We start from the raw sequence: 288,358 nt of genomic DNA on the forward strand, positions 1-288,358 counted from the left end.
AATGAACGCCATACTAATTTCCAAATTGTACACAAGAAACTAAAATTAAAATAATACAAGACTAACTAGCATGCAGCGACACATGTCCAGACCTGGTATTGGTCTTGTCATTTGTTACAAAGCAGACTGGTTGTGAATGGTTTCACACTAGTAACCTTTGGTAAGAAATTAAATCTCCATTAGTTCCACTGCATGCTAAATGAGGTATATTTAAAACACGGCATTTCAAGAAAGATAAAATTAATCATAGTACATGATAGAAGGTACAAACAACTGAAAAAGAATATTAAGCAAAGTAGATTATAGCAAGCCTATCTATGTATCAAACTGAAAGACATACGCTTTATGTGAATGTATTGCACCAGTGTGAGAGAAAATAGGGAGAAAGATACCAGAGAGACAGTTAAAACTCTTAGATCGAAAATAAGCTGACAACGCCATGGCTAAAAAAGAAAATACAAACAGACAAACAGACAAAATACAGACACAACATAGAAAACTAAAGACTAAGCAACATGAACCCCACCAAAAACTGGGGATGATCTCCTGAACTCCGGAAGATTAAGCAGGTCGTGCTCCACGAGTGGCACCCATCGTATTGCTCATGTTATTAAAAATCCGGTAATTCGTGAACAGGGAAGGGGAGTGTAGTAACGACACAAGGACCATGTCTGATATCATCTGAAACGGTTATTCCATTTAGGTCAACCAACTCATGATGGCGTCCGAAAAAATTACGAAATGAGGATTTCAACTTCACCATTTGGAACTCTTCGTTTAATAGCTTCCAAAGCTTGTGAGCAGCAACCCTCTATCAAGGAAATTATGATAGGATTGTTGCTCCATAGAAATAGAAAGTTCACAATTGGAAGCTGAAATCATCTCTTTCGTCGTAAAGTTTTGTTTTCAACCGATCCTCATTGTCGGACAAATATGGTGTCAATCAAGAAATCAAGCATCTTGATAATGTCAGTTTCAGAGATTTTTTTTGTTTGAATCAGAGTGATTTTTTACAAAGTAGGATTTATCCTTCCCTAAGACAAGATACTTGTATCTAGGTTGACCTTTTTTTTTATAAAACAAAGCAATATCAACTCTTTCAATTTGTCTTTTAGATTGGAATGTGGATAACTTGTGTAAAGTGTAGAAAGTCGAATTTTCTTATACTATTGCAAGATGGAAGATTGTATTTATCTTTGGACTTTTTAGTATCCACATCTGATTCACGCAACCTCTAGAATTGCCATAAAAGCGGGATGTTTGGCTAGCCACAAAACCAGGTTCAACACACCATATTTTTTTTTTAAATGTCCTGTACCAAGTCAGGAAAATGGCCATTTTCATATTATAGTTTTCATCTCTGTGTGTTACATATTAATGTTGTGTTTATAGTTTTCATCTGTGTGTGTTACATATTAAAGTTGTGTTTTTGTTGTGTCGTAGTTCTCTTATATTTGATGTGTTTCTCTCAGTTTTAGTTTATAACCCACATTTGTTTTGTTTTTTTTATGCTGATAAAATAGATGTTTTTAATTTAGAAAAAGGTTTCGTGGAGCACTTTGAAAACCCAACAATATACCGTTGTTTGTAGTTTATGTATACTATACAGGGATGGAAGATCCAGTGCTTCATCTTTGGTTGAAATTCCACATGAACATAGCACAGACCTATGATTATCCAGGATTTCCTCTTTGGTAAGTGTCGTGAGGGTATGTGTTGAGTTTCCACGTGAATTACCAATACCTGATTCATTTATCAAGCCGTTCATGCAATGAGATTTACACCCAAAAAAAACGATGTTGTTTGGGGCTTTATATGCGTTGACAACAACATATTTGTAATGGAGGTAGGTAAGTGTTTTGCAACATTAGGGTCTTTAAAAATTGACGTAGCATGATCTAGCATAGGTATTGACAGACCCATTCAGTTTCTTAAATCTGATTTGCATCAACGATCTCACAGCCTTAATTCATTCGGAAAGAGTATCTACCTCTTCTTTCTCACGTTAAGTCCATTGCCTGGCATAATCCTCGACTGAATTCATCAGTATTTTGAAGTTGTATTTCCAATTGATAGATTAAGGCTCACGATATTTCGGACCGTTGGATAACACATTTCGCAGGGAAGTGTTATTGACAATGTTGAGGTTACCGGTAATAACATGGCCAGCTGTATTATATGTGGATTAGGAATTAGCACAGGTGCAATCAGTTTCGTCCGAATGTGATAAATACCCAACAGCTTTTGTATAAATGGCAGCAATAGTTATCAAAGGTACCAGGCCGACCGTGTAAGAGCTGTATAGCCAGTCAATGTCGTTAAAAACTTCCATTTGTGAAAGGTACCAGACTTATAATTTTATTCATTATATGCGCGTTTTGTGTACATAAGACTCATCAGTAATGCATAATTTTGCAAACAGTAAATTTTATATGCCAGACGTGCGTTTCGTCTACATAAGACTCATCACTGACACTCAGAAAAAAGTTAGAAAGCCGAAACAAGTCCAAAGTTGAAGAGCAAGTTGTGCCAAATACAACTTAATTAAGTAATCTATGCCTGGGGAAGGAAAATCCTTAGTATTTCGAATAATTCGCACTTTTGCAAACTGTAAATTTATAAAAATGAACATATCATTGATATTAGTTGAATTAGTTATCAAAGGTACCAGGCGTATAATATAATACTCCAGATGCGCGCGTTTCGTCTACATAAGACTCATCAGTGACGCTCAGATCAAAATAATTAGAATGCCTAAACAAATACAAAGTTGAAGAGCATTGAGGACCCAAAATTCCAAAAGGTTTAGCAAAATACAGCTTATGCCTGGGATAAGAAAATCCTTAGTATTTCGATAATTTTCAGAGGTACCAGGCTTATAATTAAAAAGCAAAAGTTGTGACATATAGTATATGGCTAAGGTAATCTATATTATATCAAAAAACTAAAAATTGAAAGATAGATAATCATATGAATTTCAAAGAAATTAAAAGTTGTTTTGGTTATCTATTTGCACAGATGAATCATGAAGTTCTTTCTCATATAAGAGACAAATTCATATGACAATTGTATGTCTTTTAATTATGTACACATATACAATGTAAAAAATCTGGTCATTCACTGAAAAGTATGGCAAAAGCATTTCAACTCTAGTCAAAAATAAATACTATTTTATTTTTAACAGCAGTTAATTTTTCAGTGCTGTATAAAAATTTTATTTTACTTTGCAATGTAAACGCTTTCTTAGAATATTTCTAGTTGAAAATTAATTTTTTTATTTGCAAATAAATAAAGATTTCAGCATTCCCCTTAAATGATAAAGTTGCAATATCCCCAAAAAGAAAATGTTTTATGGTAAATGGAACCCTTATACCATTAGACAAAAACCATGAGTCAATTTCATCAATGAATGTTTGAACAATTTCACAATTCCAAAATAAATGTACAATAGCTTCTACTTCTTCTTGGCAAAAAGTACAATTTGGATGGTCAGTGACATTTATTTTATTCAAAAATGTATTTGTACCTAGTGCTAATAATAGAACTGTGCTAATGCTAATTTTTAGCTCACCTGGCCCGAAGGGCCAAGTGAGCTTTTCCCATCACTTTGCGTCCGTCGTCCGTCGTCGTCGTCCGTCGTCCGTCGTCGTTAACTTTTACAAAAATCTTCTCCTCTGAAACTACTGGGCCAAATTAAACAAAACTTGGCCACAATCATCATTGGGGTATCTAGTTTAAAAATGTGTGGCGTGACCCGGCCAACCAACCAAGATGGCCGCCATGGCTAAAAATAGAACATAGGGGTAAAATGCAGTTTTTGGCTTATAACTCAAAAACCAAAGCATTTAGAGCAAATCTGACATGGGGTAAAATTGTTTATCAGGTCAAGATCTATCTGCCCTCAAATTTTCAGATGAATCCGACAACCCGTTATTGGGTTGTTGCCCCTGAACTGGTAATTTTAGGGAATTTTTGCTGTTTTTGGCTATTATCTTGAATATTATTATAGATATAGATAAACTGTAAACAGCAATAATGTTCAGCAAAGTAAGATTTACAAATAAGTCAACATGACCAAAATGGTCAGTTGACCCCTTTAGGAGTTATTGACCTTTATAGTCAATTTTTAACCATTTTTCGTAAATCTTAGTAATCTTTTAGAAAAATCTTCTCCTCTGAAACTACTGGGCAAAATTAATCCAAACTTGGCCACAATCATCTTTGGGATATCTAGTTTAAAAAATATGTGGCGTGACCCGGCCAACCAACCAAGATGGCCGCCATGGCTAAAAATAGAACATAGGGGTAAAATGCAGTTTTTGGCTTATAACTCAAAAACCAAAGCATTAAGAGCAAGTCTGACGTGTGGTAAAAGTGTTTATCAGGTCAAGATCTATCTGCCCTGATGTTTTCACATGGATCGGACAACCCGTTGTTAGGTTACTGTCCTGAATTGGTAATTTTAAGGAAATTTTGCCGTTTTTTGTTATTATCTTGAATATTATTATAGATAGAGATAAACTGTATACAGCAATAACGTTCAGCAAAATAAGATCTTCAAATAAGTTTACATGACCAAAATGGTCAATTGACCCCTTAAGGAGTTATTGCCCTTTATAGTTAATTTTTAACATTTTTCATAAATTTTTGTAAATTTTTAGAAAATATTTTCCACTGTAATTACTGGGCCAAGTTCATTATAGATAGAGATAATTGTAGTAACAAGAATGTTCAGTAAAGTAAGATCTACAAACACATCACTATCACCAAAACACAATTATGTCATGAATTTATCCGTGCCCATTGTTTAATATGCACAAGACCAAGGTGAGCGACACAGGCTCTTTAGAGCCTCTAGTTTTCTATATTGTAACCACTGCAATTAGGTATTTATTGTGACTCCAAAAGGTAATTTGAAATCAATCTTCATTCATTTTCATCTACATTTAAAATTGACAGAAGCGTTACGAAATAAAACAGCATAATTTATGCTTTAAAGAATGAAAGAAAGGGCTATACTTTTGATAATTATAAACTAGTCACTCCATTTATTCCTTCATTTGCCAAAATATTTTTTTAAAGCTGAAGGGGAACTTTTTTAAGACACGTTTTCACTATTAATTCACGGTGGGTATGGTTGTCCTGCGAGAGAACGTTCTGTGCTGGTGATTTGGTCCTGTCAGGTGCTGGTGGGTCCTGATTCTGTGCTGGTGGGTTTGTTTACATTGCATCAGAACGGCAATAAAACGACTGTTTTGTTGCTTAATTTTTCTCTGATTTCTCTGAAAAAAAGTTATTAGCATTTTTCATTTGGTCCTGTCATTCGGTCCAGTCATTAGTTTACCTGTTTACCTGTACTGCAACTCCCTCCTATGTCAGGAGAACCACCAATCCTAGAATCGGTGTAATATCACTCGCGGTTAAAATCCTCAAGATTATGTTTAAAAGATATATAAAACCTTTAAAACTATAAAAGAGATATTAATTATCTCCTCTGGGGGATGTGACCCTATCACCAATATTTACACTATTCTGGTATGCATAAAAAGTCCTCCATCATTCAAATATAAAAGTTGCTTCTTTCATATTAAAAACGGTAAAATTCAATACACTATATACAACAAAATGTTCTATCTTTTGGTATGACCCTTCTTTTCAGCTCGGTATTACACGCTTTTACTCACTGTTCAATTAATATTGCCCGTTGCTGGAATAATTTATGACACAGTCCTCTCGATAATGTTTCTATTCTATTCTGTGCATTCTCATTTAAAAATCTAAATTTTGAGCAGTCAATAACTAGCTGACACAAATGTTCGTCATTGGTTATTAATTCTTGGATAAGATCCTGATCCTCTAGGTTTTCTGTCAATACCTCGCCTATCATATGTAGAAAATCATCTCTTATATATTGTAGCTTAGAGCACTTTAATATGAAGTGAAGTATATCTTCTTCTTCCTCTGCACATAACTGGCAAATAGGCGACACATGTCCATTGCTAAATTTAGCTCGATGATATTGCAGGTATATTGTCCCTGTTGCTAACTTTGCCTTTAAGGAGGCAGATGTGATGGCATATGGATTTGTGCCACAGCTTTTCCATATGTTATGTATTTTCCCTTCTTTGACATTTTCATAATTTAGGCGAGACAAAGTAGATTTCGATTTTGCTTCACTTATCATTTGTTTTATACAGTGATCACCGACGGTTTTATTTACCAGGTTTTTCCAAAGTTGTTTCCCGGGTGGGTTATCTATAATATCATATGGCGACGGTAGGTCATATATATTGGCAATTTCAACAGTTTTTGTAAACCAGCTACCAGATTGTAGAGATTTTGTTGCTAGCTGTCTGATATCTAATTTTCTTTCAATTGAGTTTTCATTTCTTATGATATTTCCAAAAGTTTTCAGTATTCGTTTATGTATTTCTGATTCAATGGTAATCCGTCCAAGAAGAAGATGTGAAGCTACGTTTGCAGTTCTGTCTGGCAAGTGTTGAATTTGTCGCAAGAGTTTCCGAAAATAAGTGGAGAGGTTTTTCATGTCTTCAGTAGTAAGTGTGATGACATCGAGACCATATAACAATCGAGGTAGAACGTATGTTTGAATCAGATGAATTGCAGCTTTTGGGTTTACTCCGTTAAGTCCGTGAAGACCTGCACCCATCAGTGCATATACTGTTCTCCTTGCTGTAATGATCCGTTTTTTTACGACTAGTTTTGTGCCTGTATTTGAGGTATTGTCCCTCTCAATTCCTAGATGTGTTGATGACGTTGGGGTAGCCATAAGTTTGCCATTTAAATGCCAATTACATTCTGAAGAATCGTTGAAGGTAAGTACCACAGACTTTTGTTCACTTATTTCGTATCTGTTCTTGTTTGCAAAACTCGATTGGATATCCAGCATGGTCTGAAGTTCATATGGGTCGGTTGTAATTAATGTGACATCATCAGCAACAGTTGGAATACCACAGTATATTGAGCCAATGGTGGCTCCGATTTGGTTTTCTTCAAATGTTGTTAGTAGGGAGTTGACGAATATTTTATATGCTGACGGGGACCATATTCCTCCTTGTCGTACTCCTTGTTGTTCTATGATTTGAAGGGAGAGTTCTCCTTTCCATTTTACTTTTGATGTCAATTCTGTATACCAATTTTCAAAAAATAGCCAGTTGTTTCCCTCAAGTCCTGTTTTGTGCATTTCTCTTAGGAGTCCTAAATGCCATAGTATATCGAAGGCTTTTCTGGCATCCATCAGAGCAATGTAAAGGCTTGATTTCCTTTTCTTTGCCTCCATTATTAGTTCCGTAATGATAAGTGCCGCAATACATGGACTTTCACCCTTTGTGAATCCTTTTTGGAGACTACTTTGTCTTTCTAATATTTTATTTTCATTTCTAGATAAGTGTATCTTCTCCACAACTTTGCCCACTGAACTTGTAATTGTTATTTTTCTATATGAGTTTGGGTCATCCTTTGGCTTTCCACCACTCTTAAAAACCGGGCACACTATTCCACTTTTGATAAGTGCTGGTATATGTACATGTTTAAACAAGAAGTTTATAATAAAACCTAAAATAGATATTAATGAAGATCCACCATATTTAAGATGTTCAGCGGATATATTTAGTTCATCTGGTGATTTCCCATTTTTAAAAGATAAAATTGTTTTTTCCACAACGTCAGTTGATACATGTTCTATATTGTGTTGATTTTCTTCTAAAAAATATTTATGTAGGTTTTGTACATCTTGTTCTACATGGTTTTTAAAGATTGGGTCAAAGTTTGGATTTTCAGATGGTGTAGCTAGATCGTAAAAGTAGTCCGCCCAGGCTTCTCTTATTTCAGGGTCTGTGTTGATTACTTCTTCCTTAAAGATGAATGCTGATGCACAGGAATTCCCAGGGTCTCTTTGTTTACGAATAAGCTGATAAAAACCTTCACTATCATTTTCGTTTAGTTCCATAATTCGTTCGTATTTTTCATTTCGCTTTTGTGCAGCCGATTTACGCTGTGTACTTCTGAGTACCTTCTTACTAATTTTTAGTTCAATATATGCACTCTGAGTAGGATCTTTTTGCTTTCCTAATGACTTCCATTTTCCATAGCACTCTTTGCTTGTTTTTGCTGCTGCGGCTATGTCCGGGCTCCAACATATTTTTCTCTTTTTACGCTTTTTGACGGGTTGTTTAAATTGCTTTTCTGCGTTTTTATTTAGTATGGTACAGAGTTGTTGTATTTTTTCTCTGCAGCATTTTCACAGGTGATATCTGAGCTAAATAATTTTAAGTCATCTTCTACGTCCTTTGCATATTTTTGTTTATCTATTTTCTTCCAGATGATTCGTTTAGTCTGTTTTCTTATATTTTGAGTATCCTGTATTGGTATTGCACCCTGGAGTAACACCAGTACTGGGTCATGAGTTGAGGTGTTTTCTGGTTCTCTCATAAATGTTGTGTACATAGAGATAATTTCTTTACTCTGTATGATATAATCTATTTGAGATTCATCCCTCCCATTATAATGATAAAATGTATTTTGCCTACGACATTGATTTGGAATGAATAGTTTTTGCTCCTCTAGAAAATTTTTGAATGTTTTATCTCTGGAAATCCCATCCTTTCTGTGAAGTGAAGCATTCATATCTCCACCCAGAATAATGTCAGCGGTAGCACTATATTTTTCCATAATTTCTGCTATTTCATCCAGTATGGCTTGATAGTCATCCTGTGTATTGCTGCCTCTTGTTGGCATGTAAGCGCAGATAAGTATTAATGGCTTTTCGTACTTTAATTTTATAGCGATAATTCTGTTTCCACCATCTGGGAGTAATTCAGAGAACTGGTCAAATTTCTTGCGCACGCATATAGCCACCCCCCCCCCCCCCCCCCCCCATGTCCTCTTGTCCGTTCCCTTGGTTCAATCATCTTATCCTCGTCAAAAGACTTAACATGACATTGAAAGTCCGAAAATTCTGTGCCAATTATATGTTTTTCATGCTTATAAAGCCAATGTTCTTGCACAAAGATTATATCTGCTCTATTGCTTATTTTTTCAAGATATAGTTTGTTGGATCTATATCCTTCTACGTTAAAAGTTAGAAGTGATATGGTGCATTTTTTGGATTGACGTACGGATTTTGCAGTTGGAATTGATGTTGCATCTGGTGATGAGGATGTGACTGGATTGCTGTTGGATGATGTATCCAGTGTTGTGGTATTGGTTGGGCATGCGGGTGGGGCTGGATCTGATGCTGTGGTATTATTTGCTGATATCTGTTCGGTTGCTGACTGCACGTTTGTTTGTTGGATGATGTTGTTTCCTTTGCTGGTTTTCTGTGATTCTGATATCTCTGCTTGTTTGATCTCTTCCAATTGCAAGTCTGTGATCGAATGTGTTTGTTTTTGAAGTTTCTGAGTTGGGGTTGAATTTGTTCTGCTTCCTTTAGCCGTACCTTCCTTGGAATGGGAGTTTCTAAAAAATGGTCCTGATTTATTTCATTTTCATTGAAGGTATTGGCCCCATCATCATTACTAAAGTCAGTTTCGTCACCTCGCATGTTGACTATCAGGTCGTCCAGTCTGGTATATAGATCTGTTGCACTGTGTTACTATTTTAAAAAGTCAATATTACTTTGTTAAAATACTCCAATGAATATATACACAGGTGAGGATAGATTAAAACAATGTTAATACAATGTTAGTATAACCCGGATCGTGTTCCTTCTCTGTTACCTAGATTTATAAGTTTTGAACTTTTATCTTGTACGTTGTGGGACATGAATTTTTAATATATATTTCGGTCTTCGTGTAAATTGGGCTCACGCGGAAAGCTGATTGATCAAAATAAGGATTAGACCGACAAAATAATAACTGTTTCTGTCCAATATGAGCTGATAACTGATGTTACACGCTATCGATTTTTAAAACGACACAAATTTCAATTTTTGACAATGGCTGATGATCTTAGAACCAGGTATTGCATTAATAACCAGCGTTTTATATGTATAAATCATGTTTGTGTTTAAAATATAGTATTTAGGGTAAAAATTGATGTCCCAGAAATCCGGATTTTCATAAATGCTTTCGACTATATATATACGATGGTCATTTGTTGCCAAAATTTTAATATGACGTGAAACCTTGTAACCCCATAAGACTGGGACCAAATGAATGAACCCCAATCTTAGACTTGATCCTGATCCTTTTTATTGTTGAGACGTGGATTATTTATGTTTGCTTTACACTTGTCATGTGACTCTGGTCACTCTGACTGTGTCTGGGTTCTCACTTTTGGAACTAACCCTGGGGACTAGGGAATAGAAATATGGTCTCTTAGGTCTTCCTATAACTGGCATCCTTTTGGTTAGTCTAAATAATAATTAGTCAGATAATTTGACAGTCGGTTGATCTGACAGTCTGATGGTCCTACACAAAGCTGTGCTGCTGATATCTTCATATAAGCTTACTCATGCCAAAACATGAGCATTTTTTTTTCAATTTTAAAAGTGGAATGCGTAGTAATGCCTAATGGGATAAAAATTAAATCCTTGAACAATTAATCTAAGATTCCATTCCTTTTCTTCATGTTGATGATGATAACGAGAATGTCTGTTTATGGATGAATGTGATGTACAAATGTATGTCAAATGTATGCTTCTCTTATCTAAGGCAGAGGCCCATTTTAATAGAGGGGGGCCAATGGAACCCGTCCCTCCCCCTTTTGGTGGGCAAATTGGTTGATAATATACATGATATCAGGTATCACTCTAAGCATGACCTCAGTGGGACTCCTCTAAGGCAGTCAGTGGATCGAGGTGGTAATGAGATGGGCATTTGCCCCAAAGATATGAACGACTACATCACATTGAATTTCATAGACATGATAGAAGTAATAGATATTTTTTTATCTTTTCTAAAATTGTTAGCAATTTGTTTTGAAAAATAGGAATAGTCTCATCATCTAAAATTTTTAATTTACTGTAACACTTTCAGGAGATGTTTCATAGCTAATGTTTGGAATGAAATCTTCTTAATAATAAATTGCATCTATTTTTCTGTTATCAAAATATCACTGTTCTTGTATGGCAATATAAATCTAGTCTTTTTCTGGTTAGATTACCATAGCTATAAATGATAACACTTCTATGTAAATAATAAAATGGACCTTAGAATTCATAGTCCAAGGACAAGATACTAATTACCGGTATGTGAAAAGGATCGGAACAAAGACTGGCGATGACAGTACTTGTTCATACACATCAGACACAACAGATAGTTACGGTGGTTAAGACTGATGGCTATAGTGCTGAAGGTCCCAAGTCTGATTCTGTGTCTGGGTACCAGATATTTGATTCCTCAGAAGGGTTAATTTCACCCTTCCTCTCACATCTCTGGTACAAAAACTAAAGTTTAAACTTTTGGGGCCACGGTGTTCAAAGTTGATCACAATTTGATCGGGAAATCAATCTGCTGATAACTCTTTGGTCTGTCTGTTGATGCAGAACAACCCCCTGGTTGTCTATGAATACTTCGGCTTCTTCCACCATAAAAACAGACTTCCTGGTGTCCTAGCACTTCCTTTCTGTTGGGGTGGGGATTGATTGTCCTTGTAAATATTGTTGTGAATATACTTTAGTGACACATCTCCATTAATCCCAATAGCCTGAATAGGGAGTGTACATAAAAGTAATATTTGCCACTGGACTTTTGAAATTGAGACAACATTTTTAATATAAGTGAGAAACTTATCCATACATTAAATTATATTAATGAACAATGGACTCTTAATGTGAAGGACAAACAAATGTGTTGTAACATTAGAAATGTACAGGAAAATGCAGGAATGTGAAAATCATCTTCATGTATGTAACTAAACATTCTCACAAAAATTAAATTTTGTAAACAGATTTAATATTTAATTAAAGCTTCCTTTGAGATATTACAGACAATGTATTGTGTCATTTGGAACAACTTTTCAAATAAAGCAGGACCACTTTAAAACTGATTAATAAAAATCATGTTATGGAAAGGATTTAGTATAAGCTTTATTTTCAGTGTTACTATGTGGGTATTGTTATTTATCATTTTAAAAGACAAAAGTGTGCCACAAAATTAGGAAAAATATTTTACTAGTCTGATTGTATTGAACCAGTTTTGCTGATACTCTAACGATCTGTATACATTGTATAAGTAATTGTACAAGATTTTATATTTATGAACATGATGAAAAAGAAGGAATAGTTTTAATTTTGTTTTGTTTTTTACAGAATGGAAGATAAAGAAAAAACGGACACTGTTATGAGGACTATGGTTGTTTTTAGTCTTGCTATGATTACTTTGCCAATATTTCTCTATTTTGTCAGCAAAAGTTTTTTCTTTGAAGGTAAGTTATTACTGGCATGGTCCTGTTTAGTATGATGCTTTGATTGAAGAATTTAGTTATACCCCCCGGGGGGCTTAAAAAATGTGGGGGTATACTGTTTTACCTCTGTCTGTCCATCTGTCAGTCCATCCATCAGTCAATCGATTCATCCATCAGTCCGTCAGAATATTTTTTGTCTTATCTTTCTCAGGAACTGCATCAAAAGGATTTCTAAAATTTGGTTTCAGGGTTTATATAAGTCAGCTATAAAGTGTATTAGGTTTTCAGATTCATCACTAAACAACTTCCTGTTTACCAATTGCTTGTGTCATCAGCAGACTAGCACTTGTTCACCAGATGAGAAATACAGGTACACTACAGAGGTAGCACTTGTGTTAGTCCACTCTATACACTAATCGATATTAAAATGGGGAGAGATTAAGATCTTAAAAATCTAATTAAAACTTGTTTCCTTTTCATGTGCCTGTCCTAAGTGAGGGATCTATTAAAACTTATTTACTTTTGTGTGCCAGTGTCCTTAGTGAGGAACCTAGTCAAAACTTGTTTCCTTCGTACATTAGATGTAAAGGAGTTTGAGAGCAGTCCATTATGACACATGATAATTAGTTATGTAGTTCATAGTTGTATCATTTATAGAAGTTGGAGAGAAGTCTGTTATGACACATGATAGCTGCAAGATGTATTTGTATCATTTATAGGAGTTGGAGAGAAGTCTGTTATGACACATGATAGCTGCGAGATGTAGTAGTATCATTTATAGGAGTTGGAGAGAAGTCTGTTATGACACATGATAGCTGCAAGATGTATTTGTATCATTTATAGGAGTTGGAGAGAAGTCTGTTATGACACATGATAGCTGTGAGATGTATTTGTATCATTTATAGGAGTTGGAGAGAAGTCTGTTATGACACATGATAGCTGCAAGATGTATTTGTATCATTTATAGGAGTTGGAGAGAAGTCTGTTATGACACATGATAGCTGCGAGATGTATTTGTATGATTTATAGGAGTTGGAGAGAAGTCTGTTATGACACATGATAGCTGCAAGATGTATTTGTATCAGTTATAGGAGTTGGAGAGAAGTCTGTTATGACACATGATAGCTGCGAGATGTAGTTGTATCATTTATAGGAGTTGGAGAGAAGTCTGTTATGACACATGATAGCTGCGAGACGTAGTTGTATCATTTATAGGAGTTGGAGAGAAGTCTGTTATGACACATGATAGCTGCAAGATATAGTTGTATCATTTATAGGAGTTGGCGAGAAGTCTGTTATGACTGTGATAGCTGCGAGATAAAGTTGTATCATTTAAAGGAGTTGGGGAGAAGTCTGTTATGACACATGATAGCTGCGAGATGTAGTTGTATCATTTATAGGAGTTGGAGAGAAGTCTGTTATGACACATGATAGCTGCAAGATGTATTTGTATCATTTATAGGAGTTGGAGAGAAGTCTGTTATGACACATGATAGCTGTGAGATGTATTTGTACCATTTTTAGGAGTTGGAGAGAAGTCTGTTATGACACATGATAGCTTCGAGATGTAGTTGTATCATTTATAGGAGTTGGAGAGAAGTCTGTTATGACACATAATAGCTTCGAGATGTAGTTGTATCATTTATAGGAGTTGGAGAGAAGTCTGTTAAGACACATGATAGCTGCGAAATGTAGTTGTATCATTTATAGGAGTTGGAGAGAAGTCTGTTTTGACACATGCAGAGGCGGTTTAAAGGGGGGGGGGCCTTTTTGGGAAAAAAATTTGTTGCTTATATAGGAAATCACTGAAGCGTGACTGGAGCGGGCCCCCCTTAGGTCAGTCAGTGGGCCCCTTCTAATGAAAAAATCTGGATCAGCCACTGACATGATTGCTTCGAGATGTAGTTGTATCATTTATAGGAGTTGGAGAGCAGTCCTTTATGACACATGATACCTTTAATATGTAGTTGTAATGTTTATAGGGGTTGTAGATTTGTCCTTTATGACACATGATAGCCCTAGGTACCAGTCTTGTATTACAACTCCAGTTTCCAGTGCATGTCAAAACATGGAGGGAAATAAAATAGTTTATTTTTTTCTGATTTTTTTTCTGGACAACTTTTTCTGTTTGATTAAAAGTTTATGCTAAATTGAAACATATATATATAAGAACATCAGTTGTTCGACCTGTAAGTCAAATGCGTTTTGTTTTAATATACTTTTTCACTTTTTTGGTCTTTTGGAAAATGTTGTTTGTGCAGTATTTAGACCCTTCTACAACGAAATTTGTTTTACATGCACACGTATAAAAATTGTGGTTTTTATCCAACGCAATCATAGGTTTGAACGTAGTTTTCAATTTAGACTTGTTTATATATATATACAACTCGTCTTAACATCAACCCAACAATGTTAGATCTGTAAATTGTGTGTTTGGTTCTTCCCTATATATATAGATTTTAAAAAAAATTGCATCTTTTTGGTAATATCACTCGAGGAAAGTGGAAGGATATCATGTTTATTGGAAGTGGTGCAACCTAGTAAAAACAGCAAACAGAAAGTAAAAAAATATAACCCCAACTTTTTGCATGACCCATTTTTTTCTCGATTAAATCACAATTTCATATTAGTACATACATGATATGGACATGATTTTTTTTTCTATGTAGCATTGTTTATTCTTATATTTTCAAAGATCAGCTGTTTTACATGTAAGCCTATGGAACAGTCAATTACAGGACTGCAACTGCATTTAATATGTAGTGGTAATGTTTATAGGGGTTGTAGAATAGTCCTTTATAACACATGATATATAATATGTTATAGCTTCGATATGTTGTAGCAATATATATATATGGAATACTATACTGTAAAAGTTTTGTAATGTAAAAACAGAAATGCTTCAATAAAACTATTTCTCTCTTTACAGCATTTCTTGGAATGAGTTCAGAAAACAGTTACTTTTATGCAGCATTTGTCGCCATAGGAACAGTACATCTTATTCTAGGACTGTTTGTTTACAGAGCATTCACAGAGGATTCTGAAGCCAGACGGACTCCTTTTAAAGAAGACTAGTTCTTTTATACAAATAATATTTTTAAGGAAAAGGTCATTAAAAAAATCCTAGATTCTTTTCCCTTATTTTTTCTAAAAAGTGTTGCAGAGAGATTAAGGAACATTCTTATGCCATATTTATTTATAGCAATTAAATTTCATATTTATCTTTAGCTATTAAAATTCCTACAAAACTAAAAGAAACTACCATGATAAAAACATTCTGCTTTGAAATAATCAGGGCAGAGGATAGTCTAGGAATTATTTTATTGCCTGAATGACTTTTTCAGTGGTATTAAGATCCTTGTAAATATTTTGTTGAAGGATAGATGTATAATATTACCAGGTGGATATCAAGTTGTATTATGCAAACATTTTGGTTTTGTTTAGGAAAAAATCTGTTTATTGTTACTAAAACAAAAAGAAAAAACAGTATATGCAATACAAATTCTAAATAATACAATGTACTTTTTCTAACAATTTAGTACAAATATTGACTATTCAATGAATTAGCTATATATCATAACTTTTTTAAAGTTCACTATTTTTATATTTATTTGTTTAAAGCTTTGCATTGGTTGGTTTAAAAACTGAAAGTATCATAATGTAAATATGTGTACAATGTGATTCATTTGGTGTAAATTATCATGTCAAACTATCATATATGTCATTTTATTAAATTGAATAAAATGTTAATTGAATTTGTTACTTTAATTGATTTTTATAGTATATAAATAATGAATTTGGATAAGACTTTCTCCATAGCAATGACATACTAGTTTTATGAAAATATAATTATTTAAGTCATTCATTCATTCATTTTTTTAATCATTTTAAATATATATATATATATTTATATGTTTGTGCTGTATTTAGACCCTTCTACAACGAAATTTGTTTTACATGCACACGTATAAAAATTGCGGTTTTTATTCAACGCAAATCATAGATTTGAAAGTAGTTTTCAATTTAGACTCGTTTATATATATATTACAATGTATATATATATGCAGCTTTTTGCTGATATAGATATAACAATTGAATGTGGATAAAATACTGTAAATTCAGGAAGTACATATATAGCTGTATGTAGATTTTCCTGAAATTAATATAATTTATCTAATTTTTTTCCTTTCTTCCAAAATTGCTATAGTAAATGCATCACAATAATTTCTGAATTTACAGTATATGGTTTGAGTTATATAATAAAATTTTGTGGTGAAAACATACTTGAAATGTACCTGTAAGGCTTTCAATTTGTATAGTAAGAAATATCTGATCACATTATTAACCTAGAACTTCCTCCATAAATGTGCAATATGCATCAGTGCCAGAATTTTACTTGTTTTAGACAATTTGAGACAGTGATTTGAGTGAATGGTCAATATTTTTTTTATGCATCAGTTTAGAAACAAACTTACTAGGATGACATCAACAAGGTTTCTTTGAAATATTTATCATAATAAGTACATGTAAAAAAATTAGATATAGAGGGGTTCAAAATTTATTATGATTAAAAGAGAGAAATAAACAACACTCAGGACAGACTAGGAAAATAGTTTATTATTTAATATAATAATTGTTTTAACGATTTAAAGGATTTTGTCTTTTTTGTAAGATATTGTTTGTAGTATGAGAGAGTTGAAATATTGTGTAGATTCTATTAGTATGCTAGTTGAAATGTATAGGAGATACAATAATCAAGAATGTCTCGAAAGGGTTATGTATTTGTGTATGTATCAACCGTTTTTATAAATACATATATGTCAATGAAAGATAAAAAAAAGTATTCATCTCATTAGAATATAGTTTTCTTGCATCTGCTGCCATTAAAAGAAATTCACTTTCTATTTTCTGTTTAACTGAAGACTTAGATATTGTGGAGGATTTTTATGCAAAAACATACACTTTTAATTAAAAAAAACACAAAAAACATGTATCTTATTTGAGACAATACTGCATGAATATTTTCATTTTTCATCTACAACTATTTTCTATATTTTTAGATTGCTGGTATAATCACTGTTTTAAGCTGCCTATAGAAAGATTATCTTTGTATGCCAGTGGCATAAAAACTAAACTGACAACACCATGGTTAAAAAATAAAAAGACAAACAGACAAACCACAATACACTAAACCATAGCATAGAATAAAAATAATACTGAGGAACAGGAACTCCACCAAAAACTGGGGGGGGGGGGGATCTCAAATGCTTAAGAAATGGTTAGAATAAACAATCCTATTCCACAAGTAGCAGTGTCACCTGTTGTGTTGCTCATATTAGTGCAAATCCAGTGATAAGTCTTATTTAGTACGTTTTGGGAAAAGTGGACAGGATTATTGTACGACAATTGGAACATATCTGTTGTCATCTAAGAGACTGATATTCCACTACAGTCAACGAATTTGTGATGTCTTTAAAATTTATGAAGGGACCATTTCAACTTCACTACTTGGAACTCTTGGTTAACTAGCTTCCTTATGAGCAGCAACCCTTTATCAAGGAATTACAAGCCATAAGTGGTTGCTTTGACATACAATGATTGTCATTAGATTTGAACTTGAGTCAAACAGCTATGTCTGTTTGAAATTGATTAATTTAACATAAAAAGCAGTGGGGCCATGAATAAGTGGTGGTCTTCCTGAAAGCAGTGGGGCCATGAAATAGTGGTGGTCTTCCTGAAAGCAGTGGGGCTATGAATAAGTGGTGGTCTTCCTGAAAGCATTGTAAACGTTTGGCTTATTGTGTGTCTGTGGAATACAGCACTGTGAACTAGTGCATCAAACCGATAATCAAATGTGTCAGTCGAGAAAAAATCACAGGTTTGTAAATTATCTTGTCGTTATAATGCATGTAATATGTGCGACTGGATGTACAACCTTCCATTAAAATGCAAGGGAAAAAAGGTTCACAAATAAAAACAGAAGTGTGATATGAATATATGTGATTTTTTTTTCACATTTTCAATTTTTGTAGACTTTAACAGCCCCCCCTTTTTATATGACCGCAAAAATTGAAAATTTTTTGGTCATATATTGGTATCACGTTGGCTTCGTCGTCGTCGTCCAAATACTTTTGGTTTTCGCACTATAACTTTAGTTTAAGTAAATAAAAATCTATGAAATTTTGACACAAGGTTTATGACCACAAAAGGAAGGTTGGGATTGATTTTGGAAGTTTTGGTCCCAACAGTTTAGGAATTAGGGGCAAAAAAGGGCCCAAATAAGCATTTTCTTGGTTTTCGCACTATAACTTTAGTTTAAGTAAATAGAAATCTATGAAATTTTGACACAAGGTTTATGACCACAAAAGGAAGGTTGGGATTGATTTTGGGAGTTTTGGTCCCAACAGTTTAGGAATAAGGGGCCCAAAGGGTCCAAAATTAAACTTTGTTTGATTTCATCAAAAATTGAATAATTGGGGTTCTTTGATATGCCAAATCTAACTGTGTATGTAGATTCTTAATTTTTGGTCCCGTTTTCAAATTGGTCTACATTAAAGTCCAAAGGGTCCAAAATTAAACTAAGTTTGATTTTAACAAAAATTGAATTCTTGGGCTTCTTTGATCTGCTGAATCTAAACATGTACTTAGAATTTTGATTATGGGCCCAGTTTTCAAGTTGGTCCAAATCAGGATCCAAAATTATTATATTAAGTATTGTGCAATAGCAAGAAATTTTCAATTGCACAGTATTCAGCAATAGCAAGAAGTCTTCAATTGCCCAGTATTGTGCAATAGCAAGAAATCTTCAATTGCACAGTATTGTGCAATAACAAGTATTTTCAATTGCACAGTATTGTGCAATAGCAAGAAATATCTAATTGCACAATATTGTGCAATAGCAAAACATTTTTTTCAATTGGAGTTATCTTTCTTTGTCCAGAATAGTAGTTGAATCAACATAAACAATATACAATGTATATTCACTTTTACTACCAACTGATAAATTAAAACAATCTTTACCATTCAGCGATAACAAACACTTTTTTTTATTTTAGTATTTTATGTTGTATTTAAATGAGTAGTTATTGTTGCAAACTCCATTAGTAATTTGAATTGAGATCAGTTTTTGAATAAGGGAAAGGGGATGTGAAAAAAAAATTGGGGGAGGGGGGGTTCAATTTTTCTCATTTCAGATTTCATAAATAAAAAGAAACTTTCATCAAACATTTTTTTGAGAGGATTAATATTTAACAGCATAGTGAATTGCTCAAATGCAAAAAAACAAATTTTAAGTTTATTAGACCACATTCATTCTGTGTCAGAAACCTATGCTGTGTCAACTATTTAATCGTGACAATCCAAATTTAAAGCTGTTGGTTTTGGACTAGACAATGACGAGGACCACATATTCATTTCAGTACAATCCCAAAGAATATCAATTATATTCGTTCAGTCAAACGTTTTATATGTTTTCAATCTAATTAAAAACCGATCTCTCATCGCTCCTGTTTCTGATATGTCGCGTGGGAGATCTAACGAAACCCGCTTTGAGGTCACATGTGAGTGACCTCGTAGGTGTGTCTTTTTCGACCAATGAAATTGAGTCTTCCACGATCTTGGAAGTTTAACGTAAGGCAAAGGGATGTAACTCATTTTATTTACGACGAAATCGTCAGTCATAATAATTCATAAACTTTTTTGATTGGCTTATTAATAGGTCGTCAACTCATTTGCATATCTTTATAAATTCACGACTTTCAGTTCACTCACATGTGACCTCAAAGCCGGGTTCGTTAGATCTCCCACGCGACATATCAGAAACAGGAGCGATGAGAGATCGGTTTTTAATTAGATAGATATGTTTTAGGTATTTCATTGCAAAACGTGTTTGTATATTTTAATTTCTAAAGAATGACTTGACAGTAAAATTGGAATCAGTGCACAGACGAACAGGAAATAAACTATTGCTGGCCCGTTGCTTTATTACAAATTTATTTAAACGGAAACATGGTGAATTACAACCTTCAAGCATAAAAACATGCCAACCTGTTGCAAAAAAAGGTTACCACCTGAATGAGAGGAGTTACAGTTCAATTGATAGAACTTCAGCATACTAGTAATAGACGAACAAATTTACAGAACCTGTATTAAGACCTTCAAAGACATCTTTCCAAATTACATTTACAAATGAATTAAAAACAATAATATTATGAACCAGTGCCCTCTCAAATGGCGTTTTAATCAACCAGAATCTCTAGTTATATTCACTTTCGCAACACCATTTCTGACTGAATTTCCCCCTTTTCATATAAACTGCCTAGATACATGTAGTCTCGTGTTGGTGTGCTTGTCTTGATGTATCGAATATGTGGGTTCCTCCAATCGCCGGTTCAAACCAAAGGAGGGGAGGATGAAATTTGAAAAAAGTCAGGACAGGAGTTTTGAGTTTAAAAAAGCAGGATGAGCAACATTGACAAATAAAAGGAAGAATGACAACACCTTCTGCTGTCACATAGTCTGTATCTATGTATGTATTATATGTATTATTGATGTTGATATAGTTGTATACCTATAGTTTATATATACGTAAGTTATAAAGATATATATATATATATTAATTCATTTTAAAATTAAAAACCCCAGCTCATAACTTTCATTATAGCTCCCTTAAAATCAAATTGTAGCTCCCTAAGTCAGCAACCATTTGATTTTCTGGGGGGGGGGGGCTGTTTTTTTTTTGGGAAAAAAAGTTTGTTTCCAGTTTTTGGAGAAAAAAATAATTTGTTTTTGATTCTGAGAAAAAAAAATTGTTTCACCCTCAGCTGCCACTATATGTAATGCTAAAATTGAAAGAAAAAAAATGATTTCGACTTGTCGCGAAAAAAGTTGTCCAGAAAAAAAAAACCATAGCCCCCCCCCCCCCCCGAAAATCAAATGGTTGCTGCCTAATGAGTCCTGTGATGTTGATATGTCTTCCTGTAAGCTGTTACATTGTGGACAAGTAGGTCATAATATTGTTGAAAAAACGGCATTATTAATTCTATATGACTGCCAGGACCAGCATCAATGACACAAACTGCAAAATTGTAAAGGTACAATTTTGAGTTAAAAGTATTAAAATCCCAAGAAGGTAAAGTAAACAGAAAATACGCGTTATGACTCCTCACAAGCTTGTTTATAAACTTAGTTTTAGGAGAACAATTTGCAAACTTAGAATAAAAGGGTCCATGAAGTTGCATGAGCACTTTTTTGTGGTTTATCCTGATTTTTTTTTTGTCTGTCCTGATCGAGCTATTTTGACTTCACTGTTTCAGAGATACAACTTTCAAATTAAAAAAAGAATAAAAATCCATACTTTAATCATAACTCAAAACTTTTATATGACTATTATGATATTCATATTATTATAACGTAACACTTTTTTTTACACTGAAAGTTTTATTCGATAAGGCTCAGCCAGAAAATCAAATGGTTGCTGCCTAATGATTCCTGTGATGTTGATATGTCTTCCTGTAAGCTGTTACATTGTAATCAAGTAGGTCATAATATTGTTGAAAAAACGGCATTATTAATTCTATATGACTGCCAGGACCAGCATCAATGACACAAACTGCAAAATTGTAAAGGTACAATTTTGAGTTAAAAGTATTAAAATCCCAAGAAGGTAAAGTAAACAGAAAATACGCGTTATGACTCCTCACAAGCTTGTTTATAAACTTAGTTTTAGGAGAACAATTTGCAAACTTAGAATAAAAGGGTCCATGAAGTTGCATGAGCACTTTTTTGTGGTTTATCCTGATTTTTTTTTGTCTGTCCTGATCGAGCTATTTTGACTTCACTGTTTCAGAGATACAACTTTCAAATTAAAAAAAGAATAAAAATCCATACTTTAATCATAACTCAAAACTTTAATATGACTATTATGATATTCATATTATTATAACGTAACACTTTTTTTTACACTGAAAGTTTTATTCGATAAGGCTCAGCCAGAAAATCAAATGGTTGCTGCCTAATGAGTCCTGTGATGTTGATATGTCTTCCTGTAAGCTGTTACATTGTGGACAAGTAGGTCATAATATTGTTGAAAAAACGGCATTATTAATTCTATATGACTGCCAGGACCAGCATCAATGACACAAACTGCAAAATTGTAAAGGTACAATTTTGAGTTAAAAGTATTAAAATCCCAAGAAGGTAAAGTAAACAGAAAATACGCGTTATGACTCCTCACAAGCTTGTTTATAAACTTAGTTTTAGGAGAACAATTTGCAAACTTAGAATAAAAGGGTCCATGAAGTTGCATGAGCACTTTTTTGTGGTTTATCCTGATTTTTTTTTGTCTGTCCTGATCGAGCTATTTTGACTTCACTGTTTCAGAGATACAACTTTCAAATTAAAAAAAGAATAAAAATCCATACTTTAATCATAACTCAAAACTTTTATATGACTATTATGATATTCATATTATTATAACGTAACACTTTTTTTTACACTGAAAGTTTTATTCGATAAGGCTCAGCCAGAAAATCAAATGGTTGCTGCCTAATGATTCCTGTGATGTTGATATGTCTTCCTGTAAGCTGTTACATTGTAATCAAGTAGGTCATAATATTGTTGAAAAAACGGCATTATTAATTCTATATGACTGCCAAGACCAGCATCAATGACACAAACTGCAAAATTGTAAAGGTACAATTTTGAGTTAAAAGTATTAAAATCCCAAGAAGGTAAAGTAAACAGAAAATACGCGTTATGACTCCTCACAAGCTTGTTTATAAACTTAGTTTTAGGAGAACAATTTGCAAACTTAGAATAAAAGGGTCCATGAAGTTGCATGAGCACTTTTTTGTGGTTTATCCTGATTTTTTTTTTGTCTGTCCTGATCGAGCTATTTTGACTTCACTGTTTCAGAGATACAACTTTCAAATTAAAAAAAGAATAAAAATCCATACTTTAATCATAACTCAAAACTTTTATATGACTATTATGATATTCATATTATTATAACGTAACACTTTTTTTTACACTGAAAGTTTTATTCGATTAGGCTCAGGCGAGTTTTCTGTGCCTGAACGAATCCCATTTCTTTAGCATAATCCATTTCTATATAAAAAAAAGAAGATGTGGTATGATTGCCAATGAAACAACTGTCCACACGAGACCAAAAATGATACAGAAATTTACAACTATAGGTCACCGTACTGCCCTCAACGATGACCATGCAAAGCCCATACCGCATAGTCAGCTATAAAAGGCCCCGATAAGATAATGTAAAACAATTAATCTAACGAGAAAAATAACGGCCCTTATTTATATAAAAAAAATGAACGAAAATCAAATATGTAACACATAAACAAACGACAACCACTGAATTACAGGCTCCTGACTTCGGACAGGCACATACTTAAATAATATGGCGGGGTTAAACATGTTAGCGGGATCCCAACCCTCCCCTAACCTGGGACAGTGGTATAACAGTACAACATAACAACGAACTATAAAAATCAGTTGAAAAAGACTTAACTCATCAGATGGACAAAAATACAAGTGAACATGGCTGGGTACTTGTACATCCCGACAAAAAAGACACTAGGAACAGATTTGAGAGTACTCGCAGTTATCTGACTGCTAGTTCAAAGCCACTAACAACTAATGAAACAAATCATGCACTAAACTATCAATCCGTACACATCCAACATCCAATAGATTTAGTGTAAAGACGTCATAAACTGCCAGAGAAAAACATGACCTTGTGCAAAGCCAAGTTATAGGTATCGACATATTGTAGATCCATGAATGTGTATATGTATATAACATACTAGTAATATTTATAGTTTGCTTTTAATTTACTGATAACAAAATAAATATTTATACCAATAAAACAATATTCAATGATCTTCTTGTTACATTGTTGAATTGTCAAACTTTTATAATAAGTTTATTTAAAGGAGCGATAAGTTTAGATGGATCATTTCGAAATTTCCGGGCACGGTTGACAACATTTCCGTAAAAATGAGGATGTGCTATCCCGTTTGAAATAAGTTTTCTACAAGTACAACCAAACTTCAAAACCAAATCGTTATATCTATGGAAAACTTTAATGACCTGATAACAGTACCGTAACTATATCCCTTCTTCCTTCTAGAAAGTGTGATAGCGATCATTTGTGTAAATTATGCATCTTCATGTGGAAATGTTTTAAAATTTGCGCGCAAATGTAATGGAAATGCGCGCAAACGTAATGCACCGTTTTTGAGAAGTGTATAATTCTTGATAAATCTGATACTTTTGAACTTTTACTGACAAACTGTTCAGTCATAAATTGTCATTATATTGTTAAACTATTCATTATTTTACAAAATCATTTTATTTACAATATTTGTACGTTAGAGTAATTGCATATGATGTAACTATTTTTTTTTTGTAGAGCTTTTGGTGTGATAAATAACATGTCAGTATATTTTCTCAAAGTCGGAAATTTGTTTCAAGATAATTCTTTGCTTTTATACATGTAGTTCTTAATAAGTTTTCTTACGTAAAAAATAATTTTAAATACTTCAGTCATTTCAATTATGGCGCTATTTAGCCTCAAGCTCAAACGGCAGATTTTTGTTATATTCTTTTGTTATATCCTTTAATATCGTATTATTTCACTAAACACATAATGCCAATTTCATGCGTATATGTTTAATTCCAGGTGTAAAACTCAGAAATTTGTTAAAAAATAACTTACAGAGTCCAAATTATAATATTAAAAAATAAATTGGCTGTACTTCTTTATTTAGTCTAATTGTTGAAGATTGAAAAATGCGCTCTAGATGTCGTTTCACTTTGGGTTTCCTTGTCCTTAGGTTACTTTCTCCTTGACACACACTTACATGCATGGCATTTATTAACATGAATAGGAATGACACACTTATATGTAGATTTATTCGATAAACTTTTTATCAAATTGAAAATAAACTTTGAAACAGACTAATATGCATAATACCTATTTCGGGTTGAAAAAATCTATATGGAAAGTATGTATTAATACCTTACAAAACATGTACATGTATAAGTGTAAACAATTAATTTAAAAAAAGAAGATGTGGTATGAGAGCCTATGAGACAACTCTTCACAAGAGATCAAAATGACAAATTTAACAACTATATATATTTATATATATGTCACCGTTACGGCGTACGACCTTCATCAATGAACAAAGGCTTAGCCCAGACTGCATAGTCGATCAGCTATCAAATTCCCCGAAATGACAATGTAAAACAATTCAAACGACAAAAAAAGGCCTTAAATCTATGTCTATTAATTTATTATTTATTGATACCTAGTGGACATCGATTAACGACAACTACAATCAATCGGGCGTAGTTTTGGCCATACATGATCTTGACTGTCACATTGGACGTAGATTACTCGGAGTATCAAAATATTGGACGTCGATTTGAGAATCAGTGTGACGTCAAATATTTGGACGTCGATTTGAGAAACGGACCTCAATTTGAGTCGGAACGGACGTCGATCTGAGTCTAATAACATTAACGGTACCAATTTTCCTGCACCAGATGAGCATTTCGACAATATATATGTCTCTTCAGTGATGCTCGTGGCCAAAATATTTATTCCTTAATTTATAATAATTTCTAACATTTTGTAGCAACAAATTTTAATAACACAAAAAATCCGAATTTTCATTCCAGTACCGAAGTACTAAAATATTATATAACGGTTAACATGACTTTTTTTGTGACAAATATAATATGATCAAATATCAGTGGACAAACTCAGTATAATTATGACCTTTTTCACAAAGCTTAAGGATTTAATCCACCAGATAAAATCCAAGTTAAATTATTTTATATTTTGTTTATCATAACAGAGACATAAAATACATATAGTATAATATTATTTCCTAATCAATCCGACTATAAATCAAGTTTTATTTGTGTGTAGTTTTATCTTATGTTACTTAATAAATGGTTATTAGATAGACCCGAACCGGAAGTATAGGTTGTTGCCAAGAAACTTATGCAGCCGACAAGCACCTGCTTTGAATTTTATCTTAATTTACAGCAAGCAATGCCAAACATTGACATAGTTTACGCAAGGCACACATTGATTCTCGGTTAAAAGAAAGTTGACAGTCCTTTGATTTTACGCAACAACCGTACAAGCACTTCAATGTGTATCATTGTCTGATAGTGATAATACAAAAGTGCATGCACATAATTTCTGAAGGTAGTTTTCTTCTACTATTGATAGATAGATAGATAATTTATAAATCTTAAATAAGTCTTTACTAGAGGCAGATATTATTCTCCATATAATTTTATCAGTGGATTTAAAAAAGAAACTTTTATGAAGGACAAATTGACAAATAGTAACACTGAAATTGATGAATTTTGAACTCTTACATTTCCTATCACTTAAGTCATCAAATATATTGATATATGTTTTTACCTCACAGTAAAAGTCATTCGTTGAATGAGGTATTTCATGCCAATTAACATCAGGTTAATCAGTGTTTCTCAATCATTAAAAAAACCTGAAGATAAGGTGTGAACAACAGGGTAAAAAGGATTAGCATTTCGTTTAGCCAGTATCTACCTGAGGCTCAATATGCTTATTTAGTTTAGTGGATTTAAAATAAAAAAAAATAAAAATTCTAAAATTTAATCTTTGTATGATTTCTTAATGCAAGATTCCACTTGAGAAGTCTAAAATGATTAAACATGGTTATTATTTGTGATATGATGTCTAGCTGTATAGTTGTGGAGACAAGGCCTAAATTAAAATATTGTTTGTTTGCCATTCTCCTACCCAGAATTTTTTTTTGTGGGTTGGTAGGTTGGTAAATTTTTTTTTTTTTTTCTGGAAAAAGATGTTGGATGTTTATATAATAGTATTAATGTACTAGTAGGGAGCCTCGTACATCTTTTATCTCTGCATATGCATGCATTTATGTGTCACTTGCTACATGTATAACCTTCACCTCTTATATATTCTTTTATGTGTGTATATCTGCTCTTTTTTTCTCTTTATTATGTTCTGCTAGATATATTCACTGCTATTATATATGCACCTTTTAATCCTTAATCACCCTCTTTAGTGTACTTTCTGGCTTAGTAATACAACTGCATGGTGAGTGCTTGGTGTATTGAATGCATATGGATCATTAACCAGTCACTCTTAGCACCAGAGAAACTGGGGGTTCCCAGTTAGTTTTATTGCACATTAAATATTGAATAACTTTATATGAACATTGTAGAAAAACATGAACACACACGTCTTCTTTTACTAGACTTGCTATTGAATGGACTGATAGAATACATACGTGTATTCAAAAATATAAGGTGTCAGACAATTATTTTTTGCAATCTTCACGAGAACTAGTATTTGTTTATAGCCAAAAATTGCTTTCTTGCCAACATACTATGGGAAGGGAAATGTGAATTAAGCGACTAGATGCACAGGGCCTGGTATTAACATACAACGTTTTCTTGGACCGATCCCTAAGTATGTATCTTTTTAAAAATATACATCAGTGTTCCAGCTAGGCCGTTTTCAGAGGGCGCGGCGCCGCCCTTTCCCGAGTGCCGCCCTTTCCCGAGTGCCGCCCTGTGCCCTTTTTACAGTTTCAGGGGCGCCCTGCCTTTTTTGAAGATCCATTGTATATTATTTTGTTCGTATTGATATTGTTGTGAATTAGTTTTAGTTTCAGTTTAGCACTTTATCACTTTTATTTGTTTAACGTTTTACCGCCATTTACGTAACAATAGGCCCGCAACGTCGTCACTTGCCAACGTCTCTCTTGTATATTATAGACTCTAGTAAAGCATACGAAACATTGAAGACGCTTTTGTGTTTACTCGCCTTTATTATCGATACGTCCAAAACATTGGTGCCGTGGCCTTGAAAGTATTGGTGCCGTGACAAAAACAGAAGAATACGAATTTAAAAGATGAGTACCGCGAAGATGAAGACCAGACGAGCTGGACATCGGGGAGTTCTTACAAAGTTACTGAAGAAAGTGGAACCGAGTTCCGAGGAACTTTTGCAGGAATTTGACGTTAGTGAACTTTCAACCATTCGAGGACTTATTGTGAAGAAGCAGGAAACGATCGATCAACTGAACGAGAAGATTGTGGAGGAACTATCGGAAGAGGAAGTGAGCGAAGAAATAGAGGAAGCCGACAGATACACATATGACATAGAAATGAGTGTAACTAAACTTTCAAAAATCATTAAGGAATCAGAAATCACAGTCAAACAGTCAAGTAAGTCATTGCTAAACCCAAATGCACACGAGTTTATTAATTACACAAATCATCAAGAAAGTCAGCCACAACCCAGTTTCATGCACGCAAATACATCAGCGTCCGTTTTTTCAAACTCCAGCATGTACCACAAACTTCCCAAATTAAATTTACCAACGTTCGGTGGGAATATGTTAGAATGGCAACCCTTTTGGGATTCGTTTAGTGCTGCCGTACACGATAACCTGTCTTTAAACGATGTGCAGAAATTTAATTACTTGAAATCTCAACTGTTCGGAGAAGCCACCCAATGCATAGCAGGTCTACAAATAACTAACACAAATTACGGACAAGCATTACATGTACTGAAACAAAGATTCGGTCAACCACATAAGATAGTACAAACATACATGCAGAGTTTAATCAGCCTTCCTAGTCCAACGTCAAATATTACACATTTGAAAAAATTCTACGACAGTATGGAAAACTACATCCGTGGCCTTGAAAGTATAGGGGAGTCTCACGAGTCGTTCGGAAGCCTTTTAGTGCCCATAATATTAAATAAACTACCTGGGAATATACGAGAAAACATGGTACGTGCCCACGGAGGCGACCACTGGAAATTGCCGTCGTTACGGCAAGCTATTCAACATGAGATAACGATTAAGGAAGCGGGTCAGTCGGTAAACGGTGATGATATAGAACCAAATTACACACCCACATCAGCATTCTTTACGGGTACAAATCGCAACTTCGTAAATCAGAAAGGGAAAAGAGACATAACCAAGAAGCCGTGCATCTTTTGTCAAGGAGTTCACGCCCCATTAGCTTGTAAAACTGTTACGGAAATTGAAGCTCGAAAACGCATTGTCAAGGTGAAACAGGCATGTTTTAATTGCTTAGGAAATCACAGAGTTGCCGATTGCAAATCCGATAAAACGTGTAAAAACTGTAATAAACGACACCATACTAGCATTTGTTCAAAGAACGGAACACACTTGTATACCAAGTCTAAAGATAGCATTACATCAAAACCAGATACCGATGCCGAAGTCGCAAGCATGCATTCATCAACATCATCAGTTAGATCGCAGGTATTGTTGAAAACCGCGATAGCGCCTATCACGTATGACAAGACACATTTTAACACCGCCAATATACTATTCGACGAAGGAGCCCAGCGAAGCTTTATCACTCAAGAGATGGCCGATTTATTGAACCTGAGACCACATAGGAAAGAAGCGATAACGATATCCGGTTTCGGTGAATCCAACAAGAAGGTTAGAAATTTACAAGTTGCTTCTATTTATATAAAAGGTCTAACGAATACGCTTATCCCTATTGAAGTTCTTATAGTACCACAGATTGCTTATCCAATACATACTTACGCAAGGAACCAGTCGAGCTTTCAGCATTTAAATGGATTGAAGTTAGCCCACCCAGCTTTACAGGACGAGGATTTTGAGATATCAGTCTTAGTTGGCGCCGATTATTATTGGGATATAGTTGGAGACAGAGTAATTAGAGGTTCCGGACCAACCGCTGTACAGTCCAAAGTTGGATACTTGCTATCAGGACCTATACAATTGAACACTAACAGTAATAATCAATCAACGTCATCGATTATGAACATTTTGATCCCACACAGACTAGAAGAATGTGAAATACATAAATTTTGGGAAATCGAATCCATAGGAACAGAAACAGACAGCGAAGTGAAAGCGAAAACGGACTTACAAGAAATGACCACTTACCAAGAGAATAACATTCATTTGAAAGACAATAGGTACATCGCCAAGTTTCCATGGAAACCAGAACATCCAGAGTTGCCTAGCAACGAGATGATCGCCAGAAAGAGAGCATACAACGTGATAAACCGACTTGCTAAAGAACCAGAGATGCTTAAGATATACGGTAACATTATCAACGACCAAGAAAATCGAGGTTTTATAGAGAAGGTTGAGACCCCGGATGAGACTACTAATCGAGTACACTATATTCCGCACCACCCAGTGAAAAAAGATTCATCGACTACACCGATACGTATAGTATATGATTGCAGTTGTCGTCAAGATTCAGAATCACCCAGTTTAAATGATTGCCTTTCTTCTACACCGCCGCAGCTTAATAAGCTAACAGATATACTTACAAGATTCCGCTACGGGAAATACGCCTTAACAACTGATATTGAGAAAGCATTCCTCCAGATTGGACTAGACGAAGAAGACCGCGATTCCACCCGATTTTTCTGGCTTAGAGACCCAAGCAACCCCAAGAGTGAACTTGAGACTTACAGATTCAAGGTAATTTTATTCGGAGCGACATGTTCGCCATTTATTCTTAACGCTACATTATTGAAACATTTGTCAACGGTTACAAGTGCTACAGCTGAGATACTCAAGCGAGATTTGTATGTAGACAACGTACTTACAAGTGTTAATACGGAAGAAGCCGCCTTAAATTTCTTTGAAGAATCTAGAGAACTCATGACAAATGCAGGATTTAATTTGAGAACATGGAAGTCAAATAGCAAGCAACTTAGCAACGAAGCTACAAAGGCAAACGTACTTGATACGGATAGCGAGACGAAAATTCTTGGGATGCGTTGGGATGCGAAGTCAGACATATTGACATTTGCGAAATTAAATGAAGATCGTATAGATATTGATAATTCACAAGCGACAAAGAGAGAAATATTGAGTAAATCATCGTCAATTTACGACCCACTCGGAATTCTTGGACCAGTGACCGTAAGAGCTAAGCTACTGGTACAAACATTATGGAAAGAAGGATACGATTGGGACCAGGTGTTGCCTAGCAACATAGTTAAATCATGGTATGAAATTTTAGATGACATCCGAGATGTAACAGTTAATACGAAAATCGCACGACATTATTTCAACGATCAAAATGAGAACGAAAGTAACGAGAAAATCACATTACATGTCTTTGTTGATGCCAGCCAACGCGCTTATGGAGCCAGTGCCTACTTGTGTAAAGGAAACACTTCTTCTCTCGTAATTGCAAAAAACCGGATCGCTCCGCTCGCCAAAATGACATTACCAAAGCTAGAATTGATGGCTGCAGTAATAGGAGCTCGAATGGCTAAAAACCTCACGAAAACCCTAAAACCACAACGCACAGTACTATGGAGTGACAGTCAGATCGTTCTGCACTGGATTTCGTCTTTAAAATCATTTGGAAGATTTGTTCAGAATCGTGTGATAGAAATTAAAGAAACGACACAAAACTACGACTGGAAATACGTACCAACAGACTCAAATCCAGCCGACCTTCAAACTAGAGGAATATCATCAACGCAATTCAAAGAATCGACTTTGTGGATGCAAGGACCGTCATGGATATCAGATGAGAACAGTTGGCCTACATGGACCCCACAAATTAAACAAGAGACTCTTTTGTTAACGACAACAGATGACAGCGAAAAGACAAAACCGTGTGCTTTAAATGGAATTTCGAAAATAATCGATCTATCAAGATTCTCGTTATTGAAGAAGTTACTACGAGTTACATGCTACGTGTTTAAATTCGTTAATATATGTAAAAGTAAGCGACCGTATAACTTGAGGAAATATGCTAGACACGGAAAAGATATTACGAAAGATGAAATTGACCGCGCAACTCGTACATGGATTACAGATATTCAAAATGAAAAATTCAGTAATGAAAAGCAGCAACTCGCAAACCCGTCACATGACAAGAATCTACCGTTAGTAAGACAACTGCGCTTGTTCATAGATACAGAAGGTGTCATTCGATGCGCCGGGCGCATACACAATTCACAGTTAGACGACTCCGCGAAGTTCCCAGTGTTACTACCGAAGAAAAATCAATTTACGGACTTAGTTATATTGAACGCGCACCTGCAGATGTTACATTCTGGTGCTGGACAGACAATTACGCAAATCCGCCAATCATATTGGATACCTTCCATTAGACAATGCGTTAACCACATCGTACAGAAATGTGTGAAGTGCCGAAAAGTGACCGGAAAAGCATTTCCACAGCAAATTTCGCCTCCGCTACCAAAGGATAGAGTCACCGATATGATTCCGTTTACGACAACTGGTGTTGATTTCGCTGGACCACTATTCGTTAAAGATAATGGACTTGTTGCAAAATCGTATATTTGCCTATTCACATGTGATTGTATTCGTGCCGTACACCTAGAACTAGTTACTGATATGACAATCGAATCATTCAAATTAGCGTTTAGACGATTCGTTAGTAGGAGAGGAATTCCGAGTACTGTGTATTCCGATAATGCACCAACCTTTGTTTCCGCCTCACATGACATTCCGAAAGAAATGAACATTCAAATTAATTGGAAATTTATCCCGAAAGCAGCACCGTGGTACGGTGGATGGTGGGAGAGACTAGTTGGAATTACGAAAACAACATTGAAAAAAGTGCTCGGAAAATCACAAGTAAATTCTGACGTATTACGAACAACTTTGATAGAAATTGAACGTGTAATCAACGATCGTCCGATTACATATGTGTCGTCCGACATCCGAGATCCAGAGCCGCTAACGCCGTCACATCTACTGCAGGGAAGAATATTATCGCAAGACAACAATTCTGATTCAGAGGACAATAATTTTAATTTAGATTTCACAGAGGCTAACAAACGTTTTAATCATAAAGTAACTTTAATTGAACACTTTGCAAAACGATGGAGAATGGAATACCTCACCGGATTAAGAGAATTTCATCGCGTCGCCGGAGACCAAAGCGCACATGTGAAAATCGGTTCCGTCGTACAAATCATGGACAATTCACCGAGAATGATGTGGAAACTAGCTGTTATAGAAGATTTGATCACCGGGAAGGATGGAGTCGTAAGAGCAGTCAAACTACGTACACCAAATGGACTGATTACCACGAGACCAATTGTGAAACTGGTGCCACTGGAAATATGAACTTTAATTGTTAAAAGTGTTTTTTCAATACCCTTTTTATGACCAATACATGAACAGTAATTGCATTTTGCGGCCCCCAGAATGTTGTGAATTAGTTTTAATTGTTAAAAGTGTTTTTTCAATTCCCTTTTTATGACCAATACATGAACAGTAATTGCATTTTGCGGCCCCCAGAATGTTGTGAATTAGTTTTAGTTTCAGTTTAGCACTTTATCACTTTTATTTGTTTAACGTTTTACCGCCATTTACGTAACAATAGGCCCGCAACGTCGTCACTTGCCAACGTCTCTCTTGTATATTATAGACTCTAGTAAAGCATACGAAACATTGAAGACGCTTTTGTGTTTACTCGCCTTTATTATCGATACGTCCAAAACAGATATGATCCGCTAATTACTAAATTTTACCTGGCAAAAAGTTTATGACTTTGTTTACAACCCCAAGCTTATCAACGGTTACAACTGGTGTCATAGTCTGTTGTTATAGGTGATCCGTTTATCGGATGGGTCATTAATGATCATCAACATTAATTCATTCAAATAGAATCAGTCTTTGAAGAAATGTGCATACGACAACTGAGCACAATTTGCAATGTTTACCGTAGTTTCATGGAGAAAACGTAATGCCAGAAAGTTGAAAACCACAAACTCATGGAAGACATTGTTTTACTTGTTCTCCGTGAAATAAATTGCAAATTCAGACGTATTTGTCATTAACTGCCCTCATTTTTTATACGAAAATAACAAAATCGGCCGCCATGTTGTTGATCATATTTACATATCTTCTACGTACTGCTTATAATCCTCCAAAGAAGGAGTACACCTGAATAAAGAAAGATAACTCAATCTGATTTTTTCCTAGCATTGAGTAACCAACTTAACATATTCTAAAATATGTGTACATACTTCTTAGGTATTTTGAGTTATGGGAAAAGTTAAAGAGGGTCTTAGTAGCAGTGTTGGTAGGGTCCTGGGTGCCTTGGTCATCTTTTTCTGTTTTCTTTATTTTTAATACAAATTTTCACTGTTGCTATATATCCTAACATTGTGCATTTACTTAGCACAGCTGTTTTGTGCTGTATTGCCATTAAGCACATGTACAGCAGAGGTAGAAAGGTGAAACTGGTAAAGTGTATCAGACCATAGAAACAGAATGAAGCAGGACACCTTTCAAACATGCTGCATATAAAGCTTAACTGTGCCAAGCAATGATTTAAAAACTTGTGTGACAAGCTGCTTGACAATTTACAGCCTAAAAAGTAGAATAGATAGAGTTCTATATGGGCTAATGATGTAGTTCTTGTATAACCAGTGATTTCAACGAATAAACACAATGTTTGATTAATATCTTTATTAAAACATGCCCTTCTCATAATATCATATCACACGTTAAATGCCCTTTTTCAGGTTTGGCACCCTGCCCTTTTGAAATCCTAGCTGGAACACTGTACATACTTGGGCCTCGGCCAAACAATACATTGTATGTTACTGGCCCCTGTGTCACTATTATAAAATGCAATAGAAAGTGGAAGCCTTGGCATATAAAGTGACTCAACTTAGGGAGACTGCAGTCTGGTTTATAGAAACAATGAAGCTGGACAGTTCCCCTTATCCTAAAGGAACATACTCCATTGTGAAAAAATATATTAAATTTTAATACTTGTAAATCTCAAACACTCTGGATTTTTTTTCTGTGGCTGCTTGGTGCTTCTATTCATCAACCTGTCAATGCACTAGGGCCTGCAATTGAAGAACGATCTGACTCTTGGACACAAGATGGAGATGTACTAGATTCAGTTACATCAACAATAAATTTAACATATTTTAAGTTTTTGTCAAATTCCTAGGCAGTCCCTACAAAATCGTCAGGGTTGGCTTCAAATGTTACTGTTCTTGTATTTGAATGAAGTTTGAGCATCAAATGTCCCGTTTCTATGGCGGTATCAACTTCTTCACTAATTTATGTGGTTCCTATCACTTAGTCAATGACGTCCTCCCATGTCTGTTCTACTAATGATTTGATTATTTTGTTTTTTATAATTGTTTTTGTGTAAATGCCATTTCTTTCATCTCCACACTCGTCACTGGCACATAATGCAATTTCCATGCCTCAACCTCCGTGTCGTGTTGTTCTATTTGTAAATTAATATTAAACTTGTATACCTTCGAAACATTTCAATGTACTATTGGAAATCAAAACCGCATGTAACCCCATTCGTCTCAACTCGGCCGATTCCGTACCCTCATCTAATAGATAGAAGGAGAGTAGCGGATTCTACCGAGGATTGCCGAATGATGTAACCCGGAAATCAGCACTCAATTCTAAACCGCAACCAGCAAAGTTACGGAATAAAAGAAAAAGTTTTCAAAAACGGCAATAAAATTATTTGGGTCGCAGCTATGTTTTTGGGTCGGTCGGCTGACAGCAAACAAACAATATTTTAATTTAGGCCCAATGTTGTCAATTAATGTTATTTCCTTTAGAACAAAGTTTCTTTTAATTAATACAATAGTTAAGCTTTCTTGTTATGCAATGCATAGACCTAATCTTTGCATATATTCTTTCTATAGCAGATAGATAGATATATAGATAGTTTATTAATGTCTCACCATCTAAATGAGATATAGGTATGCAGGAATTGGTGCTGCAGTTGATTAGTAATTTGTACAGGTCTGTTTTTGATTTAATGACATGATTATAACTTATCTGGTAGAAAAGGAATTGGTGATCTTCCTTGTATTTTTTTCTTAAAGTTCTTTCTTTTCTACTTTCATTTGTTTTTCTCCCCTCCAAATATAGTCCTCAGAAAGATCTGGATTCTTAAACTCCTTAAGCTTAAAAGTATGCTTGAAGAACATAAAATTTATATAGTATTTGGTATTACAAGGATAAATTTTTACTTCATTAGTTTCCCATAATGATTTTTTTATAAGTCTTTTGTTTTTGTTTTTTTGCAGAAAGCTTTTTTTGCAGAGGATGAAGTGGTACCAAGTTTGATTGGTAATAAAGTTAAAATGGAAGAAACTTTATCATATGACCAAGAAGATGCTCTAGTTAGAGGACAGATTCCTTTATATGAGTTTAAAGTAGGCATTTTAATCATTGATTTTGTAATCAGAATTCACATGTCAGTTAATTTATACATGTAAAAAGAACCATTTTTTGTTGTTGCAGTCAATCTTTAGGTAGTTACACCCTTTAAAATTCTATACCCTTGATACCTTTAATGTTTAAATAGAACTTTCCTTAATTGATTATGACAATGTTAGCATTTAAAAGATTTTTATACATGTTTAAAAAATGGTTACCCAACAATTTTGCTCTCTTTCCTATACAGTTTAGAGGAATTAGTACAATTTCACAAACTTGTTTTGCAGACAGCTATGTTTCTTCATACATTTATTGTGGAAATAATGAATATTAAGGACATTTTATACATGATAAGTTATATTTTGATATTTTTGACAGGAAGTGTTAAAGGCTCAAGATGAAAGTAAAATAACGACTATAGACTTCTCAAGGAATGGCTATTGCAATGATGCTATACTCAAACTCATTGCAACAGAAAAAAAGGTAAAATAACAACTATAGACTTCTCAAGGAATGGTTATTGTAATGATGCTGTACTCAAACTCATTGCAACAGAAAAAAAGGTAAAATAACGACTATAGACTTCTCAAGGCTTGGTTATTGTAATAATGCTGTACTCAAACTCATTGCAGCAGAAAATAAGGTAAAATAACGACTTAAGACTTCTCAAGGAATGGTTATTGTAATGATGGTGTACTCAAACTCATTGCAACAAAAAAAAAAGGTAAAATAACGACTATAGACTTCTCAAGGAATGGTTATTGTAATGATGCTGTACTCAAACTCATTGCAACAGAAAAAAAAGTCAAAATAACAACTATAGACTTCTCAAGGAATAGTTATTGTAATGATGCTGTACTCAAACTCATTGCAACAGAAAAAAAAAGGTAAAATAACAACTATAGACTTCTCAAGGAATGGTTATTGTAATGATGCTGTACTCAAACTCATTGCAACAGAGAAAAAAGGTAAAATAACAACTATAGACTTCTCAAGGAATGGTTATTGTAATGATGCTGTACTCAAACTCATTGCAGCAGAAAAAAAGGTAAAATAACGACTATAGACTTCTCAAGGATTGGTTATTGTAATGATGCTGTACTCAAACTCATTGCAACAGAGAAAAAAGGTAAAATAACAACTATAGACTTCTCAAGGAATGGTTATTGTAATGATGCTGTACTCAAACTCATTGCAACAGAAAAAAAGGTAAAATAACGACTTAAGACTTCTCAAGGAATGGTTATTGTAATGATGCTGTACTCAAACTCATTGCAACAGAAAAAAAGGTAAAATAACAACTATAGACTTCTCAAGGAATGGTTATTGTAATGATGCTGTACTCAAACTCATTGCAACAGAGAAAAAAGGTAAAATAGCAACTATAGACTTCTCAAGGAATGGTTATTGTAATGATGCTGTACTCAAACTCATTGCAACAGAAAAAAAGGTAAAATAACGACTATAGACTTCTCAAGGAATGGTTATTGTAATGATACTATACTCAAACTCATTGCAACAGAAAAAAAGGTAAAATAACGACTATAGACTTCTCAAGGAATGGTTATTGTAATGATACTATACTCAAACTCATTGCAACAGAAAAAAAGGTAAAATAACAACTATAGACTTCTCAAGGAATGGTTATTGTAATGATGCTGTACTCAAACTCATTGCAACAGAAAAAAAGGTAAAATAACGACTTAAGACTTCTCAAGGAATGGTTATTGTAATGATGCTGTACTCAAACTCATTGCAACAGAAAAAAAGGTAAAATAACAACTATAGACTTCTCAAGGAATGGTTATTGTAATGATGCTGTACTCAAACTCATTGCAACAGAAAAAAGGTAAAATAACGACTATAGACTTCTCAAGGAATGGTTATTGTAATGATACTATACTCAAACTCATTGCAACAGAAAAAAAGGTAAAATAACAACTATAGACTTCTCAAGGAATGGTTATTGTAATGATGCTGTACTCAAACTCATTGCAACAGAAAAAAAGGTAAAATAACAACTTAAGACTTCTCAAGGAATGGTTATTGTAATGATGCTGTACTCAAACTCATTGCAACAGAAAAAAAGGTAAAATAACAACTATAGACTTCTCAAGGAATGGTTATTGTAATGATGCTGTACTCAAACTCATTGCAACAGAGAAAAAAGGTAAAATAACAACTATAGACTTCTCAAGGAATGGTTATTGTAATGATGCTGTACTCAAACTCATTGCAACAGAAAAAAAGGTAAAATAACGACTATAGACTTCTCAAGGAATGGTTATTGTAATGATACTATACTCAAACTCATTGCAGCAGAAAAAAAGGTAAAATAACGACTTAAGACTTCTCAAGGAATGGTTATTGTAATGATGCTGTACTCAAACTCATTGCAACAGAAAAAAAGGTAAAATAACAACTATAGACTCTCAAGGAATGGTTATTGTAATGATGCTGTACTCAAACTCATTGCAACAGAAAAAAAGATAAAATAACGACTTAAGACTTCTCAAGGAATGGTTATTGTAATGATGCTTTACTCAAACTCATTGCAACAGAAAAAAAGGTAAAATAACAACTATAGACTTCTCAAGGAATGGTTATTGTAATGATGCTGTACTCAAACTCATTGCAACAGAAAAAAAGGTAAAATAACAACTATAGACTTCTCAAGGAATGGTTATTGTAATGATGCTGTACTCAAACTCATTGCAACAGAGAAAAAAGGTAAAATAACAACTATAGACTTCTCAAGGAATGGTTATTGTAATGATGCTGTACTCAAACTCATTGCAACAGAAAAAAAGGTAAAATAACGACTATAGACTTCTCAAGGAATGGTTATTGTAATGATGCTATACTCAAACTCATTGCAGCAGAAAAAAAGGTAAAATAACGACTTAAGACTTCTCAAGGAATGGTTATTGTAATGATGCTGTACTCAAACTCATTGCAACAGAAAAAAAGGTAAAATAACGACTATAGACTTCTCAAGGAATGGTTATTGTAATGATGCTGTACTCAAACTCATTGCAACAGAAAAAAAAGGCAAAATAACAACTATAGACTTCTCAAGGAATGGTTATTGTAATGATGCTGTACTCAAACTCATTGGAACAGAGAAAAAAAAGGTAAAATAACAACTATAGACTTCTCAAGGAATGGTTATTGTAATGATGCTATACTCAAACTCATTGCAGCAGAAAAAAAGGTAAAATAACGACTATAGACTTCTCAAGGAATGGTTATTGTAATGATGCTGTACTCAAACTCATTGCAACAGAAAAAAAGGTAAAATAACAACTATAGACTTCTCAAGGAATGGTTATTGTAATGATGCTGTACTCAAACTCATTGCAACAGAAAAAAAGGTAAAATAACAACTATAGACTTCTCAAGGAATGGTTATTGTAATGATGCTGTACTCAAACTCATTGCAACAGAAAAAAAGGTAAAATAGCAACTATAGACTTCTCAAGGAATGGTTATTGTAATGATGCTGTACTCAAACTCATTGCAACAGAAAAAAAGGTAAAATAGCAACTATAGACTTCTCAGGGAATGGTTATTGTAATGATACTGTACTCAAACTCATTGCAACAGAAAAAAAGGTAAAATAACAACTATAGACTTCTCAAGGAATGGTTATTGTAATGATGCTATACTCAAACTCATTGCAACAGAGAAAAAAGGTAAAATAACGACTATAGACTTCTCAAGGAATGGTTATTGTAATGATGCTGTACTCAAACTCGTTGCAGCAGAAAAAAAGGTAAAATAATGACTATAGACTTCTCAAGAAATGGCTATTGTAATGATGCTGTACTCAAACTCATTGCAAGAGAAAAAAAAGGTAAAATAACGACTATAGACTTCTCAAGGAATGGTTATTGTAATGATGCTGTACTCAAACTCATTGCAACAGAAAAAAAGGTAAAATAACAACTATAGACTTCTCAAGGAATGGTTATTGTAATGATGCTGTACTCAAACTCATTGCAACAGAAAAAAAAGGTAAAATAACAACTATAGACTTCTCAAGGAATGGTTATTGTAATGATGCTGTACTCAAACTCATTGCAACAGAAAAAAAGGTAAAATAACGACTATAGACTTCTCAAGGAATGGTTATTGTAATGATGCTGTACTCAAACTCATTGCAACAGAAAAAAAGGTAAAATAACGACTATAGACTTCTCAAGGAATGGTTATTGTAATGATACTATACTCAAACTCATTGCAACAGAAAAAAAGGTAAAATAACAACTATAGACTTCTCAAGGAATGGTTATTGTAATGATACTGTACTCAAACTCATTGCAACAGAAAAAAAGGTAAAATAACGACTATAGACTTCTCAAGGAATGGTTATTGTAATGATGCTGTACTCAAACTCATCGCAACAGAAAAAAAGGTAAAATAACAACTATAGACTTCTCAAGGAATGGTTATTGTAATGATGCTGTACTCAAACTCATTGCAACAGAAAAAAAGGTAAAATAACGACTATAGACTTCTCAAGGAATGGTTATTGTAATGATGCTGTACTCAAACTCATTGCAGCAGAGAAAAAAGGTAAAATAACAACTACAGACTTCTCAAGGAATGGTTATTGTAATGATGCTGTACTCAAACTCATTGCAACAGAAAAAAAAGGTAAAATAACAACTATAGACTTCTCAAGGAATGGTTATTGTAATGATGCTGTACTCAAACTCATTGCAGCAGAAAAAAAGGTAAAATTTAAAACCAATTGTTCAGAGAACAATTGAAGGTCTTTCCACCAGTTAATATCTATTTTGATATTAAAATATTAAAAATCAGTCTAGAATGTCAGTTCATTTGGCTTTATGATGTATAGATATGAATTTAAAACAAAGGTCAAAATCTAGAAGTCAAATTAACCTATGACCTTGACCTCAATTTCAAGGTAACAAACTGAGGATCTCAAATCAAAAGACCCTAGGTCTCTAATATGTATGGTTAATAAGTTATATCACTTTACACATAATTTTAGATATGATAGGGGAAAAAACTCCCATTCATTGTCTACGCACGCTTTCAAGTAAAATTATTAAGTTACGACATGTCGCAACTTACAATTTAGTCAAAATAATTTGTCGATATCTTATACGGTTTCTGGAAATGAGCGGAAATAAGCCTAATTCAAGGTTTCTGGAAATGAGCGGAAATAAGCCTAATTCAAGGTTTCTGGAAATGAGCGGAAATAAGCCTAATTCAAAAATTAGAATATGACCTTGACCTTTGACCTTGACCTAATTTTCAATTTTTTGGACCAAGGACCTCAAATCAAAAGATCCTATGTCTCTATCACTTATGGTGTTCCAGTTTGAAATACATCTCAAAATTTCAAATACAAAAGGGGAAAAAACTCTCATATGGAGTGTTCATATTGCTTTGGTCGAAATTGGACAAATCATGCGAAGGATATAACGAGCAATTTTATAAAATAAATTTATCATAATCGTTTATGGTTGCGAAGGAGTCGTGGACACAAGGAAAACAGTGTTTGGGGAGATAACTCCTACAAAGAAAAGTATTTGGTTACGCAGGGTAAATTTCAAAAGCGCATAAACTGTTCGATATCATATACCAAATATCTAAGTAACATATTGCGAAACAAATATTTATCGCAAGAACAAAATTAGACGGAAGAAAAAAAAAATAATCAGAAGAAAAACAATAGGTCTTTCCACAGAAAAGTGGAAAGACCTAATAACGACTAATAGACTTCTATTTGCTCTCATGCTAAACTTTTGTGTAACTTAAAATATCACTTTGCATCTGTGGGGGCATCAATTATGTCTCCCAGATACACACAAATCTCAAATAAAGTACTACATTGACTTTGTTATACTATAGTCACTTCAGAGTGGAGTGAAGGGGCATCACTTTGTATAGTTTTTTTTTATTTACAAGATGTCTGCAGATATTTTCTTGGTGTTTCTGTGTGAAAAATCTGGTAAGTTTCTATGGCCTTTATTATTAATCTAAAATTAAAATTAAAAGTAATTTTATTTGTTTCGAGTTGATAGAACATTATAACCTATGAAGTACCACTTTTTGTTTTGTAGCAACCATATGTGAACTTGAAGACTGTGAATTTAGTGGGTTGTATCCTTGTGACAAATGCTGGTATCAAATGGCTAACGGATATAGTTGCTGGAATAAAAACTTTGACAGAGGTAAGCTATCAGCAGTGCAAGGGTCTAGAAACGGTCATATTTGCCAGTCTTGTCTTAAACTGAAAGTATTTTGTCCTAAACGTGTAATTGGGATTTAGGTCAAATTTTTTTTTTCAACAAAAATAATTTCGGTCATTTCGATGAGATCGAGTTTCAAAATTGCCATTTTGATTTGTTTTGTTATCAATTTCCTGTAATTAGACTGCCACTCCAGTATAGTGTTATAATCCTGAGGGCTCTCCTAATAACTATATTAATGCCTCGGGGAGCTATTGGCTAATGATCGCTTATCTTTTTACCTGTGTTTTTAATTCACACCTGGCTATTAATCACAAACTCCGAACTAATATTTTAAAGAAATTCAAATTCCATACCAACTGTCTTCAATATTTGAATACTTTTCAGCTAAGACAATTGTCAATTATGATTTAAAATGATTTTGTAACTAACACGCATGCTTTGTTAACTATGTAATACGCATGCTTGAAATTCTCTTTTGCAGATTAGACACTAAATCGTAAATTTAAAATGATTTGATGCTAAATAAAGCAAGTGCAACTATTTTCATTAATATTCTTACACTATTAAAGGTAAAATATTAAAAAGCTGATGATTTCCTGTGAATTTGATAAACAAAACTAATTCGGGGAAATGAATCCGCAATTGTTCGTTTTAGTATTGTCGCATTACATCCGGTTTGAATTTTGACTTCAGAATCGAAAGAAACGTAAGCGATGACTGAGAAAACTATCATTTTGAGTCATTAAAATCATTTTATGTTTATAACCTTAATTGCTCTTGATTGATTTACGGAAAGTGGTAGGATAAATCATGAAGTAAATGCGATGCAACAGTGTAACAAGTTCGTTGAAGCTACGAGTAAGAGCATACTCATGCAGTAATGAGATTTTGACAATCTTTTTTTGAAAAGGGGCACCAACTTTTAAGTTATATGAAGATGACCGACATTATGTGAAAAAAATTTGTGGATCCTTGATCAGCACCATAACTAACATTTATCGTATGATACAGTTATTTTAAAGTTCTGTTTGTTGTGTAATTTATAAATATTCTATAAATAAATTTGTTTTCCTTGACCAGTATGTAAAATGAAACATCCTAACGCTTTGATTGTTCATCAATACTACAGAGTTAATTGTCTGTTTGAAAATAACAGAGTAACTTCTATGCCTTCAATATGCATCATTTGCCTGTTGCAGTGTTGTAAAACTGTTTTATTGACCTGGATAGTTTCCATTGAGTTAAGTAGTAAAAGGCCCTTTCTGACTTATTTTGTTTGACCTATGCTGAGGTTGTGCAGAGTTCTCGCTTAGGATTTTTGAAGGCAAGTCCAGGGACTCATCATTTTTAGCCATGATGAGTCCAAAGTTCAGCAAGAAGAAAATATTTTATTGCAATATAATGTAATATTTTAGTCTCCATTTCCTAACAAAGCAATGAAATGAGATTACATTCAGATAACTTTTAAATTTTTGCTATAAAATGAGGATATTTGTGTTTAACTGTCTTCAGTTTGTACAAAATATTTCAATTAAATGCATCTGTGGACTCATTAGTTTTGAAAATGGTGAGCCAAGACAGATTTTGATGAGTCAAGGACTCGCCTTAGTGAGAACTCTGGTAGTGTGTGAAAAAATATAACAATTTGAACTTAATATGGCTTTTTTTTCATGAATAACTAATATCAAATGTTTAATTTACTAAAATCTCCAACCATATATTATTGCCCAGTCATATTTCACTTGTTATTTCTATGCACTGAACAAAAAGACAACATGGCAGGCTATGCAAATAAAAATACCATATGACAGGCTATGTAAGTAAAAAAGACCACATAGCATGCTATGAAAATAATAAGACCTCATGACAGGATATGCAAATAAAAAGACCACATGATAGGCTATACAAATAAAAGACCATATGATAGGCTATGCAAATAAAAAGACCATGTGATAGGCAATGCAAATAAAAAGACCAGATGACAGGATATGCAAATAAAAAGACCACATAACAGGCTATGCAAATAAAAGACCATGTGATAGGCTATGCAAATAAAAGGACCATGTGACAGGCTATGCAAATAAAAAGACCATGTGATAGGCAATGCAAATAAAAAGACCAGATGACAGGATATGCAAATAAAAGACCACATGACAGGCTATGCAAATAAAAAAAACCACAAGATAGGCTATGCAAATAAAAAGACCATGGGATAGGCTATGCAAATAAAAGGACCATGTGACAGGCTATGCAAATAAAAAGAATAACTTGACAGGCTATTCAAATCGGGTGTAGTTGAATATAACATTAGAAAATAGATAATAGTTTTGTGTAATGCTGTCTTGATTGAGCTATAGGAGTTTGTTATTTGCTGTAAAATTCTTGAAATATATTTTGTCTAAGTGCAGTTTAAATGAAGACTTTGTCATTCACATGTCTGTTTGATTTAAATAATTTAGGGTTGTCTGTGCACACTTACTGAAGAACAAAAACGGAAACTATTTCAATTTTTAGTCTTTAAGTTTATAAATTGTGTTACAGATAAGATTGGACGGATGTACCAACTTGTCCGATGATGAACTATCATTGCTGTTGAAGAACATAGGAGCCCAATGTGAAGTTTATATGAGGGGAACTTCTGTCACTTATATGGCTTCACCAGAGGGCAGGAGAGTTACTGTTACAGGCTGTCCTATAATCAGTGCAGTAAAAAAAACAGGTATAAAAACAAAAACAAAATAAATAATTTAAACATTTTAAAATGTCCATGGGGGTTTTATGTACAAGATGACTCGTAGTCCTACAAAACCTTTAAATGGGCCTTCAAATTTATGTAAATATTTTTTGTTTGCATCTTCATTCTTTTAAAACTTATAGCCATGGTAAAATTGATTGTTTTGTTTTAAATTGTAGACAAAATTTCTCTTTCAAAATTTCTATTGGGGAAATCCCCCACAAATAGTGACAGTTGAAAGGTATGAAGAAATTGTGTTCTAAATTAATAGGTTTTCAAAATCTATTTTATCAGAAGATGCATTGACTTTGAATATTAACTACATTCATTTTAACTTAAAGGATTCTCGCTAAAATTTAAGTAAAAACTGATGACAAATTAATTCTGTTTAAAACCTTTGTAAACTATCCTGACTGGTTACAATGGACTGATCTATGAACCCATGCTTGTGAGTAACTATCCCGACTGGTTACAATGGACTGATCTATGAACCCATGCTTGTGAGTAACTATCCCGACTGGTTACAATGGACTGATCTATGAACCCATGCTTGTGAGTAACTATCCCGACTGGTTACAATGGACTGATCTATGAACCCATGCTTGTGAGTAACTATCCCGACTGGTTACAATGGACTGATCTATGAACCCATGCTTGTGAGTAACTATCCCGACTGGTTACAATGGACTGATCTATGAACCCATGCTTGTGAGTAACTATCCCGACTGGTTACAATGGACTGATCTATGAACCCATGCTTGTGAGTAACTATCCCGACTGGTTACAATGGACTGATCTATGAACCCATGCTTGTGAGTAACTATCCCGACTGGTTACAATGGACTGATCTATGAACCCATGCTTGTGAGTAACTATCCCGACTGGTTACAATGGACTGATCTATGAACCCATGCTTGTGAGTAACTATCCCGACTGGTTACAATGGACTGATCTATGAACCCATGCTTGTAAGTATATCATCAGCAATATTGAAACTTTTAAAACCTATTGATTCATTTTGTAATATGCTTGTTTATGACTAAGATAATTGAAAATTTCAGATAAAAAGTTAATGAAAGTTAAAAGATATGGTAGGTCATTGTGTTATAGTGTTTGTGTTTGAATTCTGGTTCTTAAAATTTGGTTTTATGTAAAACCATTAGTGTTCAGAATGTTATAACATTTAACAAGAGTTAAACTGAGATTTTTTTTTTAACCAAGAAGACAGACATGGATTGATTTTTAGCTAACTTTTCTAAATCTTGGCTATCGTTTTCCTCTGTTGTTATCGTTTGTATGGTGTAAACTATTCCAAACATCTGAAACTACTGACCCAATTCCAACTAAAATTAAGATGAATCATCTCTAGGGTATCTATGACCAAAATTGTAAATTGACCACTTGAACATGTTGAGAAAATATTGTCATTTAATGACAATTTTCCCAAATTGTTTATCATGTTTCTGAGCTTTAAAAAAATTTCTCTTCTGAAACTTAATATGATAGTTGATTGACATATATGTTAAGTGAATCAATATGTTTTACCTGTATCTAGAAACGTTTTAATTCTACATTTCAGAGGAGTTAAAAGTTGGACATGCTATTGTCATACCTCATGAAAGTGTGGAACACAGTTTTGTTGAGTTTGTCAAGACAAAGAAACCTGTTAAACGACTCCCATTCCACCATGAAACAGACGTAGAGGTCAACGATTGGTTGATGTCATTTACAGAAATGTCACTTGAACATGTAAGTAGATTAACAATCAGAGAATGTCATTTGAACATGTAAGTAGGTTAACAATCAGAGAATGTCATTTGAACATGTAAGTAGGTTAACAATCAGAGAATGTCATTTGAACTTGTAATTAGGTTAACAATCAAAGAATGTCATATGAACATGTAAGTAGGTTAACAATCAGAGAATGTCATTTGAACATGTAAGTAGGTTAATGATCAGAGAATGTCATTTGAACATGTAAGTAGGTTAACGATCAGAGAATGTCATTTGCACATGTAAGTAGGTTAATGATCAGAGAATGTTATTTGAACATGTAAGTAGGTTAACGATCAGAGAATGTCATTTGAAGGTAACAACTGAATGATGTCATTAGCAGGAATGTCACTTGAACATGCAGTGGTTTGTTAGCCCAAAATAGAAGGGCGCTGCACCCTGGGTGCCCTCAGTCATGTTCTACTGCCCTGACGCCCTTTTGAAAAAAAACTTGTGTCGTTTTGGTAATGTTTGTAAAATTGCCTTTTGTATAATCCAATTCTAATCAGAAAGTTAAAATACATTTATGACACCTGCTGATTGCCCCGAGGTTAATCATGTCAGTATAATCAATTACAGTGTATTAATCTTCAAAGGTGTTAATAACTAGATAATTAAGACAAAGTACTTTGTTGTCGCAAGGATTTGTATAGTAACAAGCAGACAGTTGTTAATTAATGTCTATTTTTGCTCATATTGAAATAATTTGCGTATTTTAAACGTGTTGGAAATTAATTTTGGGAGTTACTTCACCTGTTTTAGCTTATTACAAAAAGGTGCTTCGAAAATATCTTCTATCATTTTAAAAAGTAATGAAGTACAAATTGAATACAGACCTATATAAGAGTGATATCTTAAGTATCAAAATTTTCTTTTTACATACAGATAAAAATAGATACACACAGAAACGTAGACAATTTTTTTTTTGAACAGTACCTTTCCTATCCGAAAAAAAGTGCCCTGCCCTTCACTGGCACCCTAACCCTTTCAATTTCTAGCTGGAGCACTGAACATGTAAGTAGGTTAACAATCAGAGAATGTCATTTGAACTTGTAATTAGGTTAATGATCGGATGATGTCATTGACAGAAATGGTGATATTGGTACCCTTTGAAGAATCGGTCTGCTTTAAATATCTTGAGTACTGCTTGGAATTCAGTGCCAATACTATATACAGTTGTTATGTCATGTCTAGAAGGTATGGCTATAACATATTTACTTGAGAAAATTGGGTATATTTTGTAGACCCTAAGTTCATGTTCACAAATCTTTATAGAAATCATTAAGATATCCAACATAGTGACATTAGCACCTTTTGTTAAGATATCCAACATAGTGACATTAGCACCTTTTGTTAAGATATCCAACATAGTGACATTAGAACCTTTTGTTAAGATATCCAACATAGTGACATTAGCACCCTTTGTTAAGATATCCAACATAGTGACATTAGCACCTTTTGTTAAGATATCCAACATAGTGACATTAGCACCTTTTGTTAAGATATCCAACATAGTGACATTAGCACCTTTTGTTAAGATATCCAACATAGTGACATTAGCACCTTTTGTTAAGGTATCCAACATAGTGACATAACATAGTGACATTAGCACCTTTTGTTAAGGTATCCAACATAGTGACATTAGCACCTTTTGTTAAGGTGTCCAACATAGTGACATTAGCACCTTTTGTTAAGATGTCCAACATAGTGACATTAGCACCTTTTGTTAAGATGTCCAACATAGTGACATTAGCACCTTTTGTTAAGATATCCAACATAGTGACATTAGCACCTTTTGTTAAGATATCCAACATAGTGACATTAGCACCTTTTGTTAAAGAGAAACTTCGCAAAAAAATCAAAAATTGATATTATGTTTATTCTGTATAAAAATGCTCAAATTCATAGATATTAAAGTTTTATTCTGCTATATAAGAGATCACCATCGATTTTAAATTTAGAGTATCAATTCTCTGCGGTCAGCCATTTTGTCACCTTCTCCGATTTGCAGTCACGATATGTCTAAGGACCAAAACTACAGTAACCCGATGTAGTCGTAATTGCGTGTCGATATCTCGTCAATCGTACGGTTGTTTTATCCGACTAGTTTACTAGTTAACTAACTTGATACGGAAAATGTTCTTCTTTTTTTTTTAAATAACCATGATCTGTTATTTTTAGACTGATAATATAGGAATTTAATAGTGAAAAAGTCAAAATTTCAAATCATAAATAAGTCTTCCGTGAAACTTGAATTGTTTTCGGAAATCTAATTAGTTCATAATTCTTTTATGTAATTAACTTTATTCAAATAAATTAGGATCTTCTCTCCACTGATCACCCGCATGGCTAAAGGTATTACTCCCAAAGATATTGTAGGGGGTGTGAGGTGACACGTCCAGGTATTCAAGCGATTTCCTGTCGAGTTTGCAAATTCATGCATCGTTTCACTTCTTAGTGTATTGATAAGTGTACACGGCCGATAACTTATAACTTTCCATTTTGAACTATTAGGTGTATAATATACATCTCTATGTTACGTGTCCGAAAGTGATATTACTAAACTCATACGCTTGTTTATGAATAACATTTCTGATGAAAAGAAAATTATTTATAAAAATATAAATAATACCCCAAAAAAAACAAACAGATTTGATGAAATAAAAATCTATATACGAATTTTTCCAAGGGTAAATTTGGTAAAATGTAATAGATACTCGTTGTCAATGGTGAAGGCCAGAAATATTGATTTAAAAAAATGTACGCACTTGTCGACCATTCGTATATACGCCTGGATTATAAGTTACGGACCTGTAGCGCAAATTAAAACATATACATGTATACATAGAACATAAGAAAGAAACATACATTTTGCGTAAATTGGGGTAAAAGTTTTGTAAAATGACAAGTCCACGTATGCCAACAGTATGTAATCATCAAATGACGATAGACTGTAGTATACCAAAAGAAGAAGAAGAAGAGATTTAAATACAGGTCGATATATAACTTTATTTGGCTCATCGAAGTTATGGACATTTATATATCAATTAGATTGTTCTCGAAAAAAGGAAGAAATTCGCCATCATCACAATTGTTCCGACATGCATGTAATATATACGCAACTGGAAGTACACTAATACCGAGGGATGTGAATATTTTCCAGGAAAACTATAGAGTATCAAAGTTTCAAATCAATTTCGGGATTTATTTTCTCTCTTGATATTCAATGACAGCAATTTAAAGAATAAACTGCTTGTCCGTTTTAGTGGTATTCTTGCCAGTTGAAACAGACTTATAATTACATTAAAAAATAGGGAAAGATGACATTTAATTCGTTCATTTTTTTAATACATCGTTGGTCAAATAGCTAAAGTATTATATATAGTTACGGTGTGAGACAAAGAGTATTTTAAGAAGGACATTCCCGATTATGTATAAATTTTGTTGATGTTTTTCACTCTTGAAAAGCATATCTGTTCGTAATTTGTTGATTTCATTCCAATTAGATCCTTTAATTTCCTGTCAATTTTTTAAAACATCTGTTTTCAAATATATAAAGTATTCATGTGTTGTGAGATTTAAAATATTTTGATGAGCAGTTTAATTCCTCAATAGGTAATTAAAGATAACTTTGGATGGACTAAATTATATAATTGCAATTGTTAATGATCTGTTTGAAATATTTAAGGCTGCCGTTCCTAATTTGAAATAGTACAATTTTTAGTTCATAAACTCGTGTTTAGAAGGCTATTTTTATTTATAAATTCTTCAATTAAAATAATTCAGTATTTTATCGTTACTAAAGTAATCAAAAGTCATAATTCATTAAAAGTGATCTTATGCAAAATATAAAAATATACAACAGCTATCCAGTTATTGTGCGATCTTATTATTCCCGTTAATTAATTTTAATTATTTTTTTTTACATTCATGTGTCTGAAACTTTGTCTGACTCCCGTTTACAATTGATACGAAATGTTGTTCACACCTGAAATGCCAGTGAACCGTGACGCCTAGATTTCACTGAATGAGGATCAAAAGATTAGAATTACATAATGCTAATCTTTTAATTACCTTGAGTTAAACTACGCATTCCACATTCTTTAGGTGTCACAGAACAATACACATTTTATTGTTTCCACCGTACAAGCAAGTGAAAATGATTGCTGGAATGAAGCAAAAAGGTCAGAATACAAACATGTATTTTTAATACACTATCGATCATGTCAGTTTCGTATGTTTGTTTAAAGTATTTTTAGAAAAAAAATCATAAAAATGTTCTATTGTATGATTTACTTTGATTATTAAAATTCGTTTTAAAAAATCCACACGATCTTATTTTAAAAGTTGCATGGCTATCACTTATTTTTCGTTGGTTAATAGCTATATCAAAAGTCGTCGATGCGCTTTAAATCGCGTTATTAGATGGTTAACGAACAAGACTTAAATGAGATATTTTCACTCCCGGCATGCATCAAAGACTTAAACTACGTCACATAAGTCAGGAAGTTTAAAAAAATAAAATTAATAATTCCCAATTTTCTTCTTTATTAGATTTCATATCAAAATAAAACTTGGTGAATATGTTTTTTATGGTATTATGAACATAATAAGATGAAAAGTGAAAAATCGTGAATTATCCCTTTAAGATATCCAACATAGTGACATTAGCACCTTTTGTTAAGGTATCCAACATAGTGACATTAGCACCTTTTGTTAAGATATCCAACATAGTGACATTAGCACCTTTTGTTAAGATATCCAACATAGTGACATTAGCACCTTTTGAAGTATCAGTTGTTATTCAGTATATATTTTGTTTTCTATTTTTAGCCTTTATTAGATTGCATGATTAATAACCACCAAACCCAGATATTGATACCATTTGGAGAATCAGCTGTTATCAAAGAAATCAAGAAACATGTAACAGACACTATTGCAAGAACTTTAACCAAGGTATATACATTATAAGCATGTGGTAGATGCCGAAATCTGAATCAGTGAAAACACTTTGGACTTATTTTAACCAAACATTAATTTTTAGAGTGACCTAATGTTAATTATTTCCAATTGACAACCAATCAAAATAGAAAATTTTATAAAAATAAATGAAAATTTCTATAATGTGCATTTAATGGCTTCAAATATTTGGCAAAGAAATTAATATTAATTTAGGAAATATCCTGTTATGGGCAGTGATTTTGGACCCTATAGAACTTGGGAGTGGTTGTTTGATATCAATTTAAAAGGCACTTTATTAGACTTAACAAAACTTTAAGACAGCCATACACCTTATCGCTATTTGTCTGCCATTACTAGATATCACACGGGTTCCCGTAAAAATTTGATGTCATAACACAAAATATCTGACGCCACAATGGGAAAGTGATTGTTGTATGCGTCAAAAGTTCAAGTGGCCGGGTCAGCCTGGATTAGCGATAAGGTGTAAAAACTTGAAGACAGCCATTCACATCACCTCTACATGTTGGTTGGATAATTCAGTTCAATTATTTCTTTTACTCCAAGCCTCAAAGTTAATCACAGAAAATTCAAGCTTATCCAAAATGAAATCCAAATTACACAAAAATATGACTCAATCTGAAACATATATTTTTTTTCCATTTTATTTTCAGACTGCCTTTACAACGGATTATATGAAGAATTCAGGTGAAGTAGAGAAAACTAATCCAGTGATAGACATTGAAGTTGAAGATTTTCTGACAATACAAAATATTTGTAAACAACACTACACTGATGAGGGAGTATTAGGGTAAATTTATTATCTTATATATATTTCTACTGAAATTGTGCTATTTGTGCAGTCCAGTTCCATTGACCCTATATCCCTACAATCTATATATATAAGCAATAAAAAATACAGGTTACACGTATTTTTACATCATTTACTTCAAATTCAAAATTTTGCATTATATTTCATTTGGAGCAGCTGTAAGAGTTGCAGTATTAGGTGAACAATCATAAATTTTCTAGAAATATGAATATTCTACCTAAAAATAAATTTCTTATTCAAGATAATGTAAGAGTTTTTGTCTTGCCTACAATGAAAGTGACATAGGGATTACTATCAGGCTGGCAGTGGTGTAAATCATTTATATAAAGCTGTATATTTCAGAGTGTTAAACAACTGGATGCTTCATTCCTAGTATAAAGATGCCTTAAGTTTCGGTCTGTTCATTGGCTATGTCCTCATTTTCAGTGTTCACTGCTTAAAAAGTTTTTTTAATGTGTGAATTCTTCACTTACCGGTTATTATGAGTAAGACTAAAAGTATATTTGGTATATTGGTTTAATTCAAAGTTTAACAATTTCATTTTTACTCAGGAGGTAGGGTCCTTGATAGATTAGAAAAAAGGTATAGATTGTGGTAGATAAAAAAAACCTGAATGCTCCTTACAAAATGAAGAAAACCCAGGTTGATGTCAATTTGACAGTTTGATTGCTTGTTCTTTATATTTTAACACTGCAATGATTTAGACATCTTAGAGTAATTTCTTATATTTATGTTAATATATTGATTTTGACTTATTTACCATGTTATGACAATAGGTATGTACAGGTTATCATACTGTTTCAACAGTAGGCAAATAACAACATGTGAAGTAATAATTGGACCATATCGAGCACTAGACTGGAAGAAGAAAAGTTTTGTTAAATTATATATCCTAATTCAAAGTAAAATAAACTAATTAGTGGAAATCTTTATATATTTGGCAGGAACTATTGTTATAAGGATGAATTACTTGGCTGTTTTGTCTCTAGAACAACTTTAACAAGGTCAAATTATTACTTTGAATGTGAATTGGTTAATGTGAAGGTTATCAGCCCAGACGGAACAACAGTAAAAGTTGAGGATTCAGAAGATGATGATGATAGCGAGAATGAGAGTGAATCCAAATCAGGCATTCTTATTGGCTGTCTGTTTAACCAGTTATTTAGCAGTATTAATCCGCTAGATGTTGATGTTGACAAAGGTGGTGAAGTTTCAACGTAAGTTTGTTGACCTACTTATATGTTTTTCATAACTCCACTAATTAGTCTTTTTACATGTTCCATATGTACGAGGAAAACAGATATCAGAATGAGAGTTTTACAAAAATACAGAAACTTAGGTGAATTTTCTGTTGGTTTATTCTGACTTTAATATAATGGTTGTACAAGAACAAACTGAACAATAGACTTGTTCATTATTACCAAGTTTTGACTACAGAGTTTGGCAAAGTGTATTATCTGGACTCCAAGATTTGACTTGATAAAGCTGTAGCCTTTTTGTCGAAGATTTAGCAAAAATGAGATCCTAGACCATTATAGAAAGTATCTAATTCCACCATACTTAATGTCATTTCTTTTGCTTACACAACTTTGTAACTGTCTGTGTTTTATTTGTGTTTTAAATAAATTTTTCAGATTTGATTTTACTAAATGTAAGAAGTTTGGATTTGGTATCAAAGGTGAATGGCTATCAGAGTACATACCAAGTAAAACTTCAAAATTCTTTGCTACTTGTGATGGAATAGAGGTATGGTTAAACAGGAAATAGTTTCCAATTACTTTTACTCATAGATCTTTTAACACAGTGAACTGATGTAACATTAATCTTGCATCATGGTTATTTAATTCTCTGGAAAATTTGCAATTGTCTCTTTACATCATTGCATTGGTTGAATTACTATTGTTTAGAACATTTTAAACCAATTACAACCTTTTGGTGTACGCTTTCAAAAATATTTCCAAAAACGCATTAGATTCTGAAAGGAAGAACTGTACACAATGTAGTATACAAAGTTTGAAATTATCTTTCTAAATTGGTTTAAAAGGCGATATTGGGATTTAAGACCAAACAAAATTATTGATTTATTTGCATTTCAGATGTCAAAAATACACAAAGGTATCATTAAATCATCATGACTGTCAAAAATACACAAAGGTATCATTTAATCATCATGACTGTCAAAAATACACAAAGGTAGTATTAAATCATCATGACTGTCAAAAATACACAAAGGCAGCATTAAATCATCATGACTGTCAAAAATACACAAAGGTAGCATTAAATCATCATGACTGTCAAAAATACACAAAGGTAGCATTAAATCATCATGGCTGTCAAAAATACACAAAGGTAGCATTAAATCATGATGGCTGTCAAAAATACACAAAGGTAGCATTAAATCATGATAGCTGTCAAAAATACACAAAGGTAGCATGAAATCATCATGACTGTCAAAAATACACAAAGGTAGCATGAAATCATCATGGCTGTCAAAAATACAACACAAAGGTAGCATTAAATCATCATGACTGTCAAAAGTACACAAAGGCAGCATTAAATCATCATGACTGTCAAAAATACACAAAGGCAGCATTAAATCATCATGACTGTCAAAAATACACAAAGGCAGCATTAAATCATCATGACTGTCAAAAATACACAAAGGCAGCATTAAATCATCATGGCTGTCAAAAATACACAAAGGTAGCATTAAATCATCATGGCTGTCAAAAATACACAAAGGTAGCATTAAATCATCATGACTGTCAAAAATACACAAAGGTAGCATTAAATCATCTTGGCTGTCAAAAATACACAAAGGTAGCATTAAATCATCATGGCTGTATATATATCTTTATTCTCATCACCAAATACATAGGTACAGAGAAGACATGCATGTATAATACAATATATTAACTACATAAACATAAATATACAATATATACAACAACTACAACAAAGACAAAAAGAACTTATTCAGGAGGACACACTCGCTTGTTTATAATTCGTATAAACTTACATAAATTAATGAGATCTGTCCTATTTGTAGACAACAAAATTTCAGTAAATACTATAATATTTGGCCTTATACTAAAATTTCGATTTATGAATTTATTTCTCTCTTCTGTAAAATGTGAACAATTAAAAATGTAATGAAATTCATCTCCAATATCTAGCTTACATAAATTACACTTTCTTTTTTCCCTTTCTATATTGTACCATCTTCCAAGTTCGACTGGAAGTTTATGGTTACATATTCTAAATTTACATAATGTCAAAAAATCTTTTTCGTCTAAAATATTAAAATATTCTTCAAAACACAATAAATTCTTAAAAATACGATAATTCAAGGCTTTGGAACAGTTTTGAATAGTCTCGTTCCATGTTTGTTTGAATTGATTACACAATCTTACTTTGATATTATATTTCAACCATACATCATTTAAAAAGAGCTGTCAAAAAAAAACACAAAAGTAGCATTAAATCATCATGGCTGTCAAAAATACACAAAGGTAGCATTAAATCATCATGACTGTCAGAAATACACAAAGGTAGCATTAAATCATCATGACTGTCAAAAATACACAAAGGTAGCATTAAATCATCATGACTGTCAAAAATACACAAAGGTAGCATTAAATCATCATGACTGTCAAAAATACACAAAGGTAGCATTAAATCATCATGACTGTCAAAAATACAGAAAGAAAGCATTAAATCATCATGACTGTCAAAAGTACACAAAGGAAGCATTAAATCATCATGACTGTCAAAAATACAAGAAGGTAGCATTAAATCATCATGACTGTCAAAAATACACAAAGTCAGTATTAAATCATCATGACTATCAAAAATACACAAAGTAAGCATTAAATCATCATGACTGTCAAAAGTACACAAAGGAAGCATTAAATCATCATGACTGTCAAAAGTACACAAAGGAAGCATTAAATCATCATGACTGTCAAAAATACAAGAAGGTAGCATTAAATCATCATGACTGTCAAAAATACACAAAGTCAGTATTAAATCATCATGACTATCAAAAATACACAAAGTAAGCATTAAATCATCATGACTGTCAAAAGTACACAAAGGAAGCATTAAATCATCATGACTGTCAAAAGTACACAAAGGAAGCATTAAATCATCATGACTATCAAAAATACACAAAGTAAGCATTAAATCATCATGACTATCAAAAATACACAAAGTAAGCATTAAATCATCATAACTGTCAAAAATACACAAAGGTAGCATTAAATCATCATGGCTGTCAAAAATACACAAAGGTAGCATTAAATCATCATGACTGTCAAAAATACACAAAGGTAGCATTAAATCATTGTTTGTTTTTTCTACATTGTCTAGAGATATAGAGGGAGGGTTGAGATCTAAAAAAACTTGAATAACCCTATCGTATTTCGCACCTGTCCCAAGTCAGGAGCCTCTGGCCTTTGTTAGTCTTGTATTATTTTTAATTTTAGTTTCTTGTGTAAAATTCAGAGTTTAGAATGATGTTCATTATCATTGAACTAGTAAACATATTTGTTAAGGGGCCAGCTGAAGGACATCACCGGTTGCAGGAGTTTCTCGCTGCATTGAAGATCCATTGATGGCCTTCTGCTGTTGTCTGGTCTATGGTCTGGTTGTTAATATTTGACACATTCCCCATTTCCATTCTCAATTTTATTAATCAATATGTTATATGTTAGATTATACAGACCTCGTACTTCATCCTGTGTCAATATATATGAACAGATCAATATAACATATTGAATTTGTCAATAGTCTTTAATTGATAAATATAGACTCTTGTTGCTTCGGCTTGATGAATATTGTTGTTTTTTCCAGAACAATAAAGACCTAACAGGGACATCAGTACCAGAAGAAATGTTATACCCATTAATAGCAGTAATTGGAGAGAAAAACAATTCAGGAAATGTTAAGATCTCTAACTTGGCCAAACCACCAGAGGTGTGTTAGATGTATATTAATTATCAGTTACTACCACCAAGTAAACAAGATTGATTATGTTTGTAAATATTGTGTTTGATGTGATCATATTAAGGAGGTTAGATCACCATTCTTAGTTTTCTTACATCTGCCTTTTTATACATATTTCCAGTTAAGGTGGTACCTAACACTACAGGGAGATAACTCTGTAAAATCAGCTGAACGTTTTAAGTGTTTGTCAAATTGCTATATATCCAGTGTATTTTTTCTGATAAAATGGTTGGTTCAAATCATTTGAAAGGAGTAGGTCCGGTAAGGACCGATTTTGGCCTCAAATTTCAGGTTCATCTGACGAAAGATTTTGATTACTTTTTAAACACTTAAGTGTCTATTTCATTTGAATCAATTAGTTTATGTGAAAGATTTTAACTGATTTAGTCATTAAAAACGATCCGATTCAAGCTCAAATATGAAAAATCTACCAAATATGCCGAAAAATGTCCCTTTTCAGATGGTTTTTGTCAAAAACGAAAGTGGCCGCATCCGTGTTCATCCTCAACCTTTATAAATATTATGTATTATCATAAAATACAACTTACATTTCAATATTAAGGATGAACACGAATGCGGCCACTTTCGTTTTACCTGAAAACTGTCTAAAATTTAACTAAAATGCTAGAATTGTGAAGATTTCAGTAAATTAGCATGCCTTTTTGGTGCTAGTACCCGATATATGTGCATTGTTATGTCAAAAACAGCCCATATTTATGTACCAGAAGCATTCTACTGTCCAATAAATGACTAAAAGTTTACATTTTAACAACTTTGTAAAACTGCTATATTTTGGGGCCAAAAAGGGGTCTTACTGAACCTACTCCTTTTTATAATTTTGTCAAAGAGTTAAAGTAAATACTTAGTCCAAATTTTATGAAAATTAAATGAGGCAAACTAATTTTAGTAAAGGTGTTGGGTACCACCTTAAAGTCATAAAAAACGAGTGACTGGTGAAAAATAATGTTCTTCCAATTCTTGAACCAATGCATAAAAACATCATAAACTTAGTCTTCAGTGCACAAATTTATCATTTTTTTCGTGTAAATTTCGTATAATCGTAATTTTTTTTTCAATCGGTCAGTGTTGTTGTGAAAATATGGCAGGTAATTAAAGTTCGTGTTTTGAAGCCGAAGTTTAACGATTGTCACCTGTTTGTCAACAATCGACAAAAAATCAACAAAAAAGCACGGAAATTGAGCACGTGTTTAACATGTAAATTCAGATAATAGTTTATTTTAAGGACATCCATGCGTATTGTGATCACCAGATTTGTACGAGATGGGTCACACTGAGGTCACTTTGCACACGGAAATATGTCAGGGGAATTGCTTCCTCGAAGGAAGCAATTAAAATAAAGTAAACTTCTTATAAATATGAATAAATTAAAGAATTTTCTTCAGAAAAAAGTATATGTACATAAGTTTCATAATGAAAACTATCCATTGAGTTATAAAAAAACATATGCATTATTTTTTTGATTTGAGGTTTCTTATGACTTTAAGTTTAATTTTAATCTGTTTCTTGGTATAAAAGCAATATTTTGAGTTTTTATTGTGGAGCAAACTTGTTACAATGTCATGATATACATGTATTGCTAGAATTATTTAGCTGCAAGCAATTTTAATATGAAAAACAACAACAGTATGCCATCCAGTTCAGGTTGTTACCAATTGATTTTAATTTAGTTAGGAAAAACTTATAGATAATTTTTTTCTTGTGGATGTCGCCACAAAGATTGTTAAATGAAATTATATTGTAAAGACGTATTCATGTCATTTTTCTTTTGTAGAACTTGACTAGAAAATATGCCAAAGAGAACCGCTGGATCAGTACAGGGTACTCTGAAAACATACTCATTGACAATTATGGGGTTATGTGGTGAGTATTAAAGAGAAGCGCTGGATCACTACAGGGTACTCTGAAAACATACTCATTGATAATTATGGGGTTATGTGGTGAGTATTAAAGAGAATCGCTGAATCAGTACAGGGTACTCTGAAAACATACTCATTGATAATTATTGGGTTATGTGGTGAGTATTAAAGAGAAGCGCTGGATCAGTACAGGGTACTCTGAAAACATACTCATTGATAATTACGGGGTTATGTGGTGAGTATTAAAGAGTATCGGGGGATCAGTACAGGGTACTCTGAAAACATACTCATTGATAATTATGGAGTTATGTGGTGAGTATTAAAGAGAATTGCTAGCTGATAACAGGGTACTCTGAAACTCAAATAGTTCAAATAGTTTGGGGTGGGCTGTGTCAAAATTGCTGCAAGTTTTGTTTAATTGACATCTATTTTATATCTCCGTATTGGTCAATCAATTTTTCACAAATTAAGTTAAGAGGGAGGAAAGGGGTTTGGGGTTGTTTTGGTTTTTTTTGGGGGGGGGGGGGGGGGGTAAGGGCTAAGTGAAAAAACTATATGAATTAAGTTTTTTATCCTACATTGAACTTTTTATGTCGTCCCTAATTATTTCTACACATACATGTATTTCTGATGCTAATTTTGTAAATTTATAATATATTGTAGCAATAGCTCACCCAATGAAGATGAAGGAATGTTTATATCTATGGAGGCTATTACTCAAGAATTTAGTATTAAAGTAGTGGACAAAGGGAACTTTGGGAAAATAAAAATTGCTTTGTCTAAGGAAAAAGAAAAAGATAAAGAGATGCAGAAAAGTGAGAGCTGGATATACCAGGGAGTAACAGGAGAGTGAGTATTGATTATTTATAAGTACAATCAGAAAATAGACTTTTTACAGTTAGGAGAATTTGATTTAATAGTAGATGTTTGATAGTTTTTATAGGCCCGTTTACGAGATATATTATGGTATACCGTTGTCCCGTCCATTTGTCTGTCCGTCTGTCGTCAACATGTGGGACATTAACTCAAAAACGTATTAACTAATTTGCATCATACTGTAGTGAATTGTTTATATAGGTGAGCTCCCTTTTAACTAAGTGTTACCCTTCAGCATAGGTCGTCCTGTCTTTCTGTCCCTCTCATATTTGTTTCAAATCATGAGCAGAGGCATTCTGGTTCTCAGACACATTCTTCTTGTATTCTTAAATTTATTTGGTATAAAAAAGATGTAGTATATAAAAAAGATGTAGTATGATTGCCAATGAGACAAATCTTCACTAAAGACCAAATAACACAGAAATTAACAACTATAGGTCACTGTATGGTCTTCAACAATGAGCAAAGCCCAAACCACATAGTCAGCTATAAACATGATAAAAGGCCTAAAAAATGACAAATGTAAAACAATTCAAACAAAAACACTAACGGCTTAATGTACAAAATAATGAACGAAAAACAAATAGAGTGGGGCGCACATATTCGCCGGGGACACATTTTCACCGTTTTATGATTTTGAGGTGTAAAAACTTCAAAGGATAGATTAAATGGAAGAAATATGCCGGTAAATTAGATTTTCATAACAAATATGATTATTTTTTAAACTACGACAAAATTGCGGCACTTACCGCAAAGGACAGAAAACGGACAACGATTTGCGGCCAATTTCCTGAATGAAAAACACGATTTCAAAGAAGTATTTCTTGGTAATTCTTTGACTGATTGCCCTAAATTTCAATTCTGTACACCTTTGAAAAATGTCTGCTATTCATCTATTATGAAATTGATTTGAAAAATATTGTTTAAAGCTGCAGTTTTTTTGGGTTTAGATAGATGTATAAAAACGGCGAATATGTGTCCCCCATTGACAAAACATCAGGCAATTTCAAACACTCTTTAATCAAACTTTTCAGATGATTATTTTCAAACAAACACGTTTTCAAGCTTAAGAATATTTTGCATTTGAAGTTATCTTCATATAGAATTATCAGTATACTTCAAAAACAGATAGACCTGAACATAAACTGTAGAAAACATAGAAAGATGTGGCGAAAATGAGCACCCCACTCTATGTAACACAGCATCTGAGAGTTCTCACAGTTACTAACAGCTAGTTCAAAGCCAATAACAACTAATAAAAAAAAAGTCATTTTGACTGAAGTAATATTAATTTTGTTTTGCTATGGGAATTTTTTGCTGATTGTTTTCTTTTTATTGTACTTGCTGTTAAAGACAAACATAACAAAATTAAGATTTATGTGAAACAGCTCATCAATTTTAGATGTGATTGTTTAATTTGTTTATTTCATCTGAATTTTTCAGAGTTATTTCTGAGAAGAAACCAAAGTACCTAGAAGATCCCAGTCGTGTAGAAACTGGAGATATTCTAACAGTCAAGTTTGATAATAAAGATGGAGAAAAGCTTGTTTTGTATAAAAACGGAAAAGAAGTAAGTAATGTTACGTTTTTTCCGGTCATTTTGGCTTCCTCACCCAATAAAAACTCGGGGCATATGAAAAGAAATAGAAATACTTTTCTCTAATTCTATGGAAAAATATCCCTTTCCGAACCCATTGTATAAAAAAATTTAATCAACGTGAGGTTGCCGGTGATCTCAGAAGATGATTGGCTGAGTCAAAAGGTCATAACCTTTTCAGCTCCCTGATTCTAACAGGTGTTAATGAAATTGACAACTTCATGGAAAGTGGAAGGACTCGAAGGGGGTTTTTGGTTTAGAAAAAAAGGAAAATTTATCTTTTAATCATTAGAGAAACAGATTATTACATAGTAATGCCTGGATTATCAGATTTATCCAATTTCGATAGTTAAATTATAAATTTTTTAATCCTCGACGAGGCTCAGACTTTAAAAATTGATAATTTAACTATCTCGATGGATAAATCCGATAATCCACTTGTATCAATGTAATAATTAAGAAATAATTCATGGAAGCCATAGATTTGTTGGAAATTTACACATGGCCTGGGCCGTGATATTCGAATTTTATCCTGAGCGTTAGCAAGGGATAAAATTAACAAATATCACGGCCCAGGCCATGTGTAAATTTCCAACAAATCTATGGCTTCCATGAATTATTTTGAATCTAATAGGACAAATACGATCATTAAAAAACTGAAGCGATGATGGGTATACCGTGTGTGTGGCTGTTCTATTTTACCCACTGTTTGATAAATGTAAAACAAATCTAATAAACCTGCATGAATGATTTCTTAACTAACCGCTAGAAAAAAAAATGTGATTACTTTTTTTACTTCTCAGTAAACCCAACATTTGCAATTTTAGATTTACATTTTTTTATCTTAAGCTACCGTTAAATTCACTGTTGACATGTTGTAACCAAGGAGCCGCCATGTTGACTTGCTGAAATTATTAAATGTGCGAATAATGCAATAGAACAGAAAACAAGCAACACCTACCTCAATACTTTATTTTAATGCAATTGTATCCGAGTTTAGAAGGTAAACGCAATAGAAAAACCTTCAGCTTTGACGTTTTCATTCGTATGACGTCATGTTTTGAAATGACGTTGATGTACCAAAATCATTACTGGAATTTCGCGGAATTTTAATTTATTTTGTTTTTGTCCATTTTTCCGTTTTCTAAATGGGTAAATTCTATTTGTTATGCGTCAGAATCAGAATAAATGTTCTGTAGGGTTTTTATTCAATTGTAATTGTTGACACAGCGAAATCCACAATCGGTTACACATAGGTTACGATACATGTGGATTTACGTGGGAGGCATATTTAAACAGCCATTTATGTACATCTTGGAGTCTGCGCTAAGTATAGATATATTGAGAATTTTATCACGGTGTTGTTTACAAAGCAAAAGAAGCACGTCATATTAGAATCTATATTTATCCTGCAATCAGCCTTGTATTGTACAAATAACAGGTACACAAATAAATTTATGCTTTATTTGTACTTGTATGAATAAAGTCTCCTGTTATCACACTTCCATGTTGAGCTAGCGGTAATGTGGATATTTCTTTTTCCTTACCAGTTCATTTTTGGGCCCTCTGCAGTACAGCTTTACACTATGTCGATTTCTTTGAAAAATTAGTGACCATGATTTAGATTTTAAAATAACTAAAGCTTCAATTGTTGGGAGTTAATTTCAGGATAAAAACTATATATGTACATTGTCTGGAAATATGAAAATTTTTGTATGAGCTTTAGAACAGTGACAAAAAGCTAGGCAGCAAGTACAAATAAATTTTACAATGTATATATATTGTATATGGATCTGTTCTTCCATCTGTCCATCTAGCAATAAAACACTCTCACATGTTCAATTTGCACCAGATTTTTATGAAATTCAAAACTAAGGTTTATATTGGCAATGAATTTGTCAAGATTGAAAATCAGTGCTTTCAAGAGATTTATGTCCATTGGAAGTATAAACTAAATGGAAAATTCATTGTAAGTGCTCTCTCACTTATACAATTATTGCCAGTTTTTTTTAATAGTTTTTATCAAAGGTATATATTAACAATGTCTGGTACAAGTTTTAAAATCATGCCTATTTACTATTTTTAAAAGAGTTATGCCCCTTAGATATATTGATTATAAGGAAAATTGCATTGATATGGCTTTCCCTTGTTTAATTAAGTCTCCCAAACAAAGTTTGGAGACTTATTGTTTTTGGTCAGTTCTTATTAGGTCTTTCCACTTTTCTGTGGAAAGACCTATTGTTTTTCTTCTGATTATTTTTTTTTTCTTCCGCCTTATTTTGTTCTTGCGATAAATATTTGTTTCGCAATATGTCGCTTAGATATTTGGTATATAATATCAAACAGTTTATGCGCTTTTAAAATTTACCCTGCGTAACCGAATACTTTTCTTTGTAGGAGTTATCTCCCCAAACACTGTTTTCCGTGTGATCACGACTTCTTCGCAACCGTAAGAGATTACGACAAATTTATTTTATAAAATTGCTCGTTATATCCTTTGCATGATTTGTCCAATTTCGACCAAAGCAATATGAACGCTCCATATGAGAGTTATTTCCCCTTTTGTATTTGAAATTTTGAAATCTATACTATTAAACGAGAAGACCTCATTTTGGGTGTCGCTTCTCTTCTTTCCACAATAAATTAATCAACACGCCTCTGTTTCCTATAGGTACAGTGCGTAGTCGCATTTGTCATCCATTTATATGATTATTCAGATTGAGTTATTTTGGGAGAAAAACGAGAAAAAAGGCATCCGGATATTGTCCCGTCATTGGACGAAATTTTAAGTCAGATTAAACTTCCGGTTTGCGTTTTTCTGTATACTTTGAACATACATTTACTACGAATAAAGTGTATTTTAATTCTATCTGCTATCATTTTCAAGTTTACTATCCACGGCGGCAACAGAGTTTATTAAATGGAGAGGGTCTGTATACTACATGTATATCAATTGACCACCATGGATCGATTAGTAAACTTGGAATTGAAAGTAAATACCGAGACTTTATTTATATAGCAATGAATGTTCATAATATACAGATAAGTGCTAAAATTATTCATGTGAACTTTGATACCTTTTCTGAAATTCTCCAGTCATTAAATCTTTTACAAAATTCATTTATTACAACAACAAAAAAAGATGTGGTATGATTGCCATGTTGAGACAACTCTCCACAAGAGACCAAAATGACACAGAAATTAATAACTATAGGTCACCAAACGGCCTTCAACAACGAGCAAAGCCCATACCGAATACTCATGTTTATGTACAAAAAATGAACGAAAAACAAATATGTAACACATAAACAGAGACATATAATACTTTTATATGTCTCTGACATAAACAAACGACAACCACTGAATTACAGGTTCCTTACTTAAATGTTCATAACATACTAAATGTATGTTCATATTGAAATTGATAGAAAACCAAAAATTGGGAATTTTGGAAATGAAGAAGGAGGGATAAAAAAAAACCATTTTTCTGTCCCCAATAACCTATGACTTATGATACATTTGCTGAAATTCTCCAGTCATTCAATATTTTACAAAATTCTTCCAACAACACTTTACATACTTTAAACTACGGTCTGAATGCCCGCGATTTCGCGGGTGTGTTCTAGTGTATTTTAAACTGGAACACCATAAGTGATAGAGACCTAGGATCTTTTGATTTGAGGTCCTTGGTCCAAAAAAATGAAAATCAGGTCAAGGTCAAAGGTCAAGGTCATATTCTAATTTTTGAATTAGGCTTATTTCCACTCATTTCCAGAAACCATATAAGATATCGACAAATTATTTTGACTAAATTGTTAGTTGCGACATGTCGCAACTTAATGATTTTAGTTTAAAGGGTGCGTAGACAATGAATGGGAGTTTTTCCCCCTATCATATCTAAAATTATGTGTAAAGTGATAAACTTATTAACCATACGTATTAGAGACCTAGGGTCTTTTGATTTGATATCCTCAGTTTGTGACCTTCAAATTGAGGTCAAGGTCATAGGTTAATTTGACGTTCTAGATTTTGACCTTTGCTTTAAATTCATATCTAGACATCATAAAGCCATATGAACTGACATTTTAGACTGATTTTAATATTTTAATATCAAAATAGATATTAACTGGTGGAAAGACCTTCAATTGTTCTCTGAACAATTGGTTTTTAATTATGTCACCCGATCGACAATGTCGGGTGACATATTGCTTTTCCTCTGTTTCTTTGTTATGTCACCCGATCGACAATGTCGGGTGACATATTGCTTTTCTTATGTTTCTTTGTTATTATGTCACCCGATCGACAATGTCGGGTGACATATTGCTTTTCCTCTGTTTCTTTTTCTGTATTATTATTATTATACTTCCACCTAATTTTGTCCGCCCCCTTTCTCAGAGCCAAAAGTACCAATCCGAATGATGGTGCACTATAACAAGGAAACCTGACTCCCCAGAGTCTGTGCAACTTTGGAACTAAAAAATGGCTGCCATCACCATGGAAACAGAAAAATAGTGAAAAAATATAATTTTGGAGTTCCTTGAATTATTTGAGAATGCTTAAGCTTAAAATTTTTAGATTTTAATACAATGTAGGTGCCCACTATATACTGGTTTTGGATGATTTTGGCACATTTTGGAACTGCTATGTTGCCATGGAAACTACACCAAAAATTTCAAAAATATGGAAATGCTCCAATTTTTTTGAAACTTTAGCATAACGATGAGCAACTTTGGTAGATGTGGAATTTGGCGTTGGAATTTCCAAAATGTCTGCCGTTTCCATGGAAACAATGCAAAAAGGTCAAAATGCTCCAAAAACTTCCGGGTTTGGTGAATAACTTTGGTTTGCTTGAACTTAAAATCATCAAATTTTTATGCAATATAGTTGTCCACTATATACAGGTTTCGAATGATTTTGATAATCATTGGAACTACTATGTTACCATGGATACAGGAGCAAAAATTTCAGAATGCTTCAAAATTGATGAAACTTGATATGATTGTTAACTGTCAAGTCTAGATATGACTTTTGAAGTTGGAATTTCCAAAATGGCCACGGTTGCCATGGAAACTGCAAAAATGTCAAAAATTCTCAAAATGGTTTTAACTTAATGAAATTTGATATTATTGGTAACTGACAAGTTAAGATGAGACTTTTGACTTTGAAATTTTCAAAATGGCTGCCGTTGCCATGGAAACGGAATAAATGTGAAATACTTTAAAATGCTCTGAATATACTGAAAATTTACAAAAAGATGAATAGCCATGCATATTTGTGCATTTACTGTTAAACAAGTTTGAAATGGCTGCCGCTTAGTGGCAATAGGGGGAAGGGTGACATCCGCTATTGCTTGCAATGGCAATTCTAGTTATTATTATTCTTCCACCTTTTTTTGTCCGTCAGCTTTTTTGGAGTAAAATGGAACCAATGTTGGTGGAACTCTACTATAATGAGGACCCCCATCTGAAGTTGTGCACCTTGCTTTGGAATGGTTAAAAATGGCCACCGTTTCCATGGAAACGGAACAAATGTGAAAAATTCCACTTTTTGGTTTTGGTGAATTATTTGGAGATGCTTTAACTTAGAATCATTATATTTTGGTACAATGTAGGTGCCCACTATATACTGGTTTTGGATGATTTTTGGCATTCATTGGAACTACTATGTTGCCATGGATACCACACCAAAAATTTCAAAATTATCAAAATGCTCCAAATTCAATGAAACTTCACAGTAACGATGAGCAACATTGGAAGATGTGCAATTTGGTGTTGGAATTTCCAAAATGTCTTGTGTTACCATGGAAACAAGGCAAAAATGGTCAAAACGCTTAAAAAACCTTAAAAAGTGGCAGTTACTTCCTTAAAATGGTAGGTCAAATCCATTGAAACTCTGATGGTATGTTCCCTTCCATGTACCAATGTGGTATCTGCCATTAGAAATTTGGAATGGTCTGTGTTACCATAGAAACCAGCCAAAATGTCAAAAATTTCAAAAATTTCAAAATGCTCAAAAAGTAATGAAACTTAATAAGATTGCTGACTGTCAAGTCTGCATGAGATTTTTGAAGTTGGAATTTCCAAAATGGCCACGGTTGCCATGGAAACTGCAAAAATGTCAAAAATTCTCAAAATGGTTTTAACTTAATGAAATTTGATATTATTGGTAACTGACAAGTTAAGATGAGACTTTTGACTTTGAAATTTTCAAAATGGCTGCCGTTGCCATGGAAACGGAATAAATGTGAAATACTTTAAAATGCTCTGAATATACTGAAAATTTACAAAAAGATGAATAGCCATGCATATTTGTGCATTTACTGTTAAACAAGTTTGAAATGGCTGCCGCTTAGTGGCAATAGGGGGAAGGGTGACATCCGCTATTGCTTGCAATGGCAATTCTAGTTATTATTATTCTTCCACCTTTTTTTGTCCGTCAGCTTTTTTGGAGTAAAATGGAACCAATGTTGGTGGAACTCTACTATAATGAGGACCCCCATCTGAAGTTGTGCACCTTGCTTTGGAATGGTTAAAAATGGCCACCGTTTCCATGGAAACGGAACAAATGTGAAAAATTCCACTTTTTGGTTTTGGTGAATTATTTGGAGATGCTTTAACTTAGAATCATTATATTTTGGTACAATGTAGGTGCCCACTATATACTGGTTTTGGATGATTTTTGGCATTCATTGGAACTACTATGTTGCCATGGATACCACACCAAAAATTTCAAAATTATCAAAATGCTCCAAATTCAATGAAACTTCACAGTAACGATGAGCAACATTGGAAGATGTGCAATTTGGTGTTGGAATTTCCAAAATGTCTTGTGTTACCATGGAAACAAGGCAAAAATGGTCAAAACGCTTAAAAAACCTTAAAAAGTGGCAGTTACTTCCTTAAAATGGTAGGTCAAATCCATTGAAACTCTGATGGTATGTTCCCTTCCATGTACCAATGTGGTATCTGCCATTAGAAATTTGGAATGGTCTGTGTTACCATAGAAACCAGCCAAAATGTCAAAAATTTCAAAAATTTCAAAATGCTCAAAAAGTAATGAAACTTAATAAGATTGCTGACTGTCAAGTCTGCATGAGATTTTTGAAGTTGGAATTTCAAAAATGGCCACCGTTGCCATGGAAACTGCAAAAATGTCAAAAATTTTCAAAATGCTCCAAACTTAATTAAAATTAATATTATTGTCAGCTGGTATGTATAGATGAGACTTTTGACTTTGGAATTTTCAAAATGGCTGCCGTTGCCATGGAAACAGCAGAAATGTGAAACTTTTCACGATGCACTTATTTTAATGAAAATTTACAAAAAGATATATCGCAATTCATAGATCTGCATTCACTGTTTACTTGTTTTGAAATGGCTGCCGCTTAGTGGCAATGGGGGAAGGGTGACATCCGCTATTGCTTGCAATGGCAATTCTAGTTATTATGTCACCCGATCGACAATGTCGGGTGACATATTGCTTTTCCTCTGTTTCTTTACTATTATTATTATTATTCTTCCAATGATTTTGTCCGGCAGTTTTCTTGGAGACAATGGAACCAATGTTAATGATAGTTGACTATAATGAGGAACAAAAAATTCCGGGTTGCAGTAGGTCATAAGACCATTAAAAATGGCTGCCGTTACCATGGAAACGGAACAAATGTGAAAAATTCAATTTTTGGGTATTGGTGAATAATTTGGAGATGCTTAAACTCAGAATCATTATATTTTGATACAATGTAGGTGCCCACTATATACTTCTTTTGGATGATTTTTGGCATTCATTGGAACTACTATGTTGCCATGGATACTACACCAAAAATTTCAAAAATATCAAAATGCTTCAAATGTTTTGAAACTTTAGCATAACGATGAGCAACTTTAGTAGATGTGGAATTTGGCGTTGGAATTTCGAAAATGTCTTGTGTTACCATGGAAACAAGGCAAAAATGGTCAAAACGCTTTAAAAACCTTCAAAAGGGGCATTTACTTCCTTAAAATGGTAGGTCAAATCCATTGAAACTCTTATGGTATGTTCCCTCCCATGTACCAATGTGGAATCTGCCATTAGAAATTTGGAATGGTCTGTGTTACCATAGAAACCAGCCAAAATGTCAAAAATTTCAAAAATTTCAAAATGCTCAAAAAATATTGAAACTTAGTATGATTGTTGACTGTCAAGTCTGCATGAGACTTTTGGAGTTGGAATTTCCAAAATGGCGGCGGTTGCCATGGAAACTGCAGAAATGTTAAATATTTTCAAAATGCTCCAAACTTAATCAAACTTAATATTATTGTCAACTGGCATGTATGGATGAGACTTTTGACTTTGGAATTTTCAAAATGGCTGCCGTTGCCATGGAAACAGCAGAAATGTGAAACTTTTGGCAAATGCTGTTATTGTATTGAAAATTTACAGAAAGATATATCGCAATTCATAGATCTGCATTCACTGTTAAGTTGTTTTGAAATGGCTGCCGCTTAGTGGCAATGAGGGGAAGGGTGACATCCGCTATTGCTTGCAATGGCAATTCTAGTTATTATTATTCTTCCAACTATTTTGTCCGCCACTTTTCTCGGAGCCAATAGAACCAATCTTAATGATAGTAAAGTATAATAGGGAACACAAAATTGCGGGTTGCAGTAGGGTCTAAGACCATAAAAAATGGCTGCCGTTTCCATGGAAACTGAACAATTGTGAAAAATTCCACTTTTTGTTTTTTTGGAATAATTTGCAGATGCTTAAACTCAGAATCATCATATTTTAATACAATGAAGGTGCCACCCATATACTGGTTTTGGATGATTTTGGCAATCATTGGAACTACTATGTTGCCATGGAAACTACACCAAAAATTTCAAAAATATGAAAATGCTCCAAATTTTTTGAAACTTTACCATAACGATGAGCAACTTTGGTAGATGTGGAATTTGGCGTTGGAATTTCCAAAATGTCTGCCGTTTCCATGGAAACAATGCAAAAAGGTCAAAATGCTCCAAAAACTTCTGGGTTTGGTCAATAACTTTGGTATGCTTGAACTTAAAATCCTCAAATTTTTACACAATATAGTTATCCACTATATACAGGTTTTGATTGATTTTGACAATCATTGGAACTACTCTGTTACCATGGATACAGGATCAAATATCTCAAAAATTTCAAAATGCTCCAAAATTGATGAAACTTAATATGATAGTTGAATGGCAAGTCTGGATGAGACTTTTGACTTTGGAATTTCCAAAATGGCCACCGTTGCCATGGAAACTGCAAAAAAGTCAAAATTTCTCAAAATGCTTTGAACTTTATGAAACTTGATATTATTGTTAACTGCAAAGTACAGATGAGACTTTTGACTTTGAAATTTTCAAAATGGCTGCCGTTGCCATGGAAACAGCAGAAATGTGAATTTTTTTAAAATGCTCTGAATGTACTGAAAATTTACAGAAAGATGTTTTGCCATAAATATATGTGCATTCACTGTTAAACAATTTTGAAATGGCTGCCGGTTAGTGGCAATAGGGGAAGGGTGACATCCGCTATTGCTTGCAATGGCAATTCTAGTTATGTCACCCGATCGACAATGTCGGGTGACATATTGCTTTTCCTCTGTTTCTTTACTATTATTATTATTATTCTTCCAATGATTTTGTCCGGCAGTTTTCTTGGAGACAATGGAACCAATGTTAATGATAGTTGACTATAATGAGGAACAAAAAATTCCGGGTTGCAGTAGGTCATAAGACCATTAAAAATGGCTGCCGTTACCATGGAAACGGAACAAATGTGAAAAATTCAATTTTTGGGTATTGGTGAATAATTTGGAGATGCTTAAACTCAGAATCATTATATTTTGATACAATGTAGGTGCCCACTATATACTTCTTTTGGATGATTTTTGGCATTCATTGGAACTACTATGTTGCCATGGATACTACACCAAAAATTTCAAAAATATCAAAATGCTTCAAATGTTTTGAAACTTTAGCATAACGATGAGCAACTTTAGTAGATGTGGAATTTGGCGTTGGAATTTCGAAAATGTCTTGTGTTACCATGGAAACAAGGCAAAAATGGTCAAAACGCTTTAAAAACCTTCAAAAGGGGCATTTACTTCCTTAAAATGGTAGGTCAAATCCATTGAAACTCTTATGGTATGTTCCCTCCCATGTACCAATGTGGAATCTGCCATTAGAAATTTGGAATGGTCTGTGTTACCATAGAAACCAGCCAAAATGTCAAAAATTTCAAAAATTTCAAAATGCTCAAAAAATATTGAAACTTAGTATGATTGTTGACTGTCAAGTCTGCATGAGACTTTTGGAGTTGGAATTTCCAAAATGGCGGCGGTTGCCATGGAAACTGCAGAAATGTTAAATATTTTCAAAATGCTCCAAACTTAATCAAACTTAATATTATTGTCAACTGGCATGTATGGATGAGACTTTTGACTTTGGAATTTTCAAAATGGCTGCCGTTGCCATGGAAACAGCAGAAATGTGAAACTTTTGGCAAATGCTGTTATTGTATTGAAAATTTACAGAAAGATATATCGCAATTCATAGATCTGCATTCACTGTTAAGTTGTTTTGAAATGGCTGCCGCTTAGTGGCAATGAGGGGAAGGGTGACATCCGCTATTGCTTGCAATGGCAATTCTAGTTATTTTTATTATTCTTCCTTTGCTTCCTCTTCTTCCTCTTCTTCATCCGCCACTTTAAAAATGAACTTGTCCGCAGTGGTTCTCCTAAACGGCTTGTCAGATTTACTTAGGATTTTACAATATGTTAGACTAACATGTCTAGGTGAGCCATCAATGTTTCGTTTGTGCATTGGGGTCTATTAAGGGGTATTTTGGGTGGTAGAAAGGAGGGAGGGGTTTACTATAGAACCCACGGGATTTTATTTTCTAAAATTTTCAAATGAATATAACTTGAAAACTGTAAGTGATAGATACATTCAGTCTTCAGAAATGATTATAGGACAATAAAACAAATCACATGAAATATAGGGGGAGTCCCTGGGGGTCATCCCCACCCCGTTCAATTTGAGAATGTGCTATTATCTTGTAAACAGTCCAGATCCCCACCCCTAAACCATATATATTCTTGTAGGGGACAATAAAACAAATGAAATGAAATAAAAGTGATGTCCCTATGGGCTCACCCCATCCCCTCTTGTTTGAAAACTTGTAAACGGTCAACATCCCCACCCCTAAACCATATCTATTCTTGTATGGGACAATAAAACTAATCAAATGAAGTTAAATGGAAGTTCCTGGAGGTCACCCTCACCCCGTTCAATTTGAGAATGTACTATTATCTTGTAAACGGTCCAGATCCCCACCCCTAAACCATATATATTCTTGTAGGGGACAATAAAACAAATGAAATGAAATAAAAGGGAAGTCCTGAGGGAGTCACCCCACCCCCACTTGTTTGAAAACTTGTAAACGGTCAACATCCCCACCCCTAAACCATATATATACTTGTATGGGACCATAAAGCTAATCAAATGAAATTAAAGGGAAGTTCCTGGGGGTTGCCCCCACCCTGTTCAATTTGAGAATGTGCTATTATCTTGTAAATGGTCCAGATCCCCACCTCTAAACCATATTTATTCTTGTAGGGGACAATAAAACAAATGAAATGAAATAAAAGGGAAGTTCCAAGGGGGTCACCCCACCCCCTCTTGTTTGAAAACTTGTAAACAGTCAACATCCCCACCCCTTAACCACATATATTCTTGTATGGGACAATAAATAAATCAAATGAAATGTAGGAAAAGTCTCTGGGGGTTACCACCACCCCCTCCTGTTTGAATACTTGTAAATGGTGGAGATCCCCACCCGTAAGCCATATATATTCTTGTATTGGACAAAAAATCAATTCAAATGAACATGGGACCATATAAATGGTGAGTTATGGGAGCTTTGTTTGGGAGACTTCGTAACAGCATCCTGTTACAATTACTTCTTGTTCTTGATAATTTTTTATGTAATTTATCATGTTTATATGAGCAATGTCTCAGACAAACTATTATCAGTGTTGATCAACTATTACTTTTAAAGTTATGCCCCTTTGAAATATTATTTATATATGGAAAATTGCGTTGTAAGCACTTTCAAGACTTGATATTTTTAAATTTTAAATAAACAAAAAGAACTTCTTATCCTTGTATGAGCCTTTATCTAAAATTATCTTACATTAAGTTTAAAAGTTTATGTGTTACTACTTCTTATTGCATAGAGACACCTTTTAAAATACCATATAACATGTTTTGTTTCAGATTGTAGAAACAGCTTTCACACCAGATAAAGATGACAACAGGAGTATTGTCAAGTTATACATATTTCTGTCAGAAGTCAAGGGTAAAGTTCAATTGCTGAACTACAGGCCAAAGTACAGGGGACCCGTAAGTTGATTTTCTACCATACCTCTAAAACTTTAGGTGAGGTCAACTGGAGTATAAGAACATATAGTTCCTTGTGGACTATTTTAATTTATTTGGAGATATCAGTATTATGGTTAATATTAAACCTAAGATCTGCAATTTAACAAAAAAATTGTTACCCTACATAGATTCTATTTTTAAAGTTTGACAGGATTACATGGTGATATTTTAAAATATTGTCTACCTACAAAGGTTGACAGGTTGAAAAGTTGACATCATAAAACAATGTCTGCTTACAAAGGTCAACAGGTGGACAAGTTGACATCATAAAATATTGTCTACCTACAAAGTTCGACAGGTTGATAAGTTGATATTGTAAAATATGGTTTACCTACAAAGGTCGACAAGTTGATATTGCAAAATATTGTTTACCTACAAAGGTCGACAAGTTGATATTGCAAAATATTGTTTACCTACAAAGGTCGACAGGTTGACAGCTGATATTGTAAAACATTGTCTGCCTACAAAGGCCAACAGTCTGACAAGCTGATACTGCAAAACATTGTCTGCCTACAAATTTTAAGGTCTATGAGATCATAAGTTGACAATAAGAAATATTTAATATTTCATCTCACAGGATTATGTTTTATTGTTCTATTTTTTTGTCAACTTGTCAACCGTATTGGTACATTTATACCTCAGCTCAAATGGAGTGGGCATAAAATTTTACCTCAATACATCAGTCTGTTTGTCCTTCTGTACATATGTCAATTGTCAAAATTAGTGTCTGATTTTTTCACTTAAGTGTGCCTCAACCAATGATAATGAAACTAACACACAGTGATTATTATCATTTAGCACAGAACAAATTCAAATATGTGTGGCATCATTTTCACAGTTCTCTTTTAAATGGACAAATTGGCAAATTTAATTGTTCAGCAATCTATATTTTAAAAATTTGCCTCTACCAAAAATTAGTATATTTATATACAATACTTATTACCACACTGATCAAACTTAAATGTGGGGGTTGTCATTTTCTGTTCATGAGTTATGCCCCTTTATAAATAGAAAATTTCAGAATTTGTCATTTATTTACAAGCAGGTTCATCTGTTCACCATGGACACATTTTTCTTTTATTAACGTACTTGTTTATTGAATTGTCAACTTGTCAACATGGTAACTGGTATTTTCCATTTTATGAAACTGTCATCCTTTCAACCTTTTGACCTGTCATGGAAAAAAATCATAAGAAGATGATAAAAAATTGTTACCATACATATTTTTTTTGACAGGTGCTTTTTCCAGAATCATTAACAGTAGGAAGATTACACAACATGATAGTATTTGATGATGGGAAGATTGTTACTCCAATACCGTAAGTCATGTTATCTTATAATGGTTATATATGTATGGGAAGCTTGTTACTTCAATACTGTAAGTCATGTTATGTCATAGTGGTAATATATGTATGGGAAGCTTGTTACTCCAATACCGTAAGTCATTACACTCGCCTATAAGTCATGTTATGTCATAGTGGTTATAAATGTATGGGAAGCTTGTTACTTCAATACCGTAAGTTATGTGATGTCATAGTGGTTATAAATGTATGGGAAGCTTGTTACTTCAATACCGTAAGTCATGTGATGTCATAGTGGTTATAAATGTATGGGAAGCTTGTTACTTCAATACCGTAAGTCATGTGATGTCATAGTGGTTATAAATGTATGGGAAGCTTGTTACTTCAATACCGTAAGTCATGTGATGTCATAGTGGTTATAAATGTATGGGAAGCTTGTTACTTCAATACCGTAAGTCATGTGATGTCATAGTGGTTATAAATGTATGGGAAGCTTGTTACTCCAATACTGTCAGTCATGTTATGTCATAGTGGTTATAAATGTATGGGAAGCTTGTTACTCCAATACTGTCAGTCATGTTATGTCATAGTGGTTATAAATGTATGGGAAGCTTGTTACTTCAATACTGTAAGTCATGTGATGTCATAGTAGTTATAAATGTATGGGAAGCTTGTTACTTCAATACTGTAAGTCATGTTATGTCATAGTGGTTATAAATGTATGGGAAGCTTGTTACTTCAATACTGTAAGTCATGTTATGTTATATCTGTTATAAATGTATGGGAAGCTTGTTACTTCAATACCGTAAGTCATGTGATGTCATAGTGGTTATAAATGTATGGGAAGCTTGTTACTTCAATACCGTAAGTCATGTGATGTCATAGTGGTTATAAATGTATGGGAAGCTTGTTACTTCAATACCGTAAGTCATGTGATGTCATAGTGGTTATAAATGTATGGGAAGCTTGTTACTCCAATACTGTCAGTCATGTTATGTCATAGTGGTTATAAATGTATGGGAAGCTTGTTACTCCAATACTGTAAGTCATGTTATGTCATATTGGTTATAAATGTATGGGAAGCTTGTTACTTCAATACTGTAAGTCATGTGATGTCATAGTAGTTATAAATGTATGGGAAGCTTGTTACTTCAATACTGTAAGTCATGTTATGTCATAGTGGTTATAAATGTATGGGAAGCTTGTTACTTCAATACTGTAAGTCATGTTATGTCATAGTGGTTATTAATGTATGGGAATCTTGTTATTCCAATACCGTAAGTGCTGTTATGTTATATCTGTTATAAATGTATGGGAAGCTTGTTACTCCAATACTGTAAGTCATGTTATGTCATAGTGGTTATTAATGTATGGGATTCTTGTTATTCCAATACCGTAAGTGCTGTTATGTTATATCTGTTATAAATGTATGGGAAGCTTGTTACTCCAATACTGTAAGTCATGTGATGTCATAGTGGTTATTAATGTATGGGAATCTTGTTATTCCAATACCGTAAGTGCTGTTATGTTATATCTGTTATAAATGTATGAGAAGCTTGTTACTCCAATACTGTAAGTCATGTTATGTCATAGTGGTTATTAATGTATGGGAATCTTGTTATTCCAATACCGTAAGTGCTGTTATGTTATATCTGTTATAAATGTATGAGAAGCTTGTTACTCCAATACTGTAAGTCATGTTATGTCATAGTGGTTATTAATGTATGGGAATCTTGTTATTCCAATACCGTAAGTGCTGTTATGTTATATCTGTTATAAATGTATGGGAAGCATGTTATTCCAATACTGTAAGATGTGCCTTGTTGCAGGAGTTATAAATTTATGGGAAGCTTGTTCTTTCAATACAGTAAGTTCTGCTATGTTATAGTGGTTATAAATTGTGCAGCTGCACCTAAAATGCATGTACAGATGGTAGTCTTGCAATGTGGACAGTTCTTATTTATAATTTCTCCTTTTTTTCAGAAAAAAGAAGAAAGATATATTTTATGGATGTTATATGGGTAAATTTCCAATGAATTCACAGAGATTGTCCTTTGAAGTGGAAATTACAGAAGAACTCAATGATGAGTTAGATGCAGTTGCTGTGGGATTTTGTCATTCAGAAATTCCCCAGAAAATAGGGAGTGCTAAACAATACAAAGATCCTGCTACACATTTCGAAGTTTCAGGTGGTTGTGTTATGTTCTCGTCTGGTGGGAAGTAAGTAATGGGTTGTCCTCTGGTGGGAAGTAAGTAATGGGTTGTCCTCTGGTGGGAAGTAAGTAATGGGTTGTTGGAACTTATGCTGTAAGGGCTATTCCATTAAAATGTATGTGGGAGAGCAAGAAGGGATTTTTAAAATATCCCTACAACCAAGAACCATGTTTTAGATAATTTTACATTATGGTAATAGACGAATACTGAAAAATTACCCCATAACCTACATTTAATAATCAAACTGCCCTTACTACCCCTCCCTCATACGTTTTAAGGGAATAGCCCTAAGTAAATTTGGAAAAATAATGTGATAAGAATATATAAAAACTACATAACAGTGAAAAACAAAAACATATTGCTTCAAATTTATGTAAAAAACATTGTGAAAATTTTGTTTATATAATATAAAACGAATGCTATTATTATATATTAAAAAAATTTTGAAAGGTATTTAATATTTCAGTTATGCTTTTAAATGTGTTCTTATGAGATTCTTCCAAAACTCACAGGGTTTGCAGCTGACAACTTTTTATTTAGTTAGATGCAATAGCTAAATAATCTAGTTTTAATGGAGTCAAGTTCCAGTATTATTATACATAGCTCTCAGTGGACCTTATTCCAGTATTGAAATGAGATAACATAATTTAATAACATTCTATGATATCTCCACTGACAAACTGAATTGTTTTACTTTTGACTGTAATATGTAGGGAGTTTAGTAGCTCAATTGATTGAAATGTTATTTTATACAGCATATTGAATTGTTGTAGTGTGTTTGCTGAATCAGTGGTACAAAGTAGTTTCCGTGAGGAAGGGAAGTATAAAAAAGGAGACAAGATCAAATGTGAAGTGGAAAAAGTCTCATCAGCTGAGAAACTTTTGTTTGAAGAAGATGGCCCAATATCACCACAACAAGATGTCAATATTAAGTTCTTTGTAAATGATAAACTGGTAGGTTTAGGTTAGGTTAGACAAGGAATAACACATATTGATAGGTACAGACACATCAGTATGCCATGACAATTATAAAACATATTTCACACTTACAGACACATCTGTACACTATGAAAATTAAATAAAACATACATTTTATAATTACAGACACATCAGTACACCATGACAATGAATAAAACATATTTTATAATTACAGACACACCACTTCATCATGACAATTAATAAAACATGAATTTTATAATTACAGACACATCAGTGCACCATGACAATGAATAAAACATGTATTTTATAATTACAGACACATCAGTGCACCATGACAATGAATAAAACATGTATTTTATAATTACAGACACATCAGTATACCATGACAATGAGTATCTATTATTTTATAATTACAGACACATCAGTTCACCATGACAATGAATAAAAATGAATTTTATAATTACAGACACATCAGTACATCATGACAATGTATACCACTTATTTTATAATTACAGACATATCAGTACACCATGACAATGAATAAAACGTATTTTATAATAACAGACACATCAGTATACCATGACAATGAGTATCGATTATTTTATAATTACAGACACATCAGTATACCATGACAATGAGATCAGATGGACTGTTTCCTACAGTATTTACAAATGGTAACATATCAAAAGAGGTAACACTCAGAGTTCTGAATTTTTACGCAGAAACAGAGGAAAACAGAAAAAAAGCCAATTTAGAGGTATCAAACTACATATAAAATGTGTTCTTTTTTTTTTCAGACAAATAAGAGTTATGGATAAAGGATCTAAAAACTGTTACGTTTATTCTCTTGAACTGCAGAAATTTCCTTTGGCTGAAATGTTTAAAATTAATTTCTATGCAATTTAAAAAGAAAAATTTGGTATTCATAGTTTTGATATTATAAAACTAACTTATCCATTTACAATGATGTATTTCCATTTTTTCATAATAATTTGTTGGCAGATATTATTAATATAAGGGTGGAAATCTCCATTGTACTCAATAAGGTTAATGTTATGGGCGGCAAGGCAAGGAAAATTGATACCTACTTCCCACAGTTTGGAATTCAGATCTCTGAAGCTTTACATAATGATCCAAATAATATTGAAGTTGTGCACCTGCTATTATGGTATTTTTTGAGGAATTGTTCCTCCTATTTCTAGACTAGATAACATCCACGCCATCTGGTGGATACTGTAAATTTAGAAATTAATGCGAGGTTTTTATTAATGCAAATAATTAGACTATGTGAAACTTGCATTCTGATGTCTAATACATTTATCTATATGCAGATTTTTCTGACATTGCAATATCAAATGCTCTCAAATTTTGTAATTTATAGTAGTTATTTTCTATTGTGATTTAAACTGCATCTCCTAACTTTCAAATTGGGGACTTAGTTATTTTTCAGTAGATTTCACAAAATACAGTACCTATTTGAATCTTTAGTCAACTTTTAAGCATATTCTTTATCAGAGTTGAACTTTATCTTATTTTTAGACTTTGTATAAGGGAAGTTATATAAATAGTTTGTGGGAAACAGTATGTATGTGCTTTTTAGTTAATTTAGCTTTCATTGTATATAGTTTGACAATTTTTATCAATTTAGCAAAATGACAAGAAAAAGAAGAAGAAGTCTGAGAAGGAAGAAGGTCAGAAGAACGAGAAAGTTCCATGTCCTAATTTTAAAGATTGTGAATTTATTGTTGTGGAAGTGGGAAAGACAGAGGGGAAATTACAACTTATTGAGGAACAGCTAAAAGGCGATAAGTTCCAAAGTACATTAGAAACGATGGCCACATCTATTGAATATTATGAAAAGTAGGTATTATTGACTGCAATAAAATTCTACTGTTCACTTAAAAGTTATATGTTCTTTTTAAGTTTGCATGTTATTTATAGCTAAAGTAGGAAGTAAATCTAAAGGCCACACCAGCTCTTGGCACAAATGATTCTGTTTGTTAATGTTTTGGACTTCATTTGTTGACGTCTAGTCTATGTGTTAGTTTAGTTATTATATTCTTAACTCAAAATTGATCTTTATTTCAAAGTCCTAATTTATTAGATAAAACAGAAAATCAGTGTAACATATCTAATAATTATGATTAGTTGTTAAACCTCTCATTTTCCTGTAACCCAAAGGGTTGATTGGGTATAGAAGTAAAACCCTCACCAGGTTGGCAGGATGAAAAAATAAACAGCCACATATGGTCAGAATTGGACTTATATGATGCCTCATATATAGATATCTTTCTTAGGGGTCAGTAGGGTGGCCTGTTGCAATAGAAATTTTCTGCCCTAGCCAACATAATATCCTCATTTCCAGGGGCAGTCCAAATTCCCGTTTTCACCTTGGTTTAAAAATTGGCAGAACCTAACTAAACATTATTGTATTAATTGTAAACTTGATCTTGTTTTGAACATGCATGATGAAGTAATTGCCACTGGATGTTAACCAAGCAACAATCAATCAATTTTTTTTTGTTTTGACAGTCTTGAAATTAATTTATGAGTGCATTTTGAGTGTATGTATTCAGAAAGATCCTTTAAAATGTGATTGCTTTTTTTTTTATTTGAAAAGGAGTTTCAAAGATTTGGATCTACTTGACCAGAACAAATATGCTTCACTGTGCCAGGCAAAAGAGAAAATTGAAGGCTTGGTAAACAATTTCAGTAGGATTCAGTATATGTCCTTAGATCTTACAACGGGAAAGGTAAGACCACCCATAAAACAGCGTACCAAATTTACAGGTACAAACAAACTAGATGCTCCTTATATAGGAGTTACTACTCATTATTTCAGAGCTATTTAAAATAACATATAGAAGTAACAGTTTTGACATTATTTTTATGGTAACAAGAAGTCTGCATTTTCCTCTCATATATTCTAATAATTTTATGGGATAAAGTAATGTATTAATTAATAAAAACTTCATTAAGCCAGTTTTTCTATTGAAATTTAAAATTATTTTATTGCGTAATTTAAAAATTAAGATAACCTATGTTTGTAATTAAGAATAATAACTTGTTTATATCATGACCCTGACTGATGATTGTATTTGTTTGCAGGGAATGGATAAAGTACTGGAAAGAGTAACTGATACTATGGACTGTCGCAAACTACACCAAGAAGTAAAATATAACATCCCAAAGAAATGTCAAGGTCATATACAAACAATCATGAAGGAATTGAAAAAAGAAAAAGTGATAGAATTTGGTACAGGACTCACAATGTATGAAGAAAAAACATTGAAAATGGAAGGACATGAATTCTTACAGATTGCTAGGTTACTACATGAACAGGTAAACAAAGAAGTGTATGATCAGTTGAATCCTTTTTGTGCAACAAAATCTATTTAATTTTAATCAAATATATGTAAAAATGAAATGTCCTTTTTCGACAAAAAATATCTTCTATGAAATTAAATGTATCCACAATAAATAAATATGACTAAAATCAGATGACAGTAAGACAGCAAACCAACAGTATTGTCATCTGTACTGATCAGAATCTGTTATATTTACCTAGCTAACATGTTGTGTTTCTATATAGGGAAAACTAGCATTGCTCCAGCTTGGTTCAAGGACAATAGTGGCTGACATTGAATACCTGCAGTCTATGTTAGATAAGTTAGAAAGGATGTCTGACATGGTGAAATGTGGTAACCTGTCTACAGCAATCAGTGAGGCATCACATGTCTGGACAAGTGAAACCGTCATGTCTCATTTCACAGCCGAAGCAGGAAAGGTATAATAAATTGTTTATATTTAAAAACTTCAGAAATAGTAGCAGAAAACATACATACATGTTTTCTAAGAGGCTAAACAATTTTGCCTTTTTATGATTTGACATTATTTACGTCTTCAAAACAGTAATATATCAACAGTTGAGTCGTGTCAATGATCACTGGAAATATTTAAATCTATGGAAACATCACCATGTTCATAAAAAGTCAACAAGTTGGTCGACCTATATATAAGGATACGCTTAAAAAATAAATAAAGAATGGAAACTTTTGCCTGGATAAAAAAAAAATATGTCAAAATAGGTGCAATTTGCAATTGGGTACCCTCACATTATATGTTTTTTTTAGTAAATTTTAGAATTTTAATTGAAATATTTGACACCATAAAATAATTGAAATATTTATTGAAAAAATTTTAGAATTGAAAAAAAATGGATGCTCTTTCTGTTTTACAGATTTCTGTTTTGATGGAGATTTTACAAGACTACTTTGGTTTGGTTGAGGTGCCTGTGTGGAGACATGTTCCAGAGGATACACAGTTCTTGTATACAACACTAGATAACCTATCTACAGCACCTATACCTCTGGTAAGATTTCATTGGGAAATGATACAGAAAAAAACATTAAACACAATATTGTTAAAAAATGATACTCATATCAGAATGTGTTCTCATAGATTCATATGCAAGATTAATTTAGTTATATTTCCAGGGAAATATGAAAAAAAGCAATATAGGATAGTTAAAAAAAATAATTATCAATTGTGTCTTGTTTTAAACAGTTATTAATTAAGTTTTGAGATTAAATGATAGAAAACAATTTACTAGATGGTGAATTACAAAAAGTGATTGCTTCTTACATAACAAGAAATCAATTATGGTATATACAATATAAAACCTTATTTAAATAGAGAATAATACATGGCAAAATCCGTATCATATGTCGTATCATCCCGAGACATCAATATCAGCCCAAGGGCCTTTAGGCCCGAGGGATGATATTGGTCGAGGGTGATACGGCATGTGATACGGATTTTGCCATGTATTATACGCTTTATCATATATTTCAACAGAAGAGTATTATATTATATGAACTGTTTTCTGATCCCGATAGATTAGCACTGGGTTACCTTCAGTTCTGCTTTTGTCTTGGTTCAAAGCCTTAAAATAACTGCTTATACAAAGCACCTGGGTTACCTTACCATTTGCCTGCTGCTGTTTTAAAAATATTTTGTTTATTATTGTATTTATTTGAGTGTTTTGTATTTTTTATAGTTGCATTTAGTGTGCCAAAAAATATGCAAACTTGATGTTCGTGACGTCACATAAAATATGAAAACTTGACGTTCGGGACGTCACATACCAAACAATGATGTCATTCAAAAAATTTACCTATTTTGCGGAAATTTTTTCTTAAGCAAAAAAAAAAAAAACAAAAAACTTGTGTAGAAAAATAAAAAAAAAAAAAAAGGTATGCGATACGGGTTTTACCATGCGATACGGGGTATGCGATACGGGTTTAGCTATGCGATACGGGGTATGCGATACAGGGTAGGTGATACAGACTGGAAAAACAACCTTTATTAGATATACAAAATAGCTGTATTTTGTACTAAATATATGATAAATGTAAGTACAATTTTTTGGAAATTATAGGCGGGCAGCTATCTGGTTCTGTCAACCAGTATCTTAGAAAGATGCATATATATGGTACATAATATTTTACTACCATCAGAAAGTGTGGACGGAAAAAGGGTGCTTTAAGTATATGTAGTTTGATTGTGCAATTTAAATCGTTATATTTATATTTTAGCATACCAACTAGTATTCTACCATAATATTGTATCTGTAATCTGAATTTTTTTATTTTACATGAAGATGTTTATTGGTAAGAAGATATTTTCCTTGAAAGCTAGATCAAAGCATGACTTAATTGCTATCAATGTAAACTGCTTGAGCCTAGGTGTCTACTAACAAAATATTATGGAAAGCCTACTTGTATTTGTTCAGTAGTTGGAAATTTAGGTGAAAATGACAATATTTTCTTCTTCGTCACTATATTTGAAGACTTAACTCCAATATATTACAAATTGTTGACAAAAATATTATTCTCTCCCTTGCATAGTAAAGGGGACATTGTGTTCTCCATTGTGTGCTTCTGTCTATTTGTTGTTTTGTAAGTAATTTATTTTATCTCTATTATTAGATTGGAGTGTACATTTAATGTAGTTTACGAACATGATCTAATGATGTCATTATGGCATGAACCTGCATAAACATAAGTCAGATAAGGGTTTTGACCTATATTTCTGGGTTTAACGAACATGATAGAACTGCAAAATCAAAATAATGTAAAATTTCTACTGTGTCAATTCTACCTCTATAAAATGTTCCTTTTTTGTTAATGAAAGGTAGACATCTATGTAAGCTAATACATATAAAGATTGCTAGTAAGTACTGCAGTAAAAGCATGGTCTTCAGTTTGCATATAAAGAGCTTTAATATATACTGGTTATAGATATCATAAATGTCTGGTAAATTGTTAGTAAGGCAGTAAAAGCATGGTCTACAGCAGGCATGTAAAGAGCTTTGATATATTCTGGTTATAGATATCATAAATGTGTGGTAAATTGTTAGTAAGGCAGTAAAAGCATGGTCTACAGCAGGCATGTAAAGAGCTTTAATATATACTGGTTATAGATATCATGAATGTCTGGTAAATTGTTAGTAAGGCAGTAAAAGCATGGTCTACAGCAGGCATGTAAAGAGCTTTGATATATTCTGGTTATATATATTATAACTGTGTGGTAAATGTATTAAAATGATACAGCAACTTCTCAACTGTTTTTATACGCCCGTCGTCTTTTAGACGGGACGTATTATGGTATACCGTTGTCCATCCGTCCGTCCATCCGTCCGTCCGTCTGTCCGTCCGTCCGTCCGTCGTCCACACTTCGGACAATAACTCAAAAACACTTTCACCAATTTCCATGAAACTTAAGTGAATTGTTTATATCTATTGACGTAAGCTCCCTTTAGTTTTTTTTTAATTTCAGATTTTAAGTTTTGGATTTATGGGGCTTTATTCATAAAAAAGGGGGGATTTTCAACACTTCGGACAATAACTCAAAAAGGCTTTCACCAATGTCCATGAAACTTTGGTGAATTGTTTATATCTATTGATGTAAGCTCCCTTTCAATTTTTATAAATTTCAGATTTTAAGTTTTGGATTTATGGGGCTTTATTTATAAAAAAAAGGGGGATTTTTAACACTTTGGACAATAACTCAAAAAGGCTTTCACCAATGTCCATGAAACTTTGGTGAATTGTTTATATCTATTGATGTAAGCTCCCTTTCAATTTTTATAAATTTCAGATTTAACATTTCAGTGTTATGAATTTTTATGCTTAAAAAAGGGAGGATTTTCCAATTTTGGGACAATAACTAACACTTTCACAAAATTTTATGCAACTTTGATAAATTGTTTATATCTATTGACATAAGCTCCCTTTCCATTTTTATAAATTTTAGATTTTAAGTTTTCTTAAGTAATGAATTTTTATACTTAAAAAAAGGGGGATTTTATGAAACTTTGGTGAATATATTAATGTAACATTCCTTTTGATTTGTATATATATTTCTAGTTAATCATATAAATTCATTTAAAGCATAAAAGACAAGTTAAAAGAGCAACGGGCGTATCATGCGCTAAAGCGCAGCCCTTTATTGTATATAAGGTCAAAACTGCATGTGAAATAGAACGGTCTTAGTAACTTAGAATTTAACATTGGCAATTTATCAACATCTGTATAATTTCCAAGAGAATCAACACCTGGGTATTTAAAAGAAAAACAACACTGGGATATTTCTAAAGAAAACAATATCTGAATGTTTTTAGACAGAAGAACACATGGATATTTTTAGAGAGAACAACACATGGATATTTCTAGAGAGAAGAACACATGAACATTTCTAGAGAGAAAAACACATAGATATTTTTAAAGAGAACAACACATAGATTTTTTAAAAGATAACAACACATAGATATTTCTATAGAGAACAACACCTGGATATTTCTAGAGAGAACAACATCTGGATATTTCTAGAGAGAACAACACCTGGATATTTCTAGAGAGAACAACATCTGGATATTTTTAAAGAGAACAAAACCTGGACATTTCTATAGAGAACAACACCTGGATATTTCTAGAGAGAACAACATCTGGATATTTCTATAGAGAACAACACCTGGATATTTCTAGAGAGAACAACACCTGGACATTTCTAGAGAGAACAACACCTGGATATTCCTAGAGAGAACACCATCTAGATATTTCAAGGGAGAAGAACACATGAATAATTCTAGAGAGAACAACACCTGGATATTTCTAGAGAGAACACCATCTAGATATTTCAAGGGAGAAGAACACATGAATAATTCTAGAGAGAACAACACCTGGATATTTCTAGAGCTGAATATTTCTATAGAGAAGAACACATTGATATTTCTAGAGGGAATCAACAGCTTGATATTTCTGGAGAAAAATAACACATGGATATTTCTAGGAAGAACAACACATGGATATTTTTTAAGGGAGAACACACTAAAGATATCTTTTTAGAGAGAACAACACAGGGATATTTCAAAAGAGAACAACACCTGGATATTTCTATAGAGAACAACACAGTGATATTTCTAGAGAGGAACAACACAGTGATATTTCTAGACAGAACAACACAGTGATATTTCTAGAGAGGAACAACATCTGGATAATTTGAGAGAGAACACATGGATATTTTTTTAGAGAGAACAAATCATTGATATTTTTAGAGAGAACAACACTTGGATATATTTTCGAGAAAAGAACACCTGACTAATTTTTTTAGAAACACCATCTGGATATTTCTAGGGAGAAGAACACATGGATATTTTTTTTTAGAGAGAACAGCACCTAGATATTTCTAGAAAGAACAACACATGGATATTTCAGGAGAGAACAACACCTGGATATTTCTATAGAGAACAACACCTGGATATTTCTAGAGAGAACAACACCTGGACATTTCTAGAGAGAACAACACCTGGATATTCCTAGAGAGAACACCATCTAGATATTTCAAGGGAGAAGAACACATGAATAATTCTAGAGAGAACAACACCTGGATATTTCTAGAGCTGAATATTTCTATAGAGAAGAACACATTGATATTTCTAGAGGGAATCAACAGCTTGATATTTCTGGAGAAAAATAACACATGGATATTTCTAGGAAGAACAACACATGGATATTTTTTAAGGGAGAACACACTAAAGATATCTTTTTAGAGAGAACAACACAGGGATATTTCAAAAGAGAACAACACCTGGATATTTCTATAGAGAACAACACAGTGATATTTCTAGAGAGGAACAACACAGTGATATTTCTAGACAGAACAACACAGTGATATTTCTAGAGAGGAACAACACAGTGATATTTCTAGACAGAACAACACAGTGATATTTCTAGAGAGGAACAACATCTGGATAATTTGAGAGAGAACACATGGATATTTTTTTAGAGAGAACAAATCATTGATATTTTTAGAGAGAACAACACTTGGATATATTTTAGAGAAAAGAACACCTGACTAATTTTTTTAGAAACACCATCTGGATATTTCTAGGGAGAAGAACACATGGATATTTTTTTTTAGAGAGAACAGCACCTAGATATTTCTAGAAAGAACAACACATGGATATTTCAGGAGAGAACAACACCTGGATATTTCTAGAGAGAACATCACCTGGATATTTCTAGAGAGAACAACAGTTGGATATTCCTAGAGAGAACAACAGTTGGATATTCCTAGAGAAAACACCATCTAGATATTTCAAGGGAGAAGAACACATGAATAATTCTAGAGAGAACAACACCTGGATATTTCTAGAGAGAACAACACATGTATATATATATATATATATATATATTTTTTTTTAGCGAGAACAACACAAGGATATTTCACTGCAATGTAAACACTGTTTGTAGAGAGTTCCAGGGTGAAATATAAGTTACAAAAAATTTCATTTCTTAAAAATGTATTCTAATTTCAGAGAGAGTTTAAAGGTGATAAAGAAATAACCAAGGATTTCAAAGCTATGAAAATGTTTTTTAATTGCAGAGAGAATTCTGGGGTGAAGGAGAAAGAACAAAGAATTTCATTGCTATGCAGAAAACATTTAGCTTCATCCACTCAATATCTGATCATACATTAGCTGCAGTCCTGTCGTCTGCTACCAAATATGGTCGTACATTACTGATAACACCAGAAGGTGCTGTTTTCCAGATAGGATGTGTACAGACTGTTATTGCTAGCCATAAAGGGCTGTTGGGTAGGTTTTATGCTTTCACTTAAAAGATTTGCTCTGTTTGTTGGAATGCTGATATTTTCCAGATTATTGCACAATTTTAGATTTTTGAATTATTTTTAGCTTGAGTTCACTTGCCATTCTTTATCTTGATTCATTGTTAAGCGTTCAGAGATTGGTCTCATGAATCTAAATATTTGAAAGCCCTCAATACTCTTGAATTTAGCTAACATTAATAAGAGGTTACTGATAAGGTTTAAGTTTTGAAGTAATAGGCAATATTATTGGTCAATAACTTACATGATATAGCTGTTGTAACTTAAATTAAAAGTCAATCTATGAAAATCTGATAAAGAACCAGTAGATTGTACATTTAAGATCCCTTGTCAAGAGTATGGTTCAATTGTTAAAAAAAATAATAATGGTCAACTAAGATTTCAATGCAAGAAATTAAAAAAACCAAACTTTTAAGGACCAATTAAAATCCAGCAGATAGCAATGTTACGGCTAGTAAATTATAGTTGATTACCCAAACAGCACCTCTCCATATATTCTGGTAACCCAAATGTCATGTTTTTATTGAGTCCAATTAGTTATGAGTAGAAGCAGTATGAGTACATGTATCATGCTTAACATGTCCAGAGTAAAGTTGAAAGTATACCTGCATGTTTAATAATATTTTTTTTAACATGTTTTATATCCTGTTAATGTATATGAATGTATGTATATAATACTGATTTCAGACCTGATTTATCATGAATTACAACCTTCATTTGGTAAGATAAAACCTTTTCAAAGTTGAAATTATACGATATGTATTTTTGCTTCAGTTATAGAAAAAACTTGAAGACTTATTACTGTTACACTAATAAAATTTGTCTTTTTTAGACCTGCTTGTCACAGGCACTTGTCTTTGATAAAGACTTACCTATTTACATTGATATAGCGCAAGGCACCTAACTCAAATCATTGAGAAATAACACTTGGTTGTAAAATTTTGTTACATTTTGATTCTGTGTTGTCTATCCAACTGAAAATTGGAATGTCATAAGTCGCTATACAAAATTATCTACAATATGACAATTTCACTTTGACAAAGCAAATAGTTTACAGATCACCCCCTTTTAAAGACTAATTGCTACCAATGATTCCTGCAACAGAAATAAGCATGTCATACATCATCTTGTTGATAATTTAATGCAGATTTATGACATGACAAGTTTTAGTTGTATAGACAACCATGGAATAGAAATATATCAAAAGTTCATGATTTAATGTCAAGTTTTCAAAAACATGAGTTGGATTTTGGTACCTTGTGTTACATTGAGGTTTACAGGCTTAAAAAAAGCCAACAGAGACAATGGCCTGTGCTGCTATGCTTGTGGCTATTTAAACTGCTTTTCTATGAAATTATTTAAGTTACAAAAACTGAAAAGGATGATGTAGATATATGCTCCTGACATATTTTATAAGGTATTCAAGGGTTACAATTTATGCCTTCCTTTGCCCTTAATGTTTTATTAATATCACATATTTTTCAGGACCCAACTGTTTAAACACCACAACTTGCGAGTTGTACAAAACTTGAAAATGATTTATCAATTTGTTGTACAATTATGGTTAAATATTCATACCAATTACAGTGAGTTGACTGTTAGTGTTGCTCTCCACCAATTGCAATTCATTCAAAATTTTGACCCAATTGCAATTTGTTTTATAAAATCAAATTGTTCAACTGGTCAGAACTTTGAACCAACTGCTATCGAAAACCACAGACAAGTCATGAAAGTGCAAGGTGATAAAATAAAACATACTTACAATCCTATAAGACTTTTACTCCACTGTAATTATGTTGTGACAAAATTAGTTTATCAGTTTGTATAGTTATATTATATTCATTTCCATGCTGATCAGTTTGTATAGTTTATTATATTCATTTCCATGCTGAAGGGGAACTGTTTATTTTGAATTGCTATTAAATTGTCCAAACTAAGCTTTCATATAGTTTATCTTTCTAAAAGTATTCTATATTTATAAGAATCAGATATCATTTTAAATAAAACATCATATATTCAGTAAAATATGTGTGAAATAACAATATGCTATTGATAAGTTTTCAGGGGAGATAACCTAAAATAGGCAAGGATTGTGCCTGATATTCATATGATGAAATCATAATCTTTCAATCAGTTTAATTGAAGTCTGGAGCTGGCATGTCAGTTAACTGCTAGTAGTCTGTTGTTATTTATGTATTATTGTCATTTTGTTTATTTTCTTTGGTTACATCTTCTGACATCAGACTCGGACTTCTCTTGAATTGAATTTTAAATGTGTGTATTGTTATGCATTTACTTTTCTACATTGGCTAGAGGTATAGGGGGAGGGTTGAGATCTCATAAACATGTTTAACCCACTGCATTTTTGCGCCTGTCCCAAGTCAGGAGCCTCTGGCCTTTGTTAGTCTTGTATTTTTTTAATTTTAGTTTCTTGTGTACAATTTGGAAATTAGTATGGCGTTCATTATCACTGAACTAGTATATATTTGTTTAGGGGCCAGCTGAAGGACGCCTCCGGGTGCGGGAATGTCTCCCTACATTGAAGACCTGTTAGTGACCTTCTGCTGTTGTTTTTTCTATGGTCGGGTTGTTGTCTCTTTGACACATTCCCCATTTCCATTCTCAATTTTATATTTATAAGAATCAGACATTATGTGAATTAAAACATTTCATATTCAGTAAAATATGTGTAAAATTGCAATATATGTTTGTAGGAAGTTTCCATGGGGGAGATAATAACTTTTCTTTCAAAAAGTCTTTATTCAAAAGAATAATATTTTAGGTTATCTCCCCTGAAAACTTATCAATAGCATATTGTTATTTCACACATATTTTACTGAATATATGATGTTTTATTTAAAATGATATCTGATTCTTATAAATATAGAATACTTTTAGAAAGAAAAACTATATGAAAGCTTAGTTTGGACAATTTTATAGCAATTCAAAATAAACAGTTCCTCTTCAGCATGGAAATGACTATAATATATCTATACAAACTGATAAACTAATTTTGTCACAACATCATTAAAGTGGAGTTAAAGTCTTATAGGATTGTAAGTATGTTTTATTTTATCACCTTGCACTTTCACATTTTGACTGAACAATTTGTTCAATATTCTGACCAGTTGAACAATTTGGTGTAATAAAACAAATTGCAATTGGGTCAAAATTTTGAATGAGTATTATAAGATAAACATGTGTATAAAAAAACAGCTTCTTTTAGAATGACAATCTAGCAATACGAAAATTATAACTAACTTATTTTATGTGTGATTTCCTTCTTGATTACTTATGGTTCATAAGAAATTTCAGATTTGATAATGCATGTATTTTTCAATTTCCTACAGTATGGTGCAGGAAATTTCATATACAATGTACTAACTATAAAATTAAATATTTAATGGTTGTTATTTTTTTATGGAAAGGAAGAAAATGACATTTATTTTTTCTAACCTGGCATATAATTCTTTTTCTGAGTTTTTTGTTAATTGTTTGAATTAATTGTCTCATTTTGACAAAGTCGCCAAAGTTTGACTTTTGCATGCTTTTCTCTGTCAAATGAAAAACCTGATAAACCATCAAACATAATTTCTACAGTTCCGATATTGTTTAAAGTCAGTTTCAGGGAAACCCTATTGAAACATCAACAATATTTCATATGCAGTTGTAAATATCATAGTCATTTATTTTGAAACTTTTGTGATGTGACATGTTGAGTTTCTGTAAATTCAGAAATTATTGTGAGGTTTTTATTATTGCGAAAAATGTGACAGAGTTGTAAACGCAATAATTTAAACTCTCATTTTGAAATATTTTATATGAATTAAAAAGGGTTTTTCTCAAAATCGTAAAAATTGAAATCGCATTAAAGTCTAAAATGACAAAATCGCAATAATAAATGCACGAAATAATTTCTGAATTTACTACAGTAGGTTAGTTAAAAGTAAACCCCTTATAATAAGTCAATGGTATTTTGGTAGGCAGTTGTTTACTCACTGGTATTTCTGACTTCAACAAAGATGATTTGGTTCTTAGTGGCACCTTTAGGTTCATTAACTTTGAATGTACTGCATAGTTTTATTGAATCTGTTAAAGTATTGACATTTAAATTTCAACATTTGCATAATAATATCAAAATTACATGAAGGCAAGACATATTTCTGTGTCAACAGTTTATTTTAATTTGTTTTTGCAATGGCTGCACATAATTTAATTATTGTTATGATAATCATTGTTTTAATTTGACATTTACATTGTTTTATTGTATAAACTTTTTGTTTGACATGATGCTCTCCATTGAAATACTCAGCATTGGAAGTTTGTGTTATCAAATCAATTAAACACAGCTGCAATGATGAAGAACAGCATCAAGTTTGGCTGTAGAATATCAACATTTACATACAAGAACAATATCTTGAGCCATAAGGAGTATCTTTATCAAACTCAGTATGATGATGCCCTATTGTATGAGAAAGACATAGTTTGATTTACTTGATAATGACCCACATGTACTTGATAATGACCCACATGTACTTGACAATGACCCACATGTACTTGATAATGACCCACATGTAGGTTTCTGAATGTTATCTTTTTAAAACATATTTTAAACTTTCACCATATTTAATTTGAAAAATTCCCAAAGATTGCGGAAGGACCTATGAATTATTGTAGGCACTAGGTCAGAAAGTTTAAGCCAAAAATGAGGTTTTTTTGTATCTTTATAGAATAATGCACATTTCTGTGAAAAAAGACCACAGTTGATTTTGATGTTAGTAAGGCCTATCCTCAAATTACATCAATGGTTGATAGACTGAATGAAATATTTCATTATTTGACATAATTTAAAAACAGGCTTCACAGTCTGCATCATACTAGGCAGACTTGCTTATGCAATCATGGTGCTTTTATCATGTTAACATATGTCTGCAGGGGGGATATAGCATGTCTTGTAACTGATCTGTTGGCCAATCTATCTCTCTCAAATACTAACAGAGTATCCTGTAGATTGTTTTCTTGTTTGCCATGGCAAGACCTTTACCTGGTGTTGGAACTCAGGAAGGGTCATCAGTTCCCATTCCACTAGTAGCACCTGTCATATTACTCTGATGAAAATACATTGATGAGTCATATATTCAGTTTATTTCAGTATGACTTAACTACACCTTACATTCAACCACCTTATCTTAGTTTTAAACTTTATACAATTCCCCCAAATAAGAAAACTTGATATAGTTGCTATGCCAATAAAGTTCACGATTTTATATTGATCATTTTAAGATATGTAGTATATTTGTCAGTGAAGCCATTTTGTTTTTCCAGAAAATAGTGTGATAACAATAGAATCCAAGTGTTACTTACCAGACATGAAGGTTGGACCAGTGGATGAGCTTACAGAGACATATGTCAGGGAATATACTTGGAACATCTTTTGTTTGTATACAGACTTGTTGGAAAAAGTTCTGAAACAAAAAAATATAATATACCTTCAAACTGGAGAGGCACCTACAGATCTAGGTTAGAAATTATTCATTTTACTATTCACCACAGTTGAATATTAATATGTTAATATATATTATCCTGATCACACATTTTTGGGGGTTGTGCCTTCATTTTAAATCAGTATAGATATAAGGAGATGTGTTAGGATTGCCAATAAGCGTCCAACTACAAGAAACAGTAGGGCTTGGATGTTTAGTGTTTGATACTCTTCAAATGTGGATGAAAATTTCCATTAATTAAAACCACAGATAAGTTAAGTAAATCTAAAAAATCTAACATGGAAACTATTTTTGGGGAGGTGGACTTGTAAAAATATTCCATATTAATTCTTATGACATGAATATCTTCTTCATTTCTTATTACATTGTCTTTAAATTTGTTTGATAGTTTGCACACAGTAAAAACTTGAACTTAATGATACATAAAATCTGGAATAAGGATAAATTTTAATATTCTTAATTAATCATTAGGGACTAGAGTAGTTTTGACTGCTCACTAAAAATCTTTAGTTATACTACCCAAAATCAATCTTATGGATTGAAAACAACAGTTTTTAATGGTGCTACAGTAGTAATGAAGTATGAACAAACAAAATTTACGGGCTTGTTTTAGTTTCAAGAGATGTACTGTGCCATACTTCCTTTTTATAAATTTGTAAAAGTATGAGAAATGTATTTCTCTGATTGCAATTATAGAACACAAATAATGTTGATTTCTTGTTTTGTAGCGAACTTATCAGTGGGATGTAAACACACCTGGAAGCACATTCCTGGCAAGGCTAACCAATCTATCTGTACCATGTGTAACAAATGTTGTGACCAGGGCAGGAAGTGTAAATACAACAGAATTATGGGAAATAATCTAAGAGAATGTCTGTGTAAGACTTCATCTCCAGGATGTGTAGATTGTGGAATATGTATTGATTGTGCTGCTGATTTATGGGTAAATAATTCAAATATATATTTTAAAAAAAAATAAGTCAGTTCTTCAAATACCCTTTTGACAGTCATTCAATATATTTTTCTAAGAGAAAGAGTATTCCAATATTTGATTTTGAGTAACACACAAAGTGGTAATTTCCCATACCAGGTGTGAGGGCTTTAAATTGAAGTCAGATAAAATTCCAATGTCGTCAATGAACTGTCATTGCAGAAACATGTTATGAATGAACTGTAAAAAAAATCCCTTGTTGTGAATAAATTAGAATAAGATTAAATTGAGAATGGAAATGGGGAATGTGCCAAAGAGACAACAACCCGAACATAGAGAAAAACAACAGAAGAAGGTCACCAACAGGTCTTCAATGTAGAAATTCCCGCAGGCAGAAGGCGTCCTTCAGCTGGCCCCTAAACAAATATATACTAGTTCAGTGATAATAAACGCCTTACTAATTTCCAAATTGTACACAAGAAACTAAAATTAAAATAATACAAGACTAACAAAGGCCAGAGGCTCCTGACTTGGGACAGGTGCAAAAATGCGGCGGGGTTAAACATGTTTGTGAGATCTCAACCCTCCCCCTATACCTCTAGCCAATGTAGAAAAGTAAACACATAACAATACGCACATTAAAATTCAGTCCAAGAGAAGTCCAAGTCTGATGTCAGAAGATGTAACCAAAGAAAATAAACAAAATGACAATAATACATAAATAACAACAGACTACTAGCAGTTAACTGACATGCCAGCTCCAGACTTCAATTAAATTGACTGAAAGATTATGATTTCATCATATGAACATCGGGCACAATCCTTCCCGCTAGGGGTTTAGTATCATACCATCATAACATATATGAGAATCTAACTGTCAAGGTAAATAGTTATCAAAGGTACCAGGATTATAATTTAGTACGCCAGACGCGCGTTTCGTCTACATAAGACTCATCAGTGACGCTCATATCAAAATATTTATAAAGCCAAACAAGTACAAAGTTGAAGAGCATTGAGGATCCAAAATTCCAAAAAGTTGTGCCAAATACGGCTAAGGTTATCTATGCCTGGGATAAGAAAATCCTTAGTTTTTCGAAAAATTCAAAGTTTTGTAACAGGAAATTTATTAAAATGACCACATTATTGATATTCATGTCAACACCAAAGTGTTGACTACTGGGCTGGTGATACCCTCGGGGACGAAACGTCCACCAGCAGTGGCATCAACCCAGTGGTGTAAATAGTTATCAAAGGTACCAGGATTATAATATTAGTACGCCAGACGCGCGTATCATCTACATAAGACTCACTCAGTGACGCTCATATCAAAATATTTATAAAGCCAAACAAGTACAAAGTTGAAGACACCTGTTCTGAATTTACTGTCAAAGGTAAACAACTGTTGCAAATGAACTGCCAAAGGTAGATAACTGTTGTGAAAGAACTGTTAATTATAAGCCAATGTTGTGAATGAACTGCCAAAGGTAGATAACTGTTGTGAATGAACTGCCAAAGGTAGATAACTGTTGTGAATTAACTGTTAATTGTAAACAAATGTTGTGAATGAACTGCCAAAGGTACACACCTGTTTTGAAAAGGTTGCTGATGAAAACAAATGTTCTGAATGAACTGCCAACTTAAATATCTGTTGCAAATTTGTGTATTATTTGATTTGATATAAGTTTTTTGGTGCATGATACTGAAATGTTTGTTTTGTTCTAATATACCTAACAACATTTTTGTATTTGATACTTGTAATAAAAATTCTAATTGTTTGACATTTTGTTTACTATTGTAGAGTATTAGAAGTTATTTGAGACCTATGCCTATAACAGAAAAGAATTCCAAAGTAGTGAAAATAGAAAAAGTTGAAGTGAAACCATCAGATACAACAGAGGATAAAAATGTTCAGAAGAAAGTTACACCAGAAGAAACAAACAATGTCTTCTTACAGATCCCTCTAGATCCTGTCACTTTTAATGAGCTTGAATACCAGCACATCTCTGGTGGCAGCCTTGGAGTTGTTCTGAAAGAGTAGGTTGTCTGTAAAAGATTAAAACTCTGTAATACACAATCATATGATACAGAGTTTTAGAGCTTACAAAACTAATATATCTGGTATAGCTCAATACATCTTGATTAGTTTTTGCTGTGTTACACAAATATGATATAGATTATAATACTCACAAAACTTTTATCTTGCAGAACTTTATTAGTGTAAAAGCAATTTACCGTTAAACAATAGTTGCTTAACAATAGTTGCATGGTTGCAAAGATATCATTGGATACTTTCCTCTGATTTTAGTTTTGCTTTTTTATGCCCTCAATGTAGCGGAGGGGGCATTACGTTTTAACCTTGAACGTCTGTTTGTACATCCATCTGTCCGTACATCCCAAAATTGATTTCCTTTCTCTAAATTTTGTGTGCCTCAACCAAATGATATGTAACTTATACACAATGCTAATTACAACAAAACACTGATCAAGTTTGAATTTGTATCACCATTCTTCTTTTTGAAATACCTTAATGGATTTCTTATTTAGGATAGATGATGGTTCTTGTGTCAGCATTTTTCCAGGGAAAGCTACAACTTTATCGACTGATACAGATGAGCAAAAGATATCAGATAGAATTAAAGTTCTAATGAAACAAGCAACAGATAGCAAGTACAAAAGTACAGTGGGAGAAAGTCTGAAGCTGCGTATCACTGATCCCTTTGTAAGTATAATCAATGTTATTTAGATCAATTTGGAACAAACATTCAAATATCAAATTCAATACCTCATTGTTGAAGGTTATACATTGACATAAAGTTGTGAATGTCTATGTCATAAAGTCTTTTTTGGTGAGTTGCCTCATTGGCAATCATACCACATCGTCTTAATTTTTAAATATGAATTTTATAACATTTCAATTTCCAGTTAAAAAGCATTAAAGTGCTTGTGATAAACCTAAATTATTCCTAAGTTTTCATTTGAACCGATCTTAACGGATCTCCATGTTAGACATAATGGATGAATTTGTTTGGTCTTTAATAATTATTGCCACATTCGATGAGAGAGGAATTATAAGTACCTGAGCTCATCAAGTTTTGTTCTGTCATTCATGTTATGTACTCCATCATTCCACTGAGTTCAGTGCATGATTTATTATTCCCCACACTACAAAGAAGAATGAAGGAGAGGATATTGTTTTTTATACATCTATTGGTCAGTCCAGTCATTTTGGTTGTCTGATGTTAAAACAAATACTTTATATGGATAGCAACCTTTCTTAGATATATGTTCACTACCTGTAAGGTCAAGGTCAAGATCACATTTTTATGATGTTATATTTTTATGCCCCACCTACCATAGTTTTCAGGTCTATAAGTCTGTTTATCAATTTGTCTGTCCATTAGTTCGTTCATTCAATTGTTCATTTGTCCATCTGTCCCCCCTCAGGTTAGAGTTTTTGGTCAAGGTAGTTACTGATGAAGTTGATGTTCTATCTTATGAATTTAATGCTGAAACACAGTCCACTGAACATAGAAAACGATAATGGTAGTGGGGCATCCATATACTATTCTTGTTTGTTATGCCCCACCTATGATAGTAGAGGGGCATTATGTTTTCTGGTCTGTGCATCCGTTGTCTGTCCTTCCGTTAGTCCGTCTGTTTGTTCATTTGTTAATCTGTCCCGCTTCAGGTTAAAGTTTTTGGTCCAGGTTTTGATGAAGTTGAAGTTCAATCAACTTGAAACTTAGTACACATGTTCCCTATAATATGATGTTTCTAATTTTAGTGCCGAATTAAGAGATTTTACCCCAATTTCACTGAACATAGAAAATGATAGTATTTGTGGGGCATCTGTGTACTGGGGACACATTCTTGTTATGAATTTTGTATTTGCTAAACAGTGGTCTAACATTTACAATCAACACTACAATTTTACACTGTTACACTAATAGCATCTGTTGCAGGGAAGACAATGGTCTCAGTGGAAATACTTTATAAATTTTTGAACCTTGAAATTTTATTTTTTTCTCTCTGAAAATTTGTTGTTTATTTTCTTTGAAGGTATAAACACTTTGTTCAATTTATTTTGTAGAAATTGATTACGACAGGAGAAGACAAACTGGAAATTTCTGGGATTCAAGAGTCCAGAGTTGTCTACCATGCCAGTATTTGTAGGGAGATGAGTGTTAGTCATGAGTCAGGATTACTTTGGTAAGGTCACAGTAAATGACTTTAATGCTTCTGGCCCAAAACATTATATTTACTATACTCTAGACAATGATAGAAGAGACAAGATTCCAATTTATTTTCCTATTTGTCTCACGAAAGTAGTGGGGGATTAGTTTTGATGTATATGTCTGTCCATTCAAAACTCTGTATCTGGTTTAAGTTTTTACTTTATCACTGCCAGTCCTGTAGCAGGTTAAGTTTGGGCTTTTGTTGGGTTTAATGTTTCCTTCCTCTTCCATTCCTGTATCAGGTTTAAGTTTGGGCTTATGATTGGTTTAAGTTTGGACTTTATCCTCTGCCATTCCTGTATCAGGTTTAAGTTTGGGCTTACAGTTGGTTTAAGTTTGGACTTTATCCTCTGTGATTCCTGTATCAGGTTTAAGTTTGGGCTTACAGTTGGTTTAAGTTTGGACTTTATCCTCTGCCATTCCTGTATCAAGTTTAAGTTTTGGGATTTATCCTCTGCCATTCCTGTATCAGGTTTAAGTTTGGACTTTATCCTCTGCCATTCCTGTATCAGGTTTAAGTTTGGGCTTACTATTGGTTTAAGTTTGGACTTTATCCTCTGCCATTCCTGTATCAGGTTTAAGTTTGGACTTTATCCTCTGCCATTCCTGTATCAGGTTTAAGTTTGGGCTTACAGTTGGTTTAAGTTTGGGCTTTATCCTCTGTGATTCCTGTATCAGGTTTAAGTTTGGGCTTACAGTTGGTTTAAGTTTGGACTTTATCCTCTGCCATTCCTGTATCAAGTTTAAGTTTTGGGATTTATCCTCTGCCATTCCTGTATCAGGTTTAAGTTTGGACTTTATCCTCTGCCATTCCTGTATCAAGTTTAAGTTTTGGGATTTATCCTCTGCCATTCCTGTATCAGGTTTAAGTTTGGACTTTATCCTCTGTGATTCCTGTATCAGGTTTAAGTTTGGGCTTACGGTTGGTTTAAGTTTGGACTTTATCCTCTGCCATTCCTGTATCAGGTTTAAGTTTGGGCTTTATCCTCTGCCATTCCTGTATCAGGTTTAAGTTTGGGCTTTATCCTCTGCCATTCCTGTATCAGGTTTAAGTTTGGGCTTTGTCCTCTGCCATTCCTGTATCAGGTTTAAGTTTGGGCTTTATCCTCTGCCATTCCTGTATCAGGTTTAAGTTTGGGCTTTGTCCTCTGCCATTCCTGTATCAGGTTTAAGTTTGGGCTTTATCCTCTGCCATTCCTGTATCAGGTTTAAGTTTGGACTTTGTCCTCTGCCATTCCGGTATCAGGTTTAAGTTTGGATTTTATCCTCTGCCATTCCTGTATCAGGTTTAAGTTTGGACTTTATCCTCTGTCATTCCTGTATCAGGTTTAAGGTTGGGGTATATCCTCTGTCATTCCTGTATCAGGTTTAAGTTTGGACTTTATCCTCTGCCATTCCTGTATCAGGTTTATGTTGGGACTTTATCCTCTGCCATTCCTGTATCAGGTTTAAGTTTGGGCTTTATCCTCTGCCATTCCTGTATCAGGTTTAAGTTTGGGCTTTATCCTATGCCATTCCTGTATCAGGTTTAAGTTTGGACTTTGTCCTCTGCCATTCCGGTATCAGGTTTAAGTTTGGATTTTATCCTCTGCCATTCCTGTATCAGGTTTAAGTTTGGACTTTATCCTCTGCCATTCCTGTATCAGGTTTAAGGTTGGGGTATATCCTCTGTCATTCCTGTATCAGGTTTAAGTTTGGACTTTATCCTCTGCCATTCCTGTATCAGGTTTATGTTGGGACTTTATCCTCTGCCATTCCTGTATCAGGTTTAAGTTTGGACTTTATCCTCTGCCATTCCTGTATCAGGTTTAAGTTTGGACTTTATCCTCTGCCATTCCTGTATCAGGTTTAAGTTTGGACTTTATCCTCTGCCATTCCTGTATCAGGTTTAAGTTGGGACTTTATCCTCTGCCAATCCTGTATCAGGTTTATGTTGGGACTTTATCCTCTGCCATTCCTGTATCAGGTTTAAGTTTGGACTTTATCCTCTGCCATTCCTGTATCAGGTTTAAGTTTGAACTTTATCCTCTGCCATTCCTGTATCAAGTTTAAGTTGGGACTTTGTCCTCTGCCATTCCTGTATCAGGTTTAAGTTTGGATTTTATCCTCTGCCATTCCTGTATCAGATTTAAGGTTGGGGTATATCCTCTGTCATTCCTGTATCAGGTTTGAGTTTGGACTTTATCCTCTGCCATTCCTGTATCAGGTTTATGTTGGGACTTTATCCTCTGCCATTCCTGTATCAGGTTTAAGTTTGGACTTTATCCTCTGCCATTCCTGTATCAGGTTTAAGTTGGGACTTTATTCTCTGCCATTTCTGTATCAGGTTTATGTTGGGACTTTATCCTCTGCCATTCCTGTATCAGGTTTAAGTTTGGACTTTATCCACTGCCATTCCTGTATCAGGTTTAAGTTTGGACTTTATCCTCTGCCATTCCTGTATCAGGTTTAAGTTTGGACTTTATCCTCTGCCATTCCTGTATCAGGTTTATGTTGGGACTTTATCCTCTGCCATTCCTGTATCAGGTTTATGTTGGGACTTTATCCTCTGCCATTCCTGTATCAGGTTTAAGTTTGGACTTTATCCTCTGCCATTCCTGTATCAGGTTTAAGTTTGGACTTTATCCTCTGCCATTCCTGTATCAGGTTTAAGTTTGGATTTTATTCTCTGCCATTCCTGTATCAGGTTTAAGTTTGGACTTTATCCTCTGCCATTCCTGTATCAAGTTTAAGTTGGGACTTTATCCTCTGCCATTCCTGTATCAGGTTTATGTTGGGACTTTATCCTCTGCCATTCCTGTATCAGGTTTAAGTTTGGACTTTATCCTCTGCCATTCCTGTATCAGGTTTAAGTTTGGACTTTATCCTCTGCCATTCCTGTATCAGGTTTATGTTGGGACTTTATCCTCTGCCATTCCTGTATCAGGTTTAAGTTTGGACTTTATCCTCTGCCATTCCTGTATCAGGTTTATGTTGGGACTTTATCCTCTGCCATTTCTGTATCAGGTTTAAGTTTGGACTTTATCCTCTGTCATTCCTGTATCAGGTTTTAGTTTGGACTTTATCCTCTGCCATTCCTGTATCAGGTTTATGTTGGGACTTTATCCTCTGTCATTCCTGTATCAGGTTTAAGTTTGGACTTTATCCTCTGCCATTCCTGTATCAGGTTTAAGTTTGGACTTTATCCTCTGCCATTCCTGTATCAAGTTTAAGTTGGGACTTTATCCTCTGCCATTCCTGTATCAGGTTTATGTTGGGACTTTATCCTCTGCCATTCCTGTATCAGGTTTATGTTGGGACTTTATCCTCTGCCATTTCTGTATCAGGTTTAAGTTTGGACTTTATCCTCTGTCATTCCTGTATCAGGTTTATGTTGGGACTTTATCCTCTGCCATTCCTGTATCAGGTTTAAGTTTGGACTTTATCCTCTGCCATTCCTGTATCAAGTTTAAGTTGGGACTTTATCCTCTGCCATTCCTGTATCAAGTTTAAGTTTTGGGATTTATCCTCTGCCATTCCTGTATCAGGTTTAAGTTTGGACTTTATCCTCTGCCATTCCTGTATCAGGTTTATGTTGGGACTTTATCCTCTGCCATTTCTGTATCAGGTTTAAGTTTGGACTTTATCCTCTGTCATTCCTGTATCAGGTTTTAGTTTGGACTTTATCCTCTGCCATTCCTGTATCAGGTTTATGTTGGGACTTTATCCTCTGTCATTCCTGTATCAGGTTTAAGTTTGGACTTTATCCTCTGCCATTCCTGTATCAGGTTTAAGTTTGGACTTTATCCTCTGCCATTCCTGTATCAAGTTTAAGTTGGGACTTTATCCTCTGCCATTCCTGTATCAGGTTTATGTTGGGACTTTATCCTCTGCCATTCCTGTATCAGGTTTATGTTGGGACTTTATCCTCTGCCATTTCTGTATCAGGTTTAAGTTTGGACTTTATCCTCTGTCATTCCTGTATCAGGTTTATGTTGGGACTTTATCCTCTGCCATTCCTGTATCAGGTTTAAGTTTGGACTTTATCCTCTGCCATTCCTGTATCAAGTTTAAGTTGGGACTTTATCCTCTGCCATTCCTGTATCAGGTTTATGTTGGGACTTTATCCTCTGCCATTCCTGTATCAGGTTTAAGTTTGGACTTTATCCTCTGCCATTCCTGTATCAAGTTAAAGTTTGGGATTTATCCTCTGCCATTCCTGTATCAGGTTTAAGTTTGGACTTTATCCTCTGTGATTCCTGTATCAGGTTTAAGTTTGGGCTTACAGTTGGTTTAAGTTTGGACTTAATTCTCTGCCATTCCTGTATCAGATTTAAGTTTGGACTTTATCCTCTGCCATTCCTGTATCCAGTTGAAGTTTAGGCTTACGGTTGGTTTAAGTTTGGACTTTATTCTCTGCCATTCCTGTATCAGGTTTAAGTTTGGGATATATCCTCTGCCATTCCTGTATCAAGTTAAAGTTTGGGATTTATCCTCTGCCATTCCTGTATCAGGTTTAAGTTTGGACTTTATCCTCTGTGATTCCTGTATCAGGTTTAAGTTTGGGCTTACAGTTGGTTTAAGTTTGGACTTAATTCTCTGCCATTCCTGTATCAGATTTAAGTTTGGACTTTATCCTCTGCCATTCCTGTATCCAGTTGAAGTTTAGGCTTACGGTTGGTTTAAGTTTGGACTTTATTCTCTGCCATTCCTGTATCAGGTTTATGTTGGGACTTTATCCTCTGCCATTCCTGTATCAGGTTTAAGTTTGGACTTTATCCTCTGCCATTCCTGTATCAGGTTTAAGTTTGGACTTTATCCTCTGCCATTCCTGTATCAGGTTTAAGTTTGGATTTTATTCTCTGCCATTCCTGTATCAGGTTTAAGTTTGGACTTTATCCTCTGCCATTCCTGTATCAAGTTTAAGTTGGGACTTTATCCTCTGCCATTCCTGTATCAGGTTTATGTTGGGACTTTATCCTCTGCCATTCCTGTATCAGGTTTAAGTTTGGACTTTATCCTCTGCCATTCCTGTATCAGGTTTAAGTTTGGACTTTATCCTCTGCCATTCCTGTATCAGGTTTATGTTGGGACTTTATCCTCTGCCATTCCTGTATCAGGTTTAAGTTTGGACTTTATCCTCTGCCATTCCTGTATCAGGTTTATGTTGGGACTTTATCCTCTGCCATTTCTGTATCAGGTTTAAGTTTGGACTTTATCCTCTGTCATTCCTGTATCAGGTTTTAGTTTGGACTTTATCCTCTGCCATTCCTGTATCAGGTTTATGTTGGGACTTTATCCTCTGTCATTCCTGTATCAGGTTTAAGTTTGGACTTTATCCTCTGCCATTCCTGTATCAGGTTTAAGTTTGGACTTTATCCTCTGCCATTCCTGTATCAAGTTTAAGTTGGGACTTTATCCTCTGCCATTCCTGTATCAGGTTTATGTTGGGACTTTATCCTCTGCCATTCCTGTATCAGGTTTATGTTGGGACTTTATCCTCTGCCATTTCTGTATCAGGTTTAAGTTTGGACTTTATCCTCTGTCATTCCTGTATCAGGTTTATGTTGGGACTTTATCCTCTGCCATTCCTGTATCAGGTTTAAGTTTGGACTTTATCCTCTGCCATTCCTGTATCAGGTTTAAGTTTGGACTTTATCCTCTGCCATTCCTGTATCAAGTTTAAGTTGGGACTTTATCCTCTGCCATTCCTGTATCAGGTTTATGTTGGGACTTTATCCTCTGCCATTCCTGTATCAGGTTTAAGTTTGGACTTTATCCTCTGCCATTCCTGTATCAAGTTAAAGTTTGGGATTTATCCTCTGCCATTCCTGTATCAGGTTTAAGTTTGGACTTTATCCTCTGTGATTCCTGTATCAGGTTTAAGTTTGGGCTTACAGTTGGTTTAAGTTTGGACTTAATTCTCTGCCATTCCTGTATCAGATTTAAGTTTGGACTTTATCCTCTGCCATTCCTGTATCCAGTTGAAGTTTAGGCTTACGGTTGGTTTAAGTTTGGACTTTATTCTCTGCCATTCCTGTATCAGGTTTAAGTTTGGGATATATCCTCTGCCATTCCTGTATCAAGTTTAAGTTTTTTTTAGGTTTTAGATTGAAACCTCATGAAGATATCAATTGCTGTATGTACCAGTAATTCAGATTAAAACCTGATAAAGAATGTTAACATGATTTATAGGAGTGAAGAGTATATGTCAATGAAACAGCAACAAAAAAACCAGCTAATACCAAAAAAAATGAAAACACCTATAGGACATAAGTTAAGATAAATTCTTTATTCTTATTTTTCTTATGATTGTAAAATAATACTAATGAATAATAAAAACCATTATATTTTACAGTTACAACTCTGCCTCACATTCTGTACCAGTGGCTCAATTTATTGGTCCAAAGCCTTTCTCTGAAAACTTGAAGAAAATCAGTCTGAGTAAGTATAGATGTCAGTCTAAATAGGCACAGCTGAAGGGTGCCCTCCATGTGTGGGATTTCCTTGCTGTGTTTTTTCTGGAATTGAAAAGTTTTTAAGTATTACAAGTTTTGTTTAATAAACTGAATCCCAGTTTTCAACTGAGATACCTGAAACTTCACAGATAGATTGTACATGTGTTGAAAGTGATGAAGTGATATTATGGGATTGTTCGATGAACTTTTTCTTAATTTTCTGTAACTTTTATTGTCAATTTCAGCAAAATTTTCAAAGCAGGATACCAGTTTTGTTGTTTCATTCAACAATTTTATATCCAGGTTATCATGGTACATGTATTACTGACTATTAAGTGTGGGGTCCATTTAATTTCTAGAAAAGCAACCATGATTTAACTGCAATATGATAAAGCGGCTGATTATTTAACATTGATGTGATATAACTGTGGATTCATTAATACTAAAATCAACTTAGCCAATTCTCATAGATTTTCAGTTACTAGTAAAAAAAAAAATTTGACGCGTTACAATTTTGGTTATTTTGATAAAAAATATGACAAAATCAGTTTGTAACAATAGAAACATATTAAGTTCACAGTTTATGCTTGTTGTTCTGTCTAAAGATGCCTTAGTTTTATAGTACTGACAAATTTGTTTGTCTTTATTCTAAATGTGTATTTCTATGTATCCATTGTTTGTAGAGATAATAGACTGTGGTGACAAGACTAACATAGGAATTGGTATCTGTCCAGGAAAGAATTATCCAGTGAATAGAATGCCTGGGTGGAATAGATGGTCTATTGCTTATCATGCTGATGATGGAGGGTGAGGAATCTCTTTAAACAGACAATTAAATTCACAATCTATTTAGAGTGATAATTAAAATTAAAGTTTATTCAGGGTTTAAAATTTTAGTCCACATTGACTTGATCATTAAGCCTGAACGATGAAAGAAAACTTACATTTATTTTTACCACATTATTTTGCCATTAATTACAAAGATATGTTATTACAGTAAAGCATGTCTAAATGGAACCTCTTCAGAACTTATGTTTTTGTTTGGTATGGCAGATGTTTGGTTTAATCAGGTTAACAAAGCATAAAGTTTGATATGACTGGACTTGAGAAAAAATTTGGTTTAGACTGGTTTTTGGTTTATGCTAAATTCGGTTAATACAGGTTTCACTCTGTATGTTGATGAGACTTGTCTTCACTGATGAGGTTTGAAAGTGCTTTTCAGAAAATTGTAAAGTTGAATTTTCAGGAGAATTGTTAATTTATTAAAAATACAGTCCATTATAATATACAGCATGGTGGCAAAAAGTGAATAAAATTATCCTTACATTGTTTAAGCAATAAAAGCAACATCAGGAATTGATTTTTTTTTCAGACTATTAAAACATATCCTATGATCTGACACATAACCCAATATGAGCACTGTCTTCAGATGTCTGAATTCTATCACTAGAGGAAATAGTCTGTTAATTTGTTCTTAGTCTTTAGTCTGTATTACACAGTTTGATATCAAAGATAAACCCTAAAATATCACAGTTGGTCCGAGACCACAATTGTCGTCCCTTGATTTTCGTTCTTCACAAATATAGTCCCTAGTGTTGACAGTGGGTTACTTGTCATTAATTATTATAGCCCTTCCAAATTTATTTCTCCATCTTTAGTGCCTCAAATTGCAAGAAGGGGGGTGAAATTACACTGTAAAAAAATTTGGGTTCAGAATTTTAAAGGAAAGTAGTGATTTGGTCCAGCTGAAAAAGTTTGCAAATTAGCACTTCGGAAGCTGTCAAAAGATTTCAAGATGCCCTAAACATAAAATTGTCCATATTTTGAGCTAGAGCCGATGAAGTTTTCTATAATTTTGATATAATTTATCCCAAAAGTAGTACAACACACTGTAAAAATTTCATTGAGAAAGCGCAGGTGGGATTTTTTTAATTTTCATTTATCTTCTTAAAGAAATGCACTACGAAATAATTGTGGTCTCGGACCAGTTTCATGAAAATTTAATCTAAGAAATTGTTTACTCAATAGTTTCATATTGGTTGAAGAATATTTGATTTATTTGCTCAAATGCAAACCTTTTTTAGAATTTATTCCAAAAATTTAACAAGTATGCAGCAATTATTTTGATGAAATAAGGATTTGAGTTAAGGATTTAGATTCAACATGAAAACGTATACAATTTCTATATTCATAAACTTTTGTGATATACACTAATTTAAATAGAGAAAATTATCAAATGTTATGACTTTTGTCCACAACCTGTACAACTTGGATTGATCTTGGAACATAAAAGATAATTTTTTGCCTGTTTTGTAGTGTTCTTAAAAACAAATAAATTTTCCTACAGGACTTAGAATATAGATTTTTTTCAACCCAAAATAAGAGATATATTGATTTTCATTTGTATAAGTTGATTTTTATCTGACCCAGATCATATTATATTTCAGGATATTTATAGAAGCTGGTGCAGCTAATTCTCATGTAGTAAAATGTACCAAAGGAGATGTGATGAGTATGTTCTGTGATGTGGTTTCTAAACAGCTTGTTTTCTACAAGAATGATCAAGAGGTACTAATCTCTTTACAAGAATAATCAAGAGATTTGCATACCCAACAACTGTAAAGTTGATTTCATCTAAATAAAACTCAAAGGTTGGAATGCTTTATAGAAATATGATTATCCCTTTGACTTTTTCCAACTGGGAGTAAAACTCTACTTAAAGAGGTTTGTTTGTTTGACTGTGATGGATGTATGAGTTGGCAGCCAAGTCTTGTCACAAATGGAGATGTTAAATCAGATGCCTCCTGTAGAAAGAGTGGCAAGCTATCAGCATATTAAATAAACCTTGTTACAAATCTTTAAATGGTCCTTTTTAAATGTCTCCTGGTGCAATGCAAAATTTCAGTCCCTATCCATATCATACCCTAATTTTTCAGTGGCAGTCCATACCTCACCCTTCATCCCTATAAACCCAGATCTACTGTATTAAGAGTTAACTATTTTTCTTTCTGAACATGCAACAAATATTTTGCCACTGGAAATAAAGCAGACAACAATCAATCATCAGACATCATTTCAAAGAATTATTTACATTAGTCAGCAGATTCCTATCGTCAATTTGGGTCAATATAAAAATAAAGAAAAGCAATATCAGGTCACTGATTTCTTATTATCATCAAAAAAATTTTGAAATATAATGATACATCTCATCTTGTTTTAAGGTGAAACAAATAAAAATCAATATCCCAAGAGGAGGATACTGGCCAATGATTGGTATGCATTCTGTTGGAGAATGTGTTAAACTGTTGGAGAAAGATCCATGGACCCCTGATCCTGATGATGTAAGTATAATACCTGATTGTTCGGGTAGGTGTGAACATGGTTAGTTGGTATATAGAGTCTAAACTGTTATTTATTATGTTTTTTTTGTCGCATTGACAAAGGGATAGCCATCTGGCAGCAGTGTCATTAACTAACTTCTTAAAGTTTTACATTATAGAAGGTGGAAAACCTGAATGCTTCATATTTTTTTTATAGATGCTTTATGATAAGAAGTTACATACAAAGAGCTTCTTTAAAGAGTAAGAAAGAAAGAGGATAAGTTATTGATAAAAACTCCATTACAAAAAAAAATCATAAACAGCCAATACCAACTGACTGTTCCTATTTTTGGACATATTATGCTTTTTGTACAAAATGTGTATGTTACTTACACCTTGGCAATGTTTGTTATAGATAATCTGTAAGTGTTTTTGTTCATTTGAGAACTTTGTATTTTTGTGTCTTTTAAATTCTTACAAACATATATAGTTTTCAAATGCTTTAACAAGTGTCAGTTTTCCTACTGAAGTTTGGTGGTTCTATCTGGACACTTTGGATTCCTCCAACAATAAAAAGTGACCACCACCAAATAGCACAATAGAGGTAAAAGTAGTCTTTAACACCAATGAATCAATGTAAACCTTTGGGGGATTTCTTTACCTCCTTTTATTTGAAATAGTAATTGCTAATTTTGTATTTATATTTTACAGATACCACCTAAACCTGCATCATTTAAAACTTATAAATATGGAAATTTGTGGATAAGGTAATTTTTGTTTATATACTGTTATTTCAGAAATTAATGCCAAAAAAGCCACAGAGTTGTAAACGCAATAATTTAAACTCACATTTTGAATTTTTTATATGCATTAAACAGGATTTTTTCTCAAAATCGCAAAAATTAAAATCGCATTTTACCCTTAAATGACAAAATAGCAATAATAAATGCACGCAATAATTTCTGAACTTACAGTAGTACTGTCAAATCAATTTGATTTATACAATTTCATTGGTAATTTTTTTTTATTGCATTTTCTTTATAAAATACCTTTTAATTGACAACACTTAAGTAAACTGCAACTTTTATTGGTTGGCCAGTTTTGCCAATAAGTTCAATGTCTTCACATCAAAGTTTACAGAAATAAGAATTCCTGAAGTACAGGGTGATGGCATCAGGCATGTCAGTTTTCCTATTGAAGGTCTGTGGTTTTCTCAGGGCACTCTGACTTCCTCCACCAATAAAAACTGGCAGCCACAAAAAGCCTTCATGCGGGGCTTAAAAGTGGCGTTAAAACACCAAAATAGAAATTCAAATTCCTTGTTCATGTTTTTATAGGACACTTTTTTTGTTTATGTAAGTTTGCACAGGAAATGAATAAAACAAATACAAAAGTAATTTTTATTGTAAGTTGTTTATTAAGGTTTATCTATTGAATAGATTTTTGTTTTAATCAAGTATAAAGAAAACTGAATGAAAATGAAAAAAAGACATAAAAAATAATCCAAAATTTTAGTTTAAAAATTCTTATAGCAGTTGAAAGAAGGAATATTTGAATGATGATATTATTGTTTATATGATTATTAAAGATAATATAAAATTTAAGATTTCAAGAATAAAAATCACTACTTGAAATTATGGTTTTTATTGTCGAGCCTGCAACTTTTGTTGCAGAAAGCTCGACATAGGGATAGTGATCCGGTGGCGGCGGCAGCTATGGCGGCGGCGTTAGCTAACTTCTTAAAAGCTTTATATTTTAGAAGGTGGAAGACCTGGATGCTTCATACTTTGTACATAGATGCCTCATGTTACGAAGTTTCCGTCAGTCACATGTCCAATGTCCTTGACCTCATTTTCATGGTTCAGTGACCGCTTGAAAAAAAAGTTCAAATTTTTTGTAATGTTGAATTCTCTCTTATTATAAGTAATAGGATAACTATATTTGATATGTGCGTACCTTGCAAGGTCCTCATGTCTGTCAGACAGTTTTCACTTGACCTCGACCTCATTTCATGGATCAGTGAACAAGGTTAAGTTTTGGTGGTCAAGTCCATATCTCAGATACTATAAGCAATAGGGCTAGTGTATTCAGTGTATGGAAGGACTGTAAGGTGTACATGTCCAACTGGCAGGTGTCATCTGACCTTGACCTCATTTTCATGGTTCAAAGTTAAGTTTTTGAGTTTTGGTCTTTTTATCTAATACTATATGCCATAGGTTAACTATATTTGGTGTATGGAAATATTTAATGATCTTTATGTCAGTCGCGCAGGTTTTATTTGACCGTGACCTCATTTTCACAGTTCATTGCACAGTGTTAAGTTTTTGTGTTTTGGTCTATTTTTCTTAAACTATAAGTCATAGGTCAACTATATATGTTGTATAGAAGCATTGTTAGCTGTAAATGTCTGCCTGGCATGGTTCATCTGACCTTGACCTCATTTTCAAGGTTCATTGGTCTTTGTTTAGTTATCTTGGTTAATGTTAAGTTTATGGTACAGTTGTTATAAAGCTTAGCTTTTTACTTAGGACTATCAACATAATATCAATGATTAGTAGAAGGCGAGACATTTCAGCTTGTGCACTCTTGTTTTACAAATTGTGACTTGGATGGAGAGTTCTCTCATTGTAACTCATACCACATCTTCTTATATCTATGAATCACACACTTTCACATGCATACTGTATTTAAAACCATCAGTAGGAGAATCACTGTCCTAAAATTTATATCCTATCAAAATAAATGTAACCGTGTTGCAATAGAATTATAGTTGTCATTTTGTATTATTGTATAGTTTGAAATAGAGTTGAATGAGAATTAATACTCTGATATGTTTACAGCCCAGCAAGAAATGTTAGTCTGACAAAGAAAGGTTATACAGCCAATCAATGTGGCTGGATGCTTCTTCACAATCCTACTAAAGTACTCATTGGATATAAGGTATATATGTCCCTTCTAGATGTATCATCTAATTATATGGTAAAAAGTTATAATTTCCTTCCTAAATGTCTGATACTTTATAAACCATCTAGCTTTTTTAAAGCTCTCATTGGATACAAAGTATAGAATTACAAACTTTTACAAAGGTATCTATTTCTTTATTTCTGTAATATAAAAAAATAATGAAAAATTAATAGCTGCATGGGGCTTAATGCCGAAACAGTAGTTTGCAATACTTGTTTCTCATTTCAGATCACTCCAGAATCGTTGGTCAAACGCCCAGTAGGATCTATCTCACCAAATGATGCTAACACATTGTTTTTAACTAAGACATGTAAGTTTTTATGCCCCACATAGGGGCATGAGGTTTTTCAGTTTGTGCTTCCGTTGGTTCGTCTGTCTGTCTGTTCTGCTGTTCAGGTTAATGTTTTTGGTCAAGGTAGGTTTAGGTTAAAATGTCATCAACTTGAAACTTAGTACACATGTTCCCTATGATATAATCATACTAATTTTAATGCCAAATTAGAGTTGCGACCCAATTTCTTGGTCAACTAAACATAGAAAATGATAGTGCAAGTGGAGCATCCGTGTACTATAGACACATTCTTGTTTGGTGGCAGAGTGGTCTCTATGTAGTTCATCTACTGTATCTATAGCCTGTCAACACTGAGGTTGTGGGTTTAAACTTATGGCAGGTGTGTATGACATCAATCTTAGTTAACTGAGATTGTCAGTTTTCTTGCCACAAATTGGTGGTTCTCTCCAGGCAATCAAGCTTCCTCTACCAATTAGAACTGACCACCAGTATTTCCTTAAACACTATCAATCATGTTAGTAAACCTTTTATGTTAAACTCATCATATATACATCTTTAACAAAAATAATCTATGAATATTACACAGTGGTGATACAAAAAGCTGTCAAAGTCCAACATATATATTTTTTATGCCCCACCTACAATAGTAGAGGGGCAATATGTTTTCTGGTCTGTGCGTCCGTTCATCCGTCTGTCTGTTCGTCAGTCTGTTCGTCCGTCTGTTCGTTCGTCCGTCTGTCCCGCTTCAGGTTAAAGTTTTTGGTCAAGGTAGTTTTTGATGAAGTTGAAGTCCAATCAACTTGAAACTTAGTACACATATTCCTTATGATATTATCTTTCTAATTTTAAAACCAAATTAAACTTTTGACCCCAATTTCACGGTCCACTGAACATAGAAAATGAAAGTGCATGTTTCAGGTTAAAGTTTTTGGTCAAGGTAGTTTTTGATGAAGTTGAAGTCCAATCAACTTGAAACTTAGTACACATGTTCCCTATGATATTATCTTTCTAATTTTAATGTCTAATTATATTCTTTATCCAATTTCGTGGTCCATTGAACATGGAAAATGATAGTGCGAGTGGGGCATCCGTGTACTTTGGACACATTCTTGTTTATTACAAATTGATTGTCCTGTATATGTAAATACTTCTGGATTTTTTTTATGACTTTCAATTAATGAAGTTGTACAATATTGAGAAAAGAATGTAATTCTTGTTTGAAAGATAGCAGTATTGTATTTCATATTGATAGCATATCCTAAGTTTGCAGTATAATTTTTGTCAATTTTTGCTATTTTGTGGCTTAAATAAAAGAAATTCTCTATGGATGTGACTCCTATATATTTTTTTTATATTAAAAAAGAATGCTAAGGTATTTCTTTGAACCACAAATTTTCTATTTAATATTAAAAAGTTATCTTTTAATGTTATGCATAATATACCAACAATGTAAACCTTACAATAATAACTACAAAAAATTCAGAAATAGTTTTATAACATATTTCAGCTATCATAAAGGAAGATGCTGTAACTATTCAGTGGATAGCTATAGAGCAGGTTAAAGAATACTCAACAGACCAAATACTACAGCTGTTTGATGCTGCTAGTTCTAGTAGTACTTATACACACAGGTAATGGTATAGATTATAGAGATGTTAACATTGATGTGTAATAGGTAACAGACACTACACCTGCTACCTGATACTGCTAGTGTCAGTAGTACATATACACAGGTAATTGTATAGATTATAGAGATGTTAACATTAATGTGTATTAGTTAACAGACACTACACCTGGTACCTGATACTGCTAGGGTCAGTAGTACATATACACAGGTAATTGTATAGATTATAGAGATGTTAACATTGATGTGTAATAGTTAACAGACACTACACCTGGTACTTGATACTGCTATTGTCAGTAGTACATATACACAGGTAATTGTAGAGATTATAGAGATGTTAACATTGATGTGTAATAGATAACAAACACTACACCTGGTACTTGATACTGCTATTGGGCCAACCTTAAAAATATGTTTGTTTGCAGTTTTCCGACTGTACCTTCAGACTGAAGGGTCGGTAGGTAGGAAAAATATTTTATTGTATCAGCCAAAATACAGTTTAAACAAGCAGTTACACTAAACCAAGTTTCTTGTGAAGAAAAAAAAAACATTTTAAAACAACAAACACTGGACATGCTGAAAACCAACATCAAATGAACAGGCATTTTCAGATAAAAAACTTTTTAACCAAAACTGAAACTTTAACATAGTGTCATTATCCAATTTATGACATAAAATATGGTATAATTATTAAATACTGGAACACTTATAAACAAGGAATGTCATTATGACTAGAACTGTTTTAAAGAAATATATTCAGACATGTATGCTTCTTGACTAGAATGTTTTCATGAGTAGAGTATTTTCATCAGACCAAATGTAGATATTAAAGATTTATAAGACAATGTATTAAAGAGTGTATTTTTAATAAAAAAAACCCATTGATCTTCCTCAATTGAAAAAAAAGGCAACTTGAAAAAAAAGTATTAAGACATTCGACTGTGTTCATATTTCTAACAATATTTAATTATATGTGATAAGGTTATATTTTTGCCAGGCTTTAATGAAAACCAAAGAAATCTAAAGTTTTGGTGAAATCCATAGCACCCCATTTAAAGTAAATGGTCTGTACTGAAATGTTTTTAATGCATAAAAAAAATTGGCAGCATAGCTCCTAAGGACATGTTTTAATTGAATTCACACAGGCCACACAGTTTGGGTATATTTAATATTTTAAGAAAGAGAATAATTGCAATGAGTGGGGAAGTAAAGGAGCATACTCATTGCAATTGAAGATAGATTTAATATAGAGAGAGTATATTTATTTTTCAAGCTAACCATTCATTTTCTCTACATCTTTGTGTGGTTAGGGTTGCTTCTTATTGATTTAGCATGATCAATATCCATTAACATTTCAAATGTGTTATATTTATCTTTTAATACTGGTTAATGAAATAATTACAGTGTGTACTGGCTGGTCATTATCCTGTATGATACGATTTTGAAACGCCTACATCATGTACATAGCTAATAAATATTCATGACTTTATAGATAAGAACAGCTCGTGTAGCCAAAAACTGACAGTTGTAGATTTGTAGTATAACTGTACATATGTAGTTTTGAAGAATACAGAATAGATACAAAAATATGTGTTTTTAATATTAGTATCCGAGCAAGTAAAACACGGATCTATCAAATGAGCCCTTCCTCCGTACAGGCGTGTTTACAGATATCCATGACGATTTAAGTCACGGAGGAGTGGTTTCATCTTTGTCGTCTTCACAACGATTTGTAGAAAATATGCCATACTTCAAGCTGCTGTCGAATTATTTTACCACTGAAATTGGTTCCATAAACATGATAAAGTCAGGCTCCACAGATTCTGTACCCGATTTGTTTTAGACAGACTCAGACAGAATGGTTATTGTGTCAGTTATGAATATCCGCTACATCATCGTCAATGATATCATCACACATCATTACATGTGCCTGAATCTGTATAAACAGTTTACTAATAAACTTTTTTGTTTGTTATTTATCTTAAAATTGACACGAGACGACAGCGTAAAGTACTCCTCCGTGACTTCATGGATACCTGTAAACAATTTCCATGTGCTTTATCATTAAATGGTCACATGAACGCTTGACGGGAAGCTAAGAAAAATGCGTAATTGACACAGACTTTAAATCATTTCCGGAAAGGACCCAAAGTTCCGGATCGCGTTAATAGAAGTATTAAAAAAAATTTCTTCAAATTTAAAGCAATAAAATTTTCACAGTCGGGAGGATTTTCAAGGGTCGGTCGGTAAACTGCAAACAAACAATATTTTAATTTAAGCCTTGTCAGTAGTACATATCACAGGTAATTGTAGAGATTATAGAGATGTTAACATTGATGTGTAAAAGTTAACAGACACTACACCTGGTACTTGATACTGCTATTGTCAGTAGTACATATACACAGGTAATTGTAGAGATTATAGAGATGTTAACATTGATGTGTAATAGATAACAAACACTACACCTGGTACTTGATACTGCTATTGTCAGTAGTACATATACACAGGTAATTGTAGAGATTATAGAGATGTTAACATTGATGTGTAATAGACAACAACAGACACTACACCTGTTACTGCTTGTGTCAGTAGTACATATACACAGGTAATTGTATAGAGTAAAGAGATGTTATCATTGATGTGTATTAGATAACAGACACTACACCTGGTACCTGATACTGCTACTTTCAGTAGTACATATACACAGGTAATTGTATAGATTATAGAGATGTTAACACTGATGTGTAATAGATAACAGACACTACACCTGGTACCTGATATTGCTACTCTCAGAAGTACATATACACAGGTAATTGTATAGATTATAGAGATGTTAACACTGATGTGTAATAGATAACAGACACTACACCTGTTACTGCTTGTGTCAGTAGTACATATACACAGGTTATTGTATAGATTATAGAGATGTTAACACTGATGTGTAATAGATAACAAACACTACACCTGGTACCTGATATTGCTTGTGTCAGTAGTACATATACACAGGTAATTGTATAAATTATAGAGATGTTAACACTGATGTGTAATAGATAACAGACACTACACCTGGTACCTGATATTGCTTGTGTCAGTAGTACATATACACAGGTACAGGGTTTCCCCTGGGTCATTTAATTTTTTCGCCACCTCTTTCGCCAAAACAATATATTTTTCGCCACTTTATTATTTTTTTCGCCAAGTAACATAAATATATTTTTCGTTTAAAATTTACCTTTTTTCTACCCCACCCCCCCCTCCCTTAAATAAGATGATTTTGTCCCATTGTGTCTATGATTATTCTCTCAAACTTATTTTAGAGTCTACATTTTAATGAATAAACACTAATCACTTTAAAACAAAAACAAAAATTTTAACTTAAAAGGGAAAAATATCCATTGTATTTTAAACAACTTTTCTAAATGAGGGGACCACTATACTTTTAATAATATAAAGATATTAGTCTAGGAATATAACAAAATTAATGGACATGTTTTGATCATATAATAACTGTATAGTTCGTAGGGAAAGTTTCTTTAAAAGAAAAATACTAATGTGCCATTTTGTACTAAGAAGTGGTTTTTACAACAAAACAAAAGCATTTATCACATGAAATTGATCCCTCATTTCGTGTGTAGTCTTATATGGAAGAGTTACTCTCATTAGAGGGGTTGTTCCCAAGCTTTTGGATAGATTTCTTCATAGCGACAGTTTTCTTTTCTTGGCCATCGTAAATGAAAAAGTTGAGACGTAAAACTATGCTTGAAAGACGTGTGTCACTCAAACGACTTTAAAGTAGTCTCCTTAATAAATTACCTATGTTAAAGTCAAAGGATACTTAAAGTTTTAAATCGGAGATTTTTCTTGCTTTTGAACATTTTTCGTCACAACAACAGCTATCTTTAAAAGGAGAAGAGACGTCAAAAGTTTGCTTCAAACACGTGCGTCGCAAAGTGGTGAATAAATTCTGTATGACATTTAGCGGAAGCCATTTAACCTTATCATTTTGTCAAACAATTCAAACAACACCTTTATTAATTAGTCCTTTGTTGTCGATAGCTATAAAACGCAATCAGCCGAATTGATGTATGTTCAAATCTTAATGAGGTCAAGGTGAGTTCCGAGTATTGTTTAATCGGGTAAAGTCTGAGAACTCGAAAAAAAAAGTTAATAAACAAGATGGAGGAAAATAAATCGCTATATATATTTCTTTCGCCAAATTCTTTCGCAAATGACGAATTTTTATCGCCACAATTTTTATTTTTTCGCAAATTGCGAAAATGGCGATCGCCAGCGGAAACCCTGCACAGGTAATTGTATAGATCATAGAGATGTTAACACTGATGTGTAATCAATAACAGACACAACACCAGGTACCTGATATTGCTACTATCAGAAGTACATATACACAGGTAATTGTATAGATTATAGAGATGTTAACACTGATGTGTAATAGATAACAGACACTACACCTAGTACCTGATATTGCTACTATCAGAAGTACATATACACAGGTAATTGTATAGATTATAGAGATGTTAACACTGATGTGTAATAGATAACAGACACTACACCTGTTACTGCTTGTGTCAGTAGTACATATACACAGGTAATTGTATAGATTATAGAGATGTTAACACTGATGTGTAATAGATAACAGACACTACACCTGGTACCTGATATTATTGGGTAATTGTATAGATTATAAGGATGTTAACACTGATGTGTAATAGATAACAGACACTACACCTGGTACCTGATATTGCTACTATAAGAAGTACATATACACAGGTAATTGTATAGATTATAGAGATGTTAACACTGATGTGTAATAGTTAATAGACACTACACCTGGTACCTGATATTGCTAGTGTCAGTAGTACATATACACAGGTAATTGTATAGATTATAGAGATGTTAACACTGATGTGTAATAGATAACAGACACTACACCAGGTACCTGATATTGCTACTATCAGAAGTACATATACACAGGTAATTGTATAGATTATAGAGATGTTAATACCGATGTGAAATAGATAACAGACACTACACCTGTTACTGCTTGTGTCAGTAGTACATATACACAGGTAATTGTATAGATTATAGAGATGTTAACACTGATGTGTAATAGATAACAGACACTACACCTGTTACTGCTTGTGCCAGTAGTACATATACACAGGTAATTGTATAGATTATAGAGATGTTAACACTGATGTGTAATAGATAACAGACACTCCACCTGGTACCTGATATTGCTACTATCAGAAGTACATATACACAGGTAATTGTATAGATTATAGAGATGTCAACACTGATGTGTAATAGATAACAAACACTACACCTGGTACCTGATATTGCTAGTGTCAGTAGTACATATACACAGGTAATTGTATAGATTATAGAGATGTTAACACTGATGTGTAATAGATAACAGACACTACACCTGGTACCTGATATTGCTACTATCAGAAGTACATATACACAGGTAATTGTATAGATTATAGAGATGTTAACACTGATGTGTAATAGGTAATAGACACTACACCTGGTACCTGATATTGCTACTATCAGAAGTACATATACACAGGTAATTGTATAGATTATAGAGATGTTAACACTGATGTGTAATAGATAACAGACACTACACCTGGTACCTGATATTACTACTATCAGAAGTACATATACACAGGTAATTGTATAGATTTTAGAGATATTAACACTGATTTGTAACAGTTAATAGACACTACACCTGGTACCTGATATTGCTACTATCAGAAGTACATATACACAGGTAATTGTATAGATTATAGAGATGTTAACACTGATGTGTAATAGATAACAGACACTACACCTGTTACTGCTTGTGTCAGTAGTACATATACACAGGTAATTGTATAGATTATAGAGATGTTAACACTGATGTGTAATAGATAACAGACACTACACCTGGTACCTGATATTGCTACTATCAGAAGTACATATACACAGGTAATTGTATAGATTATAGAGATGTTAACACTGATGTGTAATAGATAACAGACACTACACCTGGTACCTGATATTGCTAGTGTCAGTTGTACATATACACAGGTAATTGTAGAGATTATAGAGATGTTAACATTGATGTGTAATAGATAACAGACACTACGCCTGGTACTTGATACTGCTAATGTCAGTTGTACATATACACAGGTAATTGTATAGATTATAGAGATGTTAACATTGATGTGTAATAGATAACAGACACTACACCTGGTACTTGATACTGCTAGTGTCAGTAGTACATATACACAGGTAATTGTATAGATTATAGAGATGTTAACACTGATGTGTAATAGATAACAGACACTACACCTGGTACCTGATATTGCTACTATCAGAAGTACATATACACAGGTAATTGTATAGATTATAAGGATGTTAACATTGATGTGTAACAGATAACAGACACTACACCTACTGCCTGATACGGCTAGTACTAGTAGTACTTATACACACAGGTAATTTTTAAGTTTATAGATATGTTAACATTGATGTGTAATAGATGACAGACAACACACTAGGGCTGCTAGCTGATGCTTCGTGTAAATTTTTATGTTCTTTATTGTAAGTTTTCATGTGAAAAAAATCTTCTTTGATTTTATTAAATTTTGAGATTTTACAGAATGTGTTAAACTTTAAAAAATTCTGTTTACAATAACTATATATTTATAGTCATTTGAAATTTTAAAACAATTACAATTGGTTTAAAAAGTTATCTTTTAGTTGTTTGTGTCTTTAAATTGTGGTCTCATAGACATAACTATCATCTTCTTTTATATTAACCATATATTTCTTCATTTTAGGTTAGGATTACTGATAAAAGACACTGCTTTAGGGGATGTAGAAACTTTGCCAAAATTTCAAGATTTAGGATCAACATCAGGGGATGGCGCTGTAAGTTTTATTAACCTAGTTTACACAATGGAATTATGCAATATACACAAAACTGAATTTGAATTAAAAAATCTTTTGTTGGAAAAATAACATATCTTTATTTTCCCTTCTATAGCCCCAAGTTCTCCATTCATCTTTAGTGACGTTTGCCTTAATTTAGTTTTAAGTTTTATTTAACTGCTGCTACTCTATCTATAATAGATAGCCAAAAGGTTCCCAGATTTTGTTTGAATAATTACTGTCTTGATTGCTCATTTTGGTCTCCATTTTTTAAACACACATCAGTATAAATCATAAATGCCAGCTAGGGGATGCATACAATCAAACCTTTACATTTAATAATCATGGTGGCTTGTCCTGTTATCCAGTCATGCCTTATTTTACCTTATATTAAAAATCATCTAAACAAAAAAATATAAATGGACATAATAGACAACATAACAAAAGAATCTTAACAGACCTACACAAAGTATTACTCTTTTTGTACAAATAATAAACATTGTGGTTTAATATGTCACTAATTTTCAGACATAGTCAGCCTTTCTTACATGACAAATCTATTGTAACTATTGTTGATGGTTTCTCATCCTGAATATGTATGACATAATTGCCACTTGATATTTAGCAATCAACCATCAATGAATCAATATTGTTTAGGTTTTTAGATTAAACAGTATTTGTTATTGGAAATTATAACAATACAGTGTATACTGTGGATTGATTTGTTTTCATGGGTACCAATTTTCTTGGGTTGAGGAAAACTGACACTTTTGTGGATATTCAATTTCGTGATTTTGACAAAGTCAACATACAAGGCAATGGAAAATTAAACATTTAAATTCGTGATAAACCTGTACCCACATAATCCATGAAAATTGGTAGCCAACGAATATTAATGAATCCACAGTAGTACAATTTTACATAAAATTCAAATATCACCAGAGATTTAGAAATAAATTTGGAAGAACTTTTACAAATCTGTCATAAGGAAGTGCCAACAGTATATTCAATTTAGGACAAAATATGATATATTTTAATAAATACCAAAACAAAAGTATGAAGCCGTCAACTTTTATTAATATTTATATTCAAAGTAAAAGGTGAAAATGGAAAACATATTTACAAATCTAGTTTGTTTTTATCTTAAAAGAAGCAAATTACAAAGCAAACCAGGTGCTCCGCAGGGCGCAGCTTTATACGACCGCAGAGGTCGAACCCTGAACAGTTGGGGCAAGTATGGACAAAACATTCAAGCATGATACAGCTCTGAATTTGGATTGTGATCAAATTTTTGACATTACATGGGTTTTTTTTTACACAAAACAAATGCCAAGATTTTACAAATCAATTAAAGATTTCTTCTTCAAACTTTTTAAATCTAAAATTAAATAGTTGACACAGCATAGGTTTCTGACACAGAATGAATGTGGTCTAATGAACTTAAAAGTTTTTTTTTGCCTTTGAGCAAATCACTATGCTGTTGAATATTAATCCTCTCAAAAAAATGTTTGAAGAAATTTTCTTTTTATTTATGAAATCTGAAATGAGAAAAATTTAACCCCCCCCCCCCCTTTTTTTTCACATCCCCGTTTCCCTTTTTCAAAACTGATATCAATTCAAATTTCTAATGGAGTTTGCAACAATAACTACTCATTTAAATACATCATAAAATATTAAGATGTAAAAAAACTGCTTGTTATCACTGAATGGTAAAGATTATTTAAATTTTTCAGTTGGTAGTAAAAAGTGTATATACATTGTATATTGTATATAACAAAGATTAAAGTTGATTCTGGACAAAGAAAGATAACTCCAATTAAAAAAAATTCTTGCTATTGCACAAATAGGATATTTCTTGCTTACTATTCTGGACAAAGAAAGATAACTCTAATTAAAAAAAAATTTGCTATTTCACAATATTGTGCAATTAGATATTTCTTGCCATTGCACAATACTGTGCAATTGAAAAGACTTGCTATTGCACAATACTTAATATAATAATTTTAGATCCTGATTTGGACCAACTTGAAAACTGGGCCCATAATCAAAAATCTAAGTACATGTTTAGATTCAGCATATCAAAGAGGCCCAAGAATTCAATTTTTGTTAAAATGAAACTTAGTTTAATTTTGGACCCTTTGGACTTTAATGTAAAATTTGAAATTTGAAAACAGGACCAAAAATGAAGAATCTACATACACAGTTAGATTTGGCATATCAAAGAACCCCAAGGATTCAATTTTTGATGAAATCAAACAAAGTTTAATTTTGGACCCTTTGGACCTTAATGTAGACCAATTTGAAAACTGGACCAAAAAAACTTCAATAATCAAGAATCTAAGTACATTTTTAGATTCAACATATCAAAGAACCCAACCGATTCATTTTTTGTCAAAATCAAACTAAGTTTAATTTTGGACCCTTTGGACCTTAATGTAGACCAATTTGAAAACGGGACCAAAAGTTGAGAATCTACATATACAGTTAGATTCGGCATATCAAAGAACCCCAATTATTCAATTTTGATGAAATCAAACAAAGTTTAATTTTGGACCCTTTGGGCCCCTTTTTCCTAAACTGTTGGGACCAAAACTCCCAAAATCAATACCAACCTTCCTTTTATGGTCATAAGCCTTGTGTTTAAATTTCATAGATTTGTATTTACTTATACTAACATTATAGTGCGAAAACCAAGAAAAATGCTTATTTGGGTCCCTTTTTGGCCCCTAATTCCTAATCTGTTGGGTCCTAAACTCCCAAAATAAATACCAACCTTCCTTTTGTGGTCATAAACATTGTGTTTAAATTTCATAGATTTCCATTTACTTAACCTAAGGTTATTGTGCAAAAACCATGAAAAATGCTTATTTGGGCCCTTTATTGGCCCCTTATTCCTAAACTATTGAAACCAAAACTCCCAAAATCAATCCCAATCTTTCTTTTGTGGTCATAAACCTTGTGTCAAAATTTCATAGATTTCTATTAACTTAAACTAAAGTTATGGTGAGAAAACCAAGAAAATGCTTATTTGGGCCCTTTTTGGCCCCTTATTCCTAAAATGTTGGGACCAAAACTCCCAAAATCAATACCAACCTTCCTTTTATGGTCATAAACCTTGTGTTAAAATTTCATAGATTTCTATTCACTTTTACTAAAGTTAGAGTGCGAAAACTAAAAGTATTCGGACGCCGGACGACGACGACGACGACGACGACGACGCAGACGCCAACGTGATAGCAATATACGACGAAATTTTTTTCAAAATTTGCGGTCGTATAAAAATTATATTCTCTGTTAAAAAGATACATTATATTTTGTATGGGTCACACGGAATAATCATCTATAGAATAGTTTATTGATCCCCAAATTTATGTTCCTTTTTTTTCAGAGTCCAGTTAAACAAGATGGGTATAAGCTGGAAGTATTTAAGAATTGTATTTTGGTTGACTCCTACCTACTGAAGAGAGGAAGGTATATCCTAGATTTGGTTGATCTAGACAAGACAAAACCGGATTACATCATTAAAAGACCAAAATGTCCAGTAAGTTTTAACAGTAACTTTTAGTTCTATTTCATAAAACATATAAAAAAAAACATTTCTTCACATTTTGCAATATACTGGTTGACTTTTGAAAATAATATTACAGTAAATAAAGGCAACAGTAGTATACTGCTGTTAGAAACTCCTAAATCAATAGAAAAAAAACAACAAATCTGGGTTACAAACTAAAACTGAGGAAAACTCATTAAATATAAGAGGAGAATACAACAGAACCACAACATTAAAATGTAACAATTTCAATATGTATAGGCAGTTTAGTTATTCATTAGTTGTTAATTTTTTCTCAGAAACATGATTGTTTAAATTCTTATCCAATATCACCTTTTGTGATAGGGATATGTGACTGAGAAATACAGTACCATACCTTTTTAATAGAACTATTTTAAATATCAAATATACATATAAATATAGTGTAAAAAAATATACCTGAATCTATTTAGGTTATGCTATTTCATGGAAAGATAGATATATTTGACAAGGATCTGATGCATTTATGATTGCTTTAAATAGCATCTGTTAACAATATCTCAATCTGATCAGTTTCAGATACCTATGATTTAATCAGCACACTTGTAACATATTTCATCTTAATTTCTTGACCTTATATATCATATATGAGATATACTTTCTTTTCTTTACATATATAGTAAGGGACCCCTGAGATATCAATAATTGTTAACTGGGGTATAGAAATATGGTTGTATGGGCTTCTGTTGGGCAATAAAACATAATTAAAGGACTTGTCCATTTCGTTGGGATGAATTTTAAATAGCCTTATTATAATGTGCCTTCATTTATCTATTTCTAAAAATGTATTTGTTGTATACATAGTTATATTGATTATTTATTTTATAGTCTTTCCTATATCCACCAAAACTACAAAAAGGAATGAAAGTTGTTGTCAAGCTGGATATTGACAGGTAAGGTATATAAAGCTGTAAACAATATCTCTTATTGCCTATTCTTAAATTACATCCAATATTTGTCCAGCACAAAATACTATTATTAACTGGTGAAATTTTAGTTCAAACATTCCTCGCATAGAAATTAGCATGTCTAGGACAGGAATTCATTCGTCTGTCATAAAGATGATTTATGATGAGCAGTTATAAGAAGTCGGGTATTAAATTTGCAAAAAACATTTTTTTTCACAATTTTATCTTACTTGGAACTTTCATGTATTTGTAACTATGTTGTAAACATTCTACATTAATAAGTCACAAATATTGCAACCCAACCTTTTAGACTTAACAAATTTTTGCTATTACCAGGTACATTTTAGTGGATTGTATTTATTTTAATGATTGTTGATATTGAAGTGGATTTTGTAATGGGTTCTAAACTGGGTAATATAACTGCGAATATGGTGAATAGTTGTTTCATTATGCAATCATTATGCAATCATACCACATTATATTATTTGTAACTGCAACTTGAGGTCTCAAATGGTTATAAATAAATAAAAAAAACAACTAAACATGAATTGCATGAATTGAGATGGAAAAAAATTAAACAATTCAAATGAGAAAGCTAATGGTCTTATTTATAACTAAACAATTTACATATAAAAACAAATATAACAGACATAACCAACAAGAACCAATAAACTACATGCTCCTGACTTGGGACAGGCATATAAGGAAGTGGTGGGTTAACTATGTTTGTAAGTGCTCATCCCGCCTCCTAAACCTGGGACTGTGGTGTAACAGCAAAACATAAAATCACCTATAAAAATTGGTTGAAAAAGGCTTATAATGGTTTACTTTTATAAATTGTTAATTGGATGGAGAGTTGACTCTTTGGCACTCACACCACATCTTCCTACATCTATTAACTCATTAAATAGATACAAAGAAAAACATCAAACACAAATAGAATGTGCCAAGGTAGATATCAATTCCTCATCCTTTTAACAACAAAAAAGAGCAGTATGTTATGCTCATTATAAAATGTACACATAAATTACTAAAATAGTTGAGTAATGTTGAGTTACATGTATTACACATTACAAGTCAGCTTTTAATAAATATGTACAAAAACATAAACATTTCTAAGTTGAACTGCTTCCTATATATATTATCCTCAACCACAATGTATAACATGAGAGACTTAAATTGCACCTATTTTGACAATTTTTTTCATTTTTAAAATTTTCATTTTGATCCAGAACCATGTTGTTATCATGGTAAAGGTAAACAGTCAAAGATAAAGAAGTTTTCCATTCTTTTATTTTATACAATTATCTAAGCAGAACATTTGTATATATTTTCATAGTTCTGGAGATCAGTTTGCAGATGCTGTGATATCTGAAATATATGATGGTGGTGGATACTGTTTTGAGTACACTTCACCTGGTAAAGTTTACACAGGAAATGAGAAGATTTGTGTTGGAACAATGGATTGTGGGATAGAAGATGCAGATTGGGAAGCGATAGAGGGGAAAGGGAACAAGGAGGAAATGAAAATACAACTTCTTTCATGTAAGATTTTGTGTTGTCCACACTAGGTTAAGGAGAAACTTATAACTGCAAATTCAGAAATTATTGTGTGCATTTATTATTGCAATTTTTTGCGATGTTTCAAAAAATCCTGTTTAATTCATTTAAACAAAATTCAATATCCAAGTTTGAATTATTGCGATAATAGCACTGCCGCATTTTTCGCAATAATAAAAACTTTGCTATAATTTCTGAATTTACAGTAATAATTTCAAGAGCACATTCTTTCCATTCTTTGAATTCAATATGAATAAATTTAGATTATTGAGGTGTTGTTAAAGCTGGTGCCAAACACCTTGACTAAAACTTATTTGGCTTGTTTAATTTTCATAAAATGTTGACAAAATATTTACTTTGACCCTTTAACAAAAATTTCAAAATTTCAAAAAGTGAGTTCTCTCCCTTTTTAGCTCACCTGGCCCGAAGGGCCAAGTGAGCTTTTCTCATCACTTGGCGTCCATCCTCCGTCGTCATTGTAAACTTTTTACATTTTGAACTTCTTCTAGAGAACCACTGAATGGAATAAAACCAAACATGGCATGAATGTTCCTTATGAGGTGCTGACAAAGTGTTGTTACTTTGTAGCCGATCCATCATCCAAGATGGCCGCCAGCGGGGGACTTAGTTTAACATAGGACCCTATGGAAAATGCATACAAATGACTTCTTTTAGAGAACCACTGAATGGAATAAAACCAACCATGGCATGCATGTTCCTTATAAGGTGCTAATCAAGTGTTGTTACTTTGTAGCCGATCCATCATCCAAGATGACCACCAGCGGGGGACTTAGTTTAACATAGGACCCTATGGGAAATGCATTCAAATGACTTCTTTTAGAGAACCACTGAATGGAATAAAACCAAACATGGCATGAACGTTCCCTATGAGGTGCTGACCAAGTGTTGTTACTTTGTAGCCGATCCATCATCCAAGATGGCTGCCAGCGGGGGATTTAGTTTAACATGGGACCCTATGGGAAATGCATACAAATGACTTCTTTAAGAGAACCGCTGAATGGAATGAAACCAAACATGGCAGGAATGTACCTCATAAGGTGCTGACCAAGTGTTGTTACTTTGTAGCCGATCCATCATCCAAGATGGACGCCTGCGGAGGACTTAGTTTAACATAGGACCCTATGGGAAATGCATACAAATGACTTCTTTTAGAGAACCACTGAATAAAATGAAACCAAACATGGCATGAATGTTCCTTATAAGGTGCTGACCAAGTGTTGTTACTTTGTAGCCGATCCATTATTCAAGATGGCCGCCAGCGGGGGAATTAGTTTAACATAGGACCCTATGGGAAATGCATACAAATGACTTCTTTTAGAGAACCACTGAATGTAATAAAACCAAACATGGCATGAATGTTCCTTATGAGGTGCTGACCAAGTGTTGTTACTTTGTAGCCGATCCATCATCCAAGATGGCTGCCAGGGGGGGACTTAGTTTAACATAGGATCCAATGGGAAATACATACAAATGTCTTCTTTTAGAGAACCACTGGATGGAATGAAGTCAAACATAGCATGAATGTTCCTTATGACATGCTGACCAAGTGTTGTTACTTTGTAGCTAATCAATCAACCAAGGTGGCTTCCAGCAGGGGACTTGGTTTAACATAGGACCCTATGGGAAATACATACAAATGTCTTGTTTTAGAGAACCACTGAATTGAATGAAAGCAAACATAGCATAAATGTTCCTTTCTTAATGAGGTGCTGGTCAAGTGTTGTTACTTTGTAGCCAAATTTTATCTCTTTATATGATTTCAAAAACCCAAGTAGAATCAGGTGAGCGATACAGGCTTTTGAGAACCTCTAGTTATATTATGTACCACTTTCAGAGAAAATTATAGATGTTTGAAAAATATCTTTCATCTCAAATTTCCTCAAATTAGAAAATAACAAAGTTCTGTTAAAACATTTAAGTAGTAAATGTAGAAAGTATGATTTTTGTTGAGCCTTTGACTGTGGTGGAAAAAGTTAGACATAGTGATCCAACATTTTGTTGGTGACGTTTTAGCCGCAACAGCCACAAATATTCACTCTGTGGTTATAGTTTTTAAATTTTAATAACTTTCTTAAACTATCCTCGATTTGTACCAAACTTGGACAGAAGCTTGTTTGTGATCAAAAGGTAGTAGTATCCAGAAGTAAATTTTGTAAAAAAAAATCATTTTTTTTTCTCAGTATTTTACTCATAAATGGACATAGTTTTCTGCCAGATACCATACATTCACTCTGTGGTTAAAGTTTTTAAAATTTATAGTAACTTCCTTATACTCTCCTGGATTTGTACCAAAATAAGACATCAGCTTGATTATAAACAAAAGCTAGTATCTAGAAGGAAATGTTAAAATTTTGTACCTGTTTATCTATATTATACTTATAAGTGGATTTTTTCTTCTGGTAAATATTACATACAGTCTGCAGTTAAAGTTTTGAATACATTTTTTAGATTCATCAACTATCCTAGGTTTTTACCAAACTTGGACAGAAGCTTCTTACAATCAAAAGATAGTATCTAGAGGAATATTTTGATTGATTTTTTCACCTTATTTTTGGTGAGTCTACAATTAACAGCAAAAGTAGACGAGACACTGGCTTTAAGAATTTTTATGCACAGACTTTATTTTTTTACAGGCTTTAAGCTGTCAGTAGAAAAAAATCTGTTTATAAAAAATAGAATTTGTGTTCTTTATTACTTAATCATAACCTGTTGTTCTGTTTTCAGCCCCCAGTAATATGTCCCTGCTGCATAAAACCTATGTCCCAGCACCACCACATCTAGTTACAAAGGTAAGGTATAAAATGTGTAACACAGTCAGAACCTATGTCCCAGCACCACCCACCACACCTAGTTACAAAGGTAAGGTGTAACACAGTCAGAACCTATGTCCCAGCACCACCACATCTAGTTACAAAGGTAAGGTATACAATGTGTAACACAGTCAGAACATATGTCCCAGCACCACCACATCTAGTTACAAAGGTAAGGTGTACAATGTGTAACACAGTCAGAACCTATGTCCCAGCACCACCACATCTAGTTACAAAGGTAAGGTATACAATGTGTAACACAGTCAGAACCTATGTCCCAGCACCACCACATCTAGTTACAAAGGTAAGGTATACAATGTGTAACACAGTCAGAACCTATGTCCCAGCACCATCACATCTAGTTACAAAGGTAAGGTATACAATGTGTAACACAGTCAGAACCTATGTTCCAGCACCACCACATCTAATTACAAAGGTAAGGTATACAATGTGTAACACAGTCAGAACCTATGTCCCAGCACCACCACATCTAGTTACAAAGGTAAGGAATACAATGTGTAACACAGTCAGAACCTATGTCCCAGCACTACCCACCACACCTAGTTACAAAGGTAAGGTGTACAATGTGTAACACAGTCAGAACCTATGTCCTAGCACCACCACATCTAGTTACAAAGGTAAGGTATACAATGTGTAACACAGTCAGAACCTATGTTCCAGCACCACCCACCACACCTAGTTACAAAGGTAAGGTGTAACACAGTCAGAACCTATGTCCCAGTACCACCACATCTAGTTACAAAGGTAAGGAATACAATGTGTAACACAGTCAGAACCTATGTCCCAGCACTACCCACCACACCTAGTTACAAAGGTAAGGTGTACAATGTGTAACACAGTCAGAACCAATGTCCCAGCACCACCACATCTAGTTACAAAGGTAAGGTATACAATGTGTAACACAGCACCACCACATCTAGTTACAAAGGTAAGGTATACAATGTGTAACACAGTCAGAACCTATGTCCCAGCACCACCACATCTAGTTACAAAGGTAAGGTATACAATGTGTAACACAGTCAGAACCTATGTCCCAGCACCACCACATCTAGTTACAAAGGTAAGGTGTACAATGTGTAACACAGTCAGAACCTATGTCCCAGCACCACCACATCTAGTTACAAAGGTAAGGAATACAATGTGTAACACAGTCAGAACCTATGTCCCAGCACTACCCACTACACCTAGTTACAAAGGTAAAGTGTACAATGTGTAACACAGTCAGAACCAATGTCCTAGCACCACCACATCTAGTTACATAGGTAAGGTATACAATGTGTAACACAGTCAGAACCTATGTCCCAGCACCACCACATCTAGTTACAAAGGTAAGGTATACAATGTGTAACACAGTCAGAACCTATGTCCCAGCACCACCACATCTAGTTACAAAGGTAAGGAATACAATGTGTAACACAGTCAGAACCTATGTCCCAGCACCACCACATCTAGTTACAAAGGTAAGGTATACAATGTGTAACACAGTCAGAACCAATGTCCCAGCACCACCACATCTAGTTACAAAGGTAAGGTATACAATGTGTAACACAGTCAGAACCTATGTCCCAGCACCACCACATCTAGTTACAAAGGTAAGGTATACAATGTGTAACACAGTCAGAACCTATGTCCCAGCACCACCACATCTAGTTACAAAGGTAAGGTGTACAATGTGTAACACAGTCAGAACCTATGTCCCAGCACCACCACATCTAGTTACAAAGGTAAGGAATACAATGTGTAACACAGTCAGAACCTATGTCCCAGCACTACCCACCACACCTAGTTACAAAGGTAAAGTGTACAATGTGTAACACAGTCAGAACCAATGTCCTAGCACCACCACATCTAGTTACAAAGGTAAGGTATACAATGTGTAACACAGTCAGAACCTATGTCCCAGCACCACCACATCTAGTTACAAAGGTAAGGTATACAATGTGTAACACAGTCAGAACCTATGTCCCAGCACTACCCACCACACCTAGTTACAAAGGTAAGGTGTACAATGTGTAACACAGTCAGAACCAATGTCCCAGCACCACCATATCTAGTTACAAAGGTAAGGTATACAATGTGTAACACAGTCAGAACCTATGTCCCAGCACCACCACATCTAGTTACAAAGGTAAGGTATACAATGTGTAACACAGTCAGAACCTATGTCCCAGCACCACCACATCTAGTTACAAAGGTAAGGAATACAATGTGTAACACAGTCAGAACCTATGTCCCAGCACCACCACATCTAGTTACAAAGGTAAGGTATACAATGTGTAACACAGTCAGAACCTATGTCCCAGCACTACCCACCACACCTAGTTACAAAGGTAAAGTGTACAATGTGTAACACAGTCAGAACCAATGTCCTAGCACCACCACATCTAGTTACAAAGGTAAGGTATACAATGTTTAACACAGGCAGAACCTATGTTCCAGCACCACCACATCTAATTACAAAGGTAAGGTATACAATGTGTAACACAGTCAGAACCTATGTCCCAGCACCACCACATCTAGTTACAAAGGTAAGGAATACAATGTGTAACACAGTCAGAACCTATGTCCCAGCACTACCCACCACACCTAGTTACAAAGGTAAGGTGTACAATGTGTAACACAGTCAGAACAAATGTCCCAGCACCACCACATCTAGTTACAAAGGTAAGGTATACAATGTGTAACACAGTCAGAACCTATGTCCCAGCACCACCACATCTAGTTACAAAGGTAAGGTATACAATGTGTAACACAGTCAGAACCTATGTCCCAGCACCACCACATTTAGTTACAAAGGTAAGGTATACAATGTGTAACACAGTCAGAACCTATGTCCCAGCACCACCACATCTAGTTACAAAGGTAAGGTGTACAATGTGTAACACAGTCAGAACCTATGTCCCAGCACCACCACATCTAGTTACAAAGGTAAGGAATACAATGTGTAACACAGTCAGAACCTATGTCCCAGCACTACCCACCACACCTAGTTACAAAGGTAAGGTGTACAATGTGTAACACAGTCAGAACCAATGTCCTAGCACCACCACATCTAGTTACAAAGGTAAGGTATACAATGTGTAACACAGTCAGAACCTATGTTCCAGCACCACCCACCACACCTAGTTACAAAGGTAAGGTGTAACACAGTCAGAACCTTTGTCCCAGCACCACCACACCTAGTTACCAAGGTAAGGTATACAATGTGTAACATTGTCAGAACCTATGTCCCAGCACCACCACACCTAGTTACCAAGGTAAGGTATACAAGGTGTAACACAGTCAGAACCTATGTCCCAGCACCACCACATCTAGTTACAAAGGTAAGGAATACAATGTGTAACACAGTCAGAACCTATGTCCCAGCACTACCCACCACACCTAGTTACAAAGGTAAGGTGTACAATGTGTAACACAGTTAGAACCAATGTTCCAGCACCACCACATCTAGTTACAAAGGTACGGTATACAATGTGTAACACAGTCAGAACCTATGTCCCAGCACCACCACTTCTAGTTACAAAGGTAAGGTATACAATGTGTAACACAGTCAGAACCTATGTCCTAGCACCACCACATCTAGTTACAAAGGTAAGGTATACAATGTGTAACACAGTCAGAACCTATGTCCCAGCACCACCACATCTAGTTACAAAGGTAAGGTATACAATGTGTAACACAGTCAGAACCTATGTTCCAGCACTACCCACCACACCTAGTTACAAAGGTAAGGTATACAATGTGTAACACAGTCAGAACCTATGTCCCAGCACCATCACATCTAGTTACAAAGGTAAGGTATACAATGTGTAACACAGTCAGAACATATGTCCCAGCACCACCACATCTTGTTACAAAGGTAAGGTATACAATGTGTAACACAGTCAGAATCTATGTCCCAGCACCACCACACCTAGTTACCAAGGTAAGGTATACAATGTGTAACACAGTCAGAACCTTTGTCCCAGCACCACCACACCTAGTTACCAAGGTAAGGTATACAACGTGTAACACAGTCAGAACCTATGTCCCAGCACCATCACATCTAGTTACAAAGGTAAGGTATACAATGTGTAACACAGTCAGAACATATGTCCCAGCACCACCACATCTTGTTACAAAGGTAAGGTATACAATGTGTAACACAGTCAGAATCTATGTCCCAGCACCACCACACCTAGTTACCAAGGTAAGGTATACAATGTGTAACACAGTCAGAACCTTTGTCCCAGCACCACCACACCTAGTTACCAAGGTAAGGTATACAATGTGTAACACAGTCAGAACCTATGTCCCAGCACCACCACATCTAGTTACAAAGGTAAGGTATACAATGTGTAACACAGTCAGAACCTATGTCCCAGCACCACCACACCTAGTTACCAAGGTAAGGTATACAATGTGTAACACAGTCAGAACCTATGTCCCAGCACCACCACACCTAGTTACCAAGGTAAGGTATACAATGTGTAACACAGTCAGAACCTATGTCCCAGCACCACTACACCTAGTTACACTAGGTTTTTTAAACTATTTATTTCATAAACTTTCATCTCTTCATATTTTAAATGTAACCTAGTCAAGAAGGCACACATCATTCAACGCACTAGTAATCTCAAAAGAATATAAAGGGTATAAATCAAATAGATTTTATTGTCAATTAAGGTCTCCCATTACAGGCAGTATAATCACAAGACACACAATAATGCATAGTTTATATCTTAATATACAATAGAACAACTAGTTTCTCTCCTAAGGCAGCAACCATTTGATTTTCTGGGGGGGGCTATGGTTTTTTTTTCTGTACAAACTTTTTTTTTCGCCTGCGGCGAAAAACAATCTATTTTTTTCGTGACAAGTCGAAAACAATTTTTTTCTTTCAATTTTAGCATTACATAATAGTGGCAGCTGAGGGTGAAACAAACAATTTTTTTTTCTCAGAATCAAAAACAAATTATTTTTTTCTCCAAAAACTGGAAACAAACTTTTTTTTCCAAAAAAAACCATAGCCCCCCCAGAAAATCAAATGGTTGCTGCCTAATGACCTTTGAATTGTAGTAAGTTTTCTTTGTTTCTTATTATAACTGATCATTATTTCTCTGTTATTTAGTTTTAAACATGTTTTATATTGTTTACTATCAGATTACACATGTTGTAATAGAATATGTCCCTCATTTCCTCCTATTCTTATTTATAAAATATTTATGGTATTTATGTTAATTATATCAAGAAACACTTAATTTACTGGAACTGATTTTATTTTTCATGAAAGATGTTTATGGTAGAAGTATTATAGGTAACCAGTTTTCTCTGTTTGCAATTGTAATACAAATGACCACCATTGCCTAATGATGTAAGTCCTATAGTCTTCGCAGTTTTATACTGTTTACCATCAGATGACACATGTTGTACTGATCCATTCTTACATGCCACATATAGACTGCCATCTTGTAGTGTTGTCATACTATTGGGATGTGATGGTAATGTTAGAGTGTGATGTCTGTGATCAGTGTAACTGTACCAGTACAGCTTGTTGTTTAATAAGCTGTTTTGACTGTAGAATATTCTGTCACCAGAACCATGTAACCTGACAGGATGATAGTCAGTGTATATTGTCTGTACCACCTCTCCTGTCTGATGATCTATGATCAGTAGTTTCTTGTAACCACGTACAACTAACTTGTTGTTTATAGTTGTAATTCCACTCCACCACCACATTCCAGGTGGTGATATTGATTTAAGTTTGAGTTTATTGTTTATGTCATACATCTCTATACACATACTATGCTCCACTGTAACAGCTATTGTAGAGTTGTTGACTGCTGTAACACACAATGGTCTACCCTGTACATGTATACTGTCTACCTGTGATCCATCTGTATTACAGATCACTAGTCTGTTCTGGGTAGGTAAACACATCACCAGTCTACCATCATCCATCATCACTATTTCTGTTACAAATTCTCTCCAGTTATCACCAACTTCTGATGTAAGGTCTATCTGCTGATGTAGTTTGAAGATTGACTGTCCTAGTTGATAATTCTTTCTTGAAGGAAGTATTTTGTCTGAAAAAAGTAAGGACTGTTTATGTTGTAAAACTAATAAGTGGTAAATCATAAGGACTTTTAAGTAAGTAAAAATTAAATGTTTTATTCAAAGATAAAAGATTATAAAAACTAAATTGAAGAAAGTAAATTACAATTTCATAGGATATATTATAATCCTTGTACTTTTGATAACTATATACAATGGTGTACTTTATTTAGCTTAAGGACACCATTAGCAAAGAACAGGCTTAAATTAAATTTTAAATGTAATTCAATATTTGTAAATGCATGTACAAAATTAAATGTTTAATAAAGGAATTTAACCAACAATGTTTATCAACTGTAACATTTTTATGCAGTTATGAAGCCATGAAAAAACAGTAACTATATAATTAAATGAATTGTGATTACAAAAACATTGGACAGTGTGTCTTGCAAATAGTGAGTCATAATATTGAATCCTGGTCCAAGAAGAATTCCCCTCTTTCAGTGTATCTTGCAATCATCTACCCTCTTTTATATAAAAGGGCAGTACTAGTGGCCTATTTTGATTTGGTCAAAATATCAAAGCATCCAGCCACATTAAAAAAGTGTAAAAATAGCCATTTTAGCAGGAGTGTAAAAGAGGTATGTGATATGATTGCAATTAAGACAACTAATCACAAATGTCCAAATGACATAGATCTAGCATTTTCCCTTTTATATACTGTAAACTTTGGCAGTTGACATCAAATATTTAAAAAGAAATGGAATTTTATATCAATGATGTCTAACAGTCTGATATATTATAGTCATCCAATATTTTTTTCTGATTAAGGGATCACCTACATTTTAAGTTCCTTACCTTGATTGTCATTCCTCTCTGCAAAACATTGACATGCCATACCTCTCCTGGCATAAAACAATAACTCCTGTAAACAAAAAACATGGTTTGATATAACTTTTTACCATACAAGTAAAATGATCAAATCTTATCTGGCAATAGTATTAGTAAATGATTATTTCTCAATGTTCAACAGCAAATATTTCCCTCAGTTTTCACAATCATTTTAATCATTATTTTTTGTTTCTCAAGACTAAAGTTAAAGCCAAGTTATTTTAATCATTTCTACTTTGGACATGTACAAGCTATGTTTTGGTTAGGTTTTTATAACTGTACGTATAATAGAGAAGAGTTAAAATGATAAATTATATATATATCTGCTTACCTGCAGGGATGTATCAATATTTCTCAGTGTACCCTCCATTGATATTCCCATGTTCTGTAACGAACTTTGTACAGAGTTACCAATCTCTTGCATGGATGATTCCATGTTTTCTAGTGAACTTTGAGCTGTTATACCCAGGTTTTGTAGTGAACTTTGAACTGTTGTACTCATGTTTTGGAGAGAACCCTGTACTGAGTTGTTCATGGTCTGGATTGCAGAGTTAATCTGTAAAGATTTTGAGAATATATTTCAATAATTGCATGTACATAAGCATCTTCGCTAGCCAAGGGTTATAATCCACTTCCCTCCTCTCCACCCTTGGCGGATTGAGATAGAATTTTGGAGACACAAGGTAATGATTTTCATTGGTTGCAGTTGAAACTTGCTGCATCCAATAAAAAATGCCTATAACATGATCACATGTAAATGTAGACAGTGTGTGTAAACAATTGCCACATGCTTATTGTGTAACAAGTCTTTACAATCCTAAACATACAACTATATTTAGTGAAAATTTGAATGTTTTTTTAATCGACTAAAAGAAGTTCCCATGTATGTTTCTTTTACAAATGCATGAATGTCAACATATTTGTTCTTTTCTGCTTCTCCAAGTGTGAAGAATATAGACGCTACTGTGTTTTTACATCCAAATTGAAGAGTTCAAGTGCTACCATTGGTCAAGAATAATGTATTTGGAAAGGGAGTGACTTTAATCTACCGATAGATAGAGCAAAGTTGTCATTGGCTTAATCTGCCAAGGTTGGAGAGGAGGGAAGTAGATTGCAACCCTTGGCTAGTGAAAATGGTACATTAGGAAAGCAAAAAAGCTTTACACCATCACCTAAAAACCAATTGTTTTTTTGGTGTTTTTTTTAAACAACATTATATATTTATTCCTCAAATATGCTTGTTACATTGTTACACCAAGAAACCATCCTGTAATATTCCACTGATTGCCCAGGTTAGTAATCAGCTGCTGCAGTGCTGGTATATATGTATATATTATAATAATATGTATAAATTTCTTGAAATATAGTTGTACAACATTTTTATACATTATGTTTTATTCTATCAATTGTATAAACTTCTTTTTAGTGACTTTAGTAATGGATTAAGTTTCATTGTTCTGTTTTCGTTGTATCTTTTTATGTATTCTCGAACAAAATTTGATAAACATTTACCTATGTCAATTTCTGATTAGATTGAAATCAGTTGTAAGTCAATTGTAAGTCTTATTTATACCATCCCCATCCCTCCCCAAACCCCTTTCTTGGAATCACTCCTTTAGGTGTGTTTGTGCTGGTTGTGACTGGTACACTAAATTTGGATAACCTTGGGGTATATAGATGATACTTGGTATTAATGGTTGCACATCAATTGAGGGTGTGTCTAATCTAAAGTTCAGACTGTTTGTTCTTGCAAGTTCAAGGTCACAAATTTAATTCATCTGAACATTCCTATGCTTAAATACAAAAAGTTGCACATCTCAGAACTTTTAAGTTCCATAACTGATATTAATTATTGTTCTCTCATCGGTTGGAGATCAGATGGGATGCTTGTCTGTTAATGTTGTAACAAACTTTGTATTAAGTCATATTCTACTCAGAAATTGGATTGCCTAATAGTTATCAAAGGTACCAGGATTTTAATTTAGTACGCCAGATGCGCATTTCTTCTACATAAGACTCATCAATGACGCTCATATCAAAATATTTATTAAGCCAAACAAGTAAAAGTTGAAGAGCATTGAGGATCCAAAATTCCAAAAAGTTGTGCCAAATACAGCTAAGGTAATCTATGCTTGGGATAAGAAAATCCTTACTTTTTGGAAAAATTCAAAGTTTTGTAAACAGGAAATTTGTAAAATGACCACAGTCATTATTGATATTCAGTGTTGACTATTGGGCTGGTGATACCCTCTGGGACGAAACATCCACCAACATTGGCATAATCCCAGTGGTGTAAATAGTTATGAAGGGTACCTGGGTACCGTTTCACAAAGCCTTCGTAAGTCTACGTGTCATCGTAAGTCCATCGTAAATAAATCGTAGGATTTACAGCCGTTTCACAAAGCCGTCGTAAGTTAAGATGATCGTAAATAAAGCGTAAATCCTGTCGTAACTTACTACAGCTATACCCAGTCGTAACTCCATCGTAGTTTTTCTACGAAAATAAATTAATCCATCTAACATGGCTGCAGCGTTCTTTATTCTTTGTCAAGATGCCTCAAATGTTAGAAGACGAAGAAGAATCTTCAATATTATAGAACTACACTTGAAGTCTTTCGATCTTCGTTTGATTATTTGTATATTCAAGCAACTAACTTAATGCAAATCTAAGGTATTAATCATTGTTTACTAATCTTATTTCCTACCGGCGTACGTCTTCAAAATTTAATAAATAGGCTTTCTATCACGTCCGCGTTCTGAAATCTATTTATAATTATATCACTACAGGCACAGTGGTAATCGATAAAACATTTAAAGAAGGATGTTTTATTCCCGTTTTTAAAGTTATGTGTACAATATAAATCTGAAATCAGTGTTTCACAGTCAAACCAGATAATAATTATTTTTTTTGTAATTTCGGCCAAAAAAGAAATGTATTTTAATAAGAATATCGAAATAAATATCTGACTGTAATTAGTTTCGTGGTTAATGGAACTTATTGCAACTATTTAGATATATATGCCTTTCGAGTGACTATTTTTGAATCGAATTTAATGTAGATCACATATACCAAAACTAATAGGGGTAAGCTGCAGATCAATAAGACTTTGTGTAGATGCGACATGTCTTCAAAAATTAATACAGTAGAAACAAATTTGGAAGCGGGAGGGGAAGTTAAAGATTGAAAAGTGAAGCATTTTTGTCTGTTTACTTTAAAAAATTTTAGGGACATCGCCACATGCACCTGTTTCTATCAATGGGAAGGTCGACTATCAATATGTAATATATATATGGATTGTCGACCTTCCTATTGATAGATCGAAACAAGTGCCTGTGCACATCTCTCCTCGGTCCTTCTTCTTTTAGGCATATTATTTAGGGAAAGAAAGACAATTATTCTATACACATTAGCCGTTTTAGCTATACAAAACTGTTGGAAATGTAGGTTATACGTTAATAAGACAGCAACCAAATGACAAAGACAAACTAAGGACATCCAGAAGGCAACATAGTATAGTACTAGTTTTCAACAATATATATGTTCCAGACCATATGAGTATTTGTACCGTACGCGTACTTTTTCAAAATACGCGGCATACGTCGGACTGTTCGCGTACGGTCCGTCAGATTTTAAGAGGTTGGTCAAGTTTTAATACAAATAAATATATAATTACAGATCAACATGACATAAATCTCGAATTGATATATAAAAAGTTCAATTGTAATTGGAATAAAAACTTTTTGTTTTGACTATTTTAATAGGTCGCGTTAATTTAATCTGGTAAGCTTCTGTATTTAGCATGAAATTCAATATTACTCACTCAATTGAAGCCGACAAAATGTGGGTGAAAAGTTTTTAAAATATTTAGGATTTTTTTTCTAGATAAAACGTCAAAACAGCTGTTTCCTTGTGAGACAACAGATCAATTTCTAGTTTTAATATAAAAATAAAATTTGATAGAAACGATACAAAAAAAAATAACATTAAATCGCAATTCTCCAAATAATGTAACAATTTTGGAAAAAAAGGAAGAAGCCTAAATGTAAAAAAAAGTTATTAATTTAAAATTACCAATTTTAACTACATAAACGCGTATTTCCCGCTTTACGTTACACTACAAGAAACTTTCCTAGGAGCCGTGGATTGCGAAATATCGTCTGTATATTTCCAAAATATTTACGTAAATTGATGACGTCGTGTGTTAAAACATTTATTGGCCAATCAAATCGGTATATATTATTTAATATTCACGGTTGGGAACCCCTTTAACCCGAACTCCTGCGTCGTAAAAATTACATGCTTTGCATATTCTTTAGCTTTTATATACTTAGTAGGCAACCCTTTTTTGGTTGGTTGTGGTATAATATTCTCATGCACCGACTTTTATAAGAGACCATTAAAACTCTACTTGTGGATACTCTTATAGTATTAAGCATCCTATCTCATTAATAGGCGCTTGAATACCAGATATTTATTTGAAATAACTCAAGATATATGAGGTTGTGAATGAGGTTTACAGAATAGAGAATAATGCCCCCCCCCCCCCCCAAAAAAAAAAAGAGAAAAAAGAGAGAGAATATAAAGTAAAGTTGACAAAATAACTAAACTCTGCGTTTTCTGCTTACCAAATTAAATATTGATATACGTATATCATTTGGAATGAAATGTTGAACTGGTCCTTTTCAGAACTGGTTCAATGATTTAAGCCATGCACATTATGTTCATTAATAAGCATCAGTATTTTCGTCCACTATTGCAGACTTAAGTTAACCTAACATCCTTCTCCTACATTGTGTCAATAATAGTTACAACAAGTTATATATATATATAGCACGCCTTTTACGAATTAACTTATGATTAAATATGTTAATGAGTAAGGCGTGTCTATATATGATTTGTAACATTAATGGGCTACAGGGTTAGGGTCCATGCCCGTAGCCAGGAATTTTTAAGGGGGGGGGGGGGGGTGTTCGTTGGACTCACAAACTCGACTTTAACAGTCACAATTCGAACAGAACATTGACTTTAACAGTGCTTATTTGTTTTCAAGGGGGGGTCGTCCGATCCCCCCGAACCCCCTCCCCCTGGCTACGGGTATGGGGTTTAACCTTTAACACATGTTAAAGGTTAAACCCTAACCAATTAAACATTTCTGCATTTTTAGATACGTCAATCAAATAGTGGCTTGATACTATAACTGATTTCAGAAAATTAATATTAGTTGGATTTGTTTGTACGATTCTAAAAGGTACGTTTTAAATTCAAAGAATTGTTGCCGTTTGATTCTTACTCGATAGTCATTTATTTTTTCCTCCCAAAATTTCTTGAAAAAGGGTGTGTGGAGAGAAAAAAAAGGAGGGAAAAAAGGGGGGGGGGTAATGCAAAAATTTATTCTATGATTATTTGCCATCAAAACATAAAAAAAGACTTGTAGTTTAAAAGGACGTTGTGATAAAATTTAAAGGAAACATCCCTAATACCAATTATAAAGGTAAATCAAAATGTTCTTTCGTTCCCCAAAACTGGGGAAGATCGATTAATTGATTGCGTGTCGAATTCATGTAACTTAGGTCCAGGGACAAATGTTTGAAGCTTGTCCAATACACGAAAATAGAACTTTATGTGGGGCCCGGGAGGGGGGGGTATGTTTCCTATTCTTCTAAAAAGATATTCTTATCCCAGATTTTATACAGTTTTTTTTTTATTCTGGTCAAGCAGATTACAAAAAATAAATTCTGAATCCAGATTTTCCCCATACCTTATAGTGTTAAATATTGGGAACAAATTTTTGAAAGCGTTGAAAAACTAAATAAGATTGATCGCGCTTTTTGCGAAAACAGACTTCCGACTGAGACAAAAAAACATAGCCCCCATGAAGTTCAAATGGTTGCTCCCTAATTACTACCCAAGGAGGCGGAGCTAGACTGTGCATTAACACATTTTGAGATGGTAGTTAATGCACTGGTTTAAGCTCCTCCCATTCTTTGCTTTTCAAACGAGAAGTTCTCTACGGCGGGATTGGAGAGTGAAATAACTAAAAAAATCATTCAGTTAACGCACTCTGCTAAAAATAACCGAGTTAAGTCACCAGAAGATGAAATGAAAATTTACCATCCATGTTACAATGAAATTTCGTGAAAGAGTTCCGACAAAAATAACCATTGACAACAAAAAGCTCTGTACAGCTGGGAAAAAAACATACAACTAGTCATACAATCAAAGAGCTATAATTCTCGATTTTTGGAACGAAACATGCACAAAAAACAGAAACAGTTGAAGAGCTATCAGACCAAATAGAACCGAATAAATAGCCAAATCATGCAGACGAAGATCAACTTTGTCTAATGGAGTTGAAACCTTAGTTTCTTTATAATTTCAAAATTTATGGATAATTTTAAGGGAGTTGCAGAATACAAACGTCTCTTTCGCCGAATGATTCCTACGTCCTCAGTTTCATATTTGAGAGATCCATAATGCATTCCAATTTAACAAAAACAACAAATAAAAAACAATATATTTTTTATATAGGTCTGGAAGACGAATGCTCGAAGACGGATGACATTGTTTTTGATTTTTTGGGGGTTGGGGAAAACCTATTTTTCTCTCATCACGAATAAAAGTTAAAAAAATTAAAATCCTCCAAAACGATTATATTGATAAGCATTTTTTTCTATATTGGGCTATCAATAATAAATCTAACCTGTTCTGGTGATAAAATTTTTACTTTGTCAGATTCCAGATAACTCTTAATGTCGGATAACTAATAATGCTGTATATGTTATAAAACTTTATGCTCAGCGCTAGCTTCTCATTACTATTTCCTCATATATTACAAACTAGATAAGATCAAATATAACTAATTTCATCTAATCTACTGCTTAAATTGTTATCCCATATATCCCAAAATTATTACAAATAAGCTAAGTTACAATATTTATATTTTTCTGTGTTTCGTTTCAATCAGACATTTAACAAAATTGATAAATGGTTTCATTTGTGTAGTGCAAATTCTAAAGAGGCACATAATTTAAAGTATAAGCATATTTTAATGCTGAAAAGATAAGAATGGCTAAAAGAATTACAGAACAAAGAAAGAAATGCAACCCCCCCCCCCTTCGTTGCCCCTAATCTAGACCCTCACTGTGTCGGATTGTTTCGTTGAATATATTTGACTGTTTTTGTCTCCAAAAAGAATATTGGTACAAAGTGTTGTTAATACATGTATTTTAAATTACTGACGAGGTGAACACAAAGAAAAATATTGCTTGACTCACGGCAAAGTTTGCTATGTATTCTAACCAAATTAAAATCGTAAAAAAATTCATTTGTGTTTAACCCATTCAATAATGAAAAAGAACCTCACTAAAAATATAGCCAAATAAACAATTAAACTTCAGACATTTCTGCATCTTATGGTATCTATTTTATAAAAATCCCTCATAGACTTACTTTGTAATATTTTTTTGAAAAATACCAATTTTAGTTGAAATGATCGGACAATTTTTGAATGGGAACTCACTTTTGTCCTATGACTGTAAGCGTCATATATCTTGAATTAATATTGAAAACGGACTAAAATTCTTTAGTTGTATTAATTTTGATATAAAACTATCTCCATAATTCGCCTTCCATAATAATTATTTTTAAAAATGTTTATTTGGCATGCCATACTCGATAAAAGTGCGGACGTGAAAGAAAGCACTCTTCTCGGTTTACGATACACTTACGATGATACACACGACGTAACTTGCGATCAACTTAGTAGTTCTTTACGATGCCTTTGTGAAACACATGTAACGGGAACGTAGAACCACACGTAAACCGATCGTAAACTGATACGATCATCGTAAGTTAAGAAGGCTTTGTGAAACGGTGGCCAGGATTTTAATTTAGTATATGAAAGTTAACCATCATCTGTGGATGTGTTTTAAATAATATTGAAATGTCTTCCTGTCAGGTCAAGCTCACTTCTAAATTGCCAAGTATCCTTCCTGGTTTACCTTTATATGCATAAATACTGTCTGAATGAAGATGAAAAAGAAGTCTGGAAACTTTAAAAAATTAGCATCAGTTTGTGTCTGTCAATGAAATATACCTTCTTCACCATAATAAACTAATAAACTTTGGGTTGAATGTTTCCCTTGCTAATTTGATCATATTGATGGTTAAATAAAAAATTCAGAAGTCGTAAATATACACACTCATAGCCAGGGTGTTTTAGGGGGTTCGAATAGAATGTACCCCCCTTGAAAACAAATTGCACTTTTAAAGTCTATGGTCTGTGAGTCCATGTACCCCCCCCCCCCAAAAAAAAAAATCCTCCCTCCTCCCTCAGAATTTCCTGGCTAGGTCCCCTGATGTACATCCGTTATATATACCCATTAGTGGCATTTGAACAATGAATTTCAACATTTATTTTTGAGGTTTTATAAGGTTGAATTATGTAATTTCGAAACAATGTTCCTCAGAATAACTTTCAGAGAGATATTATACCAGCTCCTTTCAGATCACTTTTATAAGAGAATTTGTTTTAACAAAGTGTGACAAATACATGACATACCTCATCAAGTCTTTCATGGAGATCAAGAAGACTAATACAATAACTGCTACATAAAGCTTCATCCAGTGGTCTGGCCTCTATCCTAGTCAGGTCATCTTGCTTACTGGGGTCCAGTTGTAAGATAAAGTTTGTCAAGTCAGCCCATAGTGTTCTGTACTCTCCTTTGGTTATTGCCCCTTTGATATTGTGACTGAGATAGTCATTCTTGTATTGTCGTAACTCTTTGATGGCAGCTCTCTCATTTGGTGTTAGGGTGCAGCAATTAAGTAGAATCAGGCTGGCTAAGGTGATATCTAGTTTGTCTGGTTGTACAGGATTGGCGGAGAACTTACAATGGCAGTCATGTGGATTAACGCCAGGATTAGTTTCTTTATACAGAAGATCCCATTGACAATATTGGAGTGGGAGGGAACGATTATTGGAACATTTTGTCTTGTCCTTGCAGCACCAAGTGTTTCTGTGTCGTAGGTGAAACAGGACGTGAATTGTGGATTGTTTATTTAAGAAATCCTGTAGTGATGCTAAGCCACAGCTTGTATAATCATTTTCTATTCTCTTCCAGAACAATGGGGTGACTACCTCTAGTATTACAGATCCCACTATAAAGTAACGACGACGATCTTCTCTGTCCATTCTATAAAATAAAAAATTAAAAAATCATAGTCATATTCTTAGCTTACACAATTAAACTGATTTAGGGCAATGTGTCTCCACATGAAACCACAAACTCTTCAGGTAAAAATCTTGCACAGAAATAAACTTTTAAAAGAAGGGTAATAGTCATGTCTTAATTACGGATGTGTAAAACATGTAAAAAAGATTTCAGCCAGTAAACAAACAGTTTTTCATTAAGACTGGGTATAACTAAAGTATCATAAGGAGTGTATATAAATATGCTCCTGTTACACAGTATTCTGCGGCTGAGTTTTCTCTAATAAACTATGAAACCAGTAATTAGTTTAAAATGGCGTACAGTCATTAATATAAATGTTGACTTCTCTTTGATATTCATTATCTTAACCTTTTATAAAACAAGTCTAATTTTAGTATCCCATATTATTCATGAATTTTCCATGTGATATCATAAAATACTTCACCCACTACTATTCCTTCAAAGGAGGGTTTGATTTAGTTTTAATGACGGGTTTGTTAATCTGTTAACTAAAATTATTAACCATTTGACATTTGAATTGATTGGGTTAATTGATGTAAAGCTTGGTATATGTTATGGACATTCCATCTATTGATTAGATAAATTGAGACTGGAAATGGGGAATGTGTCAAAGAGACGAAGTGTTTTTAGATTTTTTGTTTGTGTTGTTGGTGCAGCTGTCTAATATCATGCCTATTGACAGATTCCATACATTTCAATTTTTTTTAAATTAAGTGTAAGTAGCACAAAATAATGAAAAGGAGTGGGGTTTACCTGTCAATGGCTGTATGTCCAAAATTGTTTTTGTACTATTATTTTATTGAACACAGAATTGATTTTAGACCATACAAATTTTTATTTCCTTGTCTGTGACTTTCATTTTCATTTAATGACTGAGTATCTATTTTAGTTAATTCATAAAGTGAATTATTTCTCATTATAAATGTTACCTTTCTGTTATAATTTCAAAAGATATTTCCTTTTGAAAGATTTAATCAAATTACTTTCCTTTAAAGCTCATCATAATTTTCAATGGAGAACAATTATCAGCAAACTGGAAATACCCTGAGCTATATTAAGTAACAAAAATGGGAGATAATTTAGACACACCTGTTTAAGAGGGTCTGCATGGGGTTAAAAAATTAGAAAAAAATGAGCCAAAGTTCAGAATAATGGACTAAAGAATTAAAGTATAGAAATAAAAATAGGCAAAATATAAAGAATAGAGAATAATTGGGGTGTAATAATGAGGAAGAAGGAATAAAGGAGTGCAACAATATAAGAATAAAGAAATAAAGACATTTTGATTGGATCTATCTCACTGTCATTACAATATTGTTATTATAACCTTTAAACTTATAAGTTATAAATAGTTGTTATGCCTTTTCAAAGCATTCTAATGCTGATGAAAAAACTAATTATACCTAGTTACAGAGCTGAATTTAATATAAAAAGCAAGTAATAAAATCACAGTGAATAAAATATGGGCGCTTCTAAGCAGCAACTGGAAACATGATCTCTCCATGCTCTCTTCACATGCAATTTCGACTAAATATTTCTGGAGGAATTTTGATCTTGTTATCAATGAAATAATTCTCTATTTACTTCAATTGTAAGATCAAATATCTCATTTCCATTTTACATAATTGAAAAAATAAAAGTGAAATCAGCCAATTGAATCAGTGATATAATCATTTTGATATTCTTTGTTGAACAGATGTAAACATATCCAGCCCTAGCATTCTGATATTGATGTATACATCATATATGTACTTTATAAAATGAACATTCTTTTTTTCAAATATATTGAATTGCAGATTGTTAATACTAGAAATAAATATCATTTTCTTACAGGCTCATGTTTAAGCTCTAGGCTTTAAACTCTGTTAATTATTATCATTAATTGGATTTTGATGAAATAAGCCTCTCTAAAAGGCTACAAGCAACCCTGAAGCATAGTCCTTTTGGAAAACATACAAAGAAAAAATAATGTATTCAATCCCTTATTTCTCCAGAAAAATGTTAAAAAGATGGTTACACATTTTGTTTTTTACCCAGTTCTTTGGAACTTCACAGAATGTCTGCAAATTAGTTTAGATTAGGACACTGCATAACCATTTATGAGTAATATTAAGACTTTTTCCCATCTTTCCATTCTATATTTCAATGTTCAGTATAAACTTTTCTTCAATGTTACAGAAACAGTATACATAATTGGGCCATTAAGTATATGATCCAATTTACATTCCATGTGCTAATTACTTTTGGATATTGTGGGTATATTGGTGTACCAATAATTTATCTCCATGAAATTGTACTATAGATATACATTTGTTATAGCCTCTATAAATGACAAGGGTAAAACTGAATTTAAGGTTAAATCACAGCTAATGTTTTCTGTCAAAATAATTCCTTATTCTCAGGAACCACCTCCCCTACTCCAGCCCCACCAACCCCTTATCACCAAATCCCCTCTGGAACACATGCCTGGTTGGCATAATTAATGTGATTGGTGAATATAATTGACATTTGATTAATTAAGATTTTGTTTTGTCTTTTTCAGGGTAGTAGTGGAGCCCTTGAGATGATAGACCCTGAATGGAAGAAAACTGCTTTATTTAGTTTCAGTTACTGTTATCAGTCCATAACTCGTCCAACTGTTCAGGAACAAACCATCACAAAACATTCCAGAAAACTACTGAAATGGCTGACATATCGTGACTCAAACCTACCTTTGTCCATCATCCTACTTCCCTCTCACCTAGATGGCACCACTCTCAAATATCCTAATGCCAAGACAATGTTCAGTGACATCAGCGTACATAGACTCTGCTTTTTCCAAGGTATTTAACTTCATTTTGCAGTAAAGAAATAAAACTGTTATAATCCCTATTAGTTCAATGAAAGTACTTCATAAATATTACAATGTAATAAATAATATAAGTATATTTTAATATTTTTATTTACATTTGAAAGAAATCATAAAGTATTTCTTTTTAGCTCACCTGGCCCAAAGGCCATCACTTGGCGTCCGGTGTCATCCTTCATTGTCGTCCGGCGTCTTTAACTTTTACAAAAATCTTCTCCTCTGTAACTACTGAGCTAAATTTAGCCAAACTTAGCCACAATCATCATTGGGGTATTTAGTTTAAAAAATTTGTCCGGTGACCAAGCCAACCAACCAATATGGTGGCCATGGCTAAGAATAGAACATAGGGGTAAAATGTAGATTTTGGCTTATAACTCTGAAACCAAAGCATTTAGAGCAAATCTGACATGGGGTTTAAATTGCTTATTAGGTCAAGATCTATCTGCCCTGAAATTTTCAGATGATTCGGACAATCTGTTGCTAGGTTGGTGCCCCTGAATTGGTAATTTTAAGGAAAATTTGCTGTTTTTGGTTATTATCTTGAATATTATTATAGATAGAGATAAACTGTAAACAGCAATAATGTTCAGCAAAGTAAAACCTACAAATAAGTCAAAATGACCAAAATGGTCAGTTGATCCCTTAAGAAGTTATTGCCCTTTATAGTCAATTTTTAACAATTTTTATTAAATTGGTAAATCTTGGTAAGTTTTTACAAAATATTTTCCACTGTACCTAAAGGGCCAATTTCATTATAGATAGAGAGAATTGTAAGTAGCAAGAATGTTCAGTAAAGTAAGATTTACAAACAAATCACCATCATCAAAACACAATTTTGTCATAAATTCATCTGTGTCATTTGTTTAATATGGGCATAGACCAAGGTGAGCGACACAGGCTCTTAAGAGCCTACAGTTTATTTATTGATTTCATGAATATGACAGATTTTTGATTTAAAAAAGTGAAACAACATATATAAGGGCAGTTTGTATGTATTTAATCTATTGGAAATATTTATGAAGACTTCTTTTATACAGATGGATATATAGATATGAAGAAGATGCCTATGGTCTTCCCATCCAAGATAAAGAAATATCCTGAGGTCAGGTCGACCTATGATGATATCAACATACATGCTATCACTATAAACGGTAATCTTGAAATATATCATATGGTAGCATTTTAGTGAAATACATTTTTCATAAAACATTCAAATTTCAAAATGTCTTATCCAGTTGTTAATGTTAAACTAATCAATTTATTGAACACTTACATTGTAAAATGAATACTTGTAGTAGCATCAAGACTCACACTGATGTACACACTTGCCAACAGGATGGGTAATTTTGATACAGAAAACACTGTCACTCCACCAGACAGACTATCCCATAACATTAAAACATCAATGGAATCCAAGTACCATCTTATAAAACAGAAAAGTCAGGAAATATTCATTCTGTCCAAGTGCATGTCTCTCGAAATCCGTAGTTCAGTGTTTGTCAGTCAAAGTTTTATCATCAGTGTATGTCTGTTAAATTCTGTATGTCAGTACTAGTGTATATGTCTGTCAAATTTTGTATGTTAGTATTAGTGTATGTCATGATCAGTACTAGTGTATGTCAGTATAAATCTGTATGTCAGTGTATATCAGTCAAAATTTGAAGATCAGTAAAAGTATCTAGTTAATTGTATGTCAATCAAATCTTTAAAAAAGAGGATGTGGTATGATTGCCAACAAGACAAATCTTCGCAAAAAGACTCATATCACATAGTCAACTATAAAGGCCCCAATATGACAAATCTAAAACAATTTCATAGGACAGTCTGTATGTTAGTGTATATTAGGCAAAATCTGTATGTCAGTCTATGTAATGTAGTAATTTAGATTTGGAAGACTCATTGCACAAACTTGCAATATGTTATTGAGGATAACACATTATCCATAATTATGATAATTGACAGTCATTATATGTTGATATTTTATGAAAAGATTTTTTAAGGCTTTAAATTGTTAAATGTAATGTTTGTCTTTTTTTTTTTTAAATTAATGTGACAGCATCTCAAGAAAGCACACATTTTTTTTTTTGAAGTTTTTTTGTGAATTGATGCAATGTAAATTTGGGACATTGTCCAATCAAAATGATCTTTACAAACAATTTCGCATGGGGAGGGTTCATATATTGATAAATCTATTGATATACCTTATTACAGATGGTAAAGAAGAGAAAACTTATCCATTAAAACAGCCACGAGAAGTTTGTTTACACATGATGGATTTACCTGGCTTTACTGTAAACCAGCCTGTGCCAGAGGACCTGAGTTATGCTTGTCTTTATCAAGCCTGGACCTATGTAGCTTTATTGACCCACAAGGTAGGTAAAGGGATGTGTCCCTGTAGAACCTAGTTATGCTTGTCTTTATCAAGCCTGGACCTATGTAGCTTTATTGACTCACAAGGTAGGTAAAGGGATGTGTTCCTGTAGACCCTAGTTATGCATGTCTTGATCAAGCCTGGACCTATGTAGCTTTATTGACTCACAAGGTAGAGGAAGGGGATGTGTCCTAGCTAGTAGACTTAAATATGCTTGTCTTTATCAAGCCTGGACCTATGTAGCTTTATTGACTCATAAGGTAGGTAAAGGGTGGTGTTATTTTGAACCCAAGTTATGCATAAAACCATGAACTACATAGCTTTATTGACTACTAGTCATGTATATGAAAATGTCTAGTTATATATGATTGAGTGGGACAAGGGTGGATCTAGCCATTTTAAAAACGGGGGACTTATCATCCCCTGGAATCACCACTATGGGACCATGTCTCTGGTGATAACAAGATAAAAATTAAGCTATCTAGCATACATATTCAATTGTTATTTTCTGATACATTTGACCATTGAGTTAAAAATCAATTTTAGCACAATGTTATTTTGACATCAATTTATGTATTCTGATCTGTATTTCAGTTGCTATTACCATCTTATACAAAAATATTTACTGGAGAACTGGGTAGTCTAGAGAGGAAACAGGTAAAATTAGGATGTTTATATTATACAATTGTTAAATATTGTTGACGTTATGCTAGTAAATGATTGAAATATTCAATCATGTTATTGTTCTAGAAATAAACATGCAACTCTGTGATAATTGTTTGAGAAAATTTTTTATAATATTTTTGTAGTTCTAATAAAACTGAGAATGGAAATGGGAAATGTGTCAAAGAGACAACAACCAGACCAAATAAAAAACAACAGCAGAAGGTCACCAACAGGTCTTCAATGTAGCGAGAAATTCCCGTACCCGGAGGCGTCCTTCAGCTGGCCCCTAAACAAATATATACTAGTCCAGTGATAACGAACGCCATACTAATTTCCATATTGTACACAAGAAACTCAAATTAAAATAATTCAAGACTAACAAAGGCCAGAGGCTCCTGACTTGGGACAGGCGCAAAAATGTGGAGGGGTTAAACATGTTTGTGAGATCTCAACCCTCCCCTATACCTCTAACCAATGTAGAAAAGTAAACGCATAACAATACGCACATTAAAATTCAGTTCAAGAGAAGTCCGAGTCTGATGTCAGAAACTAACTTTCACTACAGTTTTTAAAGTGTAAATTTGGATTGTAAACATAAGATTGAGAGGTTATTTTTCCATTACTGCTTTATGACTATTTTTTTAAAGCTACATGTAACTGAATGCATTTTATTCCAGATTGAGAGCTTGCTATTTCAGTTGATACAGCCCTACGCCTCCCTCTGTAGTTTATATTCTGCCCAGTATGGTGGACTCTCAAACCAAGAGAATCCCACTTACCTGTCAGAGAAAATACAGGACCTCTGTGATGACAAGAAACAACCCATTCCCATAGAGCTGTTAGGGAAAGGAATGATTGAGAACAACCATACATTTGTCAGATTTCCACCATTTTTAGCTTGTAAGGCCCACAGTCACAGTCGAGTGGATAGAAACATTGTTAGAATACCAGATATGTCACTAGAAAGCAAGTTTTATGAACCTTACTCAGAGAAGATGGATATTCTTATCGTCAATGGATCACCAATGAAATCTTTACCATTAAATTTGTTCAACATTTTTGAGAATTTACAAGTCCTGACGATTTTAAATGTTGATTTGATACAAACTCCAGAATTTCCCTCTGGTATATCTAGGTGTAATGATCTGGAAATAGTCTGTCTTAGTGGTTTGCCTGGAGTAAAGAAAATGCCAAAGGATATACTGAGGGCTCCAGCTTTATCTACATTTTATCTACACAATTGTCCAATCAGAAAGCTTGATATTGAATGGCCAGCAAGTACGACCTTGACATCATTAAGTTTAAAAGGTCTGCTGATTCAGGAAATCCCTAAAGAGATAGCAAAGTTGTCTGAACTTAATGAACTCAACTTAGATTGCAATCCAATTTTGACCTTACCAGATGAACTTGAACATTTAAAGAAGTTGAAGCATTTAAGTGCAAAAGGTAAACTTTAAAAAATTGTTAGTGTATATAGAGGTGCAACCATTGCTAACAACATTTTATAGAAGGAAAATGATCTTTTTGCAGTTCATAAAAAAAGAAAGATGAATTTGGCCACATATCTTAAAATCTTTATGGAAACTTATATTTTACCACTGAATCTCATACCTATGATATTTCTCTGCTCTTAGTAAGATTTTAAATGTTTTGAATACTGGGTAACTCTAAAAATACAGAGGATTTTTCAGGGGGCCTCTGTCCCCCTTTTTGGGGGAAAATTTGTTTGTTTATATAGGGAATCACTGAAGCTTGACTGGAGCTGGCCCCTTCTTATGCACTCAGTGGGCCACATCTTATAAAAATTTCTGGATCCGCCATTTATATATATAATATGAAAATTAAACTGACATCTTGAGGAGAGAAATATGGTTTACCTTTCAATACAATTGTAGAATCTGTATGTTACATTTGGATAGATATGTTATGATTTTAATGAAGTTATTTATTTTTATTATTTTAGGAATCCCCTGGATAGCCTTTGAGGGAAAATTTGATCAGATGCCAAAATCTATTTACGAAACTTGGCATGCTGAAAATCCATACATTATCAACTATCTGTCAGAAAAAGTGAGTCCACTCAGTTTAATTATCTCACATTCAAACATCTAATGTGCACAATCTGTACTTTAAGTCAGCTACTTTTAGAACATGTTACAAAGAAAAAGAGAAATACAATATTCCCAAATAAGACAGCAACTTAAGGGGTAACACACCTAAGGGATTTAACTTGTATAAATCAGATGAGAGCATTAATCAAATACTCTTAATGAGGAGAAATAAAGCTTTTCAAACATCAAAATTAGTGTTTGTCAAACTGCTATATAACTACCAAATTATTCCTGTAAATTGCACAGTTAGAATTTCTAGAAATTTTTTATTTTTTTGCAAACAAGTCAAAATTAATATTTTGTCAAAACAATACAAATATTAACAATAAATCCAAATTAATTTTTGGTTATGGTAAATTTGTGGATGTCAGGGCTTTTAAACAAATTTTATAGGTTATAAAACATAAAACTGGTCAGGTGTATCAAAATTACCTTTCTACTAACTCTATATATGGTATTTACAGCATTGTTTATTATGGTATTAATACAATAGGGAAATAATTATGGCCACACATTGAGGATGAGGGAGCCCTATAGTTTTAAATGTGTCCTTCTGTCAGTCTGTCTGTCTATTCACAACTCTTGTAAACACTAAAAGTCCAAAAAAAAGCATAGGTATCACAGTCGTCCATAATATGTAGAGATGCATATTTTATTTTGGAAGCATTCATCTTTTTTTAAAACAAGTTTTTACATCTTAAGCATTTTACAGCTTTTACATTAATGCTTGCAAGACAAATCTTTGTTTGACTTGCTTGCTTTGCTTGTATCAATGTTTGCTCAAGCATGGAAATTAAGATAGGCGGGGCTACAGCTTGTATACATCATACTATTGGACGTTATGTTTGAAGATAAGGACACTAAATTTAAAAACATCACAGGATGAAAAATATAAAGCGCAATCGTAGAAATGGAAGCCAGAAAAAATGTATTTGTGTTTTCTCGAAGATATGCATTTTTATCATCCAACTGAGAAGACTGTCTTCAAGTACTTTAGAAAAACAAAATAGCTATTCGAACACATCTACTCTGACTTTGTGATTCATTACATAGGTATTTCATTTGACCCATATATTTAATCTTTTAGTACTGTGTTATGTTATAAAGTCAATCTGTAGCTTTGCTATATAAAAATGATAGAATCTGAAGCGAGATGATGTATGAAATGTTCTTGCTTTGTACGTTTTTAAGACAAAATATTCATCTCAAACACACCCTAACATAAGAAGGTCCCACTCGATTTTCTCTTTTTGATACAATTGTTACCAATTTTTTGATTTTTTTTCTCCGAGTCACATAATGGAAGGACAGACACGGAAATAACTTAACTTATAGATTGATATGTTCTCCGTCCGTATTAATTTAAAAAAAAAAATAGAGGTTATGCATTTTCTTCAACCAACTTGATAGATAACTTTTTTTACAATAAAACACTTCGTATTTGAGAAGAAAATTGTTATTTTATTTGTTTCTATTCACTTTTAGAAAATTTCTTACTATAGTTAACATTACAGAAAGCATTTATCGCCTTCTCTATGAACAAAGAATAATCAGTTTGAAGGTTAACAAGCAAAAATTAATCCAAAGTGCACAATATTCAATAACAATAGACATCATAAATAAAAGGGACGAATTAAGTCATCCCCCCTTACTTAATTTATCCCTTTTATTAGGAAATCAAGTGCACCTTCTTATGTTAGGGTGTGTTTGAGATGAATATTTTGTCTTGAAAACGTAAAAAGCAAGAATATTTCATACATCATCTCGCTTCAGATTCTATCATTTTTATATAGCAAAACTACAGGTTGATTTCATAACATAAAAAAATCACAGTACTAAAAGATGAAATACCTATGTAATGAATCACAAAATCAGATTAGGTGTGTTCGAATAGCTTTTTTGTTTTACTAAAAGTACTTGACGAGTCTTTTCAGTTGGATGATAAAAAATGCATATCTTCGAGAAAACACAACTACATTTTTTTGGCTTCCATTTCTATGATTGCGTTTTATATTTGTCATCCTGTGATGTTTTAAAATTTAGTGTCCTTAACTTCAAACATAACGTCCAATAAGATTTAAGTATGATGTATACAAGCTGAAGCCCCTCCTATCTTAATTGTCATGCATGAGCAAACATTGATACAAGCAAAGCAAGCAAGACAAACAAAGATTTGTTTTGCTAGCATTAATGTAATAGCTGTAATAACAATTGGTCCTATTAACAGAATGTTTTATTAATATTACTCTTTTAATAGGAAGTGGAAGACTTGTTTGATAAGTTTGATGATAATAACAATAATATCTTAGATTCAACGGAGGTTGCTAAGCTCAATTTTGAGTTTCTAACTTCCATACCACGCATTGGAATCCAGAAATTGGGTAAGGTTTGTTGTGTACTAACTTGAGACCACTATCCACCATAGTTAAAATTATTAAGATATAAATAAAGGCAACAGTAGTATACCACTAATCAATAGTCATAAATCAATTAAGCAAAAAATGTATCTTGGACACATACCAAAACTGAGTGAAACCCATCAACTATAGGAGGATAAAATTGGTACAACAGAAACACTGAACTGCCACAAAAACAAATACCAACATGCAAAGAATCAGACTTTTAGATAACAACTGCCATACTACTGACTCAGTACTGGACATTTTAGAAAAAATGATGGGTTTATTTTTAGCTCACCTGGCCCGAAGGGCCAAGTGAGCTTTTCCCATCACTTTGCGTCCGGCGTCCGGCGTCCGTCGTCGTCCGTCGTCCGTCGTCGTCGTCCGTCGTCGTTAACTTTTACAAAAATCTTCTCCTCTGAAACTACTGGGCCAAATTAAACCAAACTTGGCCACAATCATCATTGGGGTATCTAGTTTAAAAAATGTGTGGCGTGACCCGGCCAACCAACCAAGATGGCCGCCATGGCTAAAAATAGAACATAGGGGTAAAATGCAGTTTTTGGCTTATAACTCAAAAACCAAAGCATTTAGAGCAAATCTGACATGGGGTAAAATTGTTTATCAGGTCAAGATCTATCTGCCCTGAAATTTTCAGATGAATCGGACAACCCGTTGTTGGGTTGCTGCCCATGAATTGATAATTTTAAGGAAATTTTGCTGTTTTTGGTTATTATCTTGAATATTATTATAGATAGAGATAAACTGTTGACAGCAATAATGTTCAGCAAAGTAAGATTTACAAATAAGTCAACGTGACCGAAATGGTCAGATGACCCCTTTAGGAGTTATTGCCCTTTTTAGTCCATTTTTAACCATTTTTCGTAAATCTTAGTAATCTTTTACAAAAATCTTCTCCTTTGAAACTACTGGGACAAATTAATCCAAACTTGGCCACAATCATCATTGGGGTATCTAGTTTAAAAAATGTGTGGCGTGACCCGGCCAACCAACCAAGATGGCCGCCATGGCTAAAAATAGAACATAGGGGTAAAATGCAGTTTTTGGCTTATAACTCAAAAACCAAAGCATTTAGAGCAAATCTGACATGGTTAAAATTGTTCATCAGGTCAAGATCTATCTGCCCTGAAATTTTCAGATGAATCGAACAACCCGTTGTTGGGTTGCTGCCCCTGAATTGATAATTTTAAGGAAATTTTGCTGTTTTTGGTTATTATCTTGAATATTATTATAGATAGAGATAAACTGTAAACAGCAATAATGTTCAGCAAAGTAAGATCTACAAATAAGTCAACATGACCAAAATGGTCAGTTGACCACTTTAGGAGTTATTGCCCTTTATAGTCAATTTTTAACCATTTTTCGTAAATCTTAGTAATCTTTTAGAAAAATCTTCTTCTCTGAAACTACTTGGCCAAATTTAACCAAACTTGGCCATAATCATCATTGGGATATCTAGTTAAAAAAATGTGTCCGGTGACCTGGCCAACCAACCAAGATGGCCGCCATGGCTAAAAATAGAACATAGGGGTAAAATGCAGTTTTTGGCTTATAACTCAAAAACCAAAGCATTTAGAGCAAATCTGACATGGGGGTAAAATTGTTAATCAGGTGAAGATCTATCTGCCCTGAAATTTTGAGATGAATCGGACATTCCGTTGTTGGGTTACTGCCCCTGAAATGGTAATTTTAAGGAAATTTTTCTGTTTTTGGTTATTATCTTGAATATTATTATAGATAGAGATAAACTGTAAACAGCAATAATGTTCAGCAAAGTAAGATCTACAAATAAGTCAACATGACCAAAATGGTCAGTTGACCACTTTAGGAGTTATTGCCTTTTGTAGTCAATTTTTAACCATTTTTCGTAAATATTAGTAATCTTTTAGAAAAATCTTCTCCTCTGAAACTACTGGGCCAAATTTAACCAAACTTAACCATGATTTGGGTATCTAGTTAAAAAAATGTGTCCGGTAACTCGGCCAACAAACCAAGATGGCCGCCATGGCTAAAAATTGAACATAGGGGTAAAATGCAGTTTTTGGCTTATAACTCAAAAACCAAACCATTAAGAGCAAATCTGACAGGCAGTAAAATTGATGATCAGGTCAAGATCTATCTACCCTGGAATTTTCAGATGAATCGGATAATCGGTTGTTAGGTTTCTGCCCCTGAATTGGTAATTTTGAGGAAATTTTGTTGTTTTTTTTGTTATCTTGAATATTATTATAGATAGAGATAAACTGTAAACAGCAATAATGTACAGCAAAGTAAGAACTAAAAATAAGTCACTATGACCAAAATAGTCAATTGACCCCCTAAGGAGTTATTGCCCTACATAGTCAATTTTTAACAATTTTCTTAAAATTTGAAGATTTTCAATAACATTTTCCACAGAAAGTACTGTTATAGATAGAGATAATTGTAAGCAGCAAGAATGTTTAGTAAAGTAAGATCTACAAACACATCATCATCACCAAAACACAATTTTGTCATGAATCCATCTGTGTCCATTGTTTAATATTCACATAAACCAAGGTGAGCGACACAGGCTCTTTAGAGCCTCTAGTTTTTATGGCTAGCCAAACCTCTCGCTTATATGGCAATGTTGAAAAACCTGGCTAATATGAAATTACGTGAATACTGGAATATAGTAAAAATAAATGCAAGAACACTCAGGACAGAGAATTACATATACATAATTAAATATTACATAAGCAATTTCAAGTTACTGTAGAGCCTTCAACAATGAATTAAAAGGCTGTAGAGCCTTCAACAATGAATTAAAAGGCTGTAACCAGAAAAGTGTGAAACAATTCTAACGAGAAAAACTAACAACATAATTTAACAGTTCAATGCATATGTAAAGAAACAAATATGACCAACCTGAACCAATGTATGAAAATATAGAATATCATTGAACCAGACCTGCAAAAGGTTTCATATGATCTCAGAAAATATCAAGGTTTGTGCTATGTTTTGGACAATTTTCCCCAACACAGTCATACTTGGTAAAAATAGTAACATGGAGAGCCATATTTGTAGAATACCATGTCATGAAACAGTTACAAACAAGGCAATTATGATGACCTACTGGCCTGACCGGTAAACAAGCACTGGACATCAATACATCTTTTTATACGACCGCAAAACTTGAAAAAATTTTCGTCGTATATTGCTATCACGTTGGCGTCGTTGGCGTCGTCGTCGTCATCCGAATACTTTTAGTTTTCGCACTCTAACTTTAGTAAAAGTGAATAGAAATCTATGAAATTTAACACAAGGTTTATGACCTCAAAAGGAAGGTTGGGATTGATTTTGGGAGTTTTGGTCCCAACATTTGAGGAATTAGGGGCCAAAAAGGGCCCAAATAAGCATTTTCTTGGTTTTCGCACTATAACTTTAGTTTAAGTTAATAGAAATCTATGAAATGTTGACACAAGGTTTATGACCACAAAAGAAAGGATGGGATTGATTTTGGGAGTTTTGGTTCCAACAGTTTAGGAATTAGGGGCCAAAAAAGGGCCCAAATAAGCATTATTCTTGGTTTTCGCTCAATAACTTTAGTTTAAGTAAATAGAAATCTATGAAATCTAAACACAATGTTAATGACCACAAAAGGAAAGTTGGTATTGATTTTGGGAGTTTAGGTCCCAACAGTTTAGGAATTAGGAGCCAAAAAGGGACCCAAATAAGCATTTTTCTTGGTTTTCGCACCATAACTTTAGTATTTATAAATAGAAATCTATGAAATTTAAACATAAGGTTTATGACCATAAAAGGAAGGTTGGTATTGATTTTGGGAGTTGTGGTCCTAACAGTTTAGGAATAAAGGGCCCAAAGGGTCCAAAATTAAACTTTGTTTGATTTCATCAAAAATTGAATAATTGGGGTTCTTTGATATGCCGAATCTAACTGTGTATGTAAATTCTTAATTTTTGGTCCCGTTTTCAAATTGGTCTACATTAAGGTCCAAAGGGTCCAAAATTAAACTTAGTTTGATTTTAACAAAAATTGAATCCTTGTGGTTCTTTGATATGCTGAATCTAAAAATGTACTTAGATTTTTTATTATTGGCCCAGTTTTCAAGTTTGCCCAAATCAGGGTCCAAATTAAACTTGGTTTGATTTCATTAAAAATTGAATAATTGGGGTTCTTTGATATGCCAAATCTAACTGTATATGTAGATTCTTCATTTTTGGTCCCTTTTTAAAATTGGTCTACATTAAAGTCCAAAGGGTCCAAAATTAAACTAAGTTTGATTTTAACAAAAATTGAATTCTTGGGCCTCTTTGATATGCTGAATCTAAACATGTACTTAGATTTTTGATTATGGGCCCAGTTTTCAAGTTGGTCCAAATCAGGATCCAAAATTATTATATTAAGTATTGTGCAATAGCAAGAAATTTTCAATTGCACAGTTATAAATTCAGCAATAGCAAGAAATCTTCAATTGCACAGTATTGTGCAATAGCAAATATTTTCAATTGCACAGTATTGCACAATAGCAAGAAATATATAATTGCACAATATTGTGCAATAGCAAGAAATTCCAATTGGATTTCAATTGGAGTTATCTTTCTTTGTCCAGAATAGTAGTTGAATCAACTTAAATCATTGTTTTATACAATATACAATGTATATTCACTTTTACTACCAACTGATAGATTAAAACAATCTTTACCATTCAGTCATTGTCAGTGATAACAAGCACTTTTTTACATTTTAATATTTTATGATGTATTTAAATGAGTAGTTATTGTTGCAAACTTCATTAGAAATTTGAATTGAGATCAGTTTTGAAATAAGGGAAAGGGGGATGTGAAGAAAAAAATTGGGGGGGTAAATTTTTTTCATTTCAGATTTCATAATTAAAAAGAAAATTTCTTCAAACATTTTTTTGAGAGGATTAATATTCAACAGCATAGTGAATTGCTCAAAGGCCAATTTTTTTTTTTAAGTTCATTAGACCACATTCATTCTGTGTCAGAAACCTATGCTGTGTCAACTATTTAATCACAATCCAAATTTAGAGCTGAATCCAGCTTGAATGTTGTGTCCATACTTGCCCCAACCGTTTAGGGTTCAACCTCTGCGGTCGTATAAAGCTGCGCCCTGTGGAGCATCTGGTTGAAATTGTTTTTTGTGATTTTATTTTATAGCTTAAGACTTGAGATATAGAACCTGACTTTTGATCCTGATGTATTAATACTTTTACTTTAGGTGACTCTCAATATGGAGGAGTTCCTCCAGTGATATTCAAACTGAAGGGATTAGAGAGTTTGGACCTGTCTTATACTGCAATCAACTGTATCCCTGACTTTGCCAGTGAACTATTCACCTTACAAACTCTCAACTTAGAACATTGTCCTTTCTTAGAAAGTGTATCTGGAAATGTTGGACTACTGCCAAACCTTAGAAGTAAGATTAATTAATCAAAATATTTTAGAAATTACTAATACAAGTATTTTTGTAAAATGTATAACCATTATACTCTGCGAACAGGAAAGTAGTAATTATTTAAGGTCAAGGAACAGTAAATGGGCTATGTCACAGATTTTGCTAAAAAAATGCATACAGCCTTGGCTTGTTGAACTACAACTGAAAATCGAAAAAATAATACATTTATCTCTTTTATTATCTGAAAAATTGCAGATTGATTTCTTATAATATGGGTGAATATTTGTATAGAAAGCACATAAAATCGGCGAAAAACCTTCTTAAATTTGTCTTAAAATCGCCAAATCTCTAATTCTACTCCATAGATTTTTCTTAAAAAACTATATATTGTTGACACATAATTTTCTGTTTTAATGATATAAAATAATCATAGGGTCACCGACTTCTTTTTTGTCTATTTAAGGAATAACAGTACTGTAGTTGAAGAGTTGCCACCGTCAATTGTAGATTTGACGGTCGAAAATGCAGTTTTACTGGCGACGCGTAGCGGAGACAGTAAAACGGAGATTTGCGACCGTCAAATCAAAATTGACGGTGGCAACTCTTCAACTACAGTACTGTTATTCCGAATTCTAATGCATAACTAAAAGAAAAAATACGATAAAACTTGAAAAAATGTCTAAATTTGTCAAATAAAAAAAAATCCGCGAAACTTCATGAATGATTTTGGCACAAAGACGTCATGGCTAAACGTGACGTCATACAAATGAAAACTTACAAACTGGAGGTTGTCACGTTTCAAATTCGAATAAAATTACATTAAAACGGCAAATTCGAGGTAGGTGTTGTTTTATTTTCGATTATATAGTAGTAATCGAACATTTGTTGATTCATCAATTCAAAATGGCGGGTCTCTCCTTAGTAACGCCTGGTCAACTGTGGATTTGACGGCAACTTTTAGCCAATGAAAAAAATTGTTATATCCAAATTGCATTAGAATAATCAATTTGTTACCTTGTTACTAGTGAAAAACGTCAAAAATTAACGTTTTACAGCCTGCAACGTGATAACATTACGATTATTTCGACGTTTTGTTGGATTTTTTCACAAAGAACGCAACTTTGAATGATGTATACTGTTAAAACGAAGTCAGTGACCCTATCTTTATTTTGCATCATTATAACGGAAATTTTTGTATCAACAACATATAGTTTTTTAAGAAAAATCTATGGAGTAGAATTAGAGATTAGGCGATTTTAAGACAAATTTTAGAAGGGTTTTTGCCGATTTTATGTGCTTTCTATGCAAATGTTCACCCATTTTGTAAGTATTCAATCAGTAATTTTTCAAATGATAATTGAGATAAATGCTTTATTATTTTGATTTTCAGTTGAAGTTCATCGAGCCAGAGTTGTATGCCAAATTTTACTGCAATCTAAGACATAGCCCATTTACTGTAACTTGACCTTAATGACAATATTTTAAAAAAATTAAAAAGTGCATCAAATATTCTGTAAACTGCCTTTTTAACCTTTTAGTTGTCACTCATTTAAGGGACTTGGAGACAATTGAAAATCTAGCCAGAAACTATATTTCTACAATAGTTTCCAAGAATTTGAAAACACACCGAAATTTATGTAAGTCGTTTGTTTATGTAATATATATGTGTTTCTCCTTTCTCGTTTTTGTCGAGCCTGCAACTTTTGTTGCAGAAAGCTCGACATAGGGATAGTGATCCGGCGGTGGCGGTGTTAGCTCACTTCTTAAAAGCTTTATATTTTAGAAGGTGGAAGACCTGGATGCTTCATACTTTGTATATAGATGCCTCATGTTACGAACTTTCCATCAGTCACATGTCCAATGTCCTTGACCTCATTTTCATGGTTCAGTGACTACTTGAAAAAAAAGTTAAGATTTTTTGTAATGTTAAATTCTCTCTTATTATAAGTAATTGGATAACTATATTTGGTATGTGCGTACCTTGCAAGGTCCTCATGCCTGTCAGACAGTTTTCACTTGACCTCGACCTCATTTCATGGATCAGTGAACAAGGTTAAGATTTCGTGGTCAAGTCCATATCTCAGATACTATATGCAATAGGTCTACGTTAATTGGTGTATGGAATGATTGTAAGGTGTACATGTCTAGCTGACAGGTGTCATCTGACCTTGACCTCATTTTCATGGTTCAGTGGTTTTAGTTAAGTTTTTGTGTTTTGGTCTGTTTTTCTTATACTATATGCAATAGGTCTACTATAATTGGTGTATGGAATGATTGTAAGGTGTACATGTCTAGCTGACAGGTGTCATCTGACCTTGACCTCATTTTTTATGGTTCAGTGGTCAAAGTTAAGTTTTTTTAGTTTTGGTCTATTTTTCTAATACTTTATGCATTAGGTCAACTATATTTGGTGTATGGACATATTTTAGGATCTTTATGTCGGTAACGATGGTTTTATTTGACTTTGACCTCATTTACACGGTCCATTGCTAAGTTTTAAGTGTTTGTGTGTTTTTTCATTATTTATAAGCAATAAATCAACTATATTTGTTGTATTAAAGAATTGTTAGCTGTACATGTCTGCCTGGCATGGTTCATCTGACCTTGACCTCATTTTCATGGTTGATTGATCAATGTTTCCTTTTCTTGGTTAATGTTGAGTTTATGTGACAGTTGTAATAAATCTTTATATTTAGGTCTATCAAGATAGTATCAAGGATTAGTAAAGAAGGCGAGACATTTCAGTGTGTGCACTCTTGTTTTTATATAGATTAGACCGTTGGTTTTCCTGTTTGAATGGTTTCACACTAGTAATTTTGGGGCCCTTTATAGCTTGTTGTTCGGTGTGAGCCAAGGCTCCATGTTGAAGACCGTACTTTAACCTATTATGGTTTACTTTTGATACGACCTCAAAATTTGAAAAAAATTTCGCCGTATATTGCTATCACGTTGGCGTCGTCGTCTGCATCGTCGTTGTCGTCGTTGTCCGAATACTTTTAGTTTTCGCACTCTAACTTTAGTAAAAGTGAATAGAAATCTATGAAATTTTAACACAAGGTTTATGACCACAAAAGGAAGCTTGGGATTGATTTTGGGAGTTTTGGTCCCAACATTTTAGGAATTAGGGGCCAAAAAGGGCCCATTTAAGCATTTTCTTGGTTTTCACACTATAACTTTAGTTTAAGTTAATAGAAATCTATGAAATTTTGACATATGGTTTATGAGCACAAAAGAAAGGATGGGATTGATTTTGGGAGTTTTGGTTCCAACAGTTTAGGAACTAGGGTCCAAAAAAGGGCCCAAATAAGCATTATTCTTGGTTTTTGCACCATAACTTTAGTTAAAGTAAATAGAAATCAATGAAATTTGAACTCAATGTTTATGACCACAAAAGGAAGGTTGGTATTGATTTTGGGAGTTTAGGTCCCAACAGTTTAGGAATTAGGGGCCAAAAAGGGACCCAAATAAGCTTTTTTCTTGGTTTTGGCACCATAACTTTAGTTTAAGTAAATAGAAATCTATGAAATTTAAACACAAGGTTTATGACCATAAAAGGAAGGTTGGTATTGATTTTGGGAGTTTTGGTCCCAACAGTTTAGGAATAAAGGGCCCAAAGGGTCCAAAATTAAACTTTGTTTGATTTCATCAAAAATTGATAATTGGGGTTCTTTGATATGCCGAATCTAACTGTGTATGTAGATTCTTAATTTTTGGTCCCGTTTTCAAATTGGTCTACATTAAGGGCCAAAGGGTCCAAAATTAAACTTAGTTTGATTTTGACAAAAATTGAAACGGTTGGGTTCTTTGATATGCTGAATCTAAAAATGTACTTAGATTTTTTATTATTGGCCCAGTTTTCAAGTTGGTCCAAATCGGGGTTCAAAATTTAGATTTGTTTGATTTCATCAAAAATTGAATAAATGGGGTTCTTTGATATGCCAAATCTAACTGTGTATGTAGATTCTTCATTTTTGGTTCCGTTTTCAAATTGGTCTACATTTAAGTCCAAAGGGTCAAAAATTAAACTTAGTTTAATTTTAACAAAAATTGAATTCGTGGGGTTCTTTGATATGCTGAATCCAAACATGTACTTAGATTTTTGATTATGGGCCCAGTTTTCAAGTTGGTCCAAATCAGGATCTAAAATTATTATATTAAGTATTGTGCAATAGCAAGAAATTTTCAATTGCACAGTACTCAGCAATAACAAGAAATCTTCAATTGCACACTATTGTGCAATAGCAAGAAATTTTCAATTGCACAGTATTGCGCAATAGCAAGAAATCTTCAATTGCACAGTATTGTGCAATAGCAAGTATTTTAAATTGCACAGTATTGCGCAATAGCAAGAAATATCTAATTGCACAATATTGTGCAATAGCAAGAAATTTCAATTGGAGTTATCTTTCTTCGTCCAGAATTGTAGTTGAATCAACTTAAATCAATGTTTTATACAATATACAATGTATATTCACTTTTACTACCAACTGATAAATTAAAACAATCTTTATCATTCAGTGATAACAAGCACTTTTTTACATTTTATATTTTATGATGTATTTAAATGAGTGATTATTGTTGCAAACTCCATTAGAAATTTGAATTGAGATCAGTTTTGGAGTAAAGGATAGGGGGATGTGAAAAAAAAATTGGGGAGGGGGAGGGGGTGGGGGTTCAATTTTTCTCATTTGAAATTTCATAAATACAAAGAAAATTTTTCAAACATTTTTTTGAGAGGATTAATATTTAACATCATAGTGAATTGGTCAAAGGCAAAACAAAAATTTTTAAGTTCATTAGACCACATTTATTCTGTGTCAGAAACCTATGCTGTGTCAACTATTTAATCACAATCCAAATTTAGAGCTGAATCCAGCTTGAATGTTGTGTCCATACTTGCCCCAACCATTCAGGGTTCAACCTCTGCCAGGGGGCGTATCTGAGTTGAAATAAAGTGCAAGCATATATCGCTGATCGAAGCGAGGCGAAATTTTTTTGGACCATTTTATGATGAAAATGATAAATACCCTATCTGTTTCTTACTATACCATATTTCAAGAAACGATAGTAACCATCCTAGTGGGTTTCGCAATTTGGAAACCCGAGAACAGATAAGACACAAAATAACAAGCAAAAACTTTCAACATTGAAAACTAACTACAGATGAAAAACACGGACCCCGAAAAAATGTGGCGACCTCTGGTGCTCCGAAGGTAAGCAGGTCTTGCTTCTTGCAAGACACCTGTGGTGTTTCTCACGAGGATCATTTTAAAATCAAATGAGAGGTTTCTACGACAACGGTAGAAGATCATTTGTAACACAGATACCCTAGGTGAATCAATAGTCTTTTTGACGAAATGACAATGGAAATACGAAATCGAACGGCTACTTTTAAGTCTTGACTTATAAGTAAGGGAAATAAATCTAAGATGTTTTCAAGGTGATTTTATTGAGCCTGTATAATTAAAGGGAAATCACACTATTGTTTATACGCATCGCTCTCGGCGCCGCCATAGTGTCGTAACTGTATTATGACGTCGCCGTTTTCGATTCCGCCGTAAAGGTTGCTAATTTATGAAAAAGCGAACGCTCGAAGGGATATTCCACTAAAGCAGGAGAAATGATTATGGACATATCATATTTTTACAACTGATATGTTGTACTAGCGAGTTTCTAGATTGTATTGGGGTTTACCTGCGGAATACAAAATAATGGGCAAATACTGCAGAATAAAAGGCAAAAAAAAAAAAGATTGAATGATGAGGTGCTAAAATATAAAGAATAAAAAATATTGGAAACACAAAATAAACATTAATAAATGAATGACCAACTATCCAGACCATTATGATAAAAAGGATCTACCAATACAAAACACATAATCATCATGCATAATCAACACTAAGAACGTTGGAAATTCATAGCATATTCAATGTAACTTAGTACCCTCTCCGACCATTTTCTTGATAACGAAGTCGGTGACATATAATTTTTTTTTAATTTTCTGATGTATATGTTCAATATCTAATTGAATTCTAAATTTCCAAAAATATTATGGACTCATCTTGACCTTAAGTGCAAAAATGAAAATGCTACTCGATATGGACAAAATGTATGGTAAAAAATAGCCGAAAGTGGTCAGCGTATCGCCGCGATGCAGTATGTAGGGTTCAGCGTATATTTTCGGGGAGGGGGGGGGGGTTACATATAGACCAAGTGTACCAGCATGTTAGCGTATAGCTATCGTAATCTGTAGTTTTCCGTTCAAAAGAGGGTTGTAAATAAGAACAATGAGTTTCAACTTACAGTTTTCTCATATCACATGCATGCAACGTCATAACTATTATAGTCTTCTATACTACATGTATAAATAATTCATCAAACATCTCATTTCATATAAGTATTTATCCGGCTCAGCCTGTCGGGTTTTTACAAAACAGAGTCAAATTCATATGTTCTAGTTCTGAATATGCACAAAACTTGCCACTGGACGTAAATGTGTGAAGTCCTATTTGAAATCGTTATTTATTTCACATGTGACGACAGAAATGATCTAAGTGTCGTCCATCTTACCCAAATGTTCCTTTGATATCTACCGCCTCTGAACCCTGAACAGTTGGGGCAAGTTTGGATACAATATTAAAGCTTGATACGGTCTAAATTTGGATTGTGATAAAAATTTTGACATAATATAGGTTTCTGACACAAAATAAATGTGGTCAAAGGTATTAAAAATCTATTGTGCAATACTTTGCAATTGGAGATTTCTTTTTGAGATAATTCGAAAAATTTGCAAAAAAATAAAATAAAACGCCACCCCCTCCCCTCTTGGAATAATTACCACCAAACTCAATCCCAGCCTTCCCTGCATGTGTGGTATGGAACCTTGTAGTATAATTTTAGATAGATCCATAACATATTAAAGTTATTGTAAAATAGTAATTTTAGTAAAATGCTTGTTTGTGGCCCCTAATTCCTGAACGTTTTGAGCAATAACATGTACCCCTGAAATCAATTTCAGATTTTCATTTGTGATATGGAACCTTGTGGTACAATTTCAGAAAGATTCATTACTTCTCAATGTCATATTAGAAATTTATGAAAATCAAAAGGGTATTTACATCACTAGATATAAACAATTTATCAAAGTTGTATGAAAATTGATGAAAGCGATATTGAGTTATAATTGTCCGAAAACTGGAAAATCCCCCTTTTTTAATGGATAACTCGGAAACGAAAAATCAAAATTTATAAAAAAAAGAAAGGGAGCTCACGTCAATAGATATAAACAATTTCTTTAAAGTTTATGCCAATTGGTTAAAGCGTTTTTGAGTTAATGTCCGACATGTTGACGACGGACGGACGGACAGATGTATACCATAATACGTCCCGTAACCGGGCGATTATAATTTTACACGTACTATACATTTGGCTTTACCAGTCTCCAACAAGAGAAATATTTAACACACACACACACACACACACACACATGTATTTATGTAGAGATATACACATGTCTCACAGAGTACTGCTAAACTGTAACAAACACATTAATGGTCCGTCTGGTGAAAGAATATTCCACTCATATAGACAAATGTTTTGTGCTGATGTTCATGTAATATTTGCCACTGAAAGTTTTGCAAAAATCAAGAAAACAATGGTAAAAAAAATAATAAATAGTAATAAAAGTTCAGATGTAGGTTCGAGTTTAGATCACTCAATGTGATCACTGTCGACAGTGATAAAGGGATATTGTCAGAGACCGTGACTGAAAAGGACATCCAGTTTTTTTAATCTTTATTCTTTGGTTCTTTAAACAAAAATAGCCAACATGATATATCAGAGAGTGCTTAAATATTGGCACAGAAATTCAATTAATTATTTTCAAATTAACTATCATTAATGAGGGGTTGGGGGGGAGGGGGGGGGTTCAGAGGGGTCCTGATCCCGAAATCCCGGGCTTAAAAACATGAAATCCCTAGGTCCAGAATTTAAAAAAAAAATCCTGACATCCCGAACATCGAAAAAAGAAATCCCGGATCCCGAAAGGGTCAATCCGGAAATCCCGAGCTTAAAAACACTTGATCCCGACGTCCCGAAAAAGGTCCTGCCCCCCTCATTAATCAGTATTGGCAAACATAGGAGCATTTACCACAATGAAAGATAAATGTGATAAAAGAATATACATTCAAACAAAAAGAGGTGCACCAACAGAAAATAGAAACCACATTCTTACTCTTAATTTCATCGGATCTCAAAATTCAAACTCTTACCAGAATTTTTACTCTATCTAACAGTATAACTCAAGGAGTTTCTAAGTGTAACTCGAGCTTAAACTAGAATTCTTACTGGAAAAAATATTCGAAATCAAAATAAAACTGGAACTCGAACTCGAACTAATTTGTGTCGATTATGGAGCGTTGTGTAATAACAGAAATGTTAGCCAATTTTAAATTTCTTCCGAAAACGGTGTCATTGAGGGCTTTTTTTTTTTAAAGTGCCGAGTTTGTGGCTTTTTAAACACGACATTTCGGGTTTTATCTTCCCGGGCAATGGACAAGTTAGTGAATTTATTCTGTTTGTAGTCTAAATGGAACGTGTTACTTTTCAGCCCAGATACCCTCAATCTTCCGAAGTAGAAGATTCTAAATCTGCAAGCCGTAAATTAATTCTTTAATACGACATGAGGCACACATTAGTTTTTCCTATACAACAAATGCAATTAAGAAATTTAGATGACTCCAACTTTGACAATTACTTTTTAATAAACTGTTACTGTATGTTTAATAATGAATAATCAAAATACCTTAAAAAAACCATTATTATATAAAAAAAATAAAAATATATAATTTAACCCAATAGTTCCAAGCATTGCAAGAAATGCTGCTATGCTAACAACGTCGTTCTATAACGTTAAGAGAAAAAGTTATAATTCCCGCCAAAAATTGATAATAAGATTATTTCCACTGTAGCGGATTTAAAACATCGGTGACCCCCCTTTTTTATTAATGTTTTTAACATCTCCCCTGAAGCTGCAACTAATGCAGAAGTTTGAAGGAAAAAACATTAGTAGATTTTTTTTATTTCAAGAAAAATCTATAATAAACGGCAATTAAAAATGGCGGGAAATGTAAAACGGCCTTAAAAAATAAGGAAACTGAGAAAAATAAATGTGTATAAGATAAAAGTTAAAATTGACTGTTTTAGTTAAACCAGTTAAACATCGTTTTTCAATAATTTTGCCTTCTTTTAGCATTTTTGAGCGCTATTTCTATATTACGGTATAACGCAATTCTTTACTTTTTGATGACGTCATATCTCGAAAACAACATCGGTGACCCCAATTTTTTTTTCGCCTAAAATATTGAAATAAGTATGATCTGTCTAAATGCAAAATTTCAATGAATTATTATTAGTAGTTTCAATAGTGAGATTTCCCTTTAAATGTTAATACTGCATGTAAGACTGAAACTAAAGGATAGACTAGTTAATATCCAAAGGATTATTCTGCACGGGTGCATCATATTTTCTTTTTCAAATCGTCCTGTGAAAATGAAGACCCTCGTGTTCATGTGCAAAATGTAAATTCTTTGTATATACATGTATATTGGAAGCCGACTAAGTTACTACAGAAAGCCAGGAAGGGGTGGGGTATTTATATCATAACATATAAAAGTAATATTGTTTTTTTCATATTGTAATTACCTAGATGGGAAAGAGTAGTTTCCATACGAGTTTGGCTCCCATTCTTGCTGCAGTAGGTTGACTTTTGTTTCATGTTTTGACAACTCATCATTTGTTAGGTTAGACATATCAGGATAAGGGGGGTCAAAGAATGTTATTTTCTTTGCAGTAACGTCTTGTGAAAACGATGTACATGGCTCATTTACATCTTTGCTGGGCGAATTAGATAAAACGTTTTGGCTTTCGTTATCCGCTGCCTTCTTGCTAAAATAAAAATCTAGCTTCTTCTGTATGTATTTCTTCATTTTTATTTTTATTTCTACCGGGGTTAAACTTTGTGTCGTGATTGTAGTTGCAAGTACAGACACCGCCAGACACGATAACCGGAAAGACTAAAGACTATCCAAAATTCAATTTCAGGATTTTTTTTTTTTTTTTTTGGTGAAAAACATGTGCAAGCAAATGATTTTTTGCGTAAAGGCAGCTAAGCGCCTGTCTGCGGTCGTATAAAGCTGCGCCCTGCGGAGCATCTGGTTAAATTGTTATTTGGATGGAGAGTTGTCTCATTTGGATGCACACCACATCTTCCTATATCTATGAGAATATATGGTTGTCATTAGACAACTATCCATCAGTCTGAGAGTTAGTTTCCAAAATTACTTTTTCACAGAAGATTTATTTACTCAATTAGAATGTTTTCTTTTCAGGATTAGATTTCGAAAGTTATGTAACTCACATTTTCTGGTTTATCTGAATTACAGCTTATTTTTCAGTTTAAAATTTGATATTTTGCCCTATTTCTCTAAGAATATTACAAGAAAAGTTTTGTTTGTTTTCAGGTTTACATTTGAACAGTTGTGCAATGCTCGATTCTCCACCCCCAGATATTGTTGGGAGAGGTTTTGACTCTGTGAGAGCCTTTCTTAAGAAGATGGCGGGAGGATTTACCGAGTGCCATAGAACTAAGTTAATGTTTATTGGTCTTGGTCAGGCAGGAAAAACTACGTAAGTCAAATGATTCAGTAGGAATGTTTTAGTTAAAAGTTATTTTAAATCTGTAATCTTTGATGTTATTTATTGTGTCACCTGACATTGAAGCTGTAGAGGGATCACATATATGTTGTTTTGCCTCATCCCAATGATTTTTGATAAAAGATTTAAGATAAAAAATAACATTTCCTGTTGTTTTGTTTGATTTATCTGCTTAGTCTATATGAAAATTGAAAGAAAATGAATCTCCCTAGAAACTAATGTTTCAATACAAACTTTGGAATTTTAAAGCTTTCATGTACATATTTTGTATATTTTGTACAAGACTTTCATAAGATATAAAAATGTGTCAGATCCATTTGTCATCTTGAATAATATTTTTTTTATGCCCCACCTACGATAGTAGAGGGGCATTATGTTTTCTGGTCTGTGCCTCCGTTCATCCGTGTGTCCGTCCGTCCGTTCAGGTTAAAGTTTTGGTCAAGGTAGTTTTTGATAAAGCTGAAGTCCAATCAACTTCAAACTTAATACACTTGTTGCTTATGATATGATCTTTCTAATTTTAATGCCAAATTAGACTTTTGACCCCAATTTCACGGTCCACCGAACATAGAAAATGAAAGGGGGAGTTTCAGGTTAAAGTTTTTGGTCAAGGTAGTTTTTAAAGCAATTGCTTTTATGCTATCGCGTATGGCCATCTTTGTGACCCAGATCAGAGACTCCGCCCATATCAAGCCATAGTATTTTGTTAAACAGGCTCCTGGTCTGTCATTCTTTAACACCTATGTATGTTTTCTAATGCAATACATAGCTTGAAACTTTAAAAAAACATTAGTGGATTTAAGAAGTTTCAGAATATGTTCTTGTAGATGTATTTTTGTATTTAAAGGGTCAACCGTTTGACTATCAAATAACATAGAAGTCCGAGTGAAAAAAAGTACATTTTTATAACTGCGATTCCGTTTTCCGCCGTTCGTACGATGTTTCAACAAAATATGGATTCATTTCAGTTGTTGATTTAGTATTGAAAATTTAACTGAATTATCTCCTATTAAATACGGTTTTATATGTTTAATTTGTGTTTCTTTAAGAGGTCAGGTGCTCTTGTTCATTCATAAAATTATCGTTCATTCATACATTTATCGTAAAATCAAAATCACTACACACAGGTTAATGCGTAGTGTCAAATGATTACCTGTAATCTAAAAATAGACAAACTTTGTTTGCGCAAATAATTTAGCGGAACGAAACCCTTGTTGAAAACAAATAACAATAAGTTCGTTTTCCTTTTCTGTCAAACTCCGTAATATTTATCGATCACCTTACTAATGAAATGGACCCGTCCAAACGTAGTAGATGCCAAGTCGGTCCAGATGAAGAGATATTTCAATTTGGAATTTTCTAGTTACATAGATTGAAAAAAAGTACGTCTTTTTAAATATCATGATCAAAACTGGGAATGCATAACAAATGTCAGATGAAACCATTATCCTCGTCTTTTCAGTGAACAAGTCTACTACGTTTGTTGACACTCGACGGTCCACCGTGTTAGCAATTTTATTTCACATGTTTTCGAAATATTGAAGATCATTTTTCGCAATGTTTCCTGAAAATTGATAAATGTCAAAGCAACGTAGAGCTGTTTGTTCTTGTTCGTATAATAAAATTGAGAATGGAAATGGGGAATGTGTCAAAGAGACAACAACCCGACCATAGGCATAGAAAAACATACAACAGCAGAAGGTCACCAACAGGTCTTCAATGTAGCGAAAAATTCCCGCACCCGGAGGCGTCCTTCAACTGGCCCTAAACAATACATCAGTGATAACGATTTAATGTCATGTTTGTCTGTGATGACCCCCCCCCCTCCCTTTTCGGGATTGCATGAGAATTATAGTTATCTCCGGTACCCACAGTCATGCACTTGTTTCTATCCATAGGAAGGTCGGCTATCCATATAAAACTATTTTGGATAGAAACAAGTGCCTGTGCTCGTACCGCATCAGAAGGACATACATGTATATCAACTGAGCAATAATGTTTGGAACTTAGTTTTAAAAATGATGACAAAGTACCATTATGAAAATATTTTTATTAAGCTGAAATATATATTTATTCTTTACATGTTTATGTCTTGTAAGATATTTTATTTCTTTCCCGTTTTTTAACATTTGCGTCTGGAAAGTTGAAATGTTTTAACTTAATCAAAAATTTGTGTTAATGGTTAAATATAAATTGATAATGAAAATTGTTAAAATTAAATCAATAAAGGAAATTATCGCCCAGTTACAAACACTACCAGGGGATAATCCATGATGATTTCTTTTTGAGTTATATGTTTCAGCACATGTATATTTGACCCCAACTTTAGCCTGGTAAACGTGTTGTCTCCTTGTGAAATATAAAACATATTAAAAATGACTTTCTGCTAAAGTCTTTTATTTATATAAAGTTAAAACCTTCTTACTTCTAACTAGACAACACTCATGTCAGGTTTAATTATTATATATATGTGGATGAAAAATAAAAGTCCCCAAACATTAACATGACAGCAATTGCTTTTACAGCCTTTAAGGCTTTGATTGATGAAGCTGAAGTCCAATCAACTTGAAACTTAGTACACTTGTTGCTTATGATATGATCTTTCTAATTTTAAAGTCAAATTAGACTTTTGACCCCAATTTCACGGTCCACTGAACATAGAAAATGAAAGGGGGAGTTTCAGGTTAAAGTTTTTGATGAAGCTGAATTCCAATCAACTTGAAACTTAGTACACTTGTTGCTTATGTTATGATATTTCTAATTTTAATGCCAAATTAGACTTTTGACCCCAATTTCACGGTTCACTATATGTAGAAAATGAAAGTGGGAGTTTCAGGTTAAAGTTTTTGGTCAAGGTAGTTTTTGATGAAATTGAAGTCCAATCAACTTGAAACTTATTTTGCAAGTGATCATATATCTTTTTATAGGTTGCTTCAAGCCTTGAAAAGTCCAACAAAGAAAACACAAGGAACACAGGATGCCAAACTGACAGATGGGATAGAAATAAAGCCATGGGTGGTACCTGTTCAGGATATGTTTGATATAACATATAGCTGTTGGGATTTTGCTGGACAAACAGTCTACTACAACACACATCAGGTAAGGTGATAGAAATAAAGCCATGGGTAGTACCAGTTCAGGATATGTTTGATATAACATATAGCTGTTAGGATTTTGCTGGACAAACAGTCTACTACAACACACATCAGGTAAGGTGATAGAAATAAAGCCATGGGTAGTACCAGTTCAGGATATGTTTGATATAACATATAGCTGTTGGGATTTTGCTGGACAAACAGTCTACTGCAACACACATCAGGTAAGGTGATAGAAATAAAGCCATGGGTAGTACCAGTTCAGGATATGTTTGATATAACATATAGCTGTTAGGATTTTGCTGGACAAACAGTCTACTACAACACACATCAGGTAAGGGGATAGAAATAAAGCCATGGGTGGTACCTGTTCAGGATATGTTTGATATAACATATAGCTGTTGGGATTTTGCTGGACAAACAGTCTACTACAACACACATCAGGTAAGGGGATAGAAATAAAGCCATGGGTGGTACCAGTTCAGGATATGTTTGATATAACATATAGCTGTTGGGATTTTGCTGGACAAACAGTCTACTACAACACACATCAGGTAAGGGATAGAAATAAAGCCATGAGTGGTACCAGTTCAGTATATGTTTGATATAACATATAGCTGTTAGGATTTTGCTGGACAAACAGTATACTACAACACACATCAGGTAAGGTGATAGAAATAAAGCCATGGGTAGTACCAGTTCAGGATATGTTTGATATAACATATAGCTGTTGGGATTTTGCTGGACAAACAGTCTACTACAACACACATCAGGTAAGGTGATAGAAATAAAGCCATGGGTAGTACCAGTTCAGGATATGTTTGATATAACATATAGCTGTTAGGATTTTGCTGGACAAACAGTCTACTACAACACACATCAGGTAAGGTGATAGAAATAAAGCCATGGGTAGTACCTGTTCAGGATATGTTTGATATAACATATAGCTGTTGGGATTTTGCTGGACAAACAGTCTACTACAACACACATCAGGTAAGGTGATAGAAATAAAGCCATGGGTGGTACCTGTTCAGGATATGTTTGATATAACATATAGCTGTTGGGATTTTGCTGGACAAACAGTCTACTACAACACACATCAGGTAATGGGATAGAAATAAAGCCATGGGTAGTACCAGTTCAGGATATGTTTGATATAACATATAGCTGTTAGGATTTTGCTGGACAAACAGTCTACTACAACACACACCAGGTTAGGTCTTCTTCAAAAAAGAGGAACTGTCAATGCATAGGATAGGATAAAAAATTATTCAAGATTGTGTTGGTCTTTCCTTTATTGTTACTTTTGTGAATATAAAGTTGGATATTAGTTCAGCTTTGAACATTTTAATTTTATCAAAAACTACCTGCACATTTTCAGGATAACAACTAACACCAGAATAGTCACAACACTAATTAATACATCAATTTATTAAAATTTAAGATCTATTGTTTGATACCACAAAATAATATGAAAAAGGGATACTGTGGATTCCTTTATTTTTGTGGGTACCAGTTTTTTGTGGATTGAAGGTATTTAATTTGAGAAGATCACTTAAGCTTTTTGTATTACTGATGTCATGTTGTGACATTTGTTAATTGTTGTTTATATATTGCAGTTCTTCCTGTCCAAGCAAGCTGTGTACATGTTACTATGGAACATGAGAATGGGATTTGAACATGCAGGATTAGACTTCTGGCTCAGTTCTGTGGCCTGTCATTGTCCTAATGCACCAGTTGTTATTGTTGGAACACAGTTGGATCAGGTAAATTATTTATGATAAGTTAGTCTGGTAGAAATAGATTTTTGGCTGACTCTCTGGCTGGACCGAGTCATAAACCAACAAGTACCACTAAACAATAGGATTAAGAATGTTAGAAAATTATTGGTCCATTTTTATTAATGAATGTATTTTGGTATTATTTTGTGGTGATCTTTATATTTTGAAAGATAAATGAAGTTTTAAGATTAATCATTTATGAATCAATATAATTTTTCAGAGTTAATTTCCTTTTTGTAAGTAAAAAAGGTCCTCCTTATCTGAAGTATGAAGTTGTAAAGTTGCAGGAGATAGATTTGTTAAATTTCTCAAAAATAATTTTCTGTTTATTTCAGATTCCAATGCCTGACATTCCAGAGAAAGAACTTATGAAGAAATATCCACAGATAAAGAAATTCTGTTATGTCAGCTCAACTGCTGGAACTGTAAGTCTATATAAGTTCAAGAAATTCTTTTTATACTAATTGTCAAGCCTGCGACTTTTGTTGTAGAAAGCTCGACATAGAGATAGCGATCTGGCGGTGGCTACGACAGCGGTGGCGGCAGCGTTAGCTAACTTCTTAAAATCTTTATGTTTTAGAAGGTGGAAGACCTGGATGCTTTATTATTTGTATATATACGCCTCATGTTTCGAAGTTTCTGTCAGTCACATGTCAAATGTCCTTGACCTCATTTTCGAGGTTCAATGACTACTTGAAAAAAAAAGTTAAGATTTTTTGTAATGTTAAATTTTCTCTTATTATAAGTAAAATGATAACTATATTTGGTATGTGCGTACCTTGCTAGGTCCTCATGGCCATCAAATAGTTTTCACTTGACCTCGACCTCATTTCATGGATCAGTGAACAAGGTTAAGTTTTGGTGGTCAAGTCCATATCTCAGATACTATAAGCAATAGGTCTAGTATATTCGATGTGTGGAGGGGCTGTAAGGTGTACATGTCTAACTGGCAGGTGTCATCTGACCTTGACTTCATTTTCATGGTTCAGTGGTTATAGTTTAGTTTTTGTGTTTTGGTCTGTTTTTCTTATACTGTATACAATAGGTCTACTATATTTGGTTTATGGAATGATTATGAGATGTACATGTCTAGCTGGCAGGTGTCATCTGACCTTGACCTCATTTTCATGGTTCAGCGGTCAAAGTTAATTTTTTGAGTTTTGGAATTTTATTCTAATACTATATGCAATAGGTCAACTATATTTGGTGTATGGAAATATTTTATGATCTATATGTCAGTCACACAGGTTTTATTTGACCTTGACCTCATTTTCACAGTTCATTGCTCAGTGTTAAGATTTTGTGTTTTGGTTTATTTTTCTTAAACTATAAGCAATAGGTCAACTATATTTGTTGTATGGAAGAATTGTTAGCTGTACATGTCTGCCTGGCAAGGTTCATCTGACCTTGACCTCATATTTATGGTTTATTGGTCAATGTTTCCTTTATTTGACAGTTGTATTAAAGCTTTATATTTAGGACTATCAACATAATATCAATAATTAGTAAAGAAGGCGAGACATTTCAGCATGTGCACTCTTGTAGTTAAAATTCTGTTATGTGAACTCAATGAATGTAATTATATTTAAAAGTTGTCAGAGATCTATAAACAAAATGACTTAAGCACTTGTCATAAAAGATATAATTTCTTAAAGTGTTGACTTAAGCACTTGTTATAATAGATACAATTTCTCTCTGTGTTGAAGACCCATTGGTTGCCTTTGTCTGTTTTCTGCTCTTTGGTCGGGTTGTTGTCTATTTGACTCATTCCCCATTTCCACTCTCAATTCTATTAGACAATTGAAAGACTTATCAAAAATATAACCAAATAATTTAAGATAAGAACCCAAATAATTTTTTTGGGACAAAGTAAGTTCAACTTAAATCCTAATTTTATTTTTTTAGAAATTATAGACCAAGTCAATAATTATTTTGCCTTACCGTAGTTTTATTGTACAAATGTATTGCTTAATATCAAAGACAAAAATTGCATTGAAAGGGTAAATGATTTTAATTAAATATTTTCTGTTTTTAGAACATTGCTGAATTAGAGGAAACTTTGATAGACGTAACTATGACCCATTGTTCCCAGATGAAACTAAAGATTCCAAAAGTCTGGCTTAACTTTGAAGAAAGTATCTTAGTGTAAGTTAATGTTCAATATATGCAATATAGATATAGTTGTAGAATATTGACTGAGAATATGCATGATGGAACAAAACCTAATCCTAGAGTACTGCCAATTTTTGAGGAAGCTAATGTGTGAGATTTAGCCTGAATAGTAAAGATCACGGTGGAAAAGCAATTGAGCAAAGTAAAATGCTGCCAATTTATCATTAAATGTGTGAGTCTCATGCTAACTGAGTCTCACGCTAATTACATGAGACTTGGCAGCTCTGATCCTGCATGTTTTAAAAATAAGGGGAGATAATTTAACTAACTTATTTCAATAATGCAATATATGATAAAAGTCTCTATTGAGTAAAACTCCTCCTTAACTACTGTGGAAATATTGATGAAACTTTAAAATGATATTGATACTTCTAGAGGATGTGAGAATATAGCCAAGTACAACATGAGAAAGGGGAGATAATAAAATTTGCAGAGCAGGGGTATCACTTGCAGTTCTAGTTAAAATTGGCACACCTTTTTACCTAATTTTAATATCTTCTGAAAACTTGTTTTTATTGCAGAAGTTCTAGCTTAGTTTGTTAGTTTGATAAAATCTCCTAGCAATAACTTTCACTTCATTTTCTTATCATTCTGATTTCTAATGTGTTTATAGAGAAAGAAAGAGAGGAAAGAACATTCTAGAATGGGGGAAACTGAAGCAGTATGCTATTGACAATGGTATCTTTGATGACAAGGATGTAAGTAACTAAAGTTAGAAAACACTTCATTGCATGTATATCTAAAACAAATGTATCTATTATTTATATGCATTCAAATTTTCACTTCAATATTAATCATATATATCGAAGACAGTCAGTTTTATTTCTCTTTCTTTCCTTGACGTTTGAAATATTGAAAAAGAATGAATAATAAGGATTTTTGTACATTTTATTGAATCTCAACTTTTGTTTGAACAAATTTGATACAGTTTTTTAGGGCATGCATAACAGAATAAATATAAAGACTGAGTCCCTTTTAATTTGAATGCTGTTCCATTTTTTATGCCCCACCTACAATAGTAGAGGGGCATTATTTTTTCTGGTCTGTGGGTCTGTTTGTTCATCTGTTCGTTCATTTGTCTGTTTGACAATCCGTTCATTCGTCTGTTCCTCCCACTTCAGGTTAAAGTTTTTGATGAAGTTGTAGAATGAGTTAAATATGTCTAATATCTCAAAGCAGGTATTTATGATAATGTAGTAGTATGATACAGATATATATATTGTATGATAAAAAAGGGGTAATAGGATACTTGTTCTGCATTTCTGTTTGCATTGTGGACATTTAGTACCTTAATAGTGGCTAAGGGGGGAAATAAACTTTAGATTTTCTTGTATCAATAAAACACAGCAAGTGTTTTCCAAGAATGAAATTTTCTTATTTCTATGAATTATTTGTGTTATTTTACAGATCAGACTTGCTGTACAGTTTTTGGATGACCTTGGAACAGTCCAGTACTTTGATACAGAGGTGCTTAGAGACAGAGTTGTTATTAACCCACAGTGGATCGTAGATGTCATGGCTAAGGTTGTCTCTGTAAATGAGAAATATATTAAGGTAAGGAGATCACAAACATTAGCTGTCTGAAAACCTTGATTTGAACAAAATAAATATGGGATATACATCTATGAGAAAGCAACTCTAATGACATTACATAAAAGAGACATATGGAGCTCACATAGTCAATAATTGATAAGGGATTTTCCCACTGTTGATTGTACATGTCATGGTCAAGGTCATCTGTGTCCAGACGGAAATACAAGAATGGAGTAATAAGGTTATCAAGCATGTCCACAGACATCAGTGTTGAAAATTGCAAATTATTAATTTTTTTTTTTTTTTGAGGCAATAGAATTTTTATCAGTGATGTAAAGTGTCCAGATATCTGAAATTTGTAATTTTATTGGAATTATCATGGATGAATTTATATGTCTATTATAACAAACAATACAGTAATTCTGAACAGGAGAGTATAGGGTCAATTCATATATCAGTTGATGTCATAATTTGTAATTTAATGTCATGATTTTGAAATTTAATGGCATGATTTGTCATTTGATGTCATGATTTGTTATTTTATGTCATGTTTTGTTATTTAATGTCATGATTTGTAATTTAATGTCATGATTTGTTATTTAATGTTATGATTTTTAATTTAATGTTATGATTTGTTATATGATGTCATGACTTGTTATTTAATGTCATGATTTCTTATTTAATATTAATATGATTTGTAATTTAATGTTATGATTTGTAATTTAATGTTATGATTTGTAATTTAATGTTATGATTTGTAATTTAATGTCATTAGTCATGTGATGTTTACTATAAAAACATGTGTTTTATTTCTGAACAGGAAAGTAAAGGTCGATTTTTCCATAAATTTATATCTGAGATTTGGAAGGACTATGACACAAATCTACATGAATGGATGTTGAAGTTAACTGAGAGATTTGATCTGACTTTCCCGTTACCAAAATCTGGAGAGGCTGTGAACGTTGTACCATGTCTTCTACCAGAGGAGGAGCCTGAAGATGTATGTACCCTTCCACTTCCCTGAATCTATTGGAAATAATTGTCTGATAATAACCATATTGAGTATTTAAAGAAACTTTGAATGTTTGTCCTTTTCCATACATAGAATTGTTTTTGTTGCCTCAAACTTTGAAACAAGAAACAAGAACATACAAGTATCTATCACTTACTGTTTCATCATATAATTGTTCCCTTTTACTTATGAGAAAACATAATCTATACTCTTTATTCTGTTAGGAACAAATACTGTAAAAGTATTACTGTTATATTTACTCCAGTGGAAATGATATTACAGAGTGTTTTTTTTTCAATTTTGGAACTTGTACTATGAAGCAATTTCTATTTCATGCTAACTGTACTAGATAAGTTGAATTTTAAAAATTTTACCAAACTTTTGGATTTTGCTGTTATGAACCTGTAATTAAGTAAAGCTAGAAATTGCTAAATTTGAAGATAAGTTATGGAATATTTCTTTACTACTAGATAGCCGGATAAACCATTTTTTACTATTAAGGATTTTCGAATTAGTGCACTTTCCAGTAAATTTATGTTTCAATGCTTATGTTATGACGTCACATGAAGTAAGGACCTATTGTTTAATAAAATAATGAAAACAACAGGTTTATTAATTTCTTGCGTCCGAAGCGCTTTTCTGGATTTACCTTCATCAGGAATGCTCAAAGCCAAACATTTGAAATCTGAAGATGTATAAGTACCGAAACCGTTGAAGAGCTTATAACCTTGCTTACACCAATCGACCAACTCATTCTTAAAACACAGCTTGAGATAGGTGTATTACATGATAAACTATCTTTTTATAAAATTTAAGCTTCCCTGGCCTAAGATTGAGGAAGAGGAGGGAATAAGAGAGAGTAAGATACAGTACAAGTTTACATACCTGCCGACCGGACTCTTCAATAGAGCTCAGGCTAGACTGTTTAGTCAGGGATTTACAGATACAAAGTTACTGGAGTTCCTATGGAAGAAAGGATCCATTCTAAAGAAGAACAACCATTATGCTTTGGTCAAACAAATCAGGTTGGTCTCAATTAGTTGATTAGTTATGAATTGTGGAAAACTGTAATTTGAGAAATAATTGTAAAGTTTTTATTAGTGTTAATAATTCGACTGAGTGACTATTGCAATAATAAGAACACTCATTTGATATGATATCTGATTCATAAATCTGTATAAAGTTCGTCCTGAAATCGCCATTATTAATCTCCCAATTCTGTTCAATCTTCAAATTCGTAAAAAATTCTAATCTTACAGTACCTTTTACTTGTATACAATTTCATAGATGCAAGTTTTCAAAAAAAAAAAGAAGCTTTTCATTGACTGACGTTTAATTTTAATGCCCCGCAATAGCTTAAGGGGGAATTAAGTGTTACCCTTGTCTGTCGCGTCAGTATGTTCCCAAAATTAGTTTTAGTTTTGCCTCAACTAAATGTTATTTATCTTATACACATTGCTTTTTACCACAAAACAAAGATCAAGTTTGAAATTAGTGGTGTCACTTTTACTGTTAAAATTGCTAAATCTGTCGTTTCCATTCTCTAACTTTTATAGTTTGCCTCAACCAATATTAGGAAACTTATGCTTATAATCACAAAAGGGTCTTAACTATGTAAATTCTGTACCTGTATATTGAAGTTAACTCCTGCATATTTAGGATATAAACTGTTTTAAGACATTTTTGTCTATGAAAATATCTTATCAGGTAGTTCATATGTGTATTGTGATCTTTGGCTGAAGAAAAATTTGTTCTTTGACTTGACATCACTTAGAAAGTTGTATATCTGAAAATCTATTATTTGTCAGCTAAAAATAAAATAACGAGAAATAGTGAAAATACAATATTAGTATAAGGGTTTATTTTTACCTGGTGAAATATTCAGGTTCCTGGGAGTCTCAGTTTATTATATATTAGTTATATTTTCATACATAAAGAAGATATGGTGCAAACTTTTTCTTAATCCTCTCTTTTTAGTGATTATGAGATGATTGTGACAGTACAGGGACCAAGACCAAAGAACATTTTAGACCTGATCCATGAGACCATAAGTACACTGATAAAGGACTCCTTCACTGGTGTGGACTATGATTTTTATATACCATGTCCTGATTGTGTTGAAAAAGAAGTAAGTAAAACATGTCAACACATCTTACATCTTAATCGGTATGATATATATTGGACATATTTCAAAATTTTTCATTACATATTAAATAAATGCACACTATTTTGATATTAATATTTAAATATCAATCAGACAACAACCCAACAGTTTCATAGAAGACAATAGTAAAGCATTAGTGTAGATGATAAAAGTTTAACATAAAAACCGCAATAAATTTAAAAAAAAAACAAAAAAAATTCTCCCTTTAAAACATTTAATGCCATTATTAAAGGTATGCATAAACAATAAGAATTATGTTGAACTTCACAACATTTGGAATTCAAACATTTTAAAATTCATAAGGCACTTGAATTATGCCCCGGTAAAATTATTTATTGTATTTTGCAGATGACAAAAGATCCCTTCCTGTTTAAAGCAGATTTAATCAGTAGAGCGCACAGTGTAAATGCTCCGTTTCTACAGTGTACCAAGTATTTCCATACAGTGTCCATAGGGGAACTTTTGAGTAAGTATTCCATTTCTACAGTGTACCAAGTATTTCCATACAGTGTCCATAGGGGAACTTTTGAGTAAGTATTCCATTCCTACAGTAAACAAAGTATTTCCATACAGTATCCATAGGGGAACTTTTGAGTAAGTATTCCATTCCAACAGTGTACCAAGTATTTCCATACAGTATCCATAGGGGAACTTTTGAGTAAGTATTCAATTCCAACAGTGTACTAAGTATTTCCATACAGTGTCCATAGGGGAACTTTTGAGTAAGTATTCAATTCCTACAGTAGACCAAGTATTTCCATACAGTATCCATAGGGGAACTTTTGAGTAAGTATTCCATTCCTACAGTAAACAAAGTATTTCCATACAGTATCCATAGGGGAACTTTTGAGTAAGTATTCCATTCCTACAGTGTACCAAGTATTTCCATACAGTATCCATAGGGGAACTTTTGAGTAAGTATTCCATTCCTACAGTGTACTAAGTATTTCCATACAGTGTCCATAGGGGAACTTTTGAGTAAGTATTCAATTCCTACAGTAGACCAAGTATTTCCATACAGTATCCATAGGGGAACTTTTGAGTAAGTATTCCATTCCTACAGTAAACAAAGTATTTCCATACAGTATCCATAGGGGAACTTTTGAGTAAGTATTCCATTCCTACAGTGTACCAAGTATTTCCATACAGTGTCCATAGGGGAACTTTTGAGTAAGTATTCCATTCCTACAGTGTACCAAATATTTCCATACAGTGTCCATAGGGGAACTTTTGAGTAAGTATTCAATTCCTACAGTAGACCAAGTATTTCCATACAGTATCCATAGGGGAACTTTTGAGTAAGTATTCCATTCCTACAGTAAACAAAGTATTTCCATACAGTATCCATAGGGGAACTTTTGAGTAAGTATTCCATTCCTACAGTGTACCAAGTATTTCCATACAGTGTCCATAGGGGAACTTTTGAGTAAGTATTCCATTCCTACAGTGTACCAAATATTTCCATACAGTGTCCATAGGGGAACTTTTGAGTAAGTATTCAATTCCTACAGTAGACCAAGTATTTCCATACAGTATCCATAGGGGAACTTTTGAGTAAGTATTCCATTCCTACAGTGTACCAAATATTTCCATACAGTGTCCATAGGGGAACTTTTGAGTAAGTATTCTATTCCTACAGTGTACCAAGTATTTCCATACAGTATCCATAGGGGAACTTTTGATTAAGTATTTCATTCCTACAGTGTACCAAGTATTTCCATACAGTATCCATAGGGGAACTTTTGAGTAAGTATTCCATTCCTACAGTGTACCAAGTATTTCCATACAGTATCCATAGGGGAACTTTTGAGTAAGTATTCCATTCCTACAGTGTACCAAGTATTTCCATACAGTGTCCATAGGGGAACTTTTGAGTAAGTATTCCATTCCTACAGTGTACCAAGTATTTCCATACAGTATCCATAGGGGAACTTTTGAGTAAGTATTCCATTCCTACAGTGTACTAAGTATTTCCATACAGTGTCCATAGGGGAACTTTTGAGTAAGTATTCCATTCCTACAGTAAACAAAGTATTTCCATACAGTATCCATAGGGGAACTTTTGAGTAAGTATTCCATTCCTACAGTGTACCAAGTATTTCCATACAGTATCCATAGGGGAACTTTTGAGTAAGTATTTCATTCCTACAGTGTACTAAGTATTTCCATACAGTGTCCATAGGGGAACTTTTGAGTAAGTATTCAATTCCTACAGTAGACCAAGTATTTCCATACAGTATCCATAGGGGAACTTTTGAGTAAGTATTCCATTCCTACAGTAAACAAAGTATTTCCATACAGTATCAATAGGGGAACTTTTGAGTAAGTATTCCATTCCTACAGTGTACCAAGTATTTCCATACAGTGTCCATAGGGGAACTTTTGAGTAAGTATTCCATTCCTACAGTGTACCAAATATTTCCATACAGTGTCCATAGGGGAACTTTTGAGTAAGTATTCAATTCCTACAGTAGACCAAGTATTTCCATACAGTATCCATAGGGGAACTTTTGAGTAAGTATTCCATTCCTACAGTAAACAAAGTATTTCCATACAGTATCCATAGGGGAACTTTTGAGTAAGTATTCCATTCCTACAGTGTACCAAGTATTTCCATACAGTGTCCATAGGGGAACTTTTGAGTAAGTATTCCATTCCTACAGTGTACCAAATATTTCCATACAGTGTCCATAGGGGAACTTTTGAGTAAGTATTCAATTCCTACAGTAGACCAAGTATTTCCATACAGTATCCATAGGGGAACTTTTGAGTAAGTATTCCATTCCTACAGTGTACCAAATATTTCCATACAGTGTCCATAGGGGAACTTTTGAGTAAGTATTCTATTCCTACAGTGTACCAAGTATTTCCATACAGTATCCATAGGGGAACTTTTGATTAAGTATTTCATTCCTACAGTGTACCAAGTATTTCCATACAGTATCCATAGGGGAACTTTTGAGTAAGTATTCCATTCCTACAGTGTACCAAGTATTTCCATACAGTATCCATAGGGGAACTTTTGAGTAAGTATTCCATTCCTACAGTGTACCAAGTATTTCCATACAGTGTCCATAGGGGAACTTTTGAGTAAGTATTCCATTCCTACAGTGTACCAAGTATTTCCATACAGTGTCCATAGGGGAACTTTTGAGTAAGTATTCCATTTCTACAGTGTACCAAGTATTTCCATACAGTGTCCATAGGGGAACTTTTGAGTAAGTATTCCATTTCTACAGTGAACCAAGTATTTCCATACAGTATCCATAGGGGAACTTTTGAGTCAGTATTCCATTCCTACAGTAGACCAAGTATTTCCATACAGTATCCATAGGGGAACTTTTGAGTAAGTATTCCATTCCTACAGTAAACAAAGTATTTCCATACAGTATCCATAGGGGAACTTTTGAGTAAGTATTCCATTCCTACAGTGTACCAAGTATTTCCATACAGTGTCCATAGGGGAACTTTTGAGTAAGTATTCCATTCCTACAGTGTACCAAGTATTTCCATACAGTATCCATAGGGGAACTTTTGAGTAAGTATTCCATTCCTACAGTAGACCAAGTATTTCCATACAGTATCCATAGGGGAACTTTTGAGTAAGTATTCCATTCCTACAGTAAACAAAGTATTTCCATACAGTATCCATAGGGGAACTTTTGAGTAAGTATTCCATTCCTACAGTGTACCAAGTATTTCCATACAGTGTCCATAGGGGAACTTTTGAGTAAGTATTCCATTCCTACAGTAAACAAAGTATTTCCATACAGTATCCATAGGGGAACTTTTGAGTAAGTATTCCATTCCTACAGTGTACCAAGTATTTCCATACAGTGTCCATAGGGGAACTTTTGAGTAAGTATTCCATTCCTACAGTGTACCAAGTATTTCCATACAGTGTCCATAGGGGAACTTTTGAATAAGTATTCCATTCCTACAGTAGACCAAGTATTTCCATACAGTGTCCATAGGGGAACTTTTGAGTAAGTATTCCATTCCTACAGTAGATCACATATTTCCATACAGTATCCATAGGGGAACTTTTGAGTAAGTATTCCATTCCTACAGTAGACCAAGTATTTCCATACAGTATCCATAGGGGAACTTTTGAGTAAGTATTCCATTCCTACAGTAGACCAAGTATTTCCATACAGTGTCCATAGGGGAACTTTTGAGTAAGTATTCCATTCCTACAGTAGATCACATATTTCCATACAGTATCCATAGGGGAACTTTTGATTAAGTATTCCATTCCTACAGTAGACCAAGTATTTCCATACAGTATCCATAGGGGAACTTTTGAGTAAGTATTCCATTCCTACAGTAGACCAATTATTTCCATACAGTATCCATAGGGGAACTTTTGAGTAAGTATTCCATTCCTACAGTAGACCAAGTATTTCCATACAGTATCCATAGGGGAACTTTTGAGTAAGTATTCCATTCCTACAGTAGACCAAGTATTTCCATACAGTATCCATAGAGGAACTTTTGAGTAAGTATTCCATTCCTACAGTAGACCAAGTATTTCCATACAGTGTCCATAGGAGAATTTTTGAGTAAGTATTCCATTCCTACAGTAGATCACATATTTCCATACAGTATCCATAGGGGAACTTTTGAGTAAGTATTCCATTCCTACAGTAGACCAAGTATTTCCATACAGTATCCATAGAGGAACTTTTGAGTAAGTATTCCATTCCTACAGTAGACCAAGTATTTCCATACAGTGTCCATAGGAGAATTTTTGAGTAAGTATTCCATTCCTACAGTAGATCACATATTTCCATACAGTATCCATAGGGGAACTTTTGAGTAAGTATTCTATTTCTACAGTAGACCAAGTATTTCCATACAGTATCCAAAAGGGAACTTTTGAATAAGTATTTCATTCCTGCATTATATGTAAACCAAACATTGTTTTTTTTTCTAGGTAACATGCCAGACAACAGAGACACAGAGTTTGATGTCCAGATACAGGAGAGTATTGGTACACTACAGGAGATCAGAACAAACATGGCCCAGGATGTGGTTATACTATACAACCCTGAGGATATACCTACTAAAGAGAAAGAAGGACAGATGGTGGATCCCAGGAAAATACATGAAGACTTGAAAGAAGTGGGATTTAACTGGTAAAACAATTAGAGGCTTTTTATAGCTGACTATGCCGTATTGGCTTCGCTCATTGTTGAAGGTGATACAGTTGTTAATTTCTGTGTCATTTGGTCTCTTGTGGAGAGTTGTCGCATTGCCAATCATACCACATCTTCTTTTTTTATATAAATGAAAAAAGTTTATAAAATTGAACAAAAAAACAAACAAAATAAGAAGGTTCATTTGTGTGGTCCTGTGACATCTTGTTATAGTTTAGACATAGGTATTACACTTCAAACTACAAATCTAGCATGCACTACTTGTAGAAAGCATCAATACCTTATTCAAAATTTACCTAGGGTTAGAACAATTTTTATTGAAGTATTTCATGCATTTTATGAGATCTTATATGTGTTGTCATTGTATTTAATCCATACCCAATTACTCTTGGTGAAATAGGTTGATTCAGTTCCCCAGTAAAAGAGGGGTAAAAGATACCAGAGGGATATTAAACTCTAAGATCGAAAAATAAAAACAATGCCATGGTAAAAAAAAAGAAAAAGACAAATATACAAATATAGTAGTATAGACACGACATAGAAAACTAAATACAAAGCATCTACATCTAACTATACATGATAGGTCAACAATATTTGGTATGGAGAAAGGTTATAAGATGTATAGGACATATATTCTCAACCTTATTCTCAGTGGTAAAGATGTATACGGCATACGTTCTCAACCTTATTCTCAGTGGTAAAGATGTATACGGCATACGTTCTCAACCTTATTCTCAGTGGTAAAGATATATACGGCATACGTTCTCAACCTTATTCTCAGTGGTAAAGATGTATACGGCATACGTTCTCAACCTTATTCTCCGTGGTAAAGATGTATACGGCATACGTTCTCAACCTTATTCTCAGTGGTAAAGATGGATACGGCATATGTTCTCAACTTTATTCTCCGTGGTAAAGATGTATACGGCATACGTTCTCAACCTTATTCTCCGTGGTAAAGATGTATACGGCATACGTTCTCAACCTTATTCTCCGTGGTAAAGATGTATACAGCATACGTTCTCAACCTTATTCTCAGTGGTAAAGATGTATACGGCATACGTTCTCAACCTTATTCTTAGTGGTAAAGATGTATACGGCATACATTCTTAAACTTATTCTTAGTGGTAAAGATGTATACGGCATACGTTCTTAAACTTATTCTCAGTGGTGAAGATGTATACGGCATACGTTCTCAACCTTATTCTCAGTGGTAAATTTTGTTTGGTGTTGACATCATTAGTTTCAATATACTGTACTATTGAAGGCTCAGGGTAACCAACATATTAAATTTTAATTTCCTAAATATTCTGTGCAGTACAGCATCAAACTCTCTCTCCCATTCTCTCATCATGTGGTAATAAAAGTCACATAACTGATATTACTAACTACATGCTGTTATTTGACTAAAATCATAAATATGTGAAAAAAATTAATAATTTCCATTAAAATTGTCTCACAAATTTAAAGTACACTTATGAAGATAAGATATTCCAGATCCTTTCACAGAAATATCCAAGGAACTTAAAAGAGTAGGTCTGATAAGGGCCGATTTTGGCCTCAAATTTCACGTTCATCGAAGAAAAGATTTTGAACACTTTTCAAACACTTAAGTGTCTATTTAAGTTGATTCAATTAGTTTCTGTAAAGAATTTTAACTGATTTAGTAATTAAAAACGCTTCAATTCAAGCTTAAATATGAAAAATCTATCAAATATGCCAAAAATGTCACTTTTCAGATGGTTTTTGTCAAAAATGAAAGTGGCCGCATCTGTGTTCATCCTCAACCTTTATATATGTTATGCATTATCACATTTCAATATTATGAATGACCACGAATGTGGCCACTTTCATTTTAGACGGAAACTGTTTAAAATTTAACTAAAATGCTCAAATTGTGAAGATTTCAGTTATTTAGCATGACTTAATGATGCTAGTACCCGATATATGTGCATTGTTTTGTCAAAAACAGCCCATATTAATGTAGCAGAAGCATTCTACTTTCCAGTAAATAGCTAAAAGATAACATTTTCATACTTTTGTAAAACTGCTATATTTTGGGGCCAAAAAGGGGTCTTACTGAACCTACTCCTTTCTAGTAAATGTCTACAATTTCAACCCTGTTTATCTCTTAAAGTAGCACATGGGGGTGTGTTTTATGACATGTTTAAGTTGACTGTGTGAAAAATAGCTTGTATGCAAACTTTCATAAAAATATCACCCATCGGATCAAATCTCTATTGTATGCCTTAAACCTTTGAAGCATTATTTGTTTAGAAATGGTAACTAGTTGGTTGTATTGTATAGTATGAAATATTCAGCTTTCCATTTAATACAGCTATTGTTAATTTTAGTTGGTTCTCTGAAGATATGGAAAATGCAACAGAACTTGAGATTGCAGTAGCTATCATGAATGCTAAGGTACTTTCTCTCACATTCATAAGATCTACAATAAATTGTCATGGTACTTGCCTAAATAAAAAAAATTAGATAAAGTCTCTGCATATTTCTGATATCAGATTTGTTGCTTACACATTTTTAAAGCACAAACGATGAAAATGAACAAAGTATAATATTTATAACTATTCTGTTAGTTCCTCAGTCATTACATTTGTACCTCTTTTTTCTTGCAGATCCTTTATTTAAGGATTGAATGCTTCTTTTTGTAAATTTATTGGGGTGTAAAAGCGTTGACCGAAGTACATTTTGTATGAAGCGCGGTCAACGCTTTTACAACCCTATAAAGTTACAAAAAGAAGCATTCAATACTTATAATTACATTTTTTAGCTATGATCATGAAAACACGAATTTTATATATTTTATTATTTAATTCACCTGTGCACTTTATTGTTGGAGCACATGTTATCATGAATGAAAAGTTGTATTGAGCAATGCAACTGCTTACGGAATAACATGTGATGTGCAGTTAGCCAATCAGAATAAAATATTATAATGAAACATACATCTAATGTAATTATTTGATAATAAGTCATGAAAACTGCAAATGAATTCAATGATAGAATATCTTGGACTTGAGTTGCATATCAACAATACTCTTACTAACCTATGCATATTTGTGTCATCTGCTAACAAGTGTAAATAGCAATTTTGAAAATATAATGGAGAGCATTTATGTACAAAACAAAAAATAACACAAAATATTGTATTTGTATTTTGTCTATTGATCAAGTCTGCATGAAAATAATTTTCCATGTGTTTAAATAAAATTGAATTACTTTTAAAAAATAGTATTATGAAAAAGAAAAGCCTTTTAATAACAGAAATAACTATGCTTTATCTTTTGTAGGTGGTAGTAGTTTGTATGTCAGAAAGATTTACAAGTTATCAAAAATGTCGTCAGATGTTCTTGTATGCTTTAGAACAGTTAAACAAACCGTTTGCTGTAGCTGTAATGGATGAATCACAAGAGTGGCAGCAAACAGATGTTGGATTCAAGATTGGAAACCCAGTGAGTACAAATTAAATATAGAGATATGCTTTGTATTAAATTAAGGCAATATTAGTATACCGGTGTTCAAAAGTCATAAATCAATTGAGAGAAAACAAATCTGAGTGACAAGCTAAAACCGAGGGAAACACATCAACAATAAGAGGGCTATAATCCAGTATATAGAAAGTCAGATTGATTGATGTTTGAATTACACTGACTCAGCACAAACAGCCTACCAATCCAGCACTGTTCAGTACCTTTTAAAACAAATCAATAAGTTTTTTTGTTTTGTAAAAATTAATGATTTTATATGAACAGTCTGAACATTTTGACTTGGATGGAGAGTTGTCCCATTGGCACTCATACCACATCTTCTTATATGCAGTAAGTAGTAGTTCTTTGAGTAAGTAATACATTGAAAAGAGTTAAAACAGACTACAAACGTTTTTTTTATTTATTTAATTGTTTTGTAGAGAATGGCAATGATCAAGAGTGTTAAAAGATATGAGAAAAAAATGGAAGATCTGATAGATATCATCAAGAATCATTTACTGGATATTGAAAAGGTAATCCTGTCATAGATATCATAAAGAATCATATACTGGATATTGAAAAGGTAAATATCTGATAGATATCACCAGAATCATATACTGGATATTGAAAAGGTAAATATGTGATAGATATCATCATAAATTTTCAAAGAAGAAAAGCAAGTTTATAAAATGATAGTGGTCACAGAATCTTTTGGTTTCTGTTTGTAGACATTGATATGGAAGACCTGGATGCTTCATACTTTGTATATAGATGCCTCATGTTACGAAGTTTCCGTCAGTCACATGTCCAATGTCCTTGACCTCATTTTCATGGTTCAGTGACCACTTGAAAAAAAAGTTCAGATTTTTTGTAATGTTCAATTCTCTCTTATTATAAGTAATAGGATAACTATATTTGATATGTGCGTACCTTGAAAGGTCCTCATGTCTGTCAGACAGTTTTAACTTGACCTCGACCTCATTTCATGGATCAGTGAACAAGGTTAAGTTTTGGTGGTCAAGTCCATATCTCAGATACTACAAGCAATAGGGCTAGTATATTCGGTGTATGGAAGGACTGTAAGGTGTACATGTCCAACTGGCAGGTGTCATCTGACCTTGACCTCATTTTCATGGTTCAGTGGTTATAGTTAAATTTTTGTGTTTTGGTCTGTTTTTCTCATACTATATGCAATAGGTCTACTATATTTGTTGTATGGAATGATTGTAAGGTGTACCTATCTAGCGGGCAGATGTCATGTGACCTTGACCTCATTTTCATGGTTCAGTGGTCAAAGTTAAGTTTTTGAGTTTTGGTCTTTTTATCTAATACTATATGGCATAGGTCATCTATATTTGGTGTATGGAAAAATTTAATGATCTTTATGTCAGTCGCGCAGGTTTTATTTGACCGTGACCTCATTTTCACGGTTCATTGCACAGTGTTAAGTTTTTGTGTTTTGGTCTATTTTTCTTAAACTATAAGTAATAGGTCAACTATATATGTTGTATAGAAGCATTGTTAGCTGTACATGTCTGCCTGGCATGGTTCATCTGACCTTGACCTCATTTTCAAGGTTCATTGGTTTTTGTTTAGCTATCTTGGTTAATGTTAAGTTTATGTGACAGTTGTATTAAAGCTTAGCTTTATACTTAGGACTATCAACATAATGTCAATGATTAGTATAGAAGGCGAGACATTTCAGCGTGTGCACTCTTGTAATTTAATTCTAAATTCCATTTTAAACCGTAGAAAACCATGAAAAAACGTTGATGATGTCACGGTCAAATGACTAAATTATGTCTATGGGCTCATAACAAAATAACGTCAGCCAATCAGACGACGTGTTACATCTAAAATTAAATTATTGGTGTATATCAGTATCTTTAGTTTTTCTTCTAAGATATACATAATATATAGTACATTTAATTCATTATTTTGTACATAGCCTTTAGTTTTTTCATTTGAACTGTTTTATATTTGTCATTTACATGTCTTAATAAAACTAAAGACTGCTGCTCTGTTTAAACATACTGAACCAGTATGTACTCTGGAAAGGGGGAAGAAAGCTCCATTTCCATTATGAAAATATTTGGATATTTTTTTTATTGTTATGAGACTTTAACAGTCAGAATTTAAGAAAGTTTGTTTATATAGTTACAGAGGACAATAGAACAACTGTAATGGTCTTCTTGTATCACTCTGCTAAGCTTTTCATAAGCATGTCAAGGCTTTGTGATGTAAATTATGCTTAACATGGCAATAATGACTTTCATCTGTGACTAATCACAAAGTTAGGGTTTGATCCAACATTTCGAAGATTAAGTTTAACACAAATTTATTGAGAATTCATCCTCTTCCAGTTTACTGGTGTAAACTGATATGTCTTTCATGAAAAGCACACTACTATGATAAGATAGATTGATAATCAGGTATTATAAGGTGTACATCTATCTGTCAGGCAGGCAGTGGATTTACTTTAGTGTAGCCCATAATTAATGTAAAATAAAATCATATTGAAAGTAATACCTTTACTTAAGGGTTTCATCCTAATGGTCATATATGACTAGGGGGATAACTGTTAATGAAAACTCCAGAATTTCTTGAGCATATTTTCATAAGTAGAATTGCCTGAATAATTACATGTGATTTATTCAAACATTATGTATACTTACAGAATACCATGAGCAAACCAGCTATATTTATAAGTTACTGCTGGGCCAATTCTCATGAGGCTTGCAGTGTTACTACACAGGCTAAAGAAGGATCTCTAGGACATGGTGATCCCAGAGCTATAAAGAAACACATAGAGAAAGCTGGTCTACCTTGCTGGTTGGATATCGAACAGATGGGCAAGGTAAAATGATGGTTTTGATCATTTTGATTTTAATGTTTACTAGACTTAGGTTTCGGTAAATATTTGAAGTCTTGTATAGTACTCGCTTGTCAAACTGTAAGTCAGTAAAATGGGCATCAAAACATCCATTAATTAGATAAGTGTAAAAGGTAATTTCAAAATACATGTATGTACTAATATTATAGTTAAATTAGCATCAACAGAATGGGTTATCGAGTTGCCATAGTTTGAAATTCAGTTTGAGTATGGTAGTTTTAATAATGAGCTTCAAAAACACCATTTATGAGTTAATACAGTGTAAACAATATTTACGAAATACATGTATGTAGTAATATTATAGTTAAATTAGCATCAACAGAATGGGTTATCGAGTTGCCAGAGTTTAAAGTTCTGTTTGAGTATGGTAGTTTTCATAATGGGCTTCAAAAACACCATTTATGAGTTAATACAGTGTAAATAATATTTACGAAATACATGTAGTTAGTTAAATCAGCATTAACAGAATTGGTTATCCAGTTGCCAGAGTTCAAAGTTCAGATTGAGTAGTTTGAAAACAAACTCATTTTGTACACTTAGAATTTCTGCATAATCATATTGTGTAAAATCCTTAATATATATGATTGTTAGAGGCTAGCTTGGAATAATCAATATGAAAATGGTTAACTTTTACAAATTGTGACTTGGATGGAGAGTTGTCTCATTGGCACTCAGACCACATCTTCTTATATCTATGAAAAACAAAAGTGATACAAAAAATTAAGATTTTGTACAATTGATTTATTCTGTCCCTATAAAAGATTTTTAATTGTACTATTTTACAAGTTTTTTGTATAATTTTGTATTTTAGTTTGGTATTTACCAAGATATCACGATTGGATTACAGAATTCTAAAGTTCTAGTTGTCTGTGTTTCTGACGAGGTAAGAATACAAACACTGTAACAATTCATTAGATGGCTGTCATCATTTCTACATGTTAATATTTAATGCTCAAGGGGTAAAAATTAGATTACAACAAATTTTTAAAGGATATGAAATGATTTTGATTGGTGGTTTTATTGTCATTGTCTGAATGGGAGGCACAAGATTTACTAAATGGCGACAGCACAGCATAAACTATTTGTTTAAAGCATTACAGTCAGGTTGATGAAATACCTAGACACTTTATACCTTGTATTTGACTGTCATTTGTACATTTTCCTTGACCTCATTTTCCATGGTTCAGCAACTACTTGAAATAAGATACCTGAAAAAAAATAAATCATCTGAAATACTCATTTATTAATTATAAGTAAAAGATAACAATAGTTGGTATATAGCATCCTTTTAAAATCAACTAGTCCATCAGACAGAGTTCACTTAAACTCAATCTCGTTTCATGGATCAGTAATCAAGTTGACCTTTGTTGATTTTGAAAAGGTCCTGTATGATTAGATATGTTCATAATAAGAACCTATATGATTACCATAGATGTGCTCAGAATGAGATCATAGATGTATTGGTGTATGTGTATGTGTAGTGTAATATAATATTGTTTATATATTTTAAGTATCTGCAATCAGAAGCCTGTATGATGGAAGCCAGGTTTGGAGGTTATAATCTACACTTACCTTTGGTTGTTTGTGTGGTAGGCACAGGAAAAGATTGGAAAACATCAGAGGTTTGTGAATGATTATAATAGACCACCATGATAGTTGTATTTACATGCTACCTATTTTTGTAGAATTTTTAGTAATACTCAGAGTGAAATATGAATAAGTCTAAAACTAGGATTTGAAAAGCTTAAAATCAGTTGTTGCTTCTTAGACCACTTTGCCACCAAGGCCCCACCAAAAATACACATAAAAGTTAGTTTTCATTAATTTTAATTCAATTCAATTCAATTCAATAAAATATTAATACCATGTTCTTCATTAACAACTATTTTGACACGGATTTTGTGTTTTTAGATTGCTTTAATGATACAGAAGCTTGGAGAGGGAGCCACTGTTATTAAGATGCAGAGAGAAACTCCTGGTTGTTACGACAGAGTGTTGGAACATGTGAAGACTTTTCTCAAACGTCCAGAAACAGAGAAACAGAAGAACATGAGAGAGAAGCTTGCTAAAGTACAACAAAAACAGGAGAAGACAATGAAAGAAGAATTAGAAAAGACCCTTAAGCAGCAAGGAGACACCAAGTTCTCTTTCCAAGTAAATGTTCTTTAGAATCAATCTAGATTATTCTAGAGAATCTGAAGCGTATATCCAAGATTTAAGATTAAGACAAACTCTCCTTTGGTACATTCAGAAATTTAGGCAATCATTTATTATTGGGAGTTCAAGGATTGCTGCATACAAACAAATCTGCCAAATTTTTAAAATTTAAAGTTTTTGGGATATAATTGCTTTCAAGCAATCTTCTACTTATACAATTGGCTCAGGGCCATGCCCTCACGTCAACCGTTTTATTCTAAACATTAAGAAACATCTCAGATTCTTATGATTGTCTTGCTTTAAAAGGTAAACACAAACAAAGGGATTGAACTTAAACAACTTTCCTGTATAATGTTCTTTTCATAATCTTCATGTTTGATATTTACCTTGACTTATATGCGGGTTTTTAACAACACAGAAAATCAGAATTAAGCAGTATTTATATTTATAGTGTTTTTATAAATTTAGAAACACGTTAGAGGGAATTCTCCAGGTTTGATAAAAATGCGAGAGTTCTCTGAATTCCGATAAATCTATTTCTGCCATATAAGAACTGAAGTGGAGTTTTTCTTATATGTCACCGTTATGAAACTGATATTTGATATTGTACTTCCATAAAGAAATAGAGAACCATCTAGGTCGTTTAATTAACATTTAATATACGTACTCCCTCCAGGGTTAGTTTATGTAATTATGCGCATGCATATAGTTTTCTAGACTTGAAGGGGTATTAGATTGAATGGTTGCTCTGGATTCCCCACTCAATTGATTAATTTAAAACTCATGTGATCTTTTCTATGTATGTCTGCTTTTGAGGGTTATTATTGTTGCATAATTTTAAATCATATGCATCATTTAAATTAAAATAAATGTAGTCCACATCGTAAAGTTGTAACTAGAACACCCCTTCAGGCGACATGGAATCTCCCATATCATCGTTTCGAGTTGTCTCCCTTCCGGACGGTCTCACTAATTAGCGATAACAAGCATCAAGAAGCGACAAGAAGAATAATATTAGCGACAAGAAGCGACAAGAAACTATTTAGCAACAAGAAAACATTTTTTTTTATTAAAATTATTTATTTCAAAAAAATATTAAAAGAATATGCAAAAGAAAACAATTTTAACGACAAGAAAGTTTATATTGATAGAAAAAAAATGAAACATATCTAATTCAGTTGCTACATTTATTTACATGATATTTTATTATGTATAACACCAAGTATTACATTTACCCTGTTGTATTATGATATTCCTTTTACCTGTGTTTTAGAACAATAATATATTAGTCTTATAATTTGTTTTTAAGACTATCTTTGTACAATATATAAAAAACTTGCAAAATGCATTATTTGTGCATCATTGTCCAGAAAAATTGACATACACAAATTGTGAAATATAAAGAACTGAAATCAAACAAGAGGAAAACATAATTAAAATGTGAATGTCTGACCTGTGTATAAAGTTGAAGGTGTTAATTGGATGTTATTGTAGCAATAAAACAAGGGACATGCGCCTTGTTGATCTCATTTGATGTTCTACATTATGTATTACCTTAGGGTGAAGCCACAGCTAACGTTGGTCCTTTTAGGAAAAATGAATTGTACAGTTAGAAAGGAAATAATATTTCATGTTTTTGTTTCAATAAATCCTTCAAAGGAAAGGTGAAAAATCTTTGTTTTTTTTTTCATTTTATAGCGTGTGCATTTCCTTTGCTCTTACAAATGTTTAATTTCGTCATCTATCAATATAATTATAAAAATTATCAATTTATTTCTGCCCGTTTATTAAAAAAGACTAAATGCATATTATTTTAAATATTTAATAAAAAAAAAAAATGTTTTCTTGTTGCTAAATAGCTTCTTGTCACTTCTTGTTGCTAAAATTATTCTTCTTGTTGCTTCTTGATGTTTCTTGTCGCTAATTAGTGAGACCCCTTCCGAGGGTTAATTTCGTCAATTCTGAATCCTAAAATACGATACAACACTTCAAGAAAAATTAACTCGTTCTGTCGAAAGGAGTCATGACTACTGACCCAAAGGAAATTACATATTTAAAGAGTTAGGAATGGGGTTCCTCCTAGAATTAACGTAGGAAAATAGTTGATAAGATACGAAGTGAAATACCTTCTCTCACTCTGAGTCTCAGTGACTGATGTGGAAAGTAAACTTGGAATTGATAGTACAAAAATATAACACAATAAGTACATTGGTCATACACTTGTATCCGGGATTGGCTATTTTGGCAAACTTTCTGAAATTATGAATCCTCAATGCTCTTCAACTTTGTACTTGTTTGGCTTTAAAAATATTTTGATATGAGCGTCACTGATGCGTCTTATGTAATACTAAATTACATTTTACATGTGCAGTTGAATTTATAGTTTTAAAAATAATATTATCCAGCTACATGTATACATGTGTCAACGAAAACAATGGCAATCATATCCCTCAGAGCATTCTGCTCTTTGATTATTTTTGCATTATTATGCCACACCTACGATAGTAGAGGGGCATTATGTTTTCTGGTCTGTGCGTCCGTTCGTTCGTTCGTCCGTCTGTGCGTCCGTTCGCTTCAGGTTAAAGTTTTTGGTCAAGGTAGTTTTTGATGAAGTTGAAGTCCAATCAACTTCAAACTTAGTACACATGTTCCCCATGATATGATCTTTCTAATTTTAATGCTAAATTATAGTTTTGACCCCAATTTAATGGTCCACTGAACATAGAAAATGATAGTGCGAAATTCAGGTTAAAGTTTTTGGTCAAGGTAGTTTTTGATGAAGTTAAAGTTACATCAACTTGAAACTTAGTACACATGTTCCCTATGATATGATATTTCTAATTTTTATTCCAAATTAAAGTTTTTACCCAATTTCACGGTCCACAGAACATAGAAAATGATAGTGCGAGTGGGTATCCGTGTACTATGGACACATTCTTGTTTATTCTGTTGCAATTGTGCAAAAGTTAATGAATTGACTATATTTAATTTCTGAACATTTTATGCATTTGAATATGTATGTGTCCATTCACCGGAACCTGAATCTGAACTCTTCTCATAATAGATGTGTAGTATTGTATTATTGTCAGTATGACTTCTATTTTACAATTTAGCAATTTAAATGTATATTGTTAAAGTTTGAATCAAAATATTTTGTTAAGCTTAAAATCATCTGAACTGATACAAAACTATGAGATAGTAAGACACTTAAGTCAAGTATAACTCAATTAACTTTTCTCCACACCTCTTGAAATTGGTGTTGGTGCCAACAAGGCTATTCATTAGATATCTGATGATTCATAAATAGTTTAAATTAGTTTGTATTCAATTACTGAAAATTCAGAAATAATTGCATGCATTTTAAAATCTTATTTTTTAGACTAATTTTAAATGCAATTCTATTTTTGCAATATTGAGAAAAATCCAGGTTGATACATATAAAATATTTCAAAATGTGAATTTAAATTATTACGATAATACAACCCTGTCACATTTCTCGCACTAACAAATACATCCCAATAATTTCTGAATTTACAGCCTATCACAAAATATCTTTGCAGGAAGAGATAGAACTGATACAGAGAAAGTTCATGAGACATATTTCCAAAATAACCAGAACTGACGACTTAGAAAATGAGCTCCCAAAACTTATGGTGTTTGACTTTGTTAAAAAAGGTAAATATTGTAATACATGTTATGTATGTTTTTAAAGTATTACATGTAATGTATCTTAGGTAAAGTAATACATGTAATGTAAAGGTAAAGTAATTAATACATGTAATGTAAAGGTAAAGTAATACATGTAATGTAAAGGTAAAGTAATTAATACATGTAATGTAAAGGTAAAGTAATACATGTAATGTATGTTTGTTAAAAAAGGTAAAGTAATACATGTAATGTATGTTTGTAAAGTAATACATGTAATGTAAAGGTAAAGTAATACATGTAATGTAAGCCGTGAAATGCTGAAGAAAAATCCTGTCTTTTATTTGTAGATTTATATTAACTGTATAAAGATTAGATTATGTGGTATGCTTGACAATAGGACAACTCTCCACAAGAGACAAAATGAAGTTGAATTATTGGACATCAATGACTTACATAATTCTTTATTGGTGGGAATTGACACATGACCAAATAAAGTTCCCACACAGTAAGGTGGAATGGGCTTAGCAAATGTTTGCACCTGTCCTAAGTCAGGAATCTGATGTACAGTAGTTGTCGTTTGTTTATGTAATATATACGTGTTTCTCGTTTCTCGTTTTGTTTATATAGATTAGACCGTTGGTTTTCCCGTTTGAATGGTTTTACACTAGTAATTTTGGGGCCCTTTATAGCTTGTTGTTCGGTGTGAGCCAAGGCTCCGTGTTGAAGGCCGTACTTTAACCTATAATGGTTTACTTTTTAAATTGTTATTTGTATGGAGAGTTGTTTCATTGGCACTCACACCACATCTTCCTATATTTACTTACTGTGGATTCATTTATTTTCGTGGATATCAATTTTCGTGGATTGAGAAAAACTTGCATGTTCGTGGATATTTTATTTCGTGGTTTTGTAAAACTTTGCAGATAAGCCTATAATAAATTTGTTATTCGTTGAACATTTGATTTCGTGGTTCACCTGTACCCACGAAATCCACGATAATTGGTATCCAACGAATAATAATGAATCCACAGTATTTAAGTGCCTAGCCTCTTTAAACCTGAATTTGAATGTTCTGTAAATTTCAGCTCCTGTAAAGAGGACAACCATATCTGAGAGGGAAAGAGACATGCAATCTCAGATTGATGGAGAGAGGCCTTCAACTGCACATTCTCTTAGGGCTAGGACCAGTAAAATGTCACAAAGTAGAGATAAGATGAAGGTAGGTTTATATTTCATTCTCTTAGGGCTAGGACCAGTAAAATGTCACAAAGTAGAGATAAGATAAAGGTAGGTTTATATTTCATTCTCTTAGGACTAGGACCAGTAAAATGTCACAAAGTAGAGATAAGATGATGGTGGTTTTATGTATCATTCCCTTAGGGCTAGGACAAGTAAAATGTCACAAAGTAGAGATAAGATGAAGGTAGGTTTATATTTCATTCTCTTAGGACTAGGACCAGTAAAATGTCACAAAGTAGAGATAAGATGAAGGTGGTTTTATGTATCATTCCCTTAGGGCTAGGACCAGTAAAATGTAACAAAGTAGAGATAAGATGAAGGTGGTTTTATGTATCATTCCCTTAGGGCTAGGACAAGTAAAATGTCACAAAGTAGAGATAAGATGAAGGTAGGTTTATATTTGTACTCATGGAGTTCTACAAATATGAATATAATACATGTAAAATGCTCTGAGGTGTAGATCTGATCATGGTTGATATGAGTGAATGGAGGATCAGAATTAAGGGCTACAGTTAGTAAAGTATATCATATGGAGTCTATATCTCCTAGTTGATTCATGATTATCCAGAGCTTGCATTGCCTTTCATGATTTTCTTGATAGAGTATTGCATTTACAAGTTATATCTTTTATATCACACATATGCAACAATAACAAAACCAGAATAAAAAAACAATTACAAAAAGGGACCAGTAATCATCTGTCATGTACATGTGTAATTATTAGAAAGGTTGTAAGTCTCTTCTTAACCATAGCCTTATTTTCATGGTTAATTGATCTCTTTAAGTTTTTGTAATACCTATATCAACAATTTTCACCATTCTGATGAGTTCAGCTGGTGTGAGATTTTTTGGTGTGTACAAATAAACGTCTTGTGATATCACAAAACTTTCTTATAAAAAATATGTTCTTATTTAACTTTATTGAAATAAGGCTTACAAGTAGCAGGCACTTGTTTCTATCTTCTATCCATATATAATAGAACAACAAATGTGTGATTAATGCTAGATTTACTATAGAAATGTCACTACATCAGAAGATAATATTTTTGACCTATTGTTGTAGGCTGTAACATTAGAAGAATTAGAAGATGACTGGCAGGGAGAAGATTTCTGTATACGAGTTCTGTGTGAAGATGAACAGGTCAGTGAACCAAAACTAAAAGGTGCAAATCAATGATTTGTATTTTAACTTTCTATGATCATGGCTTAGCCCAAAATCAACTAAGTATCTTAAAAAAAGGATTTGTTTGGGATGAATAATTTGTTTTGGATATTTGTTTGCAGTATTTATCTTTTGAACAGTACCTATTTCTTAATTTGATTGTAATGTTATCTTCTGTAGGGATGGCATGTAGTTGGAAAACCTTTGTCTTTAATTTGATTGTAATGTTATCTTCTGTAGGGATGGCATGTAGTTGGAGAACCTCTGTCTTTAATTTAACTGTAATGTTATTTTCTGTAGGGATGGCATGTAGTTGGAAAACCTCTGTCTTTAATTTAATTGTAATGTTATCTTCTGTAGGGATGGCATGTAGTTGGAGAACCTCTGTCTTTAATTTGATTGTAATGTTATCTTCTGTAGGGATGGCATGTAGTTGGAGAACCTCTGTCTTTAATTTAACTGTAATGTTATTTTCTGTAGGGATGGCATGTAGTTGGAAAACCTCTGTCTTTAATTTAATTGTAATGTTATCTTCTGTAGGGATGGCATGTAGTTGGAGAACCTCTGTCTTTAATTTAATTGTAATGTTATCTTCTGTAGGGATGGCATGTAGTTGGAGAACCTCTGTCTTTAATCAATAGAACGTCAGAAGAAATTTACAAGGCTTTGAAAGATGCTGCACCCTTCCTGGCTAGGATATATGCTGTGTTGAAGCAGAGTGCTATAAACTTGAACTGTCTGTCAAGTAAAAAGGGAGACAACTTCTTAAACTATATCAGAAAGGTATGAATTAATTATCAATAAAAGGGAGACAACTTCTTAAACTATATCAGAAAGGTATGAATTAATTATCTATAAAAGGGAGATAACTTTTAAAACTATATCAGAAAGGAATGAATTAATTATCTATAAAAGGGAGATAACTTTTAAAACTATATCAGAAAGGTATGAATTAATTATCAATAAAAGGGAGATAACTTTTAAAACTATATCAGAAAGGTATGAATTAATTATCTATCAAAGGGAGATAACTTTTAAAACTATATCAGAAAGGTATGAATTAGTTATCTATAAAAGGGAGACAACTTTTTAAACTATATCAGAAAGGTATGAATTAATTATCTATAAAAGGGAGATAACTTTTTAAACTATATCAGAAAGGTATGAATTAATTATCAATGAAAGGGAGACAACTTTTTAAACTATATCAGAAAGGTATGAAATAATTACCAATAAAAGGGAGATAACTTTTTAAACTATATCAGAAAGGTATGAATTAATTATCAATAAAAGGGAGATAACTTTTTAAACTGAATCAGAAAGGTATGAATTAATTATCAATAAAAGGGAGATAACTTTTTAAACTAAATCAGAAAGGTATGAATTAATTATCAATAAAAGGGAGATAACTTTTTAAACTAAATCAGAAAGGTATGAATTAATTATCTATAAAAGGAAGATAACTTTTTAAACTATATCAGAAAGGTACAAACTTCTTCCCCTTACCTATCAAAGATGGAACAAAGTGAAATGTCCTGAAATTAAAGTTAAACAGTATATTAATCTAATCAGTAAAAATGATATGGTCATACATGTGAATTAACTGTTTATAAACTTAGAATTTTTCAAAATACTGAAGATTTTCTACCATGGGAATAAATTACTGTTACTGTATTAGGCAAAACCTTTCATAATTTTGGGGAACAATACCCTTCAACATCATACTTTATTTGGCCTTATTAACTTTTTTTGATTGAAGCTCCTCTGATGAGTCTTTTGTGCACACAACATGTCTGTCTGACGTACAAAATTTTAATCCTAGTAACTATGATGAGTTTATTTATATAAAATAGAAAGTGATGGATTATACAGAACCTCTGTCATCTTATTTATCCATTTTGAATAGGCCTTGGAGACTTATGTTATACTTAAAACATGTGAGATTAGTAAAAGTAGACTTTTGAGTATGTAAACTTCATTATGTGATAAATCTTTAGACATTACAACCATTTAGCTTTCAAGGTTTCAAATTTTTGGTCAACTTTTGATATCAAGAACACCTGATAAAGGTAACATGAATCATACAAAGAGCATACATGACATTCTATAAAAAACAAATAATTTATACCCTCTTCCAGTAGTACCTACATACTGTAAAGTCAAAGATTATTGCAATGTTTTTATTACAAATGTATTGCCAAAAATGCAACAGGGTTATAATTGAAATAATTTATACTCTCATTTTGATTTTTTTTATATGATTTAACCAGGTGTTTCTCAATATCTCAATAATTATACCCCCGCTTTAAAAAGGGGGGTATACTGTTTTACCTCTGTCTGTCAGTCCGTCCGTCCATCAGTCCATCAGTCAGTCCAACAGTCAGTCCGTCCCATGAAACTTTCGTCACATTTTTCTCAGGAACTACACATCCACCCTTTCTGTAATTTGGTATCAACATTTATATATGTCAGCCACACCGTGTGATGCGTTTTCAGATTCATCGCTTAACAACTTCCTGTTTACCGAACACTTGTCTGATTTTACACATGATAGCCAAGTTGAAAATTTTCGTCACATTTTTCTCAGGAACTACAATACAAGGATTTCTGAAATTTGGTTTCAGGATTTGTATAAGTCAGCTATACCGTGTGATGCGTTTTCAGATTCATCACTCGACAACTTCCTGTTTACCGAACACTTGTATGATTTTACACATGATAGCCAAGTTGAAAATTTTCGTCACATTTTTCTCAGGAACTACAATACAAGGATTTCTGAAATTTGGTTTCAGGATTTATATAAGTCAGCTATACCGTGTGATGCGTTTTCAGATTCATCACTCGACTACTTCCTGTTTACCGAACACTTGTATGATTTTACACATGATAACCAAGTTAAAAATTTTCGTCACATTTTTCTCAGGAACTACAATACAAGGATTTCTGAAATTTGGTTTCAGGATTTTTATAAGTCAGCTATACCGTGTGATGCGTTTTCAGATTCATCACTCGACAACTTCCTGTTTACCGAACACTTGCATATTTTTACACTATTAATATTATCCACTTGCGGCGGGGGTATCATCAGTGAGCAGTAGCTCGCAGTTTCACTTGTTCAAATAGCATTGCATTCCAAAATGTAAAAATAGCCCTCAATAATTTCTGAATTTACATTAATCAGAAGTGTGAAGAATGTATCATGTTACCCTAAAGCTAGTATCTACATCCTGATGTGCATTCATAATATTAACTCTGGTACAAATGAACAAGATTTTAAGATGCATATTAGGATGCTTCTATTGTCATTACAATCTGTCACTGATCATATAATTATTTTTGTTTTTCTAGGAAGGTATTGATACCAAGAACTTCAGTGATGCATACAAAGTGATACATAAACTGGTATCAGAAAGTGAGGACAGAGACCAGTTCATCAGTCCACTAAATAGGTAAATAGCAATTAAATTAGCAATGGGCTTTGAGAAAAACTATCAAACATAGAGAGGACCACATCTATTACAATACCTGACTTCTCTCTGATGTGAAAAAAAAATGCCATAGAAGTAAAACAAACAACAAAAAAGACTGTTTAGTCCATCAAATAACAGAGTGGCCAATTATTTGAATAGGAAAACACATGAAGGCACATAATTTGGAAAACCGGTTCAAATTTACAAAATTATTGGGGAATAAAAAAACCGTTAATAAATATTCATAACAGGGTTCTGTTTTATATTTTCAGGTGCTATTTACAGAGTGGTAAAATTTCCTGGCTATGTCCTGACCATCAAAACAAAGCTGGTATAACTCAGTTGCAGATTGGTACAGCAAGTATACATGGCACGTCTCGAGTACTGATATTTGAGGAAGACAAACTACTTAAAGATTTATCAGTAGCTTACAGATTCTTGTCCTTGGAGAAACAAGGTGGTAAGGATGGCCCATCTGTCCAGAAGGAAAAGTCATTTGTTATAAAGAATTCAGGGCTAAAGAAAGAAAAGTCAAATGTTCAGAAAAAAGTGGAAGAAAATAATACAAAAAAAAGTGAGGAAAGGAATGAAGAAAGACAGACTCCACGTAAAAAGAAATCAGACAAAACTGTCAAAATTGCAGGTTTGTGTCTTATTATTTAGTAATTTATTTTTGACATGATATGTATACTGTTTGCAAACAAGTTTGGGTTTGTGCAAATGAACAAATCATTGTGTATTGAGTGTACATCACCCAATTTTGTTCATTTCATATAATAAACAAGTCTAAATTGAAATATTGTAAAGTGCATATATGCCTACCAACATTTCAAAATAACCATTGTGGTTTTACATGCAAGATGTCTCTCATGTTGTACAACACCTTTAAAGGGATCTTTAAGTTTATGTTAATTTTGTTTATTTGCTTCTTTATATTTGAACAATTCTATATAGTTGTGCTATAAATTGTGGACAAAATTGCTCTTTAAAAATTTCCATTTGGGAGCCTCCATGGGCACAAATAGTGACAGTAGACCGGTATGATGGTGTCAAATAATGGTAATCAAAGACTCAGAAAATCTATAAACAGTTTAAATTCATATCCAGATGTGTAATTTCAACAATTTCAACATGCAGCAAAATAAAACCAATGAGGTTTTACCAATTGCAAAAATCCCTATAAATCTTTCCCAAAAATAACACAAAATTTCAGTATTAACTGATGAAAAAAATATGTATTAAGTTTCAATACTAGCTAGCCTACCTGATACTTATTAAACCTTTCCAACCCCTGGAGTGTCCTACAGACTGAGTTTTTTTTATATTTTTGTGCAACTCAGAAATGTCCACAAGCCTTTCAAGTAAACCAAACTCACCATCCACATCAAATACTGAGGATGGTCAAAAGAAAATGTCCTTGAAGACTGTTAGCACAATCGTTGGTGGACTGGCAAATGCTAAGACAAGAAAACAAAGCAGCAATATCTGCTCTCTGCAGTAATCTTTGTATGTGTTCAGAATTTTTCTGAAAAAATTCTCATTAGTAAGATTTCCTCTAAATCAAGCCAATCAAATCACTGGATTTTAAAAGTTTGAATAAGACCCACTGATTGGAGGAAATGCTCGATTTGAGAGTTTTCTGGAAAAAAAATTATATTCACTGCTCTTATAATAAATAATGTGCTTCTGTTTTGTTTTGTGATTTTGCTTATTGGTACTAGTTAACCCATTAAGGTGGTACCCAGCACTTTTACTATAATTAATTTGGATCGTTTAATTTTCATGAAATTTTGTCAAAGTATTTACTTTGACCCTTTAACAAAAATATAAACAATTTCAAAAATTTTGAACCAACCATTTTCTCAGATAAATTACACTGGTTATATAGCAGTTTGACAAACACTAATTTTGATCATTCAGAAGCTTAATAATCCCTTTACAACACAACGTAATTAAAACGTTAAGCTGACTTTACAGATTTATCTCCCTGTAGTGTTAGGTACCACCTTAAATGAGAAAAATGCACTTTGAAGTGTACTATTTACTACTTAACAAAGCTTACACAGTATTTAATCAGGACTTTATTGTAACTAACAAATGTGCCTTTATATTTAAGAGTGCAGATGGTGTTGGCTTTAGATATGTATGTGTAGGTCAGAAAGGAAGTAAATAAAAGTTGTAGGGAAAATGGTTGTCCTAAAGTGTGAACAAACTTGTGGAACATTTTTAAATATATGTGATATTTTCTGTGTCAAGAGTCTTGAAATGTGTTCCTCATTCAATGTATTTTCCTGTCAACAGTTTCAAAACACCATCAGCTCATAGACTTTAACCCCAAGAAATGAAAATTATTTATGGATTTATAGAAAAACAATTATAATGCAATGTTTATGTAACAAATAAGGAGGGACAAACCATTTTTAATTGATTGGATCAACAAATGTTCTATTACTACAATATTATTGAAAATATATAAATAACACCTACCTCAAAATTGCCATTTTAATGTGATTTTATTTGAATTTGAATCGTAGAGGTAACATGATAACCTTCAGTTTGTAAGTTTTAGCCATGACGTCTTTGAGCTAAAATCATTCATGAAGTTTCACAAAATTTTAATTTATTTTAAATTTATACAAGCTCTAACATATTAATTCTTTTTGTAATGCATTAGAATCAGAATAAAAATATTGTAGTTGAAGAGTTGCCACTGTCAATTTGGATTTGACAGTCACAAATATCTGTTTTAATGTCTCCACGTGGCTGTAAAACTGCATTTGAGACTGTCTAATCGCTAATCGACGGTGGCAACTCTTCCACTACAGTACTGTTATTCCTTAAATTGAGCAAGTGTTAAGTGTTCTAAGCATTACAAATGTGGTCAGAAGCTGGCGTAAAATGCCTTATTATATTTCTGAAAAATGGACCATTTTTCCATGAATTTTATCTCTGAAATGCATTACCCTTATAGAAAACCTTCTTTAGATAAGTTCTTGGTCTCCATTTTTATCCAAAAACTAGTAGATAATAGTGCAATTTCACCGATATTTTATCCTTACAGTATTAATACAATCGTAAACATCATTTGAATCAGTATGACATATGTTTTTGTTAATATGGCTAAAGTGTGTTGCTCTCAGGCTGGCAAGTTTTGTTATAAATATGTGTTTTACAGATAATGATATAATTTAAGTGATTGATTAATTTATATTACTTTTGCAAGTAGAAAAATAAGAAAAAATATGAAGTTCAGAAGAAAGTAAAAACAAGAAATATTTAAATACACTAGAAGGTCAAAACACAGGGTTACTAGTTACAGTATTTAATGTTTCTACAACTTTCTAAAACTCTTTCAATCCATGATCACAAATTCTTTTCTTTAATTTGCAGATACATCAATTAGTATACCCAGTCCATCAACCTCACGTCCTGTCTCAAGTACTAGTAGTACTGCAACCAGCAGTAAAAGCAGCACTTCAACACTCTCTCGGAGGAAGTCACAAAGAAAAACCACCAGTCAAGCTTGTAGTATTCAGTGATTAACTTTACCCTAACTTACACTAGACTATGAGCACTTTCTTTGAGGAAGTCACAAGACAAAAGAACAGTCAAGCTTGTAGTATTCAGTGATTAACTTTACCCTAACTTATACTAGACTTTCAACACTCTCTTGAAGGAAGTCACAAGACAAAAGAACAGTCTTCATTGATTAACTGAACCAATGCTTAGATTTGTCCATGGATTTATGAGTTTGAACAGCGGTATACTACTGTTGCCTTTATTTATACTAGACTAGTCAATCTTGTAGTTTATTATCTATTGTAGTTTTAATGCTGAAGATCAACTGTTAAACAAGATGGATAGATTGTTATTGATATGTGACAGATTAAATGTCTTTTGATATTTGACTGATTATATGTGATGTGAAATGTGATAGATTAAATTCATTTGATATGTGACAGATTAAATGTCTTTTGATATTTGACTGATTATATGTGATGTGAAATGTGATAGATTAAATTCATGTGATATGTGACAGATTAAATGTCATGTGATATGTTATAAATTAAATGTCATGTGATCTGTAACAAATTAAATGTCATGTGATTTGTGACAGATTAAATGTCATGTGATATGTGACAGATTAAATGTCATGTGATATGTGACAGATTAAATGTCATGTGATATATGGCATATTAAAAGACATGTGATAGTTGACTTTCAGGGACCAAATAACTAACCGTATCATACCTTCTCTATGTTATTATATTAATATTTAATTTATTTATTTATTGAATTATTATTGTTGATAAAGGTTTTGTTACATTTTTATAGGATTTTTACATTTGAATAAACATTTATGTACAAAATAGAAGATTTTAAACATATGATAGGTAATTGTGTCCCATTGATTATGGAAAACACAATGAAACCAAATTTCCTTCAATCTGATAAAGATACATTTGTTCAATACATAAAGTTGTTTTTATATGGTTACAGAATGACATTGCTTTTTCGTTTTTTTTTTTCATAAAGTTTGTAAGATTCTTAATCATGAAATAAAAAAAAACCCAGTTAAACATCAAAACTAAAAAATCTTAAATATGGAGAAAAAAGTATAGCTTTCAATTTGATAGATGGTTGACCATTGTCCAGATGGAACCAGTATTTTGACACAATCAAAGAGACCTTTTGGTTCCAAGTTTTCAAGAACATGTTTGTTTTTTGTTTTTTTTTAATTTATAACATATCTTTTGCAGCATCTATACTTGTGTAATATTTTTGTTATTCAAAACTAATGGAAAGTGATGATTTTTGCATAATCTTGAAAGTGAGTGTCTTAATTGGCATTCCATGAAAAATGACTCCAGCCAGAACTTCAGGTCAAAATATCAAATATATTATTTTGCATGTCAGTGAAATGAGTTTAAGTTGGATACCAAATAATCAAGGAAGTTGCTAATATATGAGTTAATATTTCTGTTCTTCTATAAGATAAAGAGTAAATATAATAAAAGTTTCTTGTAACTAACATCATGATTACTGTTATGTGAACATTATCATAGTATCTCTTTTGACCTCATATACTTTATATTCACCTTGGAATATCTCACAGTTCTGGCCCAAATAATTTTTACTCTATTTGCTCATTTTTTATCAACACTGTGTTATGTGTGTTATATTTCATATTTTCTGTTGATATTTATGACTAAAATAATACATGTTTTTTTGCTATATTTTTACATTTTTTCATATATTTTGTTATTGTTTACATTATTTTCTATTGTAAAAATACTGTTTTAGGAGGAAAGTGAGATTTTTTTGGTTAACATCTTAATGATACAGAAGTTTTACCATCTGCAAGCTGACAGTACACTATAGTCATATATCAAAATTTTTATTATTTTCAAATCACAAACAATGTACAGTGTATCCTGTGTAATCTGACACACTGGGAGACCATAAAAAAATGTGTGATAAAGGTGGGTGTTGAAATATTCAGTTTTTTTTTCTGCAAGGATAGGCATATTTTGGGACCATGAAAATGTGTCTGTCAAAGTAGAATGTTTGAATACTCAGGTGTCAAAATTAGGCAGGTTACACTGTATATCAAATAAAATGACAATCTGTCATTGACACATTTTTTTGGCATGTCTTATAATGTAGTAATTGTTATTGTAGTAATCTTTGTTTACTGTATTTTCACAATGTATATACATCATATATGTAAAACAAGCGGTGGGGCATTATTCAAAGGGAGTGAATTCCATCAGCACAAAACCACACACAATATAACTTTTGAAAGGAAAAAAAAGGAAAAACCCTAATGAGCTATGATGTAAAATAGCTATTCATTGTAATCCTTAAAAAAAATATATCTAGTTGGTTACAAGAAGAATAATTTGAAATTGCACCTTATTATCTGATTATATAATAAAAAATGTAAACCACAAAAACAACATAGAATTTAGTTATATTACACTGAATCTGAAATAACATAAACAATTGTGAGTACAGAATTATTATTTTCCCTAAAAATTTATAATTTACTATTTTACATTTCCTTACTTAAATTCATATTATTTGTATCATTTTGGTATATTGTAACACATTCTATACGAGATCCAAAACATAATTAATAAGATATGTTTTTATATGCAATAAGCCATGCTACTTTTTTAATCTTCAAAAAGAGAAGCAACGACTATTGAAATTGAGATCTGATTTTGCCATGTACGAATTAAATATGTTTATTAATGTTTTTGTATACGGTACAGTTGACTCTTTATCTTAATGATAATTGGACTGACAAAAATCTTATCTTTGATTTGCAAACTAAAATTGTGTTACAGTTGTAGATTATTAATTGTTTTTTGATATATAAATGAAACTTCCATTTTTATTGTATTCTGAAAAATATCCAGTACATCATTTGACAATATCTTATGGGTTAAATGTCAAATAACTATCATTTTCTGAAATATTCTCCAAAAGAAAGTGATGGATCTGAACTCTTAACTGTATGACAATTTTGCAATCTTCCATAAAAAATTGACAAAAATGTTTAAAACTGTTAGATAAAGTATCACTTACTATTATTTGAAATAATAATATTTAAATGACAATGGATGTGTAAAACTTTATCATTATTTATATAGTAGTTGAAGTTCTATTTTAAACATTTAGAATTTACTTACAAAGAACATGTATCCTTTAGTTAAGTAATAGGGCAACTGAATCATATGTGAAGCTAGGTACTGGTTTTAAATTTAAAGAAAGTAACATAGAAAACAAGGAGATAGTTACATTTATATAACATTGTATTTACTATATAAGAGGGTAATACCACTTTGATATTAATAGTTATATCTTTATTTTTGTCTAATCTATATAGTAGCAATATAATAAAAAATAATACTATTATACCAAGTCCTATATACAGCTGTTGTTAGTCCAAGGGATTTTATTTCATCTAAATTGGAGGCCTTCACTAAACTGCATTTGTTTCTTTGAATTTAACTGGTCAATCATGTACAATACTTGATACAACAGTAATGTTCCTTTACTGAGTAACACAATTTATTTTCAAGGAAGTTGATGACATGAAACTGTCCATGGTATATTATGTTATTTTATTGTTTGCTCCCGTCCATTTATTACCGGTAATATTTAATGACAATCATATATCAATACTACCGCATGGAAAAATCATGTTTTGTATTGTATCATGCTTTTTGTCTACCTTATTTTTCATGCTTTTCATTTAAAAAGAAATATTTGCCTTAAAGCAAGTCTTTTTACTGGGTCATTGTTATTTTTTGGATGTAAATGAAAACATATATCAATTTATCCTTGTTATTGATTTGTGCTTTTGATTGTTGACTGCATTTAGCATTTAGGATTAATTAACTAATTTCAATTCACTTTTCAAATGAACAAAGATTTTTTATATTTACATGTGATATAATGAAGTTTGTTTTTTACTTTAAATTCTGATTATTATACATACAACACACTTTGTAATGTAACTATTTTTTCTGTTGATCAATAAATAGATAACCTAAATATGTGCTTTGTATAATTTTGAAAATATGAGTTGTACAGATCATTTGACCCAAATACATTAATTTTCTAGTATGAAGGAATAATTATAACAACCAGAAATATTGGACAATAGAACAGAACCACATCAACCAATACTTTTTTACATTTGATTTTAAATAGTTGACTATAATGATTCTGCACCCTCTGTTGGAGGTTCATGTAGAGTTTGTTATAGTGAGTTGGAATATAACAGTATGAAATCACAAGTAAAAACATGTTTGGATTGAAACAGGATGTTGTTTTCTGCTAAATGAAGTCTACTTAGATCCACTCACTTATTATAATATGGAAGTTGTGATATTCATCAGACATTACTTTAAAATTGTGCCTTATAATATTGATGAAAGAAACAAAATATACTGAATCTATACTTCAAGTTACACCAATACACATAATTTATTTTGTAGACCCTCTATCCTGATATAAATGGCCAGGGTTTTAACCTTGATTTAGTTTTTCTATATCGATTTATGAATTTCGAACAGCCGTATACTACTGTTGCCTTTTTTCTTTTATCCTTACCCAGCTGTTTCAAGAACATTTGCTAACAAGTCTTTTTGCTAATAAAATCTTTTATATTCACTAAACATAATATTCATTAAAATTAGAGTACATTTGAATAACATTTAGAATCATTTAGGGATTCAGCTACTTATCTATCATTCATTTTTGTCTTTTTATGCCCCGCCATAGAGAAGGGGGCGTTAAGTTTTCCCTTTTCCATCTATATGTACATCTGTCCGTCTGTATGTACCGAAATTGGTTTCCATTCTGTAACTTTAGTTTGCCTTAACCAAATATTATAACATTATGAAACTTAAACAAAACCTCATTACCACAAAACTTAGATCAAGTTCGAGATTTTGCGGTGTTTTTTTGGTCGTTCTTGAGTTTACTCCCTTTATAAATTTATATGCAAGCTTTGGGCATTTACAAACATGTTTAAACTACTGTCACAGATGAGGGTAGATTTGAGCATTTACAAGCTTGTTAAAACCACTGAAAGGTAAGGGATATTTGAGAATTCACAAGCATGTTTGAACCACTGAAAGGTTAGGGAAGATTTGAGCATTCACTTACATGTTTAAACCATTGAAAGGTTGGGGGGGGGAAGATTTGAGCATTCAAACATGTTAAAACCACTAAAAGGTTTGGGGAGATTTGATTAAAAAACATGATAACACCACTGTGACAGGTAAGGGTGATTTAACCATTTACAATCATATGCATGTTAAAACCACTATGAAAGGTCAAGAGAGTTTGAGCATTAACAAGCATTTTAAAACCACTATGACAGGTTTAGGGGAGAAATATGTATGTACAAACATGTTAAAACCACTGTCAGATTAGGTGAGATTTGAGCATTCAAAAACCTTTTATAGCTACTGTGACAGGTTATGAGATAATTTAGCATTCACTGAACATTTCCAGAAATTTACCAATGTAATATTTTTTGTTCTGTCTCTCTAGTCACAAAATGAAGTTACACGTGTCAAGAAATTTACATAACCTTTGCAAGGTGCAGGAATCTAATATCTGTTCTAAAAATATTATGATGTCATTGTCAAAGTCCTGTTTAAAAATATGAGTTGCATCCCTTTATCCTGCATTGTATTTGAATCAACTACAACCAATGCTTTATTCAATGCAATATTTAATTTTACTTCCCTCTGATAGATTAAAGCAATCTTTACCCTTCAGTGCTTACAAGGACTTTGATTCATTCTTATGTATTTTACTTATGGATTTACGTAGTCATTTGCAAATCTATGTAGTGAACATTTACACAGTTGGATTACTAGATTGTTACATAAGTATATTAATCTACAAGGAATGTTATGAAACCTAAACATTGCAAAAGCAGATTCAAGAATAAGAAAACTCATTTGTTTTAATGTTCCCTTTATTTTACTAATAAATGATCTTGGAATATAATCCCCAAGGGTGACTGGGGTATAGAAATATGGTCACTTGGTCTTCTCTCGACCGGCAGTAAACCGCTTGCCGAAGTGGGGCGTCCGTTTGGCTGTGCGGGATGTATCAAGTTCGCAGTCACGTCTGGTCAGAAGGGGGACGCAAATCCGATGCCTCGTGTAAAGAGAGTGCCACGCTCTTTGCAGGTTAAGAACCCTTGCAACAACTCTTTGAGGGGTCCGTAGGTGGCCTGTTGCAGGGCAAAATTTCGGTCCCTATCCAATATACCCTCATTTTCCAGTGGCAGTCAAAATTTCCCCGACCATCATCCCAGATGGCCTCTATCGTATCAACCTACCTATTGTATTTATTGTGAACTTTTTCTCGTCCTGAATATGCATGAAATATTTGCCACTGGACGTTAAGCAACCAACAATCAATCAATCTTGGAATATAATATATCAAGACCATGTTTGGCCAAATGTGAAAAACTCCAATCCAGGTTTAATTAACTATTCCATATCAGGTTAAATCAGGACAACACAGATTTGAAATACAAATCAATTGTTTGCCAAATAATTAATTTCCGCAAGATAAATTCATTCTTTTATTTGGGGAATTAGAGTATACACAATATCCTGTGATAAGTATATCTGACGTAGGTGAACATTTATGTCATCATATATTAAGCCTTAGACACTGCTATTGGTAATTCACTTTCATTACTCTTCAGCGTCATAGTCATATAATTCATCCAGAAGCGAAGGTCACCAAAATAAAATGTCTGATGATTTCGTTACATTGATTTTCCACATCAAAAGTCATCATACATTATGAGTCTTAGCAACACAAACCCTAGTTTGTTATCATTTTCATATTTACCTCTTGGACTCAGATTATATGTATAGGTCACCATACGACTCTCATTGAATAAGAAGCTCATGACTTAAGACAGGCACATGCATAATGCAGTTGGGTTAAACATAAGAATAGACTATTAAAATCAGTTAAACACTTTAGTGTTTTTGTTGATTCGTTGTTTTCCTCTAATAGTTGATGTTTCGCTCGGTTTTATTTTGTAACCCGGATTTGTTTTCTCTCAATCGATTTATGAATTCATACAGCGGTATACTACTATTGCCTTTCGCCATTACTTGTTCGGACAAATGTTTACTATTGGACGGATCACAGTTCATTGAGGTGGCTTTACAATTTTCCAGGTAACAAAATGGATTGAAGTCTTGGTTTGTTATAATTTCGAAATAAAAATCGACCTGCTGTAAAACTTAAAAATGAAGACGCTGTGACACGAATTCTGCGGAATAAATTAGACGGATGCGCCAATAATAACTGCGATAACGTGAACGCTGTATTTCCCGTTAACAAGACGAATCAAAATGCGACAATATTCAAGCTGAACACTTCAGTGTTTCTGTTGTTTCTATGTTTTCCCTCTTATATTTGATGTGTTTACCTCACTTTTAGTTTGTAACCCTGATTTGTTTTCTCTCAGGTAGGTAGCACTCCACAGTTAGAAAATAGAATTAAAATTGAACCACACTATGTTTTATTATCTTCTATTCCTTGCATTCTAATACATCAACATAACTATGTGTGTTATACAGTCATATATATGTATGTATTCAGTATCTTCCATAGATATGATTTTTAAAAGTTAAAAGGCAGAAATATAATTCCTTTTTTTGTGTATCCATGACAATATTCTGCATTTATTTACCATAAAATATTGCAAAAAAAGGGGGGGTGAAAATGTGCAATATTGCCCCAAAATTTGGATCAAACTAGAATTTCAATGCCTTAGAGAGATACCTTTTCAGAAAACTGTTTACATTAATCTTCCTAATGATTAGATAAAAGATGGGTGTCTTTCGCCTCTTTTTTCGTAAAATTTAATCACAAAGTTCGTACGACAAAAAGTGAAAAAAAACATTAAAATAATTGCCGGACCAATATGGTATGGATATGCAAATACGGACTGTCATAAAAACAAACAGCCTATATTATATACGTTATATAATTTTGATGTTCATATAAACCGAATATGTAGGCTAGTCAACATGCCAAACTACACACCTTACTGTGGAGTGCTACCTTATGACTTTCGAACAGCAGTATACGTGTCAGACCACCCATTAAATATCCTTATCTGTTCAACAAAAAATGCAATTTTCACAGCTTTCTAAGTATTTCACCTCAAGTTTAACTTCATAGAAACCAGGTATATTCTGAATTGTAGATGCCAATTTTCAACATACCTTAAAAGCCTTCTAAGAAAAAAACTGACCTTCAAAAAGAGGTACTCGAAAAATAACCCCTGGTTTTTTTTTGAAATCTTAAATTAGTATACTACGAAGCACATTAATTCTCAATTTTTAATGCAAACTCATGGACAAGTACTTTTGGCTCAAAATGGTCTAAAAATATTTCTAAAAAGTTTCAATTATGCACATTTGTTGGTTATTTTAAGTAAATAAGGACACCAAAAGTACCATTGTGTGTCAGAGTACGGCAACTTTTACATACGTTCTTGATTGTACGGAGGAATTGGTGGTCAGAAACCCATATAACACTGTTGCCTTTATTTGCTGGATTCAGATGAAGATGTGAAGCAAGTCAAATAGTGGGAACGTTACAACATAAAGCCTTCATCCGAATCGGTCAAGTTAAAAAGTTATAATATCAATATTTTAAGAGAAGTAGACGAGAAATATATCTGTTGTTAACGACATTTGTTGGTCTCGAGTAGTGGTTGTGTGTAAAGCTGTGTAAAGTCTTTCTCTTTGTACAAAACGTAAAAATATGACATTTTTTATGAATTTTCATCTGGAATGTCAAAACTCAAGGGGGAATCAGACGGCTCTTGTTATTAAAAAGTCCTATACTATGACTATGATCTGTCCAAACCATCTATCGACACAAGTATTTACCTTCTAAATAGAACAATAAGCAATATAATAAAAATTGGAAATGCTGAATTATTTAATTAAAAAGTAATGAAAATCTTCTTTAAAATGAGTTAAGCTTTTGTTGAAGTACAAACGTGCTAACTGCTAACATTATGGCCCTTGAACAACTAACTTTAAGTGTAATAATTTGAGACTAAAGTCATACTGTGCAGTCAAATATCAGTACAAATATACAACTCTCATCTTTAAAAAAAGCTTAGCAAAGTGAAATGCCAATGCTGATAGTGATATCAATTTCCGTTATTTAATATCCCTCCAAGTACGGTATAAACAAATTTCAAATTATTATGCCCCATTTAGGGGCATTATGTTTTCTGGTCTGTGCGTCCGTTCGTCCGTTCGTTCGTCCGTTCGTCCGTTCGTCCGTCTGTCCCGCTTCAGGTTAAAGTTTTTGGTCGAGGTAGTTTTTGATGAAGTTGAAGTCCAATCAACTTGAAACTTAGTACACATGTTCCTTATGATATGATCTTTCTAATTTAAATGCCAAATTAGAGTTTTGACCCCAATTTTACGGTTCACTGATAGAAAATGATAGTGCAAATTTCAGGTTAAAGTTTTTGGCTTCAGGTTAAAGTTTTTGGTCAAGGTAGTTTTTGATGAAGTTGAAGTCCAATCAACTTGAAACTTAGTATACATGTGCCCTATGATATGATCTTTCTAATTTAAATGCCAAATTAGAGTTTTGACCCCAATTTTACGGTTCACTGAACATAGAAAATGATAGTGCAAATTTCAGGTTAAAGTTTTTGGCTTCAGGTTAAAGTTTTTGGTCAAGGTAGTTTTTGATGAAGTTGAAGTCCAATCAACTTGAAACTTAGTATACATGTGCCCTATGATATGATCTTTCTAATTTAAATGCCAAATTAGAGTTTTGACCCCAATTTTACGGTTCACTGAACATAGAAAATGATAGTGCAAATTTCAGGTTAAAGTTTTTGGTCAAGGTAGTTTTTGATGAAGTTGAAGTCCAATCAACTTGAAACTTAGTATACATGTGCCCTATGATATGATCTTTCTAATTTAAATGCCAAATTAGAGTTTTGACCCCAATTTTACGGTTCACTGAACATAGAAAATGATAGTGCAAATTTCAGGTTAAAGTTTTTGGTCAAGGTAGTTTTTGATAAAGTAGAAGTCCAATCAACTTGAAACTTAGTATACATGTTTCCTTTGATAAGATCATTCTAATTTTAATGCCAAATTAGAGAATTTATTCCAATTTCACAGTCCTTTAAACATAGAAAATGATAGTGTGAGTGGGGCATCCGTGTACTGTGGACACATTCTTGTTTTTAAATTAATTTTATAACACAAGTGGACAGTTTATGAAAATCTATATACATCCGCATCAGTTATCTGGTTGAGTAGTATGTCATAGTGGGGAAGCCGATAATAGTTATTTTGATACAATTTAGTTTTGTAATCGATTCAGTGTCTTTAATATAATTTTGTCATCTTAGATGAATTTATCATTATTTGTGAATTCATCAGCTGTATTTACGTTAAACACTCACACGATGATTTACTTATAGTTATAAACCTCTTTTCGATTGCGATGGTCTTAATAATTAACTTTTAAAACAACTTTAATCAAAGAAAATTTCAAGGAGAGCTAAATGAAGTGGAGAAAATACCAAGTTCGCAACGAAACTCTTATGCACAATTAGACGACATGGTGTACCTAGTACCTATGCAATATCTCCATGTGTACAAAGTACAACTTACTATCCATTGCGAAATAATCATGATATTATTGTTTCATTTTGTAGACATCCCATTACTACTGAAAAGTAAAATAACAAAAACTTATTCCTTCTATAATACTTACTTGAGTAAAATAAGCTTGATCCAAAAATTCGCAGGATCAACTCTATGTTTAAATAAAATTGAGAATGGAAATGGGAAATATGTCAAAGAGACAACAAGCCGACCATAGAACATACAACAGCAGAAGGTCACCGATAGATTTTCAATGCAGCGAGAAACTCCCGCACCCGGAGGCGTCCTTCAGCTGTCCCCTACACAAATATATATATACTAGTTCAGTAATAATGGACGTCATACTAAACTCTAAATAATACACAAGAAACTAAAATGTATGAAAGAACTGATAAACAATAGTCTTCTTAGTAAAGTTGAAATGTTACTTTTTATGCTCGGAGGAAATTAAATATTATTTTAACCCAATTGCAAAGTTCTGCTTCAGTTGTAAATTATAACCTTTTCGAGCTAACATTATTTTTTATCACTCTTGGTATTGTGGATCAGATATTGAAGATGTTTTTCTTACCTTTTCGTATATCTAAAATACCCCTTACATAAATTAATAGTCTGCTGCATAAATTTTAACAAACAAATTGGGTTGCCAAAAAGTTGCAGATTGTTTCTTTGCTAGAAAGTTACAAGAAATATATAGTTTATGACTTTTTTAGGAATTAATATTCACACCAGTATATCAGTATTGCAAGAAACCTTTCTTTTAAAATGACAGACGTGATAGTTTGCAAGGATGTTTCAAGCACTTTTCTTTTAAAATATTCCACGTGATGGTTTTTAAAAGATTAGGTTCATTAGACGACATTCATCTTTGACTTATTACTATGATTCCATATTTTATTTTATCCTTAATGACTCGTGCTTCATGTATCATTTGATTTTAATTATTTAAAAAAAAAAAAAAAAGATCTACCAATAAGAAAAAAATGTTATTTGTGGCAACTTCGAACTTTGAATTCCACTAACACATACACTTCCATGTTATCATCATCATTATCATATCTACTGTCATTACTTATACCACTGCCATCGTCCTGGAAGGTATTTATTTTATATGTTGATAATATACAGCAATTCGAAATTAAGTTTCTGGTTCATTCCAAATCCATTTTTATATATAATAAAACATCATCTGTAACTGTTCTTGTTGTAACAAAACATATCGTTATTTTAGGAACAAAAATCGCACATCTTGATGATGAGAGTTTTTAATTACCTTGACCGGCTATACATCAATCGCACGGTCGGTCGCACGTGCGCGTTGCTAACCCCACTTATATAAGAGGAGGCTATATCTAGTACAAAAGATATATCTAGTATTCATTATTATATACTTGAGGAACGGTAGGTCTCACATATATATATTTTAGTACTGAGATTTTATTATAAGACTAAGGAATCGATGCTATTTACAAAAAACTGTTTAAGAGGCTGTCCAAGTAAATATCAGGCAAATCCTATGATTAGGGTGGCACAAAATAATTTTCTTCCCACTGAATTTTTGGTTCCAATGCAATGTTTATATCATACAAAGGATATATATGTCAAAGATATTTTTGAATCAACAGTGGATGGCTCAGAAAATGATTTTAAATTTCACTAACAATGCAACAAAATTTTGTACAAACCGAAGAGTTATCTCCCCTTTTCAATGAATTTTCAGTGCTTTCTATGTATTTTTTTTCTCTTTATTTGTTGCAGGTAATAAAAAAACAAAATTTAACTTTGAGAAAAAATGAATTTGTAATATGAAATAGATGAAAAAATTTTGAAAACAAAATATGTCATGTGCCATCCACTGCCTGGTTTTTCCATGGACACCCTCTTAATGTTAAAAGTAGTATATTTACCATTACTGACAAAGGAATATATAGATCATAACTCATACAATTGAATGGTTTTTGATACTGGTGAATCATATGATGCACCTGTGTCTTCCTCCATATTTCATAAATTGCTTGCTTTATTATAAAGATGATGTTGATTAGGGTTTTTAACGACCTTCACTGGCTATAAAGCCCGCGCAGGGTCGGTCATATAGATGTTATATATGGTCTGAATCTATAAAATCTAGATACAGGGAAAGGCAAAGTGTATATACATGTCTATCAAGACATTTTGATTTATAACCAGGATAGGAAAATTAATGGAAATCTTATACAACAACATTTAAGATATACATATTTTACTCGTGTATCGAAAATTGAAATAAGTAGTTTTTGTAGTAAAAAAAAAATACAGCCAGATAAAATTATTAATATATATATAGGATGAGGGATGAAAGAAAAACCAGAGGGACAGTCAAACTCATAAATCAAATATAGAATGGACGTAAAAAAAAAAGGAAAACTTCACTTCGAATTACGTTTCTGAAAAAAAGTTATTGCTATAAACATTTCCGTTGTAATGATAAGAAAATAATAGAGGTCACTGAATCCGTTTTTTGTAGAACTGATTTAGTCTCGATATCTCACCAAAAACTAAGGGTTAAAATGGACAAATTATTCGTAACTTAATTTCGTGACTACGTCACAAGTTGCCAAATATCATTTGTTTATGTTCATGTTCGTGTTTTTAATATCACTCATTAAAAAACTTCTCATAGATACCAGAATTGCAATTTTATATTTGCGCCAGACAAGTGAGTTTCGTCTACAAAGGACTCATTAGTGACGCTCGAATGAAATAATGTTTAAAGGCCAAACAATAATTGAAATCAGAATATTTTCAGAGTTTCAATTAAGAAATAAGTATTTTATATGACAAGATACTCTGCTTTGGTATTTTTAAATATTCATTTGTAAAGGAAACATAAAAATTAAATCCAAATAAATTCTTCCATCCTACAAAAAATGTTTATAAACAATAATCATTATATTTCTACGTTAATTATTTCATACCATTTTAGTATTTAGACGGGTTTTATGAGTAATTATTATTTATTTTTTTTGTATTATAATATATCCATAAAACGGAAAGTAAAATAAATTTATTAAATATTTAAATTTTAAACGGTCGTGAACAAAAATACTTGTGTGTTTTCAATTCATAAAGCGTGATTTTAAATCCTTGCAGCTCATAACAACCGCAAAAATAATTTACAATAATCACAATAAAATTTAATTACAACCATAATGTTGATTATTTTATACTGTTTTAGTATGGATTTAGAAGTCTTTGCTTATATTTTGTATAGTAATATATTCACATAGTGGAATGTTAGAATTTAAAAGCAGATTCATTCGATAAATAAAAATGTCCATCCGTAAATACTTGACGTTCGTGTTTATTGATATTATATATATATTCAAACGAATTTGAAAAAAAAATTACTGACCGGAACGTTAGTTTATTATAAAATTTTAATTCAATTTTTGTTTGTTTGTTTTAATAGTTTAACCTTATAGCATCTACATATTTGTACTATGGTACGGTTTTGAAAATTGTATTCATTGTGTTGACCAACTATCCTACACGTCTTGATTCATTCACATTATAGATCACATTTCAAAAGCACACTATCGGTTTGCGTTCTCACAAATTCCGGATAAAATGTCAATGAATCCTGAGTCAAAACATTTAGTGTAGGCCGTTTGACATTCGAATTCAACTATTAGATTAAGATATGTGATGACGCAAATGTGTATTCTTTTCCTGAGCTTTCTATTTACTATTTCGTGCGCTAAAATACTACTTGCATGCAATACTATTAAATTCACTCGTGAAAGCTTATTTTCGTTTTTGTTATCTAAATTCAGGACACGACAGAAAGAGCTTTACATATGACTTTCAAGCACGATCATTACTAACGGTATTCTAACCTCGAGTTGTTTCTCTTTTGTTTCTTTTTTGAGTCACTGTCCTATTATAAACTTTGACCTTTTCGAAAAGCTAAGGATTGTCTACCCAAGGAATAGATTCCTTAACTTTGTAATGTATTTAGCCTTTTAACTTTTTTCATTCGAGCGTCACTGATACTTTTTTTTTGTAGACTTAACTCGTGTCTGGCGTACATCATTTTAATTCTGGTATCTTTTTATATCTACATACCTTTTTATATATTTTTTTTTAAAGTGTGCACAGGTTTATAAACTTCTGAATTAAGAAATTCTTCGGCAAAACTAAGTTTCCCTGTAGAATGTTTGAATTGATTTAAGTAAAATCAGGAAATCCTTAAAGTTTGAGATGTTTTATAAGACCAAAATAAGTCTCTTCATAAGAGGTCCCAATCAATTGCATGCCACAGGTTTCACCGCATACAACATCTAACATGAGTAACAGGGATGGGGTAATTGAAAATGTAATGGTAATTAAGTGTAATGCATTACAATTTTCCATGTAATTGAATGTAATGTGTAATTGAGCATTTTTTAATTACTTGTAATGGTAATTTAATTATTTACAATGAAAAAAGCATGTAATGCTCAATTACTTTTGAATTACATGTCAATTACATGTACTTTTATGGTTTTAATGATAAGGATTTATGTTTAATAATATAAATTGTAAAAGTATATTTATTTTTCAAATATTGATATCACATACTTTCTGTAATTTATTCTAAAGTTTTTATATTACTTATTTGACAAACAAAATTTTTTTCTGAATAGTCTTATGATCTGAAAAAATACATATGTTTTTAAGAAAGATATTTAACTAAATAGATTGAAAAGTAATAAATCACCATGTTAAACAAAAACAAAAAGATGTGTGAAAAATCTTTATGAGAGTTTATTTAGAATTTAAATTTACTGCACACAATCATTTTGTCAAATTAGTATACACAAAAGGATTATAGAGATAAAAATTAAGGTACCAAAATTAACAGCTGTAAAAACAAACAGCAATTAATCAGATTAAAATGTCCAGGGGCAATGCCACTATTGCATGTATTTTATCTAATTAGCAAAATATTGCTAAGATATAGACATTATATACATTGTTTGTACTAAAAATTATTTTCAATGTTGTGACAAGCATACCTTTTAATAATTATTAAGTGATTTTTTTTTAAATTTATTTATAATTTCTTTATTCATGCTATGTTTTATTTAAATAACTTCATTTCTGAGATGTCAAAATACCCCTAAATGTATTGGCAAGTTAATAGGAACTAATTTCCTCTTCTATCAACACATCTACTGATTATGGAAGTATAATACCTCCATGTTCTAATCAAGCGATATATGCCACATTAGCTCCTATAGAAATACTTTTGAGAATGGCTGTCAAAGTATACAGACCAGAGAGATGCAGACGAAATGACAAAACATTAAAATTACTCATGATTATCAAATGCAACGCTTATACTATGTTTACGTGAATATTTTACACATACATTATACATACATGTAAAATATTGGTTAACAAATACTATGATGAAATGTAATGTGTAATTTAATTAATTACTTTAGTAAAGTAATTGTAATTTAATTAATTACATTTCAAAAACTGTGTAATGTGTAATTAGTGTAATTGACCATTTTTGCAATGTAATGTGTAATTTTAGGATTGCCAAAGGGTTATAATCGAAAAAAAAATATGTGCATTCCCAAGTGATAAATATAATAGTCGAGCTTTAAAATAGCTATTCAAATAGAAGCTGTAAATATATACTTTCAACTGGCTTCTTCTTTTCACAGTCAATTATTTCAATTCAAAAGCAAACACAAATTCAGCAACAATCTTTTGGTGACCCGGCAGTCAGCGGTCTTAGGTTCATGTGTTGCTTTTCTTTTTTTTTAAAGCAAGCAACTTGTTTGCACTATCGTTTGTCTGTTTGCGTTTTCCTTATTTTGTAGCCATGAGGTTGTCAGTTTATATCCGACTAAGGAGTTTGAATGTCGGTGTCGTATCTGTCGCCTCTCTTTAAATTCTAATTTAAACAATAATCAAGTGTCAAATAAAGAGTAATTCAATTAATTCAAACGTACATCTCAGACAAAACTTTTACATAGAAGTCTTGATTAACAAACAAAGGTAAGTTTACGGTTTGTGATGAATTATTAATTCATGAAAGTGTTGATCCGTGTACAAACACCGTTAGAAATGTCTCTAATCAGTAGGGTTTACCTCAGGGCATTTAGATTTTGTACTTGTCTAGAAATATGAGCTAGTCAACAACTTCAGATGAAAGACTGTTTGACTGTCTATTGTTTTAAAAACATCCCCTCTGAAGGAACGAATTACTATATGCTAGTGCCATGGAAGTTATATTGAAATATAATACTTCCATGCTAGTACCAAATAGAAGTCTCAGGATAAACGTATTGATGAATTTTGAATAGTATTACGAAGGGGATATTTCTACGGAACTAAAGTGAGCGAGTACACGAGTTGTCAAGTTGATAAAATACATCTATTTCATGTTTAAGTGTCATATTTATTCCAAATTCGTAACCATAATAAAACTTTTTCTGAAAGTGTAATTGTTATTCTTTTAACAAAGCAAGTTTTATTTTAAGAAGAAAAAATCACACATCGTCTTTGCTAACGCCACTCATATGGGAGTACCCTTTATCTTGTACAAAAGGAATTGTATTCTTTGTTATATTCATATACCTGAGGATCGGCAGGTATTAATTATAGTTTGAGGACTGAGATTTTATTAAAAGACAAAGGAATGGTTGATATTTTTAAAATGCGTTTTGTTATATAAATCTACCATTACTGACAAAGGAATACATAGATCATAACTCATATAATAGATGTTTTTTACTGGTGCATCGAAAAGTGCATCTGCGTCTACCTCCTTATTTCAAAAATTATCTCCAATATCAAATATAGAGGATGAAGAGTGGGGTTTTAATGACCTTTGACTGGCTATAAAGTCTCCCACGGTCGGTCATATAGATGTTATGGTCTGAATCAATAAATCTAATTAAGGGAAAGTCAAAGTATTAATACATTTTTATTAAAAGTAAAATTACACAAATACTGAACTCCGAGGCATTTAACTGGTGGATTTTAAGACCTTGTACTTTTTAACCAAGATAAGTGGAAATCTGATTTGGGATTTTTACTTGATAAAATTCAGGCTGCTTTCTAAAAAAAGAAAAGGATACGTGAATTCTAGACCATTGACTTCACACCTAACAAAATAGGATCCTAAACTTGGGTTTGCTTTTTGAAATAATTGAAATATATGATTGTGAATAGAATTAGATAATGATGATGTTAAAGCACCTTTATTTAACATATTTAATCGTGTGCAAACTTTTGTACAATTCGATTGAAAGCAATAGTTGATAGTTGTAAATATAAAGCAGGGGGAAATCTAGTGACAGAATATTACTACCCCTCCTGTAAACACTGAAACCTATATCCGCAAGAACGCTATCAATTATAAGTTGAATTGAAAACAAAACCTTCATTTTAGGATATCATTCTCCTCCATAAATAGAAAACGACGAGTACAGTAGTTTAAAGGAACTTGGTCTAAATATTGTTTTAAAATGTTGCTATGCTGATAAATTCTTGGATTACAAGTGACTGCTGGTCCACTGAGCGAGTACACAGAAATGTGCTACATTGTAGGTCCAGAAATCAACTTGATTTGCTAATATTTTTGTTATTTTATGCTCAACTATGAATTTTACTGTGAAAGTCGGTTAATGAGCGCACCAAAGCTCATGTTTATATTTGTGATAATGTAACTAAACGCCGACTTAAAATATAACTTACTTCATAACTGATTTTCTGAAAGTGCTATCATTTCTCTGTAAAAAGTTCAGGTTTCAGGAATTCAATCAATTTGGTGACATGAAATTAAAGCAATTTAGATTTTATTCTAAATTAATAACTACAATAAAACATCTTCAAACGGCCAAATATCCTGTTTCATCAAACAAATTTCTGTTCTACAAATTCTAGGAATGAAAGAAAAAATAGATTAATTATTTTTTGTAATACTATTTTTATCTACATGATATATAATCGTCTTCAATGAGTCATAGTCATCTATAAAAGGCCCTGGAATTAAAAATGGGAAGCAATTCAAACGAGAAAATAACAGTCTAATGTTTGTACAAAATAATGAAGGAAAAACAATATAATAGTAATAGTAATAAAGGACAACCACCTAATTACAGGCCCCTGACTTAGGATATGCACATACAGAATGATTGGGGTGGGGGTAAACTAGTGCAAAAGGGGAAGGTATTCATTGTTATTCCATGTGTACCCGATGATCGGCAGGTATTCATTATAGTTTGAGCACTGGGATTTTATTAGAAAACTAAGAAATTGATAATATTCATAAAAAGCTGTTTGATGTTAAAAGTAATAAATTTACCACTAATGACAACGTAATTTATAGAAAACTCGAATAGTTTTTTTTTATCGATGTATCAACTTGGTGCACCTGAGACTATCTCCATATTTCACAAACATTGCCTACTATAACAAACAGATGTTATGGTATGCATCAATAAATCTAAAAAAACATCACAAATCAAAGTGAATATATATATTTCTATCAAGACTTTTTATATTATATAACCCGGGTAGGAACATTAATGGAAATCTAAATTGAGACACCAACCTATAAAATATACATATGTGACTCGTCGAACTGGATATGAACAGCGAAAAATGAAACAGTTAGTTTTTATATTTTAAATTTCATGAAGTATATGCATGAACGTAATAAGCGGTGAAATATATTTCTTCAAAAGGCGTTTCTGGAAATCCGTCCAGGAAATTGAAATAAAAAATGTTATTGCTGTAATTTTCTCGTTTTAATGATAATAAATAATAGCGATCACCGGATCCGTATTTAGTAGAACTGACTTAATCTCGATATAGTGTCACATAAACCAAGGCTTAAAAACAACAAAACTAGTGGTAACATAATTTCGTGACACGTCACACTGCAAAATATATTTTTTCTTTTTTTTCAATATCAATCATTAAATAAATGAGACATAAAACATCAATACGATAACCGCCTTATATATAAGTGCAATTTTATAGTATTCATTAATTCAGTAGTAAGCATAATATAGCGATCTTATTCGGAGTTTTGTTTAAAGAGCAAACTTATGACACCTGAATATAATCAAACTCTGGCGTAAGTGCAAACGTCTTCTTTATTTTATGAAAAGCTTTCCAGAAATTTGGATGTTTTTAAGCATGGATATTAGGTTAATTCAAAATTGTCAAGTTAATAACTATTCAGTTGCCCAGAATGCAGATTTAGGATCCGCGTTTACAATTCATCCAATCTAACATTAGTGACAAGCAAATTTTAAAAACTAAGTCGTGTCTGATCAGCAGTAACATCACAAAAATATATATTATCGTTTTCATCTGGCTTTAAAACTTGTGGAGGAAAATTTAGTCTGTTAGGTTAAGAACAGAGGGATAACTGTGAATTTATTAAAATTCGCTGAATACCAATTTTAGTGCATTATGTGGATACAGTGGAACCACGAATTTAAATGTTCAACGAATTACAAATTATCTCAAGGGATGAATGCAGACTTTGCAAAAACCACGAAATCAAATATTCATCAGTATGCAAGTTTTCCTCAAACCACGAAAATTGGTATCCACGAACATAAATGAATTCACATTAAAAGAAATATCATGCAACTGTTATCTACCTGTACATAATAATGAATCGGCGCAAATGAAAGGAAAAATTCGGTGCAAAGGTAAAACCCTGATTTCTTTGACATCTGCAAAGCATACTCGAGGCCAAATTTTAAACCCCTTAATGGAAAACAAGTACCATATTATTTATAGAATAAGTAATCGAAGAATTCAAATAGAGAAAAATATTCAACGAGTGACCGAACAACACATTAATTCACGAATGCACGTAGCGTATGGGTTAATTATCAGTGTTGTTCGGTCATGAGTTCTCAAGTTTCTCTAATATGTAATAAGTAATAAAATAAAAACGACATTTTGACCGTCTAATCATGTTGGTTTGGTATTTTGATCGACCACGAAAGTGTAAGCATGTTACGTATTAATCAGATTGGTTTATTGTATAAAATGATAAGTACACACACACTATTCACATATCGTTCGTCATTGAATGTGGAAGTTCTCTAACACACACAGAAATCGTTTTTGCTCTGAACTCGTTTTTATAATTAAAAATATGTACACCATTCCATTACAAAAAAGATAACACTGAACAATACAAAAGATCACACCAGCCCCCGATTTCCTCTGAACAACCGACACACAAACAAAGACATCACATGGCTTGGATACAGCTAGATAATGTGACTTGGTAAAGACACAACATGTCGTTTTAATTTTATTACTTATTACATAGAGAAACTTGGGAACTTTTAAATTTAACAGCTAAAAAATTTAATAATACAAATCAGCTTACGTTTTAAAATTTTCTCTTATGCTATATATTATAATCCATCTTGTGTTATCAAACTAAATACCATGAGATAACTACCTTTATTGAGACTGTTTTATATTGGGGTATAAAATTGTTGTTGAAAATATTTGTTTCGTATGTTGATATTGTATAGCAATTTGAAATTTAAGTTTCTGAATCATTCCTATTCCATAACTGTAATAAAACCTCTTCTGAAAGTGTAACTGTTCTTGTTTCAACAAAACAAATTGGTTTTTCTAGGAAGAAAATCGCACATCTTCTTTGCTAATGCCACTGTTATACGAGAAGGCTATATCTAGTACAAAAAGGAAATATAGTCATTGTTATTCTTTATGTACCAGATAATCGGCCGGTATTACTTATAGTTTGCGGAATTTGATTTTATTATAAGACTAAGGAATGAAAGAAGAAAAAGCTATTTAATGTTAAAAGTAATAAATATAGCATTACTGATAAAGAAATATATAAATCATAACTTGTAAATTTCGACTTGAATAGTAAACTCATCATATATAATCGTTAAATAAAGGCAACAATAGTATACCGCTGTTCAAAACTCATAAATCTATGGACAAAAAACAAAATCGAGGTAACAAACTAAAACTGAGGGAAACGCATTAAATATTAGAGGAGAACAACGACACAACATTAAAATGTAGCACACACAGCAACGGACTAAGCATTAGACAACATCCGATGAGAATAACCAATATAACATCAAAACCAAATACATGAATTTGGGATAGAAAAGTACCGTGACACGTCTTATAGTAATGTGAATTCACACTCAAAAATAGGAGAAAACAAACGACACAACGGAAACACAACGTAAAAATGTTACACACACAGAAACGAACTATGATATAACAATGGCCATTTTTCTGACTTGGTACAGGACATTTTTAAAGAAAAAAATGGTGGGTTGAACCTGGTTTTGTGGCATGCCAAACCTCGCACTTTGATGGCACCGTTGAATATAACATAAAAATGACAACATGATAATACAGGACTACAATACAAATAAATAGCAGAACGTATTAGGCATAGAAACACACGAATAATAGATAACAAAAGGCATCAGGTTTAAAATTCATTACGTCAAAAACGCGCCTCGTCCAAACAAGACTTACCAGTGACGCCCAGATATAAAAGTTAAAACCAGTTGATAATATTTATATTTAGACGACACACATCAAATAATAAAATTAACGGTACCAATTTTCTTGCACCAGATGCGCATTTCGACAATACATGTCTCTTCTGTGATGCTCGTGGCCAAAATATTTGAAATCCAAAGCTTATATAAAAGATGAAGAGCTATAATCCAAAAGATCCAAAAAGTATAGCCAAATCCGTGAAAGGAATCAGAGCTTTGCATGAGGGAAATACATTCCTTAATTTATAATAATTTCTATCATTTTGTAACAGTAAATTTTAATAACATAAAAAAATCGTATTTTCATGCCAGTACCGAAGTACTGGCTACTGGGCTGGTGATACCCTCTGGGACTAATAGTCCACCAGCAGAGGCATTGACCCAGCGGTAAGGGTGTATCAAATTATTACACCTGTGACTGTCTCTATGTTTCACAAACATTGCCTACTATATCATATAGATTTTATGGTCTTCATCTATCAATCTTAATATAAGGGAACTTAGATTGGTAATACATTTTTATTACGACATTTTAATTTATAACCAGAATATGAAAATTAATGGAAATCTTAATAGGGACACCAACCTTTAAGATATACAAATTTTACTCGTTAATCGAGAATTGTAAAAGGAAACTATTATATCACAGGCACTTGTCTCAGAAAAAAAGTAGCTTAAAATCTTTACTAAAGATAGCACATCCTCATTTTTACGGGAGATGCATGATTCTTTTAATTGGTGATAATTTGCTTTGCACTAGCTGTCAGTAACTGCGAGTACTCTCAGATCTGAACTGATTGTCTTTTTGTTGTAAATGTTTTTAAAGATCAATATCTTATGTTTTGTATTATATTTTTTTCAGTTGAATTTATGCTTTTGCATCTTAAAGTAGGTAGGAGCAATATTATACCACCAGCTCCCATTTCTCGTCAATGGGCTAAAACATCAGTCCTTCAAAACATGAGTTTAAACATTGTTCATTCCAATAAAGTTATTGAGATTTATTGTGGATTTTACCACTAACTGCATCAGGGAAACTTTCAGAATCTCATGCAAAAAAGATTTATAAGGCTTTACCCCCCAAAAAACTGTACGTTTCTTCTTATCCTATGTATACCTCTATGCAATCTCAATTCCATTATGATAAATAAATTGAACTGTAAAATACTACACAGTATCTTCCACTTGGCTTTATTATGTCTGATGTAAAAATATGTATGACAATACATGCTGTGAGCACAAGATTAACTGCACTGTTTCAAAGTTCTGTTAAACCAAAAATTAAAATGTCAATTTTAAGTTTGATGTTTGATGTGTACCGAATGACAATTTAATCCAAGAGAACATGGTTTATCTATTAGTTTTAAATGCAGCTTTGAACTAGCGTTCAGTAGCTGCGAGTACTCTTGGTTCAATGATTTGTCTTTATGTTATCATTTTGTGTGATAAATGCTGTGTTGTCACTGGAACAACGATGTTGAAAGGGAGAGGGATAACGTGGCCTGAGGTGGGAAAGGAGTTGGGTAGCACAAAATCAGTGGTTGTCGCTAGCTACCTCGCATATTTAACTTGATAAACTAAACTTATTTTTGTTAGCATATTATGTTGAGAATCATCAATTTAACAGCATGTAATATCTGACTTAGATAAAACTAATCTGATTAAATATATTTTCATCTGATATTGGATGGAAATTGTTGCCCTTTTATGATAATAAGTTACGAATATTTAAAAAAAAAAGCTTATTGAACAACCAAATGGATGCACAATAGTAAAAATAGAAGTCACAAATCTGATTGAATACAATCATCTGACCAATTTTATTGATTATGTAACGTTTATTTCAAATACAATAAACGTTTTACCAAAAATCACCGGCACCCTATCAGGACCCACCACCATTAAATCAGGATATGTCTAAACAGAGGAAATGCACAATTTTAATAAATTGCACAAACTAATTTTGGCGTTTTCATTAGGGTATAGAAAGTGGACTATTTATCTTTCGGTCAATATTTTTTACATAAGCCAGGCCGTTAAATAACTCGTTTTGATTGTTTTACATTTGTATTTTTTGGCGCCTTTAATAGCTGACTATTGTCTCATTGGCAACCGTACCACATTTTTTATTTTTAAACTTTTGACACATAAAAACACTATATCTAAACTAGAAAAATTTACTCAAATACAGCGATTAATTTTACAAACAAAATATACTCACAATTCAAGCACATTTCAGATAAATTAAGTTACGAGAAATTATTGTCATAACAGTTTCTTTTGTGAAAAGAGTCCCAGTTGAATATTGCCACAAATTACACGCTCAATTGAATTCGTAACATTTTTTTGTGAACCGATGGTCTCAACCCATGCCACAATGACATAGTCATTTATGAAAGGCATTCGGCATGACCAAATGTGAAACAATTAAAACAAGAAAACACGACCGGATTCAGGACAAAACAGTCAACGTGAAACAATTAAAACAAGAAAACACGACCGGATTCATGACAAAACAGTCAACGTGAAACAATTAAAACAAGAAAACACGACCGGATTCATGACAAAACAGTCAACGTGAAACAATTAAAACAAGAAAACACGACCGGATTCATGACAAAACAGTCAACGTAAAACAATTAAAACAAGAAAACACGACCGGATTCATGACAAAACAGTCAACGTAAAACAGATACACGTATGATGGATCGCCTCCAACGATAACTACTACATAGAAAGTTTATGGTTAGTCCGTTTTATATATGAAGTTGAAATAGTTTTCACTTTCAAGTGCTGGGCCATTAGCTATACATGAAAATTTAATAATGTCGATCAAAACTGATAAGTTGATCATATAAAATAAAACAAAATAAATAAATTTTAATGTGCAGATAACGTACATTTCTTCAAATAGATATTCATATAACATTAAGTACACTAATTCTCGGTAAAAACCGATGCAATTGGCAGGTTAATAGGTGTTCACAAATACAATTTGTTACATTGTCAATTCTTTAAAAAATGTTAAAAAATAGAAGTTCAAATATCAATACAAATTAATACAAATATCATAACAAGCATTAAAATATCGGTCCTGGTTATCATCCCGGGACTCCCATACCAGTCCAAGGCACCAGTCGAGGCTCTGATTCGGGTAACGGGATGATAACTAACTAAACATGGAAAAGGGCTCTTATGACATAGTATATCAATCTGTTTATCAAGTACTACCGTTTTGGATTTGATATCTTGTGAGCCCTGTGTATGCTGAAATGGGCTGCTTCGTTTCGGCTACTACCTATGCAAAATTTAACATATGTGTGTTAGGTATGCGATAACAATCGGTAATTCGGAAACTATGCTATGGTTTAATCTACTAAATTGTTAAACATTTCTCAAGCTGTGTGCAATCTCTACTTTACACCAAAAATGATACGCAAACATATAAATAAAAAACTATTAAATCAAGAAATATATAATCTTTATAAATCATCTTCTCTATCCATAAATAATAAGTTCTTTTTGACTTTATAGATTCTCCTGTATTCATTTTACATTTTCATTAATATTCTTATGCATTAGGTTTAACTCTCATGAAATACAAATCAAAAACGCTATATTCCAAGGACTATATATTCATCTACATAAGGTGGGTTAACCCCGCGGGTACATATATGATTGTCGCATTAGTCAGAACTTTGGAACCAGCATTTATATATGCGTAACAGAAGATATTGTGTTAACATTAATGGAATAGCAAGCCTTACAAATCAAACAATCGGAAAAATCTTGTATCAAGGATCAAGTGCCAAAGCATGTACTAATGGGCAAAACACACTAATTGACCAAAGCGCAGACTTTTGGCCCGCACATGTTAAAGGCCGTACCTAGACCCATAATTGTTTACTTTAATGGAATAGTTATTTTCTATCGATTTATGGTTTCGAACAGCGCTATACTACTGCTACCTTTATTTCATACATTGTGACTTGGATTGAGAGTTCTCATATTGGCACTTATACCTCACTTTCTTATTTATAATATCTCAAACTTATGGACCAAAGCACAGACTAATTTACCAAAGCACAAATTAATGCGCCAAAGTACAAACTAAGGAGCTAAAGCACAGATTTACGCACCAAATCATAGACTGATGCGTCATATGCCAGACTAATGGGCATAAACTACGTGTAACAGCAGGGATAATTCATCAAATATAGACCGATGATAAAAGCATTTCTGTTGAAATCATTATCAAACATTCTATCACCAAGAACGCTTAGAGCGCAAAATCGAAAAGCCAAACTGATGTACATTAATACACGAGTTAAATTTGTTAACCTATATCATTATAATTTGTTTTGGAAATCTTAACGATTTTTACTCCATAATATAAATATCACTCTTTTCACACAGATATTCATGTAAAACACTTAATTAAATTTTAAAGTTAAGACTGTCCCACGGGCATGAATGGATTGGGATTGTTATACATGTATTGTTAAAGAATCAGTACAGTGCATTGTCGGCATTCCACAAAATAAACAAGTTCTAAGTAAAAAGTAAAATCACAAAAATACTGAACTCTAATCGGCAAGTCCATAATCACATGGCAAAATCAAATGACAAAACACATGAAAGACAAATAGACAAAAACAGTTACATTCCTGACTTGGTACAGGCATTTCCAAATGTAGAAAATGGAGGATTAAACCTTGTTTTATAGCGCTAAATCTCTAACTTTGTTGACAGTCTCATCAAATTCTGTTATATGTTCAATGATGCGTGAACTAAACAGACATATATATGATAAATAAAATATGGGCACAGCAGTCATTATTGTGTAACAATTTTAAAAGGAACAATTCAACAGAACACAAAACATCTATCTACAAACACATTCATTGATTCGCGTGTCTGATGTCAGAAAATTATATACGTCACATATTTTTGTCGTTCAATGTTTCTACAAACAATTTTAAAATTTCAAATTGGTAATGTTAGCATACAGAGTTAAAAAAAAATCAAAAGTATGTAATAATTAATTTCAGAAATAGACTGAGATTTCAAATAGTCTAAAAGTCAAATAGAAAAAATATCTCATTCCAGTACACGATTGAATAATTTTGACGTTTGTGGTACAACGTATTTTCTAATTCATAAAAGAAATATATCATAATGACATACAATAAAACAATATCATACTGACGGGAACTATGTTATTTGTTACATCAGATGTGTTAGTTGGTACTGGAAATGTGTAAGTCTTTAATGGAACTGTGTTAGGTTTCGTGAGTCGTTACTGCAGATATGTTAGGCGTTACTGCAGATGTGTTAGGCGTTTCTGCAGATATGTTAGGCGTTTACTGTAGATATGCTAGGCGTTACTGTAGATATGCTAGGCGTTACTGTATTTATGTTAGGCGTTACTGTCGATGTGTTTGGCTTTATATCATCTGTGTTAGTCGTTACTGCAACTGCGTTAGGTGTAACAGAATGTTCCTCTTTTACTTTAGAGACTCCAAATGATTTAAAACATGGAATCATTTCTGAAAAGTTTTTCCTAAATCTCGTACTATTGTATGCGTACAGAAAAGGATTCATGGCTGCTTTGGACCATAGAACCCAGTTAAAAATTTCATATAGATTTTCGTTGACACATTCCTCACAGAATGCTATGATGATCGTGGTAATAGTATATGGTACCCATGTGACAAAGAACACTACAACCAAGGCTGCTAAGAATCGGACAGCCTTTACTTCACGTTTAGGCTTGCTATTGTTGTGATTCGAGGGCTTGCTTGGATTAACACCAACCTTACTTCTCTTTCTTATCTCGTTATAGATAAGACCATTTACTATAACAATACAACAAAACGGAATCCCAAATTCTATAAATGCTGTTGCAGTGGTAAATGCTTTGTCGTAGGCAAACTGAACGTCACAATCTTCTTCTTCAACAATATTTTCACCCGTCCAAATATCCCATCCGATAATTGCCGGGCCATATAACAGGAATGCCAATACCCACGAGACACCGATCTGTGTACAGGCCTTTTTCATTGTGACTTTCAAAGAATAATGAGGTCCAAACTTTAGCAACAGTAACCGATCTATACTGATGACCATCATCATTAATACAGATTCTAGACATAGGGTAAAATCTATAATCATGTAAACTTTACAGAAATGGTAACCAAATGGCCATGTGTATGTTTCTAGTGTATACACGGCGTAAAACGGCATGCTTATTGTACTCAGTAGAATGTCAGTTATCGCGAGATTTAATAAAAATGCGTTGTAAACAGAGTGAAGTTGTTTATCACGAATGTAGGCTAGAATTGTCAATAGGTTTCCAACAAAGCCAAAAAATACGCATAGTGATATAATAATACCGAATATAACCACTAAATATAACGGAAATAGAATATCCTCTTCTTCCACCTCTGTTTCAGTTGTATTGGTCATTCTGTAGGATTTATTACACTAAAAAGAGAAATTACAGGCAAATTGCATTGGTCATTTTTAATATTTACAAAGCACATGAATAATAATCGGCTTTGCTTTTTGGTGAAATTTTATAAAATTAAGATATTTTTCTAGCGATATACATGTATTCGAAATAATACTGGTTTGTGCACCGATTTTCTCTCTCACTGTAAGATGTTTCCTGCACATGTACATACTAGATCATAATAAGTTTCTTACAAATATAAGAATTGGTTTGGAATGTTTCTGTTGGAATTAACTTTTGGTCTCAGGCGTACAATATAACGCTTTCTCCTTGAACAAGTGTCAAGAGCATGGACAATTTAGCCCAACGTTATTTCTCTATTTGAATTGTGCTATTTTCACATTTCTTAATCGGTGTGGGGAAACATTTCTCCTCACTAGTTACATGTTTGTTCTCGGTAAATGATTGGTCGAAATTATGACGTCAAATTGTCTTGGATTTTTCCTTTTGTGACGTCATGAAAAAGGCGGCCATATCTGATGACGTCAAAAACATAGAACACAACTTACTGTAAATTTTATAAAAGGAAGGATGAAAATCATTAGAGAAACAGATACTAGTAACATCATTATAGCTCTTGTAATACCATATTTATCCACAAAAATTTAATTTTAATTATTTTAAAAAAAAGGTACGAGGGAGGTCTTAAACAAACACGAAATCAAATATTTCAAAGCAAAGGAATAACTTACTTCATGAATAAAAATATTAGATATAGAATAGACAGCTGGATTACAATAATCATATTATGGTAGCAAATAGCCATAATGCGATTTGAGGGAGAGGGGCAGCACTTTCCGTTGATTTGGAATCGACTTATAGATACTGTCACGAGCACTATCTATAAATAGGTATTGGAGAGGTGACTTCGACTCATCTTTTGGTAAAATGCTAAGGTTAGTGTTCGTAAATCTGACGTTTTAGACTCGTTGAAATCTCGTTCTGGAATTATTTCGAAAACATGTGATACAAGTTAAAAATGAATTTTAAAAATATCATAATCAAACATTACTCTATGAAAAAAATGCGTATTTACAATGAAGAATTATAGTTTTGGAGTGGTACAGGTTTCAAATTTTACGACCAATCAAGTCGGTCTTTTTAGCCAAAATTTTGAGAAAATGGGTGAGGGGAACAAAAAATGATTTCATAAGAATCATGTTCATCCCAAATCAATTTCTTAGATATTTATTTGTTCAATCATTTATAACAAAAAAAAAAATAAAAAATTATGCATTTTGTTCTTGAAATTGAGAAAAAATCACAAGGAGAAGGTCCTAGCACCATTAAGTCTTGCAACATTACTGAAATCTTCACTATTCTAGCATTTTAGTTAAATTTAGACGGTTTTCGTGTAAAACGAAAGTGGCCGCATTCGCGTTCATCCTTAATATTGAATTGTGAGTTGTATTTGATGATAATACATAATATATATAAAGGTTTAGGATGAACACGGATGCGGCCACTTTCATTTTTTGATAAAAAAAACATCTGAAAAGTGACATTTTCGGTATATTTGATAGATTTTTCATAGTTAAGCTTGAATTGGATCGTTTTTTAATGACTAAATCAGTCAAAATCTTTCACATAAACTAATTGATTCAAATGAAATAGACACTAAGGTGTTTAAAAAGTGGTCAAAATCTTTCGTCAGATGAACAAGAAATTTGAGGCCAAAATCGGTCCTTACCGGACCTACTCCTTTACAAAATTGACAGCATGGTAAATTTGACACAAAAAAGCATCAAAATATGATAAAAGTTTCTTATATTAGCACCTAACTATAGTTTTTTAAGCTAAATTTTTTCAGATTCGTTCACTGCATCTTTTTTGAAAGTATGAAAAATATTGTGGAACTGTGATATTGTTTACAATAATAGCCCAAAAATAGGTAAAAATTGATGAAAATGGGAAAATCATTAACATCGGGTATTTTCAAAGGGCTGTACCAAAAAAAAAAGAAGTGCACCACCATATGGTTTTTTCTTCACCAATAATTTTTTTACAGTCTTTTAAACCCAAAAATCAGGTTAAGCATAAAACTTTATTCTAGAATTTTTTGGCTCCTCAGAGGTGTAGAACTTGATTGAAATTGACAAAATGCGATTAGGTTCGGGGCACCGTATGATGGCATGTGGACCAATGTTAAGATATGGTGACGGTAAACGAGTATATAGACATTGTGGAGGAGTCATCGAAGAATCGTTTAGAGAGGCCTTTTTGACCATTTCAGGCTTTTATCCCAAATACAGGATTTCTATATTTTCTACGATTTACCACGCAACATCACTTCCCCAAAAACATAATTCGTGTTTACCAAAATTATCATTGAAGGAACAAATTAAACTAAATAAGTATATCAAATGGGGCGGTATTACGAATATTAAAAGTAAGCTATATCTATTTTACTAAATCTATACTTAAATTCAAATCAAATGTCAAAGGAAAAAAATATGCACAAGTCAGAAAATTTGTCAATTTTGGTCGTAATAAAGAAGCAGAAAACTAGCAAAAAGATTAGTCTTGAAATAATTAGTCATTTCAACTTTAAAAATGTATAGAAAATCTATAAACAATGGGGATCTCATAACAGAATCATAAAAACAAACAAACTCAAATATGATAGTGTATTTGAATTAGTCAATATGTATGCATTGTAGATAAAATGGTGAAGTCCATCATCTATCAAGCGTTCATTAAAATGATTAGATAAATAAAACGTCATTCATAATCATCTCATCATATCCAATTAAGGTCATCTGATCGGGTCAACTTTTCCTGAGGGAGTTGGAATCTGTGTTTTATAGTCATTTCTAGATTTATCATCGAAGATACTTAATAAATTGTGTAATCAACGAAACACTGACTACTGAGATGATATTTCATTTTTGGGGCCAAAAGACCAACAACAACGGTATCGAAATGTTTCCCGTGAAGGTTTTATCGTTCGAACATAGAGAATAATAGTTAATATATTTTACGGTTTAAGATCATGTTGATATCTTAAATTTTGGATATAAATGACAAAACAAATAGATAAGCAAAAATTTGATTAACAAATTTGATTTTTTTAAATAGTCTCAGATAGGGGAATGGGAATTGCAATTCATCATTAATCCTGAAAATAAACTAACATTCAGCCAAATGAAATTAACAAAAGTGGTAAATAAACTCATCATAAATACCAGTATTGAAATTTTATGTATACGTGCGTTTCGTCTATTAAAGACTCATCAGTATCGCTCGAATTAAAACAAAATATAAAGACCTACAGAAATACGTAGTTAAAGAGCATTGAGGACCAAAAACTACTACAAGTATGCCTAACACAGCTAAGGTAATCTATTCATGAGGAAGAAAAGACCTAGTATTTCAAAAATTCAATGTTTTGTAAACAGTTAATTAATAGTTTTGACCATATCAATAATGTTGAAATAAAACCCAATGCATATAGATATATATATATTTGTCTTACCTGTCATTTAGGTATACAATGCACAATTTCGAATTTACTTACAAGTATGTTTATTAAAGAAATAGTCCTCACTTTTATATCTATTTAACAACCAATGAATCTCAAAAGACATCATTGAACTTTTCAAAACGTAATGATTGACATTTTCAGCCTCTTGAATATATAGACATTTACCATAAAGATCAATATTTAAAGCCATTTAATGTATACATATAACTAATGTTTCCACAAATATCACTGTCGATATTTTCAAACAGTATATAATATAATAGAAACGTTTGAAGATCATTAAAGATACAATCTGTACCTAATTAGTCGATGTTTAAAACATAAAAATGTCAGCTGGCTAAACCCATCTGAATTTCTGCGATAACATTCATGGCACATGACGGAGACGACACTATAGTCTGTATAGTATGGTACTGACAAGATAGTGGCAAAACAATTAGAATCAGTCATTACATATTTTGTAGCTTATAGATTTAAATAAGAAGATGTGGTATAAGTGCAAATGAGACAACTCTCCATCCAAGTCACAATGTATAAACAGTTTACCATTATCTGACAAAGTACGACCTTTAACACATAGCCTTGGTTCACATCGAACAGCTTAAACAAGCTATAAAGGACTCAAAAATAACTAGTGTTAAACAATTCAAACATGAAAATCACATGTCGAATCTATTTTTAAAAATCCAATGAGGAACGCGAAACACATAACCAAACGACAACCACTAAACAACAGGTTCCTGACTTAGGACAGGTTCAAACAAATGCAGCAGGTCTAAATGATTAACTTTTAAATATCTTTAGAAAAATATATTTCTGTTCACTTCTCTCACTTGTAAATTAAAGGCAGATGCAAAAATGCATTTGATGAAATTTTAAAAAGAAAATTGTTCAAATAAATGAATATTATGTTTCTATCCTTATTATGAAAACAAAAGAAAAAAGAAAATATCGGGGAAATTTTCCCGATTTTTTTTTTTTTTGTTGTTGAATTTTCTACTGTTATTTGGGACTTCGTCCCCATATTAAGAATAATTTAACACATAATGTAATCATTCTCGATGTTACCATACACGACCTGAACGTGAAAGTTTCTACGAAATTGCATGAAAGCAACAGCAAATGACCTGTCAAATTTTTAAGGTGTATCAAAGTTTTAAGCACAAATGTCCATAGTCTTTGGAGTACATATGTGCTTTCGTATTAAATGGGCACTAGCTGTTAAATTCATGGTTACCGATTTGACTCAAATTCTCATATTTGATTTATAACAAAGAAAAACATTTATCCAAACTATCAAATCTATAGTCTGAAATAAACAGTTTACAGAGCATGGGGTAGATAATATATACGTTCGTTTCGTGTGTATTTTAGTCCAGACGCCATCTTATTAACTATCGATTTGACCTCAGATGTGTCTCATTGTTTTTAACCGTATAAGAATGATTTTATGTGCATCGCATTAGTAATCAAATGATTTACCGTAGTTTCACTTTCATTGTTGACATTCTTTTTCTTTAAATAACCAGTACACATACAATGCATGCGTTGTCAATCTGTAGCTAGGGGCTAAATTGAAGTTCACATGAATACGGATTTAAAGAGGTCGACTCACTCACTTGCAAGTGAATAATTAATTATCAATGTTTCTTAATTTGTCAAAATGAACTTTTTTGGCTGCAAAAAGCGAATTGTTATTTCACTATTTCACTTTCATTATTGATTGAACAGAAAAAAATCAAACTTTAGATTTTTTATATATCTCGTAGCTAGTGCCCCTTTAAGGTAAACGTGCACAAACGTCATTTGCCAGAATATTTTTAGAGTGTATTTGTCAGCAATACGAAGTTTCAAAACTAAAATACCATTCAGCTGTTGTCCATTCGTTTGGTGGTTGTATCATTTGATTTTGCCATTTGATTAGGGACTTTCCGTTTAGAATTTTTCTCGGAGTTCAGTATTTTTGTGATTTTACTTTCGCTCTTTTTAACTATGACGTAACTGTATTCGTAATAAAATTTACCAACTTCATATTGAAAGATATTCATATATTCTTTGAACGTTCCACGAAAATAAACAAAATCGAAAAAATCAGAAATATTAATCGGGTAAACCAGACACATAATGAAAACAAATATAGTATTTGTTTCTGAATAAACGATAGGGGGAAGATACATTTATGGATGGAACATGTTAATTTTGCCCTATTTTTCAGATTCTTGAAACTGTAAATTATATTCATCTTGCGCACATTCTGTTGTAGGAATAGTCCGACAAATTATACTTCAAAGTTCACCTGAACTTATTACAATATGTGAAAACCAAAATTTGTTTTTAAACATTTTTACTTTTACAAAGAGTATCATTATTTCGTGTTCATCTGACACAACCATATTGGGATAATATGTATATGAATTTTGGTATTGCATGATTTTTTTAAACATTGTTATCATGATAACTCATTCTATAGCTCAAATGTCCTGTCAAAAAGCGGAAAAGTCCCGCGCAAATTTTTTTTATATCCACACTCGTTCAATATTTTTCATAACACCAGGAAGATTCCACACCTTAGACCCATTGACTACATCCATTTGTTTTCACGTCTCCACTTTCTGTAGTAGAAACTCAAAATGAAAGCCCGAATTATTGTTCAATGAATAACTGTATCAAGGACATCAATAGCTTAAGTATTAAATGCATACATCGGAAATTGTCAAACAGATAGATATATAATAATATTGTACTATATACGTTACATTTAAAACAATAAAGTGACTTTCGCAAAAAATATCAGTCAGAATATACTAAATTATCGCCCTTGTCTGTAACCAACAGAAAAAGAACAACATATACAAAAACAAAAAAAAAATAGATTGATATCGGAGGCCTAACAATAATGGTCTTGACAACTATCTGATTTCAGAATTACGGAAGGGCGGAATGACGACTTGGTGGAGGGAACGTTACAATAAAATAACTTGACTTACATGAATGCAGTAAGCCTCTAATCGAAAGTTTTCCAAGATTGTCTGAGCTTTCAATCTCAAAAAGGAAAATATTAAATTCTTGTTGTAGCAAAAACAAGAATTTGATAGCGAAACTAAATATTTCTGACTGTCAAATCTTGTACTCCGAATACAAAATGAATGAATATAGATGGTGTATCAACGATACACAACCCAGATACATAAACACAAACTACACGGTGTTAAACATGTATTTAATCTTTTTATTTGACATTTGACGTATCATTTTATGAATTTTCAACGACGTTAATTGATAAATAGGACTGGTTTTTTTTCAGATTAAAACTAATAATTGCATGTTTTTTTTTCATTTTACTTAAGTTAAGCTAGGATAGCTAATTAAGATCATATCAAAAAGGTTTAAATTCCACGACTATTGTAGTACTTTTTTTTTTTGTAAAATATATGTTGTTTAAATTATATTTCAAGTAACTGCCATAGCTTACATTTTCCTTATTCTATAAGAAATGCTTAACAGGTATATGAACAATGAATAGCTTTAGGTTGTCAAGCCAGAATGGTCGGATTCCGATAAAATCACAATGTTTTTCCAATAAAGATAACTTAATATATTATTTGAAAACTCATAATATAGTTTGAAATTTAGTTATTGCACTCACAGTATTGGGTTCTATTAAACTAATTAAAAATTATAGTCTCATCACAATCGAACTTATGAGTTTATGTTGATACGATTTACAGGATAACATATAAAACTAGTTATACATTGGATCAAAAAAATGTGCAGAATTTATCAATGCTCCAAATAAAGAAATACTCAAGGCATTAATAAAGTTTTATCCTGTCATGTACTACAGTAAAAATTTCAAACAACATTTCATCGTATATAAAATAATAACCCTCAGTAAACAAAGAAAATGTTCTCCCCTTTTTTGTTGTTAACAAAAAAGTTAACAAACTTTATTAACCATGTCACCTCAAGTTTCCAAAATATTCTATAGAACAAAAAAAAAAGAATGTTGCTTTGAAAAGTAATAACAAACATCACCATTTCTTCTCGAAAAAAAGACATGAGTAGTATATATGTGTTCAAAAGTCATAAATCGATAGAGAGAAAACACATCCGTGTTAAAGTTGCAAACTAAAACCGAGGGAAACACATCACTGAAAGAGGAAAAAGGAACATCAGGAACACTGAAGTGCAACAAAAACAAACGCCAACATATATAGAAACGAACTATTTGATAACAACTGCCATATTCCTGACTTGTAACAGTACATTTTATTAATAAGAACAAATGGTAGGTTCCACAGGGTATAATAATTAGCCAAACCTACCGCTTTATGAAAATGTTAGAAAATTTTGCTAAAATTACAACACTACGTGACAGAAATACGGCACAAACACACGAAAGAACATTCATCACAGACAAACGCTCAGACAAATAATATAATACTCTACACGACATGCAAACCGCAGAATAACAAGAAGCATATTCCATCATCGATTAAATGTTTTTGTATATTTTAACAACTACATTAGTAAAATTTTCATTATCAAAATATTTTTACATATTTCACTATCTGATCAAAAAAAAAATTTAATTATTGAAACGTTAAGCCTCATGTATATCACGATGTGTCTAAACCTACATATAACTAGCATTTTAAATTGATGTGAGTTGTATCTTATAAATATAGAAATGCAGACGAAGCATCTATGATAAAATTCTTTTCGCTCATACATTCAAATTTCTATTTTGTTGTGATCTATCCAATATTGAAAGCGTACAAGGACACTTTTGTTTGATTGACATAATACTTTTCAAATGAAATTCAGTACAATACTAATCTATATGTTCATTATTTCTTTTGGAGAGTTTTATGTGTTTTCTTTTAGCTATTCAGAGATTGATAGACTGAACCAGTGTAAAATTTAAAAAGGAAAAACTTCTCAATTGGTCAGGAGATATTAGGCCTGATGCTCAAGTTTCATGGATGTCATTATTTGTTAATATAAAAAAAATGTGATTAAATTGCAAATGAGACGAATCTCAACCACATGCAATAGAAGTTAACACATATAGGTCACCGAACAGTTTTCAGCAAATAGAAAAACCAATATCACATAGTAGAATAGTAGATAATTAAAGTCCCCGGAATGATAAATGTAAAACAATCCAAACGAGAAAGCTAACGGCCTGATTTTTATGCACTTCTTTAATTTACTTCCTTCTACAGGAGAAGCAACTTATTCACACTAATATGCCTTAAACTTATTAGATATATGTTCCTCGATACGTGTAAAACGATTATTGTTTTTAAGTACATTTATCTCTAAATCACATTATGAACAGATATATTTTTTTAACAAATCTGTAATTTTAATACTAAAATGATTTATTTTAGTATCTGTACAAATCCGAATAAACAATTTAGAAATTAAAAATTAAATTTATATCGGTATATGGTTTCCAGCCATGGCAATATTTGGCGTGTAATAACAAACTCCAGCGAAAAATGTCATGGGCCTGTTTTGACGTGTATTTTTTTGCGGGAAAAGTCTATGCCTGCCCAAATACATGCAACATAATTTATAAATGAATATATCATAATCACATACAGTTTTGCGGAGAACTGGATTCTGGAAACCTCCATTAATTTAAACAATCCTTACTATCTCCTGACTACTGATTTACAAGCTGATGTTAATGAGAAACCATGCGCTAATTGTAAATATGTAAATCTTTTGTATTGTAGGTTCTATCAAGTGTTCCACTAAACCCCTTTCTAAAGTTATTACTGCCATACTCACTGCAGTTAAAGAAGGACTTCGGAAATATTCCAAAACGGCATATTCGAGAAGGGGTGTTAATCAGATGTGGATACTGCAAAATTCAAAAGAGTTATTGGTGAATTTACAATCTCAATCATTAAAACATTAAAACCTTTGTTTCTTTATACCATTATTCCACATACTAAACCTAAAGCTCGACTGAAAGAACTCGTCACCTTTTGTTTCTTTAACAAGAAGGGCACTAGACGTTTTAAATATATAGTTTTGGGCAGGAATTCAGTTACTTTGTAAAAAATCATTCAGAGTCAAGCAAGAAATACACCGAAGAGGATATTAATGCCATGCTGGACTTTTTAATTGACAACATATTTGTTGAATTTGGAGGTTTGGTCTTCCAACAGCATATTGGAATCGCAATGGGTACCAATTGCGCTCATCTACTTGCAGATTTGTTTTTGTATTCCTATGAAGCAGAATTTATCCAAGGGCTTGTACAGAAAGGAGAAAAGAAATTAGCCCAGTCTTTTAATTTCAATAGACATTTGCGGAAACTGTCTTACACCTACGATTAGGATTACAATTTTACTTACAGGTAACATTTAAATCTTGGGCTTTCTCAAAGTGTAAATATAAAAAGTCGATTCAAAACAATGTAACGAAAGTGATGTTTTTTATGTAGTTGAACAATGATTTTTTTTTCTAATATATTTGCATCAATGTGTAAACATTAATAATTGTATACGGTGTTATCCAGGCTGAAAATGCTCTAACTGTACGAAGTATGATAGAACGAATTGTGACTTGGATTTACAAGATTTACAAGTACCTCGTACACTCTGTGTTTTTGTTTGATGTATTTCTAAATATGTCCTTCTGATGAGTTAAGCCTTTTTGAACTAATTTTTATATTTCGTTTTTATGTTGTTCTGTTTCACCACTCTCTCATGTTAGGGGAGTGTTGGGATCCCGCTAACATGTTTAACCCGCCACATTCTGTATGTATGTGCCTGTCCTAAGTCAGGAGCCGGTAATTCAGTGGTTGTCGTTTGTTATTGTGTTACATACTAGTATTTGATTTTCGTTCATTTTTTTACATGAACAAGGCCGTTAGTTTTTCTCGCTTGAATTTTGTTTTACATTTGTCATTTCGGGGCCTTTTACAGCTGACTATTCGGTATGAGCTTTGATCATTATTGAAGGCCGTACGTTGACCTCTAGTTGTTTCTTTGTCATTTTGGTCTCTATTGGAGGGTTGTCTCATTGGCAATCATACCATACCTTCTTTTTTATAAAAATATTTTAAAATAAACTTAACATGAGACATACAAAAATATCGGAATTGCCGTTGCAGAAGCTAGATTGGGATAATTGCTGAAAAAAAGTCACCAAGACTTTGTGTCAGGAAAGGTGCAATAAACCATGAAGCATGTTGGCATGTTCATGCTAAGACATACATTCTCTCTTTTATTTTGTTTTAAAGACATTGAGGAAATACAGCGGACGCGTGGTTTTGAGCTATTTATTCTTCATGAAATTTTACTTGCCGTTCGGTATATTTTCGAAATCTTTCATTTTTCACGAAGACTCGGGACAAAAACGTTTGTCTACGTTATTGGTATCAATAGAAAAAAAATCACAACTTTTCGAAGAAAAAAAACCTAACAACATAAAAAAAATTGTTATTAACGAACTTATCTATGTCGGAAATATAATTTAGACTATTCGCCTTACTCAGTTGAAATGTACGAATTATAGGTGTACTCAAATAGTTTAAACCTTATCATCTATATTTTATCAACATGAGCATTAACACCTGTGCCGAGACTGGCACAATTTTCATGGAAATGTAATATATAAAAAATGCAAAAGTGTAACAGGCGAGAAGAAATTGTTAAAAAGATCACAATCTATGTAAGTCGGCAAAGCAACAGTTGTGGATACAAAGTTGCAATCGTGCATACCAAAAACGACACCAACATTACTATTTAAAATGTACTGCACTGTGGCGAGTGTAATAGTTATGTTATGTCACTTGCTCATCGCATTTCCCTGAAAGTTTCAAAAGCACAGTTTGTAGAGTATCATCTGAACAATATTTTTGCTGGTTTTTGTAAACTAACCATTACATAATATCAATAAGAACCCTGTTTCGCGGGGAAAGTCTATAGCTTCTGCTGATGATATATTTGTATATACAACTGTCTACACCTTCAACGTTTTCGGTCTTTTTTCAAATATTCGGCTTAGAACGGTTCTGATGGTCAATCTAGAAAAGCGCTTCGGACACATAAAAGTTTAACGTGTTGCTTTCATTTTTTTAAGCAGACACCAAATATAAATGTTTTGTTTGGCTATATTAGTCCCCGAGGGTATCACCAACTCAGTAGCCAGTACTTCGGTACTGGCATGAAAATACGGATTTTTTGTGTTATTAAAATTTGCTGTTACAAAATGATAGAAATTATTATAAATTAAGGAATGTATCTCCCCCATGCAAAGCTCTGATTCCTTTCACGGATTTGGCTATACTTTTTTGAACCTTTTGGATTATAGCTCTTCATCTTTTATATAAGCTTTGGATTTCAAATACTTTGGCCACGAGCATCACTGAAGAGACATGTATTGTCGAAATGCGCATCTGGTGCAAGAAAATTGGTACCGCTAATTTTATTACTAATCCATGTACAAATATAAAAAAAAAAGTTAACACCATCAATTAAAGCGGACTGTTAAAGCAAATGAGAGTTTTTAAAAACTTAAGAATGGTCTATTTAAAAAAAAAATCAGTCACTCTATCTTAAAACAGCATTAAACTAAAATTACATTTCAATTTTAACGTCTAACAATGATTAATTTAAAATTGTTTGACAATGCATCGAAAATTATTAAATTTGGTCTGTTTCCTATAATGAATAATGCAATATTACTTTTACTGTTAAATCTGTTTTTATTGAAATCCATTAGACGTGGCTGGGTTCTTGTATATCCCTTCATTGTGTTATTGTTCTATGATAATTATCGTATTATTTGTCTTTCATTTGTGCAAATGCGCTTTGTCTATATGCTTTTTGGTGTTTCTATGATACAAACGTGGCTCAGTACATATACGTCCCGGTATTGCTTTATTGTAAAACTCTTTTGTATTTTTGTCTTTTATTTTTGCTAATGTGCATTGTCTATATTCCTTTTATGTTTCTTTGAAAGGATATCTTAATGTATCAATATTTATAAAGCAGGTCGAAATCTGACTGTTTTATTCCAAATGTTGCAATGCCGTTTTAAGAATGAAATATGATAATTTAAACGTATAGAAATAATCTTAAACTTTAACATAACCTTTGGAATTTTTGGAATTCGGTTATTATACCAAAATGGAAAATGAATAGTTTCTGTACTCCATGAAACGAACAATTTTCTTAAATTATATTGCAATCAATCGACATAGATAATATTTTATGATTTACATCGTCATGATACCTTATTTCCTCCTTTAGGAGATTGACAAAACACAACATGTATATATTATGTACAATTATAAAGTGTGGAAATAATTAAATTAGAAATATCATTAAATATTTTAGATTGAAAATTATTTACAGTCTATAGTATATAAGAAAGATTAATCAGGACTTGCAAACAATAATCAGTTGTCAAATTTCCTAGAGATCTTCCTGATTGCCAAGCAGAAATGCTATCTTTATTGATTTTGAAACCAGTGTGTTCAATCATTAGTTAAAGTTAAATAGTAAACTATCTACTATAATAGTAAACTAACATGTAATTTATTAATGAATCATTTAGATATAGTTAATTTTTGATAATATTTCAAAAATATTGGAAGCATTAAGGTTTATCGTTCCCAATTATGAATGGCCTTAGCCAAATCTGTGTTGTTGGAATTCGTTATACATTTGTCATGCAACAGATAACTAAAAGTGGGCTTATCTCGTTCATTAATCGGACAATGATATTTGACATTACAGCAGAAAGAATATTTTCCCTCAGATAAGTGCGCCGAGCTCATTGAGTATTTGACAAAATGACAGTGAGTTTATCACTACGGAACGTATATAGCAGTGTTCTTCGTCGCCACTGTACACATACGTATAATGACTTTTTTCTATTTCTTTACACATATAGTTTTATTAATCTGATAATACACAAGATACAAATGAGGCACATGTGATGATGTTGTGACTTCGGAACACAGATGTGTCGTTTGTGAAATAAAATTAATGGTACCAATTTTTGAATTGTGAAACCTGCGATCTGTGGTGGTATCGTATTGACTGTCAGAATGTACATAGTAATACATATGATCTACCTAAAGATAACATGATTAGTTGAAACTGTTTAATTTGTTAAAATCCAAACTACAGCACATGTATATTCGACTTACATAGTGAAAGTTAATATATTCCATGTGAAAAGCTATATCATTACTTGAATGATGAATGTGGCATGAAAACGCCAACAAACCTATTTAAACCGTCTCAGCAGTCTACACCAATACGTACAAATAAAACCAAGACACCTCTACAATTAATTAAAATCAATTTTCAATCTATTTAAAGTAAACACCGTCTTGTTCAAAATATCATTGAAAGCACTAAACCGGATGTTGGTATTGGAATATAAACTTAGCTCTATTCAACAACCAAAAATATTGAAATCTTTCTCGAAGAGTATACACTGTACTATACGTAAAGACAGACAAACTCCAGCAGGGTGGTGGTGTAATCATTGCAATTCATTAAGACTTTATAAGCGAAGAAGTTGAAAACTTACACATGATGATTAATCTGATTGGAATGGGCCAAAATTGAAATAAGGGTAGCAGATCACTTTGTATATCATCTTTCTGCAACCAAAAAACATCCAATGAACAAATCCTACAGTGGCATATCAGCCGAAAGCTTCTCAAATCAAAAATGCTGCAACATCAATTGGAAGAGATTTGCATCTGCAAGGATGGGATTGGAAGAAACAAATTACTAAAACCAAAATCCAAAATCTACCTACCAAAATATGCATAATGGTTTTGGAAATACATTGGATGATACCGGCTTTGTACAATTAATTAAACATCAAACAAAGAAGAGATTATAATATATATTTTGATTATAAATTAACAGAACCAGATTCAACGAATCGAAATCATGCCGGGGATCTCAGATCATGACATTGTCTTTATGGTATTCAACATAACACAGTGAAAACAAACACACAAGGAATGTGCAGATCTACAACAAGGCAAACTAGTGATTTTTCATTTCCTATCGTTAATTATCCATTTTTAAATGATGACGTTCCCTTGCCACCAGCTTATGGTGTTTATATATCTCAACTTGTACGATTCGCTCGTGTATGTATCAACGTATTAGATTATAGAGAGAGAAATTTATGTATTACTGAAAAATTGTTACACCAGGGTTTTCGATATCACAAACTAGTCAAAACATTTACTAAATTTTATCATCGGTATAAGGAAATAATTCTTAGATATAACTCAACATGCAGACATCTTATACGTTCAGGTATTTCACATCCAATCTTTTATGGTAATATTCTTTACAAAGCACAAAAATGTCAGTATTCACCTCAAAAGCTTACAAAACCTTTAAACAGACTTATTAAGAAGGGATATAGTTACGATACTGTTGTCAGGTCATTAAAGATTGCATTTTTTGGCTTTAATATTGATTCACTTATAGGGTCTTTGCATCGGAACTAAACACATTTATTTAAAAAAAAACAGTTGTTGGCATGACACGGGTTATGTTCTTCTCATATATTTTATGATAGTATGATAATAAACCCCTAACGAGAGGGATTGTGCTTGATATTCATTTGATGAAGACATAATCTTTCAATCAGTTTATTTGAGGTCTGGAGCTGGTATGTCAGTTAACTGCTAGTAGTCTGTTGTTATTTATGTATAATGGTCATTTTATTTATTTTCTTTTGTTACATATCTTCTGGCATCGGACTCGGACTTCACTTGAACTGAATTTTGATATGCGTATTGTTATGCGTTTACTTTTCTACATTGGCTAGAGGTATAGGGGGAGGGTTGAGATCTCATAAACATGTTTAACCCCGCCGCAATTTTGCGCCTGTCTCAAGTCAGGAGCCTCTGGTTTTTGTTAGTCTTGTATGATTTTTAATTTTAGTTTCTTGTGTATAATTCGGAGTGAAGTATGACGTCCATTATTACTGTACTAGTATAAAAAAAATTTAAGGGGACCTATGGGTGCTGGATTTTCTCGCTACATTGAAGACCCATTGGTGGCCTTCGGCTGTTGTCTGCTCTATGGTCGGGATGTTGTCGCTTTGACACATTCCCCATTTCCTTTCTCAATTTTATTTAGGAAACAATTAAAAAAAAAGTAGTAAACAACCTACAACATACTACACAGGAAAAGGTTAATTCACATACTTTTGATGAACTTTTGCTAGAATTCAAAACAAATCTAAGTGAATTAGTCAGTCATCATATTCCACACAAAAAACTAATTGTAAAAACTAAAACCCCATGGATTACACATGAAACATGAAAATAAATGAAAACGAGAGACAGCCTATATAAAGACAAAAAAGCTTGAAATTACAGCATTTGAAACAAATATAATCAAATTAAATTTCAGGTACAAAAACATATTGGCAGGACTTTGAAGAAATTGTTACACCAAATCCGGATGAAAAAAACTTTTCCAATATAAAAAGAAAAAAAACCTGACTACAGTGGAATAACATCACTAAGTTTAAAATTGAATGTGAAACTTATATAACAGACATGAAACAGAAATCCGATGCCCTCAACAGGCTCATTCAATTAGGTTTTTCTGTAGAACCAAACATAATCACTGCTATTGAATTTGAAAACAATAATTAAATGCAACAGAAAACAGCGTACCCTACCATGCAAAACATAAACATAACCATCCAAAAACTTCTAAATCTATACTCGTCAAAGACAAGTGGACCAGATTAACTAATGCCACGCCTCTTCAGATAGTAAGCACATGAAATATCACAAAACTATGCATTATATACCAGAAATCATTATAGACACTAGCGAAAATCCCATTTTCAAGAAATGGTCCAAATATAATCCAGAGAATTATAGACATATGTTGCGAAATTATGGAACAGGTTGTGGTTAGCGCAATCATGACACGCGCAGACAACCGTAACCACCTGTATCCTCTACAACACCATGAACATGGCTTTCGAAAAATCAAATCCTGTGAAACTCGGCCTTTGGAATTTATCGAAGATGCCACTATAAATATGGAAAACTGAAAGCAAACAGATGAACTTATTATGAACTTTGACGAAGTTTTGATAGAGTCAGTCATAATTTATTAACACATAAGCTAGATAACTCTGGAATAACGGGGAAACAAATGCATGTATAGAGGGCGTTTTTAACCGATACCAGACAATCTCAACATGTTATATATACATTATAACATATTAAGCTTACTTAAATTATATTCGTAAGAACTAGAGTTAAACTGTTATCATACGTTTAAATTGATTCAGAAGAAGACGTATGCTACGTACTGCAGAACTCGCTTTCATTTTATCAAAATCTCACTGAAGTGGCCGCACTTATCTGCGAGAAAAAAGTCAGTAAACTGTTTTTGCGCCTAACCATTTGATAGAAATTTGATTGTTTACCAGGTGTGTTTAAAACATTTTTTACTTAACTAGAGATATTGTTTTCTTTATTTGTTTTGGTGATATCAGCACCTTACTTTCTTTACAAAATATTTCCTATTTTATAAAAGGCATTTCCCCCTTGATTTGATATAAAATTGGAACAAAAAGACCTCAAAAAGGACCACCCATTTCAAACACAACAGATTAAGTACATATGTTTTAATGCTATTTAAATATCTTTGTTGCAGTTGTAAACTCCTCACAGTTTTCAATCTGTAATTTGTAAGAATAAATGTATTTGATTTTAAAATTGAGAATGGAAATGGGGAATGTGCCAAAGAGACAACAACCATCTACCAGGTACATGTTTTAGTTGAAAGCCTTTTAATTTCTTGCAGATTTTTAATCTTTAATGCAACGTTATATCATGCTCGGAAAGAAGAAATTCAAATTCATTTTTTTTTCAAATTAAAGGGCCCGTTCTTTGATTTTAAAAATTAACACGATTATTCATACCTTCTACCACATCTTTCTAACTGCCTTCTCTCTGATTGTGTTAATTAAATACAGTACATTATAACGTACATGATAGTCATTATCTAAAGCGTACATCATAAAAGTCCAGCTCTTGTATAAAGAGAGATAACTCTGATTGTTATAATTAACATTTATTTTACCTGGTAGATGATCATTATAAGTGAGAACAATAATGTTGTTTTCTTTCTCCAAAGTTAAGCTTTAAACTGTAAACAATAAACACGTGTTGTCTTTATTATCAATATCCATATAAACAGTTATTTTACATTTGGGAATTGCTTATCATATGAGATAGCCAAGTTAACTTATTTTTTAGTAGCAACAAACAAAAGAACAATGTCAATTGAAACTATGATAACTATTTGATACTATATCTGCACTTGAATTTTTACTTGAAAACATTTTTGTTCCCTTTGGAGATTCTGTATATCGTCAAGTTATTGGAATTCCAATGGCGACTAACTGTGCACCACTTATTGTGGACCTGGTTTTGTGTTGTTATCAGTTACAATTTATGACTAAAATCAGCAAAGATTATCGAAACAACATTTGATACAACAATTTAACAATACTTTTAGATATTTGGATGATATATTGGCTCTCAATAATGATAAAAGAGATGATGTTTCCTTTCCTTTCGTTAATTATCCATTTTTAGATAGTGACGTTCCCTGGTCACCATTTTATGGTGTTTATAAATCTCAACTTGTACGATTCGCCAGACTGATCAAGAAGGGATATCATTACGATACTGTTGTCAGGTCATTAAAGATTGCATATTTTTGGCTTTAATATTTATTCACTCTTTCTAAATTATTAACATCTATTTTATCAGCAATCAATGACGGGCTTCAAAGTTATTGTGAAACTGCCCATTCTAGAGGTGGCGTGAATTAGATGTGGATTCTAAAAAAATACAAAGTTCTTATAGAGTACATACAATCTAACTCTCTTTCATCTTGTAATAGTATTAAAACATTTGACTTATCTGCACTTTGTACAAGTATTCCACATTCCAAACTAAATTGAAAGAGTTGGTATTGCTTTGATTCATAAAAAAGAATGGCCAACGAAGATACAACTATCTTGTCTTAGGAAGGTTTAAATCCTACTTTCTAAAGGATCACTCTGATTAAAACAAAAAAATTTCTGAAACCGACATTATCAAGATGCTTGATTTCTTGATTGACAACATCTTAGTTACGTTTGGAGGACGTGTTTTTCAACAAACTATCGGCATACCAATGGGAACGAATTGTGCCCCTCTTTTTGCCGACTTGTTTCTTTATTATTATGAGGCTGACTTCATACAGGAACTTCTTAGGAAGAAAGATAAGAAGTTAGCAATATCCTTTAACTCTACTTTCCGCTATATAGATGATGTTCTTCACTAAATAATTCAAACTTTGGTGACTATGTCGAATGCATCTATCCCATTGAACTACAGATACAACAGATACAGTTAAGTCGGCCTCATATCTTGACTTACATCTAGAAATTGACAATGAGGGTCGATTGAAAACAAAACTTTACGACAAAAGAGATGATTTCAGCTTTCCAATTGTGAACTTTCCATTTCTAAGTAACAACATTCCAGCAGCACCTGCATACGGTGTATATATCTCCCAATTGATACGATATTCCTGTGCTTGCTTTTCCTATCATGATTTTCTCGATAGAGGGTTGGTGCTCACAAGGAAGCTATTAAATCAAATGTTCCAAATGGTGAAGTTGAAATTATCTCTTCGTAAATTTTACAGGCGCCATCACGAGTTGGTTGACCGTTATGGAATAACCGTTTCACAAATGATGTCGGATATGTTTCTTCCGTCGTAACTACAATCCCCTTCCCTTTTATGAATCTGACATACCGAATTAGACTATTTACCGGATTTGCTATAACATAAGAAACACGACAGGTGCCACATGTGGAGCAGGATCTGCTTACCCTTCTGGAGCACCTGCGATCACCCCTAGTTTTTGGTGGGGTTCGTGTTGTTTATTCTTTAGTTTTCTATGTTGTGTCATGTGTACTATTGTTTGTCTCTTTGTCCTTTTCATTTTTAACCATGGCGTTGTCAGTTTATTTTCGATTTATGAGTTTGACTGTCCCTCTGGTATCTTTCGTCCCTCTTTCACTAGATCTAAAATTGAGAATGGAAATTGGGAATGTGTCAAAGAGACAACAACCCACCCAAATAAAAAACAACAGCAGAGAGTCACCAACAGGTCTTCAATGTAGCGAGAAATTCCCGCACCCGGAGGCGTCCTTCAGCTGGCCCCTAAACAAATATATACTAGTCCAGTGATAATGAACGCCATACTAATTTCCAAATTGTACACAAGAAACTAAAATTAAAATAATACAAGACTAACAAAGGCCAGAGACTCCTGACTTGGGACAGGCACAAAAATGCGGCGGGGTTAAACATGTTTGTGAGATCTCAACCCTCCCCCTATACCTCTAACCAATGTAATAAAGTAAACGCATAACAATACGCACATTAAAATTCAGTTCAAGAGAAATCCGAGTCTGATGTCAGAAGATGTAACCAAAGAAAATAAACAAAATGACAATAATACATAAATAACAACAGACTACTAGCAGTTAACTGACATGCCAGCTCCAGACTTCAACTAAACTGACTGAAAGATTATGATTTCATCATATGAACATCAGGCACAATCCTTCCCGTTAGGGGTTTAGTTCCGTGATCGTACAAACTTTGAATGCGATTCACCAGGCTGCTTATTTACTACTTCTAAAGGTTGAACTGCTAAATATTTAAAAGGATGGTTGTGCTTCTTAAGGTGTTGGTAAATGATACTTTTGAATTTATTGGGTCTTTTAAAACGATACAATTGTTCTTGTATTCTTGGACCAATTTAATACATTTAATACTTTTGTTGGTATTAGTGAAACTAGACTTATTTTTTAATTTGTAAATTTTTATTGTTAGTCACTCTAGAGTTATGGCTCTTTAATTATTCTTTTTCTAATCAGAATTTATTTTCATATGAATGTCTTCCTACACAGTCCTTTTTCTAACTTGTTATTAAATGTTCCCGATCTTTCTCGCGACAATTATAAAGCACGATGCAAAGGTATCATATGCTATTTGCGTATTTGAATGTATCGTATATCATTGAGGTGTGTAACACGGAATACTTACATTCTGACAAAAGTTTGTAGATAATTGGCAGTAATAGTTATTCAAAGTGTTGGTGTATATGTAAATATAGTAAGATGATCACTCAGAAACATGTGCATCTTTGTCCCTTCTTCTTAATTATCAACATAAATTTGACTTAACATTCTATGAGAAGCCTGAAACAGTGAAGTAAAAACTATTCATTGATCTGGTAGCGGATCTAATCTTGAATACTCGAATTGTAATTCTGTCCGTAATTGAAATACGCGACTGCGAACATTTACACTTAATTATTTTACTGCCAGGATGTAGAAGCAAAGGAAAACATTTTGTTTCTGATCTCAAGTCAAACCTTTATTTTTGAACAATAGAATGTATTTAAGAATAGATGATGATAATGTACATTAACAATGTGCCACCATATACAATTTCGGGATGAACTAGTTGGCTAGGCGTCGGAATGGTCAATTCAATTGTGTCTGTTTTTATTTATCCTTGGCTTTCAAATACTTGGCTTTGAGCGTTCGCCTGATGAAGGTTTATCCAGAAAAGTGATTCGGACACATAAAATTAATATAACACGTTGTTTTCATTTTTTGCAGCACTAGGACGGTACCTCTGCATATTTGACCTAAGATGTATTTGTCTATCTTATTAGGTTATTTTTTTTTATGGTAGCTCTTCAATTGTTTCGGTTCTAATAAATCCTTTGCTTTCAAATATTTGACTTTAAACGTTCCTGATGAAGGTAAATCCAGAAAAGCACTTCGAACGCATGTAATTTTATATACTAGTAACGTGTTGTTTTCATTTTTCATTGAACATTTCGTTGAAATAATATTGGAAGTTCCTTTCTAACTGACGAAGGCGGAAAACTTAAAACTGAATATTGCTATCTAAATCAAAGTCCTTTTGACCATGAACTCGGGAACGGGTCTTAAAACAATCATCAAGCTGGTATGTACTGATAATGATGCATCCTTATGGAAAATATCATTGATCTTACACAAGTAGTTCTTATCAAACAGACATGAGCAGAAAACTTGACAGTGAAAACTGCAGATTAATTGAAAGGCACTGGACCATGACCTAGGGACAGGGACTTGAAATAGTCATCAAAACAATATGAACTGATATATGATACTATTACTATAACATGAGGTCAACTCGATAATTAATAAGAAGGCGTCTAGACTAAAAAACACACGAAACGAAACTGCATATTCTCGAGCCCTTGTCCTGTAAATTGTTTATTTCATTTTAAACCGGTGAACATGAATTTGAAACTAGAGCCCAATTGATAATTTTTTTTTTAAAAAGTAGGAGAAAGTGCCTCAAAATAGTCATCAAGTTGATATGTCTTGATAGTACAAACATCATTTATCAATCACAAGTAGTTCTCATCAAACAAACTGAAGCAAAAAACTTAACAACTGTTTACCCAATGACGACGACGTTGTCTTCGGCGGAATGGTAATATAGATGTCTCACTACAACAAATTTCGTTTTTGGTGGGGTAAGTGATCCTTAGTCTTTAGTTTTCTATGTTGTTTTCTGTGTACTATTATTTTGTCTGTTTGTCTTTTTCTTTTTTTAGCCAGGACTTTCTCAGTTTATTTTCGATCTATGCGTTTGATTGTCCCTATGGTGTCATTCGCCCCTCTTTTACATTCAAAATACATTGTAAAACATTTTCATAAATTCTGTGTTCATCAAACTAACTTGGAAAACGTGAAATCATTTTTTAAATGCTAAATTCACTAGCTTGTCAATGACAATCAGCCTCTTGGTAGAAAATCCAAAAGTATAACAAAAGAAATAGTAATCACAAGGACTGCCACTCCTACACAACCAATATAAAATGACGACCTCCTAGGGTCTGAAGCACTGGTTCTCCGTCTGACAGCGGATGATAAATAATATTTGTTAAGAATAAGAGTATTGGTGTCAACAGTGCTTGCATGTGTCGGGTAAGGTTCACTTGTTGGTGAATCACAGTTACATAAACATGGTTCATTTGTTGAAAGTTCTGCTTCTTCGTCTGATGTACTCTGTTGTATGTTGGTGGTTTGGGTGCTCGATGTCATAGATGTAGTACTTTCTACAAAATATGACCGTATATTAAAAAAAAAGTTGAACCAAAACACTTTATGTAAAACAAAATGTTTTAAATTATCAATACATCACAGCATGGGTGATAGTGAACTAAACGCTATAATTAATTGTTATTTAAGTAATTGTGAAGATGTATAAAAAAGAAGATGTGGTATGATTGCCAATGAGACAACTATCCACAAAAGACCAAAATGATACAGTGGCTATCGTTTGTTGCTGTGATATATATTTGTTTTTCTTTCAGTATTTTGCAAGTAATTATTTATAAATAAAAATAACTGTTCGGCAGCAAAGTTATATATCTAACTAGAGTTGATATGTAATTCTATAGTTAATACGTTAACAACACATAGGAATACTGGATCCAAGGATGGTAGTAATGGCTACTTCAAATATTGAATGGTGAAGCTATTGAAATTTGAACGTTTAACTTTTAGTTATTAACCTTTCAATATAATTGTGAATGTGTGATTAAATCTGTAAATAAACATTTATGCAAATTAAGATAAAACTTGATTTAGATTTGTAATCACAATTGAGTAACTCTTTCATCGTACTGTTGTAATGTCTGATGTTCAAAACACAATTCACTTAAAATGCCCAAACTATATAAAATTCTGTAACTCAATAGACCACTTCCTTATAGAAATAACTGATGGGGAAGTCATTTAGAAATTCTTAGTTTGCAAGAGAATAACAATCAGTTTAATTATAAGACATTCCTGCACTATCAAAGAAATTGATAATAATTTTCTTACATATTTTTTTTCATACTTTTAGAGTATAAGAATGCCTTCCGAAGTATTGTATTGCGGCATATTGTACCAAAAAATAAATAACACACAAAACGAACTCCAAGGAAAACTTTGACCTTATCAATTGGCAAAATCAAAAGCTTAAACACATCAAACAAATGGAAAACAACTGTCATATTCCTGACTTGCTAAATATAAGTTAAACATGTCAAATATATGGGAAAGGCAGCCAATAGTGTGTCATAATCTTAAACACAACAAAAAACGAGCAAATACGCCAACAATGACATACAAAAATCAAAGCTCCAAAGGGTGCTATAGGCAGTTAATCAAAAAACCCAAAGGCAAACTTGGCCAAGTTCAGATGAATAGTGTAAAAAATAAGTCAAAATATTTATCTCAGGCATTGTTCTCAGCTATTTCTAAAGTATCAAATAACATGAAAAATTCTTGTACAGTAATGTTTCTGTTATGCAATCCTACCACTTTCAAAAAATATTTCCAATTTATATTTATAAAGATTCAGAGTCTGAGATTATACACATACACTGTCCTATGTTAGGGGAGAGTTTTGTGCCAGTTAAGATATAAAGCTGTATGCATTCTGTATGCACCTGTCCATAGTGAGGACCCATTAATGTATGAAAAAAGTGTCCAATTTGTTATAAATAACATGATAGCCAGCCAGATAATAAAAGTGGCACATATTTCAGCATTTATTGGGTAGAACATAAATCTAGAGTGCTCGCATAAAGCAGCTTAACTTCTTACAAACTATATACTTAGTTATCAAAGGTATCAGAATTATAATTTAATACACCAGACACGCGTTCGTCTACACAAGACTCATCAGAGACAATCAAATCAAAATAGTTATAAAGTCAAGCAAGTACAAAGTTGAAGAGCATTGAGGGCCAAAAATTCCAAAAAGTTGTCCCAAATACGGCTAATGTAATCAATCTGTGTCTGGGATAAGAAAATCCTTAGTTTTTCGAAATATTCAAAGTTTTGTTATCGAAGATTTATAGAAATGACCATATAATTCATATTCATGTCATCACCGAAGTGCGAACTACTGGGCTGGTGATACCCTCGAGGACGAAACGTCCACCAGCAATGGTATCAACCTAGTGGTGTAAATAGTTATCAAAGGTACCAGGATTATAATTTAATACGCCAGATGCGCGTTTCGTCTACATACGAATCATCAGTGACGCTCAGATCAAAATAATTATAAAGCCAAACAAGTACAACGTTGAAGAGCATTGAGGACCCAAAATTCCAAAAAGGTTGTGCCAAATACGGCTAAGGTAATCAATCTGTGTCTGGGATCAGAAAATCCTTAGTTTTTCGAAATATTCAACCAACGGTCATCAGCAAGCACGAAAGAAACAAAATTTTACCATGGCACAACAAAATACTTTACAATTTGCATCGGACCTCGCAATTGGATTAGCTAGCATGATTTTGGTTAATGAAAAGTTAATTTCGTTGCTGAGTTCTTTCATTATTCTATGTTGCTTTGTATCTTTTTAAAGATGACTATTACAATTAACATTATAGAGATCAATGTTATTGTTTCCTTAAATAATAGAAAAAAATTCAAGTATATTTCAAACCTGATTTATGAAGCTGGTATAAAACATTCTAAATATATCTTCTTTTACCTTGATATACTGCATCAAGTTGGCATATTACACCTCTTAATGCAGTACAGTAATTGTCATGCCATCCACCCCAAGCCAAGGTCACACACTGTTCTAAGGCATTGTCTGGGTTACCTAGAGATGGTAAAAACAATTTTACATGTGTAATCATGTCTACCTAATTCCATCTGGCTTTCAAACACAAAATAATAATCATTTGAATCATTTAGGCAAAAAACTTATATTAGTTAAGAGAGAATTTATGGAATAGGACAAATACAGTTATTAGAAAACTGAAGCAAGGTTGGGTATGCCCATGTGTGTGTCTGTTCGTTCTTACCCCATGTTTGTTAAAGCTAAGAATGTCCCATAGATATATAGTGTGAATGAATTATTTCTTAAATAACTGCTAGAACAAAATAATTTATTCCTTGAATTCATAACCTACACATTATGCAATTGTTAGTCATAATTTTTCTAGTAAAGCTACCATCATATCCACAGTTGACATTTCGTAACTAGGGAGCCACAATTGCTGAAATCAGTAAATGCAATAATAATGCAAAAGAATAGGAAACAAAACAACACCTACCTCAAAACTACGTTTTGATGCAATATGATCTGAGTTTTGATTGTTCACGTAACGGAAATCCTTTAGCTTAATCGTGTTCATGTGTATGACGTCATATTTTAAAATTACGTTAACACGCTAAAAGCATTATTAGAATTTTGTTTTAGTTTGATTTTGTTCTTTTTTCCTATATAGCTAGCTCTTATGTATTAATTCTTTTTGTTTACGCATCAGAATAAGGGTAAGGGTTCGTTGTTTTTTCAATTGCAATTTTGAACACAGCGAAATTGGCGTAGCGTTTGCACATGCATGTGGATTTACGTAGGAGTAAATTATAACAGCCATTATTATGTATATCTCAGAGTTGGCGCTTAGTAAGATTTATCAAGAATTTTATCACGATTTTGTTTACAAAGCGAAAGAATCACCACAGATTAGATTGTATCACTTGCTATAGGCTCTTCTGTAAATATAGACAATGCAATGTCCGATAGGAACTCTCTTTACGTCTAAAATTGAGCCACTATTACTTAATAGTGCTTCTGCAAGAATAATAACTTTCACTACATTTGAAACCAAAATATTTCCCTTTGAGGACTGTAATACATTTAACATCGGTATTGTAGCCTTTATTTACCATTTATCCAATCAGTAAATGTTGCTGAAGAACCATCTTCCCATGTCCATTTATTGTTTCCATCAAAGTCTGTCAAACCTATCCAGAACCAACCAACTCTACCAAAACATAGATAAACATATATATATATGGATGGATTACAAGATGCTACAAATTGAAATTGCATTATTAATTTAATACCAGAAAAATAACAGAAAACAATAAACTTGCGGAAAAGATGGTATACCACAAACACGAGGTTAAAAAATGGGTACATCATATCTGGATTTCGACAATTAATGTCTCTTCAGTAAATTTAGGCATCGAAACGGTGTTTGGAAGTCCATCTAATTTACTTCAATTTAGAATCGATTCGTATGCTCAATTTCGTCATATTTTATACGAAAATATGTTAATACATATACATCAAAAAAGCATAACTTTCATGGCGCTGGTAATTGTCATTATATAAAGTATTATGAACAAACGTTTCACTCACATCGATTCAAATAGCTCTATGACAGTATTTTCTTCTGCTGTCTTCGGCATCACTAAAGTTGAATTGAAATGTTCATCTCGACACAATTCCTTGCCTTCCTGGTATATAACACCTGAACTTTGATGTAGAATTACTTTATAACAACGTGTTCCCTCCAGCTGCCAGCTTGAATTATCACAATACATCGTAGCTGTTAAAATATTTATAAAAGCCATAAACATTAATTTATAAAAGAAACGTGTAAACTTACATAGTAATAGACTACCGTACCTTGACCTATGATGGTTTCCTTTTACAAATTATGACTTTGCTGGAGAAATGTCTCAATGGTACTCATACCACATCTTATTATATCTATCTATAAATGTCTGTATCATTTGGTCTCTGTTGAAGAGTAATATCATTGTGTATCATACCATATCTACTTTTTATATTTTTAGTATTTAATCTTACAAAATAACAAGGATCTACAAGTGTTCTGACTAATGATAAGAATAACATTGTTAGTAGATAGATATAGGAAGATGTGGTATAAGTGCCGATGAGAGAACTCTCCATCCTAGTCACAATTATAAAAGTTAACCATTATAGGTCAAGTTACGGTTTTAAACACGGAGCCTAGGCTCATGTTTTTATGCATGTTTTGTCAAATAAAAAAGGTTTAGTTAAGCCTGGTGGTATTGGATAACATTATTTTTTTTATCAACAATAGTTAAATGCATCATTTCATTAACTATTCATGCATTAAAAGTGTACCTCTAAACCATCGTTTGTGGATGTTAACACTACGATGAAATTCTATGTGGTACTTTTCTTTTCATTATTCAAATTCAATAATACCATCATAACAGATCGGCTGGTTGATGAATGGGATTCTTTAGCGATTATCTGGATATTGCCTTCCCCAGACACCGTCAAACCCTATCTTTGAAAGCATATAATGTATCAACTGGATATTGCCTTCCCCAGACACCGTCAAACCCTATCTTTGAAAGCATATACAGTTTATTAAGTGTCGATCAATAATAGCAATGAAAAGACAGGTTGTATCATTTTTGTCTTACAAATCTTATTGAAAACCCTTATTTTAGAATTAATTGGTTATAAGCTCAAATGAAATCATATTTTGTATTATCATATATTTAGACTTAATAACATATGGTTTTTACTGTATGATAACAACATTAAATAATCGTAAATTCCATATTTTTCGAATTGGTGCGTAGCGGGGTGATATGAAAATGCCTTTCCGTAACGTTATCGCATGGCATTCCGGTGATACTCTGCAAATTCCGGAAAATACACCTCAATGCTACGTTTTCAGTGAAAAACATTACAAAGTAGTGTACATAACAATTATTTAAATACTGAAAAGTATATTGTGTAAAATAATAAAAAACAAAAAAACAAAAACAAAAATTAAATAAATGCATTTTTAAAAGTTTCAAACATAATTTAGAAAGTTGACTTTTCCAAACAGTGTTCATTATGTATATTGTTGAAATTATTTTTTTTTGTGTATTCGTCCAATTTAAAATATGTTTTTTCTTTGTTGACGCATATGATAGAAAGATTTCATATCGAGTGTACTAAATCTGGGGTCCGACGTCCGTGAACTTTTCAATCTTTGAACTTCTATTTTTAAACCACGTAAAAGGATTAATATATGAATCTGTTATTTTTCTCCATTGTTGAAGCATATGATAAAAAGATCATAGCATGTCATTTTTCATATCGCATGTATTATCAATCCTCGGTCAACATCAGCCATCGAGCCATGCGGCTCTTGGGCTGATATTGAACCTAAGGCTGATAATACATGCGATATGAAAAATGCCATGTAATAATCTGATAGTATTATGTTTAGAAATGTATCTAAAAAATATTTTTTTATAGATATTTATATCTAAAGATTATTTATGAAGTGTCCGTAACTAAGGAAATGATTCTATTTCTAGTCCAAAATGTTAAATATTGTTTTCTTTTCTTTTTTTTTAAATTTCATGGTTTCCTTCCTCCTATTTCAATCCGTACATATACAAGCATGCAAAATTGTTAAACATCTGTAATACCTTAATAGAAAGCGCTAAAAAAGCAATTCAATGAACACAAGTATATTCGAAGGTAAGTTGTGCTTTACAGTCAAAAGATAATGTTAAAGAATCATATTTTCAGGAAATTCTGTATAAACCAAAAAAATATCATTTTTATAGAATTGTTGGGAAAAGTAGTCAGTGCGTAATGTATTGGATCATCATCATTTCTTTATATCTAATACAATAGCGAAAGTGTACGGATTTCCTCTTCAAAAACATATTCTACTACATTCTCTCCTTTAAATAAAAAGCAACTACTTAGTTTAGATATGTGTAGGGTTTTATTTCAGTTGTGAAATGAAATAATGCTCCATTCAATATCAACATGTATGTTAGTTGACATTTGAAATTAGATTTATATAAATCTATCATATTACAATCGAACAGCATTATGTTCTTAAAAAATGTAAATATTGATGTCAAATACACTTTAATGTGTTACTAATGTCAAAAGTAAAATCACAAAAATACTGAACTCAGAGGAAAATCAATTCGGAAAGTCCATAATCACATGGCAAAATTAAATAACAATACACATCAAAATTGAATGGACAAGAACTGTCATATTCCTGACTTGGTACGGGCATTTTCAAATGTAGAAAATGGTGGGTTAAACCTGGTTTTATAGCGCTAACCCTCTCACTTAGATGACAGTCTCATCAAATTCCGTTATATTTATAATGATGCGTTAACTAAACAAACACATTAAATAAAATAGTCAAAATATGGGTACAACAGTCATCATCGTGTAATAGTTTTATAAGGAACAATTTAACAGAACACAAAAACATCTATAAAACACATTCATTGATTTGCGTAAAGTTGTCTATTTTGAGAATATCAAAAACAATAGATCTGTGAAGTGTCGGTAACTCAAATAATTTACTTTTAATTACTGTTAACATGAGAAATTCATTTTATTTTGTGATTTAATTTCCAAGGCACTATTTGTCAACTTCTTAAAGTTTTTGTGAACTACACGTATTTCATCTTTCAATTCAATTTTCTATTCTTACAATAATTCTATTTTTTACTTTTTACTCAAGGATGATAGTATACATGTACTTTTGCAGGATTCAAACATATTTTTTTTTTTTTTTGTTATTTGTTAGTATTTTGTTAATTGATTGTATTGTAACTATCTTTGTGCCGTACACTTGTGATATTTTATCAAAGACACACATTTCCAAAGGTTAAATAGAGAAAAGTATGTAACCAGCAATTACCCAACCAGATCAATAAAGATTATAAAACTCAGTAATCAAACTTAAAACATTAATTATTCAGGATCACTTGTTTTCTATTGTTTTGACATTTATTATTGTTCAGCTAGCAACCTTGCTGTTTCTTCTTTGTGTTTTATCCGTTTTTGATATACAAAAATGAAATAAAATATTCAAACTAGTATTCAATATTATTTACCATGATTAAAATGATTGATTATATCTGATACTTTCTAGCAAGTTTAGTATATTCATGCTTTTTTGATAAATGTGAGATTAAATATATGGAAAAAAGATGTAGTATGATTGCCAATTAGACAACTCTCCACAAGAGATCAAATGACACAGAAATTTGATAGAGCGGCCGCCGTTTTATGGAATGACTTGCCGAAAGAATTGCGAAACACTGAATCTGTGAATGCTTTCAAGAAAAACATAAAAACTTATTTATTCAGACAGGCTTTTCCACATAATTAATACTCGGACAGTTTTAGACTTTTATTCGATCTCAGTTTATATTTTTATGTATCATACTAACTTTTATTGCACTTTTATTACCTTAACACCCTTTAATTTATTTATTTTTTAAGACATTTCTCATACCTACTTTTTCCTTTTTATTTCCTTTACTCTTTTTATTTTTAGACATAAAGCTATTAGTCAATTTTTTAAATTGAAGCACTCCTGTTGATTTGCTTTTAATACTTTTTTTTCAAAATTAGCTTATATTTTTAAAATCATTTTTGATGAATAAAGTTTTAATTTTCATATATTTAGTCGTATTTACGGTTTCTATTTTTATTTGATTTTTAAATTTGTTTATATGTACTTATTTCATTGTTTTTTATGCATTGTAAAGCGCTTAGAGTAAATGTGTATTTAGATAAGCGCTATATAAGCACTGTAAATAATAATAATAATAATAAAGAAATTAACAACTTTACGTCACCGTAACAATTCAAACGAGAAAACTAATGGCCTTATTTGTGTACAAAAAGAAGGAAATTTCTATATGATATCATTCGAAACATAAATCATACATTGATCCGTGATAAATAAAGGCAACAGCAGTATACCGATGTGCTAAAGGTCATAAACCCATTGAGAAAAAACAAATCCGAGTTACAAACTACAACCAATAGAAACACATCCACTCCAAGAGGAACACACACGAACAACAGGAACACTGAAGTGACAAACCAAAAAAACTGTCCTATTCCTGACATGGTACAGGACATTTGAATACAAAATGGTTAATTAAACCTGGTTTAACGACTAGCCAAAACTCTCGATTTATGTCTATGTTAAGAAATATCTCTGAAATAAAAACGCTGTGTGAAAGGAATACAGCACAGAAAACCGCAAAAACAAAGAATATTACAATCGACACAACATGCAAACTAAGACCAACAACGAACATATGCCATCAACGACAACCACATCATGTTGTTAAAACAACAGTTACGTGCTTACGTAACTAACATACAATCTCGAATTTCAATTCTAAAGTTCGTTATGACATGTATTATGCACTTTCTTTAGATTTAGCGTCTTCGGAAATATATTCAATTCTATACTGTATGAATACGTAGAAATGAGTTATAAACAAGTAGCTTATTCTATCAAAAGTCTATGTTTTCTGATGAATTTGGAAAGTGAGTTTCCTAACATTTTCTAAATTTATCGACAGGAAATGACAAATCAAATGTTAATAAATTATGTCTTCACTGAAGCACAGCACTAGTGAATGAATTGAATTCTTTTAATATGAATATTGTGCGTTCGAAGGTTTTTCATGATTTATCGTCATCAGCAACGTTTCGATGAATATTTTAAGTAATCTTTTGCGTTTAAAGACAATAACAATCAAATCAAGGAGATCCAAAGGACATTTACATCAACAGTTATAAATAATAAATAAGAAACAACACGAACTCCACTAAAAATCGGGAGTGAAATCAGGTGCTCCTGAAGGGTAAGCATTTCCTGCACAGTATACGGCACCCTTTGTGTTATTTCTTTGTTCAGTTCTGTAATGATGGTCCGAGACCACAATTATTTCTTTGTGCATTTCTTTAAGAACATAAATGAAAATTAAAAAAATCCCACCTGCGCTTTCTCAATGACATTTTTACAGTGTGTTGTACTACTTTTGGGACAAATTATATCAAAATTATAGAAAACGTCATCGGCTTTAACTAAAAAAATGACATTTTTATGTTTAGGGCGTCTTGAAATCTTTTGACAGCTTCCGAAGTGCTAATTTTTAACCTTTTTCAGCTGGACCAAATCACTACTTTCTTTTAAAATTCTGGACCCAAATTTTTTTACAGTGTAATTTCAGCCCCCTTCTTGCAATTTGAGGCATTTAACATGGAGAAATAAATTTGGAAGGGGTATTAAAATTAATGGCAAGTAACCCACTGTCAACACTAGGGACTATATTCGTGGACAACGAAAATCAAGGGACGACAATTGTGGTAACCCTGCCTTTTTCTTATGTCGAAATTTGTTAGCCAACTTTATTCTCGACAGACCCTTCTTTATAGAGGTATTACAAATAAGGTTACATTATAACTTAACTGGTCATATCTAAAAATAACTAGATTTTAGTCTCCAATAAATGATCATTTAGGGACAGCTAGTAAAACGTCTTTCTGTGTTTTGTATTGTGGAAGTTTTATTTTTTCATGACAGTATCAAGAATTTGTTAGCGTGATCCGTCTTCCATGGTTTTTTACCTATGCTATTATTAATAATACTTAAGTGATAAGGGCAATTTTATATCCATATTTATCAAGACTGACGTTTTCTTATACAACATGGCATTATCGTTTCTTAGAGCTCTTATCTATCTTAGTGAAAAGTTGTCAGATGATTGGTTTATTGTCATGCTTAATGTCGATTTTTTTTCCTTTGTCCATTTTGTATCCCATGTTGTCGAAAGTATTAGGTTTAAAAAAAAACAATTTTAACTTGGCTCAAATCTTTTAAATTTGGCATTGGTTTAATTGGTAAATATGAAAATAATGTTATTATCACAAAAATGTGTATACACTAATCATCATTCTCTCAACTTACCATTGTCTTCAAAACAAATAAACTCATAAAAAATATCAGGTTTAAAATTAGATATTCTTTAAGTCATCAAGATAAACATAAGGTCGAGTTCTTGTCCAATGACGCTTACTGTGATCCTCTTATAATCTTAATAGAGTGAAAATTACTTTAGAGATTTTAAAAGTTCATCAAGATCAATCAAATATATATTGAAAGATATCTCAACATTGCATGCAGATATTAAGACAATTCAAATTATTTTTAATATTTTAATGAAACTAATTCACTTGAACTTTCTTGTCAGAATCGTGGTCTTTGATTTTTTACCTTGAATTACAATAATTCATCGAAGAAAGAAAATGTTATCAAGCAATAAGAATAGTGCAGGCAGGAATACGTAAACGTGATGTTGCTTGACAATTTCACCTCTCAAACTCCTCTTACTGTCCTTACAACTTTGGTACACATAGACGAGATCTGACCATCCATGACCACATCAACATGCAGTGACAAAGCCCTGTCAATAGAATTTGAATAGACATTTACAAGACTTGTCAACTGCCGTAACGTCAACTACTAATCAAGTCGTCGAATAGCATAGCAGACGGATTCGTACAACAAAAAGTAAAATCACAAAAATACTGAACTCCGAGGAAAATTCAAATAAGAAAGTCCCTAATCAAATGAAAAAATCAAAATCTCAATCCCAATAAAACGAATGGATAACAACTTTCATATATAGGTAAAAATTTCCATTATACAGCAGTCACCATTGTGCTATAATTATAATCATTTAAAAATCAAACAAACAAAAAAACAACATACAAGCAGGTTACAAAGAAGCACAAAATGGCATACAGACCAAGCATCTAAGTAAATATTAAAGACAAGATATATAGGAGAAAAACAAGTTTTTATTACAGCAACAAAAGACATTCAGTGAATTATATGTTCAATACTACGGACAGACAAATACAGATTGTGGACGGGTTGTCATTCCTACCCTTACTGTACCATTTTGGAGATTATCCTTCATTGAATATGATATCAGCGTCTTATTTCACATAACTTTTGGAATTTAATTTTTGTATCGCATACATTATTGACAATATTCATTGGTATTCGATAACCTCGTAATTACAAAGCGTTAAAATAAGTTATACTGCCTGCACCATATTATGAATATGAATGTTGTTTTCCATTCGTTTGATGTGTTTATAGGATTTTGATTTTGTCAATTTATAAATGACTTTCTTTTTGAATTTCCTATGTAGTTTGGTATTTTGTTGTTTACTTTTCACACCACTTTAACGGCCATTCTAAGATAGTTAGATAATTATTTGAATAAATATACTACAATGCAGGTAAAAGAGGGCCGAGGGCATTTCGAAATTCACATTTCATGCTTTGAATTGTGTATTGTTAAAGTTATCAATGACTATATTGAAAAAGTTTTAGAATGTAAAAAACCATTTAGCTTTCAATTGGGGTGTTAACTATAATTTTATACGTACAAATTTATCAGTACAATACATCTTATGCAGATCTGATATTTCAAACGATATCCTATGATAACAAGACGATTTGGTATGATTGCCAATCAGACAATCCTCAATCAGAGACCAAATGACATATTATCTAACAACTATATTTCATTGTACAGTTTCAACAATGTACAAAATTCACATCACATAATAAGCTATAAAAAGACCACGAAATCACATATGTAAAGAATTCCAAATAGAAAAACTATAGGTTTGATTTGATTCCAGAACAATAGACGAAAAACAAATTTGATAATCTGCAACAATAGACAAACAACAAATTAAAGGATTCGGGACATGCATACTTAGAATGTGGCGGCGTTAAACGTGTTTGCTTACTGTCTATATTTTTTATTACTGCAATCTTGTACCACAAAATAATTAACAGTATAATGCAAGTGGTTTAAATAGGATGGGATAATAGTAGGGTAAGTGTCATGAATTGAACACATTTAAGTGTATGCTCCTATTCAAAACATGCACCTCAAAGAACTACAATATGCTGATATATTTGTTTATCTATAAACCCCTCAATAGATTATCTAACTTTCAATTAAGTGGCAATATTTTCTATCAAGAGTGTATGAGGTGGCCGAATTGGACCTTTAAACAATCATTTTGACTTTTGATGTCAACACAAAAGGGGATCGGACATATTTTCACTTTATTTATTGACTACTTTAGTTTGGGATTAATTGTAATCAACATATTTCATTAAGAAAAATTGTTTGTCAAAATAAACAATATTTTTTCTGGCGAAGGTATGAGTTAAATGTATTTCGGCATTTCTCTTTCGAAAAATGACATGTTTAATGGAATTAAACGTGTTATTTGTAAACCTTGTCTTTTATTCCCCGCATAGGCTATTAAAAACTAATTTATCTACGGTGTATTCCGACATTTTTTGAAAATATAAGAAATGGCATTGCTAAAACATAATATGGACTCGTCTAGAGTCCATACAATGACAAAATTACAAAGTCTTACCTGACACGAATGCTAGTTCAATTAACCATAAATAGACGACTAAACAGGTCATCCTGATACTTTATATCAACTGAATCAAAATCATCCTCATTCTTTCTTTATACGTCAATTATATATTGCAATCGCTCAATTGAACTCTCAATATTTATCGATCAATATATCCTGCAAGTTCAAAACTTAAAAAGCATTTTCAATTATTAATATATTTTCCTTGTATGTATTAAAGTAGCACAATACAAAGATTTTTTTACTTCCAATCACCAACCTTTGAAATGCTGTAACTTTTTTATGAATGCATAGAAAATAATAAAAGATGTATATATATATAGATAAAAGATTAATCTTTTAAATGAATGCAATATTTTTATTATGCGATCATTATGTAATCAATTATGATGTAATTAGTGGCAAAATCTGGGTAAGTTCACTTGAATGATTTTAGCTCTATCATCTCTTTTACCTATGCAGAAAATTTTAACGAAATCTTAATCAACACATCCTGGGCTTCAAAAGGGTGTCTCAGATTGTCTCTATGGTATTCCATTCTCTCATAAATCTCTAATTAGAGTAAACATCCTAACCACATAAAAGAAGATAATGTTTAATTAGGTGTAAAATTTGTTCTGTACATTCTATCTGAAATCTGAGACACTCTTTTGTAGATAATAGCCATAGGAATAACATATAATAAAATCAACCCTCTAGGGTTACCTATGCAGAAGCTAATTTCATTTGAAAGTGGAAATTTGGTGAAAAATATTTTAGACACATTTAACATTAAAATCTTTGTATTGTGCTACCTTAAATACCAACTGAAAATTTTACAACTTTCTATTTTTGCGTTTTTTATAAAACTATATTTTCCAGTAATAAAGTTAATGGAACATGTCATTAGATAAAGTAAATGAATCAAAAACATAGCGAGCATGAATTCAGATCTCTGCAGTTCGTCTATTTATTGAAATAAGAATGAATTTTCTCTCTAGAATTTACCAAAGACTGAACTTAAACCATTGTTTCTGAAGGTATAGTAATATAAATTTTAAACCGTCTCCCTTAACTTGGTGTTCATGCAATCTCTTGGTTTTGATTTTGATTTTAAACATATTTTATTCATTAAGATATGAAAAGGATTGAGCAACAGGCACAGCCTATAAAAGCTCTCTCCATATTACATGTTCAAGGTATAATTCAATTATAACAACTGTATTAAAATAATGCAATATACATGTAGTGGAACATGCATGCTACTTATGAGCACACACGAGCAAATATATGTTTACAGTGTTACTAACTAAATGCAAAGTATATTTTTAAAAATATATAGGCAATTACTCATCATGTATTCAAGAACCTTGAAACATGCAAATATCCTTTATAAGTCATTAGAAATATATATATATATGGCTTGAAAGAGACACTAAGCTTGTTTAGTGGATTAAATGAATTAATGTTTAAGTGGAGGGAAAAAAAATAAAAAATAAAACTAAATGAAACAAAAAATAAGTTAGTTTCAAACAAAACGTTGAGTGTCACTGATATATTTATGAACAGATTTAAAAATAGCAATATTCATATCATATGAAAATAATCTGTTTCCAAAAAGTAATAATTCAATATTTATATCAACATTATCAGCAATGGAGTTAATGGAATCAAGAAGGATCTGTCTTACATCATTGTACTTAGGGCAAATGAAAAATAAATGTTTGTTATCCTCAACAGGGTGATTACAGTTTGCACAAAAAGTGTTCTCGGATAAGAATTGATTAAACAGATGAGATTTTAGGTTGCTAGCATTATTTCTGAGTTGACAATGACTTATATTAAGTTTCCTTATCCCATAGTTGAAGGATTTAAATATATCATCAGTCCTATAAAACTTTTCCAGTCCACTTCTAAATATACCCAAACTTGGGGATTTTTGTAAACTCAAAGGAAGACTGTTCCAAAGTCTTATAGTGGAAGGAATGAAACTATTGAAATAAGAGCTAGTTCTAGCAAGAGGCGGATGAAAAGTGTTATTTTCATTCCTCAAAGTATAAGGGGTTTGTCTGGGAAGATATGGCTGGACTAACTCATATAAGTATGCAGGTGTCATCCCATTTAATATTTTATAGAATAGTACAAGCTTATGTTTATTACGTCTATTCTCCAGAGTTTCTAAACCTAATTCAATATAAAGTTTTTGTCTGGAGGAATTAAGTCGTAAACCTGTAATTATTCTAGCGGCTTCTATCTGAATATTTTCAAGAAGCTCAGACTCGTGCTGGGAGCAATTGCCCCATACAACATCCCCATACTCTAATATAGGTCTAATAAAAGCATAATAAATACGTATAAGTGAACTCCTATCTAATAAATGCTTAACTTGACGAAGCACAGATAGACGAGAGCATGCTTTTTTATAAAAAATATCAATCTGTGAGTTCCATGAAGCTGATGACTGAAATGTTATCCCAAGATGACAGTGAATATTTATTTTCTCTACCTCTTCCCCATTTATCCCAAAAAATACAGGTGGGTGTTCCCTTTCCCTTCTTGTAAATACAATATTTTTAGTTTTCTTAGAGTTAAATTGAACAGCCCATGATTTTGCCCAATTTGAGATAACATCCAAGTCATCAGTCAAAGAAGCAGCTGCTACAGCAGGATCATCATCTACTATAACAAATAAAGAGGTGTCATCTGCAAAAAGTCTAATATCATTAGAAATGTCATTTACTATATCATTTATATAAATAAGAAACAGAAAGGGTCTTAAAACTGATCCCTGGGGGACACCTGCATGTATACTTCTTAGAGTTGACGAAAAACCTTCTGAAACGACCTTTTGTTGACGATCTGAAAGATAGCTTTCTATCCAAGATAAGAGCTGATCATTAATGCCAGATTGTTTAAGTTTAAATAAAAGTCCTTTATGCCAAACTTTATCGAAAGCTCTAGATACATCACAAAATACAAACCTTACATCCCTCCCACTATCCATATTACTAATAATTTTATGATATATTTCAATTAACTGATTAACAGTAGGGTCACCTGGCTGGAATCAAGATTGAAACTTTGACAAAAGGTTGTTACTTCTCATATAATTATATAAATGTTTAAATAGAACTTTTTCCATAATCTTACAAACAATACTAGTAACAGATATTGGACGATAGTTTAGAGCTGAATGTGGACTACCTTTTCCTTTAAAAATAGGATTAACATGTGCAATTTTCCATAACAGTGGAACCTGTTTAACTGATAGAGACATATTAAATAACTTAGTGAATGGTTTAGAAATAAAGCTAGCAACCTCTTTTAAAATTCTAGGACTGATACCGTCAGGTCCAGCTGGTTTGTTAACATTCAAGATTTTTAACTGATCTAAAATTTCTTTCTCAAAGATGACAAATTAATTTAAATGACATGGAGGAGGCTCGTTATTATCCGGAATTTCTGGTTCTGTATCAATATTAGCTATATTAGCAAAATGATTGTTCAGGATCTCTGATTTGTCCAATGGATGAATAAAAATTTGGCCATCATGTTCAAAAAAAGGGGGGGGGACTCTCTATTTTTAGAAAAAATTGATACAGACTTGGCAATGCGCCACCATTTACCAGGAGGAATATTTTTGTCAATAAGTTGAGATGTCAGTTTGCACTTATAATCTTCTTTTGCCTTTCTAACTAAGCTGATAATTTCATTACGAATTTCTCTAAATTTTTTCCAGTGATCTGGATTATTTGAAGTTTTCGCTTTGTGGTGAATTCTATTACGATGTCTTATCTTGTTTCTTATTAAGTTGTTCATAAAAGGTTTATCATTTGGTCTTACTGTAATAGTTTTAGTAGGTATATATCTATTTACAGTACTTTCGAATGTTCTGACAAAGTTCATATAAACATCATTTATATTATTTGAATTAAAAACAACATCATCCCAGTCAGTATCATTCAACTGGTTTTTAAGACCTTCGTAATCTGCACGCTTAAAATCACGAATTTGTCTTTTAAACGAGTGTTGTTTAAAAGTTTTAAATGAAATTTCGACTGAAACAGGAGAATGAGAACTGCATATCGGTGTAAGAACAGTTACTGATTTAATTAAGTTCTTGCGATTAGTCACACATAAATCAATACAAGTTCCAGTTTGGATTGTAAAGTTGGTAGGCTCCCAAACAACATTTTCTAAGTTTAAACGGTTAAGTAACTTTTTAAAAGAGTTACTTGTGTTTGACATCATATCACAATTGAAATCACCACAAAGGAAAATTGGCAAATTACAATCAAGTGCTTTATCTACTGACTCATTAAATAAGTCCCATATATTAGAATTAGAGTTAGGAGGCCGGTATAAAACACCAACTAAAAATTTGTCATTACTATAATTCCTCACTTCAACCCAAAGCAACTCAAGATTGCTTACAGATATGACATTCTGTATAATAAAATGTAGACTATTTTTCACATAAATGGTCACATCTCCACCATGTCTATTTCTATCTAATCTAATAGGCTTATGAAACCCATTTAATTTAATTTGGTCATCGGTAATTGACTTGTCAAGATGAGATTCTGATATACAAATAATGTCATACTCATGTAGTTCATTGTTAATGAGATCTAACTTAGGAAGTAAGCTACACACATTATTGTGTACTATTTTCAAATTCTTTTTGTTACTCTGATCTGGACCTGGATTTTGCTCAATTCCAGCAACCAGTAACAAAAACTGAATAATATTACTGAGGAAAAAAACATTTTTTTATGATTATAGGGAGGATTATTTTGTGATTAATATTATAGTTTACAAATTTACAGATTAATGTTAAAAACATTGATCAGTCAAAACTATCAAAACTTATAATGAATATATAGTGAAACATAAGCACGTGATGTACACTTTGGACAGACCTTCGAAACCAAAAGCTGGCATATGCATTGATTAACAGGACACTCAAAACTAGACGAGATAAAGTACAACACAAAACATACATGTACATAACATATATACAATAGGAAAACATTGATAAATAACAAATGTTAACGATATCAATTATCACTTATATTGTGATACTGTTGACTTTTTTTTTAGCAAGGTCTGTGTTCATGCAATAATCTTTGTCTTAGAGTTACAAAGATGTGGGCAGTAATTGTAAATTGTGAGACAAAACAAAACAAAAATAAATAAGTAAAAGTAGGATACTATTTAGCTTGCATTTCAGACAAAAATTGAATAATGCGCAGTGATATTGACTAGATTAATCTGTAGACTATGCTAGACAGAAATTTGTAAACTCGACTTAAATTTCAATTTACGAGTGCAGTGTCAAAGTGAGAAACATATTTATATTCTCTATGTTTTAGATTCTGGTAATACTATAGTTATGATAATAAATGTATGGGGCACCCTTTACTATTGCAACCATTTGTCAGTTGTCTCTTGGTGTTTGTTAGTTACCTTGGTTTGTTTGTTCTTAACTGATCTTCGAGATTTGAACCCCGATAAATACTGTTGCCTTAATTTATGTGTAATTTCTGCCAATACAAAAATTCAAATGTGTCGTTCTTGTCTAACAGACTAATTCCCGACAAATTCTTTGATCTATACTAAAGGAATAGGTTCAGTAAGATCCCTTTCTGGCCCAAAATTATAGCGGTTTAACAAAATTGTTAAAATGTATACTTTTAGTTATTCTTTGGACAGTAGAATGCTTCTGCTAAATATATATGGGCTGTGTCTGACAATACGATGCACATATATCGGGTACTAGCATCATTAAGTCATGCTTAATTACCGAAATCTTCACAATTTTAGCATTTAAGTTATATTTTAGACGGTTTCTGTCTTAAATGGAAGTGGCCGCATTCGTGTTCATTCTTAATATTGAAATGTAAGTTGAATTTGATGATAATACATAACATATATAAAAGTCGAGAATGAACACGGATGCGGCCACTTTAATTTTTGACAAAAACCATCTGAAACGTGACAATTTTTGGCATATTTGATAGATTTTTCATATCTAAACTAGAATCGGGGCGTTTTTAATGAGTAAATCAGTTAAAATCTTTTACATATACTTATTGAGTGAACAAAAATAGACACTTACATGTTTAAAAAGGGTCTAACATCTTTCGTCAGATGAACTTTATAGGCCAAAATCGTCCCTTACCGGACTTACTCCTTTGTTTTACTTTCTGTAATCTACTGTATTCGTTGATTTTTATTATGTCATTATAAATTGGTTGTCATTTGTTGTCAATATTAATACAGAGCAATAATGTCATTACCTGTACAAAAACAAGTTTTGACTGCTTTGCTAGTTTGCCTGATATACAAAATCAAACTTGCATTAATGATAGCAGGAGTACTAGTATAATGTGTACGGAAGAGCCGCATGAGTCTGTAATATATTACGAATGCATGCATTTGTAAACAAAAAATTAGAAGAAAGTTGTGTGATTCATTGCTAAAAAGTTCTGTGATGCAGTAGTGTGTGGTTTTTCATATTCTTCATAGAGAAAAATCGTATTTAGGCTTTGAATTGATGTCGATAAACAATTCAACTCTGTACATAACTATATCTCTAATTTATGGTGCTTGTACTGGTTATGTTAAAAAAATCTATCCAGAGTTACCACGCATGCTGATTTCCGATACGGGTACAATAATATTAGATAATAAGTATGTTGACCTCTTACTTAATGCCGACTCAAGATATTCATCAATTCGGAAAAAACACTTTTGCACTCTCTTATTGATGATATTATCAAATCAATCTTCAAAATGGTCAAACGTCTTGTACAATACATATAGTTGCCCATATGTTATAGCCTTTACGCCATTGGCCTAGTACAAACATCTTTATTAGACATGTCAAATAAAGGATGCCTCATTTCATGCTACTTCTGTTTTGAGTATAAAATTTGTATGACCGTTATATTGTTATTTACTTTCATATTTCTGTAATTGCTGGAAACAACCCGAACAGTTTCAAATGATATGACTTGTTCTTGAAACGATTTGACCACGAGACTGATAAGTTCTTGAAGCCATAGTGGTTTGCATCGAATAACATTCATTAATGCTGACGACAAGTTATTAATAATGACCATGAGGAACGAAGAATCATCGTTTTTCTCAAAAAAATTTGTGCGGAGTTTCCCGTGTAAAACTGAAATATGTAAATCAAGGAAAGAACAGTATTTGCTGTGCATTTCAGATTTATTTTTAAAAAGTAAGTTTTCTTTGTGTTAATTTCGACAGTATATTAAGAGAATTCTTCATTTTTTTACGAAAATTTAAATTATTTCGATAACGGTAAGTGTTAGTTTGAAAAAAATCATCCCATAACGAAATTATGCGCTTAGAAGTAAAGTTGCATCTACAAATCTGTGTCCTATATAGATATAAGAAGATGTGGTATGAGTTTCAATGAGACAAATCTCCAGTCAAGTCATAACTTGTAAAAGTAAATCATTACAGATCAAAGTACGGTATTCAACATGGAGGCTATGCTCACACCGAACAGCAAGCTATAAAAGACCCTAAACATGACTAGTGTAAAACCATTCAAACAGGAAAACCAACGGTATAATCTATATAAAACACGAGAAACGAGAAACACGTATGAACCTAATCAACAAACAACAACCACTGAACATCAGGTTCCTAGTACGCAAATACTATATGCAAGTATAGTTATTGAGAAAGCCATACTATAAATATTTGCATGCGCTGCAATAAAGATGTGATTATGAAAAAGGTGAACAATATAATAGGATAGCGCTTTCCCGGAATATCTTACAGTTTATCAGAGTGAATTGACATTGTTTATGGAAACGTTAACTCAGTCTGATTAATCGTACGAGAGTGCTAACAGAAACAATATTCAATTATTATAATTAGCAATGTGATTTTTAGTAGTTTTTTTTATCTTTAATCACCAATAATTTTTAAAAGTGGCAAAAGCTGTCAAATTTACGTTAACCTATTTGACTTATATGTTCGTGTTTGAATTATAACAAACTTAAACGTATACCAAAACTTCAAAAGTCTAAAATACACAATTTACAATTCATATGTTTGATAATATATGTCAGCATATCGTGTGTGTTTAAGTCTAAATGCCATATGATAAAATATCAAGATGACCTCCGAAGACTGTCGACGGTCAGATAGTATGATAGAAACATAAATATAGATATGAATAGATGGCGACCTCGTGCAATAGGTCTGTTTGATTTCATATTGCAGGTAAAAAAAATATGTTTATCATAAGAATGAGTATTTGTGGACTGCATCAATCAATCAAATGGTTTACCCTTCAATGTCGACATTCTTTTACTTTTGATAACTGTACATGTCTAATTTATACATAATCCGTCGCTAGCTAAGGGCTTAAATTGAAGTCACATACAAAACTGATTCAAGGAGATCGAACTTTTTTAAGACAAAAATGAATCAAACTGGTTGCGATTTTTTTTTTTTTTTTTATCACTAAAAATCATATATTTTTATAGATCTCTTAGCTATTGCCCCATTAAAAGGGAAAATTAGCCTGGTGTCTTGGATGAGGAATTTCATATATATGAAGACAAGACATTAACCCAATTAAGTGTTTCTACATGTATTAAAACAAGGATTACTTCATATCGGTGTAAACTTGTAACTGGACGTGAAAAGTTGTTATCCGGCATAAGTAACCTAGCATTATTCTATTAACGGTTATAATCTGCCTTGGATAAAACATGTTTTTTTTCAATTATGAACCAATGAGACTGATACTTACACCTACAGATGTAGAAGGAAGATAAGTGTCTATCATGTTTAGCATTAAACAACCACCCACTGATCAGTTTAAACAAATATGGTATGAGGTAATCGTGATTTTTCGAATTTTCAAAAAAAACATGATTTTTTTTAAAGATGACTTGGATTTTGAAGATTATTTTGATATTCTTGGAGATATAGACTTTTCAAAATCATGCAGATTTATGTTTTTGTTATCTCTATATGCTTTATCTATATTATCGATACGACAAGTTTACTTTGTCATTTGTATGTAATGCTATTAAATGTGACTTTATGTTTCAAATGTATCTGTGTGTTAATGTTCAAATAAAATCTCTGAAATCCAGAAACAAGATATTGTTATACATTCTGAGATTAGAATTTCTATTGAAACTATAATATCAAGTTTATGAAATGGAAAATAATCAGTTCGTTCTTAAAGATCAGTTCTAATGTATAGAGTACAATGTATATTGTGAACAATTTTAAACATCCGTTATAATTAGCATCTGCAATTAATGGTGAAATACATATCACGCGTTTATCTGATATGCCATAATAACAAAGAGAAAATCATTGTTAAATCGGCATTGGTCGTCTAATATACTTTATCCTCTAAACTCAATTAACAAAAGTACAGAGACAGAAAACACAATAATTCAATATGCAATGCTTTATATGATACATGGAGTACATAAATACATATATACAAGAGAAAAAAGAAAAAAAAGAATACATTAAAAAAAAAAAGATAAGTCTCCAGATATTCGATATCTATAAAAATTACAAGATGAAAAAAAAGAATAATTAACTAGGGGGACTCACTTATTTCACAATTTTTTTAACTTTGAAATCCTTTTTGTATTAAACAGTGAAATTTATCGATATTTAGTCTCATGTAATAACATGAAGGAAGGACATTTTTCTTTTCGATTTTTAAAGCAGGGCATATCATGTACTCATTAGATTTTATGGCATGAAATTCTCCTTTTTAACAACAGATTGACAATAAATTGATGAAAAGCCGACCTGCCCTGTCTGTAATTTTGATATTTTGTACAAGAAAAGATGAGCAGAACGTGTCCAAAAACTTTTTAATCGGTATTTTTCTCAATACAGGCTGTGTTTTTTATTAACAGTACGGCTGGATATTATGTAACATGTAACGTTTGTAAACGACAATTTGTAAACGAGTTATTGTTTTTACATATTTAAAATTTAATGATCTGTTTCTTTTTCAGTATTTGCTTTAATTAAAACAATAATCATTGCTTTTAAATATTCCGAGAAAAATTCACCACGTTTACAAATAACTAAATATCTATGAAACTCGTCATGGTTTGGGTTTAGTGAGAGATTGACCAAATTACATCATGATTTTTTAAAGTCTACAAGTTTCTCAATTCTTCTTGAAAACTTATATTGAAAGGGAAGGGCATTAGCTGTCAAAACGATGTTCATAGCTGTAAAATCGATGTTCATAGCTGTAAAAACGATGTTCATTGCTGTAAAATCGATGTTCATAGCTGTAAAATCGATGTTCATAGCTGTCAAATCGATGTTGATCGATTTGATAAGAGTTTTCATGTTTAAATTATAAGATGCTTAAACGTATATCCAAAAAAACAAAACATAAAAGACATACAATAAACAAAGCATGAACTGGATATTATTATCAGCATTTCGTATGTATTTGAGACGAGATCTATACTGATTAGCCTCGGTAGACTGCCGATGGATCATATAACCCGATAAAAGATAAAGAGATAGCGAGGACGTGCTTTCAGATCTGTTTGATTTTATACTATGAGTGGAAAAAGTGGCAATCATTGTTTTTAACTGTATAAGAAGGATATTTTGTAGATCGAATCACTCTGCGACCAAATGGTTCACCCTGGTTTCACTCACAATGTTGACATTATTTTCCTGTTAGTAGCAGCATGATAACGCCCTGTTCATGCATAAAAGAGGGACGAAAGATGCCAGAGGGACTGTCAAACTCAAAGATAGAAAATAAACTGACAACGCCATGGCTTAAAATAAAAAGTCAAACAGACAAATTATAGTACAGAAGACAAAACATAGACAAAGCAACACGAACCCCATATGATCTCAGGTACTCCGGAAAGGTAAGCAGATCCTGTAAACCATTTATAGGTTAGTGGTTGAATTAAAGGTCACAAGGATACGGATTCAATAAGGTTAAATTATTTACTTGGATGCAGTTTTTGAGCTTATTTTGACAAAGTTTTGCCAAACTGAAATGACTACTTTTTCATTTTGTGGTTTATTTTATTAAATCTATAGAAATGCATGAAAATGATTGCACACGAAATGCTGATACACATTATCAAGCCCATGCATTGTTCTTTGTCAAGTGATTAAACAATCATGTCAATTTTTGATATTATGCTTACTTGCGTTTATTTTAAACAACCACAATGTAAATATTGAAAGTTGACATTAAGCATTGATTAAAACATCTTGTTTACTTATTGTTTGCTTATTTGTGGAGAATGAGTAACATTACAAAAATACTGAACTCCGTGGAAAATTCAAAACGGAGAGTCCCTAATTAAATGTCAAAATCAAAAGCTGAATCCCCGAGGGTATCACCAGCCCAGTAGTCAGCACTTCTGTGTTGACTTGAGATATCATTGATATGTTCATAATAATAAATTAACTGTTACCAAAATTTTTGAAATACTAAGGTTTTTCAACCTCAGGAATAGATTACCTTAGCTGTATTTGGCAAAACTTTTAGGAATTTTTGGTCCTAAATGCTCTTCAACTTCGTACTTTTTTTGGCCTATTAAACATTTTTTTTTTTAGACCCTTCCAAATAATTATATCAATCTTCAGATATCAAGTGACCACTAATTCTTATAAACTTCACAAAGTACATGCTGTTAGTTCAGAAATTATTGTGAGGTTTTTATTAATGTGAATTATGTGTCCAGACGAGTATTGTAGTAATAAAAACTTGCATTCTTATATAATAGGCAGATTGTACTGAAATCACAAAAATTAATCTTGCAACATCCATTTTACAAAAAT

General features: G+C 32.6%; 5 protein-coding genes across 5 annotated transcripts; 2 read left to right on the plus strand and 3 right to left on the minus strand.

Annotated features, from left to right (window-relative positions):
- Positions 1–9,830: 9,830 nt before the first annotated feature.
- Positions 9,831–15,786, plus strand: LOC143084975 (vacuolar ATPase assembly integral membrane protein vma21-like). The gene is made up of 3 exons (XM_076261083.1): positions 9,831–9,978; positions 12,272–12,387; positions 15,296–15,786. Exons 1-3 carry the CDS (start codon positions 9,956–9,958, stop codon positions 15,439–15,441), a joined length of 285 nt encoding a protein of 94 aa, XP_076117198.1. The 5' UTR covers positions 9,831–9,955; the 3' UTR covers positions 15,442–15,786.
- A 25,297-nt stretch (positions 15,787–41,083) lies between these two features.
- LOC143084976 (uncharacterized) lies at positions 41,084–212,048 on the plus strand. The gene is made up of 76 exons (XM_076261084.1): positions 41,084–41,156; positions 42,758–42,868; positions 45,431–45,608; positions 47,203–47,372; positions 52,230–52,352; positions 53,030–53,166; positions 54,132–54,404; positions 54,822–54,933; positions 58,042–58,164; positions 59,987–60,075; positions 60,735–60,920; positions 62,391–62,517; positions 74,832–74,957; positions 76,233–76,315; positions 78,281–78,517; positions 79,285–79,465; positions 80,064–80,207; positions 81,099–81,310; positions 82,071–82,203; positions 82,559–82,792; positions 83,043–83,237; positions 83,691–83,822; positions 89,399–89,609; positions 90,329–90,361; positions 94,967–95,161; positions 95,874–96,088; positions 97,875–98,110; positions 98,621–98,795; positions 100,167–100,285; positions 106,649–106,734; positions 107,432–107,555; positions 109,196–109,316; positions 109,970–110,089; positions 110,780–110,835; positions 112,909–113,008; positions 113,261–113,342; positions 114,832–114,955; positions 121,797–121,887; positions 125,276–125,428; positions 126,305–126,369; positions 127,724–127,929; positions 130,690–130,754; positions 149,497–149,776; positions 150,840–150,953; positions 152,014–152,174; positions 152,768–152,830; positions 153,517–154,285; positions 154,803–154,909; positions 157,208–157,331; positions 162,594–162,791; positions 173,291–173,456; positions 176,411–176,582; positions 178,198–178,344; positions 178,695–178,784; positions 180,395–180,504; positions 181,145–181,229; positions 181,939–182,085; positions 182,885–183,064; positions 183,893–184,101; positions 185,054–185,204; positions 185,589–185,706; positions 190,177–190,378; positions 192,754–192,820; positions 193,708–193,869; positions 194,325–194,417; positions 196,562–196,741; positions 197,589–197,660; positions 198,289–198,399; positions 198,689–198,931; positions 202,495–202,609; positions 203,668–203,801; positions 204,885–204,962; positions 205,584–205,766; positions 208,332–208,432; positions 208,726–209,096; positions 211,844–212,048. Exons 3-76 carry the CDS (start codon positions 45,515–45,517, stop codon positions 211,990–211,992), a joined length of 11,340 nt encoding a protein of 3,779 aa, XP_076117199.1. The 5' UTR covers positions 41,084–41,156; positions 42,758–42,868; positions 45,431–45,514; the 3' UTR covers positions 211,993–212,048.
- LOC143084977 (uncharacterized) lies at positions 135,838–147,964 on the minus strand. The gene is made up of 5 exons (XM_076261085.1): positions 147,884–147,964; positions 146,282–146,915; positions 138,052–138,276; positions 137,688–137,754; positions 135,838–136,861 (listed from the first exon to the last, which is right to left on the minus strand). Exons 2-5 carry the CDS (start codon positions 146,912–146,914, stop codon positions 136,053–136,055), a joined length of 1,734 nt encoding a protein of 577 aa, XP_076117200.1. The 5' UTR covers position 146,915; positions 147,884–147,964; the 3' UTR covers positions 135,838–136,052.
- Positions 212,049–237,063: 25,015 nt separating the features above from the next.
- Positions 237,064–240,741, minus strand: LOC143084978 (trace amine-associated receptor 8b-like). The gene has a single exon (XM_076261086.1). The coding sequence runs from the start codon at positions 240,726–240,728 to the stop codon at positions 239,616–239,618; it is 1,113 nt and encodes a 370-aa protein (XP_076117201.1). The 5' UTR covers positions 240,729–240,741; the 3' UTR covers positions 237,064–239,615.
- A 21,004-nt stretch (positions 240,742–261,745) lies between these two features.
- Positions 261,746–276,744, minus strand: LOC143043095 (C-type lectin 1-like). Its single transcript, XM_076215563.1, has 5 exons — positions 276,512–276,744; positions 267,602–267,791; positions 267,124–267,221; positions 265,937–266,050; positions 261,746–263,500 (listed from the first exon to the last, which is right to left on the minus strand). Exons 1-5 carry the CDS (start codon positions 276,561–276,563, stop codon positions 263,178–263,180), a joined length of 777 nt encoding a protein of 258 aa, XP_076071678.1. The 5' UTR covers positions 276,564–276,744; the 3' UTR covers positions 261,746–263,177.
- Between the last annotated feature and the right edge of the window lie 11,614 nt (positions 276,745–288,358).

The sequence above is a fragment of the Mytilus galloprovincialis genome, chromosome 8 (assembly GCF_965363235.1).
Source record: "Mytilus galloprovincialis chromosome 8, xbMytGall1.hap1.1, whole genome shotgun sequence".
Lineage (NCBI taxonomy): Eukaryota > Metazoa > Mollusca > Bivalvia > Mytilida > Mytilidae > Mytilus > Mytilus galloprovincialis.

Bases quoted from the DNA above. Each gene is read 5' to 3' on its own strand.
- LOC143084975 (XM_076261083.1), top strand. From the start codon at position 9,956: ATGGCTGATGATCTTAGAACCAG. The intron at 9,979-12,271 runs GTATTGCATTAA...TGTTTTTTACAG, and splicing joins GCTGATGATCTTAGAACCAG to AATGGAAGATAAAGAAAAAA. The intron at 12,388-15,295 runs GTAAGTTATTAC...CTCTCTTTACAG, and splicing joins CAAAAGTTTTTTCTTTGAAG to CATTTCTTGGAATGAGTTCA.
- LOC143084976 (XM_076261084.1), top strand. From the start codon at position 45,515: ATGAGGGGAACTTCTGTCACTTATATGGCTTCACCAGAGGGCAGGAGA. The intron at 182,086-182,884 runs GTAAGGAGATCA...ATTTCTGAACAG, and splicing joins TAAATGAGAAATATATTAAG to GAAAGTAAAGGTCGATTTTT. The intron at 185,205-185,588 runs GTAAGTAAAACA...TGTATTTTGCAG, and splicing joins CTGATTGTGTTGAAAAAGAA to ATGACAAAAGATCCCTTCCT.
- LOC143084977 (XM_076261085.1), bottom strand. From the start codon at position 146,914: ATGGACAGAGAAGATCGTCGTCGTTACTTTATAGTGGGATCTGTAATA. The intron at 137,755-138,051 runs GTAAGCAGATAT...TTTTGTTTACAG, and splicing joins ATATTGATACATCCCTGCAG to GAGTTATTGTTTTATGCCAG. The intron at 136,862-137,687 runs GTAAGGAACTTA...TACTTTTTTCAG, and splicing joins AGAGAGGAATGACAATCAAG to ACAAAATACTTCCTTCAAGA.
- LOC143084978 (XM_076261086.1), bottom strand. From the start codon at position 240,728: ATGACCAATACAACTGAAACAGAGGTGGAAGAAGAGGATATTCTATTT.
- LOC143043095 (XM_076215563.1), bottom strand. From the start codon at position 276,563: ATGACCTGTTTAGTCGTCTATTTATGGTTAATTGAACTAGCATTCGTG. The intron at 267,222-267,601 runs GTGAGTGAAACG...ATGTTTTGGTAG, and splicing joins ATAGAGCTATTTGAATCGAT to AGTTGGTTGGTTCTGGATAG. The intron at 263,501-265,936 runs GTAAAAGAAGAT...CATATTTTGTAG, and splicing joins ACTTGATGCAGTATATCAAG to AAAGTACTACATCTATGACA.